The sequence below is a fragment of the Prionailurus viverrinus genome, chromosome A3, assembly GCF_022837055.1.
Source record: "Prionailurus viverrinus isolate Anna chromosome A3, UM_Priviv_1.0, whole genome shotgun sequence".
NCBI lineage: Eukaryota > Metazoa > Chordata > Mammalia > Carnivora > Felidae > Prionailurus > Prionailurus viverrinus.
Genome location: NC_062563.1, coordinates 29,374,737 through 29,617,087, shown reverse-complemented (window position 1 = coordinate 29,617,087; position 242,351 = coordinate 29,374,737). Strand labels below are relative to the sequence as shown.

At 48.4% G+C, this 242,351-nt stretch overlaps 6 protein-coding genes, 2 long non-coding RNA genes, 5 other non-coding genes and 1 pseudogene across 19 annotated transcripts; 6 read left to right on the top strand and 8 right to left on the bottom strand.

The window, feature by feature from the left end:
- Positions 1 to 9,042: 9,042 nt before the first annotated feature.
- On the bottom strand, positions 9,043 to 68,210 carry EBF4 (EBF family member 4). The gene is made up of 18 exons (XM_047854088.1): positions 67,890 to 68,210; positions 67,256 to 67,377; positions 57,033 to 57,189; positions 56,750 to 56,813; positions 56,543 to 56,598; positions 54,857 to 54,930; positions 53,672 to 53,740; positions 18,617 to 18,698; positions 17,669 to 17,786; positions 17,434 to 17,567; positions 17,212 to 17,338; positions 15,549 to 15,637; positions 15,336 to 15,401; positions 15,057 to 15,234; positions 14,795 to 14,983; positions 11,870 to 12,067; positions 10,081 to 10,156; positions 9,043 to 9,839 (listed from the first exon to the last, which is right to left on the bottom strand). The coding sequence occupies exons 1-17, from the start codon at positions 68,208 to 68,210 to the stop codon at positions 10,086 to 10,088; spliced, it is 2,115 nt and encodes a 704-aa protein (XP_047710044.1). The 3' UTR covers positions 9,043 to 9,839; positions 10,081 to 10,085.
- A 253-nt stretch (positions 68,211 to 68,463) lies between these two features.
- On the top strand, positions 68,464 to 72,241 carry LOC125162727 (uncharacterized). 2 transcript variants are annotated; one of them, XM_047854089.1, is made up of 3 exons: positions 68,464 to 70,363; positions 70,682 to 70,818; positions 72,033 to 72,241. In XM_047854089.1, the coding sequence occupies exons 1-3, from the start codon at positions 69,734 to 69,736 to the stop codon at positions 72,199 to 72,201; spliced, it is 936 nt and encodes a 311-aa protein (XP_047710045.1). In that variant the 5' UTR covers positions 68,464 to 69,733; the 3' UTR covers positions 72,202 to 72,241. The 2 variants fall into 2 exon arrangements, 1 of the variants encoding a protein (XP_047710045.1); XR_007151146.1 differs by having other exon boundaries at positions 68,464 to 70,512; positions 70,682 to 72,241.
- A 10,671-nt stretch (positions 72,242 to 82,912) lies between these two features.
- Positions 82,913 to 87,191, top strand: LOC125162908 (isoleucine--tRNA ligase, cytoplasmic-like; annotated as a pseudogene).
- A 7,289-nt stretch (positions 87,192 to 94,480) lies between these two features.
- On the top strand, positions 94,481 to 99,252 carry IDH3B (isocitrate dehydrogenase (NAD(+)) 3 non-catalytic subunit beta). 3 transcript variants are annotated; one of them, XR_007151086.1, is made up of 13 exons: positions 94,481 to 94,547; positions 94,676 to 94,756; positions 94,865 to 94,963; positions 95,063 to 95,183; positions 96,684 to 96,744; positions 96,821 to 96,953; positions 97,057 to 97,190; positions 97,285 to 97,387; positions 97,474 to 97,620; positions 97,867 to 97,961; positions 98,076 to 98,136; positions 98,795 to 98,998; positions 99,109 to 99,252. XR_007151086.1 is itself a non-coding variant. In XM_047853736.1 (12 exons), exons 1-12 carry the CDS (start codon positions 94,512 to 94,514, stop codon positions 99,187 to 99,189), a joined length of 1,152 nt encoding a protein of 383 aa, XP_047709692.1. In that variant the 5' UTR covers positions 94,481 to 94,511; the 3' UTR covers positions 99,190 to 99,252. The 3 variants fall into 3 exon arrangements, 2 of the variants coding, with proteins under 2 accessions (XP_047709692.1, XP_047709691.1); XM_047853736.1 differs by lacking the exon at positions 98,795 to 98,998; XM_047853735.1 differs by having other exon boundaries at positions 98,795 to 99,252.
- On the bottom strand, positions 99,244 to 104,577 carry NOP56 (NOP56 ribonucleoprotein). Its single transcript, XM_047853733.1, has 12 exons — positions 104,500 to 104,577; positions 104,257 to 104,346; positions 103,756 to 103,870; positions 103,039 to 103,200; positions 102,664 to 102,862; positions 102,109 to 102,296; positions 101,880 to 102,031; positions 101,602 to 101,702; positions 101,085 to 101,233; positions 100,736 to 100,857; positions 100,410 to 100,547; positions 99,244 to 99,702 (listed from the first exon to the last, which is right to left on the bottom strand). Exons 1-12 carry the CDS (start codon positions 104,500 to 104,502, stop codon positions 99,328 to 99,330), a joined length of 1,794 nt encoding a protein of 597 aa, XP_047709689.1. The 5' UTR covers positions 104,503 to 104,577; the 3' UTR covers positions 99,244 to 99,327.
- LOC125163151 (small nucleolar RNA SNORD57) lies at positions 100,618 to 100,689 on the bottom strand. Its single transcript, XR_007151309.1, has one exon. It is a non-coding gene; the product is annotated as a small nucleolar RNA SNORD57 (small nucleolar RNA).
- On the bottom strand, positions 100,950 to 101,020 carry LOC125163152 (small nucleolar RNA SNORD56). The gene has a single exon (XR_007151310.1). It is a non-coding gene; the product is annotated as a small nucleolar RNA SNORD56 (small nucleolar RNA).
- Positions 101,455 to 101,539, bottom strand: LOC125163172 (small nucleolar RNA SNORD86). The gene has a single exon (XR_007151329.1). It is a non-coding gene; the product is annotated as a small nucleolar RNA SNORD86 (small nucleolar RNA).
- LOC125163164 (small nucleolar RNA SNORA51) lies at positions 102,421 to 102,551 on the bottom strand. Its single transcript, XR_007151321.1, has one exon. It is a non-coding gene; the product is annotated as a small nucleolar RNA SNORA51 (small nucleolar RNA).
- On the bottom strand, positions 103,364 to 103,431 carry LOC125163174 (small nucleolar RNA SNORD110). The gene has a single exon (XR_007151331.1). It is a non-coding gene; the product is annotated as a small nucleolar RNA SNORD110 (small nucleolar RNA).
- Positions 104,578 to 115,335: 10,758 nt separating the features above from the next.
- On the bottom strand, positions 115,336 to 184,522 carry TMC2 (transmembrane channel like 2). The gene is made up of 19 exons (XM_047854440.1): positions 184,489 to 184,522; positions 171,646 to 171,964; positions 167,239 to 167,391; positions 156,117 to 156,207; positions 152,344 to 152,425; positions 151,873 to 151,979; positions 149,394 to 149,492; positions 144,695 to 144,837; positions 143,233 to 143,380; positions 140,580 to 140,768; positions 137,516 to 137,695; positions 135,893 to 136,042; positions 133,285 to 133,413; positions 130,207 to 130,274; positions 129,127 to 129,366; positions 122,584 to 122,709; positions 118,266 to 118,344; positions 117,311 to 117,428; positions 115,336 to 115,553 (listed from the first exon to the last, which is right to left on the bottom strand). Exons 1-19 carry the CDS (start codon positions 184,520 to 184,522, stop codon positions 115,336 to 115,338), a joined length of 2,673 nt encoding a protein of 890 aa, XP_047710396.1.
- A 17,420-nt stretch (positions 184,523 to 201,942) lies between these two features.
- On the top strand, positions 201,943 to 208,879 carry LOC125163047 (uncharacterized). Its single transcript, XR_007151256.1, has 3 exons — positions 201,943 to 201,979; positions 206,920 to 207,050; positions 208,739 to 208,879. It is a non-coding gene; the product is annotated as an uncharacterized LOC125163047 (long non-coding RNA).
- A 932-nt stretch (positions 208,880 to 209,811) lies between these two features.
- LOC125163046 (uncharacterized) lies at positions 209,812 to 217,309 on the top strand. 3 transcript variants are annotated; one of them, XR_007151254.1, is made up of 4 exons: positions 209,812 to 209,960; positions 212,008 to 212,238; positions 213,897 to 214,022; positions 216,230 to 217,309. It is a non-coding gene; the product is annotated as an uncharacterized LOC125163046 (long non-coding RNA). The 3 variants fall into 3 exon arrangements; XR_007151253.1 differs by having other exon boundaries at positions 216,227 to 217,309; XR_007151255.1 differs by lacking the exon at positions 216,230 to 217,309 and adding an exon at positions 215,978 to 216,179.
- A 5,363-nt stretch (positions 217,310 to 222,672) lies between these two features.
- SNRPB (small nuclear ribonucleoprotein polypeptides B and B1) lies at positions 222,673 to 233,341 on the top strand. 2 transcript variants are annotated; one of them, XM_047854101.1, is made up of 7 exons: positions 222,673 to 222,808; positions 225,860 to 226,011; positions 228,872 to 228,983; positions 231,042 to 231,194; positions 231,744 to 231,882; positions 232,201 to 232,326; positions 233,192 to 233,341. In XM_047854101.1, the coding sequence occupies exons 1-7, from the start codon at positions 222,806 to 222,808 to the stop codon at positions 233,227 to 233,229; spliced, it is 723 nt and encodes a 240-aa protein (XP_047710057.1). In that variant the 5' UTR covers positions 222,673 to 222,805; the 3' UTR covers positions 233,230 to 233,341. The 2 variants fall into 2 exon arrangements, with proteins under 2 accessions (XP_047710057.1, XP_047710058.1); XM_047854102.1 differs by having other exon boundaries at positions 233,060 to 233,341.
- Positions 233,342 to 242,351: the final 9,010 nt, after the last annotated feature.

The window sequence follows — 242,351 nt, the reverse complement described above, 5'->3', positions numbered from 1 at the left end:
TAGATTCAACACAAAGACATCCATATCGCCTTCCGTTAGGCAAGCTGTGCCTTAGTGTGGGCTGTTGTATTGTCTCTGTTTCTAGAGCTGTTTCCGCCCCTCATATTTTCTTTTAACAAAATGCTTATTTATTTTTGAGAGAGAGAAAGAGAAAGCATGGGGGAGGGGCAGAGGGAGACAGATCTGGAACCGGTTATGCAGTGTCAGCAGTGAGCCTGATGCAGGGCTCCCAACTCACAAACCGTGAGATCATGACCTGAGCCGAGGTCAGACACTTAGCTGCCTGAACCGCCCAGGTTTGGCACCCCAAGCCTCTCATAGTTTCAATCTCAGATCACCGGGAGGAATTCAGTGCCACAGGTCCCATCTCCCTGCTCCCCACCGCCAGCATCATCTTTTTCCCAAAACAAGAAGAGATGGTTTTTATTCGTCAAAGCTGAAGATACATAATGAAAAGTGCACTTAAGAGCCCAGCTTATTGGCTGAGTGGTTTACAAGACGGGACTCAACTCTAGACTATAATAAACTCACTTCCAATGTAAAGATACACGCACCTCGAAAGTAAAAGGCTGAAAAAGAGGGATGCCTGGGTGGCTTAGTCGGTTAAGCGTCCAACTTTGGCTCAGGTCATGATCTCACAGTTTGTGGGTTCGAGCCCCGCCTTGGGCTCTGTGCTGACAGCTCAGACCCCTGGAGCCTGCTTCTGATTCTGTATCTCCCTCTCTCTCGCCCTCCCCCACTTGCCCTGTGTGTGTCTCTCTCTCTCAAAAATAAACATTAAAAAAATTTTTTTTAAAAGGTTGAAAAAGATACGTTATGCAAACATTAATCAAAAGAAAGCAGGAGTGGCTATCTTTTTTCCTAAAGATTTTATGTATTTATTTACATTTATTTATTTATTTATTTATTTAGAGAGAAAGCACAAGTTGGGGAGGGGCAGAGAGAGAGAGAGAGGGAGGGAGGGAATCCCAAGCAGGATCTGCCCTGTCCATGCATAGCCTGAAACGGGCTCGAACCCACCAACCGTGAGATCATGACCTGAGCCGAAGTCAGACGCTTAACTGACTGAGCCATCCAGGTGCCCCATGAAGATTTTATTTTTGAGTAATCTCTACACCCAACGTGGGGCTTGAACCCACAACCCCAGATCCAGCGTGCCCCACCGACTGAGCCAGCCAGGTGCCGCGGGAGCGGCTCTCTTAACGTGAGCTAAAGTTGACTTCAGGACAAAGTGACCTTTCTATATGCATTTTAGATTTAGCGGTTCGGAGGGAGAAACAGAGCAGGTTCAGTGTTTTTTGTTTTGTTTTGGAAATTGGCTCTTGAGCATGAAAAGGGAAGCAGGCCTTGATGCCAAGATGACGTCTTGGCAAGAGACTAGAGGGATAGCAAGAGTGCCAGCCCTTCCCCTCCTCTCGGGACCCACTGAAGGTCACCTGATCTGGGAGGTGGGGAAAGGAAACTGGGCCCGACCTGGGTGGGGAGGGGAAAGGACAGGCCCAAGAGGATGGGCGGCTGGCACAGGCATCTGTCCCAACAACCTGGGGCCCTGGGTCAGCAGGGCCGGTGTAGGCACTACCCATCACCTCTTAATGAGTGGCTGCTCTGGAGTCAACGACCCCACTAGCCGTGGGTCCCGCTCTGCTACAGAGTGCTGTGGGCGTCATCTGACCTTCCTGTTTGTCAACAGCCCAGGATGCTCCCCCTCTTGAGACAGAAGGGGAGTCCTTGTCACCGGAGTAGTGGTGCTCTGAAGGCCTAGCCCCTGTTCTCCAGGTGCTGGCGATGGGGATGGTGGAGGCCCTCAGCGTCGCATCCAGAACCTTCTCACCAGCCGGCGCACCCATCCCTCGAGTGCAGGGCGTGTCGGCTACTGACAGCTCGTAGCTTCTCTCGAGTACTGCTCTTAGCTAAACGGGAGCCTCTTGACACTGGGGTCACATGCTTTGGCAGCCTGTAGCCGGCGACTGACTGGCACGGAGCCATCAGAGCTATCTCCTTGCCACCGAGAGGGTCCAACGTGGTGGCCTTCAAGCTCCAGAGGTCCCCATTGGGATCGTGTCAGACTCCTGCTGAGACCACATTCTTAGCTCTTTCCCCTTACTGCTTTTCTTCCAGAGAGCCCTTTCACCAGCACCCACGTCCCCACTTTAGCTCTGTTTCAGGGGATCCCACCCAAGGGACTAGGCTTACGGCAAGTGCTGAGTAAACGGGGGGCTCTGATGGCAGGGTAGCCCCCCCGCCCCCCAGTCTGGGTTTTGCTGAAGGAATTCGAGGCCTTGCTGGGGTTCTTCCTCCCACTCTGACAGGTCTGCACATACACACACGGGCCCAGACAGCTCCCTGTGACCCCCTCCTTCCTCAACTTCTGCTCCTGAACTGCTCCCCCAAGGAAGCAGGTGTGAAGGACTTCTGTCAACCTTGAGGCTTCATTATGAGCTTCCGGTCTTCGGGTGAGACCAAGAGAGGGGGGCGTCCCTGCCTCACTCAACATGAGGGCAGCGAGGTGCCCGGCGGTCTCGGTAACTGCTCCCGGCCCGGCCCGACCCCGTCGGGCTCCGTGCTGCGGAATGGGCCGGGGCACCGTTGAGAGGCCTGCCAAGTTTGGGCCTCCTCGGCAGCCACCCCACCACATTCCACCCGGCGGCCACAGTTTGTCTTGGCAAGATGGCCTTCTGGGCCTGGCTCCCAGAAGGGCCTAGGGAGCAGCCCCAGACAAACCAGCTTTCACCACAGAAGCCGAAGCTTGAGTCCACGCCAGCCCCAGAGTGGCCGGGCCTTCCTCCACCCACCTGAAGGTAAACTCGGATTCTGGGCGAGTGGGCGGAAGCGTGGAGGGGAGCCAGGCTCCCAGGTGAGTGGAACCCCAAGAGGGCCATTAGGGACAGGGACCCAGGCCAGGGGTGGGGGGCTTTTCTGGACTCACAGGATGGCTGCCAGACTGTGGAGCATCCCTTGGCCACAGCGCCAGATACACGGCCCTTCGCAGCCCTGCCACGGAGATGTGTCCACGCTTCCCCTCTCCCAGTGGCTCAGGAGCTTCCCCCAGCTCCGCTGGGAGCCCTGGCAGCCCTGTCCGCCCGCCTGAGGGGTGCACTGCACAGCCAGGGGTACATCAGAAGCCGCTTTCGTTCCCAGGCTGGCAGGGGATGGATGGGGAAGGAGAGGCTTTGAAGAAACAAGATGGCAGGTTGCTGGGCCCCAAGGAACAACAGACCTGCTGAAGCATTTTTCCTTCCCCTTTTAAACACTTGGCTCCTACTCTCTCAAGGAATAAAATTACCTAAAGAATGTGCCCCCAAAATGGCCTTGTCTGTGTTATTGTCCTGGTGCGCGGCCTTTTCTGTATCTTTTGAGTCGGGAGATCTCTTCCGTTCTGTCTCCAGTGGCGGGGGGTGGGGGTGTCTGTGCAGCCAGAACCCCCTTGGCAGTCCTCGCAGCTCTAAACCCAGAACCACGCCATCTGCCCAGGGCTGCCACTCCGCTCCCCTGCAAGCCCCCTGCTTGGCAAGGCAGGGAGATTTGGGCCCCTTTCCCTTTGGGAAGTAAGTGGAGGCAGGGTCTTCTGGAAAGACGGCCCACGAGTGCCCTTCTGCAATTGCAGCAAAGGGGACCCAAAGCCAGGAGTCCAGCTAGGGGGAGACAGGTTAGAGTTGAGGTAGAATGACTTAGGGAGACATTAATTTACATGTGTTCTTTTGTGTTTGCAGCCCTGCTCCCAGAAGGTAGCATGGCAGGGTGATGTACCCCGGCGGTTTACAGGGCTCGGCGTTTTGTTTCCCAGAAGCCTATCTTCCTGAGAAATGGGGGAGGTGAGGGCCAATGAGTGCCTTCTGGGAAGAGCAGTAGAGAGAGAGAGCAATGAAAGGAGAGACACATTGAGATTGAGACTGAAAGAGAGAGGGAGGGAGAGAGATGAAAGGAGGGAGATTGACATTGAGATCGAAAGAGAGAGAGAGAGAGAGATTGAGGGAAACAGGGGAGGGGACTACCTATTAACAAATGGTATCTCCTGGGTAAAGGATGGGAGTTCACCGTCAAATGCATAAGTAGACAGTTAATGTGATGGCTTAACATCACACATACAATGAATGCAATTCAGCACGTTAACAAAATAATGGAGAAAATCATGTGACGATCTCAAGATATGCGGAAAAGCATTTGATTAAATTAAATGATTTAAATAATTTTAAAAAATTTTAAAGAAAATTAGGAATAAAAGGATATCTATGAAACCAAACATGATATTGATGATGAAAAGTCCAAGTTTGCCTTTTGAGGTCAGGAACAAAACAAAGATGTCCACTGTTACTCCTTTTGTTCAACAGTGAATTAAGGGTCCAACCAGTGCATTTAGGTAAGAAAAAGAAATAAGGACTGGAAATGAAGAAGTAAACTGTCCTTTGTAGCTAAGAAAATCCAAGAAAATCTATGGATAAAGTATTACTATATGTGAGTTAAGCAAGGTTGCTGGGTATAAGGTTATTCAAAAATCAATTGCATACACACAACAAGCAGTGAAATTAAGAAAATATTATTTATAATAGCATAAAGTAATCAAATACCGAGGAATAAATGAAAGATGTGTAAGACAGAGGCCTATAAAATATTAAGAGGAGTTTTAAAAGAAATAAGTGACGGAATATACAATATCCATAGATTGAAATACTCAGTATATCAAAGACATTAATTCCGCATTAACTGCTCTACAAATTTACAGATGCAATGCCAAGGAAAATTCAGCAGGTTTTTGAAATAGAAATTAATGAACTGATTATAACATTAGTATGGAAATGCAAAGGACCAAGTGTGGCCGAGATAATCATGAAGAACTAAGCTGGACAATTTGCCATACTGGATATCAAAAGTTACTATAAATCTAACGTAATTAAGATAGTGTGGTATTGGTGTAAATATAAACAAAAAGACCAGTGGATCAGAATAGAGAATCCAGAACAGACCTATACATATATGGACATTTGATTCATGATAAATTCATTTGATTCATGCACCCACTGTGGTGCGGTGGGTAACAGTTGGTCATTTCAATAAATGGAGCTGAGCCAACTGAGCATCCATACAAAAACAAACGGGACTCCTCGCTCATACCATGCACAAAAATATCTTCTTGATTTGGGGGTAGGTAAAGATTTCTTAAAAGGATACAAGAAGCGGGGGCACCTAGGTGGCTTAGTTGGTTGAGTGTCCAACTCTTTTTTTTTTTTTTTAATATTTATTTTGAGAGATGGGGAGGAGCAGAGAGAGAGAACCTCAAGCAGGCTCTGCACTGTCATTGCAGAGCCCCATCCAGGGCTCGATCCCTCGAACCATGAGATCATGACCTGAGCTGAAGTCAAGAGTTAGATGCTTAACTGACTGAGCCATCCATGTGCCCCAAGCACAGGACTCTAGATTTTGACTCAGATCATGATCTCACGTTTCCTGGGATCAAACCCTGAGTCAGGCTCCATGCTGAGTGTGGAGGCTGCTTAAGATTCTCTCTCTCTCTCTCTCTCTCTCTCTCCTTGTGCTCCTCCCCCTTTCACGTTTCTCTCTCTCTCTCTCAAAAAAAAAAAAAAAAAACCTACCAAAAACAACCATAAATAAATGATTGATAACTTAGACTACATTCAGTTGAGAAGTTCTGGTCATTAAAAATCTCATAATGAGGGGTGCCTGGCTGTATCAGTTGGAAGGGCATGAGACTCTTGATCTTGGGTTGTGATGAGCCTCACATTGGGTGTAGAGATTACTTTAAGAAATTTTAAATCTCATAATGAGAGTGAAGAGAAAGAGAATGTTCAGGAAATGATAGGAGAATGAGTCCACAGGGATAGTCAATGCTGCACACACATCAGGACCCACGCGTTGGGGGTCTTCTTGTGAACACCAGTCTTCAAGCATGGTCGCCTCAAAGAGGTGGCCCATTTCCTTCCACTGGGTGTTATTACTGCCACCGAATGGTAGCAGAGGAAGGAAGGTCAAGGGTATAGGTGCAAAGGCGTGAGTAGGGAGGCAGGAGGGGCCACCTTAGGTTAGGGGCTAGAGACTTCAGAGAAACACGGTCTGTGAGGAGCCCATGAGAAAGACACTGTGATGTATGAACTTTCTTTTTTAAGTTTATTTATTTATTTTGAGAGAGAGAGAGAGAGAGAGTGAGCGGGGGAGGGGTGTAGAGAGAAGGAGAGAGAGAATCCCAGACGGGCTCCACACGGTCAGTGCAGAGCCTGGCAGAGCCCAATGTGAGGGTCGAACTCACGAACCATGAGATCATGACCTGAGCCAAAACCAAGAGTCGGACTCTTAACTGACTGAGCCACCCAGGTGCCCCTGAACTTTTTCTTATTTAGAGAAGTTATCCCAGGGAAGAGAAACGATATCTGGGGGTCCATTCGAACCACCTCAAGGATGTTCAATGCTTACCTCATTCTAAAATTGATCACACAGGGGCCCCTGGCAACTCAGTCAGTAAAGCGTGTAACTCTTGATCTCGGGGTTGTGAATTTGAGCCCCATATTGGGTGTAGAGATTCCTTAAAAAAATAAACTCTTTAAAAAATAATAATAAAATAAAATTGACCATGCAGTGGGAAAACAGACCTTAGAGGTTACTCTGGCCAAAGTCTTCTAGTCCATCTTCAAGGGCATGAAGCTTTATTGTTTTAGCTTTCACATTTGGATCCAGAATCCACCTAGAATTAATTTTTGTGTATGGTGTGAGGCAGAGGCCAAGTTTAATTTTTTCATCTGAATATCCAGTGGACTCAATGTCATTTATTGAAAAGACTGTCTTTTCCCCAAATGCATGGCACTTCCCGTTTTTCTGGGAGAATTTTCTTTCTGGAAGAAGAAGGGCCCTGCCAATATAGGTACAGGTGGGGAGAAGGGCATTTTGCAGAAGTCAGGAGGAGGCTGGTCAAAGCTGCTGCCTAGCTCTGCTTGAGTCAGGGAAGCCTGTCCACAGTGGGTCCTGCCTGAGCTACACGCAGCCCCAAAGGTCGCCAGATCCCCAGGGTAGGATGCAGAACACAGCAGCTGGGTTCTGTCGGGAAACCCGTGGCAGGAAGGCAGAGAACTTCCTGGAGATGCTCCCTCTCTAAAGGGCTAGGAGTGGAGGCTGTTGGTGGCTTGCCCATATCCCTTCGGACTTATAGTCCAGTTCTGGTACCTGCTTGCAACATCCTACAACAAAAGCCTAACTGGTGACTTTTTCTGTGCAGATGGGAGGACAGGCCAGAAGTGCCTCAGAGGGGCAATCTCCTGGGAGCAGGCCTCAGGCAATTGCACAGGAGGCCTGGAGGATCAGTATCCCAGATTCTTTGCCACTCAGGTGGGAAAGCTCTGAGTTGTGTTCTACGCTGTCTCCCAGAGTTCTTCAGCAGGGCACTTGTCTCAGGTTCTGCTTCTAAGGGAACCCAAACTAAGACAAGTGGGAAAGAACATCCTATCAGCCTGGGCCGCTGTAACGAAAAACCATAGACCGAGGGGCTTAAACAACAGAAATATATTTTCTCGCAGTTCTGCAAGTTAGAAGGCCCAGATAAAGGTGTCAACTGATTTAGTTCCTGGTGATTTATAAGACATCTCTTTGTGTCTTATAGATGGATACCTCGCTGTGTCCTCACATAGTGGAGACAGAGAACTCCGGAGTCTCTTCCCCTTCATACAAGGACACCAGTTCTGTCAGGTCAGGGCCCCACTCTTCCAACCTTACTTAACCTTAATCACCTCCTTAAAGGTTCTGCCTACAAATACAACACATGGAAGGAGGGGTTGGGGCTTCAGTGTACGAATTTTGGAAGGACACGATTCAGTCCAAGGCAAAAGCATCGTTGATTTAGAACTGCCCGCTGCACGGGAGGGAGTGGGCAGTGTTTCATTTGGATGGGGGCCTGAGCACAGTGTTGAGGTCTTTGAGGACAGATAACCCATGTCATTTATATTAACCACAGAACTGGAGTGTGACCACCATCCAGTCACCACCTTCGTCCAGTGCAGATTACAGTTCTGCTGGCGTCCAGCCTGCGAGGGCCTGGGGCAGTGGGAACCGCTTGGAGCCTGATTGGAGCAGGGCCTGGGCTGGCAGGCTTTAGGGTTCTGCAACACGGGCTGGGAGCAGAAGTGAGGGGGAGGCCAGGTGAGCACTGAGATGACCAGAAGGCTACCCCTGTCATGGGCCTGTCATGGGTGAGATGAATCCCCAGGTATTGGCCAAGAACACAAGGGAAGGGAGTGAAGGTCTCTGAATGCCATGAACACCCCATCTGCCTTGGCAAGGGTTTGTCCAGAAGACTGCAGGGCCTGTGGGTTGGGGAAGGACAGCGTTTCCAGAGGCCAGAGCCCAGGAGTACAACCATGAAGAGAGTAAAGCCTGAGGCCTGAAGATGGATGTTGGGCTCCCTGGACAGTGGGTCAAAAAAAAAATGGCTTCCAGAGTCAGACAGCTAGACCTGTGGGATCTAGGGGACACATCTCAGGGAATGGCGGGAATTCATCCTAGGAGGGGTAAATGAGCCTGGGCATCTTCCCACTTTACTATCCCTCCTCCCAAACTCTGAGATAGGAGAGCCAAGGGTGCCTAAGCTTGGGGAGGGGGGTGATTGGGACTTGCTCAAAGAGGCAACCTCAGGACCAAAAGCTTCCCTACCCTGCCCTGCCCCAGGGAGGCCCTGCCACCTCCATTCAGAATGGATCTCACTTCTGACCTTGGTACAACTGAGCAGTGTTTGGTCTGCTCTGCTCTGGTTCCCAGGAAGTCCTCTGACAATCCCTGCCTTGGTCCTGGCCAGACAGCTGGGGGTACTGAGTTTTCAGTGGCCAGATCGTGCTCCTCACCTAAGCTCTTGAGGCGGAGCCCGTGTCCTAAGTCCTCAGGCCTGTTAGCCTGCCCACCACCCCCACCAATACCTGAGAGCACACACGGGTTACTCAGTTGAACGCTGGGGCTGTTGAAGAAGCCCAAGGTTCAAGAAGGCTGCACGGGGACACGGCTGGGAGGGGCCCCAGGAGAGCTGCGGAACCACTGAGAAAAGCAGACCCACGCCAAGGAAGCAGGCAAGAGAGGCCGGGCGGCCACCTGCATCTGTGTTTATTGTTCTGATTTCTCCAACCTCAGCAGAGCAGAATATGAGGCCGATGGCAGCGAGGCCCATTCCATGGTGCTATGAGGCCGGCCAGAGTCATGTGCGTGTGGGGCCAGAGTCCACAAGACAGCCACTGGAAGGAAGACCCACAATTCGGGGGGCTTGGCACTCCCTCTTCGGCACCCTCCACGCCAGAAGCCCCCAGTGGGATTGGTAATGTGGCAAGCATGAGTGTGCAGGCCTCAGAGGGAGCAGCCACGGGGGTCGAGCAGCCACTGGAAGCTCCATGGGAGCCTGGGCAGGCCTCCTGAGGCCACTGGGCACCACCCTTTGCCCCGGAGAGAAGTTGGGATGCTGGGCCAGTTGTGATGGGTCAGACGCCAACAGGACCTCTCCCTGAGCTGTCCTCTTCCCCACAGTCCCCGTCCCCGGCTCCTGCCACCTGATGGTCTGGTCTGCACAAGGCCCATCTCTTCCAGAGGAACCGACCCAGTAAGGCCCAGCATCCCAGGACCTCGGGATGCTCTCCTGCCAAGAGCGTCAGCACAGTGCTAGGCCTTCAACCGGCCCCAAGAAGGGGAGGTGAGAGAAGCCTGTGGGGCTGGAGGCCTGAAGCACAGGGAGGCCTGTTCAGGCCCCTGGGTTGATGTCTGCCCGAAGCCCTGGCTCTGCATCTGTCTGTGCTGCCATCCGGGACATGAGTGTGAATCCCAGAGGGCCCTCCAGTCCGGGCTCGGTGGGGGCAACACCCGCAGACCTGGTGGGGAGAGGGAGAGAAGAAGGTCCTGGAAAAAGGCTGGTTGCCAGGGGACCGGAAACCACTTCTCTCCACTTGTTCAGCTTCGGCCACGGGGGGTGGGGCTGTGTGGCCCCGACAGCTGTCTAGATGGGCCCTGGAGAACGGAGACTCGGATCCCAGGTCCCCATCCTTGCAAAAGTCTTTTGGACAGAGTCTATCCAGGGCCAAAAGAGGAAGCAAGACTGAGCCACAGACCTACCGCGATTAGGAGTAGGCCAGGCCCTGGAGCCCCCGGGCTGAAGAGTGGAACTTGTCGGAATCTTCAAAAGGCTGGTCTGCCGTAAGCAAAGAGAGGAACTGTAAGCTCTGGGCTGTCTGGGGGCCTTATCTGCCTGTGTGCCTCTGGGCAGGGGACAGCATGCAGGGCATCGGCACTTTCTGAGGGCAGAGCTAAGGGGAGCCTTGCAGGGATTCGGTCACTCCTAGTCCTGGCCTGGGGTCAGCACTGCAGACAGGTGCAGCTTGCCCTTCAGACCTCTCTCAGGGGGTGCAGCCCAAGCCCTTGCTGGCCCAACTTCCTCAATCGAAAGAGGGGACTCTGGGCTCCTCTTCCCAGCCCTGCTGCCTCCAGAGGGCCTGGGTCAAGGTGAGGAGACAGAGTGCCAGCTCAGGAAAGAGGTCAGCCTCCTGGAGTACTGAAACCTAATGTGGCAGCAACATATCTCCCTCCCGTATGCCCACAAAATTCATCACTTCGGTCACCCTCGCCCCTGCCTAAACCCCTGCCCTCCATGATCTCTCTGCTGGTAGGAGAAATCAGTGGCCCTCTTCTCCCCAACCTTCACATTTTAAGCTCCAGACACACTCAGGTTAAGAAAAATTATCTAGAGGTGCCTGGGTGGCTCAGCTGGTTAAGCCAACTCTTGACTTCAGCTCGGGTTATGATCTCATGGTTCGTGAGCTCGAGCCCCAAGTCTGGCTCCGTGCTATCAGCGCGAAGCCTGCTTGAGAGTCTTCTCTCCCTCTCTTTCTGCCCCTCCCCAGCTCGTGCGTGCCCTCTCTCTCCCAAATTAAGCTTAAAAAACAATTATTCAAAACTTGGAAACAAGGCAAAACAAAAAAAAAAGACTGTGCCCTTTTAAATCATCCTAGAACATTCTCTAACGAGCCTATCCTAAAAGTCATCTTATTCTAGGGGATGTGACTCTTCCTGACTCACTATACACTGCTGGTCAGGGCCCAGCATTGTTAAGTTGGATGCTGACTTGAAGGAGATAAATGACAGATGACGACCATTTCACTAATGGCATGTGGGAGGGGTGACATAGTCTCAATTCTACATCTATAAAATGGGGGCGGGGGGCGCCTGGGTGGCTCAGTCAGTTAAGCGTCCGACTTCGGCTCAGGTCATGATCTCACGGTCCATGAGTTCGAGCCCCGCGTGGGGCTCTGCACTGACAGCTCAGAGCCTGGAGCCTGTTTCGGATTCTGTGTCTCCCTCTCTCTCTGCCCCTCCCCCCACTCATGCTCTGTCTCTCTCTGTCTCAAAAATAAATAAACATTAAAAAAACTAATAAAATGGGGGCGGGAAGCTGGGTTGAACCCTATTTAAGGTCAGTCCCCTTCCCTCCCACCAGTGACCCAGTTTCTCAGGGCGGTGTATGCTACCCTCTCGTGGACACCAGGAGGCATAGGTCAAAGGCACGCAGCCTGTGTGGGGTTTCTCCAGCTCCGAGTGTTGGGTCTTTGTTCTGTGCTCAACCAGGTGGGGATGGGAGTGGTTTCCAGACCTCCTCCAACTGAGATTCGAATCTTCTCGTTGGCCACGTGGCCAACTGGCAGTGTCAGAGTGGTGACCACCCCAAGCTATGAGGCCTAGGGAAGTGGGTTCCTGATGGACTTCCTGAGACCCCCGCAGAACTCCCTTCTCTACACCCTCCAGGGAAAACTGGCCAACCAGCCCCAGGCTCTGGTGAGATGTGGACGGAGTGGGCCCCTGAAGCCCCCCTGCTCCACCAGGCCATAGCGGGGCAGCATGGATCACCCACCTGGAAGCCCCTCTCCTTGGGCTCTGGGGCAGGCCTGGGGTGGGGAGCTGGGTGGGCGCAGCACGGGGGCGAAGGCGCTCCTCTGTTTGACAGCGGAGATCATGTTGACAGGCGAGAAGGAGAAGACGCTGGTGGTGGGGGCAGCGGCCGGGAGGGACATGGAGGAGGCAGCGGCCAGCGGGGGGCTAGAGGGCATGACTCCGGGGCGGGGCGGGGAGGGGCAGGCGCAGCAGGGAAGGCGGTGGGAGACACAACAGGGAGATAGCACCAGAGTGAGCAGCTCAGTTGGGGCCCCGGCATGGGCAGTGGGCCCCACGTGGGCTGCTGACCCAGGCACCAGGCTCAGACCTTACTGGGGGGGGGGGGGGGGCTGTGAGGGTCCGGGGGAGACCAGTAGGCGGGGCGGGGTCTGAAGCTAGGCTAGGTGTCTCTGGGGTCCCAGGCTAGCACTCGCCTCTCTGCGGGTCCTACAGACCCTTTCTCAGGGCTGTAAATGACAGGGCCAGACCAGCTCAAAATAAAAGCAAAACCAGAGTACTCAACAAAACCAAATATTGGGAGGTGCCCCCCAAGATGAATGATGAGGAAGTGATGGAAAAGAATAGGTCAGGGTTCCTGCTGAAAGCCACTGGGATTCTGAGATGCTAAGAAACACTCATGGACTCTGGGGTACTAAGGTTAGAGTCAAAGATCAAGGTTCACAGCAGAGCTGGGGCAAGTGGTCAGGGATGAAGTTTGGGGGTACACACAGGTTCCTGTTACAAGGCCCCCCCCCCGTAATCTCAGCTCACAATATAAGCTAACTTTCTCTACACATGTTTCCCTTCCCAACCCCTCCCCCTGCCCCCCCCCCCCCCCCCACTTTGTTCTCTTTCGACCTAATGCAATTCCTTGTCATCTCCGGCCTGGGCCCTGGAGGCTTCCTATATCCCCCTCCTCCAACCAGTCGATTTTAAACAAAAACAGAGATCCACATCCTTGGATCTTCTTGTTCTCAACCTGCTGGCCATCCAGGGCTGTAGCCTGTTCACCTGGGAATAGCCGGGGAGCCTCCTCCTCGCAGGCTTTGCCTGCCCCTCCTTTCTGCGGCCTCCTCTCCTGGGGGCTTCTGCCCAGGGCATCTCTGGATACTCCTTTCTACATCCTCATCGGAACCCGACTCCCTGCCTCTCTCTTCTGCACACCAATAAGGCTGTGATGTGAGTGTTGTCCAAGTGGCTGGCATGGGGTGGGGGTGGGGGCTTCTCGAAAGGAACCAATAGCTTGAGAAGGCTGCCTTTGGCACCTAAGCACACCCCCACTCCCCTTTTGAAAAAGCGATGCCTTCAACAGCTGCCCCTGTTCCAAATGTCCTCAGCTTCATGGATCGCCATCTTTTTAAGACAAGGCTCACTGCTAGCTGATGAGGCCCATGGAGCTCCATGAAGGGCCTGAGACGAATGCCAGAAAAATGTACTATATCTCTCAAGGCTGGGAGCTTACAGCCACATATTGTAGTTTGGGTAGTAGTGGGATCTGTGGGTCAAACTGAGAGCTGCTGGTGGCCAAAGAGAAGACCAAGGGGAGGCCCAAGCAGACAGCCCCAGACCCTCTGGCTGGGGCAGTGCTGGATGTCATTCCAGGCATGTTCTGGCAGACTCCATGAGAATGATACCCCCCCCCCCCCCCCCCCCGCCACCGAGCTGTGTCACATGCCACTGGGAGTGGATGGGGACATGGGTTAGTACTGGTCACAAAATGGGACCAACCCTGAGGCAAGTCCAGGGTATCCCCAGCTAATGCTGGAAGCAGGGGGTAAGCAGCCCTAGAATTCTTGATCCTCTGGCCGAATGGGGGGAAACCCCATATGGGGTGGCTTCTGCCCACTGGGGCAGTGTGTTCCCCACTGCTGACTGCACTGTGAGTATGGTGGAGGGAAAGGGCTGGTATTCCAGGTCCCGCCAATATGAAATTCAAAGGGCACCCAGAGAGTTTGTAAGAATGCTGTCCCAGATCTGAAGGAAGTGGGAGAGGCGGAGCCTGGCCTGAGCAGAGGTCCAGGAGAGACAGGGGTCTTAGTAGGGACAGTAGAGGTTCGTGGCCTGTGTAAACACAGACATATGGGGCTTCAGGTCCCAGAAGCTGAGCCCAGGCCATCAGGAGAGTCAGGCTCAAACCCACAGCCAGAAAGAGCAGTACCCAGGATGGAAAATCATACACTCTTTCTAAATTGTGTCTGGGCACTTCATGCACAGTGGCACATTCAGATCTGAGAACAGACCCTAGGCAGGGGTGATACTGATCCCGTTCTACAGAGAGGAAACTGAAGTTGAAAGAAATAAAGTAACTTGTTGAATGTCAGACAGCTCCTGATTGGGACTTTCAAACCCTGTATCCATCTGTCTGACCACACAATTTGCCTGCTCTTCCCAGCCGGATTGCAGGGAGCCACAACTTCCCTCCTCTGACCTCTGTTTCTCAGACCACGGGGGACAGACAGGTAGAAGCCCATTTTGATTGAGCCATTAGTTCCCCAGGACCTCCGGCAGGGGGCGCCAGCCTCCTCCCAAAGTCCCCGCATAAGATGGAAAGGTGGCGGTCCGCCAGGTTTCAGCTGGATGTCGGTACCCCCACCCCCCAGCCCCGGTAAAGGCCCTTTCAAGGGGAGGGGAGGGCTAGAAGCGATGCGTGCAACTGGAATCCTCAAAGAATAAAGGTGCGAGAACTGCCCCAGCCCCAGGGCCCGGGATGTGCAGCCAAGGGGTGGGGTCGAGGGGCAGGCGTCCCACAGCAGAAACAGGTCACACGCAGAGACGGCCGGCCTGGCTCACAAGGGCAAGGCCAGGGTCGACCGTGGTGAGACAGTCGCCGGAAGCCCCCCACCCCCTGGGGCTGGGAGGGGGCAAGGCTGAGCCCCATGCAGCTCCCCGGGCAGGGGACACTCACTGGCGAAGGGTGAAGTGGCCGTGGAGCCATTGAGGAAGCTAGGGGACCCGGGCACGCCGAGGCCGGCCACGCCCGGCGCCCCGTAGCTGCCGAGGCCCGAGCCGAGGCCGCTGCCGTAGCTGCTCTGCTGCGAGCCGGGGCTGGGCGCGAACCCGCGCGGGGACGCGCTGCTGCAGCTGCGCGCGTAGCCTGCGGGAGAGGGCGGTCAGGGGCGCAGCGCGGGCGGGGACCCGGGGCTGCGCTCAGGGGCGGCGGGACGCACCCGGCTCCGGGCCCGGCGTGGCGTCCCCGACGGCGATGGCCAGCGGGCTGCTGAAGGCGTTGATGCCCACGACGGCGGGGTGTGGGTGGCTCGGGGCCAGGGGTCCCAGCGGCGCGGGCGCGCGGGGGGCGCTGTACAGAGCCTCGGCCACGTCCGCCGCGCGCTTCAGGAGGAGCTCCTGCGAAGACAAGAGCGGGGCACGGCCGGGGCAGCCGCAGGCGCCGGGAGGGGGACAGTCCCCGGCCTGGCGGCGCGAGGAGGCGGGCGGAGGCGCCATACCTGGTTACTACTGGGCACTCCGTACAGGGCCTCCGCCAGGTCGGCCGCCCGCTTCAACAGCACCTCCTGGGGGCGGGGGAGGAGACAGCGGGATGGAGGGACAGCCCTGGGGTGGGGGGTGGCAGAGGGGCCGGGCGTCCCCTCCGCCCACCCACCCCGCCCCTGGGGCCACAGGACACGCTCATCCCCGGTCTGCTGTGCCCCGCTGGGTACCTTGGGCAGCCTCTCAGGATCTCCGGGGTGTCTGGGGATGGCTTTCTGTAGCCTCTGGAATCCGTAGTCGATGGTGGGCTCATTCAGGGCTGGGGAGAGGGGCGGCGTTTTGGAGGACCCCCTCCCAGCGCGCTCCGCAGGACCAAGCCGGCCGGCAACAAGTCGGGGAGCCTCGCTGCAGACCCCCTCCACCAAGCCTGGCCCAAACCTCTCGGAATGCTCCGGGCACACGGGTCAGCAAGGTTCGGTTCGCGGAGTTTCCTCAGTTCATTTCTTTGCTCATTCATTCAACAAATATTTACTGAGCTGGGCCCTGTGCCAGGCGCTTGGCATTAACACACAAGCACCATCCCATCCCATCTGTGGTTCGAAAAATGCAACTGTATGTACGTATTAGCGTCTACAGTCCCAGGGGCAGGACTGGAGGGAGAGTTTTCTGTCTCCATTACCAGGAATAACATATTAATTACAAAAGTAAAACACCCCAACAATCTCCATTTATCACAGCTCAGGTCACAGCATGTGACCATTAGAAGTTTGCCAGGGAAAGGACTGGCCACATCCAGGGTTCTGCAGAGGAGGCAGCAGACTCCTAACGAGGCTCCCCAGGACTTCCTTCTCTCCTCCTCCTGGCCTGGCCAGGACCAACTCACCAGCCTCAAGGCCCTACCCACTTTCTTCACCGCCAACTCCAGATTTAGTGAATTTCCTTTAGTTTCCCCCAGAGTGTAAAGCACGCACTCATTCCCATGTCTTTGCATTTGCCACTCCTTCTCCAGGACTGTCTTTCCTTCCCCATCTCTGCCTCCCTATTCACCCCTCCCGTCTCAGCCTGAGTCCAGTTAAGCTCACACTCCCTCCTAGAGGTCCTCCCCTCCCAGCACTCCGCGTGTAACTCCACTCACCTCACGCTTTGTTCACTGCTAGGGCCACCCCTACCCGCTTAAGACGTAACTCCCTGACGGTAAGTATGGCTACTGAGTGTCGGGTGCTGGGAAGGGTTAAGTGGTTATCTGCAGGGAGGAGGATGGGGAGAAGTGGGTGGCTGGGACAGGGCAGGAAGGTGAAGGTGGAGAGGGTCCTGGTGGGTAGTCAAATAGAGCCAGGAGGGGGGATTCCACACTCCTGTCTTGTGTTAACTTCTCGCCCTTGCTTCCTGCAAGGGGTATATTGGGGGGCGGGGCGTGCACCTGCTTATGCCCACGTAGAGTGAAGACTGAGGTGGCTTGGGGAACCAAGAGACCCAGGGAAGATTAGGGAGCATCGAGCCTATTTGGGGCACTTTGAAATAAACATGCCGCTGGAGATATTCTAGACCCTGGGGAATGCGTGTGTGTGTGTGTGGGGGGGGGGGTAGGGTGGGGGTTGTCCTGGCGAGGAGGTCCTAGGCAGGGGGAATGTCCCGACGGGGCTGAGACTGCGAGCCTGGGAGGGGATTGAGGAGACCTAGGCCAAAGAGGGAAACAAGCTCTGAAAAGATCCTACCGCTCAAGGAACGGTCACGTGGTTTAGGTGGGGAAGAGGCGGGGCAGCCGCTTAGGGGGCGTGGCCACACCGTAGGTATTGGCTAACCACGACCCCGGCTCTGGTGCCCTGGGTGGAACTCCTTCCAGCAACCCTGGGCCTCTCTGCCTCCTCCCGCACCCCCCACCTGACTCCTTACCTGTGTAGACAAAACGGCCGGGGGCTCCCTTGCAAAACTGCTTGGACTTGTAGGACAGGGTCACCTCCACCACCCCGGGAATGTGCCGCGGGGGCGTCTGAACCCGTATGGCGTGGGGCGTGATGAGCTGCGAGGGGAGAGGGGAGGCCTGCGGGTTCCAGCCCGGGGCCAGGGGAGGGCCCAGCCTCGAGGCCAGGAGGGAGACTGGCGGGGGTGGCCCACCTCGCTCCACACGAGCACGTTCCCGAACACGACCTGCAATCCATCGAAGAAGTTGTCGCCGATGACAATGACGGTGGCGCCTCCTGTGGTCCAGCCCTCCCCGGGGCTGATGGCCTTGATACAGGGGGTGGCAGCTGGGAGGCAGGTGAGGAGCCAGATCAGGGGCGTGCACCAAAGTGGGGGCTGGGGGCTGGCTGGGCTCGCGGCAGCGGGTGCTGGGCGGGGGGGTCCTGACCTTCAGAGGGGTCCAGGCGGCGCGCCCTGCGACCATGCTTGGAGTTGTTGTGCACAAACATGTTGTCAGACACGGCCAGCACGTGCCCATCCACGCTCACCGTCGTGGACACCACCACCTGTGAGGAGAGTGGAGGCCAGCCTGGGTGAGGCCCTGGGGCGATCCCTGGTGGTGGTGGGGGGGGGGGGGACTGTTGTGGGGAACAGGCAACTCGGTGAGGGTGGGTGGCCGGATGCTGGAACTCAGAGTCATTGGCAGGGGAAAGAGCTCCCCCCAGGGGTTGAACGGTGGAAGGGGGAGGCAGCTAGGTCAAGTGATGCCCCGGGACACACGATCTCTGGCTGCCCAGGGAGGTGAACCCCAGGAACTAGAAAAATCAAGAGCGCTGAAAGAAAACTCTGGCTGGTTGGGCAGAGTGCCTACTGTTCTTATTATACACACCCGCACCCCAGGCTGTATCCCTGGAGCTCCAAGGCTGGAATGTGTCTTAGGTTAGTGGGAGTGAGAGTTTTGACTGGGGGTGGGGCGGTGGGGAGGGGGCAGCATCAGCCTGAGAAGCCATCAGCAGGAGCCCCCCACCCTCGGGAGGAAATTGGGGCTGCCTCCTTCTCTCCCTCCCACCCTTCACTGAGAGGGGTGTGCAGGTTGGGGATGTACTAAGGGCAGCTGCTCTCTGCTTCACGCTATGCAAATTAGCTGGGTCGTTAATCATGTAAAAATGTCACAATTAGCATCTCCTTAAGTGGGACTCTAATGAAGCCTCCCTTGGCAGCCAGCATAAGTTGAGATGGAGCTGCCCCACCCCCAGCAGGCACCAGGCCCTGAAGCACAGGGCTGGGCAGAGATCTGCCGTGGGGCTTTTCCCAGGGTGGCGGGACCACAGCCTTCCCCACCCGCCCCATCGGGAAAGGGTGACCGGATGCAAGGGGACCCCTCTCCCAGACCCACCTGGAAGCGGCGCATGTCTCGGGGATTCCCTGCATTCTTTAGGCAGTTCTGGTTGCACTTGAGGAAGAACTTGAGGAAGAACCTGAAACAGTATGGTGGGTGGGCTCAAGGGTGGAGGTAGGGGGTCTGGAAATGGATGAAGATCCAACTGTTCCCTTCCATGCCCCTTCCTGGCGGGGTGACTCCCCTCTGCTCACACAAGGCACACATCCCATATTCCCACCACAAGCTGCATATATACAGAGTGCCTGATACGTACCGAGTAGCCCCTTCCCAGCAATTAATTCACGACACGGATTATCCACCCCCTGCCCACAAAGTATATACTCATCACGCTTATCCAAATATGTCCATTATATATATGATATATATACCCATTACTCATGAATTATCCCCACTCCACAACGTATATGCCACATGTAATATGTACTCACATTTACCTGTAGACTTACCCCACACCATGTATATTTGTCATTCTGCATGTGCATCACACATAAAAGTGCATTCACCTCACACAGCACATCCCTCCTCCTGAGTATACTAACACACACAACGTATACTCATGATAATACACCCATTATATATACCGCATATGCCTGATATACTATTACAAAATATGGCCGTCACACACAGTGTATACCCACTATACTCAGGGTATCTTTCAGAGAGCATATATGATACATATTCCACATATAGCCTATAGTCATCATACACATATGGTATACTACTCACACACACAGAGTCTATACCCATCACGTGCAGCATATGCCCATCCTGTACAGTAGATGCACAGGAAGAATATGAAAGTATATATTAATATACCACTTTGTGTTGTATATGATTACCCAAAATACACTCACAGCAAATGCTGTGCAGTCATCACATATAGCAAGCAGATCACCCTTCCTGCTTCACAGCACACCCCCCCCCAAAACAAATCCCTCTTGCACACAGATCTCGCTCACACGTAGCAGATTCCCTGCCACGGCACACCCCCCCCCCCAAACAGATCTCCCTTGCACGTGTTCTACATCTGTTATACACATAGCAAAAAGCTCATCAGGCAGAGCCTATACCCATCACATACCGCAGCGTACCTGTCAGACCCGAGGCCGTACAGATACACAATGAGTACCTTCTTTTTTACGCACAGCAATTGCAAAAAAAAGCACAGTGTATGCCCTGATGAGACTGATCTTTAGAGAAAACACACGAGAAGTTGGTCCTCTGGTCCTTTCAGGCAGTTGGCTGGGAGGGTGGGGCCTCGGCTTTGCCACCCACCAGCGAGGTAATCAAGGATAATGCCCTGGATTGGTGCCCTTAGTGAACTCAGAATGTTTCAATATCTGCCTTAGCCCGTTCAGGACCCTGTGAGCATCTGGGGAGATGTCCTTTCCAAACCACAGCCTGCAGGGCTAACGTCTGCAGGGGTTCGGCTCCTGGCATGTAGCCCGCCTCCTGGGCTATTCCATGGGTTCTGCCAGTGCGCTGCCTCATTGTACCACCCAACCCCCCAGGTTTTGAACCCCAAATCTGAATATCCACTTAAGTCCTTAGAGTTGCCTCCAACTCCAAAGCATGAACTTCACATTCAGAGGAAGATTTATTATAGGTTCTAAAAGCTAGTCCCTTCTGTTTCGGATTCTATGCCTTTCTCTCTCTGCTCCTCCCCTGCTCATGCTCTGTCTCTCTCTCTCAAAATAAATAAACAAACATTAAAAAAATTTAAAAAAGGGGGCGCCTGGGTGGCTCAGTCGGCTGAGCGTCTGGCTTCGGCTCAGGTCATGATCTCACGGTTTGTGAGTTCGAGCCCCGCGTCGGGCTCTGTGCTGACAGCTTGGAGCCTGGAGCCTGTTTCGGATTCTGTGTCTTTCTCTCTCTGCTCCTCCCCTGCTCATGCTCTGTCCCTCTCTCGCAAAATAAATAAATAAACATTTAAAAAAATTTAAAAAAAAAAAAAAAAAAAAGCTAGTCCCCAAGTCCTGGTAGGGGTGGGCTTCACCCCTGGAACAGAGGTGTCCCAAGGGGCAGCCACTCATTGGGAGTTGGCACCATTTACCTGGAGATGCAACCTACCCCCAGACCCTGCCTCTGTCTACATTGCTGACACCTTACCACCTGTCACATTCCCCCACTCAGTGGATATCCTTCTGGGAACCCTTTAATTTCCCTTTCTATAGGGTCGTTATGTCAGCACACATTTCCATCCACCGTGAATACCTCCCCAAATAGTTTCATGTAGTGTAGACCTTCTGTGCGCCCCTGCAGAGCATTCGGAGATGCAGATGCCTCCTATGACCCCAAACGGTGCACATCCGCCATGTAGACACCCCCCATTCACCCCTACAGGATACCTTGCATGACACAGCTTATATGCCCCCAAACAATAGTCAGCCCAGTGTAGATGCCCTTTATACCCCATTAGGCCACCCCAAATGCTCCCGAACAGCGTATCTGCAGAATATAGACACTCCGTTGATTTCACATTATTTGCCATAGTAATGGTTCCCTCTATCCCTATAAGACACCCCATCGTGCAGACACCCCTATGCTCACAGTAATCACCTTAGACACACCCCGCATTTCCATGACATGGTGCAGACCATTTCTTTTAAATTCCATATCCACATGGTGCTAGGAGGAGGAGGTGCTTTACGAGGTGCTAGAAGGAGGCGGGCGAACACCAGGACAGGAACAGTCCCTGTCCTGGAGGGGTGAGTGCCAGCCCTTGGATATCGCTGATGGTGCAGGCTTGGGAGTGACACACACTTCCCTTACACCCGCACATGTGCCCGCTGCACCCAACTCCACTCTCAAGCCTACAGAATCCAGAGGGAGGGTTCTTTTATTCTTCATTTCATTTTAATTTAAGTTCGTTTATTTTGAGAGAGGGACAAAGAACAAGTGGCGGAGAGGGGCAGAGAGGAGACAGACTCCCAGGCAGGCTCTGAACCATCAGCACAGAGCCCGCCACGGGGCTCGAACTCACGAACTGTGAGATCGTGACCTGAGCGGAGCTCAAGAGTTGGACGCTTTTCTGCCGCTCCCCTGCTCATGCTCTGTCTCTCTGTGTCTCAGAAATAAATAAAAACACTAAAAAAAAAAAAAAAATTAAAAAAAAAAAAAAGAGTTGGGAGTGCTTTTACCGACTGCGCCACCCAGGGGCCCCCCAGAGGAAGGGTTCTTGAGATTGGCCCAGAGATGTGGGCTCTGGCCGAGGCGCTGACTCGCTTTGTGGCCTGGGGTATTTCCTGCATCTTTAATATCCACCTCCATCCACCAGGAGAAGCAGGAGAATAGCAACTGATGGCTGCTGAGGCACCTTCCAGGGACAGCCTCTGGGACATCCTTTATTTCCGACCTCCCAAGGCTTCACTGCCGCTTCCTGCAGGGTCCCGTCCCCTCTGCCTCCTCAAGAAGCCCCCTCAGCCCTTCCACAGTCCTTGCTCAGCACGTCTTCCCATCCTTTCTCTTTCCAGTATAACTCACTTCCGGAAATAAGTCACAGACCTTTGGGTCTATACCAGTCCCCACTCCCTGTCTGGCCAGTCTTTTCTGGCCATTCTAGGTTCAGGGACTGCCCCTCCCGCAGCTCCCCCCTCCCCACCCCGGGCCCTGCGTGCACCCCCACCTATGCAGACCTGCCCCAGAGCCTCTCTGTTTTTAAGCCTGGTTGGCATCACCTGCAGAGTGGTGTTGAGGAGGAAGCAGCCACACAAGGCCTGGGCCCTCCCTGGGGGTGCTGAGGGTCAGTCTCCTTTCCCCTCCCCCTGAACTTGTAGCTCAGAGATGCACACAGTCAATGCCAGCAATGGTAGAGCTGGTGAATCTCACCCACTGCCAATGGTAGGTAGTCCGTGAGGCTGCTCCCAGCCAGCCAGGGCCGAGACAATGCAAACACCCCCAGAGAGTCTGCTGCTACCACTGTGTACCCCCTAACCCTGCACCAGCCTCAGGGGTGTTAAGAAAAATCATCCATAACTTGAAAATAAGGCACAATGATGACTACGAGTCCTTTCAAACTCATCCTGGAACAGTGGTTTTCAAAGTGTGCCTTCTGGACCAGGAGCAACCTGGGAATTGGCTAGAAATACAGAATTTCAGGCCCCACCTTTGACCCGCTGACACTCTTCAGGGGGCCCGGCCATCTGTGTTTTCATAAGCCTTCCAGGTGATTCTGAGGCCTCCTAACATTTGAGACACACTACTCTAGTGCTGTCCTATCCAATAGGGCGGCCACTAGCCCCATGTGGCATTGAGCACTTGAAATGTGGTTTGAATTGAGATGTTTTTTTTTTTTTTTTTTTTTTTTTTTTTTTTTTTTCAACGTTTGTTTATTTTTGGGACAGAGAGAGACAGAGCATGAACGGGGGAGGGGCAGAGAGAGAGGGAGACACAGAATCGGAAACAGGCTCCAGGCTCTGAGCCATCAGCCCAGAGCCTGACGCGGGGCTCGAACTCCCGGACCGCGAGATCGTGACCTGGCTGAAGTCGGACGCTCAACCGACTGCGCCACCCAGGCGCCCCTGAATTGAGATGTTTTTAAAATACGCATTGAATTTCAATGGCTTATTTAGAAAAAAACCCAAAACGGGGCACCTGAATGGCTCACCCGGTTGAGCGTCCGACTTCGGCTCAGGTCGTGATCTCGCGGTTTGTGGGTTTGAGCCCCGCGTTGGGCTCTGTGCTGACGGCTCAGAGCCCGGAGCCTGCTTCGGATTCTGTGTCTCCCTCTCTCTCTGCCCCTCTCCCTCTCATGCTGTCTTTCTTTCTTTCTTTCTTTCTTTCTTTCTTTCTTTCTTTCTTTCTCAAAAACAAATAAACATTAAAAAAAGCCATACAGAACATAAAATAGCTGACTAGTAATATGTTTATATTTATTACATGTTGAAATATTTTAGCTATATTGGGTTAAATAAAATATATTGTCACAATCGATGTTACCAGTTTCCTTTTTGTTTTTAAAAATGAGGCTACTAGAAAATTTAAAGTTACATATGTGGCTCGCATTATATTTATGCTGCTCTAGAGTATTATGTGAACAAAGCCGCCTAAAAGTTATCTGATTTTCTAGGGGAAGGTCACTTTGACTCATATTTGCTATTGATTGGGGCCTGGCTCATCATGACCCTGTTTAATCCTCTCATAACCCTGAGGTGGTGTAGGTCTGCGATCATTCCCACTCGACGGATGAGAAAACTGAGGATAAGCAAGAATCAACTACAAAGTCACAGCGAACGCCAAAGTCTGGATATGAGCTCGGGGCTCTATGAACCACTGATATGGACAGGAGTCATGGAAAATTCCCTCTAATTGGGGCTCTCAGAGTCCGACCCTGCCCCAGGCATGAGGCTGGCAATTAAGCCTCCTTCAAAAGCAGCCCTGAGACGCAGGCTGTACAGGGACACAGCCAGTCATTCCGTGCGGATTTCCTCAAGGTTACGAATTCATCAAGGTTGCAAAGGAGACTCAGGTCCCCTTGCTGCTAGTTTGGGGCCTTTGGCTGTGGTGACCGTTGCCTGACAAGATTTTAGGGATTAAAGACCAGCTGCACAAGATGAACCAAGAGTTGATACCTGTTGAAATTCAGTAAAGGGTACTCGTGGTTCATTATTTTATTCTGCCTAGATGTTCAACATTCTCTCTTATGAAAAGTTTAATAAGGGGGCCCCTGGGTGGCTCAGTCAGTTGAGCTTCCGACTCTTGATTTCGGCTCAGGTCGTGATCCCAGGGTCATGGGATCGAGCCCCTCGGTGGGCTCCACATTGAGCGTAGAGGCTGCTTAAGATTTTCCTTCTCCCCCCCCCCCGCCTCTCCCCCCATGTGCTCTTTCTCTCTAAAAAAAATTAATAAAAAATTTTTAAACAGTTTAATAAAAGACCAGAAGAAGAGCTGTGGACAGTGGTCATCCTGCTAATAAGGCAATTAAAGGGTAGTAATGATACACCATGACTTGGGCGCCTGTGATCTATTTTTTTTTAAATTTTTTTTTTTTAGCGTTTATTCATTTTTGAGACAGAGAGAGACAGAGCATGAATGGGGGAAGGTCAGAGAGAGAGGGAGACACAGAATCTGAAACAGGCTCCAGGCTCTGAGTTGTCAGCACAGAGCCCGACGCGGGGCTCAAACTCACGGACTGCGAGATCATGACCTGAGCCGAAGTCGGATGCCCAACCGACTGAGCCACCCAGGCGCCCCCCTAGGTGCCTGTGATTTAAACGAAAGATAAGAGCAGTTCACTCGAACACCTACCTTACCACATCCTGAACGTAGTGTCGCCTTCCTAATCGTTTCTAGAAATGCTCTTTATTCCTCCCTGTAAAACCCACTTGAGATGAACTGAAAACGAACCTTCCTTGGTAAGGAATATTCCTTACCACGGAAGCAAAGGTTGGGCTGAATGTGGCTCCGGTGCAAACACCTGACTTCCACGTAACTTCTCAGGGGTGACGCTATTGCATAAGGAAAGCTCCCTGGCACTTTGCTCAGAAAAGACTCAGCTGACAAAGGAGAATGTGGAGGTGACTGACGTGCGTCCACTGTCAAACTCTCGGTCCTCAGGGGGGTAGAAAGCAGAGCGGGATGGAACCACTCGGTGGAAGACAGGGTCCGGCTATCACAGGGTGGGCTGCTGGATTCCCCCACCCCTGGCCGCTGTGGGTGTTGCCTGTCAAAGGGCTCGTGGCTGCCCCCACTACCCTCGAATTATCGCCAGCCAGAAGCATCTGCCCTGCACCAGCCCACGGCCAAAGAGAGACTGACGGCACGCGGAGGGCCAACTCCTTGTGCTTTTCCCATTCCGGAACTTCCCGAAGGCTCAGGCTGGTGCCAGACTCCAGCTGAGAGCGTCTGCTTGCTGAGCTTCTCCTGTGGATGCTGTTCCCCTCCTTCTCTTCCTAGAGCTCTCCTCCAATAAACCCCTTTCACAAGCATCCCATCCCCAGCTCTGCTTCTAGGAATCCCATCCGAGGAAACCAGGTCGCACAGCTTTGCCCCACCTCTCCCCTCCCTGTGTCCCATGAGAGACTCACTGAGAGCGGAAATTATGTTCCCACTTCCAGAGAGAAAGCTGATAGTCGTTGAAAGAGCCAGACTGAGCCCCGGGACGCTTGTAGCTGCAGCATTGTCAGGAGGCAGGGAACGAACGTGTAGATTACAAATTCTGCCCAGGAGAGCTTTTCCCAAAATGATATCCACTAGCCGCCTGTGGCCATTGAGCACTTGACTTGTGGCTAGTGTGACTGAAAAACTGCTTTAAATTCTGTTTCATTTTAGCTTACTTATTTATTTTAAAGTAAGAGTATTATTGAAAGTAATTATTAACCTTAGTAATAATAACAGTCAGGTATTATTTTTATTTTAAAATAACCTCTACAACCCAACGTGGGACTCAAACTCACAGCCCTGAGATCAAGAGTCCCATGCTCCACTGACTGAGCCAGCCAGGCGCCCCATTGTTTCGTTTCTTTTTTTTAAATGCTCATTTATTTTTGAGAGGGAGAAAGAGACAGAGCACGGGCAGGGGAGGGGCAGAGAGAGAGAGGGAGACACAGGATCCGAAGCAGGCTCCGGGCTCTGAGCTGTCAGCACGGAGCCCGACGCGGGACTCGAACCCACGAACCACGAGATCATGACCTGAGCCAGAGACGGATGCTCAACCGACTGAGCCACCCAGGTGCCCCTCATTTTTAATTGAAACTGAGATAGTCCCGCGTGGCTCATGGCTACCAACTATACTGGACTGTAGAGATCAAGAAAGAGGAAGTGATGTGAATGGATACGGGAGTTGGGCCAGGGTCTTCAAAACAAGCGTCCTGTGACTACCTCGGGAAAGAAAGTAGATTGGAAGCAAAGTGTAGAACAAAAGTAGGTGTGTATTTCCAAGTCCAAAGCTAGCATTAGAACCTGGGATGGGATGGGGCGGGGAGGAATCCTCTGCTAATTTTGACTCCAAAGGGCTTGCCTTTGAGCTCGTGAGCCTCAGAAGAAACAGATACCTTCTGGGGCAGGATCTGTGCCCTCCACCATTTTCGTCGTCTGCCTCTCCCTGCCCGCCCCCCTCGATCAAGGAGAGAGGAGGATACAGGTGGCTGGCCCATTCATTCCCTCATTCATTCAATACACCCATTTACAGAGATGTATTAAACACCTTACATGTGTCAGACAGTGCAGTCTAGGGGTAAATAAAGTCTTAAGGAAATTACAATCCAGCAGGAAAGAGAGAAACCTGGAGTATAATCAATAAGATAGAGGGGAGGACATGCTAGGTCACTTGTCCAGTGGAGCCGCAGCCTTCACTCTGGAAGGGGGTCCTCGAGGTCGCATTTGATCTTGGGCACTTGGAGCCTTGAAAGACCAGAGGCATTTTCCCTGGATGAGAAGTAAGAGGCAGGGGTCCTTCGTGCAGAGGGGATAAACAGCCCTGCCAAGGGACAGGGGGCATGTAGGGCACACTTTCCCAGTGGTACCTGATGAGATGGAGGGGGAGAGCTGTGGACCAGGGCCTGGGGGCGTGGCACCAAATCCCGTGGGATCGGACCCTGTGGATGATGGGGAGTCAGCAGAGGGGGCCTTACTGGCTGTGGGATTCGGAAGCATTTTACCTCCAGGGAAGTGGGCGCCAAAGGGCCTAGGCTAGACAAGGGATGGTGGGATAATCCAGGCCCAGGTTGGGGTGGCCCACACTACTTCCTGATCTCGGCCCGGGGCAGCAGCCAAAGCCAAGTGTCCCCAGGGTCATAGCCACCTGCCAGGCCTGGACCTGGCCTCCCTGCCATGATCCCTACTTGGGGCAGAGGTGGCTGCAGCGCAGATGGGCTGGGGGACTATAAATAGCCAGGGCGCATACATTAGCATGCCAATGCACCCGCACCCCATCCTCTATGCTAATGGCCCACCATGCGCCTGAACACCTTCTGTTCCCCTGCATGCATTTGCATGCACAATTAGCATAATCTTGTATAATTAATGAACAGCGTCAATTTTAGCTCCTAAGTAATTTGATTAACATGTTGATAGGGCACTTACTAGGCTCTCCAAACCTCAGGGCTGGGCATGGGGCCTGAGCAGAGCGGGGGAGGTGGTAGAGAGCGGGCTAAGGGGCCCCCAGCTGCCCAAGAAGAGTGGTGGTGACTCCACTTCCCCGAGGGGAGGGGTCGAGGGATGGGGGGGGGCTGCTAAGGCAGGCCTCTGGGCACCCCGCATGGAGCAGCGGGGACAGGCTGGAGCAGTTACAAGGGGTCACCTGAGCGTGAAGCCCATCTGCGCCCCTGTGGACACGGACATATACACACGTGCCCTGCATGTCCCCTCAGCCTGGAAGTCCTCTGTGAATGCAGGATGATAGACTCCAAGGGAAGAACAGAAGAGGAGCAGGGATGGAGGAAAGGTAGGAAGGATGGGGAGCTGAGCGGATGGACAGGCAGATGGAATCCACAGAGGAGGGAGATGCGCCTCTAAGTAACTCGGGGATATGAAGGGGAGGGGGGTCCCGAGACGGAAGGGAAGAAGTTGTATGTTCTTCTGGCTTTGGGTGGGTGAGCCAGGCTCCCAGAAGCTTTGGCACCTCCTATTTATGGAGCACGTGAGAGGCAGAGGTTGGGGGTCAGCAAGGCCTGGCACTTTCCTTAACGTGCCGAGCGGCCCTGGGCAGAGAGGACAGGAGGCTGAGTGTTGCGCCCTTCCTGTACACAGACGATTCCATTTCCAGCCCCAGACATCCCAGGACCCCTGGCAGAGGCTCATGCTCCCCTCCTGCTCACCTCTGACTATGGCCGGAGTCAGGAAGCTTTTCCTTAGCGCTGATGGACTTTCTTGGTGCTGTGTAGGCTCCTTCTCTGGGATGGGCAATCAGGATGAGGGTGGGGTGGGGATAAGAAGTGATATTGTGGCAGGCACTGCATAAGCACATCTTACTTAACTTACAACGTCCCTTTCGGGTGGGTTGAGAGTCAGCTTCCTGTTACAAGTGAGGAAACTGAGGGAGGTGGGGCCTTGTTCCAAGTCATCTGGCCAGACGTTCCACGTTGGCTTGAGTCTCCCACCTCTGAATAGCCCTTCACTTTATGGAGAGGATTAATCATTCAAACTGCAGACAGTTTATTTGCTAGCCATCTCTCCCACTCCACCTATTATGGTCCCCCAGACTTCCTCATGTGTGACTTCTCTCCTCTAATATCCTCTGGGGGCGCTGTCCCCAGCTCTACTCATGCCTCAGCATGGGGGCCACTGTGAACCTGAGCTCAGCTTTAGCTGCCCAGACGTTTTGTCTTCAGTCTTTGTTCTGGGTCAGGGGGGCTTGGGGATCCTTGTTCTCGTGATTGGCATCCCAGCTGACATGACTCCCTGGGCTCATGGGGGGATCTCGTATGAACCCCCTCTGCTTCTCTCTCCCTCAGATGTTCCCAGCTCTGAAAGGGGTGGAGTGGGGGAAGGAAGTGCAGTTCATTCTGCAGGGGACCCTCAGTCCTACCTCAGCATTGACCCAGCAGTGAGGTTCCAGGACCCCAAAGAGAATTACCAGGATGGGCCCCAGACAGAAGCCTGTGTTTGCAGCGTCAGTGTGAGAGCAAAGAGACCCCACTGGAAAGGGTGGAAGGAGATGGGCACTATCGTGAGCTTGTCTTGTGGCTATGGAATGTTGCATTGACCATTGGGTTAAGGAGGAAAGAGCTGATTCTTTGCAGCTCCCACAACACCTTCTTATCAATTGCATTTGTCAGGTTGTGCCTGACGTAGAAATTGGGGTCTACCCACAACAGGGTAGATTAGAGCTTGCTTCTGCCAGGTGGCCCAGATGTAACTTGTTTCAACAGTATCACTACAATAGCCACTGTGCACCAGGCACAACCACATGCCAGAGTGCGTTCACAGCCCATAGCTCCAGTCCTCGTCTGGCAGCCAGAGGAGGAGAATTGTAGGCTTCCCACAGGAGGGAATCTTCCCCACCCACTCCCACACCAAGCCAATCAAGGAAATATTTAGTTTTAGAGCTGTGATGTCCAATAAGGTAGCCACATGTGGCCATTCAAGTTTGAATAAATTAAAATTAAATAAAATCAAAAGTTTAATTCCTCAGTCATAGTAGCTACATTTCAAGTGGCCAATAGGTACTTTTGGCTATTGGCTACCATATTGGTCAGTGCAGAATATTTCTATACTTGCAGGAAGTTCTATCGATAGTGTTTGTCTTAAAGTTTTGCCTTGATCTCTATTTCCTTTTATCATTATATAAAGGCTTAAACAATTTTGTTTTGTCTCTTCAACTGCTCTATAAGCTCTCAGAGGGCAGGAATCATTGTTCAAACTTTCCTTTTCTCCCAAGCATCCATTACAGCGCCTGCCTCACAGTGCTCACTGATTCATGATAGAATTCAAGGGTCAGAATTACTATGACAGGATGAATGCTGGACCAAAGCCCCCAAATCACTTTTAATAGGGAACAGTATAAAATCCTGTACTTAGATTAAAAATATCAATTGTAGGGGTGTCTGGATGGCTCAGTTGGTTGAACGTCTGCCTGACTCTTGATTTTGGTTCAGGTCATGATCCTCGGGTCATGGGATTGAGCCCTGCATCAGGCTCCGTGCTCAGCATGGAGCCTGCTTGGGATTCTCTCTCTCCCCCCCACCCAACTCTGCCCCTCTGCCCCACTTGCACTCTCTCTCTAATAATAAAAATCAATTGTAGAGATGGAACTTTGAGAATTGCAGAGAAAGGAACTGCAAAAATCTGTTCCGTGATAAAGCAAGAGGAACACAGGCAAAAACTATTGAACTATACTTTTTCAGACCTGTGGGAGTTAACAAAAGTTTTGCACAATCCAAGCAGTATTTATTTAAGAGAAATGGCTGGATCTTAGTAATGACAGCGATCTTTGTAGTATTTTAGTTTGCTCTATCCCCATCTTTCCAGCTCTGCAGATTTGAAAAATAGCAGCACTGCAACCTGGGTAGCTGGGAAAACTAGCAGCCTAGAAGTCACTGGAAGGAAAAGATTAGATTTGGAGCTTCTCAACAATCTGTATTCCCAGACAACTGTCTGGCAGCTTTTTGATAACATGATTCACATGAATTGTGATTTGACTTGACCCAGAGCTTGTTTAGTGGGAAAATCCCTATAGTCAGGGTGTTTGTGGAAAAACAACAGTTGGCAATTGCTTAACATTTCTGTTCCTGGAGGCAATGACACTAGTTGGGGCAAACAATTGTCTGGCCAAAAACTTTAAAGGAAAGAGCGGAATGAGAAGTTCATAGGGAGCTCTGAGAAGCTTTCATATATCCCTAGAGATCTAGGAGGCCATGTATATGTCCAGGAAAGATCTTAGAAGGCCCTAGCCTCTCATCTCTGGTTGATCCTGAAACCTGCACAAGCAGGAAGTAGAGGTTAAGTCAGAGTTGTAAATTGCTGGAACACTGAAGGCATGTCCCAGTACACACACAGCAAATGACCTGGCAAATGACTGAAGACATGTTGGTTTAAGGCATTTAGGAAATGCCTGTCCATTCATAAGCTAACCACTAAGCTAACTGAACAAAAACTTTAGTGGCCACACATGACAAAACTATAGAAATAGTCTGCAAAATTCACTAAATAAACAATCACTAACAGCAACAAACACTGGGAAGGAGGGGCTGATTTCCAGTTACCACATTATATTTTCAACAAAGAATTATTAACAGCAAAGTATGGTCCATGCCTGAGAAATAAAGCAGTCTATAGGAATTGTCCCTAGAGAAGCTCACATATTAGATTTACTAGACAAAGACTTCAAATCAGCCATCATAAATGTTTAAAGAATTAAAAGAAATCATGTTTAAAGAATTAAAGAAAAGTTTGAGAATACCTCACCAACTAGAGAACATCAACAAAGAGATACAAATTATATATATATATATATATATATATATATATATATATATGCACATTTAAATTCAGAAGTTGAGGACTGTGTGGTTCAGTTGGTTAAGCATCAGACTCTTGATTTTGGCTCAGGTCATGATCTCATGGTTCATGATTTAAGCCCTGCATCAGGATCACTGCTGAGAGTGTGGAGTCTGCTTAGGATTCTCTCTCTCTCCCTCTCTCCCCACCCTATCCCCACTCGTGCTCTCTGAGTCTTTCTCTCTCTAAAAATAAATAAATAAACTTAATTTTTTTTTAAAGTTCAGGAGTTGAGAAGAAAAACTAAAATGAAAAATTTATATCCTCAACAGCATATCTGGGTTGACAGAAGAAAAAAAAATCAGTGTATTTGATGATAGGTCAGTTAAGATCATCCAGTTCTGGAGCAGAAAGGAAAGAAAAATGAACAGACCCTAAGATATTGTGAGAAACCATCAAGCATACTAACATTCTTTAAGAAAGAATTTTTTTAATGTTTATTTTTGAGAGAGAGAGAGAATGAGAGGCAGAGGGGCAGAGAGAGAGGGAGACACAGAATTCAAAGCAGGCTCCAGGCTCTGAGCTGTCAGCACAGAGCCTGATGCATGGCTTGAACCCATGAACTGTGAGGTCATGACCCGAGCCGAAGTCGAATGCTTAACCAATTGAGCCACCTAGGAGCCCCTCCTTTTTTTCTTTTTCTTTTTAAGTAGGCTTCATACCCATTGCAGAACCCAACATGAGGCTTGACCACACAACTCTGAGATCAAGACCTGAGCTGAGATCAAGAGTCAGATGCTCAACCAACTGAGCCACCTGGGCACTCCCATACTAATATATTCTTAATGGAAGTCTCAACAAGAGAGAAGAAAGGGAAAGGGGCAGAAAGAATGTTTGAAGAAATAATGGCCCCAAACTTCCCAAATTTGGTGAAAAACCTTATTATGTACATCCAGGAAGCTCAATGAACTCTAAGCAATCCACGTGTAGACACATTATACTCAAATTTGTCAAAAGCTGAAGACAAAGAAAGAATCTGGGAAGCAACAAGGAAGCAACTCATTACCTACAAGTAAGCCTCAATAGGATAAACTAGCTGACTTCTCAGCAGAAACTATGGCAGTCAGAAGACAGTGGGATGACATATTCAAAGTGCTTAAAGAAAACAACTGTCAAAAAAAGAAAAGAAAACAACTGTCAACCAAAAATCCTATATCCAACAAAACTATCCTTCAAACATGAAGCATAAATTTTTTTAAGCTTATTTATTTATTTTGAGAGAGAGAAGTAGAGAGAGAGAGGGGAGAGAGAGAATCCCAAGCAGGCTCCACACTGTCAGCATGGAGCCCAGTACAGGGCTTGAACCCACAAACCATGAGATCATAACCTGAGCCAAAATCAAGAGTCTGACACTTAACTGACTGAGTCATCCAGGCACCCCATGAAGCATACATTTAAAAAAAATTAAATATAAAAGACGAATTAAGACATTTTCAGATAAGCAAAAACTAAGAGAATCTATCACTTGTTAGTGATCTTTCTTGAAGTTAGTTATATCTACTTATAAGAAACATTAGATTCCTTACGTCTGAAATGAAAGGAGACAAGACAGTAATTCTACCTGATGTGAAGAAGTAAAGAGCACTGGTAAAAGTAACTATGCAGGTAAATATAAAAGACATTATAAATGCATTTTTGTAATTATTTTGTCTTCCTACCTAATTTAAAAGACAACTGTAATGGGGGAAGCAAGTAGTATATGAGAACACTCTGTGCTTTCCATTCACTTTTGCTGTAAGCCTAAAACTGCTCTAAAAAATAAATCCATGAGAGAAAACTGCATTAATCAGTAATTATAAAACTGTTGATAGGCCTATGATGTGTAAAAATATAACATGATTGACAATGATATAACAAAGGAGAATTGAAGCAGTGGAGCTATATTAGAGTATTGTTTTTGTACGTGTTGAAATTAAGTTGCTATTCATCTAAATTCATCTAGATTGTTTTAAGTTAAGATATTAACCTTAATTCCCAGGACAACCATGAAGAAAATTACTTAAAAATATAGTAACAACAACAATGGAATTAAAACAGTACACTGGGAAATATCAATTTAACACAACAAAAGGCGGTAATAGAGGAATTGAGGACATATGACATAGAACACATTGCAAAATAGCAGACATAAATTGTACTTTATCAGTAAGTACATTAAATGTAAAGGATTAAATACTCAAATAAGGTGGCTCATTCAGTTCAGCACCTGACTCTTGATTTTGGTTTAGGTCATGATCTCACAGTTGGTGGGATCAAGCCTCACATCAGGCTCTGTGCTGACAGTGTGGAGCCTGCTTGGGATTCTCTCTCTTTGCCCCTTCCCTGTTCTCTCTCCCTTTCAAAACAAACAAATAAATGTTAAAAAATATTCAAATTAAAAGGCAGAGATAGGCAGAATAGATTAAAAAATATAATCTAACTATATGATGTCTATGTAAGGCATAGTTTATGTTCAAAAGATAGAAAATAAATAGGGATGGAAAATATATACCAAGAAAACCAACCAAAAGAGAGCTGGAGCAACTTTATTAATATCATACTAAATAGACCTTAAGATAAAATTGTTATAAAGATCTTAAAGAAAGATATTTTATGTTAAAATGTCAATCTACCAGAAGGAAATAACAATAATAAGCATATATGCACCTGATAATAGAGCTCTGAATTACAAGAAACAAAAAATGACCAAACTGGAGGAAGAAACAGATAATTCAACAATAATACTTGGAGACTTTAATGCCCTACTTTCAATAATGGTAAGAACTACTAAGCAGAAGATCAACAAGGAAATAGGAGACTTGAACAACCCTCCTTATTGCCTCTCATACAACAAATGAGCTACATTTTACATGATCCTTTCAAGACTTAGCATCATAAAGCTTTCATTTCTACCAATGTTAAACTGAATTAAACATGATCTCAACAAATATGACACACAATCAATAGAGTGCAAGGCAACTTACCAGAATGGGAGAAAATGTTTGAAAATCATGTATCTGATAAGGAATTAATATCCAGAATATATGAAGAACTCCTACACCTCAACAACAAAAAACAAACAACCCAAAAAGAAAAATGCACAAATGACTTTAATAGAGGTTCCTCCAAAGATGATGTACAAATGTCCAACAAGCATCTGAAAAGATGCTTAATATCACTTACCATTAAGAGAAATGCAAATCAAAACGAGATATCATCTCACACCGATTAGGATGGCTACTATAAAAAAACAACAACAACAAGAAATAACAAGGTTGGTGAGGAAGTGGAAAAATTAGAACCCTTGTCCACTGTTGGTAAAATTGTAAAATGGTGTAACTGCTATGGAAAACAGTATGGTGTTCCTCAAAAAATTGAAGAAAGAACAATCATATGATACAATAATCCCATTTATGGATATATATCCAACAGAACTGAAATTAGGGTCTCAAAGAGATATTTTAACACTCATATTTGTAGCAGCATTAGTCATTATAGCCAAAAGATGGAAGCACCCAAATGTCCGTTGATGGATGAATATGGTATATATGTAAAATGGAATACTATTCAACCTTAAAAAGGAAGGAAATCCTGTTTTGTGCTACAACATGGATGAACCTTAAGGAGAGTAGGTTAAGGAGTGCCTGGGTGGCTCAGTTGGTTAAGCGTCCGACTTTGGCTTGGGTCATGATCCACAGTTTGTGAGTTTGAGCCCCACGTCAGGCTCTGTGCTGTCAGCTTGGAGCCTGGAGCCTGCTTTGGATTCTGTGTCTTTCTCTCTGCCCTTTTCCTGCTTGTTCTCTCTCTCTCTCTCTTTCTCTCTCTCAAAAATAAATAAACATTCAAAAAAAAAAAGGAGAATATGTTAAGTGAAATAAGTCAATTACAAAAAAACAAATACTTTATGATTCTACTTATATAAGGTACCTAAAGTAGCCAAATTCAGAGAAGCATAAAATAGAATGGTGGCTACCAGGAGTGGGGAAAAGGGAAAAATGGGGAGTTGTTGATTAATGGGTACAGAGTTTCAGTTTTGCAAGAAGAAAAAGTTGTGATCTGTTGCCCAACAATGTGAATATGTTTAACACTACTGAACTGTACGTCTTAAAATGATAAAGATAAAAAATTTAAAAATAAAATGATAGAGATAGTAAATTTCATTTGATATATTTTTTACCACAATTTAAAATATGACACCAGTAAGTGATTTTTTGGTGACCTAGACAACATAACTGTAAAATTACTATAAAAAATAATTAAGAATAGTTGGGAAAATTCTAAAATGTAAGTAATGAGGAGGAGTACTAGATCTCTCTATTACTAAAAAATGTTATATATCTTCAAAAATTAAAACAGCATCATATTCCACATTAATAAATAGATGGAATAATGAAATAGGATGGAAAGTCCAGAAATACAAATAATTATATTTTCATGCAAATATAGCATGGGTAATATTTACAATTGGTAGGAAAAGATGGATTTTCAATAATGGCTATTGGGACAACTGGAGCTATCAGAAAAAACTATAGGTAGACCCATTATTTCCTAACTTTAACCAGGGTAAATTCCAAATGGATGATTTCCTTTTCCAGTAGTATGGTAGACTCTGCATCTTCAAAGTGCCTTCCCAATACAACTATATCCTGAGGTTTTATCTAAAAGGTAAGGGAAATCTCCAAGGATTTAAAAAACAAAAACAAAACCAAGAAATTGAAATCTGGGTGGGAGCTGTGAACTATGAGCTGGCACAAATATTAGGGTTGTACTGGCTGCAAATGCCAATACAAACACACGGGGATGGAGAATAGGGAACACTTCAGATAAGGGCTCTGAATCCTCTGAGGAAACCAGAGAGGTCCTAGTTTCGTAGCACCAACTATTCCTGGTAGAATGAAACACAAATCCTTCCAGAGGAAAGCATACCCTGTTCCAGCCCTGATGTGGTTCAACTAAATATGAGCTAACATCACCACTACCACAACAATCACAACACAAACACCAAACAAAAAACAAGCCATCATGAATGAGAGTCAGCAAAAGTAATGAACAACAGATACAGGACCCAAGGACTTCAGATATTGGAATTATCAAGTACTGAATGTAAAATAACCACAAATATTTAAAAACATTTTTAACCTTTATTCATTTTTGAGAGATGGAGAGAGACACAGCATGAGTGGGGGAGGGGCAGAGAGAGAAGGAGACGCAGAATCTGAAGCAGGCTCCAAGCCCTGAGCTGTCAGCACAGAGCCTGACGCGGGGCTCGAACCCACTAACCGTGAAATCATGACCTGAGCTGAAGTCGGATGCTTAACCGACTGAGCCCTCCAGGTGTCCCAACCACAAACATTTTAAAGAAATAAAAATTTAATTTAAAAAATGAGTGGGGCATCTGGGGGGCTCCGTCGGTTGAGTGCTCAACTTCAGCTCAGGTCATGATCTCATGGTTCGTGAGTTTGAGACCCGCATTGGGCTCTGTGCTGACAGCTCGGAGCCTGGAGCCTGCTTCAGATTCTGTGTCTCCCTCTCCCTCTCTCTCTCTCTCTGCCCTTCCCAACTTGTGCTGTCTCTCTCTCTCAAAAATAAATAAACATTTAAAAAATAACAAAAAATGAGAAAGCACCAAGAGACCACCCAGGTAACCCAGACATATTTGAAAAAGAACTAAATAAAACGTTTAGAAATCACTGAAATTAGTAGCTCATTGGCTAAAGTATATAATATTTTAGATACAACTAAAGTGAATTAGTGAATGGGGAGATGAATAAAAAACAATTACCCAGAATGCAGTACAAAGAGAAAAATAGATCAGAAATATAAAATTGTTTAGGATATAGGGAGGACAGAATTAAAGGTCTAAATTGGAGTGTCATTTGAAGTGCCACAAGGAGAACGGAGAGAATAGAACTGAGATGTAACATTAGGCAAAGGCTGAGCAATTTCCAGAAGTGAGGAAAGATATAAGTAGATCAACAAATTTTAAGCAGGTTAGAAAAAAAGTCCACAACCAGACACATTAGAGTAAACTGAAGAACTCCAAAGACAAAGAGAAGCCCTTATATTCAGACATGGAGGAAAGAGAGTTTACTCACAAAAGAATGATATGTATGCTGTACCTTTCAACAGCAACCATGTAAGTATTTTAATGTGCCAAGTAAAAAAAAAAAACAAAAAAAACCAACTATCAATCTAGAATTATGTTCCAGGAAAGCCATCTTTCTTTTTTTTTCCTTTTTTTTTTTTTTTAACGTTTATTTATTTTTGAGACAGAGAGAGACAGAGCATGAACGGGGGAGGGTCAGGGAGAGGGAGACACAGAATCTGAAACAGGCTCCAGGCTCTGAGCCGTCAGCACAGAGTCCGACGCGGGGCTCAAACTCACGGACCGCGAGATCATGACCTGAGCTGAAGTCGGCCGCCCAACTGACTGAGCCACCCAGTCACCCCTGGAAAGCCATCTTTCAAGAAAGACAGTGATCTGAAGACATTGATAGTAAACCAAAAGCGAGCATGCTATTTATCACCACAGACCTTCACTAAAGTAGGAACTTCTATAAGATATACTTCAGAAGGAGAGAAAAGTGACCCAAGAGGAAGTTGTAAGATGCAAGGAAAAAAAAAAAAAAAAGATAAGAAAAAAAACCACCCCGGTAAATCTAAAGAAAAAATTTTCATACATGATAAAAACTATTAAAAATGTGTGGAATTTCAAAGAGTTAAAATTCTGGACTACACATCTTATAAATAGGGCAGGGGTACTAGAAGGGTCTGAGATCAGCGGCGAGCTGGTAAATGGTTAACAATAATTTCCAGAGTGGGGAAATCCATGATTTATAATGTTTGCTGACTTCCATGATTGTATACGTTCCACCCATGGCTGATATCAAGCTATCAGTGTAATGTCATTGAATATGGAGTTGGGAAGAGATACCAACAATTAGCTCTTGTGAGTTCATATGAGCAAGCTCCAGCATACCACTCTCCAAGATTCTATTAGTCAGGAAAGAAATTATGACTTTGTTACGAATACACAGAAAATTTCAAGGGTGATAACTAAAAGAATAGAAACGAAGTGAATAAACTTCTAACCAGGAAAGGGAAAAATGGAATAAGAAACATACACTGCATTAAACAAGATACACAATTTTTTTATATAGCAAGAAAGGAAAATAAACACAGAAGAAGTAGAACAAATACAAAGTAGGGGCACCCGAGTGGCTCAGTTAGGCATCTGACTCTTGATTTCAGCTCAGGTTATGATCCCAGGATCATGCAATCGAGCTTTGTTGGGCTCCACGCTAAGAATGGGGCCTGCTTAATATTTTGTCTCTCTCCCCCTCTTCCCCCTCCCCATTCTCTCTCTCTCTCTCTCAAAATAAATTTAAAAAAAAAAGCACAAAGTAAGATGGTAGAAAATAGTTAAAATAAATCAATAATCTCAATAAAGTAAATGGACTTAATTTGCCAGTTAAAAAATAGACTGGATTTAAAAAATAAATCCAGCGGGGCGCCTGGGTGGCTCAATCGGTTGAGTGTCAGACTTCAGCTCAGGTCACGATCTCGCGGTCTGTGAGTTCGAGGTCCGTGTCAGGCTCTGTGCTGACAGCTTGGAGCCTGGAGCCTGCTTCAGATTCTGTGTCTCCCTGTCTCCCTGCCCCTCCCCCGCTTATGCTCTGTCTCTCTCTCTCTCTCTCTAAAATAAATAAGCATTAAATAAAAATAAATCCAGCAATATGCCATTAAAAGAGAAATATTCCAGGGGTGCCTGGGTCACTCAGTTGCTTAAGCATCCGACTCTCTGTCCCTTCCCTGCACACGTGTGCACTCTCCCTCAAAATAATAAAGAAATAAACTTATTTTAAAAAGAGAGAGAGAAATTCTTGAAACACAAGGACACATAATGGTTGAAAATAAAGATGAAAAGAGGCATATGATGCAAATATAACCAAAAGTAAGTTGAAAGAGCCTGTAAATAATATGAGATAATACAGACTTTAAAGCAAAAAAAATTTTTTTAATTAAAAAAATAATAAAAATAAAATACACACACATACACATACATATTAGAAATAAAGGATCACTAAATTCCCACAAAAAGTTCAACCCAGAAGAGAGCTATAAGATTTTAAAACTTGTCCACAATCAATAAAATAGCCAATAATATATATTATTATTAATTACATACTGTATATATTAATCTTCCACATGAACATTCAGCTTATCTTTGTGAGTTCCATCAAGTTTTGATGGCTACATTAATATATATAAATTTAGATATGTATATATATATATTTTTTTAAAAATATTTATTCATTTCTGAGACAGAGAGAGACAGAGCATGAACAGGGGAGGGGCAGAGAGAGAGGGAGACGCAGAATCTGAAGCAGGCTCCGGGCTCTGAGCCATCAGCACAGAGCCCGACACGGGGCTTGAACTCACGAACCGCGAGATCATGACCTGAGCCGAAGTCGGACGCTTAACCGACTGAGCCACCCAGGTGCCCCTGATATGTATATATAAAAAATGATGAAACTCACAAAGATAAGCTGAAAGTTCATGCAAAGATGATAACCTTATATCTCAATTCGTAACAGGTCAAGCAGACAAAGGGAAAGACAGATCTGAACAACACAGTTAACAATCTTGATTATAAAGTGGTAGACCCAATTAGATGCACGATTAGGTTAGAAATTGGCAACAAAAATAAACAGAAAAACACCACATGCTTGGGAACTAAAAAACATACTTCTACTTCTGCTTCTAATCAAGACTGAGTAACAGAGACTACCTTTACCTGTGGCCTGAAAACAAAACAAACCAGACAAAATGCACTGAATATTTTTCAAGGCAATAGACATCGGAGAACAAGAGACAGTGATCCCTAAAAGATGGGAAATAAGTGAGGTGAACCTGACAAATGTCTCAGCATATTGCTTTGAGAGTTTCCAGATCACAGCACAGGAGGGGGGAACTGAGGCAGAGCCCAGCAGATGTCAGAATTGAGGAGATAACACTGAGAGTCCATGGAGACCAAGGTAGCTAGACTTCTTAGGACAGACCTACCTGGAGGAGAGAGGTACACAGAGGAACCAGAAAATATAATATAATATATGTTATATAAATATTATTGAAACATCTCCCTCGAGTATTTAGTAGAGTATTTGAGCAGTGTGTGCGTATAACAAAATTACCCAAGGCCAAGGAAATAACCACCCAAAAGGAATAAAGAGAATAGTCCTGGTGCTCGCATGGAGATGGGAATAGTGCCTGTTTCTACTAGCTAGACTTAAAAAACTCATAATTCATGAGAGATTGGGTACAGCGCTCAAGAAGGTCTTACTTCAGTAGTGGGGAGTAATTAGTCCTAGATGGAATATTGCTGTGGAACCGTCTAATAAATCATGAAATCAAGACTCAAAAAGATCAAACTGTTTCCAAGTAACTTAACTGCATCCCAGAACAAAAGCTCGAGAAGATTTATAGGAATACAAAAATATCCAACACCCACAAGGAAAAATTCATGTCTGGCATCTAATTACAGAATACCAGGCATGCCAAGATGCAAAAAAATAAGACCCATAATGAGAATAATCCATCAATTGAAATAGAATAGACACAGATGTTAGAAGTAGCAGGAAAAGACATTAAAAGAGTAATTATAACAGTACTTGGTATATTCAAAAATTTAAGTCGAGACATGGAAGATATAAAAAAGATACAAATCAAACTTGTAGAGATGAAAACTACAATGTCTGAGATAAAAAATATGTTGGAAGGGATTAACAACAGACGAAACATTGCCAAAGAAAGGATTAGTGAACTTGAGGCATGGCAGTAGAAACTATCCCAAATGAAAAACAAAATAAAACAAAATCCCCCAAAATGAAATGTCAGTGAGCTCCAGGAAAACCTCAAGCAGTTTAGTATTTAAGTAACTGAAGTCCCCAAAGGAGTGGGGTGCAAAAAAATATTTGAGAAAGTAACGGTAAAAAAACTTTCCAAATGTAAAGAAAACTGTAACCTCATAGATCCAAAAAGATCAATGAACTCCAAGCATATGAAACTTGAAGAAAAACTACACCAAGGCACATGATAGTCAAATTTTTAAAAATGCATAATAAAGAGAAAAATCTTAAAAGCAGCCAGAGATAAAAGACATGTATGCACACAAGCACAAAGATAATGATGGTAACAGATTTCTCATCAGAAATGCAAGAGAAGGGCGCCTGGGTGGCTCAGCCAGTTGAGCATCCTGACTCTTGATTTCAGCTCAGGTCATGATCCCACGGTCATGGGATCAAGCCCCACATTGGGCTCTGTGCTGAGTGTGGAGCCTGCTTAAGATTCTCTCTCTCTCTCTCTCTCTCTCTCTCTCTGCCCTTCTCCCCAACTCACACACTCTCTCTCTCAAAAACAGAAAGACATGCAAGAGAAGACAATGAACATCTTAACAACAACAGTCAACCCCAAATTCTCTACCCCGTACTATACAAACAAATATTAAAGATCCCCTTCAGGCATAAGAAAAATGGAAATCTGGGTCTACAGAAAAGAATGGTTAACTACATGGGTAAATGTAGAAGATATTTTTCATCTTTTCAAAATCTCTTTGAAAGTAATTGGCTGGGGGCAACTGGGTGGCTCAGTCGGTTAAGCATCTGGCTCTTGTTTCGGCTCAGGTCATGATTTTGCGGCTTTGTGAGTTCAAGCCCTGCATTGGGCTCTGGGCTGACAGCTCAGAGCCTAGAGCCTACTTCAGATTCTGTGTCTTCCTCTCTCTCTCTCTGCCCCTCCTCCACTCGTGCTCTCTCTCTCTTGAAAATAAATAAACATTAAAAAAAGTTTTTTTTAAATATAAATTGTCTAAATTTTTGAATTTGTTGGCATAAAATTGTTCAAAATGTTCCTGATATATTTAATATATCTAGAATATATAGCGATGCCACATTCTCATTCCTGATATTGGCAAATTGTGTCTTCCCTCTTTTTTCTTGATCAGTCTGGCTATAGATTTATCCATTTTATTGATCTTCTAAGAGAACCAGTTTTTGGTTTCATTGATTTTCTCTATTGTTTATCTGTTTCCTATTTTGCTATTGATTAGTTCCTTTCTTCTGCTTACTTTGGATTTAATTTCATCTCCTTTTTCTGGTTTCCTAGAATGAAAGCTGAAGTCACTGAGTTAAGATTTTTTTAGCTATGACATCAAAAGCATAATACATAAAAGAAAAAAAAGTAATAAATTGGACTTCATGAAAATTTAAAAACTCATACTCTTCAAATAACACTAAGAGAATGAAAAGACAAGCCACTGGCTGGAAAAAAATTTTTTTTTTTTGTAAAATAGATATCTGACTTTTATCCACAGAATATAGACAGAAGATAGAGAATTCCTACAAGTTAGTAATAAGCAAACAACCCAATAAAAAGGAGGAGTGATGGCGGAAGATTTGAACAGTCACTTCTTGAAAGAAAACGTATGGATGGCAAATAAGCACATGAAAAGATGTTCAACATCATTAGTCAGTAGAGGTGTGCAAATTAAAGCCACAATAAGACCCCACCACACACCTATTAGAATGGCTAAAATTAAAAAGATAGACTATTATGCTGATGAGAATGTAGAGGCGCTACAACTCTCATACCCTGCTGGCGGGAATGTAAAATGGTACAACCTCTTTGGAAATCAGTTAGGCAATTACTTATAAAGTTAAACGTACTCTTTTTAAAAAATCTTTACTCATTTTTGGGAGAGGGAGAGAGAGGCAGAGAAAGAGAGGGACAGAAGATCCGAAGCGGGCTCTGTGCTATAAGCAGTGAGCCTGATGCAGGGCTTGAACTCACGAACTGTGAGATCATGACCTGAGCTGATGTTGGACACTAAACCAATTGAGCCACCCAGGTGCCCCAAAGTTAAACATACTCTTACTATATGATCTCACCATCACTCTTAGGATTTTTCCCAAGAGAAATGAAAGCACTTGTCCATAAAAGGACTTGCACATAAATGTTTATAAAGCTTTATTTGTAATAGCTAAAAACTGGAAACAACCCAGATGGCTATCAAGAGATGCTGGCACAAATACATTTTGCTATATTCATACAATGGAATACTACTCAGCAATAAAAAGGAATGAGCTGTTGATACATGCAACAACATGGATGAAACACACAAAGAAGATTATGCTGAGTGAAAAAAACCTAGACAAAAAAAGCACACATTGTATAATTTCATTTATATAAAATTCTACAAAATGCAAACAAATCTATAATGACAGAAAGCAGATCAGCAGTTGCCTGAGGATGGAGGCAAGGGGAGAGAGGGAAAGATTCCAAGGGGGCATGAAGGAACTTTTGGGGTTGAAAGGTGTGTTCGCTATTTCAATTGTGGTGATGGTTTCATCAGTATATACATATGTCACAACTTTTCAAACTGTATACTTCATGTACATTTTATTGCATATCGATTATACCTCATAAATTGCTTTTTTTATGCTTTTTTAATCCAATTTTTAATGTTTTGTTTTATTTTTGAGAGAGAGAGAGAGACAGAGTACAAGCAGGGGAGGGGCAGAGAGAGAGGGAGACAGAATCCACGAAGCAGGCTCCAGGCTCTGAGCTGTCAGCACAGAGCCCGATGTGGGGCTCGAACCTGTGAACCATGAGATCATGACCTGAGCTAAAGTCAGATGCTTAACTGACTGAGCCACCCAGGCGCCCCATAAAGTTAATTAAAAATAAAGAACAAGAAAACACACCTCTAAGTATCCCATGCATTGAAAAAGAAGTCATAACAGAAATTTAACAATCCTTGAAACTGAGTGATAATAAAAATATGAGATATGAAAATGTGAGCTATAGGAAAGTAGTATTTTAAAGAAATGTGATAGCCTTAAATGATTGTATTAGTAAGGAAGAAGGTCAGTGATTAATGAAATAAGTGTCCAACTCAAGAAATTAGGAAAGAACAAAACAAAGTCAAGGGAGAAGGGACAAAGTCAAGATAGATACAGAATTAATGTAATGCAAAGCAAACACACAAAAATTGGAAAAAGACTGAGTAAGCTAAAAGTCTTAGAAAAGTGACAAATTGCTGACAAACCTTATTGAAGAGAAAGATATGATACAAACAACTAATACCAGGAATGGAAAATGTTCATAGTTAAAAATACAGCAAAGAGAAAAAAGATAAGAGAACATTATGAACAACTTTATGGAAACAAATTTGAAAACTTAGGTACAATGTATAAATTCCTTAAAAAAAAATAACTCACCAAAGCAAAGTAAAAAAAGAAATAGAAGACCTAAAATGTCTATGACCATTTTAAAAAAAAGAGTCAATGGTTTAAAAATTCTCTCTTCCTCATCCACAAAAACTCGAGGCAAATTATAACAAATTTTCAAGGAACAAATCATTCCAAACTCATACAAACTCATCCAGCAAACAGTAAAAGAAAGACATGCCCCTTTTAATTATTTGAGGCTGGTACATCACTAACTGTCAAAATCATACCTGGACATTATAAGATAATTACAAGCCAATCACTGTTGAACATAAATGCAAAAACTCTAAAAATATTATTAACAATTCCAATTCCTGCAGCATATAGAGAAGACAGTAAACTATTATCAAGTTAGATTTCTACCAGTAGTAATTCAGGATTAGGAAAACCAGTAGTGGAATTCAGCGCATGAATAGTTTGAAGGAGAAGAGCTATCTGATCAACTCAGTACATGCAGAGAAAAGCAACATGTGAAGTTCAGCATCCATTCATGATTTTAAAAGCCTCCCAAAACAAAAATTTCTTACCAAACTTTTTAACCTGATGGAATATACTAGCAAATAGTTACAGGTAACCATGTTTTTAATAGTAAAACATTGGAAACATTTTCTTCAAAATAAAACACAAGACAAGAATTCCATTGCCACTGCTTGTACTCAGTGCTGTACTTGAGGTTTAGCCAGTGCAATAAAGTAAGAAAAAAAAGTACGTAAGAATTGAATAGAAAAAGAAACAGACAAGGTTGCATAAGACGACTGTCTATATAGAAAAAGCAAAACAGGGGTGCCTGGGTGGCGCAGTCGGTTAAGCGTCCGACTTCAGCCAGGTCACGATCTCGCGGTCTGTGAGTTCGAGCCCCGTGTCAGGCTCTGGGCTGATGGCTCAGAGCCTGGAGCCTGTTTCCGATTCTGTGTCTCCCTCTCTCTCTGCCCCTCCCCCGTCTATGCTCTGTCTCTCTCTGTCCCAAAAAAAATAAATAAACGTTGAAAAAAAAAAAAAAGAAAAAAGAAAAAGCAAAACAAATCTAAAGACAAAGATCCACATGCAAATACCAATTGTATTTCTCTATACTATCAACAAAGAGTTAGAAAATATAAAAAAAGATATAATTTGTAATAGCAACAAAATATAAACTGTACTAGAAATAAGCTGCTCATACATCTGAATGGCTCATTCTCTCATCTCTTTAAATCTTTCCTCAAATTCCACCTTCTCAATTTGGCCTACTATGACCAATCCATTTAAAAATCGCATTTCCCCAACCCCCAAATTCCTGATCAGTTTTTTTTCTCTATTTTTTTCAACATGTCACGTTCTACCACACTCAGAATTACTGCTTTTGCCTATCTTCCTTGTGTCTTCTCCCTCCATGAGTACAGATACTTTTGTCTGCTTTGTTTACTCTGGTATTCTCAGAGTCTAGAACAGTGCCTGGTACATAGTAGATGCTCAATAAATATTTATTGAATGAGTAAATAAATAAAAAAAATAAGTATATGTGGTCTTTATTGAGAAAATTGTACAACTTTACTGAAAGGCATTAGAGAAAATATACATAAATGGAGAGAGAAACCATATTCATGGATATGGATTCAGTAGCAAAAAGATGTGAATTCTCTTCCAAATTATTGTACAAGTTAATTGTAATATTAACCAAGGCACCCAAAGATCTGTGTGTGTGTGTGTGTGTGTGTGTGTGTGTGTGTGTGTGTGAGTGATTTTATAAATGGATTATAAAATTTATATGGAAACACAAAAGGCCAAAATATGCAATATTCTCCTCAAGAACAAGAGAGGGTAGGAGGCTTGCCCTACACACTTGTTTATATCATTATTGTAGAGCTATAGTGATTAAAAAACATGATGTCAGCACAGGGATTATCAAACAGATCAAAGGAATAAAACAAAGAGTCTAGAGACAGACCCACAAATAGAAGGAAACCTGATTTCGAATATAGATGATACTGCAGCTAAGTAGGAAAGGATGAAATATTTAGTAAGTGATACTAGAATAATTAGTGATTTATAAATAAAAGTAATTAGAATGACTCTTTAATTCACACAATGCCCCCAAATTAGTTCCATATGGATTATAAACCTAATTGTAAAATGAAAAACTGTAAAACCTTTACAAGAAAATATAGAAGAATATCTTTATGATGCAGCATAGGGAAAGAGTTCTGAAATAAAACACAGAGCAAACACCATGAGAAAAATATTGATAAATTCAGCTACATTGTGATACTTGAAATACACCTTCCTGATAAAGGATCAGTATCTAGGATTCATAAAGAATCATTAAAATCAGTATCAAAAACCCGAACAATTCAAAAAGAAAAATGGGCAAGACTTTAGCATATACTTAGTAGAAGTAATGCAAATACCAATAAACAAATAAAAATATGCTCAACTTCATTAGTAATCAAGAAAATGCAAATTAAATTCCCTGTGTGCCCACTAGGCTGGCAAACACGAAGAGGTTTGACATCAGTGAGTGTTGGTAAGGATGGAGAGCAATAGGAACTCAATCACTGTGGCTGGGAGCACTACTCAAGACAACCATCTTGAAAAACGCTTTGACCTTGACTCCTAAAGTTAATCACGTCCACACCCTATGACCTGGCAGATCCAGTCTGAGGTTGACATCCTAAACACACTCTTGCACCTGTTCGAATTAGGGGAGACAGACAAGAATGTTCAAGGCAGCTTTGCTTCTAACAGCAAAAACAAAGCACAGCCAACCATAGCTAAATACAGCACAATTAAAAAGAACATTTTAGAAGACTACTACAACGCGATATCACTTTTATAAAGTTAAAAATAAGCACAACTAAACATATTGTTTACAATCTAATTTTTAGCTATTAGATATTTTTTAGATATTTTCAGGATAAACCCACAGTTCATTTACTCATCACCTTTAGGAGAGGGGTAGGCATCGGTGTGAGATAGTGAAGGCTTCAGTAACACTTCTAATGTCGGGCACCGGGTGGTTCAGTCAGTTAAGTATCCGACTCTTGGTTTCAGCTCAGGTCATGAGCTCAGTTTGTGGGTTCAAGCCCCGCATTGGGCTCTGCACTGATAGTGTGAAGTCTGCTTGGGATTCTCTCTCTCTCTCTCTCTCTCTTTCTGCTCCTTCCCAGGCTCACACTCTCTCTCTCAAAATAAATAAATAAACTTAAAAAAATAGTATTTTTAATGTTCTAATTTTAAGTTAGTTGGTAGGTTCACAGGTGTACATTGATCATTATGCCTCATAATTTCTATCTTGTTATATTTTTCTTCTGTATGTATTATATGGGACACAAGAACTTGGTTATTTTTTCAAAGGGATCAAATATTTACATGTAAACAATGAAACCATAAAGGTACCAGGAGAAACCATAGGATACATTTAAAAATTTTTTTTTTCAGCGTTTATTTATTTTTGGGACAGAGAGAGACAGAGCATGAACGGGGGAGGGGCAGAGAGAGAGGGAGATACAGAATCGAAAACAGGCTCCAGGCTCCGAGCCATCAGCCCAGAGCCTGACGCGGGGCTCGAACTCACGGACCGCGAGATCGTGACCTGGCTGAAGTCGGATGCTTAACCAACTGCGCCACCCAGGCGCCCCGAGGATACATTTTTAAAAACAATGTTGGTGTGACAGAGGCCTTTCACGATGACAAAAATCCAGAGCACTTAAAAGATTGAGCGGCTGGGCAAGTTTCGTCATAAGAAGTTACAAGATAACAATCAACTAGAAAGAAAAAAGAGCGACACATGCAAAGGGCTAATTTCCTTAACATATACTCCTACAAATCAATAACGAAAGCCAATCCTTCATAGAAAAATACACAAAGGGGGCACCTGGGTGGCTCCGTCAGTTAAGCGTCCCACTTCGGCTCCGGTCACGATCTCGTGGCTCATGGGTCTGAGCCCCACATCGGGCTCTGTGCTGACAGCTCAGAGCCTGGAGCCTGTTTCAGATTCTGTGTCTCCCTCTCTCTGCCCCTCCCCCGCTTGTGCCCTGCCTGTCTCTCTCAAAAATACATAACAGACATGAAAATTTTTTTTTTAAAAAAGAAAAAGAGGGGCGCCTGGGTGGCGCAGTGGTTAAGCGTCTGACTTCAGCCAGGTCACGATCTCGCGGTCCGTGAGTTCGAGCCCCGCGTCAGGCTCTGGGCTGATGGCTCAGAGCCTGGAGCCTGTTTCCGATTCTGTGTCTCCCTCTCTCTCTGCCCCTCCCCCGTTCATGCTCTGTCTCTCTCTGTCCCAAAGATAAATAAACGTTGAAAAAAAAATTTAAAAAAAAAGAAAAAAAGAAAAAGAAACAAAGGATATGAACAGATAGTCCACAGAAAAGGAAATACAAATAGACTTTAGATACCTGAAACCATGTTCAACCTCAGAGTGACAGAAATGAAATTCACCAGGATATCCCAATACACTTTGCTGACAGAGAAAGATTTAAAAAAAATATATACATATAGTGACCACTGCTTGTTGCATTTTTCAACCCCAAGATCGCTTGCCTTTACTCCCTGAAGATTTTACTGCTGCATCACTACACACACTCTTGGACAATGATCCTGTCATAACTCTTGGTGGTTTCATGATCAATATAGATAGATAGTTCTTCCAAGACATTCTCCTCTGCATTCCGTGAGCATCACTCCTCCAGTGACCTTGTCTCTACCTTTCCTTGGCCACATCTTACTGATAAATGTAATCCCTGAATAATCCTCCCTACGGACAACCCACGGTCTCACCATCTTCTAAACTCCAGCTCAACCCCTTTCTGGTACCTCAACTCCAAAAAATTGTTTTGCCCCATCACAGAACCTGCATGCCCTGTATCTTGCTTTCTCTTCACCCGCCCATATTCCTCTCCCTATCTAGCTTAAATTCCTGGTTCCATTTTCGTAAACACCCTTTGCATACTCTTTTCGCTCTCTTGCCCTCTCGGGTTTCAATACACTCACCTGGCAACCCCCTAATTCTGCTTCTACGCAACCGCTTACCTGTTCTGCACCTGCCCTCTCATGTAGTTTAGCGTGGCTGGAGAAATTTCTCACTTATGACCATAAACCTGAGGCAGGCCCTTCGTAGCTGCTTGGTAATCACATGACGTTTCCATGGTTCACTCATCCTCCTGGACAACTATTTCATGCCCTAGTGTCTCCTTCTCCATCCTTATCCTTCACTGTTGGCCTTGCTTCCCCTTACACTGAGAAAACAAAGCAATCAGGAAAGAAGATGTCCTGATTTGCCCACTTCCGGGTCCAGGCTCTCTGACTTCCTTGCTCTGTCCATTGAGAACTGTCTGCGCTCCCAGCTAAACCAGTCCTCCACCCATGCATGGGATCTCATGCCCTCTGCTGACTAAAGGACATGGCTTCAGCAATTTCCACCTCTATCTCTCCTGTAGCATCGTTTCCCCCTTTCCTACTGGGTTCTCCCTTCAGCATATGAAGACGCTGTATTTTTTTCTTGACCTTTTCATTTCTCTGATTTCTTTATTTTAATTTTTAAGAAATGTTTATTTTGGGGCACATGGCTGGCTCCGTTGATTGCGCATCCGGCTTCGGCTCAGGTCTTGACCTCACAGGCGAGTTCGAGCCCCGCATCAGGCTCTGTGCTGACAGCTCAGAGACCGGAGCCTGCTTTGGATTCTGTGTCTCCCTCTCTCTCTGCCCGTCTCCTGCTCTCTCTCTCTCTCTCAAAAATAAACGTTAAAAAAAAGTATTTTATTTACTTACTTTGAGAGAGAGAGAGAGAGAGAAAGAGTGCAGGTATGCATATGTGAGAGCAGGGGAGGGGCAGAGACAGAGGAAGAGAGAGAATCCCAAGCAGTGAGATTCTGAGCAGGGAAGCCTGCCCCAGGCTTGATCCCACCAACCGCCAGATCATGACCTGAAATCAGCCAACAGTTGGTCACTTAGCCGACTGGGCCACCTAGGTGCCCTTCTGATCCCTTTAGAGCAGAACCAGAGTCCCTTTGTTCACTGCCTCTAGTCTCTCTTCTCCCGTTCTCAGACACCCTCCTAACAGACTTCTGCCCCTCCACTCTATTGGAATAGCTCTTGTTCAGGTCACCGATGTCCCCCTCATTGCTAAATGTAATGGTCAATTCTTAGTCTCCATGAGATCATGACCTAAGTGGAGATCAAGAGCTAGCTGCTGACTGAGCCACACAGGTGTCCCTGGAATGTTTTCTTATCCAGACTTCTAGGACATTCCACTCCTCCGACTTTCCTTGTACTGCCTTGGCTGCTGTTTTTCATTCTCCTTTGCTGGCTCTGCATCTCCATGACCTCTAAACACTGGATAGCCCAGATTCAGTTCTTGGACCTCTTCTATTTTCATTCAGCATTGATTCTCTTAACGACTTCATTCATTCATTCATTCATTCATTCATTCATTCATTCAGATTTCTATCTGCAGCCTGGACCTTTCCCTTGAGATCCATCATCATGTTTTCAGCTGCTTATCAACCCCCCTGGACATTTAACAAACATCTTAACACCAAACTCCTGACCTCTCTCCTCCCAAACCCACTCGTCCTGAAATCTCTCCTCAGGAAATAGGAACTCTGTCCTTCCGGGCTGATCAGCTCAGAAATCTTGGATGTCTTTAACTCCCCTCTCTCTGTGTCACTTTGTCTCTCTTCCCGTAACAGATCCTGTCAGCTCTGCCTATGAAATTTATCCAACCACTTCCTGCCTAACACCCCGTCTATAACAGCCTCCGCTTACTCTCACCTGGATAACTGTACTGGCTTCATAACTCAACTCCCTGCCTCCCCCGTTGCCTCCTACAGGTCATCCGCAACACACGAGTCAGAGTGATCTTGCTAAAATATAAATCAGGTCATCTCATTCCCCTCCCAAGCCTCTCCTGCCTGCCCCCCTATCCCCCGCCCATGGCTTCCATGCCATTCAGAATAAAAGCCAAAGTCCTTATAATGATCTATATGCAACCTACAAGGCCCTGTCTGCATGGTCTTGCCCGCCTCCTCCCCCACCCGCTGGTTCTCTGACACCACCTCCTCCCATGGTCCCTCTTCCTCCGGTCACCTGCGCTTTCTTGCTCCTCCTTAAATGCATCAGGTACGCTCCTGCCAAGAATATTCTTCCCCTGGATTCAAACACGGCTCCCTCCCTTACTTCCTTCAGGCCTTGGCTCAAATGTCATCTTTTCAGCGAGGCTTTCCTTAAATCCTCTAAAACTGCAATACCCCCTTCCTGGGCACTCTCTGATCTTTCGTGACGTTTGCTTTTTCTCCTTAGCCGTTACCACCATCTAAGATAATATCCATTTCACTCATTCAGTTCGTGTCCACCTCCCCTGCTAGATCATAAGCCCATAAACACAAGCATTTTTGTCTGTTTCAGTCGCTGCTTAATCCACAGAATATGGAAGAGACCCTGGCACAGAGTGAATATTAAAGAATGTATATTTGTTGAATGAATAAACAACATATTTAATTGGCCAGAGGGTGGGCAACAGGCGTTCTCAAAACTGCTGGTACGAATACCAACTGTGTAATCTCCACAGAAGGCAAATTGACAATAACTATTAAAATTACAAATGCAGGGGCGCTTGGGTGGCTCAGTCAGTTAAGCGTCTGACTTCAGCTCAGGTCATGATCTCATGGTTCATGAGTTCGAGCTCCGCATCGGGCTCTGTGCTGACAGCTCAGAGCCTGGGGCCTGCTTCAGATTCAGTGTCTCTTTCTCTCTCTGCCCCTCTTCTGCTCATGCTCTCTCTCTCAAAAATAAATAAACATTAAAAAAACTACAAATGCATATCTCCTCTGACCCAGAAGTGCTGCTTTTAAAGTATCCTTCATATAAATGCATGTATGTGCAAAGTGACACATGGAGAAAGTAAGCCACTGCAGAATATTTTATCCCCGAAAAGGAACGAAAACAGCCAAATTGTCCAGCAATGGCAGACTATAAGAAATTATAGCTTTTCCATCCCATGGAATAGTTTGCAGTAGCAAAAAAGAAGAAAGAGACTTCTTGTGTCCTGATGGAACCTCCCGGATACACACGTTTTTTAGAGAAGAGAAAAGGAGCTGAAAAGTACAGTCAGTGTGCCATTATTTTTATAAACATAAAAGGAAAGGTACAAAAAGAATACGTATCTGCATTTTCTCATCTGTGTGCAGACTGTCTCAAGAAAGATGCCCAAGAAACTGCTAACAACGGTTGCTTGTTTGGAGGGCAATGGATGGGTGAGACGCAGAGGTGGGAGCCTTTCTCTCCCCCCGCCCCCCCCCCCGCCCATAAACTCTTTTAAACCCGAATTTTTGCTCCTGTGAAGGGTTATCTATTGAGAGGAGAATAAGGAGAATAATTCAAAAGGAAACAAAATAATTTTTAAAACATCGTGGTGGCAGCATGCATCTTTACACGCATCGCCTTGACGATCCTGTGACCGAAACCCACCAAGCATGTCCCCACTTTTCAAACGAAGGAAACGGGAGTTTAGAGACGTCAAGTCAAGCAGTGCAGGGGTAGAATGGGATGGGGGACTGGAACCCTGCTTACCCTGCCTTTCTCTTGCCAGCCCCTCAGTCCTCCCAGCCCATGTTCTGGGCTCTGGTTCACTTCCTCCGGCCCCCACCGCCCCCCCACCCCGGCTCCCCAGAGTGGTGCCCTTCCACAGGGACCACACTCCTAGGCCCAACCCCAGAAATCTACCACCGGGAGCTTCGCTCAGAGGCCAGGGGGGGCAGCTCCCTGGAGTCTGACAGTTCGTCTCTGCTTAGAGCCACCAACAGGAGGGTGGGTGCGCCACCATGCCCCGTGGCTGAACCCAGCCCGCCCTGGCCCCCCCAGGGCCTCCAGCCTGTACCTGTCAATAATGACCGGGTCAGAGGGTGTCTCGTTCCGGTTGCCACAGCTCTTCCGGTCACAGCACCGGCTGGGGGTAGATGAGAAGAGAGGGAAGGAGGAAAGGGAGGGAAGGAGAAGGTGTGTGTGTGTGTGTGTGTGTGTGTGTGTGTGCACGCGCGCACGAGTTCGCATACATGCTTCAGGATGAGGATACTGATGTCCTGTCTCTGACTGTGGAATCCCTGGTCCAGGGGACTCATTCCCAGGAGCCTGGGGGAGAAGGAAGGGTCTTTGTGGGGACCTGGAGGGCCCAGTCCTGAGGGCAAGGTTGGCTGGGGAACCCTTGTCCCAATGGCATGCTGCTCCTGGCGGATTCAGGAAAAGCAGGCTGCTGGCCACCTACAGGGTCTCTCCCTCTCTCTCTCTCTCTCTCTCTCTCTCTCTCTCTCTGGACACTTTTTATACACATAGAAAAGAGCTCAAATTGGAAGCATGCAGCTCATAAATTTTCAAAAAGTGAACCCACCCATGCAACCAGCACCCAGACCAAATGTGACGATGTGATCAGAGCCCCAGAAACCCCCTCATGCCTCTTCCTTGTCACTACTCTTCCCAAAGGTAGCCGGTGTCCCAACCAGATTTTTGAATGCTATTCTCTTCTCCATGCATGAAGAACTGCCTCTCAGGACCCTGTATGACTGGCATCTCCGGAGGAGACCTTGCCTAGAAATGCCAAGCTCTGGGGTAACGAGGGAAGGGGAGCCAAGAGCTGTGCCTCCCCCCCCACCCCCGCCACGGCCCCGCCCCCCCTCCCCACCCCGCTGAGGGAGCACCCTGAGGTTCACCTAGGAAGCAGCAAAGTTTCCTCTCTCTAGCTCCTGAGCTAATCCGGGAGGCCCAACCCTGCTCCCCCCTCCCCCCAGCGAGCCTCCCCTGAGCTTTATTAGTTAAGCTTTCCAGTGGTGGCAGGAGGCCTCTCTTACAAAAACACTTGGCGAAGCCACATAAACAGGCCAGGCTAATGGGGCCTCAAGGACCCTCTCTTCAGCCAGCGCTGTGCTCAAGGGCCTCCCTCCTCCCTCACCGCCTTCCCCCACCCGGCTTCCCTAGGGAGCTGTGAGGAGGAGGAGGGGGGTGACAGTGGTCAGGAGCAGGGCCTGGTGGGGACCGAGGGGCAAGGTGCAAGTGACCCAAACCTTCTCACCTGCACATGATCTCATGAGTGAGCAGCACTCGGCACATTTCGGGGTTCTTGTCCTGCCCCTCATAGATGATGGCCTGGGGGGAGAGGGGGAGTGCACAGGCTCGAGGGGAAGGAGGCTCCTCTCAAGTCCAAGTGGAGGGAAGAGATGAGCCCTGCCCCCACGGAAGATCATGCCCTCCAACTTGCTCTGGGCCTCTGGGGCGCCCAAGAAGGCAAAGCAGGAGCTGGGATCTGGGCCAAATCAGGACCACCACAGTGGGGGGCGGGATGGGCTAGAGTGTCACGAGGTCGGTCTACAGATTCTGATTGTCCGCAGGCCGCGCTTTCCAGAGCCAGCTCTGTTTGAGGCTGGGGATGTCCCCAGACCACAAGGACCAAGGTCAAGTTGTTGGTGGGGTAGACACACTCTTTTCTCCACTGTTTCCATGCCCCTAGTGGACCTCTGCCTCCTGCTCAGAGGCACTGTCCCTCTGGGCTCTCCGTATCGTGTCCTCAGCCCAGGGCCGCGTGTCCCCTTGCACTGTTCTATCAGCCTCCCCATGGGTCCCTTAGCATCTGCTCTGCCCCCCGAAGCAGGGAGTGCGAGCTTCATAAACCGCAGCTCTGGTTTCCCACTTTCTAACCCTCTGCGCCTCCCGGCCAGCTCTCACTTGTGGGGTCCCTGTCTCTCTGGACCTCCTCCAACCCCTTCCACATTTGTCCCCTGCACGGTCCCATTTGCCACACTGCCTGGTCTGCCTCCCACACCGCGGTGACCGCAGGCTTTCTAGAAATAAACCACTTCTTCCTCTGCCCGGGGATTGGGTGGAGGCTACTTGAAGACTGTGGGAAAGCCCGTCTCCACCTTGCATTCCAGGCCACTGACTGGCCCATTTGTGACACAACCCTGTTCCTTACCAGCACTCACAACTTCTCTGAAGAAGCCCTGAGTCTTGGGGCCCTGCCTTTGGCAGGATCCACAGGGATTTACTCAGATTTCAATTTCCCCAAGCTCCTTATGCTGGCCTCTGAGCCTCCTGTGACCTTCCACGGCAGCAAGGCACTAAGGATCTGCAGTAGAAGCTCTGGGGTCCCACCTGGTCCCCTTTCCTGGACCAGTGCTCCCACCCCCCAGCTGTGGTTAGTGTAGGCTGCTAAGGGCTTTCTCTTGAGAGTTGCCCTCAGCACATAGGAGCTGCCTAGCCTGGAAATGTCTCAAAAGTTACACTCTCCCCTTGGGAGTGGTCCGCAGCCAACGACTGACTGATACAGGATACAGAATCCTGGCCTCCTTGCCTCAAGGGGGCGCAACTTGGGTGCCATTCCGTCTCTAGAGCTCCCTGTGGATCAGGCTGAGGCTAGACTCCAGCTGGGACCACGTCCTTGCTGAGCCCCGCTCAGCCTTCTCTGTCCTGCTTCCTTCTCTCCCCTTCTCCTGAGTGCTTCTCCACTGCTCCCCAATAAAGCCCATGCACCTGAATGCCCCTCTAGGCTGGGCTTCTAGGGGAGGCAACCTAAGAGCCTTTGTACAAATATTACCTTCTTCCAGATTGCAGGGCAAGGCCATGCACACCCTCCTGCCGTGTGGGGGCTGGACCAGTGGGGAGGAGCAGCATGGGGGAGGCGGGGGCAGGGATGAGGATTCACACTCAAATGGGGTCGGAGAGGAGGGCGGGATGGGCCTGAGCATCCCCTGGGCTGGCTCACCTGCTTGGACATGGAGTCAATGAGGCGCACATAGAGGTCCTGCTCCGTCCGAAGTCCTAAGGGTGGGGAGGTGGAGAGGGCTTGCTGGGGCCTCCGATGACGCCACACCCTCCCCGCCTGGAGCCAGGCCCTCCTCCGCCGGAGGAATGGGGCCTTCTACGTCACACAAGGTTCGGGGATCCTAGACCTCCTCTGGGCGTCACTCACCATTGTTATACACCAATCGGAGGCGGTAATGGATCCCATTGTTTGTCTTTTCAGCCCCAGGTTCCTGCAGGGACAAGATGGGGAGGATGCTTAGTGTTCACGTGGATCCTCCAGCCTCCCCTCAGCTCCCCCCACCTCATCCCACGCCCTCTCCCTCCCTTCCATCCATTCCACCCCCCTCTCTGTCCGCCTCCTCACGGGCTATTCATTCAACTGCCCAGTGGGAGGGGGTTCCGGGAAGCCCTCCCTCCCCACCCCATGCTCTGGCCCACGAGCCTCTCACACGGTCCTTTTCCACGAAATCGATGAAGGCTGTGCGCTCCACCTCCACGGGCTGCCCCTGCCGGTCATACATGGCCAGCACGAAGTGGAAGAAGTTGGATTTCCTGAGGTTGGAGGGGGGCTGCTTCTCAAAATGTGCGCGTGCCAGGCCCACGCCACTGCGAGGAGGAAAGGAGCTGGAAAACCACCGGAAGTGCCCTCCGGAGAGAAAGACCCCATCGCCTCCGACCAGGAAGGTGAGCTGGTCAGGACATGGGTCTGACATGGCAAGAGTCTGGGCAAGAAATTAGATTGGATGGGCCCATTCCATCCTTGCCTTTGCCAGAGATCTCAGTTCTAGACAGGGCTCCCCAGACGGCGGTCACCCTAGCCTGCTCTGCTGACGACAAGTGTCACAGCAGGCAGCAGTGGAGGCAGGTTTTCCCCTGGGCCCCACATTTTGAAAGGCTGATCTCTAAAACCACATATATGAGCGGCCAATCTAACTGACCAGAGGCACCTGTGACTGCCCTTTAGAGCATCAGGGGGCAGCTAGGAGGTTCTGGAACAAACAACCCACTGTACCCCAGCCTGTGACATGAAACTGGTGCAGGACCATTAATCTGTCCAGCCCACAACCCGGGCTATGTCTGAAGGCAGGGGGTGTCCTCCGTAGGTATATAGGGACCTGCCTTCACACTTTGGGAAAGATACACGCTGGTTCCCTTGGGCAGAAGGACCTTCTGGTCTAGCCTTGCCCAGACTTTCTCCTGGCTCATCAGAAACGATTCCTAGAAGCAAGGCCTGGGTGAGGGCAGAGGGAAAACAAAGGCCCTATTCATCAAGTATTTCCTCAGCCTCAACGACGTACCAAGCACTGGACGCATGGCACTGAGTGGGGCCAGAATTAAATGCCTGGAAGGGAGGGAAGACAGATACAGAGAGCTATAGCACAAGGCACAGTGGTGGGTACTCCCCCAAAGATGTTACTATGCAAAAAATCTATAGAGGCAAATCACTTCTGTCTGTGAGAGGTGAGGGAAAGCCTTCACGGAGACGGTGGCTGTTCCCCTGGTTCTTGAGGAGTGACTAGGAGCTCGACAGTTGCAGCAGGCCAAGGGGCAGAACAAACAGCATGAGAAATGGTTGTAGGTGTGAGGGTTGGTGTCACTGGACCAGATTTTAGATTTTAGATTTCTAGATTTTTTTTTTTTAACGTTTATTTATTTTTGAGACAGAGCATGAACGGGGGAGGGTCAGAGAGAGAGAGAGGGAGACACAGAATCTGAAACAGGCTCCAGGCTCTGAGCTGTCAGCACAGGGCCCGACGCAAGGCTCGAACTCACGGACCGCGAGATTGTGACCTGAGCCGAAGTTGGATGCTTAACCAACCGAGCCACCTAGGCGCCCCTAGATTTCTAGATTTTAGAAAGTGAAGTGAAGAGAAGAAAAGTTGCATTGGTAGTGCCAGACTGCGGAGACACAAAAACCAGGCCATGGAGTTTAGACTTTCTCCTCCGGGCCACTCTTAAAAAGAGTGTTCCTTGGGTCTCTTGTAGCTTCAGATCCTCCTTCTACAAAAGGTGGCTGTGGCCACAGTCACCGGGAAATGAGGCTTCGTGGCGTGCACAAGTGTATGTGGGGGGCCCTGGGACACCCTCCAGGAATGGACCTTACTTGACTTGGCTCAGGCTGGCGTTCCCGCGTGTGGTAGCCAAGATGGTGCCCCATGATCCCCTCCTCCTGGCATTCACGCCCTTGTGTAGTCCCCTCCCAGACTGTATCGGGGTTGGTCTGTGTGGCCAATAGGATGCAGCACAAATGAGAGCATATGATTTCCAAGGTTAGGTCATAAAAGACACGGTGACTTCTGCCTTGTTCTGTTGGATCAGCTACCCAGAGCAAAGCTGGCTGCCATCTTGTGAGGACACTCAAGCAGCCATGTGGAAGGTCTACATGGAGAAGACCCAAGGTCTTCTGCCAGCCCTCAGCTTGCCAGCAGCATGAATGAGCCACATTGGAAGAAGATCTACCAGCCCCAGCAAAGCCTTCAGATGACTGCAGCCTCATAAGAAGCCCTGAGCTGCCCCCTGATTTCTGACTCTGAGAAACTGTGTGAGATAATGGATGTTGAGGGATGTAGTTTGATAAATACAAGGAAAGGCCACCAGAAGGTTCTGAAGCCAGGCAGGGCTTAGAAGATGATGCCTGTGGGGAGGGTGCATTGGGGTGGGAAAGAGAAGCTGCCCCAGGGATGCGGATAGGATGAGGGTGATGGTGCTGGGATATTCATGCAAAACCATAATATCTGGGATATCCTGGCTTGAGAGCCTTGTTATGTTTTTACTCATATTTATTCAGGATTTTTTTTTAATGTTTATTTATTTTGAGAGAGAGCGAGGGCACTGTGCACACAAGCACACGCAAGGTGGGGAGGGGTGGGGCAGAGACGGAGGGAGAGAAAGAATCCCAAGCAGGCTCTGTGCTGTCAGTGCAAAGCCCTATGTGGGGCTCGAGCCCAGATCCCACGAACCATGAGATCATGACCTGAACCGAAATCAAGAGTCGGACGCTTAACCCACTGAGGCACCGAGGCGCCCCTCCTACATATTATAGTAAATACAATGAAAGGACCAGTGTTCTACCTCCTCAAGCCTACTTGAGAGCTTCACCGTTCCATGTGAAATGCTGATTTCAGAGGCAGAAATGATGGTCTTCTTTCTCTCTGATCAAGGAGTTGGAGGAGGGCCACCCACACCTTCTCTTCCTCACCAACCACCTGTCCCTTTCTGCAGGGATGTTCCCCCTCCAGCTTCCCATTTCCTCAGCCTTCTCCTCCCCTCCCTTTCAGGCTGCCGGTCCTTTCAAGTCCTGGCCTTGACCCTCCTGCTTCCCATTTGCCAGAAGCAGGGACGCTGAAGAGCTTTGATCACAGCAGGTCCTTGATTACTGTTGATGCATATGCTAATGAGGCAGCAACACTGACCCCAGGACCAGTTTAGGGGTGGTGGGAGGAGGTGCTCCCAGGGTCAGTTTCCAGGACCACCTGAGGGGAGAAAAGGCAGAAGGGTGGGCTTGTGGAGCCCTCCCCATCACTGTGCCCTTTATTCCATCAGCTAGCCTAGGGAAGGTGTCTAGAAGGCTCTCAGGCAGCAGGGATGGAAGGTCCAAGGAGAGGGGCCTTAACAGACAAGGGGTGGATGCCGAGCAATAACGCAATCCCCTAGACCACTCAGTGTACCCTTTCTTCACAGACACCCCTGCACTTCCAGGCCAAGAGTAAATCAATGATGTTGGCATGCGTCTCTCTCATCCATCCCTCTTGGCAAATGTCAGTCAGTCCCGGGTCCTGGCTGCCTGCCAGCTCCTGCCAGGCTTCTAAGGACCAGACCTAGGAAGTCTGGCCCAAGTCCCAAGCCAAACTCCCTTCACGGGGCTGCCCTCCATCCAAGAGGGGATTCCTGGGGACAGAGGTCAGGAAACCCAGGGAGAGAGAAGAGAGCAGGTCCTTCTGCCCCCTGCCTGGGCCTGCGTACCAGCACCCAGTGCTGCCAGCTGGGGGACACGGAGCAGCTGCACTGCCTCACGCACCTGTGCCCTACCCCAAAGTGGGGTCAGGCTCAGTTCCATTCCTGGGGAAGCCCAGCACCGTCGTCCCTTCCCCACCTTGCTTAGCAGGTCTGAGGCACCCGCCTCTTCCCTGGCTCACAGACATCCAGGCAAAACAGTGGGACAGGTGGCTAGTTTACAGCTCCCGACAGGATTACTATCAGGTGAACAAGGACAGAACAATATGAGGAAGAGCTCCAGCCCCCTGCAGACCCGGAGAGGACCGCAGAGTGGGCGAGACCCCTGCTGGGCACACCCAGGGCTCGCTCCTGGTCTGTGAGTGCCTGCAGTTCACCCTGCTCATACTCTGGCTGGACATGTGAGAGGGTCAAGGTGAAATAGAGTAAGTTTTACTTTAAAGGCATTCCGGTATTTCCTATGAGCAAGAGACAGAGAATGACATAAGGGTCAGCACATCAGCAAGAACGTGAGGTAGGTCTGGACTATCCTTCCTTCTCCTTCCTGGCTCCCCCCCCACCCCCCGCTCTGTACCCTGCACCCCCAACGTGCAGGAGGTGACCAATCAACATCCTGAAGTGGGAGTGCAAGCCCCAAAGGGAGAGGGGTGGGAGGGGTAAGGAGAGACTTTTGCTCTTGTAATGAGGAAACAAACCAAGATGAAAGAACACAAAGGAAGAAAAGAGAGATTGACTCAAACTCAGAAAACAGACATGGGGGGGGCAGGGGTGCAGAGAGGTCTGAGAGCCCCTGCTGGGTGCAGGTGGGCTACCGGTGGGAGGTGGGGCCACTGTCTGCTCTCTTACTGGCTTAGAGACAGACGGATGTGGATGAAGGCCAATGTCTCTGATTCTGTGGTCTCCAAGATGGGGTTGCCCAAGACCGCCACCGGGATGCGGGGAGAAACTACAGGCATGTCTCTGGCTATGAATCCTTTATCTACAAGAAAGAAGGGCAGCAGGAGTAGAGTCCCTGAAGTCTGGAGAGGCAAGGCTTCAAAGGCAAACAGTGATTCCAGGAAACACTTGGCCAGGCTGGGGAATGAGACAGGGAAAGGCACTCCCTAAAGGGTGCCTTATCAACAAGTTACTGCCCTGGGCAACTGCAGCTCAGGCGGCTGGGAGCTCTGGAAACAGTCTAGAACAGGTGCTGCAGAGTTATCTGCCGGAGGGCTGGAGGAAGGAGCTGGGGTAGTCATCCAGCAACTTCAGCCATTGGCTGAGGGCTCCCGGGGCAGCGTTTCTAAGGTACTTTGCGGCCTGGCGCGCAAGTGGGCAGAGCGGGTCCTGGCAGCCTGCGGAGGTTCCGGGAGGCAGATGCCGGCAGGGGAAGCAGACCCTTTACCAAGGGTCCGGAGGGGATTTGGGTGGGGTACCAACTACCAGCCATCGAGAGGCCCGCGGTGTGTTGGAAGCCAGTAAAATTACAGCCCAAGGGACTGAGTGCAACTTGGCGGATAGGCCTAAAAACTGGTTCACCTGGTGCATGTGTTGCCGGAGCCTATAATTCAGAGACATTTCGTTCACTTAGCATCGTTAGTGCACAGAGCATGCCGCATGGGCGCCTTTTTCAGATAAACGCAGCGGAGTGACGAAAACAGCCACGTCGATCACTTTTGTGAGGCTCCAGAAAGAATTACCCATCTCCTGGCTTTCTTCAAAAGACTGTTCTCGACAAAATGTTCAGAACAGTTTCCTGTCGACTCTGGAGTGGGCTGAGGTGGCGGGGCATTTGCTCTTGTACTCAAGACCCCGGATGTGGGGGGACAAAGGGCTCATTTTCAAAATCCCGCCAGGGCCCACTTTGCCCCCTTGCCAGCTTCTCTTCTGGAAACAGCCCAGAAGTTAAAGGCGGCTGGGACAGAAGAGCTCTGGTTGGTGAGGCTTTCCTTTAGGGTCTGAGGACACCTGCTTTGTAGCAGGCAGGGATGCGCGTGGGCTTCCTGAGCACTGTGCAGGAAATCCAGGTTCAAGCTGACCTCAAGGACAACCCGACCCTCACAGCCGGGGCCATTCAGGTGGCCTGTGCTTTAAAGCACGTGGGGGATGCGTGCGGGGACACGCTGGGGGCTGCAGAGTTGTCCGGCTGCCGTTGCTGGGGCCACAGCGGCCCCCTGGAGATGCTCCTTGGCCAGGCTGAGCGGGGTGCACCCTTCTCCAGGCAGCTGCTGGACCCCGCGACAGCTTTCCAGGGCAGAGAGCATCTCACAGTCTCAGCTGTCTCCTCGGGAGGTCACCTGGGGCTCCTTACGTCCTTGACTACACGCTTATAATAAACACGAGCAATCTAAAACAAGCCTCCCAAACCCTCAGAGGACGAGGGGCCGAGGCTGGAGTTTGGCGTCCCCCCAGAGACACCTCCTCCCGCCTCCCCCCCCCCCCACTCGTGCCCGCCTGGACAGGCCGAAGTTCTGAGCAATGGCTTGGCTTGGGCCTGATCCACCTTGGAATCTGGGGAGCTGGGGAAATGGGGACAAGCCCCGAAGGCATCTGTAATGGCGGGGAGGGGGGGCTTTTAACCTGCCCTCCCCCAGGAGGTGTGGAACAAAAAGCATGTCTCCTGTATCTCATCCTTTTGCCTCCCCTTTCCCTAAAGTCTCTGCTAATCGCAGTTCTTCTTTTCCCCATCCTGGCACCGCCTGGCACCTTTCTCTGGTCCTCTCTTCCTCCAAGTGTCCCGCTGGCCCTGCTCCCTGCAGGCCCCCACCTCCCCGGGGCCCCTTGGGACTGCTGATAACCATCACGCTGGGGCCGGCACAGGATCTGTTGGCTGCGCCCTGCCCGGCCCACCATGCCCAGAGCCCAGCTGTGCCACCAAACAGGAAGATAAAAGCGGCAGCTCACGGGGGCGCACACACCTGGACGGTGTGGGCACCGGGAGGACCCCGAGGCTCTGAACCGTGTCCAGAGGGGTCTGCGGGAGCGGAGGCTTTGGGGCTGCTTCGTATCCCCTGCTCCCACTGCCTCATTCCACTGCTTCATATCCCCATTCCCGCTGCGGCATCGGCTGGGCTCACCTGCCATGGGAAGATGTCTCAACCACCGGGGGACCCCAGTGAGGGGGTGGGAGGGAAGGGGTCTCACTGGCCAGCTCTCCCACCCTTCCTCTTGCCCACCCTTCCAGCTGTAGGGCTGCCCACCCTGCTTCTCTCTGCCCACTCCCTTGCCACCCACCCACAGGCCTGCCTGCCAGGTCCCAGTCTGAGGAGCGGCTATTAATTATTAAAGCAAACAAAAGCATTTCCTAGCAGGGAGGCCAGCCTGCAGCTGCTTACAGGAAAGGCAGCCCCAGCTGGCTTCCCTCTCAGGGCCTGCCTGTGTGCTGGGACCAGCTCAAGGCGGAGGGCGGGTTTGGGTCTTGCAGGGGTCTCCCTGGGCTGCCGCCGGGGCCGCGCACCTCAGCAAGAGGACGTGGTCTGCAGGGTCATCCGGAGCACACGGGCTGGGGCTGGGACCTGCAGCTTGGAGATGAAGTCAGAGCGCTGGCCAGGGATCCTTGCGCAGAGCTCCCCACTGAGAAGTTCCCGCCAGCCCTCTGCACCCGACTTCCCTTCCCTCCCCTGTTGCCTCTCCAGGGCAAGGGCACGGAGCCCCTCTTTTCTCCCTACCCCTCTTCTGCTCAGGACTTCCTTCCTCTTGGCAGAGAGCCTCCCTTACCCATCTGGGCAGGTCCTGGGCCTTCTCCACCCCTCCCTTCTGTACAATTTGGCTGTCCCAGTACCCGGTTCCTGGAGTCAGGTGGATCTTGGAGTCCACCGACATGGAGAGGGGAGCCCAGCAGAAAGGGATTTGGGAACTTTCTAACATCCACTCCTGTGTCCTTCAGCAGATCCTCGTTGGCCCCCCTGCTGACTGCTCTAGCCTGTCCTGGTGCTGAGGACACCAGGATGAACAAGCCACTATCCTGGTCCTAAAGGAAGGCACAGGCTGGAGGGGCACAGGCTGACTGATACTGCGGCCGGTATCCTTAGGCAGCACTAAGAACTGAGGTCTGGGTGGGAGGGTGCAAATGGAGGAGGTGCTGGGGTGAGGGGTGGTCCCCGAGACCAAAAGAGTTTATTCCGTGGGTTTTGTGCATGCTGGGGCCAGGGAAACTGTTTCAAGAGGCGTTGTTAGATGCCATGTATCAGGTCAAGGGCTCCAAGGGAGTTTGGGGCCAGAGGGAGATGAGCCTTGAGTGCTGAATACCTGGGAGGAAGTAGGGGTGACTGAAGGTTTTAACTGGAGAGGAACAGAGTGGAGAAAAGTTCTTTGGAAATATTGCTCTGGTCCCCCCAGGGCATGGTAGATGATTTGGGTGGGGGGTGAGAGACTGGGCCTGGAGCAGTGGGCTAGGAGGCTGAGGTGGGGGGGGGAGGGAGGTTAACCTTCAAACCTGGGAGGAAAGACGTGGAGGGCAAGGGAGTGCTACTGTTAAAAGTTGACCTCTGACTGTGAGGAAATGTCTAGAAGCCTTGACAATCAGGGGGCTGTGGGGCAAAGGCATCAAGGACACTGTCAGATCCCAAGCAGCCTTGGGGAAGAGTGCTCCTGGGCACGTTTCCCAGAGGTGCGACGGGGCGGAGCTGGGCAGAGGTTGAAGAGGCAGGGGCAGAGAAAGGAAGGTTGGTTGTTGCTGTTTCAGGAGGGAAAGACCAGAGCAGAGGACTGACTGGGGACCAAGACACAAACTGGAGAGACGACGGGCCGCTGTTAGAAGAATGAGGAGAAAGGTTCAGCGTGCTCCCCTGTGGAAGGAGGGGGCCCAGAGTCCCCCAAATGGGGGCAGGGCCTCCCAGTCTGTGCCCTGAGGCCCAGAAGTCTCTGGACTTGCAGAGAAGGAGCCCAGGCCTGAAGAAATGCCCCCTCGCCAAACTGGGGAAGCCTACTGAGTCCTAGCAATGTGGCCCTGGGGACTCAGACTGGACACCTCAGTGCCACTCAAGAATGCCCGCCTGCAGATGACACCCCTCTGGTCAGATCCCCTGGCAAAGGGCCTCATCCCTGCACTTCTGTAACTACACAGGCTACAAGTGCACTGCCTCCTTGTGCATCTGCTTCCCCCTCATCAAATCTGCTGGCTAGAGACAGATGCAGAGGGGCAGGTGGGAGAGAAATAAGGGACTTACACCCCCGAGGCCCCACTGGACCTCTTCACCCACTCTTACAAGGAGCTCTCACCACAGCCGATGGTGGAGAAAAAGAGGGAGCCCCCATTAAGAAACTGACCACGTCAAATTAAATAAAAAACCAGAACCAACAGAAAAACAGGCAGGATACAGAACTGTATACACAGCCGGCGGGGGGGGGGGGTGGCGGGGGGAATGTGAATGGGAAAAAAGATGGGAAGGAAATACACTAAAACGTTAACGGTTGTTGTATTAGAAAAGGTGGGTTTTGGTTTGCTACTTACCCATTTTTCTGAAATATAGTTATATCATGAGGAAAGCTATGTAAATTAATTCATCGGCAAGACCCTCTCCTCTTGAAGAGATGAGTTCAAGAGAGAGCCGCCCCCCCCCCCCACCACCACCCAGCACTCCCTCCGACAATCAGGAAAGGACAGGGGTGCAGAAACACAGGGTTCAGTTCACACATGAAACAAGGTGTGTGTCTGTAAGGGCTGAGGTTCGGGTTGGTGTCCCCTGAACAGGCTTGGGGATGTGAATGTTGGGGCAGGGTGCCAGACCTGCTCTGCCCTGGCACCCCCCTCCCCCCCATCAGAATCCCCTCTGGCTGCTGGACAAGTAGCTGTTCAGACCCCTGGGAAGCCCAGCTCCCAAGTGCCCTCGGGGTGTGCAGAGGCAGCACCTCCCTAGTCCCAACCACTGAGAACTCCTGGCAGGAGAGCTAACATCCCCCTCCCAGCCCCAACACGCACGCACCGCCCACAAGCAGGGGCACAACAAGTCCGCGGTCCAGGTGTTACGAGGAACAGGTCAACAAACCTTTTAAACTTCCTTCCCAAATCCAGGAGTCCATTCCCCACCCAGGCCCCCTGCCCATACTCCTGCAAAGGCGTCAGAGGAGATGGGCATGGGTGCTGGGTTCCCAGGGACCCTCTGCCTCCCCCAGGACCACCAGGAAACCACTTTGAGGAGAGGCGGGACCTGAGCGCCCTGCCCCAGCCCCAGCCCCAGCCCCAGCCCCAATCATTCAAGCCAAGTCGACTGCCCACCTCGCTTCTTCCCTACTCTTCAACCCCCAGACGCTTCTCTGGCTCTGGCACACCCCCCTCCTTCAACTCTGAGGGGCGTGGGAAAGCAGAAAGGGGGCTGGGTTTTGTGCCTTTCCTGGCAGAGAGCCGCGGAATTGGACAAGGAGAGGCAGTGGGACTGCCCACGAAGGAGGGGTTGGCTGTTCCTTGACGGCCGGTGGCTGTGGGGCATGGCTCAGGGACAGCAGGCAGCGGGGATACCTTCTACTCTAGAGCCGTGGACCGCCCGGCCCCGGAGCGACAGTCAGAAACCAGAAATCAGAGCCGGGACCGCGGCAGAGGTGGCAGAAGCCCCGCCCCGGCCCGCCCCACAGCCTCAGGAGGAAGCAGAGGCACTCGGGGCAGGGTGGGCAGGAGAGCTTGCCGGCACTGTCCAGAGTTGGGGGCTCCCCCCCACCCCTCGCCCCAGCAGCTCAGCAGGCTGAGCGAAGGCGGCGCGGAGCACTCCAGCCCGAGCGCACTGGGTCGCGTCCGAGCGCTTACCTCTGCGCCGCGGTGCTGGCGTCCAGGATGCCCGCGCCCTGCATCCAGGAGCGCACCGAGCCCAGGCCGGCGGGCAGCAGCGGCTCCTCCTTCAGGTTCAGCCCGCCGCGGGGCAGAGTGTCCTGCGCGGGGAACATAAGGGCGCGCAGTCGGTGGGCGCCCCCGCCGCCGGGAATGCGGTCCCGCCGCGGCTGCGGGCGTCTCGGCTCGGCCCGACCCGACGGCACCGGGCGCCTCCGGGAGCTCAGCGCAGCGCCCAGTCCCCGCGTCTCAGTGCGCGCTCGCCTCTCGGGCGCTCCCTCGGAGAAAGCGGGTCCGCGAGCGCCAGCGCTGTCCCCTCCCCTCCCGGGGCGCGGGGCGGGGAGATGGAGGGATTCCCCCGCGGCCTGAGCGCCGGCGGGCGGACTGCGAGCGAGGCGGGGAGGGCGGGAGCGGAGCCGGCTCCCGGTCCGCGCGGAGGCGCCCCAGAGGCGCGCTCTGGCGGCTGCCCAGGGCCGCGGTCGTCGGAGGGGGGGGGGGGCGAGCGCCCCGGGAGCTGCCTCCGGCGAGGCGGGGGCGCGGGGCCGCCCGCCCTTTCCCCCTCACCGCCCCCACCTCCCGCCCGCCCGCGGCGCCGGCGCGGGGCGCTGATTACCATCCGGGAGGCGGAGGCTGCTGGCGCGGAGCTCGGCGGCGGCGGCGGCGGCGACAGCGGCGGCAGCGGCGGCAGGAGCAGCAGCAGCCGCGCGTCCCGGGGAAAGGCAGGGGCAGCGCCGGGCCAGCAGACGCCGCCGCCGCCGCCGCCGGCTCCCCGCGTGCCCCGGCGCCCCGGCCCTGCCGCAGCCCCGGGCGGCAGCACCTGGAGCAGCAGCAGCAGCAGCCCGGCCGACTCCCCCCGGGGCCCGGTTCCCGCGCCGCCCCGCCGCGGCCGCCGCCGGCCGCCGCTCCCCGGGGCCTGGCCGCGGGCCCGGGCCATCCCGCCGCCGCCGCCGCCGCCGCCGCTCCCGGGGGAGCGGGAGTCGAAGGGAGGGAGCGCGGGCGGGAGGAGGGATGGCGGGAGCGGGCGGGCCCAGGGGACTGGGGGCCGGGGGAGGCGGGGGCGGGGCGGCGCGGCCGGCCGAGGGGCGGCCGGGGACGTGACATCATCGGGGGAGGAGCGGCTGGGCCCGGGCCGCCGCGGTGGGGCGGATCCTGGCGAGTCGGTCGCCGGGGCTGGGGGCTGCGGCCTGGCCGAGGCCGCGGGGAGGAACGCGGGGGACGGGCGGGCCCCGGGAGGCCCGGGCTGGGGGGCAGACGGGGCTGCGACGCGAGGGAGCCAGGCCAAAGCCAGGGGAGCGCGCCACGCCGCCCTCAGAAACCTCCGCCGCCTCGGGGTCGCCGCGGGACAGAGCTCGGGCTTCTGGCCTCTCACCTCCCTCTCCGAGTACCCGCCGTATTCCCCGCGCTGACACCCTGTTCCTGCATTTGCTGCTCATTCCGACGCCTCCAAGCTTTTACTCTTGTTCTTTGCTCACCCTGCTGTCCTCCTTGTATTTCCCCCTGGTGAACCTGACCTCGGTGTGACCTCAGCCTAGGACTCAAAGCTCCCTCTCTCTCTTAGGCTGGGCCCCAGACAGCCTAGCGAGCGGCGTCCCTGCGCACCCCATCCCTAGGCCCCTTCCCTGGGTTGCCCAAACCTACAGCATGTTCGTTGGCGGACCGTGCCTTCCTGAAACCTCTTGATTTCTGATTGCCAGTTAGACACTGGGGACTGAGAGTTAGGACTCCGAGCCCAACGCACCTCCTCTTTCTCCCCAGCGTCTTCCTTCGCGGGTTTCATTACTTTTTTCTTTCTTTGTTTTTTTTTTAGTTTCTGGCACAAAAATCAACTCACCCTTGTTCCCAGGAGCAGAGCCATTTCTGCCCCTCTCCTCACACTCTGGCCTGGTGTATGCTGGCTAAGCTTTGAACAAGCCCAGAAGGAGTCCAGTACTGCCCTGCAGGGCGGCATGGGGGTGTCCTGCTCTGCCTGCGACTTGCCCTTTGCCGCCCCCCCCCCCCCCCCCCCCGCGGAATACCACTTTCTGGCCCCAGCTGACTCCCATCCTGTTGGGGGACCTCCAAGTGTGCAGTTGGGGAGCCACCCACATCGACCTAGATGAGGGGTCCCAGGGGACACTGCTGGGCCTCCTATCACCCCGGAGGCTCCCCTACCTTCTCTCTGACTTCTCGCCTCTTCTCCATGTCTCCCTCCCCATCACCTGCAGGACCTGTGGCTCCCACCCGGACTTCCCCAGGTGTCAGCTTTAACCCTGGGTGAGATTATCAAAGGTAGGTCTCTCCCTAGGGTGAATTCTTCTGCCAGTCTCTTTCCTGACTCTAAATCCTTGCTCCTCCCAGCGTGGGCCCTGGACCACCAGCATCAGCGCTACCTGGAGCTTGTTAGAAAGGCAGAATCTTAGGTGCTTCCCCGGGTTCGCTGAATCGGAACCTACAGTTTTACAAGAGCCCAGGGGACGTATGCACCCATCACGGTTGGGAAGCGTTGCTTTAGAGAAACCCTCACAGCTTTCTGCACTTGCTTCACGCCTCTCTCTGACCTTCAAACCTACCTCTGGCTCTCTACATTTCCAGCAGACAGCCTACCTCTTCCTTCACGGAGAGGATCTGGGGAATGGCGGCCGGATCCTGCCTGTCTCTCTCAGCCGTTCGTGGTTTTCATCCATTCTCAGTCTTATCGCCCATTCTGTTCTGTCCTTGCACCCCCGAAAAACATGCGGACCCAGGGACCCCTTTACTAAGTCCCATCTTCTCTACCTCCTGATGCTGCCCCATCTGGTCATCCTTCTTTCCTCTGCTCAGACCTCCGCATTCTTAAAGGAACCCTCCCCTTGTCCCCGCCTCTCCCGCCAACATGTGCCCCTCCTGTGTCTGAGAGTCCTGGGAGCACTCCACCAAGGATGCCTCCCCAGCCCCCCGCAAGCCACTCCGAAACCCTGGCGGTCTGGCTCCCTTCCAGCTCTGCCGCTGTTTGCTCTTTTCTCAGGCCTCAGGCCCTCTGACTCCCTGCGGCACTGGGCTCTCCAGCCTCCCCCCTCCCTCCCAGGGAAGCCATCCAGATGGTCAGACCACTCTGCCTCTCTTGACCCCGTGAGTACCCCGGGCTGCTGTGCCTTGCTGCCTTCTCCCTCCTCCCCTCAGAGAGCCGGTGATCTTCCACAGCCTCAGAGGCTGTCTTGGGGACGTGATCTCCTAGTGTGGGCCTCCGTCCTGCTTCCGCCAGCCCTGAATATCAGCCGGTGAGGACAGAGGCGGCCTTGACTCCCTGGGGAGGAGGGGAGCACCTGCCTCCATGGAGGGTCCCTAACGCAATAGCTCTGTCCCTGGGCCTGGGATGTGGCTGCTTCGTCTCCACAAACCAGCTCCTCCTCCTGCCCCCCCACCCCCACCCCTCTTGTCTGTCCGCAGCACCTCCTCCTGACGCCCATCAGGCTTGGAGCCCAGGGGTTCATCTCGGATACTTTCCTCACCCTGACCACAGCCAACTCTTTGTCAGATTGTAAGGATTCCCCCTCGGGGTCCTCTTCCCTGCCCCAGTGCCCACAGTGAGTATCTTTAACAATGAAACTTATTGGTCCTCTACCGGACTCCACTCTGGCTTGGAGGAGAACTCCGCCCTTGTCTGATGATGACCTTCGTAGCTATCTCCCTGCCCCCAGCTGCCCAGCCCAGTCACCCTCCATTCTCCTGCCACCACTTGCTTAGAAACTTCCAGATGTTCATGGCTCCCCGAGTAGACATTTAGGGACTTAGTTTAGGGACATTCTGAGCCCTTTGATGCCTGATCTGGATGTCCCTTGCCACTCTTCCCTCCATTCCCTTTCTGTGCTAGTCCCTTGCTTACCTGACACCAAAGATCTTACTCCTCCCCCAACACAGGCTACCACTGTCAACAACAGCAGGCCTTTCATCTGGCTGGTTCCTGGGGGGGGGGGGGGGGGGAGGGTGTGCCCCCACCTTTCTTCTCTGGAAGCAACAGGGTCCACGTTCCTCTTCATGACGGTTGAAGGGCTTGGCTGTTGCAGATCTTCACGGCTCTAGAAGACTCTTCCCAAAGTAGGGTTGGGGTATGGGTGCTCAGAGTTAACCCGGGGCAGAAAGGGACTGTTAATGGCATTGAGCTAAGACCAGGTTGGATGGGCTCCTGACTTGTATGGGTTTCTATTATTAACCACATGGACTAGAAAGAAACCAACCAGGATGGTGTCTGAGGCTTCCCAGGTCCTGCAGCCCCAGAGAAAGGCTTCTGGGTTAGAGCCACTGCACCAAGGGGCAAGGCCTCTGGGTGATGACGGTTATCGGTTGGGCCAGTAAATGGAAGGCCAGCGAGGAAAGTCTGAGTCAGTCCTTGTGGTTGGAGGTAAGTGTCTCTGCTTTAGATCCAGCAAGTCTGTTTCTTGGAATTCCGGGTGTGTTTTTCTGTCTTGTGCTTCATGGGCACCACGGTGCCTGGTGAACGAACACTCGGAGTCACTGCAGAGTGAGTGACCTGGGCTGTAAAGATGCAGGGGCGAGTACTGGGGCCAGTACAGAAGAAGGGCCTGAGCCTGAGACCAGGACAGCATCTGTAAAGGCCAGTAGAGCTGAACGCGTGGATTTGCAGTATGGGCTTCAAGGTGGAGCACCTGGAGCACCCCAGGGGATGCAGGAGAGCAGAGCATTTTTCCTGTAGGTCTGGGCCTTAAAACAGTATTTCAAAAATCAAAACTAACTCTCTGTCTCTCTCTCTCTCCCCCTCCCCCCTCCCTCTCTCCAAAAGGGGGCTGCAACACCACAGAAAACCAATCCCAGGTGGTGCCTTAGGCACAAGGCTCCAGGCCAGGCTGAGTGTTGGGCCGCAGCGCCCCCTGGAGGCCCAGGAGATTCAGGCACTTGGATCCACTTCAAGGTCAAGTTTTCTGATAGGAATTAACAGAGGGACAGAATAAACATACTAAAGCATCCACTAAATACGGTTGTTCGCGTGTTCCGTGAAGAAAAAGAAAATGCCTGGGGCCATTCCAGAAGGTTTCCTTGTGGGTATGCCCCGGCTCTCAGCCTTCCTCCTGGCTGACTTCCCCTGTTGCCAGGGGAAAGACCCACACTACAGGTGTTCATCTTGCCTTGGGATCCCTCCCACTCCCGAATCTAGGTTGAGTTACTCAGTGTTGAATAATACACAATTGGAGTCAACACTCTGGAAGAAGAGTTGAGCTCCCATCTCCAATTTCTGGGCTAAAAGACAGATTGCACGTCCCCTCAATTTTCCTGGTTGTCTACACCCCTACCAGTCACGAACCATCTCAAAGACAACTAGTCTCACCCTCATTGAGGCAGAGGAAGGGGACTGTTTTACCTGGTGCAGCAAGATGTGCTTTGTTCATCCAGCAGCTTTCAGAGGAATCCCTGGGACCTGCAGATTTCCAAACTCATGCTGTAGCAACATCCAACACTGTCCCTGGAGGCCTGCCCCTTAGCTATCCACAGGCAGTGGTGGAAAATCAGAAATAAAAGCGTGTGAGTGTGATATATATATTTACTTGTGGGGCAAGATCAAATTCCTTTTCTGATGGCTGTGGGGTCAACAGGAAAGGAAGCCATCGTTTCTGAGATAAAGCAGGGTAGGGTAAGGGAGGAGGGGAGGGGAGGTGGGAAGGGGCTGTTTTTCACCTTGTCCTGGGTGAAGTGGGGAGATGGCCCGGCAAAGGCCAATTCTCCAGGAAGCTTAAGCCTCAGGGACCCTCATCCACACAGGCCCCTGCCAAGGCCCTTTGAAGGCTCCTTGCAGTGCATTCCCATGGTTATATATAATTGTGTTTTCATAAGTTTGTATATTTCTTTAAAAATTTTTTTATGTTTATTGATTTTTGAGAGAGAGAGAGCACAAGCAGGAGGGGCAGAGAGAGAAGGAGACACAGAATCTGAAGCAGGCTCCAGGCTCCGAGCTGTCAGCACAGAGCCGGATGTGGAGCTCGAACTCATGAATCGTGAGATCATGACCTGAGCTGAAGTGGGATGTTTAACCGACTGGGCGCCCCAGTTTGTATTTTTCTTCTGAAAGAGCAATATCCCCTTTGGTTTTATGAGCTTCAGGGCCCCCTGAACCTACATCTTCCCATAGGACCTGGAGCTGGGTAGGAACTATGCAGGTAAACGATAATAAAGGCCTAAACTAAGGCAGATCAAGGGGGAATGAGGAACAGAAGAGAGATACGTCTTAACGAAAACGCGCTGTCACTTACTGACCTGTAGCTCTTGCTGATGGGGGTGGGGGGAGGTGGTTTGCCTCTTCTCTGGTGTCCATACTGTTCAGAATAGTGCCTAGCACATGAATACTTGTGTAATGAATACTTGTCTGGGAGGTACAGGTCAGGAACTCATGACTAACTAGGTATGTGGGGGTCCCACAGAATGCTGCAAATAGATGGGCTTAGTACACCCACCACCTGTCCCCCAGCCCTGCCCTGTCACCCGGACCCATTCCTGAGGTAGAAAGCATCAAGGTCTCTCCCTTTTAACCTTCGATAGCCACTTGGCCAATGGGAGCCAGGTCCTTGGGATGCACCACACAGTGAAATGGACTCGGGGTCTGGAGACTCGAGTAGGCAATACTCTTGCCTAATTATCATTATAGTTAATATAATTAAATATTATCACCTAGTTATCCTTAGCGTCAGTCACTTCCTGGGTAAGCCTGGGGTGCTGAGGGTCCACTGGTGCGATGGTTAAGTGTTTCACAACCGCTTCTCAAAAAATAAACCTGATTTGTAGCATCTGCTGATTTTCTTTTCTTCTTTTTTCAAAAAAATTTTTTAATGTTTATTTATTTTTGAAAGAGAGAGATAGCACTCGAGTGGGGGGGGGGTGGGTAAAGAGAGGGAGACATAGATTCTGAGGCAGGTTCCAGGCTCTGAGCTGTCAGCACAGAGCCCAATGCAGGGCTCGAACTCATGGACCATGAGATCATGACTTGAGCCAAAGCTGGACGCTTAACTGACTGAGCCACCCAGGCGCCCCACGTTTGCCAGTTTTCATGAGGTATGTTTCCACCATGGCTAGTTTCAAACTACTAATGTTCCTGAACGTGTTGGGAAAAGACATACACAAGAAGTTCTCCAGAGCCCAGGCAAGCAGAAGTAAAGCGCCCCGGTGTGGGCCCCAGTGATACAAGCTTCCCCTTGAACAAGAATGGCGGACAAGGGGACTCCATGTTCTGGGTCAGGCTGCGTGTGGGCAGTTTTTACTGGCGACGTCACTTCAGATTAGGTGAAAGGTATGTGGGTGATCAATTTGGCTCAATGCCCACCTTTTCTTTTTTTTTTTTTTAGGTTTTCAAAAAAGGTTGATTTTTTAAAAAATTATAGTATAACAGTAATTTTACACATACACTCGATAATTTTTTTTGCACATATATACCCATATAACCCCTGTTCAGATTAAGATACAAGCCCTTTTCCACATCCCAGCAGCCTCTCTGGAACCTCCACCCCATCAATGCATGCCCCTCTCCTGACTTCTATTTTTTTTTATTAATTTTATTTTTTTTAACTTACATCCAAATTAGGTAGCATATAGTGCAACAATGATTTCAGGAATAGATTCCTTAGTGCCCCTTACCCATGTAGCCCATCCCCCCTCCCACAACCCCTCCAGTAACCCTGTTTGTTCTCCAGATTTATGAATCTCTTCTGTTTTGTCCCCCTCCCTGTTTTTATATTATTTTTGTTTCCCTTTCCTTATGTTCACCTGTTCTGTGTCTTAAAGTCCTCATATGAGTGAAGTCATATGATATTTGTCTTTCTCTGACTAATTTCACTTAGCCTAATACCCTCTAGTTCCATCCACGTAGTTGCAAATGGCAAGATTTCATTCTTTTTGATTGCCGAGTAATACTCCATTGTATATATATATACCACATCTTCTTTATCCATTCATCCATCGAGGGACATTTGGGCTCTTTCCATACCTTGGCTATTGTGGATAGTGCTGCTATAAACATGGGGGTGCATGTGTCCCTTCAAAACAGCACACCTGTATCCCGTGGATAAATGCCTACTAGTGAAATCGCTGGGTGGTAGGGTAGTTCTATTTTTAGGTTTTTTTTTTTAATTTTTTTCCTACGTTTATGTATTTTTGGGACAGAGAGAGACAGAGCATGAACGGGGGAGGGGCAGAGAGAAAGGGAGACACAGAATCGGAAACAGGCTCCAGGCTCTGAGCCATCAGCCAGAGCCTGACGCGGGGCTCGAACTCACGGACCGCGAGATCATGACCTGGCTGAAGTCGGACGCTTAACCGACTGCGCCACCCAGGCGCCCCATTTTTTTGAGGAACCTCCATACTGTTTTCCAGAGTGGCCGCACCAGCTTGCATTCCCATCCTGACTTCCAGCACCGTAAACGAATTTTCTCCATCTTTGGAGTTCATCTAAATGGCATCATGCACTGTGTGGTTTTCTTGTATCTGGCTTTTACTCATTGTTATATCTGTGGGATTTTATCCATGTGTCATGGGTAAGAGTTTTCCCATTTCTGGGTAGTTTTCCTAGTGCTGACTTTTAATAACTTTACCTCAATAAAAGGTTTTTGTTTTGTTTTAATGCTTCTTATGCCTATCTTTGTCACTCACCTATGAAACTGTGGATTCCACACGTTGGCCCTCCTGGCCATATACTCAGTTCCCCCAGTGCTCTGTTTCTCCTTGGCCCCGACTCATCCTCCCAAAACATTGGCCACACCACTCAGAGTCCCTTCTCCATAGTTAGCCAACTTCCTCATATTCTCGATATTTCTTGAAAGGTTTCTCTCATCTATAGTCTTTTTTTTTTTAACGTTTATTTGTTTTTGAACAGAGAGAGACAGAGCATGAACGGGGGAGGGTCAGATAGAGGGAGACACAGAATCTGAAACAGGCTCCAGGCTCCGAGCTGTCAGCACAGAGCCCGATGTGGGGCTCGAACTCACAGACCGCGAGATCATGACCTGAGCTTAACCGACTGAGCCACCCAGGCGCCCCATCTCATCTATAGTCTTAACTGAAACCTGAGTGACACTGGTTATGAACTGAATATTGATGTCTGAAATTCATATGTTGAGGCCTTAACCCCAATGTGATTGTATTTGGAGACAGGCCTGTGAGGAGGTGATAAAGGTTACATGACCTAAGGATGGGGCCCTAATCTGGTAGGGTTGGTGGCCTTTTGAGAAGAGGAAGGGAGAGCTCTTTTCCTACCATGTGATGACAGTGAGTAGCCAGCCATCTGCAAGCCGGGAAGAGAGTCCTCACCAGGAAATGAATTGGCTGGCACCTTCATCTTGGACTTCCCAGCCTCCAGCACGTAAGAAAAGAAATGTCTGCTATTTAAGCCCCTAGTCCATGGTATTTTGTCACGGCAGCCTGAGCAGACTGAGATAACACCCAAGGTCAGCCTTTCTCCCAAGGCCCTTTCTAGCAGTGACCATTTATTCCCTTTCACCTCACTACATGTGAGTATTTGGAATTTGATCTTGCCCTACTTTTAAGCTGGTAAGTCAACCTGTTACCGGACGCTAATGTCAACCTGTTAACGGATGCTGTCAGAAGACGCACGACTCCTGGAGCAGAGACAGAGAACTTTATTGCTCACAGCACAGCAAGTTCAAAAGCATCACGTTTGCATCAGTTCCCTCGCCCTCCAAGTCCCACAGGGGCACAAGGAGGAGCCCTCTGGGGGCTGTTGCGTCTGGGGAACATGAGAACGGGGAAGCTGCCTCTTTTGCAGAAGGCAATAAGCGAGCTCTTTGTCTTAGAGATAGGGCTTCATTCCTCAAGGTTACCGGACACACCCAACCCTAAGAAATAGCCCAGATGGAGTGGTCAGGGCCTTATATTCTTGACATGCCCAGTAAAAAATGTACAGCGGTGCCCAGGGCCAATGTGGTTTGCCTCTCCCAACCATCGACCCTGTGCACGATTGGCTGACTCGAATGTTCACATGAATATGCCACTCCATCCGCCACTCTGATTAGTTTGATCAACAGAGACTGGGACCAAATCTGCTCCATCTGTCTCATACAGAATCTAATTAAGGCTACTATCTATAGAACTTCAAGCATCAAGATGAGGCCACCCTAAAAGTATTAGCTTCAAACTTGCCACCGAGGGTCCCAGATCCGGTCACCAGTGAATCAGTCCCAAGGGAATCAGTAGGTCTTACTCCAGACAGTTAGGATAGAGTCTAAACCCGGGCCATTATCCATTAAAATTCTCACAAGTGAGTTTTGGACTAATCTGCTGATTTCTGCTCTCACTGCCAATAATTATAAGAGGCAGTGGATGGGCCAAAAAGCAATCCCATCTCTGACGGAGAGATTCCATGGCCCACATACAAACATATGCCTTGAAGACTCACATGCCACTCCAATTCAAGATTGGCGGTGAATTCTGATTTGTGCCATCATTACACTGCTTTGCTTGAGCCACATGGGTAGTGTCACCAAGGAGGTACAGCCTCATCTGCCACATATGAACCAAGACCACTCGGGTGACAGGGAAATTCTGTGCACTTGTACCAGTCAAAGTGCAACAGGGGTGGGCTGGATGGTGTGTTTGTACAAGTACAGGGCGGTGGGGGGGGGGGGGCTTCCGCATTCAGGAGCTGCCATTGGTGACAAAGGGCACAGCCGCATAGTCTGGGACCATCCCTGCCTACATGTTTCCTGTTTCCATGGCAGGCGGACAGGATGACAAAGCCAGGTGGGTCAGGTTTCTGGCTGAAGCTTAACTCCTATCAACCAGGTGATGGTTTTGCCAGGATTTGGGGGACAAAGAGAATGTTAATCATCCCTCCCTCCCTGCTCCCACTGGCATCTGGGTGCCACCAGGCCTCCGTGGCTATGGGAGAAGTGTGCCCCATGCCAATAGCTACACCTTCACCTCTTCTCCAGTCTTTCCCTATTCACACCTTTTATCTGGAGGGGCCAGGGGTGAGTGCGACGAAATGTACAGAGACCTATTATATCTCCCGCCTTGGCTTCTGTGGGCCAGCGTAGGGGGACTGGGCAAGCAGTGTACTCAACCGAGTGGTCATTACCTTTGTGACCTGGGATCGTGTACAATCCATCAGGAGAATCCAGGTGGCTAAATCAGAATGAAGTTTGAATCCCCTAGGCCCCTTTGCCAGGCTGACAACTGGAGGCTGTAGCGGCTAGACTGGCCTGGGGTTATTGTTGGAGGAAAAAAGGAAGCACTGTCTATGCCCAGGATTAGTCAGAATCTCAAATCCCCAGAAAAGGTCTATAGAATCCACCCCTCTTGTCCCGATCGTTACCTAAGAAATGGCCGAAGGAGGATTCCTGTCTGGGGACAACTGCGTGCAGTGACCACACTGTCTCACTGCAGTGTGTGGACCAAAAGGAGATGAGGTAGGCAGTCAGAAGCTGAGTTTATTTTTGAGGAGGCCGGATGGCGTGGCCAGCAAATACCTTGACGAACACCCAGGGTTGGGTGGCTTTTGCAACAAAGAGGCAGCCTTGTCAGACTGTGGGTGGTGTGAAAAGCCAAAAAGTTGGCATGGCTTAGTTACAAGGGCCACAGTGGTGTGGCCAGTCTCCTGCTCAGACTAGAACCTGAAAATCTGCCCACCGCAGTGAGGCACCAGTGAGAGTCCAGAGAGGGGGTCAAAGGTCTGAGGTGGTCAATCATCCAAGAGCAGGCAGGAGCGATGCCCCATGCAGTGCAGCCTCTTTACTGTAAGACAGACAGTCCAACTTTGGGGAGGCATCCCAAAGCTGGTATGTAGCCATCCCAAAGGAGGCTTCTTCATCAGAAAGATACAAGTCTTTACTTTGCGCTCTGTCCACAGCGGTGGATGTGTCACCATGTTTGGTGCAACGATGGATCCAGGCAGTGGTATGGCCACTGAAGGCTGGATCAACAGGCTGATTCTGGTTGGTCATACCAGAGAAGGGTCCTGACTGTGGGCATCTCTCTGAATGACCCAGTCTGTCTGATTGGCAGATAAATTTGTTTCCACAGTTTGCAGCTCCCAAGAAAAACGTCTTCGATCGGCCGGACTTGCAGACAAGACAGCCAGCCCATTGACAACAACACAAAAGGCAGTAAAAAATGTACCTGGCCTCATCACGGGAAGTATTAGTCGGGGCTATCAGCACTGCCTTGAGTTCTGCACATTGAGCAGAATGACCATGCATACTTCTGATTTTTTTTAAATGTTTATTTGTTTTTGAGAGAGACAGAGAGACATAGCACGAACACGGGAAGGGCAGAGAGAGAGGGGGACACAGAGTCTGAAGCAGGCTCCAGGCTCTGAGCTGTCAGCACAGAGTCCGAAGTGGGGCTTGAACCCATGAACCACGAGATCATGACCTGAGCTGAAGTCGGACGCTTAACCGACTGAACCACCCAGGTGCCCCCATACTTTTGATTCTGCATTGTTAGTGCCGAGGTTGAATGTGGACATCATCGGGTATCAGCTTAGTTAAGCGACCAGGGAACCAGGCAGGCACTTGGGGGACACTCTGTGAATTGAGGGCCCCATTGAGGTAGCAGCTTTGCTTCATGTGATGAGGTGAGGAATGGAGCTCTCCCCAGAGGGATCGCCACCACCCTTTCGTGTACAATTCAGGTAATGTCAGGGCCAGGCCAGCTGTGCTCTTGAATAAAGAATTTCCATTTGACTGTTAAGGATTTTTGTCCCCTTCTCTTGAGAGCCACCAAATCCAAGTTGACCTGTTCCAAAATGTCAGGTTGGAGAGCGACAGGACCTGCATAGGTCAGTAACAAGTTACTAGGTTCCTTTTTTTAAAAAGCGATGTACTTTGGGACTGCGTCCGGCTGGTGGCGCTGTTGTGCTGGAAGATGGCCTCTGGCGTAATTGCGGCCGTTGAGGCCATTCCTCCCGTTAACTTTTCTCCTCTTGGAAGCCTATACAGTTTCTTCTGGGCCATTCCGAGTGCTCAGGAATCACCTGGGGACAAACAGTAGCCTCCGAAAGGGCAAATGCGCTGACACTTAGGGGCACTCACGGCACAAGCCTGTACAAGCACCGATACCAATTATATTTTCAGCCGTGGCAGCCCCCGCGCGGTACATTGAGTTGGCACAAAGGACCCCGCTACGGGGCCGCTTTCATTTCCCTTCCCTACTGCAAACGTTGCTCAGAGCCCAGCAATTGAGAAAGAATTTTTTTTTTTTTTTTTTACCTTATGGGAAAACAGACCAAGGAGTTTATTGTGCTCCAATCAGGAGCTGTCGCAACAGCTGCAGGAGACCTTGCCATTCCAAGGGGCGGGGGTGGGGGGGGGTGGGGGGGGGGTGGCAAGGAATGCTGGGGAAGGGGTGGAAGGAGGGATGGGGGAGAGCAGAGAGTGCTGCGGGGGAGCAGTGGGGGCAGCTGGCAGGATATTATTTTCTCTTGGCTTCCGGGTTTAGAGTTGGCATACCACTGTCCCCCCCCCCCCCCCCCCCCGCCGTGTATCTCTAGTGTCAGTCCTGGGAGCACCCGACCCCAGGGGCATTTTGCACCACCCCCCCCCCCCCCCCCGCCCCGTTCTGCACTGCATTCCTTGGTGCCTTCAGCTACCCCTGCTGCGTCTATCCATAGGACATGGTAAGGTGGCGCCATGGATGGCTGGATTCTAGAGAGCTACAAACGTTTGAGGCCCTCGCCTCTAGCAAGTTGCAAGCATACTTTCTCATCAAAGCAGCAGAGGGGAGAGAGGGACCGGGGCTCAGAGAGGGACAGAGGAGGTCTGGGCCAGTAAGCAAAGGTTTTCGTTGGCTTTGGGTTTGAATGGTGACCTGCAGGGCTCACCCAAATAAACTTGTACTGCTTTTGGTTCACCTAAAGTTCTATTTCAAACATCCTGGCTGACACTGTTTATTTCAGCCCTTTGGGGTCTTTTGATGTAGCAGCCACATGGATACTGTTGCCCCACTATCAAAACATCCCTTGCACCTCCCGGGGCGCCTGGGTGGCTCAGTCGGTTAAGCTTCGGCTGATTCAGCTCAGGTCATGATCTCACAGTTTGTGAGTCTGAGTCCCATGTTGGGCTCTCCGCTGTCAGCGCGGAGCCTGCTTCGGATCCTCTGTCCCCTTCGCTCTCTGCCCCTCCCCTGCTCACACTCTCAGTCTCTCTCTCTCTCTCTCTCTTGCTCAAAAGTAAATAAACATTAAAAAAACAAATCCCTTCCACCTCCTGCATGGAGGAGAATGAGCGGGAACCAAAGCACCATTCTCGTGACTTATTTAACAGTCCTACCTCTCACTGCTTAACAGGTAGGCCAGTGTGAGACGCTCCCTTGAGCAGCTCTTGCCCTGCTGCCCACCACGTGGGGGAGAGGGTTCACTAACATATGCCAGGGAATCTTTTCATAACCCCTGGCCTCGTCCACAGGGTCCTGCCTCTTCCAGAAAGCCCTGTCTCTGTCAGCATCCCATCCTCACTGCCAAAACCATCAGGGTCTGGCATTTGAATTTATCCTGCTGGTAAGTGATTAATTGGCCTCTTACGGTTTCATGGATGCTGGCCAAGACGAGGCTCCTGGGTCAGAGACTAAGAACTTTATTACTCACGGCACAGTAAGTAGCATAAACATAACGTTTACATTGGCTCCCTGCCCCCCCTCCCCCCGCCAAGTCCCACAGGGACAATGTGAAGGACCTCAGGGGACGCTGTGCATGCAACAGGTTTGTGTCGCAGCTGAGGAACACTGAGCCCGGGGGACCTACCTCTTTTATAGCAGGAAATAGGCAAGCCTGCTGTTCGTCCTGGAGGGAGATATTACTGCATTCCTCAGAGTTGCTCTGCAAACACAAGCCTGAGGGACGGCACAGGCTAAGAACAGTTAGGACCTTGCATTCTTGGCATACCCAGAAAGAATGTGCAGAGACGCTCCGAGCTCTCCCAATAGTTCCCACCCCGTGTCCACTTCCAGGCCATGCCTATCTCTTTTTTTAAAAGCCCTGCTTCTCAGTCCTGATGCCCAGACTGGATGGTGGGAGAAGGAACAAGGACAAGAGAAATCCAAGCTCTTTTAGGATCACAGACACAAAAGACGTAAGTAGAGGGGAGCAGTGTGCTTAAAGAACACTATGTCATAACCAACTTGGCTTTTCTAACATATATAAGGATGGCCCAGCATTAAAAGGCTCATCCATGAATATTAACAGGTTCAAGGATAAATTTTGTTATTTCGATTAGCAGATACCTATGAGCCAGGAGTTGACAAAAATAACAAAATTCCAGCCTTCACTGAACTTACATTCAAGTGAGAGACAGAGATAAACAAACAAATATGTAATATGACATCTAGTAGTGACTGGGATCATTGGGAAAATAAAGCTGAGGGAGATGATAGATGTCAACAATCTCACATGGTTTGATCTAATCCATATGTGCAAGTGTAGCGTTTGATGAAGGCAGATTTCCTATCTGGAAGAAAAGATAATAAATGATGCTAGGGCAATGAGCTAATATTTTTGGAAAAAATAAGGTTAGGCATTTATCTTTCGCCTTTTACAAAACTACATTTCAGATAAATGAATGATCTAAACCATATAAACGCACAAAACCATAATAGCATTAGCAAAAATATTGGAGAATATATCACCTCGGCTCTTTCTGGGGTGCACTGGTCCGGGGGCCCTTCAGCAACAAAATGGTTCAGCAAGTTGCAGGAAACGTGAATTTTCCTGCTGAAGAAGAGAAAAATCTTGCAGTACTGTTCTGAAATTAACTGTTTTCAGGCATGCTTAAACCAATCAAACATAGGCCAAAATTTACATTTCACGATGGGCTTCCTTTTGCAACTGGACTGCCTCACTATGGATATATACTTACAGGGACAATTAAGGATACGGTTACCAGATATCCTCACCAGAGTGGGTTTCCTGTTGACAGAAGATTTGGATGGGATTGTCATGGCTTACCTGTGGAATATGATATCGATAAAATATTGGGAATCAGAGGACCAGGGGATGTAGCCAAAACGAGGATTGTAGAGCATAACAATCAGTGCCAAGCAATTGTGATGAGATATTCTACTAAGTGGAAGTCCAGAGTTATCAGACTTGGCCGATGGATCGACTTTGACACTGACTACAAAACGCTGTATCTATAATTCATGGAATCTGTCTGGTGGGTCTTTAAACAACCCTATGAGAAAGGCCTTGTGGATAGAGGTGTGAAAGTCATGCCCTTCTCTAACCGCGTGCAACACCCTACTTTCCAACATTGAGTCTCACCAGAAATACAAGGATGTTCAAGATCCTTTCACATTTGTAACTTTCCTTTGGGAGGAAGATGAACACGTATCCTTGGTTGTCTGGACGACCACTTCCTGAACATTACCCGGTAACCTTGTCCTGTGCGTTAATCCAGATATGCAGTGCGTGAAGATTAAAGATGTTTTCGGGGGAAAATTGCTCATTTTAATGGAAGCCGTAGTATCAGCTCTTGATAAGTTGGAGAGTGACCATGAGATCCTTGCAAGATTTCCCGGTACCTATCTCAAAGGCGAGAAGTACAGGCCCCTGTTTGACTATTTTGTGCGGGGTAAGGTTGGTGGTGCTTTCACTGTGTTTACTGATGGCTCTATGCAGGAGGAGGAGGGCACTGGAGGGGTACACCAGGCTCCTTACTTCGGTGCTGATGACTATCAGGTCGGCATGGACTTCAACATCATTCATAAAGACTCTCCTCCTGGGGCGTTCGGTCAGCTGAGTGTCTGACTCTTGGTTTTGGCACAGGTCATAATCTTACGGTTAATGAGTGTGAGTCCCGCATCGGGCTTGGTGCTCACCCTGCGGAGGGAGCCTGCTTGGGATTCTCGCTCTCCCCCTCTCTCTGCCCTTCCCCCACTCGTGCTGTCTCTTTCCCTTTCTCTCTCTGCATACATAAACTGAAAAAAATTAAGAACCAAAAAAGACTCTCCTCCTGTTTGCCCTGTGGATGCTTCAGGCTGTTTTACTGCGGAAGTGACAGGTTTCACAGGACAGTATGTGAAGGAGGTTGATAAAAATATCATCAGGACCCTGGAGGAAGAAGGCTGACTTCTTGTTGCCCGAAACCTCACTCACCATGACCCTTTCTGCTGGGGGTCAGACACTCCCCTCATGTACCAAGTAGTGCCTGGCTGGTCCTTGTGGGTGGAGCCCAGGGTGGACCAGCTGCTGAGGAACCATGACCTGTGTTACTGGGTCCCAGAGTTTGTATGGGAAAAGCAACTTGGAAATTGGCTAAAGGATTCACGTGACTGGGCAATTTCCAGAAACAGATACTGGGGCACCCCTATCCCACTGTGGGTCAGTGATGACTTCAAGGAGGCAGCATGCGTTGGATCAATGGCAGAACTTGAAGCGCTATTGGGAGCTAAGATCTCTGATCTCCACAGAGAGACCATCCCTTCCTGCTGTGAAAACTGTTGTGTCGTGCCTCTGAAGTGTTTGTTGGTTTAAGAATGGCAGCATGCCCTATGCTCCAGTTCATTATCCATTTGAAAACAAGAGGGAGTCTGAGGATACATTTTCTACAGACTTCCTTGCTGAAGACATTGACCATACCAGAGGATGGTTTTACACTCTGGTGGTGCTGGCCACTGCTCTCTTTGGACAGCCACCTTTTAGGAATGTGATTGTGCATGGGCTCATCCTGGCAAGTGAAGGCCAAAAAGCGAGCAAACGGAATAAGAATTATCTGGATCCACTTTCAATCATCCATAAATGTGGTGCCTAGGTCCTCAGATTGTATCTGATTAACTGCCCTGTGGTGAGAACAGAAAACCTTTGCTTTAAGGAGGAGGGGGTGCATGATGTCTTGAAGGACATGCTCCTCCCTTGGTACAATACCTATTGCTTCCTCATCCAGAACTTCCTGAAGCTGTAGGAGGAGGAAGAAATGGACTTCCTCTACAATGAGAACACGGTTAAAGAAAGTGCCAACACCCCACACTGGCGGGTCCCGTCCTTCATGCAGTTAGTTGCTTGTTGGGCTCTTTCAGACCAAAATGGCAGCTTATAGACTCTATATTGCAATGCTTTGTCTGATCAAGTTTCTGGATGTCCTGACCAATTGCTATGTCAGGATGAACCACAGAAGGCTAAAGGGTGGAAATGGGGAGGAGGACCGTGTTATGCCCCTGGAGACCTTGTTTAGTATCCTGATTTCTCTGTACGGACTGATGGCCCCTAGACACCTTTTCTTCCTAAACTGGTGTACTGGAATCTAAAGATGCTGACTGACCCTGTTTCTGTCCAGGACACAGACACCCTCAGCATCCACCACCCCATGCTGTCCCATGTTCGAGAGAAGTTGACTGACAAGAAAATGGAGGGCACAGTATCTGGGATATGGTCTGTGATTGAATGTCGGCGAGTGATTCGAAACCCCAAAACCATTCCGATAAAGTATCTTTTGAAAAAAATTGTGGTTCTCTGTCAGCATCCAGAAGCTCTATTTATTTATTTATTTATTTATTTATTTATTTATTTATTCATTCATTCATTCATTCAATTTACTTTAGAGATAGATCACAAGCAGGAGAGGGACAGAGAAGGTGGGGGAAGAGAGAGAGAGGGAGAGAGAGAGAGCTAGGGAGAGAGAGAGAGAGAGAGAGAGAGAGAGAGAATGTCCCATGCAGGCTCCATGCACAGCACGGAGCCCAACTTGGGGCTGTTCCCACCACCTGACCCTGACAGCATGACTTGATCCGAACCAAGAGTCAGATGCTCAACTGACTGAACCACTCAGGCACCCCAGGATCAAGAGCTCTTAACGAGATCAAGTCTTTGGAGAAGTATATCACTGAGGAACTCAGTGCTGGAAAAGTTATGCTGCCCACAGACAAAATACACGTACGGGTTTTGCCTCAGGGCAGATCCTGATCCTGTGGTCCTCAGGGAAGCCTCTGAAGGGAGCCTTCAAGGCTGTGATGTGTCCATCAAGCAGCCGAGGGGGGAGGAGCCGGAGTGCTTCCAGGAGAGGGGGACCGTTGTTGGAGAAGGCATGAACCAAATGAAGGGGACATTGGTCTCCTGTACGCCTTTGATCAGACAACAGGCAGGACGACGCGGTTTGTACACTTGGCTGCCCAGGCTTTGGTTCTTTTGGGCGTCACCCCTGACCAGTCAATCATGGATGAAGGAGTGGCTCATATCCAGAAAATTGGCAAAAAGTGCAATCTGGTTGCAACTGATGAAATAGTAGCTTACTATGAAGCAAAGTCTGAAGGCAAGTGTCCGAAAAATGTTATCAAAAGCCACATGGAGTTCATACTTGCCACCATCAAGGCTCCCTTGGAACCATATCCAGTTCCAACATCAGATAAAGTCCTTATTCCGGGGAAAATACAGTTAAATGGGTCTGACCCGGAAATCACACCCACCCAGGGTTTATCCCCGCCGGGCCCTGCCTGTGCATGTTCATCTTAACATGTGTACAAATGCCAGCAAGCAAGGTGGAGTATTGCTTCTGGAAAATCCAAAGGCGAGAGTAGGGTGGACCTTTTAAAACTGAGGTGTTGTTACTAGGATTTTTGGTGTAATGAATACAGGGCTGGCTGCCTTCCATGGTGAAACAGAAATGCGAAACCAAACCGACTTACAGAGTCTCACTGGAAAAACGCTTCAGGTGGAAGCAGGGTCTGCCCCCACTGTGGGGGGACAGCCCGAGCCAGTGCATCAACCTGCAGCTCCTGAACACAGGCCCGCAGGAGTGCTTCATGGGAACAGTGGCACTCTCCTGCTCGAAACCCCCCTTGGGCAGAGTGGACTGGCCCACTAAGGTCTTCGGTATGAAGTAGCCAAGGCGTTTGGCCTTTGGAGCAGGAAGCTAAATTTCTGAATGAGACTTAAACAGATAAAATTACGAGGAAATCCCCATGAAGACTTTGAACTTAAAAACTGTATGTTTCTGTATTACCAACAACAGCAGACTTGTAACATTCATTACCAGTGTGGTTCAGGCAGCCTTACACTGGCACATACCTGTCCCCTACACACACACACACACACACACACACACACACACACACACAGGCACACGCACACTGAAGACAGTCATGTGTAATATGCTCCCTTTGGCCTGAAATTGAAATGGTATTGATTCATGAAGTGACTTGGAACCTCAGAGTGATATTCACACTTAACCGTAAATACCTATGCAGACATGTTGGGAGGAAGGCTACAACAGAACCTCAGCACTAGATTTTTCTATACTCGAATTCTCCAAGTGTACGAGGTAGAGTGATTTTAAGTGGCATAGCATAGTGTGTGTGTAATATTCTTTGGTCTTTTAAAATCTATTTGAGGGGCACCTGGGTGGCTCAGTTGGTTGAGTGACCGACTCTTGATTTCAGCTCAGGTCATGGTCCCAGGGTCATGGGATTGAGCCCTGCATCAGGCTGCATGCTTAGTGTGGAGTCTACTTACAATTCTCTCTCTCTCTCTCTCTCTCTCTCTCTCTCTCTCTCTCCTTCTGCCCCCCCCCCCACACACATAATTTCTCCCTCTCTCTCTCTCTCTCTCAAAAATAAAAACTTATTTGAGATCTCTTGAAGAAGCGGACAGTATTGAATATATTTTTAAAAATATTTTGTTTTTAAGTAATCTCTACACCCAACATGGGGCTTGAACTCACAACCCTGAGATCAAATCACATGCTCTACTGACTGAGCCAGCCAGGCACCCCCAAATATTTCTGCTACGTGGATTTTCTTGGAAAATTTGATGGAATATTTTCAGTTTCAGTAAATCAGAACAATAAACTTTCTCTCAGATAAGAAACGAATTGGAGAATATATTTCTCATCTTTAGGGGAGGACTTGAAATGGAAGTCAGAGCTTTGAAGACAAAGACTGTCATGTTTCTGTGTCACACAGCTTGTGAGCAGAAATGGTGTGTGGACACCTCGGGGAGTGTCACTAATCGGCTGGGGGCCTCTGCTCTCCTCCTTCTTGCCGGAATAACTGTCCTAGGTGTTGAATGAACTTGGGAATGGAGGCCTTCCAAGGAGGGGCAACAAGATAATGGAGTCAGAGCCTCTGACCGCAGAGGGCCAACCCAGCCCTGAACCCACTGTCACTGGACTTCTATGTGAGTGGGAAATAAACCCTTCCCTTATCTGGGCTGCGATTATGTTGTACATTGTTCCTTGCACCTGAATCTCATCCTAACTGATACACCTGCCCGGTCCCAGGTGAAGGGTCATGATTAAGGTAAGCCACTGGTTCTCAACTCTGGTCAACTTTTAGAATCATCCAGGGAGCTTGTGAAAAACACCAGTAGGGGCCCCATCCCACACTGCTACCTCAAACATCTGGCAGTGGCATCCGAATACAGGCATTTTTTAGCAGCTCCCCAGGTGAGAGCAAAATACAGCCAGGTGTGAAGAATTAGCTTAAGCCAATCAGGACAAACCTCTTCCCCTCTTTCCCAGTCACCCTTGCAGTCGGAGTGGTCACGGACCTAGTTCTGACCTGTGATCCCTAAGTGGAAATCTGCCGAGAGGGTTTCTGGGAAAGCTTTTACATTTCTGGTTAGAAAGAGCAGACGTGGCTGGGCCTCTTCTTTCTTCCCCTTCCCAGCTGAATGCAGAAGTGATGTCTAGAGCTGCAGCAGCCATATGGTGATTATGAGGCACCAAGGATGAGGTTCTCATACAACACGCTAAGGTTAGCAGACTGAAACGTCAGAAAGCTGGGGTCTCAGGGGGTGTCACTAAGCAGTTAAACCAACCCCAGTGACTCCTTAAATTCAGAAATGAGGGGAAAAAAACCCAAACCGTTATTTTTTTAATGAGTTTTCTGTTTATCACGGCAGAACATATTCACAACCTGTAACACATACATGAGTACAGATGCTTTGGGGGCACTCTGTAATGTTTATCACGTGTACCAAGAAAATCAGATTTACGCAGCAATATTGCTGGTAATGGCCCAAACTAGAAACCACCGAAATATCCATCAACTTGAGAAAGGCTCGATAAATTTAGTAAACAGACATTATACAATACCGTGCAGCAAAACAAAACGAGTCTGCTTGTTTTCTTTTTTTTTTTTTTAATTTTTTTTAACGTTTATTTATTCTTGAGACAGAGAGAGACAGAGCATGAACGGGGGAGGGGCAGAGAGAGAGGGAGACACAGAATCGGAAGCAGGCTCCAGGCTCTGAGCCATCAGCCCAGAGCCTGACGCGGGGCTCGAACTCACAGACCGCAAGATCGTGACCCGGGCTGAAGTCGGATGCTCAACCGACTGAGCCACCCAGGCGCCCCGAGTCTGCTTGTTTTCTAAAACATGGTATCTTAGATTTCTTTAATTTTTTTTCTTTCAACTTTTTTTTTTTAATTTTTTTTTTTGGGACAGAGAGAGACAGAGCATGAATGGGGGAGGGGCAGAGAGAGAGGGAGACACAGAATCGGAAACAGGCTCCAGGCTCTGAGCCATCAGCCCAGAGCCTGACGCGGGGCTCAAACTCACGGAGTGCGAGATCGTGACCCGGCTGAAGTCGGACGCTTAACCGACTATGCCACCCAGGCGCCCCTAAATTTTTTTTTTAACGTTTATTTATTTTTGAGACAGAGAGACAGAGCATGAACGGGGGAGGGTCAGAGAGAGGGAGACACAGAATCTGAAACAGGCTCCAGGCTCTGAGCTGTCAGCACAGAGCCTGACGCGGGGCTGGAACTCACGGACCGCGAGATCATGACCTGAGCTGAAGTCGGCCACTTAACCGACTGAGCCACCCAGGCGCCCCGAGATTTCTAAGACATAGTATTGAGTGAAAAAAAGTGCATTATTGGACAGTAAGTATATAGAGCATGAAACTATTTCTTCTAAAGGGCACACCCATCCACTAAAAACAATACTATATACTCTGGGTGCTGTACATGCACAGGAAAAAGGTTTCGAAGGAGGTGAGAACCTGCCTCTGGAGATAGGGCAGGTGGACTGGGGGCTGTGGCTGGGGTGCTAAGAAACTCTGGCCTTCTTTATAATTTATAATATTTTTAAAAAGGAATGTAATAATTTACTAATTAAAAATATCCAAGTGTAGTGCCTGGGTGGCTCGGTTGGTTGAGTGTCCGACTCTTGATTTTGGCTCAGGTCGTGGTCTCATAGTCTTGAAATTAAGCCCCTCGGGTGAGCTCCTGCTGAGTGCCAAGCCCGCTTGGGATTCTTTCCTCCCTTTCTCTCCGCCCCTCCCCCACTGGCTCTCTCGGTTTCTCTCACAGAAAAAAGCAGCCCTACTTTCTGAGGGTTCTTGCTAGTCACTGACACCACCTTTCTCATTTCTGACATGACTGGCGTCCTGGTCTCTCCCGCTCTCAGGGGAAGGTTCTGGCACCTGAATCCTCGCCCTTCCCCTGCCTCAGCTGATGACGCTATCATGGGTGACTCCCATGGGGACACTGATGACTCATCCAATAATTGTGGGTCTGAGTCCTCTTCTGTACGAGTCATCTTGAGCTCTCTCTGGCACCCGCTCTGACAGCCCCGTCTGGGACTTCATTATTCCCAGTTCATTATTGCTTCATTATTGCTGATGGAGAATCCCTCCTTCCCTTCCAACTTACTGCTCAGTGACTCCCACGAGCACTACTCTTAGAATATCTTGGGATCTTTGATCCTCTCCTCACCTGCTTATCCATTAGCTTCTGTCTTTTCTTCCCCCTGGACTCCATGTTGCCAACACCCTCAACCCCCTTGTACCTCTCTCTGGCCAAAAAATATTTTTGGATGAACGCAAGAATTAGTTTTCTCCGTGAAATCGCACACAATTGTACCATACCATGATAAATTTACATTGCCATCCCAACAGGGTCCTTGGTATTGCCCATAAATTCCTATTTCTCTCAGCCCTAAGACTTGTGTCAGTTTTACTCACTACTCCTCACTCTACATCACCTCCTCAAACATGCCTGCTCTCCTCACTGTGTCCCAGCATGCCATGTTCATCTCACCTCCACAGGGTAGGAGCTGCCCGGTTCAGATCTTCTGTCAGCGGGTGTATCCATTTCCCCAACTGCTTCAGATGGTAGTTGTTAAGTGCTCACAGTTACCCCCTTCTCTGGTGGGTTGTCTATGGACAAGAGGAGCCTCCAAGAGCCAGAGAGATGCCTGGGGGGTTCGGCCATGCAGGGCCTAAGTGAAATGCGGAGTGAAATATAATCTTTATTAGTAACAAAGTCAAGGGTACTAGAGGTAGAACTAAAATTTCATTCTACCTTCACAGTGAAAGGAAATGCTAAATTTCAGTTGGAGGTTAGTAAGAACAAAGATGTGATTTTTGGATTTTCCCCATCGAAGTTCATGATACTGATTTGTATTCGTGGACGCCTATAGGGTCTGTGGACCCCAGCTTAGGACCTCCGTACTAGAGGATTTCTAGGCCTAGGAAACTGACATTCAATTCACTCAGCCTCACACTACATGCTTTGTTTAACTTAACAGTTAAACAGATGGTTTAACCTCTCTCCCCTGCCCAAGAGACTGGTTGAGGAACTTTTCAAGGGTCCTGACTAAACTTCCCTGTTGTCAGGCAGTATCAGTGAGAGATGACTTCCTTGGGGACTTGAAGGCCAGGAGAACTCATCAAGCTCCTAGGGAAGATGCAATGGCCTCCAGACAATGATGGTCTCATCTTCTTGGCTTGAGTCAATTGGAGTCACCCTGTGGGTAGCTACAGGGTGTCACATCAGTTAGCAGATATTGCTTGAATGTCAGGCTGGGCAGAATTTAGGGATGAAAATAACATAGTTATCTTCAAGATAAATTAGTATTTTGGGGCAGGGGGTGGGGGCTCAGTTGGTTGAGCATCCGACTCTTGATTTCAGCTCAGGTCACGATCTCAGTGTCGTGAGATCAAGCCCGACATCCAGCTCCCTGCTCAACGCTTGGGATTCTCTCTCTCCCTCTCACTCTGCCCCCCTCTAAAAAAACAAAAAAAAAAAAAAAAAAAAAAGAAAAAAGAAAAGAAAATTAACATTTTGGGGGAATAAAAATTAGGTTATTACCAGAGATTGGATCAAGATGGCACATCCCTCTTCTTTTCCACCTTAAATTTCCTCAAGTAAGAGGATATAGATTTCTAAGAAAAGTAAATCTCTCACTTCATCAGAAAGAGTAATATTTGGAGGAGAAAAGTGGTGGTGGATGGCAATAGCAGTGTGGAAGGTGGGACTAGGGAGTCTATGGGAACAATGTGATGATGCTCTCTGGTTTGATTTGTTTCATGGAAATATATGAATGGGGATGGAGGAGTACATTACATTAATAGTGTACATTAATTATATTAACTATAAGTTTATAACAGCCTTATATTTACACAGCACTTGTCATTTGCTCAAGGCTCCTACTTAATCTTTAAAAATCTATAAATCTTTTCATCCCACGACTGTAGAGATTGCGCTGTCTAAAGGAATGCAGAGAAGGAAGCACAAAGCCTGTACTTGGTCCCTAAGAATAGAATGACTACATTCCCCTGGGCACCTGGGTGGCTCAGTTGGTCAAGTGTCCGACTTCAGCTTAGGTCGTGATCTTGTGGTTTGTGGGTCTGAGCCCCGCGTCCGGGTCTGTGCTGACAGCTCAGAGTCTGGAGCTTGCTTCATTTGGATTCTGTTTCTCCCTTTCTCTCTTCCCCGCTCGTGCTCTCTCTCTCTCTCAAAAATAAGTAAACATTTAAAAAAATTTAGAAGACTACATTCCCTCCCTTCGGCTGCCAGAATGCCCTGCACCTTTTTTTGATGGATGAAGTATATAAATTACAGAGAGCTGGTATTTAACTTTCAGTGTGTATCATCTGGGGGTGCCTGTTAAAAATGTATTTTCTGGTGCCCCAGCCTTGAGATTCAAATTCTGCAAGTCTGGGGTAGAACTCCTAAGTCTGCATCTTTAACAAGTGCTGCTGGGGCGCCTGGGTGGCTCAGTTGGTTGGGCAGCCAACTTCGGCTCAGGTCATGATCTTTCGGTCTGTGAGTTTGAGCCCAGTGTCAGGCTCTGTGCTAACAGCTCAGAGCCTGGAGCCTGCGTCAGATTCTGTGTCTCCGCCCCCACCTCCGTCCCCCCCCAACTCGTGCTCTGTCTCTGTCTCTCAAATGTTAAAAAAAAAAAATTAAAAACAAAAAACAAGTGCCACTGGTCCACTTGGGACAGGTGATCCAAAACCACACTGCTAGAATATCGGTTTAGGTAAAATCCTCCTGTGTCGTTTTGTTTTTAGGCAGGTCATCTGAAAGCAGCATGTGAATGGAATTTAAAAAATCAATATGGGGGCACCTGGGTGGCTCAGTTGGTCAAGCATAGGGACTTCAGCTCAGATAATCTCATGGTTTGTGGGTTTGAGCCCCCTGTCGGGCTCTGTGCTGACAGCCTGGAGCCTACTTTGGATTCTGTGTCTCCTTCTCTCTATCCCTCCCCTGCTCACGCTCTCTCTCTCTCAAAAACAAATAAACATTAAAAAATTACAAAAAAAGCAGTCTGGAGCACCTGCCTGGCTCAGTCGGTAGAGCCTTTGATTCATGATCTTGAGGGTTGTGAGTTTGAGCCTTCCATTGGGTGTAGAGATTACTTTAAAATAAAATCTTAAGAAAAGTAGTTCAAAATTCCCCTTTGGTTCCACTTACATGCTTGAGATAATTTCTGTCTCCAACTAATGGTTCTGCCCAGGGTAGTCGAGGCCTGGGACACACTTTTAGGGAAACAACTGTCAGAGCAAAGAACAAGACCACATAGGAAGAAACAACGAGGAAATGTGATTAACACAGAGTAACTGGGCAGGCTAGGAGACTACCGGAGAAACCAGACACACAACCTTCCCCCAAGGACTGTGTTGTGTTCATTAATGTTTTTAGTGCCTGACACACGGAATATTCAGTGCGTATTGCTTAAAAGAATTACCATGGCATAGAGACAAAAACATGAAGAAAGGACAGATTCCTCAGTATTCTCACCCCGTTAAACTCCGGCACTCGTTCCCTAAGCATGAAATCTCATATTCTCCTTTAGTGTTAGTTTCAACATAAATTAAACATAAAAATTCAACATAAAAAAAAAAAAAAAACAAAGCAGCAAAGTGTGTGTGTCCCTTCACGCTCCACGGCAAAGGATAAACAGAAGAGTCAAGGGCAGAAGGAAAACAGAGACCAGCTAGCGTTGGTCCGGGCAAGGGAGACTCGCCCACTGCCCTACAACAGACCGGAAATCGGGGTCGCACCCGCGCGGGCTTCTGACGTCACTTCCCCCGCGACTTCTTGCGGAGGACATGGCGGCTCTCAGCGGTGTCCGCTGGCTGACCCGGGTGAGGCCTGGGGTCAGGTCGTGCCGGGGGCGGGTGGGGGTGCGGCGGGTGTGTACCAGGCTCACTGAAGTATTCGGGGTGTGGGACCCCCGTACCCGACCTCACGGGCGTGTGCGTCTCTATCGCAGGCGCTGGTCGCCGCCCCGAATTCCGGGACATGGAGGAACCTGTGTACCTCTGCCGTGGCGCACGCCGCCTCTCGAAGCCAGGTAAGGGAAAGTCCGGCTCCGGTCTGTCCACGCGCCTGTCCCCTCGTCCCCCGCTCCCCGGGACCAGTGCTCCCACCCCAGCTGTGGCTCTGATGGTCCCGCTGGCAGGCTGAGGACATGAGGGTGGAGGGCGCCTTTCCCGTGACCATGCTGCCAGGCGACGGCGTGGGGCCTGAACTGATGCACGCTGTCAAGGAGGTGTTCAAGGTGAGTGACGTCGGGGAATCAGCCAGCACACACTATGGGGCGGGTTGGAAAGGACTTACCCCATCGTGACCCAGAGATTTTGGGGACCTGTCCCTGAAGGCTGCCTCTGTCCCAGTGGAGTTCCAGGAGCATCACCTGAGCGAGGTGCAGAATATGGCATCTGAGGAGAAGCTGGAGCAGGTGTTGAGTTCCATGAAGGAGAACAAGGTGGCCATCATTGGTACGTGTGCCCCCTTGCTATTCCACCCATATGCCTTTTAAAATCACACGAGCAAACGTTCTTTAAGCTTCTTTTGGCACATACTAACACCTTAAGTCCCCCGGGCTCCCATCACTATTTTGTGGTGGCCATTTGTTTCTTACTGTTTGGGACCCAGGAGTTGAGAGATCACGTGAGCTGCCTGTGCAGGAGGGTTTCAAGGGTTTGAAGTCTGGCAGGGGGCTATATCATGGGTCATCAAATCTTGTTAATTGTGCTTCTTGAATGCCACTTCTAGCTGCCTCTTTTCTTCTGTCTTCCCCCCCTCCTTCCCTGCTTTAATCTCCCCATTAGAGGTTTTTTTTGGCTTCCAGTTCTGCCCCTACAATCTGTCTTCTGCATCTGTTCTTTTGGAAAGACCGACATGGCTTTGCCAGACCCTGCCTTAGCGTGGGAGAGTAAGTTCTTCGTAAGCTGACTTTCAGCTTTTCTGCCTTCATTTCCATAACACTTGTTCTGTGCTTGGGGCACACTGGACTGTTAGTTTTCAAATACTATCTTGATTTACGTTGTTACTTCTGCCTGGAATGTTCTTCCTTTGATGCTGTTAGAATAGCCCTCACTTACCCTACTATAGTTTCCTAGGGCTACTGTAGAAATTACCTGAAAGTTAGTGTCTTAAAGTAACAAATATGTTCTCTTACAGTTCTGGAGGCTAGATTCCCAAAATTAAGGTGTTGGCCAGGCTTCCTCTGAAGGCTTAGGGGAGAATCATTCCTTGCCTCTTCCAGCTGCTGGTGGCTCTTGGTGTTCCTTGGTGTTTCTTAGCTTGTAGATGCATTGCTGCAATTTCTGCCTCATTTTTCGAACAGCTTTTCTCCCTCTTTGTCTGTGTATCTGTTTCTCTTTTGTTTCCTGTATAAAGACTTGACACTGGATTTTGGGCCCACCCTAATTCAAGATGATTTCATCTCTAGATCCTTAATTATGTCTATAAACACCGTTTTCCCAAATAAGGTCACATTTACAGGTTCTGAGGGTTAGGGCATGGACATTTCTTGTGGGCTCACTATTCAACCTACTGTACCCACTTAACCTAGGATTTGGCTGAAGTGCCAGCTGTTTTCATAAATTTCTTGACATTACGAGAGAGGATTTCTATTCTGTGCTTCTGTGTATGACATTAATACCTCTCCTGTGATACTTACCGTGTCTTTCATATTATTCGTCTTTCCCAATGTCTTGTTTACGTTTTGAGGACAGGAATTGTGTATTGTGTTTTTTGGTTGATATCCCTAGTACCTGATACCTGGTCAGTATTCAATAAGTATTGGTTGAAAAAATGTCAAATAGACCTGCAAGCATCAGTTTCTTCTTTGTCTCCAGAGGCATTTAAGAGTCAGTGATTTGGGAGTGGGAGAGGAGAGTCTGGGTTGCATCATGTCACTGAGAGGGTTGGACACTGATCTGGGTTCCCTTGGTCTTAGCCTGTGCCCTCCCCCTCCCCCTTTGTTTACATAGGAAAGATCCATACCCCGATGGAGTATAAGGGAGAACTGGCCTCCTATGATATGCGACTGAGGTAGGTGGCGGGGGCCGTGGGTCAGAGGAGTCCTGGGGCACCAGGCAGAGTGCTGATGGCTCTGCCCCACCCTCAGGCGTAAGTTGGACTTGTTTGCCAATGTAGTCCACGTGAAGTCGCTTCCTGGGTACAAGACTCGACACAACAATCTAGATCTCGTGATCATTCGAGAGCAGACAGAAGGGGAGTACAGCTCACTGGAACATGAGGTGAGGCCCTGGAAACTGGGGAAGGCAGGGGTGAAGGGAGAGAGCGGCATGGCTCCTTCCGTTGTTTTCAGGGTCACCTGGCTGTTTTTCTTTTCTTATCCAGAGTGCGAGGGGTGTGATTGAGTGCTTGAAGATCGTCACCCGAACCAAATCTCAGCGGATTGCCAAGTTTGCCTTTGACTATGCCACCAAGAAGGGGCGGGGCAAGGTCACGGCTGTTCACAAGGCCAACATCATGTGAGGGACATGTCTTTGCATGGGATAGGAGCCCCTGAGAAGGTAGCCCCTTGCACTTTCTTGATTGAATCTGTTCCCTTTGGCCCACGGACAGGAAACTTGGGGATGGGTTGTTCCTGCAGTGCTGTGAGGAAGTTGCTGAACTGTACCCCAAAATCAAGTTTGAGACAATGATCATAGACAACTGCTGCATGCAGGTAATGTCCTCCCCATGTCTCTGCCCTCAGAGTGCCCGGGGTGGGCACGGAGCAGAACTTCTCCATGCCGCCATTTTGCCTCCTAGCTGGTGCAGAATCCTTACCAGTTTGATGTGCTGGTGATGCCCAATCTCTACGGGAACATTATTGACAATCTGGCTGCCGGCTTGGTTGGGGGAGCTGGTGTGGTCCCTGGTGAGAGCTATAGCGCAGAGTATGCGGTCTTTGAGACGGTACGTGAGGTCACCTCTTCTCTTCGCCCGGCCCTCTCTGCATGCCTGGCTTCTGACTTCAGGTCCCTTGACAGCTGCCCTCCGATGCATCCCCCTCCTCAGTGACCCTGGTGTGTTCTTCCCCCCACTGCCGTATGCTTCTACCCTGGGTGTCTGACCTGAGCTCTCTTCCTCAATGCCCTTCCCTGACCTCAGCCTCTGCGTAACATCTGCTCCTAGTGACTCTGGCCTGCCCTCTCTCCACAGGGCGCCCGGCACCCATTTGCCCAGGCAGTGGGCAGGAACATAGCCAACCCCACAGCCATGCTGCTGTCAGCTTCCAACATGTTGCGGCATCTCAAGTAGGTGTTGGTGGGTTGGGGCAGGAGGCTGGGTGTTTTAAGGGGGAGCACAGGTGGGGAAATCAGGGGGATGATGTGGGGAGAATCTCAGTTTCTTCCTGTCTACATTGACAGTCTTGAGTATCACTCCAACATGATTGCAGATGCCGTGAAGAAGGTGATCAAAGTTGGCAAGGTGAGTCAGAAAGGCTGTGGGTTTCAGGGCCTCAGCACTCCTCTTTGGGGAACCTGAATCGGGGCCTCCTTTCCCTCCAGGTCCCCAGAACATCTTCTGCGCTCTGATCTTCCCCTGCAGCTCTCAGGGCTGTTCCTCACCTTCCTTCTGGCTGTTTCATCCTCTGGGTCTCCTTTGCCTCTTGGTTACTGTCTGCTATGCCCTCTTTCCTGCTCCATCCATCGGCTCTTTTGTGGCTGCTGTCTGGGGGAGGGTGTGGGGGCCAGAGGAGCAGAGGGAGATAGCAGGCAGGATGAGGCACAGGTGTCTGCTTCTCCACACCTGCAAGCCCTTCCTCATCTGCATTCCCCTGCCTTCCGTCCTCCCACGTGGTCTGAAGTCCTCCAGGACTTGCATCTCCCATCTCACTTCACGCTCAGCCTCCCTCCCATCCTGCTCAGGCTGCAGCATAGCTCTCTGATAGTGGCTCTGGCCCAGACAGGAGTGGGGGAGCCCATGCTCTTCCAAACCTGGCCACCTCCTTGCGATTCTGCTGCATTGCATCTTCTTTCTGGCCTTGTCATTCCTTCTTGGATTCCATGCCCATCACATTGCCCTATCCCCCCTTCATGGGCTCTCTTCTCTTCTTCCCCACGGCTTTTGCCGGTGGTGGCTGTAGGTGCGGACTCGAGACATGGGCGGCTACAGTACCACAACCGACTTCATCAAGTCTGTCATCGGCCACCTGCACCCCCACGGGGGCTAAACCCCTTTATTCCCTCCAACCTCACAAGGACCATACTACCTACACCTCCCTTCAGTACAGTGGACCAGAGAAGAGCTCTTAAACCTTTTAGACCATAATCATCTGGGCAGAGCCTAGGTTGTCCTGGGGCTGGCTTCCTTAGGGACCCATGTATTACTAGGTGGGGGTAGGGGGCCGCCTAGGGATGGGGCCTAGGCCACAGGGATGATGACCATTCTCCCCTACAGGTTCGAACTTCTGACATGGGTGGCTATGCCACCTGCCAAGACTTCACTGAGGCGGTCATTGGTGCTCTGCCTCACCAGTAGGTCCCATCCACACCCATAGCCATGTAAGGTGTTCAATAAAACAAATATATGGACTCCTGTGAATTTGTTTTTATTGGGATATAAGGGATGGGTTGGGAAATGCCATGTGGGTTATGCCCCACCAGGAAAATGTCCACTCTAATCTTCCTGGGAGAACTTCTGGAGCTTTTTCTTTTTCTTGGAGCTGCTGCTCTTGCTGCCAACAGCCTCTTCTGGTCCACTGCTGAGTGGCTCCTCCTTAGAAGAGAATTTCCTCTTTTTCTTAGGGATGCTCCTGTTTGCTGCCTCTTCGGCATCACTAACTGGTTCCTCTTTGGGGAAAGATTTCTTCCTCTTAGGAAGACTTCCGCTGCCAGCGGTCTCTTCAAGATCACTACTAACCAGCTCCTCCTTGGAAAAAGATTTCTTTTTCTTGGGTTTGAAGACAGAAACCGATGGGTCTTCCATTCCATTCTCCTGAGGAGTCTCCTGGGGCTTTTGCTTTTTCTTCTTCTTGGGTCTCTCACTTATCTCCTAAAGAGAAAAATGGGCGTGAAACGATCTTCCATCGTACGAATATGCGCACCTCTGAAAATTCCAGCAACTAAATAGGGCAGAGAAACTGGTGGAAATGGTGTGAAAATCGCCCAGTGTTTCAGAAAGGATTTCTAACTATAGGCAAGATGCTGCAAACCCATCCCCAAGGGGACTCCCACTTAAGGAGGATATGTTGCTGTCTAAGCCCATGAAATAGCTATAGAAAAACACACAATAGAACCATCATGCCATGTTCCAAAGGGGACCCTGAAAGACTACTTGACAAACTGGGCGCTGCATGAAAATCCTGGGGAGGACCCTAACCTAGAACACATCATGGGGACCTCCCTGCCCCAAGCCCCACTATGAAATGCTACCACCTCTGGACAACACGGCTGAGAACACGCAGAGCAGGAATTCACACTACCCCCGGTTGAGGACTCCTGGGAGGCAGCCGAGGACAGAACACTTGCCCAGGGACCGGGTGTGTTACAACCAGCTCTCTGGGCTCCTGAGCCAGTTCTCTCAGCACCTATCTCCTTCCTATAGAATCAAGAGGTAGTTTGAGATGTTTCAGGTCCTGATTTTAGTCCAAAAGCCTGGACTCGAGACCATGATGTGAGGTAGCACATCCTCTGTTCTGCTGTCAAGAACCCTACACCCGGGGCCTTCACCCTGGGCTGAGGGTTGGCCTGCCCACTGACCTCACACTCCTCCGGGGTACTACTGCTGTTTTCCGAAGACGCGAGGGCAAGGGCGGCCAGCCGTTTCTTCTCCTTCTTCAAGCGTTTCTTCTCCTGCTTCTCCAGCTTCCTGGCCATCTCAGCAGCCGCTTCCTCTGCCTGGCCAAAGAAAAGTGCTGAAAAGGCCCTGAAGACTGCAGGTTCTCTAGGCCTCCTTTCCGGCTTCATTGGATCAGGCTCATTAAATCAGTTTTTTTGCCTCCACTCTACAAAGTCAGGCTTAGCCAGTTCATCACCTCCAACAGCCAGCTCTGGTCCTTCCCCCACCCAGCAAAGCCCAAACTGACCTGAACCATCGCCTCCTTCATGACATCCAGATTCTTTCGTGGAATCTCTCCTGTCTCATAGAAGGACAGCCGCTCCTCAACTTGCTCTCGAAGTTTCTCCCCAAATACACTTGTGGGCACCTCTGGATGTGTGTGTGTGTGCGTGTGGGTAAACAAAGCCTGTCAGCTCCTAAAGGGCCAGCTAGTCCCCACCGTTTTCCCTCTACCCTCAGCTTCACTCAGACCCAAGGTTTCAACACTCACTAGGTGAACTGCTGTTGACGAAAAATATTGCCATCATTGTAGAAGCTGCTAGGTAGTCAGCCTCCCCTCCTCCCAGCCCCTTCTCCTCCAACCCCCCCACCCATACCAGAGAAGCAATCAATTCGTGAGGCAATACTGCATTTGTTTGCCAGGTATCGGGAGATGCGGCCTTTGTTCTTGGCAGCTGCTCGGCCAATGAAGGTGGAGTGGAAAATGAGTCCATATTTTGGGGTGTTACCCCTTGTCTTCAGGGCTCTGGGAGAAGAATATTTAGTGGGGAGTTTAAGATCAGAAATCTAAACCCCACCAGCCGAGGCAGCTCCTCCCCTCCCGTGCTCCCCCAGTCTCCAAAGTGAGCCTTAGGCTGGACTGGGTCTCTACACCCCCACCTCATGCCAACCCACAGCTCCCAGAGGCAGAGGGAAGGCATCCAATGTCGCTGACCTGGAAATCTGGTCCCTTTGCTGGGCCCTGGGAATCACTCAGACACCAGGACTGGCCATCACCCCATAGCAGAGGTCTGTATAGGTCAGGGAGCCCTGGTCAGCCATCACCGTGATCCCCAAACAAGCAGTGGGCACCGCAAGTGGCACCGGTGTGTGGGCAGGTGCCCTCACTGGTACCTGAACAGGGCCTTTTCAGCCCCAAGGATCTGCACTGTGGACGCTGGATACTTGGCCAGGTTGGTGAGGCTGCCAGCATGAGCAATGAGACGTGCACCTACCTAGAAAAGGATTCAAGGAATTAGAGAAGCTGGAATCGCCACTCTACCAACTGCATAATTCCACTTCACCCGTCGTCAAGTGCAACTGGGGAAGATTAACAATGGGTCAGAAAATACAGCAGTATGGACCTCTGTCGTAATAGTCCTTAACCCCATGTTGTGTTCCCCATGACGCACCGCTTCCCCAATTAGCGCTGATAGGCTGGGGGCTACTTGGCTCATCTTGGATCGCAGGTAAGTATGTAGACTCTGGCGGTACTCTGACAAAGACACCACACGACTGGAGAAGCTCTCGATGTTTATCAAGTCGATGGCTGATATGTCCATGCCTAAGGGACACCAAGAATGAATGCAAGACCAGATATTCACAGCGCCAAACTTATTCTGGCCACCAAGCTGTACTGACCCATGGAGGACCGCGAGGCATCCAGAATAGCCTTAGCCTTGGCTCCATCCATTGTCAGCTCTTCCAGCTTCTCCAGCTTGTCTTCATTCAGCTCCCTTCGGTTTCCAATGAACTGAGCGAGGCGGCAGTATGTGGCATTGTCATTGATGATCTTCACCAGCTCAGGAAAGTGATACCCGTACCACTCCCTGCAAAAAGCCAGCACAATCACTCCCTGCCCAGCTGCCAGGTCTCAAAGCTATAGCCTCAACCCTCTCCATTTCTATTCTTTGCCTGAAGAACAGGAAACAAGTCAGATTCAAAATGTCAACTCCATGTCCCCCCATTCACAATACAGACCAGGCAAAGCACCTGGGCTGGGGTGTATATGGGTGGATTTACTCTGCCTCCTCTTTCTGTACAGTCAGTGTAAGAACACAGCCTGTGGTAAGCACCAGGAGGCTCAGCCCCACCCCACGCGGTTCTGCCGGCAGGAGCCAGTCCTGACTTCAGCATTCAAATTAGTTAAACCACAGGCCAAAGACCCCCTTCTCAGGGGTTGCTCAGGCTCTTTACCTGACACGCATGGAGAAAGTATTGATGTCCTTATCCAGCTGGTCCAGGAGACTAATGGATTGGATAATCATATTGTCTACCCGGTTCACGTTAAACTTAACTTTGGCACGGGAATAGCTGTGTCCCAGCCCCAACTGGGCTTTACAAGCAGACAGATCTGTCAGACCCTTCACCAGGTTGTGGAAGTGCAGACGAACCCCTGGAGGAGAGCGAGACTGTGAGCAAGGGAAGGTTCTAAGCCAACCTCTGCACTCACGGGCACCAGCCAAGCAGAAGGGCTTCCCAGAAGCAACCTTAAGCTAAGCACCCTGTTAAGTTTCCAGATCCCCCCTCAAGAGATGCCACAAATGCAGTGAATGTTAATAGGAGTCCCACCTCGCAGGATCTCAGCTATCACGCCTCCAGTCTGGCAGTTGTACCCTAACTCTTCTTGTATAGCAGCACCGATCTTGGGGTCTCCAACCCCCAAGAGTACTTTCTTCTTTTTGGATGGCAGGTGTGTCTCCAAGAGCAGGCGGAGGTCCTCGTGAACAACACCTCAGGGCAGAGAACAGAGAGCTTCCACTAACATACTGAAGAATGCTTAACTCATAAAAGGGATCCTGTCACCCTAAATGCTGATTAAGTGATAGACTTATCCTATGTTGGTCCCACAGAGCATGCTGGGATGGCACACCTAGATCCTTCCTTGCTTCAGGCTTTGCTCAGAGACATGGAGACATCAGTGATTGCACTCAGGGGATTGACAGATTCACGTCATCACCGCAAAGCCCGCATCAACCATGGAAGGAACAGGACTCAGGTCCAATTGCAAGCGTGTGCAATATATAATTGAAGCCTCCAACACACCCTAGGGCGCTGTGTAAGTGAGCATTTAGTGCCTGATTTCCCTTCTGGAATAATCTTCTTTTCTTGGCTCTTCTGTATCAAAACCGCCTTTTCCAAGCGCTTCGACAATTACCAGAGAACCACCTTTACCATCAAACCATGCCTCCCTACCGGATTTCACCTATGGAGCATTTATCTCTAGAAGGCCCACAAAGAAATCACATCGACTTATCTCCGTAAAATACTTGGTGGTGGCCGACTCACCTTCAGACACAGCGTTGGCATTTTCCAAGGCAACCTGGGACGAGGCAAAGGGACAAAAGGCCACGAGACGAACGATATTGTGGAACTTGCCCAGGTTGAGCACGCACTCTTCCACCTTGGGGAAGAAACAGGATGAGCGGTTTTCTTCCCTGGCTCTTGCCTCTAGGGCGCAGTAAAGCAGCGGTTCTCAGCCCTGCACGCATGTTTAAGAACCAACCGAACGCTTTGAAAACGAGCCGAGTATAGGCCCTGAATCCCGGTCGGCTTCATCGTACGGGGTGCAATCCGGGGGGCTTACTTGCAAGTGCTTCTAACGCGACACTAATTACGAACGCAGGTAAGGACCCCCCCACACACACCCACCCACCGCCAGGTCGGGAGCTTTCAGGCCCAGCGCACCCCCCCAAAGCGCGACCGGCCACGTGGGAGCGCGCGGTGCATGCCGGGGCCCGGCGGCCCCAGGAGCGTGGCGCGGCCGGCAAGCCCACCGCTTCCACCCACCTGCGGCAGCAGCAGGCTGATCTCCTCCACCTCCTTCAGCGCCAGCAGCGCGTAGCCGACCGCGTGCTCGAATAGCACGTGCAGCAGCACCTGGAACGGGAGCCGGGGCGCGGGCGTCAGCGTGGTTCCCGAGTTCACCCGGCCCCGCTCCCAGGGCAGACTCCCGCCCCGGCCCGGGCTCCCGTCCGAACTCAGGCCCAAACCTCGGCCTTCGCCTCACCCGCACCCGCTACCACTCCTCACCATGGCGCCCGCTCCTGGCCCGGCTCGCAATGCGGCGAGTGGGCTCCGGCGCGCGGAACCGGGCTCCGGAAGCCACGCCTCCGCGCCGTCGGCCAATCAGAGACCGGGGACGATACCTTTGCGGGCCTTCGGAGGGGTGCGCCGCGGTGGTATCGCCCGGAGGGCGGGAGTTGGGAGCGCGAGCGCGCGGGCTGCCGTGCGGCCTCCGCTGCGGCGCGGGTCAGCGCGGTTGCCGGGGACGCGCGGGCTGCGGCCCGGCCAGCAGGCCGCAAAGCAGTTTGGGAAGGCGCTTTCCCAGATAATATTCCAGCCCCAGGTCTCCATCATAGGAATCGTGGATGGCAGAGCTCGGCAGAGGCCGGGCGGGAGATCCCGTGCGGGCCGCGGCGACTATTCCCACGCGGAAACTTGTTGCCGAGCCCGCCTTCCGCAACGCGGGTGATTTAGGGCCCTGGACCCCTCCCTGCTCCCCACGCCTCCCGGGACCCCTTCGTCCCCGCCTCCCACTCGGGGACCACCCTGCTCCCGCGGATGGAAGCGGGGCCTGGGGCGCGATGGCGCAGACCCGGAGGAAACGGCTTTTCGTGGCCTGCTTCGAGCTTTTCGGTTGTATTTTGTTTATTACTTCAAAAAATGAGGGTGGCAGGCGATACAGTAGAAACGAATGACAGTCTCACCTGTTCCTTGGTCGGCTTCTGGTTCCCCTGCTGAAGCAGAACCAGTTCCTTTGGTAGGGCCACGTGTTGCTCGCCCCGTTGAACGCCCAGTTCCAGGTGAATGGGAGCTGCTTCCAGGCCCTCTAGGACGGGGTTCTGGGCAATCTGGTGACTTTTGAAATTCCCTTTGCTTTAGTAATGAATATTAGAGCTATAAACCCCAAACCTGGTTATCCTAAAGTAGTAAATATGCTGGCAAATTAAAAAAAAATCATTTTAAGGGGATTTGTATTCCATATATCCCCATAACTAAAGCGCATTTATAAATTGAACATATTTTCTTCTTAGGCAATTCACTTCTTGGTAAACAAAATCCAAGTACTGAGCTCACTCTTAAAAATACGAGGAACCTTAAAATCTCATAATCTCAATATTGCTTAAAATGTGATTAAATTCTTATCACATATATTCTTGTACAGTCATGAATCTGAATCAGTTACTCTTTCACATTAAAAAAAAATTTTTTTTTTTTTTAGAGAGCGTGCACAGGGGAGAGGGGCAGAGGGTGAGAGAGATAATCTTATGCAAGCTCCACACTCAGTGGAGAGCCCGAGGCAGGGCTTGATCCCACAACCCTGGACCGTTGGCGGTGGATGGTAACCTGAGCCAGAATCCAGAGTGAGATGCTCAGCCAAAGGAGCCACCCAGGTGCCCCACTCTTTCACATTTTAAGGAATTGCAAAATTAATCTGTTACCTACATCAGTATGTTAAATTCTCTTAAATTATAAATACCAAATTAAGTAGATGTTTCCAAAATGTAACAGAAAATATTAATGCTATGACTGATTTTTTTCATTATTTCTGTACTTAATCCTAAATATTCCCGTGGTTACAGGTGCTTACCTGCTAAAGTAGGGGTTTTCAAGGTAAAGTCAGAATGCATCAATGGATTGCAGAATTAATTTAGACATTCTTGGCCAGCATTAGAAAAATAGGATGTGGGGCACTGGGTGGCTCAGTTGGTTAAGCATCCAACTCTTGGTTTCAGCTCAGGTCAAGATCTCATGGTTCATAGAATGGAGCCCCACACTGGGCCCTGTGCTGATAGTGCAGAGCCTGCTTGGGATTCTCCCTCTCTCTCTTTTTCTCTGCCCCTCCCCTGCTTGTGCACACTCTCTCTCTTCTCAAAATAAATAAATAAAAAAAAATCGGAAGAAAGAGAATAGGACATAATAATAGGTCACACAGAGGATTGATCTGTAAGACGTTTGCTTCAGCTAAGCATACATAGAAATATGTATGTATGTATGTAAAATCCATATGCACACATGCAAATTTATAGTGTGGGTATATATACATAAACATACATTTCTGTGGATTAAATTCAAGAGGCCTGCGAGTCACTGAGCTGAAAGTTAACCATAGATTTGAGCTGTCTGGTTATAAAGGAACTGTGGTAGAGCCCTTGGCTAACTTACAGAAATGGCGGAAGAGAATAGCACTTCAACTGGTGAAATACACACAATTAGATGGGATGTGGTGTAACCACTAACACTATTCTTGTGGCTTCCTCACTTCCACCTCTTTGCTTTTTAAATTAAACAATTTTTTTAATTTTAATTTTTATTTAGTTTTGAGACGGAGAGAGACAGTGTGAACTGGGAAGGTGCAGAAAGAGAGGGAGACACAGAATCTGAAGCAGGCTCCGGGCTCTGTGCACAGAGCCTGATGCGGGGCTCCAGCTCACCAACTGCGGGATCGTGACCTGAGCCGAAGTCAGACACTTAACCGACTGAACCACCTAGGCGCCCTTGCTTCTTATTTATTTATTTTTGAGAGAGAAAGAGTGTGAGCAGGGGAAGGGTAGAGAGAGAGGGGGACAGAGGATCCGAAGTGGGCGCATCACGGACAGCAGTGAGCCTGGTGCAAGGCTCGAACTCACGAACCATGAGATCATGACCTGAGCTGAAGTTGGACACTCAAACAACTGAGCCACCCAGGGGCCGCTCACCTCCACCTCTTTAACTGAGTTGTCTCATTGATACGTCATGATCCTGACCTCGATGGGCATCTCTGCAGCATGTGATATTAGAGACCATATCTTCCTTCCCTTTGGGCTGGGTTCATCCCTACCTAGGTTCAGTTCTTGGCCACCAAAGTGGCAAAACTTCTGGCTTCCCCTTCTCTAAGCCATCTTCCTCGCCACTGCTAGAATGATCTTCCTAAGGCAGAGAATCCAATCACGTTCTGTTTGTAGGTGCTCATTGTAGCATGAAGTAAAGGAAAGATTAAGGGCTTGGTGTCTCAGGATCACCTTGTGGTAGCTCGTCTCTGAAGATGACCGCCAGTGATCCATCCCTCCTGGCATTAGGTCCTCGTGTACTCCTCCCACGAGGAACCAGGCTGGGCCTGTGATTCATTCATTTTAGCCAATAGAATGTGGTGGCAGTGATACTGTGCCAGGGCAAAGCCTCAGCCTTTTGTGTTCTTCGGAGCCTTGAGTTGCCTAATGAGAAATTCAGCTACTCTGCTTGCGAGACCTCGTAGAGAAGGAAAGGCCCTGAGACTTCACGGACAGGTCCAGCTTTCTGAGCAGTTCAACCGAGCCCAGCCTTCCAGCTGTCCCCGTCAAGAAGGTAGATAAAGCCATTGTGTGTGTTCCTGCCCCAGCCACCGTCTGACTGCCGCCACACAAGCAACCCCACACAAGGCCAGCAGAAGAACCACCTGTTGGAGCCCCATCTACCCGCAGAATTGTGAGAAATGACCTTGTGGCTCAAAGCCACTCAATTTGGGGATGATTTGCCAAGCAGCCATAACCATGAATCAGTCAGCAAACGTGGGTTCATTTGGCTCATTAATGTAAACCTTTCTTTTTGATTCTGCATTCCCTCCAAAGTACTGCTTTCACTGTAGTCTACGCGTCTTTGGTGTGCAACATTTTCATCGCAATTCAATTCCAAATGTATTCTGGTTTCTTTTATGGATGCTGTGAGGACCCACATGTTATTTGGATTGGTGATAAAGGTTGATGTCCTCCCTGCTTCCTGTCGCTGCTTTCTAAGTGTTATTTCCTCTGCTTTTTCTTTTCTTTTTTTTTTTTTAATTTTTTTTCCCAACGTTTTAATTTATTTTTGGGACAGAGAGAGACAGAGCATGAACGGGGGAGGGGCAGAGAGAGAGGGAGACACAGAATCGGAAACAGGCTCCAGGCTCCGAGCCATCAGCCCAGAGCCTGACGCGGGGCTCGAACTCCCGGACCGCGAGATCGTGACCTGGCTGAAGTCGGACGCTCAACCGACTGCGCCACCCAGGCGCCCCGTCTGCTTTTTCTTTGAAAAACTTCGGCTACCCATCGCTGCCCGGTGGCATCCAGTTATGCACTGTGAGGGCTGTTGCTTACTTTTTGGATAAGGAGGCAAGATGCTGTTGCAAAAATGGGGGGTGCCATAAGCTGGTGAACTTCCTAACCTCAGATTTACTACCCTGATTGTATCATTTCAGCTCAGTCTTGTAGATCCTGATGTGGTCCTGACCTCTGGCATCCTTATATGCATGAGGCCCAGGGGACTCCCCTTCCTTCCCTCCCTTCTTCCTTCCTTCTCCAGTGTAGAACCCAACATCGGGCTTGAACTCACGACCCAGAGATCAAGACCCAAGCTGAGATCAGGAGTCAGACGCTTCACCAACTGGGCCACCCGGGCGCCCTGTATTAGGCCCAGGTGATTTCTTTCAGCGTGCAGACACCTTACAGACAGGAAGATGGGCTGGTGGCAAGTGGTGGGGGGAGGGAGCAGAGAAGCGAGCCCAAAGCTACCTCCATTCATCTCAGAAGCCACACTAAACAACTGAATTCAGCCAGTCTTTTTTGGGCTAGTCTTTGAGGATATAGGTAGGTTTCAAGCTAGCAGGCACCTCGGACGCTGTACGATCCGACGTTTCGCAGAGGAGGAATGAGGATGTTCAGGGGTCAGGATGAGGAATCTGGGTATTCAAGAAACGACAGCATCAGTGAATTCTTCTATTCATCCAAAAAAAAAAAAAAAGATTTTAGGGCACCTGGGTGGCTCAGTTGGTTGAGCATCTGTCTCTTGATTTTGGCTCAGGTCATGATCCCAGGGTTGTGGAATCGGCCCCTGTTGAGCATGGAGCCTGCTTGGGATTCCCCCCTCCCCCCCCCCCCCCACTCAGTCACTCTCAAAAAAAAAAAACAACAAAAAAACGGGAAAAAAGGTTTTTTTGTCCCTATAGCATGCTAGGTATCTTTCTAGGTGCTGAGGAGACAGTAGTAAAGAAACCAAGTCACTGCTGTGGCAGAGTTTACATTCTAGAAGGAGATTAAAAAAATCAAGTAAATGTGTAGTGCAACAATACGGAAGGTTGTGTTGTTTTACCCAGGCCCTCAGGGAAGAGGCGGCATCCAGCAGAGATACAACAGTGACGGTGATGCTAACCTGTGACCTCTGACCTCGGAGACTTTATAATCCCAAGAGTGGAGCATCACCAAGGGCTTTAGTGCAATAGTGTGGGAGGCTGACCGGAAGACAACTTCTGGGGAAGTTCCTGGGGAAGACTTTACAGCTAGAAGAGGTTCTAGGTAGTTACGAGAAGCATGTGTGGGTCATTTAGAGATCTGGATGGGGTCTCGGCAGATTAAGCTTCTGACTTCGGCTCTCACGGCTCGTGGGTTAGAGCCCTGCATCGGGCTCTGTGCTGACAGCTCAGAGCCCGGAGCCTGCTTCGGATTCTGGGTCTCTCTCTCTCTGCGCCTTCCCCGCTCGCCCTCCGTGTCTCCCTCTCTCAAAAATAAATAAACATTGGGGCGCCTGGGTGGCGCAGTCGGTTAGGCGTCCGACTTCAGCCAGGTCACGATCTCGCGGTCCGGGAGTTCGAGCCCCACGTCGGGCTCTGGGCTGATGGCTCAGAGCCTGGAGCCTGTTTCCGATTCTGTGTCTCCCTCTCTCTCTGCCCCTCGCCCGTTCATGCTCTGTCTCTCTCTGTCCCAAAAATAAATAAAAACGTTGAAAAAAAATAAAAATAAATAAATAAATAAACATTAAAAAAAAGAAATGTTTGAAACAAAACAAAACAAAACGAGCTATAGGATGGAACAAGAGTGCTGGTTGCCCGGGCATGTTCCAGGTTCAAGCTTTTTTTTTTTTTTAAAGTTTATTTTTGAGAAAGAACCAGCAGGGGAGGGGCAGTGAGAGAGAGGGAGACCCAGAATCCAAAGCAGGCTCCAGGCTCCAACCACAGAGTCCCAACGCAGGGCTCAAACCCACAAACCGCAAGATCATGACCTGATCCAAAGTCGGACGCTTAACTGACCGAGCCACCCCGGCACCCCAGGTTCAAGCTTTAAAGCCATGTGGCACCTGGAGCCTTTTCTTTCTCCCTGTAGATAGAACTGTCCATTCACTGGGAAGAATCATACTCTATAGCATCTATTCTGCTTTTATTTAGCCCAGGCTGTGGCTCACTGTGTCATTTTGGTGTAAGTTAGCCCAGAGTTTTCACTCCTGTCGACACTACTGGAGACCTATGGAAATGGAAGATGCTTTTTAAGTTCCAGCGCGTAGGGAGAACTTCAGGAAAGGAAATTGCATGAAACAACCTCAAGATGGCGGCACTCTACACTCATTTCTAGAATGGAAAACGCTCACACTGAATTTGAAAGACTTCCAAGAATTCCTTGGCCCTTTTCTCAAATGTGGAAACAACCCCTGCAACAGTCTTTGGTAATGAGTTACACATATGAACAATATTTCCACAGGCACAGAAGAATGAAAAGCATCCAAGGAAGATCATTGAGTTCATAAATTTTTGATCTTAAATTTTCTTTTAATATCTGTTTATTTTTGAGACAGAGAATGAGTGGGGGAGGGGCAGAGAGAGGGAGACACGGAATGCGAAGCAGGCCCCAGGCTGTGAGCTGTCAGCACAGAGCCTGACACGGCGCTTGAACCCTTGAACCGTGAGATCATGACCTGAGCCAAAGTCGGACGCTTAACCGACTGAGCCACCCAGGCGCCCCTCCAGGATGTTTGATCTCGTCCACGCCTGTGATCATATCTGTTATTTCTGAGCCTGTAGCACCGTGCTTGACTTACATGTGTCTTACGCGTGTCAACTTGTAGGATCTTTCTAACGGACTTTGGAGCTCAGGTTCCTATGGCTCATTTTGCAGACATGGTCAGGTGACAGAGATGTCTGTAATGCTCTGTATACCTCATCTGCCCCAACCCATTATCTTGGGCCTTTCTTCACACTTTCTAAAACCAACACTGCATCGCAGAATAAATTACCTGGCACAGTGCTGCAGAGAGCTGTCTTTAACAGCAATCCTCAGCACTCAAAAACAAGCCTAACTTACAAAATTGGATGGCCCTCACACCCCTGGTGATTTTGCCTTTGAAGATTGTATTTTAGTTTTGTTCCCTAGGAACAAAAAGGGATAAAGTCCCTACTGACTCTATCCTTAGGTTTTAAAGGTATCTCTTAGAAACAGCACATGGGATTATAAAATATTCATCTGATAATCTCTGTCCTCTATCTGCAGGGCTTGGTCTGTTTGCGTTTGTTTTGATTGCTGATATATCCTATTTCTCTCATCTTACACGCTTTCTGTCCGTTACGTTGTTTGTTGTTGTTGCTTTGCCTTTCTGCCCCCCTCTTTCTCGGAGGTGCAATGAACCTGAGATCACTTTAAATTAAACTTTTCCATTTGAGGTTTTGGGAATGCCCAGTTGGTGTGGGAGCTGAGATCCTCTGTGTGAGGGTTGCCTTGTGGGTATAAATTCTCAAGGGAGACTTTTTCCTCCTCCACTTTCTGCCAAGGTCAAAAAAGGACAAACGTCCCTTTCTGCAGTGCAGGTTTTTTTTTTCTTATTATCCCTTATAGGAACTTGGGTGTCTCAGCTTTGGGTGGGCCTCTCCCGAGAATGTCTGGAGGGAGTTTACTGAATTGAGGGTCACCAGCAGAGTGGATGCTCTTGGTACATGGCCCAGCGCCCCTTACTGGCTGGTGCACCATACCCCGGTTTCTGTGAGTATGCAAGCCATGGCGAGATCAGGTGTCTTCCTTGATCTTCCCCAAAGATGTGTTCCTACTTATGTGAGTCTGTGTACAATGACGTTCTTTATGGTCATAGAGCGCGATTATCGGAAATGAAAGGATCTGACTGCAGAAATAACCCCTGACAGATAAAAACCGGTGTCCATTTCATTTGCCCCCAGTAAGAAATGCACAAACAAGGTATCATCAGTAAGACACCAGCCGTAGTTCTCTGGATAAATTGTTAAATAGACTTTCTATTTCAAATCATTCTTAGGTGAGCTGCACAAAGAAAGACAGAGAGGGAGACAGAGGGAGGGATGGAAGGAGGGAGTAAAAAGAAGAAAGGGTGATCTTCATGTCTGATGGCTCCTGGGTAGGCTGAATCGCAGATAGGACCGTTTTCTAATAACACGCCCCCACTGTAAAGCCACACTGTATCAACAACACCCTTCCTCTCTTACGTGCCTTCTTCCCCTGCCTCTCTCCCTAGCTCGGTGGAAGATTCCTGTTGCTTGAGGGTCCTGGGAACCACCTTAGCTAATTCTCTGATGGACAACTCTTGAAAAAGCTTTAGAGTTTGACCGAAGTCTTGCGACTGTTTGAGTTAGGAAAGCTCCTTTTAAAACATGTTCAAAAATTCTTCGGTAACTCCCTTCGAGAGATGGGGCCTAATCTCCTACCCTTGAGCGTGAGCTAGACCTAGCGACTGAGTTCTAACGGATGGAAAGTGATAGGATTGACGGTGTACCTTCTGAGACTAGGCTATAAAAGGCACGTGGCTTCCTCCTTGCTCTCTCTCTCTCTCTCTCTCTCTCTCTCTCTCTCGGATCACTTGCTCTGGGGGCGTGGATGGGGGTGGGGACCAGCTGCTGTGTTGTGAGGACACCCCAGCAGCTCCCTGGCGAGATCCACATGGGGAGCAATCGAAGTCTCCTGTTAATAGCCAGCAGGGAATGAAACCTCCCGTCAACAGCCATGTGTAGGAACCATCTTGAGAGCAAATCTTCCAGTCCCAGCCAAATCTTCCGGCGCCTGTAGCCCGGCCTGAGATCTTGAGCGATACCCAGAGGCAGAACTGCCCAGGAAGGCCACTCCCAAATGGTTGACCCACAGAAACTGTGAGATACTAAGTGTTGAAGTTGCTAAGTTTGGGGGGTAATCTGTTATGCAGAAACAGACAACAAATACACTCCCTCACATACAATTGTGCATCTTCAGGACAGGATAAAGTATTTGTGGGGCACCTGGGTGGCTCAGTCGTTTGAGCGTCCCACTTGGGCTCAAGGCATGATCTCCCGGTTTGTGAGTTCAAGCCCCGAGTCGGGCTCACTGCTGTGAGCAAAGAGTCTGCTTTGGATCCTCTGACTGCCTCTCTCTCTGCCCCTCCCCCGTTTGCACTCTCTCTCAAAAATAAATCTTAAAAAAAAAGAAAAGGATAGTGTGTTTGTGTTTATAGTGGGTGCTTAGGCATCTGGGTAGCCATTGGGAGCCGGACAGGGATCACTAGGAGGCTGATGACTCAGGCCCCTCTCGTTCCCCTCCCCAGGGGCTGGCATTATCTAGGCGGGTGACTCTGAAGGTCAGGTGTCTGACCTCCCAGTCCTGGGTGGTTGGGTTAGGCAACCTGGATTCCCATGTCGAGGGGTCAGGTAGGTAGTAAGCTCAGGACCCGATTGTGTCCTCCCAGAAGAAGGCACATGACACACAAGAGTTTGGGATTGAGGGTCGGACCTGAGTTCCACAAACATCTTCGTTAGCCTCGCCCGGAGATAGGGGAGAAAGAACTGATCTGTTTCTCCCCGTCATGTGGTCCCCATTCCCACTCCGTTCCAGGTCACATGTGAAACGCTGGTGCTGGGTTGGGAAGGGGAAGGAAGTGGGAGAAAACCTGGGACTTATTTTAATTTATAGCTTATGAAATCTCTATAAAATCTCCATCTCCCCACCAGGACTTTGCCTGACCTCCAAGGTGTGGGGGCTTCTCCTGAAAACCCCTGGGGCCGTGGTTGGGCCGTGGGTCGGGGAGAGGACTCCCCTTAGAGCACTCAGAGACCAGGCATGAGATGATTCTGAAGCCACATGGCTCAGGGGGGCTGGGAACAAGGGGCAGAGGAGGGGAGGAAACCACCTGCAGGATACCTGCGTTGTCAGTGTCCTGGGCTGTGACTCGCTCCCTGCCGAGCCTCTGTCCTTGCTGGCGAGGCCTTCTCCGTGGCTTGGGGCTCCCTGGCTTATGCCCCCGAGGAGACATTTTGCAGAGAACCGCATAATGATGCTAGCTGAACATTGAATCGCCAGACAAGGCGATTGCATTGCATCCTTTGCAAAACTCCTCAGAGAAACCATCTTCAACATTCCCTAGACAATAAGCAGACTATCAAATTCTTTTTAGAATTTGATGCTTGAGAAGGATTTTCTGCCCCGAGCAATCTAAATCCTCTTCGGTTGGAAGAAACACTTGCTTGTTGCCTTGCTGCTAGAAGGCTCCGATGCATTTTTTGCTGCTTAATGGCCTCAGCTCCCCTCAGGCTGGGTTCTGGGGGAGAACCATCTTCCCACTCACCATGGCTGCACTTTGGCTCATTTACCTTTGTTTTCAGTGCTTTCTTGTACCTTTTATTTAAACCGCCTCATCTCCTTTGGATAGGGCTGACAGTTAGGAATGTGGGCCCCTCCTCCCAGTTAGTAAGGCTAGCAGAAACCAGGGTCCCAACATGGGTGCCATGACAAAGTCTATGGTGATGATCATGGCCCTGGTCCCTCCTCCCGAAGTCTGGAGCCGAGAGAACCATGGTGAGTTCAAGGTCCAGGCTGCCTGAACCAAGATACTAGGAAGGGCAGTTTAGGGGGAGTCGGGAGGCTCAGCTCCCCTAAAGAGTGGATGAAGCCATTGTCCTCCAGTTGTGGTGGCCAACAAGTGCCTGAGACTAAGTAATTGAAATTCCCACATTCAATGAGAGGAGAGAGAACGCGCGTGCATGGGTATCGTGTGTGTGTGTGTGTGTGTGTGTGTGTGTGTGCGCATGAGAGACAGAGAGAGGAAGAGAGAATATCGTTTTGGGTGTGTGAGCTGGCGGGGCCCAAGGATCAGCCCCAGAATGGTGCTTGTGTATCCCCGCTATCAGTGGGGAGGTCTGGGAGCGCTCTTTCCAGAGGCTGACCTCCAAGGATGGGTCTGAGGCCGAGGTTGGCCAGAATCTGGTCTGACACCAGGAGGCCGAGATACGGGGAGGTGCTGGGAGACAGGCAGCGTGATCCTGCTGGCAGAACTGGAGATCCCAGGATCCTGGGCCTTCTTGCCTGCGGTCTGGCTTTGGCTGGCAGAGTGAGGCGTGGTCCCTGGAAAAGGAACCAAGACAAGAATGAGGACGTGGGAGGATTTGCTTCAGTTGCCTGCTATCGAATCGGAGCCCTTCTGGAGCTGCCCTGCTCAGCCTGTGGATTTCAGTCCCATCTGGTGATGTGACAATGGTCAGGTGGCCCTTAGGTGTCTGGGGGCCACTATTGGGACTCGGCCTAGCCTTAGCATAAACGGATCTGCTGGAGGAATATGGTCTGCTGGCCGGAGAGCTAGATTTCGAATGTTGGCCTTAAGCTGGACCCCCTGAGCCTGGGTTCTCTTGAGCATGACGTTGGGATGATAATAACAGCCTCCCCGGTGGCTGACAGGGTCACAGACGATGCTGGAAGGGCCTTTGCAACCTGTGTGGCATCATATCCGATTTCCAGTGCTTTCTCTTACCCGTGTCCTTCTCTTCCCCTCACTCTGACCTCGGGGCAATTGTTGGCACGTTCTTCACCAGACCCAGTTCCTGGGACACAGAAATGGACTAGGTTCTCACGGTGGGTGAATGTGGCCTGTGACTGAAGTCCAGGCTTTGCCCAGCCCCACTTCCAGGTGTCCTCTGGCCTCTTCCCCCTGCACCAACCTGATGCGGGTGGAGTCACGGGATGGAAGGACCCAGCGTCCCTGCGGGTGTCACTTGTGAAGAAAGTGGCCATCAGGTGAAACACCCAATTTGGACTTTACGTGGAGTGAGAAGGAAACTTTCGTTGTGTTTGAGTCATTAGTTGTTTGGGCCTGTTTGTTACAGTAACTGGTATCATTCTAGCAAATTCTTCAAGAAGAGAAGCTAAGTGAGGGCAGCGATGGAGGCCATGAGTTTTTCAGATGAAATGCTGGCCATCTTCCTAGGTGCTCCCCCCCCCCCCACCAGCCTACTCCCGCTGATGTGTTCTAGATCACGCTAACTTTTTAAACATCAAACACTGCAGTGCTGAGTTACTCAGTACACAATTGAAAGGGCTTTGGATTTGTAATAAAAATTCAAAAAAGTTTTTTAAGTGTTTGTTTTTGAGAGACAGAGGAGGGCACGCGCGTCTGGTTGGGGGCTCTGCCCCGGCAGCAGGTTCGAACCCACGAACCCTGAGATCGTGACCTGAGCTAAAGTCGGACGCTTAACCGGCTGAGCCACCCAGGGGCCCCTGAAAACTCAAATTTGGAGAAGGGCAGGCTTGAAAGCAGCAGCCAGAAGAGCAGGGCGGGGAAGGAGTGGGTAAGAGGGACAGGCACATTGGGACTGTGGGGGCCATGAGACTACCACTGCCAAACCAGTGTGCGTTTCTTGGTTTCTCATAGAAAACCTTTTGTACATCTATTTTTTTCCCCTTCCACACTTAAGTCTATTGGCGCCCAGATACGTCCGTTCCATTTTTTGGTCTCACTTCTGCTGGTGAAATTACAACATAACATCACATTTACTCCATTTCCTGTCCCATGTGGGAAACTGAGAAGATTTCAAATATTTTCTTCAGCTTTACGATAAGCTGCCAGCCAGTCACTCTTCTGCATCTCATCCCTGGACACTAAATTTTTTTTTTAAATTTATTTTTGAGACAGAGAGAGACAGAGCATGAGCAGGGGAGGGGCAGAGAGAGAGGGAGACACAGAATCGGAAGCAGGCTCCAGGCTCCGAGCTGTCAGCACAGAGCCCGACGCGGGGCTCGAACCCACGAACCGTGAGATCATGACCTGAGCCAAAATCAAGAGTCAGATGCTCAAGCGACTGAGCCTTCCACTCGCCCCTAGAATTTACCTTCTTTGGTGAGTTGGAGCTGGGTGGCATTTTTGGAGTTGCCTTTAGCTGTGTCCTCTGAATCTCTGGCTGTGGTCCTGCCTTTGACAGATTTGTGGCTCTTCTCAACTTCACGGAGCTGCAGGAGAAATAATTAGTTCTCAGGGAAATGAGTGTTTGAGGCTCAGAGCCTAGGATGTTGAGATCTAGGGGGACAAGGACTCCGTCTTCAGTTCTTCTCGGTCCTCACCACTGGTTGAAGAGGGACAGCCCAAGACTCAGGTTTGCACAGTATTTGAAGGAACATCTGGCCAGGGGAGGACAGAAACCTCGCCAGTCCTCCATTTCAAGGCTTTCTGGAATCTGGGCAGGAGGATGGTGAGATTAACAGAGGGAGATGTGGATAGGGAAGTGGCTGTGAGGCAAATGAGATTATTCCAGAAGCGGGGGGCAAGGAGCCAGGAGGACAAGGCTCAGAGAGGGTTGGGGTCTGCCCTTTACCATGTGTAGGAGGGGCTTGGGGGCTGGGAGAGTGGAAAAGAGCAGTCAGAAGTCAGCTGGTGGAGAGAGGGAGAGGGAGAGAGAAACAGTGGCGAGGGGCTTAAGAGACCCCTTAGGCCCTGGGCACAAGCACTAAGTCATTTTGACAATATTTTCTCTAGTGTTTACTGTGTTAGCTTTAAAGTGTAGGTATTATTATGGGTACTGGTTTTACTGAAATGTTTACTGGTTTTATTGAATTTCTCCTGTTCTTTAGCAACCTCTCCAAATCGAAGGCGTTATTATTGTCTGCCCCCCAAATATCCTCAGAACATAAATGCGTGTTGTTCGATCTTATAAGGCTTCCTGCAATATGGATAGTTTGGGATTTCGTTTAGAAGAAAGCCATGTAGATCGTACAGCTGGGCTCAAAGAGCGAATCAGCAGAAAACAAAAATGTGACATCTGTTTGAGCGAAAACTCCCGACAGACTCACCGCTTGGATTTTCTTTCTCAGCTGGGCATTCGCTCGGGAAAGGCTTTTGGAAACCGAGTTCAGGTAGTAGATGGCCAGGCTGCAAGAGAAAAGTGAGCCTCCTGTGATACCGCAGTCTTGGAAAGTGACAAGAGCTGGACCCCTTCCAGAGGAATCAAGGCCGGCTTCCTGGAGTAGGTTGCCTCTGGGCAGGCTGGAGGGATAGAACACCTACTCTCCTGTCTCCACTTAGTGCGGGGGAGGTTCTGGACACCTCTGCCTTCTGTTTTATTGAATGTGGAAATGACATACACATTTTTAGCTCTCAGAGTGCTCAGTAAAGCCTTCCTTCTTGGAAATCTGAAGAGGTGGGGGAGGGGCAGGCTCTCCTGACCCTGCTTCCTGGGTACCTGCCCTGTGTCAGGCTCTGCGCCATGTGCATCCCACTCCACATCTCAGCGGTCTTCACCAAAACCCCATGAGGTAGAAAGGACGATCTTTTCCAGATCAGCAACCTGGAATGGTGAGACGTTAAGGAGTTTGCCCGAGGTGGCCCCATCTATCAGTTCTTGGGGGAGCCCGCATTTAGCTAAAGCTCTTTTCCACAGGCCTCGAGGGCTGAGAGAGGAGAGTCTGGGCGCTAGGTGCCTGCTCCAAGTTTGCTTGAAAACACAGCTGCCGAAGTCCTGGAGGTCCCTGCTTAGGGAGCACTGTCTTGGGCTGATGGTTTTCAAGGTCCAGCTCCTACCGGCTGCCTACGCGTCCTTTGAGGCCAGAGCTTGGGCTTCCCTTTCACAGGACCTGAGATCGGGGGGGTTGTGACTTGGGTGCACCACCTGAGAGGGCAAGGGCCACAAAAGCCGAGGTGCCACCTGGATGGGGTGCTGTGTCGGCCTGTTCCTTGGGGGCTTTCGTGGTTCATCCTTATTTGTCACTTTTCTCCCTGGATTTCAAGCCTTAGCTGCTCCGGCTTGGGTCTTCTAAGCTTTCCCCTCTGGGCGGGGCCCGCTCAGGGCAACTCCAATCGGCCAGCTCCCCCCCGCCAGAGGGGAGGAATCACCTTGTCTTCGGGGCACAGCGTGGGCCCCAGACTGTCATGGGAGCCTCCTGCAGCAGAGACTCAGAGGAGAGAAGGGAGGACAGGCAGGGGGAGTGGAATCTGTTGTGCAAGTCCCTGCTCTGTGCCAGGCCTCACCTTCTCTCCTAGTTAACAACCCATTTATTAGGGAGGAATCGGAGGTGGGAGAGGGTGAAATCCTCATGGGTGGCTGTGTCCCTCCGTCCCCAAATTTAGCACTTCCTGGTGCCACCTGCAAGGGTCAGGCTTGGTGTGTGGGTTCCAGAATTTCCTCTGGCGGTCAAGGCATAGGCCAGGTTGTCACCATCATCCCAGTCCTCTCTCAGGCCAGGATGAGAGAGGCTGATGTTCCAATCAAGGATGGGAGGAAATACACCTATTTGGGGGAGCACTTCAGCGCTATTTAAAAGGACTGGAAAGGGGCCCCCCGGGTGGCTCAGTCGGTTATGTGTCTGGACTTTGGCTCAGGTCATGATCTCATGGTCCATGAGTTTGAGCCCCGTGTCAGACAGCTCAGAGCCTGGAGCCTGTTTCAGATTCTATGCCTCCCTCTCTTCTCTGCCCTTCGCCTGCTCTGCCTCTCTCTCTCTCTCTCTCTCTCTCTCTCTCTCTCTCTCTCTCAAATAAATACATACATACATACATAAAATAAAACAAAATAAAATAAAATAAAATAAAATAGAAAGATTGAAGAAACTCATACCCACAATTCCCTACTCCACTTCCTGTGGTCTGTCCTAGGGAATCCCTCACATTTGCCCAAGGACCACATCTGCAGTAGCAAAAAAGTGGAAACAATTTACCCACCTCTAGGCAGAGGGGTGGATAAACTGTGGTTTAATCATACAGCAGATGGGAGTAGAGCCATTAAAATGTGTGCTCATGTATTCCCCAAACATAATGTTGAGTGAAGAAAGCTATGCTGGGTGAACCATTCACGAAAAAATTTAAAGCCCAGAAAACAATAGGACACGGCCAACGTGATGAAAATACCAAACCATGCGTGCAAATGGTTCCAAGAGCGGTTACTTTGGGAGAGAGAGAGAGAGGGAGGGAGAGAGCAGGATTAGGTGGGACTTGAAGTGTTAGGTGGGACTTGAAGTGTTATCTGTAACATTTTATTTCGTGGAAATTGACAGATCTGAAGCAAACACTGCAAAATACTAACATCTGTTTACTCTTGGAATCATGTTCATGGTTGTCTCTACTTTTCTGTAGGTTAGGAATATTTCACAATACATAATTTATTTTTATTTTTTTATTAAAAAAAATTTTTTTAACATTTATTTATTTTTGAGACAGAGAGAGACAGAGCATGAACAGGGGAGGGGCAGAGAGAGAGGGAGACACAGAATCGGAAGGCTCCAGGCTCTGAGCCATCAGCCCAGAGCCTGATGCGGAGCTCGACTCATGGACCGCGAGATCGTGACCTGGGCTGAAGTCGGACGCTCAACCGACTGAGCCACCCAGGCGCCCCTACATAATTTTTTTTTTTAATTTTCTTTCAACGTTTTTTAATTTATTTTTGGGACAGAGAGAGACACAGCATGAACGGGGGAGGGGCAAAGAGAGAGGGAGACACAGAATCGGAAACAGGCTCCAGGCTCTGAGCTGTCAGCACAGAGCCCGACGCGGGGCTCGGACCCACAAACCTTGAGCCAAAGTCTGATGCTTAACTGACTGAGCTACCCAGGTGCCCCAGGAATATTTCACAATTAAAAAAAAAGCATGCCAAAAAAAGATTTTTATGAAGAAAAATGCCCTAATATTTTCACTAGTACATTAAAAATTTTTTTTAACCTTTATTTATTAAAAAATTTTTTTTATTATTATTATTTTTTTCAACGTTTATTTATTTTTGGGACAGAGAGAGACAGAGCATGAACGGGCGAGGGGCAGAGAGAGAGGGAGACACAGAATCAGAAACAGGCGCCAGGCTCCGAGCCATCAGCCCAGAGCCTGATGCGGGGCTCGAACTCACAGACCGCGAGATCCTGACCTGGCTGAAGTCGGACGCCCAACCGACTGCGCCACCCAGGCGCCCCTAAAAAAATTTTTTTAACGTTTATTTAGTTTTGAGAGAGACAGAGAGACAAAGTGTGAGCTGGGGAAGGGGCAGAGAGAGGGAGACACAGAATCCGAAGCAGGCTCCAGGCTCTGAGCTGTCTGCACAGAGCCCGACGTGGGGCTTGAACCCATGAACCCTGAGACTGAAGTTGGGCGCTTAACCGATTGAGCCACCCAGGTGCCCCAATATTTATTTATTTTTGAGCCACAGATAGAGTATGAATAGGGGAGGGGCAGAGAGAGAGGCAGGCACAGAATTAGAAGCAGGCTCCAGGCTCTGAGCTGTCAGCACAGAGCCCGACGCGGGACTCGAACTCACAAACTGTGAGATCATGACCTGAGCTGAAGTCGAACACTTAACCGACTGAGCCACCCAGGCGCCCCTCACTAGAACATTGTTGATGACAGTAATTCAAATTCAGGACTCTTGCTTCCCCCCTTCTTTTCTCTCTTCCCTCGTTCCTTCCTTGACTATTTGTCATTTACTTCCTACGGCCTAGGCTGGTGTTGGGGGTACAGAAGTCATCAAACCCACCCACTGTCCTCGGGGCTTTCTCAGTCTTCGGGAGGGAGAGTGGTGAGACCCAAATGTGCAGGTGCACGGCGTGCCCTGTGGAGAAGTCCTCCGGGGCCCAGGCAGGGACAGGCTGAATCAGCCCTCAGAGACTCAGAGCCCAGAAATCGTTGATATTTCTAGCGAACGTTTAGGAGGGTGCTGCAAAATACTGGCTTGCCCATCTGTATTCCTTGGACCCCGTCTTTCAGCGTGCTCCCCGAAAGACTTACAACTGCCAGTTCCTTCACCTCTATGCCTAGAGTTTCCCTTCCATTCCCCTGCGGAATCCGTTCTACCCACAAATGCACCTGACTCAAATGGCTGAGGAAACAACCCCTCTCCCCTTTGATCTCACCCAACCAGTGACCGATGGGTGCTGGTCTACGAAAGCCCCATCCCTCACCCTTGAGCAGGATGACCCAGACACACTGTTTCCCAGAGCACCCCCCCCCAACCCCCATCCACATCCACATTAAAATCATCCCAGTGATAATGACCTTCCTCCCTCACCAATTAACTATTTGCGTTCGAGTCTTCGTCTTGGGCTCTGCCTCTGGGAAGTGTAGATTAAGAGGGCAGGAAAGGAGGACCTGCCAGGGGAGTCTCAAGGGCAAGGGGAGGGGCCCTGGCTGACTTACAACATCAGCAGGATGGCTGGGATGATCAGGCCAGGGTTGGCGAGGAAAGCAAAGATCTTGCCCAGGAAGGTTGGAAAATCATTTTCAATCGTCTCTTGGATGACGTCATACATTCTGTTTTTCCCACTGTAGAGAGAACACATTACGGCACGTCAGAAAGCTCGCCTGACACACAACTGTGCCCCTGCCCCTGTGGGTCCAAAGCTGCCACTCACCCCTGCTTCCCTGGAAAACCCAGAGCTCTGCTCCAAATGGGCTGCAGGTGAAAAATGCCCCACGAGGAGCTGCCATTTGCTACGGTTTAGAGCTGGGGCAGAGCCCTGGTTCGCCAGCTTCATGCTGGCCCCTTGGTCCCTCAAAACTTCTCAGACCACATGGGTCTCCTGTGTCTGATACCTTCCTCCACAAGATGAAATGGGTTTTCTACGACACTCTCGTGGGAGAAAACTGCCCTGCGAGATGTAGCCGTAAGCCCAACATGGAGCTCCCTCTGGACCCCCTGGCTTGGAAACAGTTCTCCAGAGGCTTACGTGATAGACAACCTCAGGGTGACTCTCAAAAACACCTGCAATCAGTCTTCAGATTATAGTTTCAGGAGAATGGACCACCTGGGACGGGCTCCTGGACAGGTCACAGCGGTAATTTCGATTTTCTTCAAATACCTAAGAACCTCTACATAGACTGACTTCCACAAGCACCTGCCCAGAAATCATGGTCCACTGCTAGCTTTGGCTCGTCGTTTCAGTGCCAAGAAAATGGACTTTAGGGCTTGAAATTCCTGCTTCAAGTCCTTGCTCCTTCATTTATTAGCTGTGGGACACCGTGGATAATTTACTTATTCTCTTTCTTCCTGTGTCTATCTGTTCCCTTACTCTCCCCATTAGAGCAGTATTGTCCAGTGTAGCTATTGAAAAGAAACTAAACATTAAGTAAAATTAAGTAAAACTAAAAATTCAGGGTTTTAGTCACTCATTTCAAGTGCTCGGTAGTCATATGACTTGTAGCTACTGTATTTGAAGAGGAGATATGAAATGTTTTCCCTCGCATAGAAAATTTTATTGGACAGTGCTGCGGAGGTTTGATATCTTTGGCCAAGGTACTGAAAATTTCTCTTCCTTAGTTGCCTCTTCTGTATAATATAGTATAATAATAATATAGTATAATATGGGATTATAAGCATAATAATAGTATTTGCCCCCGAGGGTAGTTTAGAGGACATAGATATGAATTTATATACAACATTGTATATGGGACCGTCAGACTGTAAGTGCCCTCCAAAATGTTATAGCCAGAAGCTTCATTTTTCTTTTCTGGAAAGTATTGATCAAGGATTGGCAAATAATGGTCTACGGGCCAGATTTGGCTTGTTATTTTCATATGGTCCGAAAATGAAGAATGGTTTTTATGTACTTAAATGGTTGGGGGGGGGGGGTAAAGAAGAATTTTTTGTGATCCATAGAAACTGAAGTAGGAAATTCACATTTCGGTGCCAGTAGGGAAAATGTTATTGGAACACAGCCACGCTCATTTCTTTATATATGGTCTAGGGTTGTTTTTGTGCTATGATGGCTGACGATGAATAGTTGGGTCAGAGAGACCATTTGTCACCATCTCAATGCTGAGCGCTATCGCACAGCAAACTACGAATTGCCCTGATGCAGTTATAACGACAGCATTTCAAGTGCCCTGCGTATGACCATATTATGACAGGTAATTAATTTTTTATTATTATCAGCACCTACCCGTCATGTAAACACAAGAAAAGCAGATCTCACGTGTTCTGATTTCAAGTCACAGTCAAGCATGGGTTATTTTGTCCTTGAATCGTGATGTATTAGATGATGTATTAGTTTCCAGTATGCGCTACAACAGATTCCCACACGGGTGACTTCAAATAATACAAATTTGTTCTCTTATCGTTCTGGAGGCCAGAAGTCTGACGTGTTTCACTGGGTTGAAACCAAGGCGTTGGGCATGGCTGCGCTCCCTTCAGAGGGAGGTTCCAGGGAAGAATCTGTTTCCTTGCCTTTTTTCAGTATCTAGACCTTTATTCCTTACATTCTTTGGCTCATGGCCCCTTCCTCTTTCTTCAAAGCCGGTGCCATAGAATCTTCAAATCTCTCTCTCCTTCCATGGTCACATCACTTTCTGTTTTTTCTGTGGTCAAATCTCCCTCTGTCTCCTTCTAATAAGGACACTCGTGATTTAGGACTCACCTGGATAATCTAGGATAATCTCCCCATCTCAAGATCCTTAACTTAATCACATTGGCAAAGGCCCATTTGCTGAATAAGCTACCACCCACAGGTTGCAGGGATTAGGACATAAATATTTTGGGGAGCCGTTATTCAGCCCACCACTGCATCCTCTCTGGTCCCTGAAGATTCACATTTGTCCCACCTGCAAAACACATTCTTTGCCTTCCCTTCCTCCCCCAAAGTTGCAGCCCATTATGGCATCAACCCAAAGTCCAAAATCTCATCTAAACATCATCAGCTCAAAAGTCCCAAATTTCATCATCTAAATCAGGTATAGATGCGACTCTGGATAGGATTCATCCTGGAGCAAAATTCTTCTCTATCTGTGGACCTGGGAAACCAGAAAACAAGTTCTTTACTCTACGACTACACTGGTCAGTCGGCCATAAGATAATAGTTAAAGCTGGCTTATATAACATTCTTAAAATTTTTTTTTAATTTTTAAATTTATTTTTGAGGGAGAGAGAGAGAGACAGAGCATGAGCAGGGGAGGAGAAGAGAGGGAGGGGGACACAGAATCCGAAGCAGGCTCCAGGCTCTGAGCTATTAGCACAGAGTCCGATGCGGGGCTTGAACTCATGAACTGTGAGATCATGACCTGAGCCGAGGCCAGATGCTCAACCGACGGAGCGACCCCGGAGCCCCGGCTTATATAACATTCTTAAGTACCTGGTGGGTCTTCCATGTAGGTTGTGGGAATTCAGTCCCTTAGACCAGAGGGTGGTACCCAGATCTTTCCTGGAGAATTCTGTCTCTACTTTTGGCTTCCGCTGGGGTGGTTGAGAGGATCCCAGTCACAAGCTTAAAAAAAATCCTCTGCATGAATGAATATTCAGGTTTTTTGATTCTTCAGAAGCACTAGCAAAAAGTTGCCCAGGCTGCCCCTTCATTTTCTCTTTCGAGTGTGCTTTCCTGACCATGAATTCGTTTTTAGGGTCTTTTTCAATCTGGATAAGGTTTTCCCAAATCATCAAGTTCTGGTTCCTTTTCTCTAGTCAGCTCTTTTCTCTCAATTTATCTCTTTCCTCTCACATTTCAGTTTAAAGCAAGAAGAAACCAGGCTGCACCTTCAACACTTTGCTTAGAAGTCTCCTTAGCCAAACATGCAAGTTCATGATTTATAAATTCAGATTTCCATACACTTGTTGGACATAATTCAGCTAAGCTTTCTGTTCTCTATATAGCAAGGACCACCTCCCCCCCTTCCTCCGCTTTCCAAAATTATGTTCGTCACTGACCAGTGGTGCAGTAATTAAATTGCGTTTGATTGCAGGAGCTGAAGAAATGCATCTGGAGAAAAGAAACTTACTTAAGACTTTTAGAGTTTCCGGCAAAAGCAGCTGCTGGAAGAGTTGAGGACACTGAGAGCAACATTGTATTCAAAGGACGGCAAATGACCTCGAGTGCTTTTCTTTGGCTCTTGACCGGTCCATAGATGTTACTGATGCAACTCAGTTGTTCATTTGAGGAATTCATGCCAAGTTTGAAGTGGCTGAAGGACTGATTTCTGTGAATATACTGTGTGGAACAAATTTGGCTGAAAATTTCTCAAAGAAGTTAAGTAAACCCTATATTTGGTACCACTAGCCCCGAATTCCATCGAGAATGTACCCATTCCATTGAATGGAATGGAATTCAGTGTGGGTGAAATGAAATGGATCTGCTAAGACGTGCTGTAGCTGATAACGGTCGAAGTATGTGTAGAGCAGAAGACGGCTTAGCTGGACAAATTGACAAAGCTCGTGAAATTTTGGATGTGTGCAGACTATGGTTATTCATTCTCTTATTCAGCTGTAGGTAATTTGCAGAAAATAGATGAATCTGTCACGCGCAATCGCCATCAGTAGTGTCGATGGTGAACTTCTTTCGCTCTCATGACTTAGTCCTTTTCCAACACGTACGTTTTTTTTGTCAGAGACAGAAGCCCAGGGGCGCCTGGCTCGCTCAGTTGGAGGAGCGTGTGACTCTTGATCTCAGGGTCGTGAGTTTGAGCCCCACGTGGAGTGTAGAGGTTAGTTAAATACACAAAACTTAAAAAAAAGGAAAGAGATAGAAGCCAGCTATTCTGACTTGCCCTACTGCACAGCAGTTCGATGGCTTAGCAGCAGGAAAGCTTACTGGCAATTGTTTTCCTATGGGAGGAGATGTGTCGTCACGTCTGGTACAGTGATGGATCCGGGCGGCAAAGGTGGCCATCTGAGTGGTGAAATTGACGTTTGATGACGGGGAACAGTAACTTTGAGCCTCTCTTATGTGAACTATTATCGCCCCCTCTCATAAAAGAACTCCATTCTTTTCACTGGTAGACCTATATTACAAAAAATTACTCTCTCTTGTCGTCCTATCTTGAATTTCGTCAACAAAAACTTTGTGGCCATTTCTTTCTCTTGTTATATCAGCACTTACATGATATGCTTGATTTTTCCTCTTGGTTCCTAAAGCCTAAAATATTTGCTCTCAGGCTCTTTACAGAAAAAGTTAGCTAAGCCCTTGTGTAGATAATGCCTCCCACCTCATAGCATTGTTATGAGTCCCAGCTCCCCCCCCAGTTTGGCCAGGGCTCAAGCTTGGCTTACTATGGATTAGCACACTCCTTTAAGTACTTGGCAAATAATACACTAAATCTTCAAAACAACCCTCTGGGGTAGGCACTACCGTTGTTTCCATCTTAGAGGCAATTAGCTTGTGGTGTTGGGAGCTAAGTAACTTCTCAAGATGACCCAGCTGGCAAATGACAGAGCTGACTTGAGAGTCTATGCTGTAAGTCAGGGGGTTGGTGATTTTTTTTTTTTTTTTCTGGAAAGAGCTAGACAATAACAATCTCAGGCTTTTTGAACCGGATGGTCTCTGTTGGAATGACTCAATTCTGCTGTTACATTGAGAAAGCAACCGTAGATTAGAAGTAAGCAAGTGGGTGTGGCTGTGCTCCAATTACACTTTATTTGCAAAAACTTTATGTGATGCAATACTGCCCGTCTCGTTCATTTATGTTGCCTGCCTGGATCTGGTTGGAGCCCTAAGTCCCTCCCTGTACAAGTGAATTTTTGTGACATGAAGGGTCTAGCTTGAGCGGTGACCATAAACCAGATGTGCTCCTCTAGACGCCGCGTATGAAGCAGCGAGAAAGGAAGCAAACATCACACCCTCGTGGAGCTTCCTTCCTGGCCTCACCTTACTCCTGGCCCTGGATGGTTGTTACGTGAAGAAAGAGTCTGTGGTCAATAAGGCTGGAGACACTGGTGTGCATTGGTGATCTTATCGCACGATTCTTCCAACCCTTTAATAAAGAGTGTGCCTCCAGCATTTCTAAGTGAGAAGGTGGCGGGTGAAAGGCGTAGCGTGTTCCAAACTGCTTGAACCACAGAACCCCTTCTTACGAAGTAGAGAGATGGCTTTCCTTCCAAGGGGCCTCACACTTGGAAAGATAGCAACAGATGGCATATGGCTTCTCAATGTACCTCCTTCTGCAATTATTTATTTCTTTACGCAACGCCCAGCCCCCTAAACTAGTCCGGCTTATCCCCTGAGCCCACAGCACTGACAAATGCTCTGCAGAGCGTGGGGACCCAGGCCAGGGTCTCAGGGGGCTGCTTCACGCTTGAAAGGCACTTGTAAATATATGGTTATTTCGTCTTCAGAATATCTCCCATTACTCATGCTACAGTAAGGTAATCCAGGGCTGGGGCGCCTGGGTGGCGCAGTCGGTTAAGCGTCCGACTTCAGCCAGGTCACGATCTCGCGGTCCGTGAGTTCGAGCCCCGCGTCAGGCTCTGGGCGGATGGCTCGGAGCCTGGAGCCTGTTTCCGATTCTGTGTCTCCCTCTCTCTCTGCCCCTCCCCCGTTCATGCTCTGTCTCTCTCTGTCCCAAAAATAAATAAAAAAACGTTGAAAAAAAAATTAAAAAAAAAAAAAAAGGTAATCCAGGGCTGTAGATTATCCAGATGTTAAAAGGTCAGAGCTGTGCTGTCCAACATGGTAGCCTTCGGCCATGTTTCTCGTTCTTTCAGTGAAAATGAATTGTAATGGAGTATAGAAATTTAGTTTCTCGGTCTTCATTTCAGGTGCTCAGTAGCCACGTGTGGCTGGTGGCTACCGTATTGGATCGCACAGACATAGAACCCTTCCGGCCCTGCAACAATCTCTATTGAACAGCCCTGATGATTTGCCCAAGGCTCCATGGCCCTTCGCAGCCCGGTGTGACGCTAGACCTGGCCTTCTGAGCCAGCACTCTCTGAGCGGGCTGCCTTGGGAGAGGAGCTGCTCCCCGGCGACTAAGCCTGTGCACCTGAACGGCCCGCAATCAAAGGAGGGCGGGAGGGACATGATGGCGTAGGCCACGGGCAGGAGGCTGAGGAAGAGCACCAGCAGCAGGAGGCCCATGTAGAAGTTGTTGGATCGGGAGGCTTTGAACACGCGCTCGTGGGGGACGTTGCTGCTCATCACCGCCCAGCACTGGAAGTACATGGAGGTCAGCAGACGCAGCACGTTGACGCCTACCAGTCCCGGGGCATAGAAGGAGCCCATCCTGGAAGGGCAGACATCACACACCTGGTTGGCCCAACAGCAGGAGAGGCCAGGGAAGGAAGACAGGAGGAAACGGGACCGAGGGGTTGGGAGCACGAAGCCTAGCCGCTTTCCCTGCAGGTCCCGAGGGCTGGGGTCTCCCACGTAAGCAGGACATTTGTCACCAAGCCTTGGCCACCGGTTCCTCAGGGGAAGGAGGCGCTCTGAGCACCCCCGGCTTGGGCTCTGGCCAGGATTTAACCACTGTCTCACCACAAGGCACCTAGCAAATTTGTTGGCCTCCGGTCCATTTCTCCGTGGCCCCCCTAAAACAGCATTGCTGCCCAGAAAAGTATCTGAAGTCCTGAAATTGAGAGCATTGGACACTGGCTTGCGGCGAGCCCTCGGAAGTCTTGAAAGTCTTTGGCTGAAGTTACACAGCCTTTTCTTCCAACTCGTGTCTCAGAGGAGGGAGCCCCTTGGCTCCTTTACTCTTCCTCTCCTTCCTATTTTCTCCCTCTTTCCCTCTCTCTTTCCTTTCCCCTCTGTTTCTCCTCCCTCTCTCCCTTTTTTTCTCCTCCTTCCTCCCCTCTCTACTTCTTCCTTTTCTCCTTCCTCCTTCTCATTCCCCTTTCTTCCTACTCTCCTCCCCTCCCCACTCTATGGTAGCACATGGGTTGGCCAGACACTGCCCTGGTTCTCATCCCATCCTGCCCTCTATTTGTCATCTCAAAAGAGGCAGTTCAGAGAGGTCTGAAGATTTGTCCAGCCTCTCCCCAGCTAGCTGGGGGGCAAAGCCTGGGATGCCACTTTTCTGACTCCCCCGATGAGGTGGTCCCCAGATAGAAAATGCAGAGCTCACCAGATCATTCCTTGATTGAAGATCAAACCGAGTACGTTTCCGCTGATATCGAACTCAGCGTAAGAGGGCTGCAGGGGGAGGCAGACAGAGAGAGAGGAATCCGTTAGGCATCAGCCAGCCTCTATTACCAGCCAACTGGCTAAGCCAAGGCCACTCTATCCCAAAGGGCCTGCTCTGGTGACTGAAGAAACTTGGGTTTCACGGCTCTGTTTCTTTAACACGTTTTCCACGTCTCAAGAGAAGATTTGAAGTTGTCAAAGTTGAAATTTTTTCCAATGACTTTTTCGACGAAAAAAGTGAGAATTTTTACCTTTTAGGGATTGCAGGCCAACAGTGTGTTCTTGGGAGGGCACTAGCCCCTAGGAGAACGTTTTATCAATGCTCTAATCAGAGATGGACCTTGAAATTATAGCCGAGGCATAAATCGAATAAATAACCAAATGCGAGTAATCAGATGAGGAGTCAAATAAAACCATCGTTTTGAAAGCAAACCGGCAGGGGCACCTGGGTGGCTCAGTCGGTTAGGCGACTGGCTCCTGCTTAGGTCATGATCTCACACTTGTGAGTTCAAGCCCTGTGTCGGGCTGACAGCTCAGAGCCTGGAGCCTGCTTCAGATTCTGAGTCTCCCTCTCTCTCTGCCCCTCCCCTACTCGCACTCTGTCTCTCTCAAACATAAATAAACATCATAAACATTTTCTTAAAGCAAACAAGCAAACAAAATAACTAAACCACTCTTTCAATTCTCTTTTCTCCTTTTCACCTTCCTCTAGTCTCAGAGCAGTTGAAAGAGCTCAGCCAGATTCCTATTTTCAGCCTGAATCTGATTTTCAGAGTTTCGGAGATCCGTCAACTATGCGAAAGAACGCAAAGCGTGTGAGCACTAGGGAGTTGGGCCTCCTTATGCAGCATGCTTAAACCGACTTCCCCATTTGTCCTTTGGGGAATGGAGGTCAAAGGTGACGGGGGGGGGGGTGGGGAGGAGGAAGAAGTCAAGAGAGAGAGAGAAAGGAAGGTCAGGCATGGATCAAGGGAGGAAACATACGTATTCCAGATACGGGAGGGTTAAATCTTAGAAATTTGAAATTTAACGTTTAAAAATATTTTTAAAAACTTCTCATCTGCTGGGTTTTGTGTCCCGGTTAGAAAATTTTTCCTCACCCCAGGGCGCCTGGGTGGCTCAGTCAGTTGAGCATCCAACTGTTGATTTTGGCTCAGGTCATGATCTCATGGTTCGTGAGATCGAGCCCCATGTCAGGCTCTGCACTGACAGAGCACAGCCTGCTTGGAATTCTCTCTTTGCCCCTCCCCCCCATAAACAAAATAGATTAAAAATGAATATTAAAATTTTTTTCCTTGGGGCGCCTGGGTGGCTCAGTCCGTTAAGCGGCCGACTTCAGCTCAGGTCATGATCTTGCGTTTCACGAGTTTGAGCCCCACATCGGGCTCTGTGCTGACAGCTCGGAGCCTGGAGCCTGTTTCAGATTCTGTGTCTCTTTTTCTCTGACCCTCCCCCATTCATGCTCTGTCTCTCTCTGTCTCAAAAATAAATAAACGTTAAAAAAAATTAAAAGAAATAAATAAAGATTGAAAAAAAAATTTTTTTTTTAATTTTTTTTAACGTTTTTATTTATTTTTGAGACAGGGAGAGACAGAGCATGAACAGGGGAGGGTCAGAGAGAGGGAGACACAGAATCTGAAACAGGCTGCAGGCTCTGAGCTGTCAGCACAGAGCCCGACGTGGGGCTCGAACTCATGGACCGTGAGATCGTGACCTGAGCCGAAGTCGGCCGCTTAACCGACTGAGCCACCCAGGCGCCCCGAAAAATTTTTTAAATAAAAAAATAAAGATGGCATTCTCTTTGAGCATAAAGTTGATTACTCTTGTTCTCAGATGAAATTATGAAGTTTTCCTTGCTATGAGGAGGAGTTGAAGAGGCTTGTGTAACATTGTGGTTGGTGACTAAAAGAAAAAAAAAATATGACACAAACCTGTACTGGAGCCCTTACCTAGGCCAGGCCAATTCTTTTTTTTTAATTTTTTTTTTTCAACGTTTATTTATTTTTGGGACAGAGAGAGACAGAGCATGAACAGGGGAGGGGCAGAGAGAGAGGGAGACACAGAATCGGAAACAGGCTCCAGGCTCTGAGCCATCAGCCCAGAGCCCGACGCGGGGCTCGAACTCACGGAGCGCGAGATCGTGACCTGGCTGAAGTCGGACGCCTAACCGACTGCGCCACCCAGGCGCCCCGAGGCCAGGCCAATTCTATTGCAGGCCAGGATGAAAACGACTCAGGTAAACAAGATATGGGGCTCAGTTCAGGGAAAGTGCCCCCCACCCCAACACCAGTGACTACAGGGTCAGTGAGTGATGCGTTGTGAGAGAGCCACACACAGGATGGATGAGGTCAGAGATTCTGCCATATCGCAGAAGGCCACCCAGAGGGGAAATGACCCACATTTAGAACGAGCAGTTTCCTAGGCAGGTGGGGAAGAGGAGTATTCCAGGTGGAGGGAATGAATCCAAAGAGGTTTCTCAGAGCATAATCCAGAAGACTGCACCAATGGCGACTGTGTTCTTTGGGTGTTCCAAGACTTTCTGAAACAGTCATGTCCACATCTGCCCTCTCCCACCCCGAGATTTCACAGAGTCTCAAAAATTACGAGCTACCTTGTCCCCTCATCCACTTCCATTACCGTTCCCATCGCTTGCTCAGTGCGGACTTCAAAGGCTAGTGTTCTTTGCCTTCTCGAATGAGAGGCGATGCCACTGTGGCATTTCTTTATTACCATCTGCTCAGCACTGAAGCATGGGCTCCACTTTTCCCCAGACCAAATGCCCCCATTTCCCGGATAGGAAGGCTGCATTGTTAATTACATGGGGGCGTGGGGGAAGTGGAGTTTCCTCTGAGAAGGCAAATATGACACTTAAAGGACATACACATGGGATACGTCAATACTTCCCAGAGCAGAGATTGGCATCAATTATCTAAATAAATGCCTAGGAATGCATCTGGCTATATCAGACAGGATGGCTGAGATGCCTTCTTGCGGAAATGTCCCTGAAACGGTGACCTACAAACCCAGCCTCCAGGTCCCAGCACCAGCAGTAGTTCATGAACCGGACGAAGCAAGCTCGCACGAAGTCCCCCAGCAGGATGGTGATGTAGGTTACCAGCATGTCAGACACCGTCAGCCTCATGAATTCCTGCAAGGCGGAACACAGGAAAAGGGCCTGGTTAAGGTCAAACCTTGCCGATCCCTTCCAGTGGACTGCAGCCATGCAAAGTCTTCCTCACCCACCTGAAGCTTCTCTGCGACCTTCTGGTTCTTGGGGACAGAGAGGTAGTGCAGAAAAAGGCCCCTCGGCTTGGGAAAATGTTTATTTTTAGGTCCTAGCTCTACAAGTTACCAATTGCATTGCTTTGGAATAATCTCGGGGCCTCTCGAAGCTGATAATGATATCAGCCTTGCAGGGTTATTGGGAAGCTTAGTGATTATGCATGTGAATTGCCCGGCACATTGGCAAGGCCCAGTATATGGTAGTTATCAGCACTGTTGCACAGAGAGAGGATCTGAAGTCTCCCTCCTTGCTCCCCCCACCTCCTCTGACGTGCAGCTGCCCCCAGCTAAGACTGAATCTGACCACTTGCCCTCAGGACAACAGCCAGCATTCTTCATCTCCTGCTAATTGGATGTTTTGCTTGCTATATGGAGATAATAATGCAGATTTTACACGAGGCACACAATGGAAGAGCCAAAAGCAAAGCTTTTCTCTGCTTTATAGGGTGAATATAATTTATTAATTTAAAAAAGTGGAAAAGATCCACCAGGCATTATCACAATTTTTAAGATGTCTTGGAGTTCCTATGGGGCACAGGGTCTGCTTTATTCATTGTTTGCATCCTCCAAGATGATTAATAAATGCTGGATGAACGGCTGATGAGTTTTCGGTAGTATTCCTCAATAATAATTCAAGTTAATGCTCCTAAGTAAAAGACAAATCAACGTGTATCAGGTCTCCACGTCTGGGCAAGGTGATGCTCTGGGGCCTGGGGTGGAGGCGGTGGAGGGTACAGGTGAGCAGTATTTAACAGCTCACACTTGTCATTGCTACAGGTTCAGAAAGAGACAAGCTTTAATCAGTGTTTGGAACGGTGATGGGCATCCAAGCAGGAAATGAGACATTCTATCGCAGAATACTCCAAAGGAACCATGTAGGTAATAAACTCTCTTTGGCCTTCTAAGGAGGGTGGGTTTCATTGACTTGAGGACGCCTTCTCTGTTACACACGTGAGGGCTTTAGAAATGCATGAGCTAGGGGGGCGCTTGGGTGGCGCAGTCGGTTAAGCGTCCGACTTCAGCCAGGTCACGATCTCGCGGTCCGTGAGTTCGAGCCCCGCGTCGGGCTCTGGGCTCATGGCTCAGAGCCTGGAACCTGTTTCCGATTCTGTGTCTCCCTCTCTCTCTGCCCCTCCCCCGTTCATGCTCTGTCTCTCTCTGTCCCAAAAATAAATAAACGTTGAAAAAAAAATTAAAAAAAAAAAAAAGAAATGCATGAGCTAGGGAAGCTGGGTTGCTTTGTACAATAACGAAGAGGAGGATTTAAAGAGTATGGGGGAATCTGGACTGGAGGAGACAAGAAATGGTGAGTCTGAGCCCTCCATGGAGGGAAGGCTCGGGGGGCAGGAGGGAGAAAAGGCCCCCCAGGGCCACATGGGAAGGACACTGTGCAGCAGGAAAACATCTGCTCGTGGATTCGTAGGCAGTGTTTGATGGACTGAGTGATGTAATCCCCTCCTTCATTGTACTTTGCCATCCTCAGTTAAAAACACTGTTGTTACGGGGCGCCTGGGTGGCGCAGTCGGTTAAGCGTCCGACTTCAGCCAGGTCACGATCTCGCGGTCCGTGGGTTCGAGCCCCGCGTCGGGCTCTGGGCTGATGGCTCAGAGCCTGGAGCCTGTTTCCGATTCTGTGTCTTCCTCTCTCTCTGCCCCTCCCCCGTTCATGCTCTGTCTCTCTCTGTCCCAAAAATAAATAAACGTTGAAAAAAAAAATTTAAAAACACTGTTGTCTGATGCGGGGGGATGTGAGTGGGTTCTTCAGGGAGCCCACGAAGAAGTGATAAACTCTGCGTCTCAGCAGGGTGGCATCCGAATAGAAATCCTGTGCAAAAATTGAGGAAAAGAGGGCCGCTGATCCCTGTGTTGCCTGCAAATACTTTAAGTGTCTGCCCAGGAAGACGAAAGACATTAGCCTTTGAAGTCCACACGGTGCGACCCACAGGAACAGTGGTGACAGTGGTTAGGAGAAAGGGTAGTTATTAATTGTTGAGACTAATCCAAACCATTAATTCTCTTTACAATAATGCACAGAGGCATATGCACACACAAATCCTGCATTCAATTTTTAGGAGTATTTATTCATTATTTCCGGGTGGAGAAGCCTCAGGCTTTCAGTGAAATCTGCAGTAAAACTCTAAATGAATACAAGTGGCATTAGACTGCTGAACAGAGCATTCAGAGAAATATGTGGGATGCTGAAAAAAAAGGGAGAAGAGAAAAGGTGAAACTTTCTGAAGAAATACTGGCTTGACATTTTGGTGGCTTAAAAATAGAAACATCAAGGAAGAAATAACAAAGAACTGAGAACAGGGATCACTTTTTCAGGGAAGCATAATTACTCACAATGCCCACAGCTGTCTCCCAGCAAGAACCCCGGGGCACATCTGCAGGGTGCAGGGGTGGCCGGGGGACACTCTCATTCCAACCCGAGGAGTTGTAATAGTTAAACAGAGTCCAGTGAGTGAGGTTCTTTATTTTCTCTTCATTAGAAAGCTAAAATGGAAGATGGAGATGTGGATTGGAAGGAGCCAAGGGTGGTCCAACTGTTTCCATGGGAACAACAATTAAAGCAGAATATGCCACTACCCTGCCACCTGGCCTCTGTCCTACCCCACAACAGTCTTTATAAGAATACCTTCCCAGCCTTTCAGTCTGTACAGGAGAGGGGGGCATTTGGCTGAAGTCCTTGGGTCTTTCCTACGAAGATATCTTTTCTAAGTTATTATCCATCCACCCACCCATCCATCCATCCATCCATCCATCCATCTATCCAGTCGTTCATTCTTCTTTTGAGAATAATTTCTTTGAGAGTCTATTCTGGGCATGCAAGGCAGGGTCCTCAGAAAGTTCACAGTCTAGTAGGTGACAGAGATGAACAGTCAATTATAGAACAGGGTGATAAGAGCTATGGGAAATATCCTCTGGGGACCAAGGAAATCCACGTCAGACCCTGGGGGCCACAGAGAATCTCCTGGAGGCAGTGACATCTGAGACAAAACCTTGGGGAGGATTAGTCAGCTAGTCAAAGAAGGGGAGAAGGGTGGAGAGACAGGCAAGAGAAATTTTTGTCCTGGGGAAGAAATGTGAGGTTCAGGAGAAGAGAGCAGTTCACTGGGGTAGGAGGAAAGCCAGAAATGAAGGTGGAGGGGTAGACAAAGGACAGATACAATTACTTCCAGGCTTAGAACCTTCCAATAGCTTTCTGATAACCTCAGGTAAAAATTCATGCAGCCCAATAATGAGGAGGAAGGGGTGGGGAAGAGGACCATCATCATTTGACCCTTCCCTTAGGTTCATTTTCCCCTTCTTCCCTCCGTTCCTTTCTTAGCCATCCTGCAGTTCCTTGTTTGGACCAGCCGTTCCCTCTGTTTTTTCCAGTGTCTTGTAAGACTCTCAGGTTGGGCAGGGGAAATCTGGAGTCCCTCCTATGCACTGCCATGCTGCCTGGGCTTGCCCCCATTGAAGCACATGCCACAGCATGCTGTAATGAACGAGTCTGTCTCCCACCCTAGATGTGAATACCCTTGGAACAGCACCGTGTCTTGCTGTCTGCTGTACCTTCAGGGCCTGACATAGTGGGTGCTCCATAACCGTCAGGTGAGCAGTGATGAAAGGTTGGGTCAATCATGCCATATCATCTCAATGGACACTTACTTGGCTGGTAAACATTCATGGCAGCTACGATACAACATAGGAGAGGCTGCAGATAAAATATTAAGGGGACCAAATGACATGTATATGATGTAAAAAAGACAACTGAGGAAAAAACCGTAAAGACCTGCAGCGCAATGTTAACAATGGTTGTCTTTGGGTCATAGGATGCTGGGGATATTTTTTTCTTCATTTTCATTTCCTCAACTTTCCAAAGTTTCTTCGCTTAATAGGAATTGCTCATAAGGAAATTATTACAGTGGGAAAAGGAAATTTGGTGGGCACCAGGGATTAGGGGGAGTTGGTGGTCTTTACCTTGAGGTGAACATCATCCATCAGGGCCAGGAGAAATGTGTAGAGGTTCCCCAGGAAGAGTGCAAAGATGCGTCCGAGCTGCCACTTCAGTCCAATGCGTGGGTGGTAATTCTCCAGGGCAGCGATGGTTTCAAACAAAGGGGGACAAAACATACCAAGCAGGGACATCACAATTTCTACCTGAGAAAATCAGGAAAGCCTGGATGACTTGTGCCATTAATATCACTTGCTTGGCCACCATCTCTGCACTCCCTAGGGCCATGAATCCCCGGCTCCTTCTTGCCCCCTCCTCTGCCTCTGGAGATGCCCTCTGGTCTCCACAACTTGCTGTGTGGCCTTGGCTAAGGGACCAACACACCCTGAGCAGTCACTGTATGTCCCACACATCATACCTGCTCTGTGACTGGTTGCTCTCATGATGTTGCCATTAGTCTTGATAGAAATAACAAACTTTCTTTGAGAAATAAATGAATTAACATATGGAACAGTGTTTTGTGTTCTGTAAAAGTCATGAGCTGGGCAAGAGTCACTGTGGTAGCTCTTATCTCAGGATCATGGAAGATAGGCAGCTCAAATCACAGGAGGGAACTAATAGCAGGGAGATGTGGTTAACAGTATCGCATTTCAGGGTGCTGGGGTGGCTCAGTCGGTTAATGGTCTGACTCTTGATTTCAGCTCAGGTCATGATCTCACGGTTCGTGAGACTGAGCCCTATGTCGGGCTCTGTGCTGACAGTGCAGAGCCTGCTTGGGATTCGCTCTCTCTCTCTCTCTCTCTGCCCCTTCTTCATCTCTTCTCTCTCTCTCTCTCTCTCAAAAATAAATAAACTTGGGGCGCCTGAGTGGCGCAGTCGGTTAAGCGTCCGACTTCAGCCAGGTCACGATCTCACGGTCTGTGAGTTCGAGCCCCGCGTCAGGCTCTGGGCTGATGGCTCAGAGCCTGGAGCCTGTTTCCGATTCTGTGTCTCCCTCTCTCTCTGCCCCTCCCCCGTTCATGCTCTGTCTCTCTCTGTCCCAGAAATAAATAAAAACGTTGAAAAAAAATTAAAAAAAAAATAAATAAACTTAACAAAAAATTTTAAAAATAGAGTATGCCATTTGGAGTTAGCTCTCTGGGATTGAGCCCCAGCTCTATCATTTGCTGGCTTTGTAATTCAGGAAAAGTTACATAATTCCTTCAGAGATAGGAGCTCAGGCTCCTTGTTTCTTCACATATAAAGTGGGAAAGACAGTTCTTGTTGTGAGAGTCAGAATAGATGATGGATGTAAGTCTACTAGCCCAGAGCCTGGTAAGCATTAAATTTTGGCTCCAATTTTGGGAGAATCCTACTCGTGTAACTGAATCTGACCACAGTAGAACATTCTTTCTGAAATTAAAACTGCTCATCTAGTGGAGAGTAAATCCTTAAACTGCTGACCAAGGTACAGGTGGGTCAACTCTTCTGGGCTGGTTCTGACTCCCTCACATTCTGTCACACTGACTGTTGGCTTGGTTTCTCATCATCTTCATACCTTCACACTGGCTCATGCAGTGCTTCCCACCTGGAAAGCCATCACTGCACCTCTTCCACTGCTACCTTTCTTCACATGTTTCTTTAATGCACAGATTAATTCCTGCCTTTGCCACAAACTCCCTCTGTCTCTCCAGCTCACATTGGCCTCTCCACCTGCCACACATCTGTAACCCAAAACATCTTATTTGATCACTATTCCAGCCTATTTCTGTTCGTACTTTGGTTTATTCTTGTCAAATCTGCTTCCTAAGGAAACTACAAAATCCACTTAAGGGCAGAATCCATGTCAAGCATCTTTTGTATCCCCCTCACAGCTTAGTGACCTGATGTTTTAGATAGGTTCATTGTAAATAGCATGTAGTTTTTAAAAAATTCAATCCAATTATCATTGCCTTTAAACTGTAGTTGTAATCCATTTACATTTATTGTAATCACTGATAGATTTAGATTTAAATCTGTCTGATTTTGTGCTTTACATTTGTCCTATAAGTTCCATATTTCTTTTTTTATCCTTTCTTGCTTTGTGGGAGGAAATAGATTCTTTTTATTTAATTTATGTAGCTCATGATTCTGTGGGTCAGTATTTTGTTCTTTGGGCTTAGGTAGGTGGTTCTTTTGCTGGCCTCACCTGCCTTCATTCGTGTATCTGTGGTCAGCTGATGGTTGATGGCTTCATTCATATGTCTGGTCATTGGCTGGCTATAATGTAGAATGATGAGATAAATGGGTCCTGTATCTCTCATCATTCAACAGGCTAGTCTGGAACTATTCACATGGTGGAGATCTCGGGGTTTCCAAGAGAGCAAGTTCTAATACACAAGCCCTTTTCAAGTCTGCTTATATCATGGGTGTTACTGTCTCACTGGCTAAAGGAGCTTACATGGCCAAGCCTAGTTGGATTCAAGGGATGGGGAAACAGATTCCACCTCTTCATGAGAGGAGTTAGAAAATCATATTGCAAACAAATATAAGAATACAATAAGGGGAAGAATTTGTAGCCATTTTTGCTAGCTACTAAGATGTTAGATTGCCAAAAGAGATTTACGGATTTAATATAATTACAATGAAACTTCAATGCATCCTATTGTGGATCTTGTTGGGAGGGAACTCAGTCTACCCGATATCAATACGTACTATAAAGCCATAGTTTATCAGTGTGTGTTTAGTGCAGGAACAGGTAAATAAACCAATGGAATAGATTAGAGATCCCAGAATCACACCCACACATTAACAGATACTTGATTTTTGATGCATGGCACTGTAGAGCTGTGAAGAAAGGATCACCTTTTTAATAATTGGTGCTAAGACAACTGACTATTCAGTTGACTGACATGCTAATTATAATGCAGCTTTATCAACCTACAAAAGCCTTATAAGAGGTGACTCTTGGTTCAAAGGTTCATGCTACCTGACTAGAAAGGGATGTAATTTCACTCTTTAAAAGATGTCCCATAATCCAGATTTTCAATTAATTCAGCAGAATGGCATAGGAATGAATATAATTTCTGTGTTTGCCCTCAATCTTCACTTCCACAGAGATGTCCTCTTTACCTCATTTCTTTCATACCAGCTGACATTCTGCATTTTGGAGAATTCCTGCGATCGCTTCACCACAAAATAAATGAGGTATCCACTTCCACACAAACAGCAGATGATGAGAAAGTTGGCCAGGACCCGGAGAAATCTTGTCAGATGGATATTTTCTTCTTTGTTACTCTCTTGTTCATCCACTATCGATTCCTTAATGTGTGGAAAGGAGATGTGACTAATTACAGGCCAGGAACCAACAGGAACCATTGTTGTTGGGTTCCTGAGATGACTATTTACTATATTTTCATAAATGAAATACTACAAAGGAGGTGGTGCAGAGCACTGTGGCCCTATGGAGAATAATTTTCTTTAAGACGATATAGCTTATTGTTATTGCTATTTTGGAACATGTGATAACAAAAGCTTAGATTTATTGAATACTTACTATATGCCAGACGTGGTATTAAACCCTTGCTTTGCATTATCTCTCCTAATCCCCAAAACAAACCAATGGAGTAGTTTCTATTATTACCCATATCTCAGATACTAAGGCCCGGAAAGATTTCAGCAACTGTCTGACTGGGATTGTTTTAAAACTATAGATTAAATAGATTACAATGAAATGTTAAGAATATTGAGTCTTCTAATCCAGGGGCCAGCAAACATTTTCTAGTAAGAGCCATATAGTATATAGCTTGGGCTCTGCAAATCATATGGTCTCTCTCACAACTCCATGAAAACAACCTTTGACAATATGGCAATAAATAGGCATGGCTTTGTTTTAATAAAATCTTATTTACAAAAATAGGCAGGAGGCTGGATTTTCCCCTGGGCCATAATTTGCTGATCCCTGTTCTAATCTATGAACATGGTATATCTATTTATTTAGAGTTTCTTAGTTTCTTTCAGAAATGTCATATTTTTTGGTGTAGCCATCTTGTATATTTGTTGTCGTTAACTCTGTTCCTAAGAATTTTATGTAATTCATGTAATTTTATTGTAAATGGGATTAAAAAATTTTTTCTAATTGTTTGCTGTTAGTATATAAAAATACAATAGATTTTTTTTTATTATAAACTTTGCATCCTGCATCTGTAATTCTCTATGAGGACACAAGATGGCAGTATATGGCAGACCAAAGATGATAAATGAGGCCTCCCAGTTTCCAAAGTACCTGGAAGGAGACTTTTCCACTCAATAAACAGTTACTATGTTCAGGTTCAGATTTAACTAATTTATCAACCCGTTCATATACCTCAGCTCATGCTGTTGGCACGTGTGTCCTGTTATGTAAGGGTTTATCCCTGGTTTTAATAGACTCAGAGAAGCAGCTTTCACCTTCCCAGATGTTTAAAGTGCTTCATAGGCATTGACCTTCTCTGTCTTTCTCAGATAGGCCTGGAGGAAGAGGCAGAGCCCTCACTGATCCCTTTCCTGCCCTTGGATGCTCTGTCAATGGGCCCCCGGTGCTGGGAGAAGGAGAAGGGAGGAGAACCCAGGCAGCTCCCTGAGCTCCCCACTGCCAAGCTGTCAGGACTATGGGCTCATGAAACCCATGTAGTGAGCTGCTGAGCCCAAGCTCTGCCCCTGGTGGGTGTCCCTGCCGTCTGTCTGCATTGCAGCAGCCCTCTTCGGCCAGGAAGGGCAAGGAGAGAGGGGAGGGAAGAAGACAAGCACACTGATGTCGTGCATCTGACCTTTGGCAGGTCGTGAGGGAAGAAAGTCTGACTGGTCGCATGGGGGAAATATTGAACTATCAATAGCTCTGAATGGTTTTTACAGTCATGGAGGAAAAAATAAGATGCACAGTGCTTTGGCATACCAGTTTCTGCCTTCATTCATTTGCTTACCCTTAGGTCTGCTTCTATTTTTTAAAATAAATAGAGATGTATAGGCCACCTCACATATCTTTTGTGACAAATCAATGAGATAATTAAATATGGAGTTGAACATTTAAAAAAAATTTTTTTTAACGTTTATTTACTTTTGAGAGACAGAGAGAGACAGAGCACAAGTGGGGAGGGGGCAGAGAGAGAGGGAGACACAGAATCCGAAGCAGGCTCCAGGCTCTGAGCCGTCAGCACAGAGCCCGACGCGGGGCTCGAACCCACGAACCGCGAGATCATGACCTGAGCCAAAGTCGGACGCTCAACCGACTGAGCCACCCAGGCGCCCCTGGAGTTGCACATTTAATTGACTCCCACAACCAGCATTCGCTACTCTTTCTAGGTTTCCTAATCTCTCAGAGAGCTTTCAAAGACTCCATTGCCAGGAATTCCCCAGCCCCTGACCAATGACTCCAGAATCTCTGGGGGTTTGGGTCCAAAAGATTTTTAAAGCTGCTGAGGTGATTCCATCGTGCATAAAAGGTTGAGAACTGCAGCCCCACTTGAGTCCTTCTACTCCCTCTGGCAGAAAACAGTTCCACGAAGAAACAGGCAGGACCAGGTCTCAGCATCCATGAGTCTCCACCATATTAAAAAACAGATGGTGGGTATCAGTCCTGAGCATCCTTTCCGGAAGGCTTGAGAGCTAGGCCCACACTTCTGGTAGAGCTCTTACCACAAATTACTTGGGGGATCTTATCTACCATGCCCCAGCTGGGTGAAGTCCCCTAATGACCAGCGGGACCCGAAGCTCCCCCCAGGAAGTAGGAACTACTCTAGGCACCTACCTTGAAGCTGGTGGTGATGGAGGCATACTTGTTGTCGGCTGTCTCTGAATTCCCGATCAGGTAATCCCAGCTGGTGAACATCTTGAAGCTGAAGGTGAAGTTAGCACTCTCCCCCTCGCTTGCGCTGCCCTGGGTATTGCTGGCCATCCTGTAGGGTGCACACCACTGCTGTTATGACTGCCCAGGGAACCTTGGCCTCAGCGGGTCTGGGGCACAGATGGCAGACATCCAATGGGGAGGAGAGAGCTAACACGATTTGAATTGGGCTAACGATAGCCAGGACAGGTCTCGCCTCTCCGTCTCATGTGCTGGCTTTCGGGATTTGCTACTCCAGGGGCTTAGTTAGCTTTCTGGTTCATCGGGGAAACATTCCATATCTCTGTACTTATCTGGGATAATAGCAGGGGGGAAATGTAACAACACGAGGGCCAAGCTTATCTCCTTGCTTTTCTTTGTTGCCTGATGGAGCTGGCCGGACGGCTGCCTATCACCTGGTGGTTACTGTCACGTCCAGGGCAGGCCCTGGCGGACGGCAGCGTTTTCCCCCGAGATGATGTGATAGAAAGCCATGCTGGGCCCGCACACTGCCCTTTCAGAGGTCCTATCCAGGCTCCCAGAGTGCCCCACTCTTCTCCTGCAGACGCAGCTACTCGTACGCTTCTGGGAGGAGTGACCTCTTACGGCCTTGCTGAAGGGTGGGTGGGCCCTGGTAGTCAGGTTTGTGCAGGAGACGGTGTCCCCCACCCTGCACCAGCCTGTGCTGATTGGGGTCCCCTGGCTTCGAAGAAGGCAATTCACGGGCCAAGGTTTTTCTTCAGAGAATATAAATGAAGAGGCACCGACGAATTAAAAGGCCATTTCTGACCACAGAGACAGGTGGAGTTGGGGCTAGAGAGGACACCATCGTTAACCCATCGTTAATCGCACCATATATGTTCCTTTGCGCTGTTTTGTCGATAAGTGAGGGGCTCAGTGCTGACATGCAAGCTAGAGCTACAGAGGAGCAGGAGAGTTGTTTTTTTTTTTTTTTTTTTGAAGAAGCTGAGCTCCAGGGAAAGCAAAAACAGACCTCAAAGACTTCTCTGGTCTTACCTTATCAGGTACTTGCTCCCTCTCAAGCCACACTGGCCTTTTGACAGGTTTTGGAACTCATTAGGATATCTGCTGCCTCAGGCCCTTTGCACATGCTCTTCCTTTGCATACAATGCTGTCCCCCAGACTCTCAGTGCGATTGGCAGTTCTCAGCATCATGTAAAGATGCTTCTATCCCATTTCCCCAAACTTCCCCTATTACCCTGTTTATGCCTTTTATACTACATACGACAATGCATATCTGCATTCTTTGTTTCCTTATTTTCTCTCTAAATTCCCACAGGAAGGTAAGCAGGCACAGAGTGGCCATAGGAGCGGGATGTTTGTGTGAAGGAAATGAAAAGCCTGTGAAAGACACGGTCATACTTACGATCTAATGACAATCATCAGGCTATAGCCGAACACGCTGACCCCCACCATAAAGTAAGCCATGGGCAACCTGTACCTCAGCCACCCGATAGTCCTCTGGTTGTTGTAGTAGCCGTAGAAGAGAGCAGAATACTTGATGTAGCCCTGCGGGACAGCAGATCAAACGCTCCGGGTTTGTAAGCTTCGTGCATATAGTCACCAGACACTTTCATTCTACCGGGGATGTCTTTCTCAGGGGGTTAATGGGAGTCTGAGAGGAGAAAGGAAGAATTGTGGGTACCTTACTTCCCCCAGTGCTCCCGAGTCTATCCATGTCTCCATGTCTCTCCTTTGTTCTCTTTATTCTCCATTATACAGAATGCTTACAGATACAGGACGAGGAGGAGAGCGTTGCTAACATCCCGGATAAAATTGGGGATAAGGGGATGCGTGTGTGTGTGTGTGTGTGTGCGTGCACATGTGCACGCACACAGGCACGTAGAGCTCCAAATTCTTTCCCCCCACAATGCCAGGGTCTTGATTTAACACTCTGGAAGCAGGTGGGAGTCTGTGAGCTTTCTCAGTGCAAAACTTACAGAGAAAACTATACATTATAAGACTCACAGTCGAATCTGAGCCTCAAGTCTTTTTTTCATTTCTATTTAGGATTTTTGCTTTTTTTTTCCAAGCTTATTTATTTATAAAGTGTATTTATTTATTTTGAGAGAGAGAGACAGAGAGAAAAAGAGAGAGAGAGCGAGTGTAAGTGGGGGAGCGGAAGAGAGAGAGGGAGAAAGGAAATCCCAAGCAGGCTCTGTGCTGTCAGCACAGAGCCCAACGTGGGGCTTGAACTCACGAACCGTGAGATCGTGACCTGAGCCAAACTCGAAAGTCAGACGCCTACCCGACTGAGCCACGCAGGAGCCCCTTTATTTTAATTTTATTTTTTTAGAGAGAAAGAGAGAGCGTGCACAAGCAAAGGAGAGGGGCAGGAAAGAGAGAGAGAATCTCAAGCAGGCTCCACACTCAGCATGGAGCCCAACATGGGGCTCGATCCCACGACCCTGGGATCATGACCTCAGCCGAAATCAAGAGCGGGACGCTCGACTGACTGACCCATCGAGGCACCCCTGAACTTCAAGTTTTGGTTTGGTTTTCAGATATAATTTGGTTTTAGGTATAATCAGTACACTTTTTATTTGTAACAGAAGCTTAGAATTTTGGCCCTTCTTTGACATCTTTGCTCAATGTAAAGCGGGGGGTTATTCTGGCCTCACATAGATATGTAGCTGGAAAGGGGAGGCAAATCGTAACAGTCTTTCATATACCTAAGGTTGTTTCTTCTTTAAAAATTTTTTTTAATGTGTATTTATTTTTGAGAGAGGGAGAGAGAGAGAGTGCAAACAGGCGAGGGGACGAGAGAGAAGGAGACACAGAATCCCAAGCAGGCTCCAGGCTCCGAGCCGTCAGCACAGAGCCTGACACGGGGTTCGAACCCACGAACTGTGAGATCGTGACCTGAGCCGAAGTCGGACGCTCCACCGACTGAGCCCGGGGCCCCTGGGTTGTTTCTTTGATATGATACGTAAGCTCAATAAACGGTCATCTTAAATGTTAGTTGTCATGTAGAATCCGAATCACGTAATTGACTTTTCATACCTTGTTATATTAAAATCCATCGCACTCCCCAAAATACCGAGTAATTAAAAAGAGAAAAATACTAACTTTATGGCAGAGAATTCTGGCAGACACGACTTTAACCAACTGGTCACTGTTAACATCACCACTAATAACACACATCAGCATAATGTAACCCCGATCTGACCCCCGGAGAAGGGCATATTATCTCTGTGGTAGGCTTCCCAGTGATGTATAACCTCACTACAATCGTGAGAGAACAGATACCCAGATTGAGGGACCTTCTCCGAAACCACTGTCCAGTACTCTTCAAAAGTACCAAGGTCACTGAACGACAGAGAATTGTCATGGATTTGGAGGAGACTAAGGAGACATGACAAATACAGTATGAGATTTTGAATTGGGTCCTGGAATAGAAAAAGAATATTAGTGGAAAAATTGGTGAAATCCAAATAAATATCACACTTCAGTTACTATTCTACCAAGATTAATTTCTTAGTTTTGATCATGTAAGATGGTGTCATAAAGTGAAGTTGGGTGGGGGGTACATGGGAACTCTGTACTATTTACGCAGCTCTTCTGTAAGCTTCAAATTGTCCCAAGATTTTAAAAAATTATCTCGAGGGGCGCCTGGGTGGCGCAGTCGGTTAAGTGTCCGACTTCAGCCAGGTCACGATCTCGCGGTCTGTGAGTTCGAGCCCCGCGTCGGGCTCTGGGCTGATGGCTCAGAGTCTGGAGCCTGTTTCCGATTCTGTGTCTCCCTCTCTCTCTGCCCCTCCCCCGTTCATGCTCTGTCTCTCTCTGTCCCAAAAATAAAATAAACGTTAAAAAAAAATTAATAAAAAATTATCTCGAGATGTAAAGTTTTTAAAGCTTAATTGTTCCATCCTGTACTATCTTTTACCCACACGTAATTCTGTAACATCATGTATTTGGTCACAGGGAACATAATGGTTCCGTATGTTATAAAAATCTGCCAAATGTTGACATACTTCTTACACCGTATTTAAAAAGTCACCTTTGGGGGCGCCTGGGTGGCGCAGTCGGTTAAGCGTCCGACTTCAGCCAGGTCACGATCTCGCGGTCCGGGAGTTCGAGCCCCGCGTCGGGCTCTGGGCTGATGGCTCAGAGCCTGGAGCCTGTTTCCGATTCTGTGTCTCCCTCTCTCTCTGCCCCTCCCCCGTTCATGCTCTGTCTCTCTCTGTCCCCAAAAAATAAATAAACGTTGAAAAAAAAAATTAAAAATAAAATAAAATAAAATAAAAAGTCACCTTTGTTAATATCTTCGTTGATCTCATCAGAAAAGGATTTAATCACTGAGAAACGGACACTGTCGCTTCGTGGTGATGGATAGAAGTTCTCCAAAACTTTAATTCTGGCCTGAGACATTTTAGGGGCACCTGGACTGGCTCAGTGGGTGGAGCATGTGACTCTTGATCTTGGGGTTGTGACTCTGAGCCCCATACTGGGGGTAGAGATTACTTTTTTAAACAGCGCGTTACAAAAAATAGAAAAAGAAAATTTGCCCATTGGGAGCAACAGCGACAACAAAACAGAGGATTACTGTTGAGTAAATTCAGTTTGTTTTAGGCACATAGGATATTCCATAGGAGTCCTTGAGTGAAATAAAGAACAACGGAGGGGCGCCTGGGGGGCTCAATCTGTTAAGCGTCTGAGCGTCTGACTTTGGCTCAGGTCATCTCGCCATTTGTGAATTTCAGCCCTGCCACTGGGCTCTGCGCTCACAGCACGGAGCCTGTTTCCAGATCTGTCTCCTTCTTCCTGCCCCTCCCATGCGTGCATGCAATCTCTCTCTCTCTCTCTCTCTCTCTCTCAAAAAATAAATAAATGAAAGAAAAAAAGAATAAAGGAAATCCTTAGTGGTAATACACAGTAGTAGTTGTATATAATACTTAGTTGTGTAGTATTATTTGAAACACACTTATTCCAAAGTCTTAGAAAAATACTCCAACTCACTTCCACGCATACCTGAGAAGTCTCGAACCTGCCTAGGAGTGTGAAGGATAACAGCAGCAATGACCTGTTGCCTGAACCATCACAGCCGGGCCTCTCAGCCTCAGGAACTCCTTGGAGCTACAGACCAAGCCCTCCAGAGGCACGGAGGTGAGTGGATTCAGAAAGGAGGGAAGGGCGTTTCAGGCAGTGTCCTGAGCCGAAGCAGGGAGGCAATGATATGTGATGGGTTCAGGGATCTCTCCCAAACTTGACAAATACAGGAACATAAGGTGTGAGGGCTGAGATAGAAATGGAGCTGGAGAGGGAGGGAGTGGCCAGATGGTGAACGGTTCTTTCGTAAACCTGATTCAGAACATTGGCTTTTATTCCATTTGGAAACGGGAATAGATGAATATCCAAGGTAGCCAAGTGACAGGGCCAGGTTTGCCTTTCAGAAAGATCACGCTGGCAGCAGAGGGAATGGAGATTTTAGGAGCCAAGTCAAAGCAAGGAGCAGAGGTAGAAGATTCGGACATGGTCCTGGTACGGTGGGGACATTATTGGAAGAAGAGGCGAGAGGGATGGGGCAAAGGGGACGCAGTCAAGATGGGTTTAGGAGAAAGGCTCAGATTTAGTGGTTGGTTGTGGGGCGTGGTGGTGGGGAAGAGGGAGAAGTGTAGGATGACTTTCAGGTTTCACACCGGTGTTCGGATGGATGGTGGTTCCAATAAAGGAGATGGAAAAAAGCGATGTGGGTTTGGCTGGACAGACATTGAATTTCAGGAGCAGGTAGGACATTCAGTTGAGGATGCCATGTGAAGCTTGGGAACGGCTGAACTGGCGCGAGCCCTGGAGTCTTAATGTGGGTGTGGGGAGAGAAAACTTCCCTGTAAGATCATTTAGATGGATCTGGCAGAGAGAGGGGGGCAGTGTGTGGCTGGAGAAAGGACCCACGGAGGGGACTTAGGAGGACATGATTGGCTAGCTCATTTTGCATAGTGGGGGCTCCCATTTGAGTAAAGCACTGGTTTTCCAGGGATTCAATGCAATATTTCACACATACCCATGCAATCTTTTAGGCCTCACAATCACAGAATAGAAGCGCATTGGCTTGTTAGTGATGGTACCTCAAAGTCCCAAAGGACCGAAAAATCCATGGCTTTTTCTTCCTCAGCCCGAGGCACTGTCTTTCTGGGAATACTTCCATAGGGCACGCCCATTAGTACCTTGTGAAGGGACAGGACAACACGATGACGTGTGGAGAAAATACAAACACATGGAGACATTCATACCCGGCGTGAAATATTTCCCTTCTTAGAGCAGGACATACCCATTTTCTCCTTTAGATGACATTAATCACTTCTCTGGTTTTAGACCTATCATGTACTCGTTGTAGAAAATGTGAAAAAGTGCAGGAGAGCATTAAAAAAATTCCCTATCACCTCCACAGTCCGAAGATCATGACGGTTAGATATGCGTATGTTTCCTCGTAGTTGTTTCTGAGTTATATATATATTATGTAAATATATAATTATATAAATTTATATTAGATAAATATATAAAATAGAGAATTATATACATTTATATTATATATAATTATATGCATTTATATTATAGAAACATATAAGTATATACATTTATATTATATATAATTATATAAATTCATATTACATATATAATTATATACATTTATATTATATATAATTATATACATTTATATTATACATAATTATATACACTTATATTATATAAACATAATATATAAGTATAAAATTTTATATTATACATATAATCATATAAGTTTATATTACATATATAATTATATACATTTATATTATATATAATTGTATACATTTTTATTATATATACTTGTATACATTTATATTATATAAATATATAGTTATATAAATTCATATATAAATATGAATATCAAATACATATATAAACATATATATAATAAAATATATATTAGTGTGGTTATTTAGCATAATATTGTTTTATTGTTTTATGACCAATTCTTTTTTTTTTTTAATTTTTTTAATGTTTATTTATTTGTGTGAGAGAGACAGAGTGTGAGTGGGGGAGGGGCAGAGAGAGAGGGAGACACAGAATCCGAAGCAGGCTCCAGGCTCTGAGTTGTCAGCACAGAGCCCGACGTGGGGCTCGAACTCACAAACTGCGAGATCATGACCTGAGCCGAAGTCGGATGCTTATCGACTGAGCCACCCAGGCGCCCCGTTTTATGACCAATTCTATACGGCAGGTAGTATGTCTCAAAATAAAATGGCTTCAAAATATCTAACCACATGTATCTACCATAAACTTACTTAACAAATTACCTTTTGTTGGGCATTAGAAATATTGCTAGTTCTTTGCATGTATCTAGTTCTGTTATCAATACTCTAATATATACGCCTGTGTTTGCATCCTTAATTCTAAAAAAATCAGAATTGTATGAACTTTACATATTGATTTAGGAAGAATTGACTTTTTTTTACGGTATTAAGTTTCCCTTCCAAGAATAAGTCATCCTGTTTATTCACTCATATATTGGTCCTGTAATGCTTGATGGTATTCCTCACAGAAATCATCTAATTTGTTAAATTTCCCTTGGGAAAGATTCCAGGCTCACACTGGAGACCTGGGATCTCATTCACTGCAAACTTACTGTGTGACTTTACATAACTTGCTTATTCCTTTTTTGTTTCTCAATTACTCATCAGTAGGTAAGGATGTACTTACATCTGTGATAAGGGTATAGTGGGAGAACAGTGAGGAGTGCTATTTATTTATTTTTTTTAATTATTATTTTTTTTTTCCAACGTTTATTTATTTTTGGGACAGAGAGAGACAGAGCATGAACGGGGGAGGGGCAAAGAGAGAGGGAGACACAGAATCGGAAACAGGCTCCAGGCTCCGAGCCATCAGCCCAGAGCCCGACGCGGGGCTCGAACTCACGGACCGTGAGATCGTGACCTGGCTGAAGTCGGACGCTTAACCGACTGCGCCACCCAGGCGCCCCAGGAGTGCTATTTAAATGTGAGGGTTTTGTTTTTAAAGTTTATTTCATTCTTTATTTTGAGAGAGAGGGAGCATGAGCGGGGAAGGGGCAGAGAGAGAGAGAGAGAAAGAGAGAATTTCAAGCAGACTCCTCACTGTCAGCACAGAGCCTGGCGTGGGACTTGAACCCACAAACTGTGAGATCATGACCTGAGCTGAAATCAAGAGTCAGACGCTCAACTGAATGAGCCACCCAGGCGCCTCGTGAGGGTTCATTTTTGTTTGTTTGTTTTGTAATAAATTACGATAGAATGCATTCCATCTCTTTTTTTTTTTCCAGAGTAAAACAAAAACTTACTAAGATATTAATTCTCTACTGATCTTAAAGTAAAACAAAAGATAGAAAAGTGTGGGGTCCACTTCTTAATTTAGGAACAGAAGTATTTGGTTCCGTGCTTTGTCCCGAACTATCTGGGCAATTGATGGGAGTGTAGAATTTAAAATGAACGACTGGTTCTTTGTAAAACAGAAGAGTATTTGATTAAAGAGGGTGGTGTCATGATAAGCCTCAACGCTATCTGAAGATATAGGAAGCCCTTGTCTTACCTCTGGGATTATAACTAAGCCAAAAATTAAGCCAAAAAGGACGAGGTTAACTCCATACATCCATCGGAGAAAGATGAAATACGATGCCACTGAGGAACCAAAGTGACCTGGGGAGAGAAAAGACGGTAGGATTTAAGCATCACCGAAGGAGGACGTTAGCACTACCAAGCGCTTTGTGTGGGTGACGGATTCAGTTTTCACATCAGCTGTGGAACGTGATGTTCTCATCTCCATTTTCTTTTTCCAGATAAGTGACCTGAGGCTCTGTGGGATTAACCACTCTACCTAAACTCCCACAGTCAGACAGTGAAGAAACACAGTTTAAATCTTGGTCTGACTAGTTCCAAGCCCATTCTGTTTTCCAGTACAACAGAACCTACGGAAGAATCCGATCAGTTGGTCACGAACGCAACCCAAGCCCTTGGAAAACTCTAGCACACCAGCTACAAACGCTGACACCAAAATACTCACTTTCAATGTCCTTGATCTTCATTTCCCAGGGTATACACTGAGTCTTGAAATTATCAAAGTCTCTCTTAAACTTGACCCACTTCTGAAATTAAACAGGCAACACACTCAGTTCATTACCATCCTGCCTTGGGGCCTGGGGGGGACACACTGATGCTGACACATCACCACCAAAATCAGGAGCAGAGGGTAAGAGAAGCCAGGACAACATAAAGTCTTGTGTTGGTCTGTGGCGCCGATAAAATGTCAAGTTTGGACCGTGTATATGTGAATTTAGGAATTCCGTATAGGACGTCTGGTTTGGGGGATCAAATTGGGTTAGCAGCCTCTGACACAACTTTTTTTTAAATCTTAAAACAAAAATTGAAGGGCAAAAAGAAGTCTCGTAGCTCTCAAACCCACATTTAGCGGACACTCAGGTGTCTAAATCTGATAGGAATTGTCCCTCCAATGCGGTGCTGGTGAAATGAGTAAGCCCCCTCAAACCATGGCTTCCATTCTTCTCCCGGTGAAACAACAGCCCGTTTCTTTGTTTTTGTGGGTTTTTTTTGTTTTTTGCTGAAAGGAGTTAGAAAGGCATTTTGCTTCTCTCCACGGTCTGTTTCCAGGTCCAACACTCAGAGTTCGTACCAGTCAGGAACTTGAGTGGGTGGCTGTCTGGCTGCCGGTTGGGTGAAAATTGGTTAGCTCTCAAGGGGCTGCTCTCCAACAACCCCACTCCCTGGCAACGAATCCATTTGGAATTGAACAACAACAACAGAAACAACAACTCACAGAAAACAGAGGACAAGGAGGTAGGAGGGAGAAGACCCTAAGGTCAGCTTCCATTATGATAAAGGTCTCCTAAGAACATGTTCCTGAAGGAAATGAGGTTTCCCATGTAAATTCACTAAGGGATCAAAAGGGAAGTTTATCAGGCGAGTTTCTAGATCTGTAGGCTTTGACCGTAACCCGATGGGATGACTGCTATTTAAGGAAGGAAACCGTGTGTGGAAGAGGGTGGTGGTCACAGATGCAACAGAGAAGACGAGCCGAGGGCAAAACCTGGTTGAGAACAATGGCAGAGATATCCCTAAGACCAGAAGGGGAATAGCAGACTGTGGACATTGGGCACTTCAGTCCCATGGCTTTATCTGCCTTCCCTAGCTCTGATTCCACGCTCAAAATTCATCTTTGGCTTGGGGTGCCCGGGTGGCTCAGCTGGTTAAGTGTCTGACTTCAGCTCAGGTCATGATCTCGAGAGCCTGCTTTGAATCCTCTGTCTCCCTCTCTCTGTCCCTCTCCTGCCTCGAACTCTCTCTCTCTCAAACGTTAAAAAAAAAAATCTTTGGCTTATTTGGCTTTCTATGTAAGCCTGTCTCTAAGGAAAGCATTGCCCGTCACCTGGGCTGTGAGGATTTTGGTTTCGAAGGCAGTGTTTTGTCATTGCAAATCAATAACATGGAATTGGGATTATGGTTTAGCCACCCGTGTAACTCTACTATCAAAAATAAAAGGCACTGCTGATGCGGACTTCGCATTTCTAGTTCTGTCATTGGTTATTTCTCCTTGTAAATTAATAATCCACCACCTGGTTTTACCTATCGGTCTCGGAAGCTTTATTAATAGGAGTCCTCCCTTGAGAGATCAATCCCCTGTCGGGGTGCTGATAAAATCAGTACAGAATGTAGGCTTGCAAGGCTGAGGCCAATAGGGGTAATGAACATGGCTCAGGGAGGCCCCTGGGGACGGCCTGCCAGTTAGTTGATCACTCGGCAACCAGCTGACAGCCCCTCAAGGCTGTGGGCATCTCGGCCTGAAAAGTGATGCCCTATAGGTGGGGCAGAGGCCGAGAAGGCCTTGGGGAAGCTCTGTAGTGAAGCTCTTATCCCTCATTGGTTTAGAGAATCAGAAAACTGGGATGGGACGCGGGCAGGAGAAGACCTCAGCTCCCTTTCTCAGAGCCAGGTGAGGCGGGAGCTGCTCTCCCAGGACTGGGCGATGAGATATGCTTGTCTCTGGCTGGCTACAGAAACAGGCTTTCTGATAGCGGGCAAATAAGACACAGGCAAGCTACCCATTCTGTCCGCGCATGAAATCTAGATCTGGATGACTAAAACAGCCAGCGAGGCCTGAAAAATAGTATCGCAGAACAAGGAAAAGGGGACACACCTCTTTGTAACTTTTGAAAAGCATTGCCTCTAGGCTCCATAACTAATTTTTGACAAATGAGCCTGCATTCACAACAGGATACAAGAAATGTGGTTTCTAAGTAAAGGATAACACTTTGAGTTTTTTTTTTTAATTTTTTTTTTTAAATTTTTTAAAATTTATTTTTGGGACAGAGAGAGACAGAGCATGAACGGGGGAGGGGCCGAGAGAGAGGGAGACACAGAATCGGAAACAGGCTCCAGGCTCTGAGCCATCAGCCCAGAGCCCGACGCGGGGCTCGAACTCACGGACCGCGAGATCGTGACCTGGCTGAAGTCGGACGCTTAACTGACTGCGCCACCCAGGCGCCCCAACACTTTGAGTTTTCAAAAAGAATGTAAGGGAAGCATGGAAGGATTACAAGGTAACTAAAAGCCCAGTAATTGAAGGAGAAGAAACATTATAATAATATAATAAAGCCTATAATTGAAGCAGAAGAAAATGGGTTCAGTGATACTGAGAATAAACCTGAGACATTTCTGAGAATGCAAAGAGAGGAAGTAAAGAATTTAACACAATGAGGGAAGGTAAACACAGAGGAGGGACAGCCATCCTTTTCCTAAGGAAGGAACTAGAACTATTTGCAGTGAAACATGATTAAACAGAATCATTTAGCAAAGATATGCTCGAAGAGCACATTCCTCAGCTGGGGTGGGGGTGGGGTGGGGGGAAGACCTAAGTGTGCAGTTATTAAGTGGTAAATAGTCTCTAGATCAAATTAATAAAATGACCCAAAGATAGTTATTGGGCAAGTAAAATTGAAAAAGGAGAAAAAACAGCTCAGGTCATGATCTCATGGTTCGTGAGTTCAAGCCCTGCCTTGGGCTCCGTGCTAACCGTGTAGAACCTGCTTGGGATTCTCTCTCTCTCTCTCTCTCTCTCTCTCTGTCTGTCTCTCTCTCTGCCTCTCTTTCTGTCTGTCTGCCTTTTAAAACAAATCAATAAGCCTAAAAAAAATTTAAGAAAAAGGAGAAAAGAGAATATTAGGAATAAAAAGACTCCAACCCAACATACACAGAAAGTAGTTCCAAAAATTATGGGACCACCACCTGCAACTTTCTGGTAATACATACGAAGATCTTAATTAAATGATTGAGTTTTGGGAAGAATACGAAATATCAAAATGGCCCCAAGAAAAAGTTAAAACTCAAACACACCCATGAACAGGGAATACAGGAAAAAACGCTCAAGGTGTTGCATAAAAATAGATAATTTATCAAACGAACTGTCCTGATTTGGGGCTTGGAAAATACGATCCCAGTGGTTTTAACCTCATCAATGATTTTATTTTATTTTATTTTAATTTTTTTTAACCTCATCAATTTTGTGAGCTTAGTTCTTCACTGGGGAGGAAATGAGTCTCAGATACACCGGAGCCCTCACAGATAAATGTAGAGAAATTGACAGGAAACAGTTGGTTTCCTTTCCCGGACAAATCAGTCAGTCGGCTGGACCTCGCGCTGAGGATGGGGGGGGGGGGGGGAGCCGGCCACAAATGCAGAGGCTGGGCAGGTGCCTGTGATGTCACCCAGGTTCAGAGGCTGAGCAAGCCCTTCCCCGGGGTTTGCTGCCTCTCTCTCACCCACCTTAGCCATCAGCATCCTGTAGGCGTAGAGTCGCTTGCCTTTCCCCTTTCCTAAGGCTCCTTCATACTTCTCCACAAATTCTTGGGCCTCTCTGGTTAGGAAAAAAAAAAAGGGGGGGTGAGGGGGGTAGAGGCAGAACTTTAGTCCCAAACTGAAAGAAATCTGAACTATGAGAGTGTACATGTGGCTGGAAGCCTTATGTGTTTTTATACCCCTAGTTAGAATGTAAGCTCTGTGAAGGTAGGGCATTTGTCTGTTTCATTCACTGACGTTTCCCAAATGCTAAGAATGGTGCTTAGTACATGGTAGGCACCTGTAGGCAGAATTTTGGCTCCCATGACCTTTGCCCTCTGGTGGTAAACCCATGAATGTCGAAAGGGACTTTACCGATGTAATTAAGATTCCTGACTTAATTTAAAGATTTTTTTTTTTTACATTTATTTATTTTTGAGAAACAGAGTGAGACAAAGCGTGAGCGGGGGAGGGACAGAGAGAGGAGATACAGAATCTGAAGCAGGCTCCAGGCTCTGAGCAAGCAGTCAGCACAGAGCCTGATGCGGGGCTCGAACCCATGAACTGTGAGATCATGACCTGAGCCGAAGCTGGAGGCTCAACCGGCTGAGCCACCCAGGCACCTCATGACTTAATTTAAAATAGGGAGATCCAGGGTGCCTGGGTCAGTTGAGCATCCGACCTCGGCTTGGGTCATGATTTCGCAGTCCATGGGTTTGAGCCTTGCGTCAGGCTCTGTGCTGACAGCTCAGAGCCTGGAGCCTGCTTCAGATTCTGTGTCTCCCTCTCTCCCTGTCCCTCCCCCCACTAGCACTCTGTCTCTGTCTCTCAAAAATAAAGAAACTTAAAAAAAATTAAATAAATAAAATAGGGAGATTATCCTGGATTCTCGGGAAGGGCCCAGAGTGACCACATGAGCCCTTACACACAGAAGAAGGCAGAAGAGTCCGACAGATGTGGCAGAAGGGGAAGTCAGAGGAATTAGAATGAATTCTTGACCCTCTGTTGCTGGGGCCCCTCAAGAGGACGCCACGTGGAAAGCAAGGGAAGGAATTGAATTCCACAAAAACCAGAAGAGGACCTCTAGCCCCACATGGGCACCTCAGGCCTGCTACTACTTTGATTTCAGCCCAGTGAGACCTTGAGCAGAGAATCCAGCCATGCCACGCTGGACTTCTGGCCAGCAGCACTGTGAACACGTAGATGAGCACGGTCTTAAACGGTTACTCTTGTGAAACTTGGGTTGCGGCAGCAAGAGAAACAAATATGGCAAAGCAGATGAAGGGGATTGAGAGGTAAAAGATGCCAGTTATAAAATAAGTAAATCACGGGGATATAAAGTGCAGTCTAGGGAATACAGTCAATAATATTGCAAGCGTGTTGTATGGTGACAGATGGTAGGCGGACTTAGCGCGGTGAGCATTGCCTAATGTATGTGAATGTCGAATCCCTCCGCTGAACACCTGAAACTAACAGAGCGTTGTATGTCACGCTTCAGCGAAGAAAAAGGAAACGAACACAGTGTTCACCAGACATTTGTGGACTGCCTGAATGTTGAATGAGTCAGACACCGATCAGTTGGTCAGAACCGACTCCTGCCTGAGACCCGACTGCTAAATATTCAGGAACTTGACCCGCGAGCTGTTAAACTGTTGGTAGCTTGAAATTGGCCACGGTGGGAGTCTTTAGACCACAGAAATCAGCAAAGGCTACAAATCAGGCCCCTTCTATCCCACCCCCCAGAGACCCAGTTTGCCAGCAGCCACCGGATTGACCTGCACAAGGGGGTGAGGAAGGAAGTCCATCTCAGGGGGGGCCGGAAGAATACCTACCCCACCCCCACAGCGCAGGCGTGGGCAGATGACAAGAGTCAAAGTCGCATTCTAACCTCAGGTCAATCCTGAAGCTGGTTTTTATTTTTTCCGATGTCTCAAATTAATGAGGCTGACTGTTTAGCTCCTGAGCCCAGGGTCAAAGCCTGGTCTGTGTGGGATTAAGTCTCTGTAATGGGATCAGCTCCTGTTGTCCCCTAGGCAGGACATGTCCAGTCAATGAGCTATCTGGAGCTACCAACATAGCCATGTCACAAAAAAATGTTTTCGTAAAATGTGTATTTCTTTTTTTTTTTAAATGTTTTATTTTATTTTTTGAGAGAGAGATTGACAGAGAGAGAGAGAGTGCAGGCAGGGGAGGGGCAGAGAGAGAGAGGGAGACACAGAATCTGAAGCAGGCTCCAGGCTCTGAGCTGTCAGCCCAGAGCCCGATGCAGGGCTCGAACCCAGAAACCGTAAGATCATGACCTGAGCTGAAGTCGGACGCTTAATCGACTGATCCACCCAAACGCCCCAATAAAATGTGTGTTTCTGTTCTCTTCTTGTATCTTACATCGAGCAGAGGCTTGTAAGCGCTGGGAATTTGTGACTTTCAATGTGCCAGCTTTTACGATTTGGGAACTTCAAATGAGGATTCTCAAAAGTAAGAGCCAGCTCTTGTGCCTGAGCCATTGAGCCTGGCGGCAAACGCTTCTCTTCTTGACGTCCAGACTCTGTGTCTAGACCCCCAAAGGGCACTCAGGGGAACAGAGGGCCCTGCCCAGCGCTGGGTGCAAACTCTGAGGACCATTCCCAGTGAAGGACCCACCTCATTTAAGAACACTGATGGACCCAGCAAGCTTTTCTGGGTCCTGCAAAAGGATACAAATAGTAACAACTACCTTTTTGCAGCCGCACTCCTGTACCCCTGTTACCTGCAATCCAGGCTCTCGTTTTCTTCTTTACCAGAGAATATTTGGTTTATGGAAACCACTTGCTCCTGCCCTGCACTTCCTAATTGTTGCACATCTTACTTCTGTAAGGTGCTTCTGTCCCCTCCTCGTCACCAACGGTCTTTTGAAACGAGAACATGGCACAAACTCGCCTTTTTACTCTCATCGGATGGTGTGCGGTAAACACAGTGAGAAGTCAAGAGAGGAGGGACCCGTTTGTTTTGAGGAAGCTTCACGGGGCCTGGATCTCCAGGTCACTCCTGGCACTGATGATGAGCCCCTTAGGCGCCTCCAACACTCGGCAGAGGAGGAAGCTATGGAGGAAGGGGCTTTCAGGCGCGGTCACCCACAGACAGCGCTTCAGAATCCCCTCACGTTCGCCTCCCGGAGGACCCTCCTTGGAAATAAAGTGGCCCAAACCACAGTTTGGAAAACACGGTTGGGAGGGGGCCTGTGATTGCTGCTGGGAGGGAAGGAGGTGTATTGCGCCAGAGTGGAGCCCCAGGCGGGGTTCTGTGCCTCCCAGAGTGGCGCTTTTCATCTAGAAATGGGGACAAGGATGTGAAAATTGGAGGTGTGCATGCTCGCAAGGTGAGCATAGGGACTTCATTCAGCAGGCAGCCACCCCTCTCCCTTCCGAGGAAGCAGCAGTTTCTGGGGTGGGCAGCTGATAAGCCTCTGCCAAGCTCAGGGGCTGGGGTGGAACCTTCTGCTCTCCCAGGTGCCTTGACAAGGGGCTCAGTGACGTGGCCTTCCACAGTGGAAACACTCTGAAGTTGACCCAAGGCATCTCTCAGAGACATTACATACCTCCCCAAACTCTTCCCTGATGAAGGAGCTCAGATTCAAAATCACAATTTATAGATGCACAGCTAAAACTAGACACAGAGCCACTGTGTGCTTGATTCTCACAGAGCTTTGCTGTCCCTTGCAGGACACTGGGAGAGAGCATCAGCCAGCCTGACATCTAGAAGACACCTGGAAATAGGAAGGATGCACTCGAAGGTCCAAAGGAGGTGGCGAGGGGCTGGAGGTGCAGAGTGGTTAAAGGCGGCCTGGGCCAGGCTGGCTTGGTGTCTCTCTTTGTCCCCAAGCAATCTCCATTTTCAGCTGTGGAGACAAGGGTCAAAGAAACCCTGAGCTCATGCTAAGTGGAAATTCAGATCAGTCAGGTGAGGCACCTGCTCTAGAGACCTCAGTGAATCAATCTGAGGGGAGGGGAGGTTAAGCGAGCATGCCTGGCTTCCAGAAGTGGTGGTTTAAAATATGTCACCAAATTATTATTCTTCCCTTTAACATGGAGAACCAGGGGTGCCTGGGTAGGCTCAGTTGGGGTTGAGCATTGGACTCTTCATTTCAGTTCAGGTCATGATCCAGGGTTGTGAGATCAAGCCTCATGGCAAGCTCTACACTGAGTATGGAACCTGCTTGGGATTTTTTTTCTCTGTCTCTCTCTCTCCCTCTCTCCTGCTCTCTCTCTCTAAATTAAAAAAATAAAAAATAAAAAATAAAATAAAATGGAGAACTAAATTCTTCTCCCCTTGAATGCAGGCCAGACTTAGTGACTTGTTTCCAATGACTAGAAAGTGGTAGAAGTGACAGTTTATGACTTCTGAGATGAGGACATAAAAGGTATTGTGACTTCTTCCTTGAATACATCCTCTTCGGAGGGAAGCCAGCTGCCATGTCATGAGGATATTCAAGTATCCTCTGAAGGGAAACTGAGGCCTTTTTTTTACGAACCAGCACCAACTTGTCATCCACGTGAGTGAGCCACCTTGGAAGTCGATTCACCAGCCCCAGTCAAGCCTTCAGATGAATGCAGCCCTGTCCAACATCTTAACCCAACCTTATGAGAGACTCCAAGTCAGAACTGCCCAGCGAAGCTGCTCCTGAATTTCTGACCCATAGAAGATAATAAATGTTTCTTATTGTTTTAAACTACTAAGTTTTGGGGTAATGTATTATACATCCCGAGATAATATACTGTAGAACTCAAACCACTGCTATTTTTCGTGCTTACACTTTTAGGTTTGTTACATCTTCCTCTTGGTGGATTGACCCTTTTATCATTCTATAATGTTCCTTTCAGTCCCTGTCAATTTTCTTTACTCTGAAGTCAAATTTATTTGATATTTACATAGCCTCTTCTACTTTATTTTGCTTAACATTTGCATGGGATATGTCTTTTTACCATCTTTGTACTCTCAGCCTACATATATCATCATATTTAAAGTGAGTCTATGGACTCACTTTGTGGACTGTATGGAGTTAAGTCATTTTAAACATTACTCTGCCAATCTGTCTTTTAGTTGGTATATTTAGACCACCTACATTTAATGTAACTGTTGATGTGTTAGGGTTTAAACCTACCATTTTATTTTTTGTTTTCTGTTTGTTCTCTCTGTTTTTCATTTCTGTTTTCTTGTTCCCTGCAGGTTACTTGAACATTTTTTAGGATTCCATTTTGGTTTATCTATGATGCTTTTTAGCATTATCTCTTTGTATGGCCTTTTCAGTAGTTGCTCTAAGCAAAATATTCTGTAATATATTATATTATAATAATATAATTTAATTATTACTGTATATTATCATATAATATAGTATGTAATGTAAGGTGTGTGTTTGTACACAACACTCATATATACACACACATATATATCATATACATATACATATATATCATATACACATATATATATCTTATCAAAGTCTACTGGAGCTGACATTTTACTAGGTAAAGTGTAAAAGTGTCACTTCCCTGTGTGTTCCTTTATCCTCCCATTTATAATTGTCTTAAATATTTCTCTACATTCATTGAGAACCATATTAGATGTTAGGATTTTTTCTTCAACTGTCAAACATAATTTTAAATACTCAAGAGAGGAAGGGAAATCTATGACAGTTTTCAATATTTTTGCTCTTACCATGTTCTTCCTTCCTGATGTTTGAAGATTCTTTCTTTTATCATTTCCTTTTTGCTTAGAGAATTTGCTTTAGCCATTCTTTTAGGATAGTCTGCTGGTAACAGATTTTTTTTAGGTTTTCTTCACCTGAGAATGTCTGGATTTCTTTACTCTTAAAGGATATTTTGCAGAATATAGAATTCTTTTCATTTAGCACTTGAAAAGTTTTTGTGCTCCCTTCCTCTGTCCTCCAGGGTTTCTAATGACAAATTTTCTGTCATTCTAATTGCTTTCCCCTTTAGGCAATGCACTGTTTCTCTCTGACTGCTTGTAAATATCCTGACTGCTTGTAAGAAGTTTGACTATGATATGTCTGGACATAGATTACTTTGGGTTTATCCTGCGGGAGGGTTTCTTTAGCTTTCTTGAATCTGTAAGTTTTGCCAAATTTGAGAAATTCGGGGGCATTGTTTGTTTGAAGACCTTTTTCAGCCCCACTCTGTTTCTCCTCTTTTCTGGGACCCCTCCCCCAACCGTCTCATATTCAGGGTGAGGGATTTGGAAGAGACGCTAATGTAAGAACATTTATTATAGTCCCACGCGTCCCTGAGGTTCTTTTCACGTTTTCTCCCAGACCATTTTCTCTCTATTGTTCAGATTGGGTAAATTCTCTCGTTTTACTTGCAATTTCATTGATTCTTTGCTCTCTCCATTCTGCTGTTGGGCCCACTCGTTCGTTTTTTTAAATTTTAGTGATTGTATTTTTTTACTTCAAAAATTTCTAGTTGTGGGGCACCTGGGTGGCTCAGTCGGTTAAGTGTCTGACTTTGGCTTAGGTCATGGTTTCACAGTTCAGGAGTTCGAGCCCCGTGTCAGGTTCTGTGCTGACAGCTCAGAGCCTGGAGCCTCCTTTGGATTCTGTGTCTCCCTCTCTCTCTGCTCCCCCTCCCCTGCTTGAGCTCTGTCTCTCAAAAATAAACAAACATTAAATAAGTAGTCTCAAAAATAAAAATTTCTCATTGTTCTCTATATCTTCTATTTCTTTTTTTTTAATTTTTTTATTTAAAAAAATTTTTTTTTTCAACGTTTATTTATTTTTGGGACAGAGAGAGACAGAGCATGAACGGGGGAGGGGCAGAGAGAGAGGGAGACACAGAATCGGAAATAGGCTCCAGGCTCCGAGCCATCAGCCCAGAGCCTGACGCGGGGCTCGAACTCACGGACCGCGAGATCGTGACCTGGCTGAAGTCGGATGCTTAACCGACTGCTCCACCCAGGCGCCCCTATATCTTCTATTTCTTAGGCTTTCTATTTCTTCGTTAGTTTCATATGTTCATAACTGCTCGGTGAAGCACTTTTGTAATGGTTTCTTTAAAATCTTTGCCAGGTGATTCTAACATCTATATCATCTTGGTGTTAGCATCTTTAGTTGTCTCTTATCATTCAGCTTGAGATCTTCCTAGTTCTTGGTATGATGAGTGATTTTCAGTTGAAGCCTGGACACGTTGGATATTATAAGACTCCGGATCTTGTTGAAATCTTCTGTTTTAGCAGGCCTCCTCTGACACTGGCCCAGTGGGTGAAAGGGATGCTGTCTGGTTACTTCCAGATGGAGGTCCTTGTTCTTCCCTTGGCCTACTTTGGCACCTGGGGCTGGGTAGGACTCTTCATTACTGCTGAGTGGGAATGGGAATTCAGGTGCCCAAGCAGGTTTTACTCATAACATCCTGCCTACGAGGGATGCCTTCTTACTATCAGGTGGTGGTGAAAGGCCAGCCTCCCCGCGGGCTTGCATGGACACCAGAGGGGGAGGGAGGGTTCATTACTTCATTACTGCCCACTGGGGATGAAAGTCCCTGTTTCCCACTCAGCTTTCTCTAATAGCAGCCTGGTGAAGGCATTGGGGGCACCACTTATGCCCCGTCTTGAGGTGTTTTTTGTCTGTGTTTATTCGTGTTTCTGGGTTGCTGGCTTCTCCAATATTCAGTCTAGGAAATATAGGGCAAGAAGAAAACCCCAAAACTCAATGGCCCATCAACTCTTCGGTCCTGAGGTCTTTCACCAGACTGTCTTCTTCTCTCTACCTTTCTGAGCCTTCTCATGTTTGTTTTGCAGGTAATGTCCAGGGTTTTAGGGAAGAATAGGGAAAAGTATGTCTACCCAATCTTCCTGGAAGTGGAATTCTTCAGATTTCTCTAAAGAAAGCAAGCAGTTTGCGTAAATTTCAAAGATATCAGTCAGAATTCTGATAAAGCAGAGGGACATACCCGATTAATTCTATAGTTAAAGCAAACATCACCGACTCGTGGGCTCTAGAAACGCTTTTGCCGACAGCACCGCCCATCTTGTGTTACTAATGATGCCTGTCAGCAATGTCTTCTCTGATTCGTCTTTGCTCCCCATTCTCACCTCTCAGAGGCCAGCGTGGTGTCTGGCACAAAAGATGCTCAAGCTTTAAAATGTGTCCACACGATGTGCTGGACACTTAATATAAACAGTTTGAATTTGTCGGAACTCTGCAAGGCAGATGTCAATTGTCGCTCCTATTTTGTAAGTGAGGAACGGGAGGCTCAGAGGGCTTCAGGGAAGGAAATCATCCGAGCGGCACTGGACAGCCAGCCAAAGTCACCTAGATGCAGCAGAGGTGTGAGCACAGCCTTGCCCCAGTTCACCTCTGCTCTTCATGCACCGTCATCCTGCATCGATTGTCACAACAACTCTGCCCGGGTCAACCAGCTGCCCGAGTGGGCCAGAGACGGGTCCCCACACCATTGCTTCTAACAAAAGAAGATGTAGTCTGGGAATGCTATTTGTGATGGGAGGAAATCATGGAGGACGCGAACATTCTAGAATGTTTAGCAACCCTAGACAGATGATTACAAATTAAGAGTGTAGGTGGGGCGCCTGGGTGGCTCAGTCAGTTAGGCCTCCATCCGACTTTGGCTCAGGTCATGATCTCAATGGTTCTGAGTCTGAGCCCTGCATCGGGCTCTGCACTGACAGCCTGGAACCTGCTTCCGATCCTCTGTCCCCCTCTGTCTCTCTCTCTCTCTGCCCCTCCCCCGCCTGCTCTCTCTCTCAAAAATAAAACAAATAAACAGACAAACGCAAAAGACAGATTAAGAGTGTAGGTACCGGAGCCAGAACTCTTGAATTCAAATGCGGGCCAGGCCCCTTACCTCACCTGGTAAAACTTGGGCAAGTGACCTGATGGCTCTGTGTTTGCTCATCAGTAAAGTGGGGGCAATAAATAAATAATAAAATAAATAAATAAATAAAGGAGTGGTTACCAACAACTGGTTTGGTATTAACTGGTTGTTACATACCAGCATTCAGAATAGATCTGGTACCCAGGGGGCACTCAACAAGCGGTGGCCATATGTACAAAAAGAGAGTACTGAGAGATGTGTTAGACCCAGCTCCGTGGACAAGAGCATCCGGTGGAGTGAGGACACCCTGCCTTGGGCATCTGAGGGGCAGTAAATAACTCAGCCTGAATGTGGGGCGGGCGGTGGGGGCTTCCCCGCAGAGGGCACGCTTGGCCCGAGTCTTACAGGGTTGTAGGAATTAGCCAGGTGGGCCGGCAGAAAGCAAAGATCTTCTAGGGAGAGGCCCCAGCTTGCTTGGAGACCCAGAGGCTGTCCACCTTGGACCTGACTCTGGGATAAGGAGTCTTGGGAGAGGGAAGAGGAAGGAGGGAATCGTGAAGGGAAGAGGCCAGTGTGGGTTGAGGAGACCTGCCCCGGAGACAGACGCCTGGGTCTGTTTGATTTCCCAGGCCTTAGCCGCTGGTACCGGGGGCGGGAGCTCTGCCCTCCGGCTGGAGGAGATGTCACGCGTCTCCTCTGGGCAGCCGAACAGCCCTCAAGAAATGTTCACGGTCCCCGAGGCTTCAGCCTGCTGGAGATCTCATTTCCACGAGCACCTGGGTTGCTCTTTTTCCGCTGTTAATAAAAGATGTGTTCAGGTGACACCTGAGTGGGGGCGAGGTGGTGTTAGAGTGACAGATGGCTGTTCTGGGCCCCCTGACAGGAGGAAGAAGCTGGCCCTGAGGGATCAGGGAGAGGAGACCCAGAAGACAGCCCCTGCCCACGCCTGCACCTGCCACCCGAGCCGTAGCCAGCGGCCACGTGGGATGATTTCATTTAAATAAATTAACATAGAACAAAAAATTCAGTTACTCGGTCCCACTAACGGCTTTTCCAGTGGTTCCCAGCCACATAGGGCTAGCGGCGGCAGTAAGAGTGTAGCTTTAGAGCATCCCCGTCACGCCCCAAAGTTCTGTTGGTCAGCACTGGCCCGGAGGCACCACAGGGAGGCCTTTCTTCCCGTAGGAGCCTGGGGCACCCGGTAATAATTTGCTTGGGTGCGTAGAGTCAGCTGGGTTTACCAGAACTCCCTCAGGGTCTGCACTGTGTGCAACGGGCCTCTTCGCTCCACCTCTTGGGGGCGAACGGGGAGGCCAAGTCAAAATACAGCTGCCAAATTGTTCTACATCATAAAGGGTGAGGCGGTTGGCAGACTGGAAACTCAGGTGTGACAGGAGACAGCAAAAGTGGCTTTATGAAGAGGGAAGGACAAGGGGAGTGTTCCCCCCGCCCCCGCCCCCAGCCCCCAGTGGCAGAAAAACCAAGGGGGAGCTTGGGGGGAAATGGCAATATTGGATGGGATTTTTTTTTTTTTCCCAGTAGAAAACCAGTTAAACAGTGTGACCCCTGGCCTCATCTCAAGACTACGGCAGAGACGCGAGACTCACAAAACGCTTGGTGTGCCGGCCTTTCGTGTGGAAACGGGAGAAGGGCTGAGCTGAAAACAGGAGTCAGGGGCTCGGAGAGGAGGAGGCCCGAACCACATTCATGGAGCGTCACCTCAAGCTTGGGCCTTGAGCTGTCGGGCATCTGGGACTCGAGAGTAGCTGAGACAGACACACTCCCCGTTCTCCACACGCCCAGCGTGAGTGTGCCACACACAAAGAGGTTCTGGGGCCCAAAGAACACAGAGGGCGTTCTGAACGTGTCGAGGTGGGGAGGGTGGGGGCTGGAAAGCCGCCCAAGGGAGGCACGTCGGTGCTGGGTTGTGAGGGAGGTGTAGAAGACGCCAGATGAGAGGAAAGGGACACAAAACAGAAAGGATGCCAGGTTGGGTGTAGGCCAGAGCGCCATGATCCTCTGTCTCTCCCGCCAGACCCTATCAGTGCTGGCCAACGGAAGGGCCTCAGTCAATAAACAGTCACTGCTCACGCCTGTCTAGGCTCTAACAACCCCCCCCCCCCCCCCCAGGCGCTATGCTTGTGTTAGGGATTGAAGGGACCAAAGCAGAGTGGGAGGGTGAATCTCCCTTCCTGTCAAGGGGCGGAGAGGGAGAAGGGACTCCGGGCCCATCAGAAGGAGCTGAGCCTCTCGAACATCAAGAGGCCCCCGGCCGACCACCACCTGCTCACCTGAGCTCAGTCAGCTTCTTCGCCATGGGCCAGGGCTTGCTCCGCACGGTGGCAATGAGCTTCTTCTTGTCTTCTAGCTGCTCCAGGATTCGGGCCAGTTCCTCCTCTGACAGAGACTCCCCGACAGAGGCACCGGAGGCCAAGGAGGGCGATCTGGAGGCAGAGCCCGGGGCAGAGGAGGGGAGAGTGAGAAGTTGGTGTCTTTAGGCATCTTGCGGAATGTAGGGGAGCCCACGGGCAAGGCAGGCCGGCTGTGTTCCCTGACCCTCCCAGCCCTGACCACCCCTCAGAGGCCCGCCCCTGCTCAGAAGCCCTCAGTGACTCCCAGCACCCATCAGAAGAGACTGCCACTCTGTCCTGTAGCCTAAGACACAGGGAGGGTCGCCTCCCCCAACTCGATTTCTCTGCGTGCTCCCCGCCCGCCACATTCTAGCACAGTGCTGCCCAGGAGAGATACAGCCCGAGCCACGCGTTGTCATTTGAAATTTTTCTTTTTTTTCTTTTTTAATTAAAAAAAATTTTTTTTTTTTTTAAATTTTTTTTTTCAACGTTTATTTATTTTTGGGACAGAGAGAGACAGAGCATGAACGGGGAAGGGGCAGAGAGAGAGGGAGACACAGGATCGGAAACAGGCTCCAGGCTCTGAGCCATCAGCCCAGAGCCCGACGCGGGGCTCGAACTCACGGACCGCGAGATCGTGACCTGGCTGAAGTCGGACACTTAACCGACTGCGCCACCCAGGCGCCCCAAAAAAAAAAAATTTTTTTTTAATGTTTATTTATTTTTGACAGAGAGAGAGACAGAGCATGAGCGGGGGAGGGGCAGAGAGAGAGGGAGACACAGAATCCGAAGCAGGTTCCAGGCTCCCAGCTGTCAGCACAGAGCCCGACGCGGGGCTCGAACTCACAGACTGCGAGATCACGACCTGAGCCGAAGTCGGACACTCAACCGACTGAGCCACCCGGGCGCCCCTGAAATTTTTCTAGTAACCACATTAAAATGGCAAAAGGAGATGGGTAAGTTCATTTTAATAATACACGTCGTTGAATCCAACATGTCAAAAATTGTCGTTCTCACCCGTAACCAATCTAAAAATTATTAATGAGGCATTTTATATTCTTCTTGTGCTGTCTTCAAAATCTGGTGTTCCTCTCACAACCCCTATGTGTGTCGATTTAGACATTACATTTTCAGTGAACATATTTGATCTGTATCTGGATTTCATAAGATTTGTAGTTGAAAAGGTAGACTCACATACCCAAATGGTTTTAGACATACTTAAAAGTTTCCCAACCAACGAATTACATGGCAGAATATCATTTTCCTTTGACATTTACATCTGCACGGACAAAAGCAGTTGGCCCATTTTTTTTTTTTAAAGGAGCAATGCATTGGCTTCAAAGTTAAGTCGATTTCTTTTTTTTTTAATTAAAAAAATTTTTTTTTCTTAATTTTTTTTTAAACATTTATTTATTTTTGAGACAGAGAGAGACAGAGCATGAACAGGGGAGGGGCAGAGAGAGAGGGAGACACAGAATCTGAAACAGGCTCCAGGCTCTGAGCTGTCAGCACAGAGCCTGACGCAGGGCTCGAACTCACAGACCTCGAGATCATGACCTGAGCCGGAGTTGGACGCTTAACCGACTGAGCCACCCAGGTGCCTCAAAGTTAAGTTGATTTCAAAACTACAGCTGTCCATCCAAGTGAAGTAAATTCACTAACTTTTGTGTCAGCTCAGTAGCATTAACACCGAATTAAAATGAAGTTAAGTGAGGGGTGCCTGGATGGCTCAGTCAGTTAAGCAAACTCTTGGTTTCAGCTCAGCTCATGATCTCACGGTTCGTGAGATCGAGCCCCAAGTTGGGCTCCGTGCTGGCATGCGGAGTCTGCTTGGGATTCTCTCTCTCTCTCTCTCTCTCTCTCTCTCTCTCCCTCTCTCTCTGCCCTTTCCCTGCTCGCGCTCTCTCTCTCTCAAAATAAAAAATAAATAAATAAACTTAAAAAATAAAGTGAAGTTAAATTAGAAATTCAGCTCCTTGGTCACACTGGCCACATTTCAAGGGCTCAGCATGTGGCTGGTGGCCGTCGTACTGGATGGCACGGGGGAGGGGACTTGCATCCAGAAACCTTCTCCCTGTGTAAGGAGCCTCAACATCTCACAGCCGAGACCACATGTGTTCGGCTGCCACAAAATTAAAAAAAAAAAAACACCTTTTTTTAATGTTTACTTATTTTTGAGAGAGAGAGAGAGAGAGAGAGAGTGCAAGAGGGGGAGGGTCGGAGAGAGAGGGAGACACAGAATCCAAAGCAGGCCCCAGGCTCCCAGCTGTCAGCACAGAGCCTGACGTGGGGCTCGAACTCATGAACCACAAGATCATGACCTGAGCCGAAGTTGGACGCTCAACCAACTGAGCCACCCGGGCATCCCCGGCTGCTGCAACATTTTAGTTGTTGTGTGTGTTCCTCACAGTGTCCTTTGCTTGCGGAAAAAAACTCTGAGCGGGACAGCTGCCCATGGGGTGAGGGAGTGGGTGGAGAAGGCCAGGCCCAGGCAGCCTTCTTAGCCACTTCCATAAATGTAAATACAGGATGTGGGCTTGGGTCCCTGCAGGTTTTAGAGAACAATTTGCAGCAGTCCCCATGAGTTTTAATTTCTGAGGAACTCAAAGAACGGAGGAGACCCATGGGCCAGAGGAGAAAAGAGGGGTCCAGCACCTCGCTGGACAGCCGAGGGCACAGGGGTGTCTTGCCATGCCTCATGCACATCCCATGACAGCTTCCTTTGAGTCTCTCCTCAGGGGTCCCTCGGTCTGGGGGTGCAGGGCACTCAGGCTTTGCCTCAATTCCCCATGTGCTTCAGGGACTGGCCGAAATGCTTACCTTCTCGATGGAGAAACCCGGATGCCCCAGGGCCCCATGGAAAAGGCATTTCATCAAACCCTTTCTCGAGTGCATATTGCTTTCCGCCTTGTCTTATGATGACTGATGCCCATGTCCTATCATACCTACTAGACTGTCAGCGTCTGGGGAACACGACTGAGTCTTTTCCGTCTCTCTCTGCCCTGCCGCGACACTCAGCTGAGAATGGCACCCTTCGCTTTGCCTCTGCCGTCCAGACACCTGCGGTCTGCTTGGGGTGGGGCAGCCTCCCTCGAACGCTCAGGACACTTCAGGGCTTGATCAACATGCATTCAAGTTCTCTTTAAGTTGCTACGGGCACCATGCACTCTTTACCCCTTTAGCTTATGTCCAAGGACAATCAGGCAGGAGACAAAAGCCCTAACCACGCCGGAGATGACCGGCATGGGTGACAGAAGAAATCAGTGGCCCTTTGGAGGGCCTCAGTTTCCTCTGTAAAGGCAGGGAGGGGCGGTGGGACACCCTTTTGAGGGGGTTAGACCCCAGTGGGAAGGAACATCACCTTCACCCTAGCCCTGCTTCCTTCCACTGTTTCAAAAGCCTCTGCAGCCATTATCAACAGGGATTCTTAAAACATCCCGGGAAGTGAGGAAAGCTATAAAGGCGGGGGGGGGGGGGGCAAAGAGAAGGAGATGTCCTATCAAAATTGGCAGCAAAGAATGGAACCCAAATCGTGACTTGCTGACTCCTGAAGCTGGCTCTGTCTGTGAACCCACATGTGCCAGCGCTAATGGAACAAAGGAAAAAAACAACCCCCCCACATCCTAGGTTTCAGGGCTGGTGGAATCCTCGAGGGTCCTTTAACGTTTATTTATTTTTGAGACAGAGAGAGACAGAGCATGAACGGGGGAGGGGCAGAGAGAGAGGGAGACACAGAATCGGAAACAGGCTCCAGGCTCCGAGTCATCAGCCCAGAGCCTGACGTGGGGCTCGAACCCACGGACCGCGAGATCGTGACCTGAGCCGAAGTCGGACGTTTAACCGACTGCACCACCCAGGCGCCCCCTCGAGGGTCCTTTAAATCAATGCCACCTTTCACAGAAGAGGACACAGGTCCAGACTGGGGAAATGGTGTGCTTAACTCCTACGATGACTCCTAAATTCAGTTTTGTTCTTTTCTCTCAGTTCCTCTTCAAGAGCTGCGGTGAGCCACCAGCTGAAATTTAGGAGACTTGGGATCTGGTCCCACCCCGCTGCCATGTCACCTCCCCTCTCAGTACGTCCAACTTGCACCTGCCGGACATGAGGCACTGCGGTTGAGAGCACCCAGTGTCCCCTCCGCCTAGCGTGGCCAAGACCCTCTTCCCATTTCTGCCCCAGATGGGGAGAGCAGGGTGGTGGAAAAGTGGGGGACAAACAGAAGCAGGAGATTGGAGGGGTCACCTATACCAGGGGAGGGGACATCAGCCCTTTGTCAGGGGAGGGAGAAAGGCCAAAGGAGAGGAGGGCACTGGTCATAAACGCACCTGGATCAGAATTACAACATACCTGTGCTTCTTCAGCCGCTTCCAAGTCTCCTCCTTCCTCGGCACCTCCTTTTCCTTCTTTGAGGGTGCTCTCTGCTCCTTGAGGGAAGTCCTCCCATCCTTCTTCCTCCTCTCTGTGCAGGTCCTCTCTGCGGAGCTCCGCCCCCGTTCCCCCAGCTCTTCTCGGTGTCTCCTGCGCTCTGCCTGCTTCCTCCGGGGGGACCCCGGCCCTGGGCTGCCCCCGGCCCGTTCCTTCTGACCAGGCTGGGCTCCGCGCCTGCCCGCGGCACCCTCGGCTCTGGGAGCCCGCTTCTTTGAGGGTCTCCTCTCGGACCTGTCACCTGCAGGGGCAGGAATTGGGCAGTTCTGGCCTCACCCGCCTCCACCCCAGGAAAGTGCCCCCGGCTGTGAGACACCAGATGTCCAAGATACTTCCTGGAGCTTGTTGGCTCCAAAGGCCACCTCTTTCAGAGCCCCTGGTCTGGGATGAGAATTAACGTCTCCCTCTTCTGACTGGTTGGCACTCCCACGCTCTTGCCTAAACCTCAGGTAGATGGGGGCCACCTGGGTGGCTTAGTCGGTTGAGTGACCGACTCTTGGTTTTGGCTCAAGTCGTGATCTTACCGTTCGTGGGTTTGAACCCCACGTCGGGCTCTGCACAGACAGTGTGGAGCCTGCTTGGGCTTCTCTCTCCCTCTCTCTGCCCCTCCCCCACTCATGTGCACGCTCTCACGCTCTCTCTCAAAAAATAAATAAACATTACAAAAAAAAAATAAAGCTCGGTTAGAGATTTAGGCACATGCCTTTCCTCTTTGTGGGTGTGCAGCTCTTTGGGGTCAGAGCGGAGTCATCTCCTGACCCCCAGGGCCAGGCCAAGCCCCCGTCTCTGTTTGGCAAGGCTCTGTCTGGACCACTGACAGGCTCCTTTCTCCAGGGGCTGCTCTCTCACGGGACCCCGCCTGTGAGTGTGTGTATCAACCATGACTTTGTAGCATTGGCAAACGGCCTGGTTGAACAGAATCTACAATATGAAATTTCCTCAACAGTTTGCCCAACAGCTAGGCTAAGTACAACTATTCACAAAGTTACGAATTACATGCGGGCAAGGTTATCATGAAATTCTGGTATGAATAACCAACCTCTTCATCACTTACTAGCTGGGTGTCTTTGAGCAAGTCACTTGACCTCTCTGAGCTCTCATCTGCCATGGGGATGTTCATACTTTCTCCATCAGCTTGTTAATGAACACAGAACAGTGACTGACATCTGAGAACGGTTGGCACTCCCCTGATACTTTTAATCCAGAAATAAAGTATTAAAAAAATGTTTTTAAATGTTTGTTTATTTTTGAGAGAGATTGAGAGCATGAGCGGGGGAAGTGCAGAGAGAGAGGGAGAGAGGATTGGAAGCAGGCTTCAGGCTCTGTGCTGACAGATAGCCAGATGCGGGGCTCAAACTCATGAACTGAGGTCGAGATCATGACCTGATGAAGTTGGAGGTTTAACCGACTGAGCCACCCAGGTGCCCCAGAAATAAGATATTTTTTACTTCTAGAAAGAACACAGGTTACGAGCTATGTTGGTTTGCATGAAAAGATCATGTCTATCATTTATTATCTCTGTGGCCACAAATAAATTACTTTTCTGCACTTCAGTTTCCTCATCTGTAAAATGGCTCTAGTAACCCTTATTTCCTTATGTGGTTGGGAGGTTAATTAAAAGCACAAGTAGGGGCGCCTGGGTGGCTCGGTTGGTTAAGCGTCCGACTTTGGCTCAGGTCATGATCTCACAGTTCATGAGTTCGAGCCCCGTGTCGGGCTCTGTGCTGACAGCTCAGAGCCTGGAGCCTGCTTCGGATTCTGTGTCTCCCCCTCTCTCTGCCCCTCCCTCGCTCATACTCTATCGCTGTCTCTCTCTCAAAGACAAATAAACATTAAAAAAATGAAAAGCAGGAGTAAAAAGTCTGGCCCATGGGGTGTATTCAACGAAGGCCCCTTCCCCTCCTGTCTCCAGCCTGCCTCCCACTTTTGCACCCTGAGGCCCTGCCTCTGAGTGGGCAGTGCCTGGGAACTCTTCTGCAGGGCACTTGGTCTCATTGTCCACAGGAGCCACCATCCAGGCTTTTGTGTCATGGCCGGGCAGATTTCCCCAGCTGCATTGCAAGAGCCCCAACTTTGGGCAGAGCAGAGTAGAAGTTCATCACCTGCCATTCCCAGCAGCAGTCATGGAGGCTGGGACGTGGACTCTCAGCTTCCCAAATTCTCACCTCTACCCTACTCCTTATGCAGTCTCTCAAGGCTGTGCATGCAATGCATTGGCCACAGAGAGCTTTCCTAGCTGCTTCCCTGCCCCTAGAGATTTTACATTCTGAGAAGCAGGCCACCCTGTCAAACAGCAACCAGAACTAGTTTGTGGTAGGTGGGGCTGGATTTGGGCAGACGGAGTTGGGGACTCAGAGTCTGGCTGTCTGGGTCTGAAGTCTGGTTCTGATGGTTATTATCTGGGTACCGCTGGGCAGGTTGCTTTTTCTTTCTGAGTCAGCTTCCTTGTGGGTACTCTGGTAAGTGCTGCCCCTGGTCAACCCAGATCCCATTACTGGGCCACTGCATCATCCCCTGGTTCCTGGGCATGGAGGCTCTAACAGCTCACAGGCTCTCCCTTCTCCGGGGAGCCTTTGGTTGACGGGAGCCATCTTGCCGGGAAATGCCCAGATGTTTACATCCCTTTCCTCTCCTTGAGTCAGCCCATGGCCAATTACTAACTGATACAGAGGTACAAAAGTCCAGTCTTCTGCCTCAAGGCTGAGCAAATCTGTGGCTCATTCATACTCCAGAGCTTCCTGTGGGATCACAGGATGGTTAGAGTCCATCTGAGCATACATCCTGGCTCGATTCCTTCCCTTGCCCTGTCCTGCTTCCCTCACTCCTTGTCTCTTGACAGCCGTCCTCGATAAATCACATGCCCACGAATCCCCATATCAGGCTCTGCTTCCAGGGAACCTGATCGATCTATAGGCACCTACCTCAAAGTGTGGTTGGGAAATCCAACCGAGATAGTATCAGTGCAAGTGTGATGTGAGCTGGGGTTAGATTTAGTGAGTGCAATTTGCATTGAGGTTCAGAGAGAAACTACTCAAAGTTCTCTTTTTGGGTTTCAAACCAGGATATTGGTGGCATATTCAAATGGACAATGTGCCTGCCTGCTTGGCTACAGGCTACAGCAGCAAATGAGATTGACAAGATTTTGTCCCTCAACACATTTTGAGTTACTGGAAGAGATAGCGTGATCAGTTCTATGATTCAAGAAGCACAGGGGTGGGCTTCACCCAGACTTAATGAAGGCCTTTCGAAGAAGGAAACTGATAAGCTGAGATCTAAGATCTGATTCTTAACTGATCCAACAGATAAGAGTTTGTTTAACATAATAATAGCAAAATATATTGGATGACTATAGCGTATGGATAAGTGAAATGACTGACAGTGGTGTTAAGGGGACAGGAAGGAGGAACTGGAAATACTCTGTTATAAGGAACCTGCACCACCCATAAAGTGGTATAATGTTATTTGAAAGTGGACTTGTGTTAATTATAAATGGATATTGCAAGCTCTAGCGAAACCACTAAAAAAAGTACAACTGATAATGCTAAAAAGGGAGAGAAACTGGAATCATAGGACATGCTCAGTCAAAACCACAAAATGTAAAGGAAGAGTGGAAGACAAAACTAGGAACAAAAAACAAGGGCAATGAATAGAAAACAGCAACAAATATGGCAAATATTAATCTAACTATATCAATAATCACTTTAACAACAATGGTCTAAGTATACCAATTAAAGAAAGAGGTTGTCGGGGCGCCTGGGTGGCGCAGTCGGTTAAGCGTCCGACTTCAGCCAGGTCACGATCTCGCGGTCCGGGAGTTCGAGCCCCGCGTCGGGCTCTGGGCTGATGGCTCAGAGCCTGGAGCCTGTTTCCGATTCTGTGTCTCCCTCTCTCTCTGCCCCTCCCCCGTTCATGCTCTGTTTCTCTCTGTCCCAAAAATAAATAAACGTTGAAAAAAAAAAAAAATTAAAAAAAAAAAAAAAAAAAAAAGAAAGAGGTTGTCAGAGCTGATATTGGGAAAGACAAGAAATCCATTAAAAAAAATTTTTTTTTCAACGTTTATTTATTTTTGGGACAGAGAGAGACAGAGCATGAATGGGGGAGGGGCAGAGAGAGAGGGAGACACAGAATCGGAAACAGGCTCCAGGCTCTGAGCCATCACCCCAGAGCCCGACGCGGGGCTCGAACTCACGGACCGCGAGATTGTGACCTGGCTGAAGTCGGACGCTTAACTGACTGCGCCACCCAGGCGCCCCAGTGCCCCAAGAAATCCATTTTAAATATAAAGATAAATACAGATTACAAGTTAAAGGTTGGAGAAAAATATACCATGCTAATGCGAACCAAAAGAAAGCTAGAGTAACTGTCCTAATTCCAGACAAAGCAGATTTCAGAACAGGGAAAATTATCAGGCAAAAAGTAGGGCATTACATAATGCTAAAGAGATCAGTTTTCCAAGAAGACATAACAATCCTTAACATGTATGCGCCTAACAACACAACACCAAAAGCTGATAGAACTGCAAGGAGAAACAGGCGAATCCACAATTACAGTTGGGGACTCCAGCCCCTCTGTCAGTAATCAACAGACCCAGCAGGCACAAAGTCAGTAAGGACATAGTCAAACTGAACAACACCATCAATCAACTGGATCTAATTGAAGTTTATAGAATACTTAATCCGACAACAGCAGAATACACATTCTTCTTGAGCTCACATGGAACATTCATGAAGATAGACTACACTCTGGCCCGTAAAACAAATGAGTAGCCAGATATGGTTTCTAAGGGACCACGATCCTCTCTTAAGTGTTCAAATCTGACAACTGTTGATTTCTTTTTTCTAAGAGTGAGTCCTAAGTGTAAAATGAAGAAAAATAACTTTCAGAATATCTTTTGTATCTAAAACTATCTTTGAGATTTCCCAGAAGGTCCCTGGAAAATCACAAAGACTTATTCTTCCACCTTATGACAAAGACAGGTGCCAGAAACAATTAGGATTATTTGATGTTACTGTTGGAGTTTCATGGGAAAAGTTGTCAAATCAGAGGAGACGCTTAGCCTTTCCTAGGTTAAATTGGGATAGGTCAAATGTTTAAATATTTAACAAAAATTTTTTTTCCAACGTTTATTTATTTTTGGGACAGAGAGAGACAGAGCATGAACGGGGGAGGGGCCGAGAGAGAGGGAGACACAGAATCGGAAACAGGCTCCAGGCTCTGAGCCATCAGCCCAGAGCCCGACGCGGGACTCGAACTCACGGACCGCGAGATCGTGACCTGGCTGAAGTCGGACGCTTAACCGACTGCGCCACCCAGGCGCCCCTAAATATTTCAGCAACTGTATGTCCTATGGGCAGTTCTGAGAGGTCTGCTGCATGCCCTTGCTGTCCATGACTTATTTCCATTAATCAGAGTCCTGCGGGTGATTTGCCTGATGTTAGGCAACAGTATAATAATCAGTCACAACTCAATTATCGTTTAAAATGTTTATTTGATAACAATATTCTTTTAGGCCAGTGCATCTTTTAGGCCAGTGCTTACAACTGGAGATGCACATCAGATTTACCTATAGAGTTTTATTAAAATACACATGCTGGGGCGCCTGGTGGTTCAGTAGGTTAAGTGTCCACCTCTTGATTCTGGCACACAGTTGTGAGATCAAGCCCTGCATCAGTCTCTGCACTGGCTGTGGAGCCTGCTTAAGATTCTCTGTCTCCTAAAAAAAAAAAAAAAAAAAGATTCTCTTTCCCTCTCCCTTTGCCTCTCCAGTGCACATGTGCATGTGCTCTCTCTCTCTCTCTCTCTCAAAAAAAAAAACAAAACACATAAGCTTAGGACCTACTCTGGACTGAATGAATCGCTTTACATAATATTCTTTTTAAAAAATGTTTATTTCTTTATTTTGAGAGAGAGAGAGAGAGAGAACACATGTACATGAGCTGGTGAAGGGCAAAGAGAGAGGGAGAGAGAATCCCAAGCAGGCTCTGTTCTGACAGTCCTGTGTGGGACTTGATCTTACCAAGCATGAGGTCATGACCCGAGCCAAAATCAAGAGTCAGACACTTAACCAACAGAGCCACCCAGGCGCCCCTCTTTACATAATTTTCTTGATCTATTTTTCTTATCTGGTTGATATGTTCTTGTTATATTATGTATATGTTTTTATCTAATTATACATTATATCTCAAGACATTTTTTCTCTGTAAAGATTATGTTTAACCAACTTTATAAGTCAGATATAATGTTCCCTGTCTATACAAAAACATACCTACTCATTATAAACGTTTTACCCAAAACTTTTAGATTGCCCTATTATGTTTGTTTTGCATCCCATAGAAACAACCAAATTTCCTGGCCAGTTTCATTCTTGCTATGACATATTTCACTTTTGTAAGTTATTAGTAATAAGCTAACCATAGCCATTTTAAGTCTCTGTCACCTACAGATACTACTTGTTTTTACCCTGAAACTTCTTTGAAATCTCAGCTGTAGTCTAGGGTTTTTGTCTTTAATCCAAGGACTGTCTCAGAACCCCAACCGGAAGGATTCTAGCAGGTATTGTTAACAATTAGCACAGTAGTGAAACACTCAAGGGGTCGATTCTTGGATTCGTGTCCTTCGACTGAAGAGACATCACCATCTTCAAATTACTGGAAGACCATCGCTACTGGTGACCTCAAGCTGAGGGTGCTTAGAAGCCCTCTTGAAGCAGACAGTCTTTGGATATAGACAGTTGTGCCCAAGATCCATGGAACAAGACCATAGATTGCCACTTTGTAACCTGTATTCCCCTGTTTTCTATTCTTTAACCTAAAATCCATCCTGCACTAACGTAAGGCTGTATTTAGTTGTGTTACTAATAAAGCCCTGTTTGCTTCCTTAATCACTCCTTGGTATGAATCCAATACCCAGTTACAATTCACCCATGAACTACCTAAAGTGCATATTTCCCTTGGGAACCACTCAGCTGTCTTTGGTCCCAATTCCATGTAAGAAATCAGTTGGTTTTCTGGCAAACTGGACTCAACCATTGCGTGATGTTTTAGATGGTAAATTCCACAATAGGCCAAGTGGCCGGAAACCCAAAACCCCCATCACATTCTAGGAGGGCCTTGACTCTGCTGAAACAATAGTGTCACTGAACTAAAGCTTAGAAGGAGATCAGGGGACAGGTGGTGTATTTTTGGAGACTGTCTCGCTTTTGCAGATCAACAAAACACGTTACTTTTCCTTTAGACCCACCTAATAACCTCGATACGACAACATTCACTACCTGATACCAATCTATTTTTGATGAACGGTGTCAAAACTTTACAGCATTATTTCCCAATCCCATAGTAGTATTTTGGCCCAAACCAGATCATTACGTGGCCCCCAGTGACCGGTATTAGATCTGGTACAGAAGCCTACTATTACCCGCAAATCAGACAGGAACTTAGGTAAACTAATACCTATTCTCAGGATTGCTTCTGACATAACCCAGGATCCATTTTGGCCCAGTAGTTTGCCCTCTAGGAAAACAAGATTAGTAAACAGTTTCATTGAAGAAAGAAAACTTGGGCCTTAATTCCAGAACTGAAACTCCTACTTATTCTAGGGGTATTGTGAAATTCAGGACTTTCATTTCCATACTTTAGAAGAAGTCTGGATGGTAAAATGAAACTTACGTGCTATTATTGAGAGAATAAAAGGTGATTAGATAATCCACCAAGAATCCATCTCCTGAGAGGTTTATGACATTGGACGAGAGATGATTTATATCAGAGCTGCTTCAGATATATTTTGGCCTTTCGAGGGTAATGTGCAATGTTCAGGGGAGGAATGTTGTACGTACATTCCTGAAGACCTCTCAGAGATCTTTAACATGACTAAAAAGATCCAAGAAGTAAACAAAGATATCAGGAAGCGGGGAACTTTGATCCCATATTTGGTTCCATGGACTTTTCCGATTGTGCATGAGATTTGTTATTTTATTTAGTCTGGGCATTCTTGGCTCCTGGCTGAAAAGTGAACTATGCACACTCTGGCCATACTCCTTCTCTTTGTATTTGTCTGTGTACCAGTGTTCAGATGTGTGATCTCCAGAGTTTTAAATGCTGTTGCATACCTGCTATGCATCAAATGATTCAGCAAAAGGTCATGCAGAAGAAAGAACTGGAAAACCTGACACACAGGTTGAAACAACTATCCCCAGAAAGTGGGAGGTTGAAACAACTATCCACAGGTGATTGACATGCAATTATGATACCTCAAACAGCGGTGAAGATCTGGATTGATGTTCTCAGATATTGATGGTCTGACCTTCAGTTTGGGCTGAATAATGACCACAAGAACCAACTGAGAACAGAAACCATCTATCCCACACTCCGCCCAGACACAGAGAACCCAAAACTACACCTTAGGGTCCTCATTAAGATGACTTTGTGTTATACCTCTGCCTTCATTAGCATGACTTTATTTTTTCCAAGAGTCTCCTCCCCCAGGCAAATGGCTTGATTGGTCATTGCAGGATTTTCCCAAAGACTCATCAACTCTTCAATGGAAAGCATCACCAAAAATTTGCACCCAAAGATTCTTTGAATGCTTTGCCTCAAAATCCTGACCTTGCCATTTATTGTTGACTCTTGTATTAGAATTCTCATCCAATTCCAATTTAGCCCCCACTTTGAAAGTCCTGCCTTAAATCAAACTTTCAATTTTCAGTAAATTCTGACCTTCCCTTCCCTTTCCTGAGGCCCTCCAAAGCTTTTCTCGCTATAAGCAATAAACCAGCTTTATCTTATCAATAGGTTGTGTTGGTGATATTTAGGAAGCCGGTTTTTGACAACAACTTAGATAAACACATTTTGTTTTTAAAAAGAAGGAATAAATATGGTGGGCCAAAAAAAAAAAAAAAAGTCATGGAAATAAAGAGAGAGAGAGTGATAAAGTATAACTGGGATGATTGGAAATACTTAGCAAAGAACTGATGTTCACTCTGATTCTGGAAGAATGAACAGGATTTTGCCAAGAGAAGAGGGGGAGAAGGGAGTGGCGGTGCTAGCAAGGTGGGGGGATTCTAGGCAATGGAGGGGCTCCAGTGGAAACGCCAAGAGGTCTGATGCATGGGTGAGCAAGGCAGGGCAGAGTCTGGGCTATAATCTGGTTGCTGGGGTGGGGAGTTCGCACAGGGGAGGTTGCCCAGAGAGCTGTACCCATGGGGCAGCTGGGTTGAAATCTGGAGGGTGAGGGTGTGATACTGGAGCCTGTTGTGCAGGATGTGGTCTGCATCAGAGAATGCTGCTAGAAGCACTGATGAAACTGTTGTGGGGTTGGGACACCGGTTCCCGGTCACTGCAGGGCAGGCAGGCCCCGTGAGCATGTTCGCTGTGAAGGCAAGAAAAGGCACCGAGCAAGGGTCTGACTCCACCATTAACAATCTTTGGGACTCGGTTTCTCATTGTTGCAATTATGGCACGAGGTAACTGGTGTCAGCTCATTGAAAAGCAATGAGCGTTGTTTCTAGATGCAAAGACAGGTGATCATATGTGTGGCTGGATAGGTTTTCTTGGTTCCCTCCTGCCCTGATCCCTTTCATCTCTGACTCCCCTCCTACGGGAAAAGGGTTTCGGTCAGAAAATGTGAACGCAAGATTATTTAAGTGTAATGGTAACTCATCCAAATTAGGAAGCAGGTCAGTATCAGCCAGTGAGAGATGGGTTTGTCCTGTAGATGTTCTTCCGCATGGCTCTGGAAGGCTTCGGCCCCCGTCATGGGGGTGGGGGGGTGGGTGGGGGGGGTGGAGCCAGAAACTAAGCCACCCTGTCCAAAGACCAGGAGCGAGTGTGAGAAAGTGTGTGTTACTGCAGCTGTGACCCTTTAGAAGAGTTCTAGAACTGAGCTATGCTCTCAGAGAGGACAGAAGAGCAGAGAGTGTGTGCAACAGATCTCCTGGGTCCCATCCAACACCAGCTGCATGTTGCTTGAAAGAACTGGGTAAAAATGTCGATATACGTCTGCATCTTCTTCTGAGCTCCGTGTGTCCTCAATCAGCTAACAAATGGTTTTCTTTCTGGTAATGAGCTATACCAAGCATTTTTTCAAACGCTATGGATGAAAGTCGAGGGTTCATGCATTTTTTACAGGCTGTAACTCCTGTTGTAATGTTATTTCCCAACTGAACGAAATCCATACGGAATGTGGAAAGCAAGCCAGAATTTGCTCCTCAATCTTCCCCAAGCCTCTTCTACTTTTTTAGTTTTTCTTTACAGCCAGTGTTCCGTGGACTCCACACAATGAATAATTTAGGAGCCAGAAAAGCAGCTGCTACCTTAGGAAGACCTCCAAGCCCCAGCATGTACTCCCTCACTCGTAACAGGCCTCCTCGGGCGCATGGACCTGATCCAAAGTGAAAATTGGCTGAGGAGAAGCTGGAAGGCCCAGCAGGGTCTGGCTCACCCTCCAGCTCGGTGATTTTCACCGTTAAATACGTTTACCGAAGGATCTGGAAGGCGGGAGAGTTCTGACCCTCCTCTTCGACTAACAGAATGACAGATTGTAATTATTTTGAGAAAATAGCTTTGTATTCTCAGACATTTTCCCCCCTCAACATCCTAGAAGCTGAAGGAATAGGCTATCAGGTCCCCTCAGAGGTGACTCCAGAGGAGACTTAAAATGAAAATCTTTATGTAATCGGGCTTCAGTTAACCTAATGGATTCCCAACATTTAACTTTGCTGTATTCCTTAACCATCTGGACCCCTGAAATGAAAATTCATTTCCTCTTTTTTATGGGAGAAGGGAGCATGGCAAGGGGGGGGCGGTGAGTGGCATATTTCTGTAGGAAAATGTTTGTGTTTTAGGCAAAATGACTTTCCATCTCAGTCCTGCTTGAGGGCCATGTGCCCACCCATGACACCAAGGCCAGCCCCCTCAGCTGGGCCAGAGGGGAGCCAGGCTGGGTGCAGGAGGGACATGGGCAAGGAGAATGGGATGTGGAGAAACAGATCTGTGCATCCTACATCTAGACAACCGTCACCAAGAGAGCTGACCCTCCTGTGGGGAAGGGGTTTCTCATCCAGCCACACGCAGGCATGTCTGGAGGGAGATAATGACTGGATGGTGGGTGGGGTAGGGAGGACAGACAGTGGCCAAGGGGCAGCTCTGGAGCTCTGGGGGCAGAAAGGAGGGCTGAGATGCCAGTTGGTGGTGCCCTGGCCCCTCCCTCCTGCCCAGGGTCCTGGCTTTTCCACAAACCTTGCTCTTGGGTTCTTCTCCCCGCCCCCTCCCCCGACTTGTCATGATGGGACTCGGGCCCCTGGCTGTGGGGAAGCAGAGGGTGACAAGAGGGAAGGGCTTGGCAAAGGAGACAGACGAGGTGGATGCTGGCCATTTCGTCCGAGCCAGTCCAGTGTGCCTGGGTGGGGGCCCAGACGAGTCCCTCCCCCTCGGAACTGGCTGGGGGAATCTGTTCCACCCTCACCCCAGATGTCCATCCTTTCCTGCAATTCTGCTTCCTCGCTTATCGGGGGGATTCAAGAAAGAGAAAATGGCATCATAACATCCACAACACGTCTCATGACCCGAAGCATAGGCTGCCTGACCTGTGAGTACGGCCTCTGCCCTCCTCATGGCCTCGAAGGGTCCTCTCTCCTGCCGATGGCTTCCTCCGGCTCCTCCCGGAGCAGGTGGCCCCACTTTGGGTACAGCCTTCCCCGGCTCACAGAAGAGCTGTGGCCGCAGTCCTGATGGGAAGGTGGCCTAACCCCACTACTGCTGGTACTTCGTGGAGGTGACGAGCGTGCTGTCTGGAGTCAGGCGGCCTGGGTGTGAGTCCTGGCTCCACACCCAACCCACTGCCTGGACGGTGCTTCCCTGCTAAATGGTCACTGCTTCCTGAGGCTCGACTCAGTGTCCCTAACTCTGGGCTGCGGGCAGGGCCTCTCTGCGCAGCATCCCGTCCCTTCCCCAATGAAAGCACCTGCCTCCCCACCCCACCCCCACCCCCGCCCCGCCCCCAGGGGTCCTTACAAGGGAGGGGGGAGGGGAAGGGAGGGGGGAAGAGAACGCTGGGTGGCGGCCAGACCAGGAACGCATCACCCCATCTCACAGACACCCCAACTCAGGCATCACCCCACCTCACCTGTGCCTGGAGAGCCGCTCCTCACCTGTCCTCTCACCCCACTGCCTGCTGGAAGAGATGAAGCATGACAGATGGCCGACCTCTGGGCGTCCCCCTCCCTGGATCACCTCCATTCTGCTGTGGGGGAGCCCTCAGCCGGTCCCCACTGCCCCAGATGACGACCTGGCCCCGATAATTTTACTAACAAGCATCCCCAGTCCTGACATATCTCTGACACCCTGGAGCAGACACGAGGTCAGAACATCCCCGCATCCCCCATCCACCCCGCCCCAGACAGACAGACGGACAGATAGAGAAGTTTGCTGAGGGGATTGCTGAGGAAAGGTGATTCTAACCAAGAGAGCAGGAGACTGAGACCCCCTGCTGGGGTCTCAGGGTTCTGCCAACACCAGCACCGTGCGGGGCACTTTACATGTGCCCTTGGCAGTCCCTTCGATGGTCCTGCCTGGGAGCAAGTTGCCTTCGTCCATCTCATGGGTGAGGCTGGGAGAGGCCGGATATCCAGATTGGGGCCATTCAGCCAGCAAGTGTCAGACCCTGGGCTCAAGCCCGGTCCCTGTGCCTCAAGAGACCCCCTTTGCTCCCCTGGCTCGCTGCTGCTGCTCCGGAACACTGTGGGTGGGCCCTTCGGAGCTGGGGACCACTCACCTTCCTCCCCCAGGCTCTTCGGCTGACGGTTCATGGTCAGAGGAGCGCCTCAGCCCCCACGCTGGCTCACACCGATGGCTGGCCCATGTGCACCTTCATTCAGCCTGGGGCGCTCTCCTGCCCTCATGGTGGCCGGGCTTCCTTTCTGGGCCCTGATGGCAGCCGGGGCCCCTTGGCTTGTTCGAGATTGAACTGGAGGTGGGTGAAGGTCGGGAGAGAGGTGAGGAAGGAGGCGGGGCGTTCCCAGCCCTTCAATCCGGCCACACACTCCTCCGCTCAGGTTTCCCAGCAGAGGGGCAGTGTGGCCTCACGTTTCAGGCATCACTTACACACGGAGGGGCCCTGGAGGGGCCAGGAGCTGCCAGCTCACCTCCCAGCTCTGACGCCACCTGCACTCTGGCCGCGGGGGGATGTGAAGAGCATCCCAGGGCCCTTTTCCTCTACCCGGAGTCCCTAATTGGGACAAGGCACCAGGAAAGTTGTGGGATGTTGGTGAAAATTATCACCAGGCCTTCTGTTTAAAACGCAGGTTCCCTGGGGCGCCGGGGTGGCTCAGTCGGTTAAGCGTCCGACTTCAGCTCAGGTGATGATCTTGCGGCCGGTGAGTTCGAGCCCCGCGTCGGGCTCTGTGCTGATAGCTCGGAGCCTGGAGCCTGTTTCAGATCCTGTGTCTCCTTTTTGAGCCTCCCCCGTTCATGCTCTGTCTCTCTCTGTCTCAAAAATAAAGGTTAAAATGCAGATTCCCAGGACTGACACTGGGCATTAGAATCAGTAGGTCGGGGCAGCGCCCGAGGAGTCTACTCTCTGAATACTGATGCCGAGTCCCCGGGCCCCTCTGATGACCGGTTCCCGCTCCTGCCACCTGTCACTTGCTCGGCCACTCTTCCCACTGTTGCCCGCCTTGCAAAAGGGCACTTCTGGCTGCTTTGCAAACCAGAGGTTCAGAATTGATTCTCTGGCAGGCAGCCACAGGCCCTAGGGTGTTGGGTTCTTAACCTGGGATCCCTGGGAGCAGAAAAGGGGGGAAACACAACCATTTCATTTTTCCTTGTCTTCAACTGAAATTCAGCATTTCCCTCAAAAAACGCGTGAGTTTCGTCCCCCCAGTGGAAGTCATAGACATTTTCTCAGCACGTTAAGCTGTGGGGGGGAATCTCAAAGTTCCATGTATGCCTATCACTACTTCGAAATTATGACAATTATAATCCTGTTGCTAGACCATGTTATTTACTTATTAGGAGGGCCTGTCGCCTGGCCACCTTGGTGAAGGGAAGGGCCAAAGAACCACCGTGTGAGGGAGCATCTGAAACACACACGCTTCAGCTCAGGCTTTAGATCTTTCTCTTTGTCACCTGGCCTCTCCCCAGCCCCAGGATTCCAGGACAGTGAAGGGACTCCTGTACTCTCTGGCCTCCACGCTGCAGCCCCGGGGCCCTGGAGTGACTACAGCCAGCCTCTCTCCCAGCCAGGCAATCCCTGTGGCTGAGGGGGCTCCCAGCTTGCCTGCCCGCCTCTCCTAATGAGTGAGGACCCTCTCAGCCCTTCCCAGTTCTCTGGGGTCCGAGGGGGAAAGGCTTTCTACATTACCTTCACTCCCGCAAGGGAATTCCTTCGCGTTCCAGCACCTGGCCTGTCTACACCAGGGAGCACATCACTTCTCTGTTTCCCCCAGAGAATGCCGAGCAGGCACCAGGGCTAGACCCAGTTCTAGGCACGGGGGGATGATCAGTGAATAAAGCAGAGACCCCTACCCTCGAGGGGCCGTCTCTGCCATCCCAGGTGGGCGGGTGAGGCCTTGGCATCTGAAGGGGGAAGCTGGGAATTCAGAAATTCTCACAACAAAACCTATGACAACTGTTGTTACGGAATTCCAAGTCCAGGTTTGGGAGTCAAACCGAACACGGAGTATTTTGCTTTATTCGTGGCACACCACGTAAATATCAGTTCCGGGGCTTGCTGAGGTAAACACACGTGCAGGTGTCACTCTGCCCTGAGGAAGGGAGCAAGGTCACTCTGTCCTCATCTCCAAAGGGTCCACCCACAGCAGCAGGGGACCGGGAAAGCCAACAGGGTTTGTGAGGCCCAGGGACCTGGGGTTGGGCTACTTGCTCAAGGGGTGACAAAAAGAGATGACATTAACATTTTATAACTCTAGGGGGGGAGGAGCCAAGATGGCGGAACAGCATGGAAGTTTTTTGTGCGTCTCGCGTCCATGAAATCCAGCCAGAGCAACACTAAACCATCCCACACACCTAGAAAACTGATTGGAGGATTAACACAACAATCTGCACAACCTGAACCACAGAATTCAGCAGGTACGCGGCGCGGAGAGGTGAACTTGGGGAGCTAGAAGGCGCAGGAAGGGAGGTGCTTTTGCGGGCGGAGAGAGGACGGAGACTGGGGGCAGGGGAGAATACGGGAAAAGCACCCCTCCCCAAGAGCAAGAAAGTGGAAAGTTGGAAACAGCCGCAGGGACTAAACTAAAAAGGGAGAAAGGAGAAAGGAGAGGGTTTAAACTCCATTAAGACTGTAAACAAGGGGAGGGCAAAGGCTGCAACTCCGCAGCTCCATACCTGGCGGTGCTCTGGTGGGAAAAGTGAATCCCCAGCAGCAGAGTGGGGTCCGGGAGGCTCTCGGGCCACACGGGGAAAAGCGGTTCCACTGCTGGAAGGACATTTGGTAGACACTGTGGAAGCCACCTGGTCCCAGCAGACCCTAGAGAACGGCCACATTCGCTGGTGCTGGAACAAGGTCGTTAAGGGTGAAGCCTGGTGCCAGATGTGTGTTGTGATTTTCCATAATCCCCCAAAAGCTGCTGCTACACTATCTTGCGAACTTTTTCTGGGACGGGCTGGCACCTGGCTGCCGACTCAGGGCACTGGCAGCAGCAGGATCCAGCAAGTGTTCCTGGGTGCAGCTGACATTCGGCCATTGCTCGGTGAGACCCTCCCGCAGAGGGGCAGAACGGGTCGAAGCCACAGTCCGTCGGAAGTGAGGGGCCGGGGAAAACAGCCGCATCTGAGACAAAACTCGGGAGAGAGGTACTGCCTGGGGCCTGGTCACGGAGAGTGAAGGAGCAGGTAGGGGATGAGAGCTGAGAATGGAGAACGGGTGCACCATTGGTGATCTGGGAGGACAGACTGGGTAGCTGGGTGGCGCCATTTTCATCGCTCCCGCGCATGCGCATACGCACCTACGAGTGCCACAACACTCCACCCCAGTATGCTAGCAGCGCCATCTAGTGGAGACCGGAGCCATTACACTGAGCCACTCCCAACTGGGTCAACCTCGCTCTTCAAGAACACAAGTCACACTGCCGGCTTAGTTTATGGACTATAAAGCGCTTCATAGTCTGACTTCTAGGGGAAAACGAAGTAATTTTAGTCCTACTTCAATATGTTAGCAGGTCTATCTATTCAATTTTCTTTCTTTCTTTCTTTCTTTCTTTCTTTCTTTTTCTCCTTTACACTTTTCTTGAATACAGAAAGAGCAAAAATGCACTTTTATTTTCAATTTTTATTAAAAATATTTTTCTTTAATTTTGTTACTATATTTTTTACTCTTGTGTAAATTTTTTCAAATTCTATTTTACTTCCATCATCTCATTTTAGTCTACTTCAGTGTGTTCACCTTTTCAAATTTTCAAACGATTTCCTTTTTTTCTTTTTCTTTTTTTCTCTTTTTCGTTTCTTTTCTTTTTCTTGAATGCAGAAAGTGAAAAACTTCATTTTTACTTTCAGTTTCTATTAAAATATTTTTCTTTAATTTTATTACTATATTTTTTGCTTTTATATAAGTTTTTTCAAACTCTATTTTACTTCCATCATTTTATTTAGTCTACTACAGTGTATTCGCTTTTTTCCTTTTTTTCTCTTTTTTGTTTCTTTTCTTTTTCTTGAATACAGAAAAAGAAAAAATTCATTTTTATTTTTAATTTTTATTAAAATATTTTTCTTTAATTTTTTTCTACTGTATTCTTTACTATTGTGTATATTTTTTCAAATTCTATTTTACTCCCATCATCTCATTTTAGTCTACTTCAGTGTATTCATTTTTTTCAAATTCTCAACCGATTGCCTTTTTTTTCTTGCCCCCCCTTTTTTTTCCCCTAATATGTCAAACCACTTTCAACACCCAGACCAAAACACACCTAGGATCCAGCATCATTTATTCGATTTGTGTGTGTGTTTAATTTTTAAATTTTTTTTTTTTAATTTTTATTTATTTATTTTTTTTTAATTTTTTTTTCAACGTTTATTTATTTTTGGGACAGAGAGACAGAGCATGAACGGGGGAGGGGCAGAGAGAGAGGGAGACACAGAATCGGAAACAGGCTCCAGGCTCTGAGCCATCAGCCCAGAGCCTGACGCGGGGCTCGAACTCACAGACCGCGAGATCATGACCTGGCTGAAGTCGGACACTTAACCGACTGCGCCACCCAGGCGCCCCTAATTTTTTAATTTTAATATTTTTTTAATTTCAATTTTTCTACCTCATTAATTCCTTTTCTCCCTTCAAAATAACAAAATGAAGGAATTCACCCCAAAAGAAAGAACACAAGGAAACGACAGCCAGGGATATAACCAACACAGACACAAGCAAGATGGCTGAACCAGAATTTAGAATCACGATAATAAGAATACTAGCTGGAGTCAGAAATAGATTAGAATCCCTTCCTGCAGAGATAAAAGAAGTAAAAAATAGAATGAAATTAACAATGCTATAACTGAGCTGCAATCACGGATGAATGCAGGGGTGTCAAGGATGGACAAAGCAGAACAGAAAATCAGCAATATAGAGGACAAACTTACAGAGAATAATGAAGCAAAAAAAAAAAAAAGAGGGAGATTAAGGTAAAAGAGCACAATTTAAGAATTAGAGAAATCAGTGACTCATTAAAAAGGAACAACATCAGAACCATAGGGGTCCCAGAAGAGGAAGAGAGAGAAATAGGGGTAGAAGGGTTATGTGAGCAAATCATAGTGGAAAACTTTCTTAACCTGGGGAAAGACACAGACATCAAAGTCCAGGAAGCACAGAGGACCCCCATTAGATTCAACAAAAACCGACCATCAACAAGGCATATCATAGTCAAATTCACAAAATACTCAGGTAAGGAGAGAATCATGAAAGCAGCAAGGGAAAAAAAGTCCCTGACCTACAAGGGAAGACAGATCAGGTTTGCAGCAGACCTATCCACAGAAACTTGGCAGGCCAGAAAGGAGTGGCAGGATATGTTCAGTGTGCTGAATCAGAAAAATATGCAGCCAAGAATTCTTTATCCAGCAAGGCTATCATTCAAAATAGAAGGAGAGACCAAAAGTTTCCCAAACAAAAATTAAAGGAGTTTGTGACCACTAAACCAGCCCTGCAAGAAATTTTCAGGGGGACTCTCTGAGGGGAGAAAAGATGAAAAAAATATATATATCAAAAGCAAAAAAGATTAGAAATGACCAGAGAACACCACCAGAAACTCCAGCTCTACAACATCACAATGGCAATAAATTCATATCTTTCAGTACTCGCTCTAAACGCCAATGGACTCAATGCTCCAATCAAAAGACATAGGGTAATAGAATGGAAAAGAAAACAAGACCCATCTATATGCTGTTTACAAGAGACTGACTTTAGACCTAAAGACACCTTCAGACTGAAAATAAGGGGATGGAGAACCATCTATCATGCTAATGGTCAACAAAAGAAAACCGGAGTAGCCATACTTGTATCAGACAATCTAGACTTTAAAATATTTTGGGGGCGCCTGGGTGGCGCAGTCGGTTAAGTGTCCGACTTCAGCCAGGTCACGATCTCGCGGTCCGTGAGTTCGAGCCCCGCGTCGGGCTCTGGGCTGACGGCTTGGAGCCTGGAGCCTGTTTCCGATTCTGTGTCTCCCTCTCTCTCTGCCCCTCCCCCGTTCATGCTCTGTCTCTCTCTGTCCCAAAAATAAATAAACGTTGAAAAATAAAATAAAATAAAATATTTTATAACTCGGGGCGCCTGGGTGGCTCAGTCAGTTGAGCATCCGACTTCAGCTCAGGTCATGATCTCACAGTTTGTGAGTTCGAGCCCCACGTCAGGCTCTGTGCTGACAGCTCAGAGCCTGGAGCCTGCTTTGGATTCTGTGTCTCATTCTCTGTCTGCCCCTCCCCCACTTGTGCTCTGTCTCTCTCTGTCTCTCAAAAATAAATAAAAATGTAAAAAAAATTTAAATATTTTATAACTCTTATTCATGCCACGCGTGTGTTGCACAGGGCTATGTGCTCTGTCCTGGCCAGGAGCTCTCAGAAAGATCTCTCTACTCCTTTCTGCCAGGCATGTGCCAAGCTCTCAATGATTTATTCAATCATCACCACAACCATCTAAGGCAGATCATCTCATTACCTTCTTCTTCTTCTTCTTCTTCTTCTTCTCCTTCTCCTTCTCCTTCTTTTTTTTTTTTTAAATTTTTTTTTTCACGTTTATTTATTTTTGGGACAGAGAGAGACAGAGCATGAATGGGGGAGGGGCAGAGAGAGAGGGAGACACAGAATCGGAAACAGGCTCCAGGCTCTGAGCCATCAGCCCAGAGCCTGACGCGGGGCTCGAACTCACGGACCGCGAGATCGTGACCTGGCTGAAGTCGGACGCTTAACCGACTGCGCCACCCAGGCGCCCCTTCCTTCTCCTTCTTTACAGATGGGGAAAGTGAGGCTGAGATAAGTAATGTGTCCCCACATTCCCCAGGGAAAGGGGGAAGGCGGCCTCACACCTGGGCCAGGCTTTTATCATGCACACTCTTCACCTCTCAAGAAAACTCTGGACCACACCATATCATGTCGTTCCTTCCAAAGGTCCTTGCATCTGCCCGCCCCCCCGCCCGGGGAACCTGGCTTCTTGCCCCTTCAGTCTCTCTCCTGGACGGCAGCCAGGGGAGCCCCTAAAGCAGAAGTTGACCCTGCTTTAAAACCCTGCCTTGGAACCCCATGGCCTCAAGATGAAACCCAGACTCCCTGTTGTGCCATTTAAGGCCGGAGAGCTCTGGGCCTTTCCAGGTCCCCTCTGTCTCTGCTTTTCAGTCCCCATTCCAACCCAATAATGCAACTCGCTCTTCTTCCAGGACTATAATTTTCCTTTGCTACTGTCCTTTCTGCCTGGGGCACAACTCTGAAGGACGATGCCCTCAGGATTTGTGGTAGAGCCTCGGACACACTGGGCTCACTGCTGTCAGCCTGTCAGCATAGAGTCCGCTTCGGATCCTCTGTCTCCCTCTCTCTCTGCCCCTCCCCTACTGATGCTCTCTCTCTCTCTCAAAAAAGAAATAAAAACATTAAAAAATAAATAAAAAATAAAAATATGACTTGGAACGATGTTTCCCAACAGAGTTCTCTGGCTTTGGCCACTTACTACTTGAGTTACATTTGTTGGACCTTCAACCCAACATAAATAAACATTGGAGTGGTTTGCTCTGAATATCTCACCAGGATGGTGAACATTTATCTTGCTAGGGTTGAGGATGGTGAGCCCTGTAGTAATCCTCTTTCACTGGGAGTGGCCTGATCTGAGAAATAAAACCCTAAAATCCAGTCTGACAATAACAAAAATAACGTATAATTTCAACTAAAAGTCACAAGGCATCTAAAGCCAGTGGTGCTTTTATATCCAAAGCTTTTGTTAATGTGGAAGCTTCTTAGGCCATCTTGTTAACTTATCTCTCCAGTTACCAAAAAACCCATATATATATATATATATATATATATATATATATATACATACATCAGGGGGCCTGAGTGACTCAGTCGATTAAGCTTCCAACTTTGGCTTGGGTCATGATCTCACGGTTCACGAGTTCGAGCCCCGCATCAAGCTCTGTACTGATAGCTCAGAGCCTGGAGCCTGCTTCGGATTCTGTGTCTCCCTCTCTGAAGAGTTCAGAGGGGTCTCTGGGGTGCCTGCTCACCGTCACCTGGCTCACAGCCACAATGCGTGGGCCTGAGGTACATCTCGGGGCCCCACTGTTATCAGGGCACAGACCAGCCCCGTTTCCTCTGCTCCTCTGTGCACCTGCCACAGAGCTCTTTAATGTGTGGAACTGCTTCACTGAGGTGTGATCACAGTGGCAGGAGGGTCAGCCTCACCCCGTTACTGCCCCACCTCTGTCTGGCCTCTGCTGTGGTCCCTCTGGCTCCTTTGGCTCTGCAGGGTAGTGGTTTCTACTCTATTCCACAGATCAGCACCAAACCCTGACCGTGGTGTGCGATTATCTTCACCAGCAGTCTGCGGGTCACCGATTGAGGTTATAGCAGAGCTCTGGGCAGGAAACCCTCAACAGGGACAACCGAACAGCTTGAAGATCCTTGGCCACCTCTGCCACAAGAATTCCCCCATCCCACAGATGTTTTCTTCTGCTGCTCTGTTTGGAGAGCCCCCTCTTCTTAGCGAGACAGGGCTCATCGGATACACTAGAACGTCAGGGTAATTCTGCACAGTTTGGGGTGGAGAAAAAGTACTTACACTGAGCAGGAAATCCCCGCTTTCAAGATCCCTGCGAAACCACCAGACCAGGGGCTGCATGGATCAGGACAAAGAAAGCCGGAAAGGATGCAGAGGACTTCCCTTGAGGTGCAAATGTTTGTCAGGGACACCATTTATCTCCCTTAGTCACCTGGTAAACTCTTCTGAGTTCTCATTTTTTTTTTTTTAAGTTTGTTTTAATTGTCTGTGGGTCCTTGATCTCAGTCTCTGGAGCCGAGGGTGCGGACTTGGACCTTGGGTCAACAATTCTGGATTCCACTTCTGGGGTGAACAATTCGGGACTCCTGAGGGAACAGTGGGGCCGGAGCCCCTGAAGGGAGAGGAGAGCATTGGGTGGGAGTGGCCGGCGGGATTCAGGTAGACTTTGAGTGAAGGACTCAGTTTCTGGATCGAGAATGGGTAAGTTGGACTCTCAGGATGGCTGTAAGCAAGGTCCCTCCCCGCCAAAGCCCCCACGCTCCTCCCATGCCCCCCCCCCCCCCCCCCCCCCGTGCCTTCCACCCTCATGGTGCCTTCCCCGCGGATCCAGGCGCTCACCCATCCGCCCCCGGACTAGAAAAATCGGCCAGGGGGGCGCCTGGGTGGCTCGGTCGGTTGGGCGTTCGACTTCGGCTCAGGTCATGATCTCCCGGTCCGTGAGTTAGAGCGCCATATCGGGCTCTGTGCTGACAGCTCAGAGCCTGGAGACTGTTTCAGATTCTGTGTCTCCCTCTCTCTCTCTCTCTCTGACCCTCCCCCGTTCATGCTCTGTCTCTCTCTGTCTCAAAAATGAATAAACGTTAAAAAATGTTTTTTTTAAAAAAATTGGCCAGGGAAGCTGCTCGCAGGTGCTTGGTCCTGGCGGGTCCGTCGGGCGCCCCCTGTCGACCAAGCCTGGACTTGGCGATTGCACAAACCTGAGGTTCAGCGTCTGGGGCGGGCAGTGGGGACAGATCCTGCAGCAAGGACCAGAACCAGCCCCGCGCAGGAGCCTTGGAAGACTGAGTGAACTGCCACCCGGGTAGATACTAACCGGCATGTGTGAAAACAACCTCAAAATCGCACCGTTCTTTGCCAAGGTCAGCATTTGTTATGAGTTAGAGCAACTTTAGAGAAATCGAATTTAAAATACAGTTTTTAAAGAGGCTACTTTTAAATTGTAAAAGTAAATTTTAACATAGAATTTAAGAGGCTCAGAACTTTGATCTCAAAAGTCGCTTTTTATTTTTTATTCTTAAAAATTTTTTTTAAGAATGTTTATTTTTGAGAGAGAGAGACAGAGAGAGAGCGTGAGCAGGGGAGGGGCAGAGAAAGGGAGACACAGAATTCGGAGCAGGCTCCAGGCTCTGAGTTGTCAGCACAGCGCCCATCATGGGGCGTGAACTCACACACCATGAGATCATGACCTGAGCCAGGGTTCGAGGCTTAACCGACTGAGCCACCCAGGCGCCCCTATTTTTTATTCTCAACATTAGAATTTCTCAATATGGTAGGATAATTGGCATTAGTAGAGATTGAGAGTAACATTAGCTGCTGTAGTCAATGATTATTTTTTTGGGCTGAAGATTTCTGCGTTAGGTTATTAGGCATTCCCAAAGAACTTCAGTTTCCCAAATATATTTTCCTTAGAATTCATAGGAAAACAAAGGAAGAGCCTGGAACGGCAACAAATTATGTGGATGACTAAAATCAACATTTTACTACGGCTTTGGTTGTGACATAAGGAGGCAGAACAGGTGTTCACCAGGACGTTGCAAGTCTGATGCAGACAGGCAGAACCAGATTTGTGTTTTTGTAGTAGAAGTCACTTCTTTGTTTATTAAAAGAATTTTTTTTAATTAAAAAAAATTTTTTTTTTTAACGTTTACTTATTTTTGAGACAGAGAGAGACAGAGCATGAACAGGGGAGGAGCAGAGAGAGAGGGAGACACAGAATCCGAAACAGGCTTCAGGCTCCGAGCTGTCAGCACAGAGCCCGACGCGGGGCTCGAACTCACGGACCGTGAGATCGTGACCTGAGCTAAAGTCGGACGCTTAACCGACCGAGCCACCCAGGCGCCCCAAATTTTTAACATTTATTTATTTTTGAGAGACAGCAAGCACAGGTTGGGAGGGGCAGAGAGAGGGAGACAGAAGATCTGAAGCAGGCTCAGTGCTGTAAGCTCGTAGCCTAGGCGGGACTCAGACTCACAAACTGTGAGATCAGGACCTGAACCAAAATCAAGAGCCGCTTGATCGACTGAGCCACGCAGGTGCCCCAGAAGTCACTTCTTATTGTGAGTTAGAGCAGATGAAAATGTAACTAAACAGTTCATGTTAAAATTAAGACTAAGCTATATTGACTTCTTATCGGGAGCTAGGGCACATTAGCTCAGAAAGACAAATTAACAAATTGGCCCAGAAAGATAGATCTCAAACTAAATATCTTATTGCAAATTAGAGCAAATTAAGATAAATCTAAGTAGTATTCTTAAACATAACTTCCTATGGAAAATTAGAACAAATTGCATCTTTGTGAAATCAAGCTCAAAATCATTCATTTGTGATAAAATATATGAGCTTTAAATTTTTTTAATGTTTACTTTTGAGAGAGAGAGAGAGAGAGAGAGCGTGAGAAGGGGAGGGGCAGAGAGAGAGGGAGACACAGAAGCTGAAGTAGGCTCCAAGCTGTCCGCAGAGCCCAACAGGGGGCTCAAACTCACAGACTATGAGATCATGACCTGAGCTGAAGTCAGATGCTTAACTGACTGAGCCACCCAGGCACTCCAAATGTATAAGCTTTAAAGTGCTATATAAGAATTTTTGATGTGCACATAAACTCAGAAACACACCATCACCTCAAAAGTTCTTAGTGCAAATTAGAGCAAATTAAGTAGGTTAAGTAAAAACAGTGTCACATCACACATTTATAGGTAAAGTAAATCAAAAGTAACATGTTGAGTTAGTGAAAATAAAGATGAAACTAAACTATGTGTACAAACAAGCAATTTTTCTGTAAACAAGCTCAGAATCAGACATTCCCCTCTAAGGAAACTTCTAATGGTGTGAAAGCAAATAAAAATGAGTTAAAACCAATTTAGATAAGTGGAAGCGGTATTAGGGAATATGTCATTATTCCTTAATCTACCTTGTTAGAAGGAATTAGAGTAAATATATTCAATTCTAAGCACTTTCAGTGAAATCAAGTTCCAAATCACTCATTCATTTCAAATGAAACTTCTTATTGCCCCTTAAAGAGAATTCAAATGTAACAGTTGATATTAACACGAGAGCCACTCGAGCATTCTTAAAAGGACATTCTTAGAGTAACTTAGAGTGTAGCTAAGAGTTTATGTGAAATCAAGCTTGAAACCACTCATTCATTTCAAACAAATCTTGTAAGCTTCGTAAGTACTTTGTAAACTTTACATGTGCAAACAAGCTTAAAATTTCCTGGTTCTCTCACTCACTGGGAGGGGCTCTTCAGGTCTGGCATAAAGGCCTCTCGTTTCTCCAGAAATAAACAGTTTTGTGTGAGACCACCAGCAGCTATGTCCTTGCTTTCCCCTCCAGAGACAGTCCAGATTTCGGCTCCAGGAGCTAAGTCTCCATCTTCCATCTGAGGAGTTAAGATCCAGCTCCCCATAACAGAGGCTAAGATCCTACTTTTCCATACAGAGGCAGAATCCCCACCACATGCCCTGCTGGCTAGGTCCACGTTTCCCCTTGCAGAGGCTGAGTCTCAGTTTTGGCCGCAGCGGTGACCTGATGACCCAGAGGCTACATCTCCCTTCCTGAACCTGAGTGCATTCCTATCTAAGCTAACTTCCTATGATGATTTAGATAAAATTGATATAAAATAAGCAGAATAATTGAAAACAGGCAGGAAACCACACTTTCAATTAAGGTCCAGCTTCAGGTCCAGTAATATTTCAAATGAAATTTCTTATTGTGAGTTAGAGCATGTTTAGACCCAGACCCTGACCCTGAGTTGCACACTGAACCAGACTCTTTTTGACCCTGACAGTCATTCTCATCCTAACCCTAACTATGACCTTGACCATGACACTAACGCTGATCATGAATGATATGCTCAGACTCAATCTCACTACCATATTCATCCTGACCCTGAACCTCCTACTCATCTGCCCCCTCTCACTTTGAGTCTGAACATCACCATGACCCTGATCCTGACTCTCCCCCTAAATCTGTCCCTAAGCTCATACTGGGACCTGACTCACACTTGACTTTGACTTTCACACTCATTCTCACCCTGACCCTCAGCTTCATCTTGGCCTTGTCCTGGACTCTAAACAAGACCCTCCCCTCCCCTTCTTACTCATCCTCATTCTAAATTTATTCTTCAAACAGGTGTTTATCCTGACATTCACCTTGATCTCACTCTCCTGTTGAGAGTCCTGACATAGACCCTCACACTCTGCTTCCGTTCTCCCTCTGACCCTGACCCTTGTTGTGATCTACCTTATCCTAAGTCAAACACTGACCCTGCCCCCCACCCCAGCCTGACTCTAACAATGACCCTGGACCTCACTCTGACCTCACCTTCACCCTAAACCATACCCGTAACCTCTCCATGACCCTGACCTTCATCCTCATCTTGATTCTGACCTGAACCAGTCAGTCTGACTCTTTCCCAAACCCTATCCCTGACCCTCACTGTAACTCTCACCCTCATTCACCCTGACCCACATCCTCACTCCATCACCTTCACACTTGTACACTTACCCTCATTCTGACTCTGACCTTGACCCTTAAAATACCCTGAGTCTGACTCTCCCTGCCCCCTAACAGGACCACTGACCCTTGACACCTGACCCTTACTCTGATCCTAAACATGACCCATATGGATCATCTTCCTGACTTTGTAATGCTCACTCTGACCCTACCACCCTGACCCTGCCTCTCACCCTCATATTGACCCTCACAATCTAAAGTTGAAATCCATATCTATGGTCAAAGTCAAAGCAACAGGTTCAGCAAAGAACCTCTGAATCATATATTCCTCTTAACCATAATTTATTCCTTGTTAATATAACTAGTGAGAGCTAGCACTAGTAGAGATAACAAGATAATCCAGAACTACCTAACTAGATATGATTAGAAAACTAGAGAATGTAAAAGAGAGGCTCCAGAAGATACACGTGTCTGAAGTTGTCACTATTTATCTAGTTATGTTAATTTTAACAAGAAAAAAAAAAAAGGAGTTTCAGTGCTTTTGAATACTTCTGTCTTTTGGAATACTTTTGAATGTTCCTTGGAGAATAATAAGTGATTCTGAGCTGATTTCACAAATACTCTTAGACTCTTGGTGCACTTGAACTCTCAACGAAAAGGACTTTTTAACATAGTGTGTGATTATGGGGTTGTTGATACAAATCCTGCTTTGGTTTATTCTAATTCCTCCGCATCACAATAAGAAATCTTTTGAGTGCTTTTGACTACATTTGAAAATTTATTGAAAATTGATATGTGATTCTGAGCTCATTTTTGTAAGTGTCATAACCGATGAGGAGAACGAAGGCGAAAGAAATGTAGATAAAATTAAATTTCCTTACGACTTGCAGCCCATTGATAAATACCCGAGACAGGCAAAGTATGGCATTCCTCAAGGAACTCACAACTGCCTCTTTTCATGCTTTGCTAGAAGTAACAAGCAAACTTAGCTTGGCATTATCTGGACCTCCAGGATCCTGTAAGTCTTCTTTAACAAATGGAAATCTCTATAGAGACTTCCTTTATCTCTCCCCACCCCCCAACTTAAAACTATACAATCAATCCCTCCTCACAAGCACAGTGCAGCTCTTTCAGCCCGTGGGTTGTGTCCCTGTGCTATAATGAAAGCACTTTTTTGCACCCCAAACCTCTGAAGAATTCCTTCTTGACAGCTCGCTCCAGGTCCACATCACATCACCAAGGACCACATCTGCTGGATCATATGGTTAAGAGTATGTTTAGTTTTATAAACAACTGGCAGCTGTCTTCCAAAGTGGCTATACCATTTGTTACATTTGACGGCGCTCACAGAGGGTGGTGTGTATGTCACAGAGCCTAAGGCTAGGGAGTTCAGCTCTGTCCCGGGAGGAAAGCAAACAAAGCTGAAATGCAAAAACCCGGGCCGGTAGCCAAACCAAAATGCCTCGAGAGGCGAAGACCCCCGCCCTCCCACCGAGGATCTGGATCGGGAAGTCGTGTACAGAGCTGCCGCAGTAGCTTCTGGGGAGTGTAGTTTCTCCGGAGAAGGGGCAGAGGAGGAGCGATTTTGCACAGAAGCCAGTGCCTGTTTCACGCCCGGGTATTTCATGCGTAGGCTGTCGTTGCAATAGCCATTGTCCTAGTGAATCAACCGCGGGAACCAGAAGCTGCTGCGTTGGCCCCCACGGGAGGCGGCGCCTGCGGGGATTCTGGGAAGTGTAGTTTTGGCGAAGACCGGCAGGGGCCGAGGGCTGGCTGGACGGTCCCGCCGGCCCCCGTCCTTGGCCCCGAGAGATCCTTCCAAATGGGGACAGGGAGGGCCTAGGGTCTGGGACAAGTCTAGAATGGGGAGTGCGGCGGCTCAGGCCCGCGGGTTGGGGGGGTTCAATGTTAGGAGGTGTGGGGGGGGGGGCGCATTTGGGGCGGGGGAGTAGGGTGACGCTCAGCCAGCCCTGAATCCCTGAGTTGCTGGGCGCTGCGCGGAACCTCCTTTCCCGACTGGGACGAGTGACATGGAACTCCACAACTTTTCATTTTTGAAGGGGGTGGATATATTCAGAGCCAAACAATTTACGAATGGGGGGAGCTCCAGCGTGCATCCTCTGAGTTTATTTGGGTGTGGGGATGAGTTCAGCCAGGGCCAAATAACAAACATCCCTTGGCGGGGGGGGGGGGGGGGGGGGGGGGGGGGGGGCGGGGCGGCGGTGGAGGCGCGCCTAGGGCCATATATGCTCGGGTGTGTTTTGGTGGGGAAGCACTTATATGGGTCCTGCGTTTGGGTGTAGTTGTGGAAACCCGGGACTGATAGAGAATGCCAAGCTTTGGCTTGGTTGGTGGTTTTTGGTGGGGCCGAAGAGGGCTTCTTTACTATTCGGGGCCCATAATCAGGGTGTTTGTGGAACTTCTCAGGTCTCACTGTGCGTCGGTTTGTTGGGGATGGGTGGAGGCGAGCTTGACGTCGGTATAATAGATATACTTAGGGGTTATGGAGGAATGTCTAGAATCCCTGGGTTTTTAGGGGGTGGGGCAGGTTTTGGCCTGGGACACACGTCTATCTGTGATGGTGGACTGCATCGCTGGGGCTTACATCTAAGCAGCTTTTTGACTAAGGGCAGGCCTGCTGGTCTGGGACCTGTGGTCCCAAGGTTTGTCTCGGCATTCTGCTTTGTGGCAGGGATCTCGGGTTTGTTTGTAATGTGGGTGGCCAGTTTGGCTGATTCCCCCTTGTCTGCTTCTCCCTTGTGCCTGGGGGTCAAACCTGTTGCCTGGAACTTAGTGGGAACCTTTGAGGGCTGTTGGGCGATTATCCAAATCTCCTCTGGCATCCTATGGGGCCCAGGTGGCAGGACTTTAATTTTATTTTTAAGTTTTTTGGCAAGGACAAATTGTAAACCTACCAGTAGAATAGTACAGTGGACCCCTCCCCCCCGCCATGGACCTATCATTTTATTCAACATTTATTAATTGGCAGCCAGTCTTATTTCATATACATCCCCTCAACCCTATGTGTGGATACATTTTGGGAACTGTCACACCCCACAGGGCTTGACCACTAGACATGACCACTGACCCAACTGCCTTGGCACTCTGCAGCTAGAGTTCAAATCTAGGGATTTTGTAGCTTTGTCAGCTTGAGCGAGATTTATGACCGCCTCAGTTTATCCCAAGACCTAGCTTATGTAAATGTTAACTATTCATAATAATATTACACCTTGAGGCCCACAGGTAGAAAAAGGATCAGTTCCCTATTTATTTATTTTTAAAAAATTTTTTTTAATGTTTATTTATTTTTGGGACAGAGAGAGACAGAGCATGAACGGGGGAGGGGCAGAGAGAGAGGGAGACACAGAATCGGAAACAGGCTCCAGGCTCTGAGCCGTCAGCCCAGAGCCTGACGCGGGGCTCGAACTCACGGACCGCGAGATCGTGACCTGAGCCAAAGTCAGACGCTTAACCGACTGCGCCACCCAGGCACCCCTCAGTTCCCTATTTAATAAGAGCCTATCAGGGCAGGTTGTGTAGTAATGCCCACACCCGACTCTGTCCCTCAGAAGCTGTCCACGTTCTTCTGTGGCAGATCTGAGGTTTTCTTTTTCTTTTGCCTTGAAAGGAAGAGGAGCACTCCTCACTGAAACTTGGGGATTTCTAGCCGGGTATCTGGGTGCTGGGAGACAGAACTGAGGCTCTCACCCTGCTTCTTTCATCCTTGCCACCTGCTGTATCCCTTCTTGCCCAGGGAGGACTGGTAGAGAAAGAGAGGGCTTCTGGGCTCCTGACAGCCCACTTTCGGCTGTGTACCACTCACCCTTTACATTCCTACAGTGTCTTCCGAGCTCCGCATCATGGGCCGGTTTCCTTTGCCTATTCTGACATCTTGTGTCCTACAGTGTCCCATTGGAGGCTCAGATGCCTTGCTCGGTCCCCTAGGATCCAGGACTGATTTAAGGGCAGGAGCCTTTACAGAGAATATTACCCCGGACCAGATTACCACCATCCTTGTCCCAGCAACATTTCTCTGTAAGTTTATTCCCATGCGTCTGTGTCCGGGATGCATTTGGAAATGTTTAAAAAAATTTTTTTTTCTTAATGTTTTCATTTATTTTTGAGACAGAGAGAGACAGAGCATGAGCAGGGAAGGGGCAGAGAGAGAGGGAGACACAGAATCGGAAACAGGCTCCAGGCTCTGAGCCATCAGCACAGAGCCCGATGCAGGGCTCGAACTCACAGACTGTGAGATCATGCCCTGAGCCGAAGTCGGACGCTCAACCGACTGAGCCACCCAGGCACCCCTGGAAATGTTTTTTAAAAGGTAAGTTTCCAACTATTTCTGTCAGTATTTATAAAAGGACAATTGATGTTTGTATATTGACCCTTTAAATCCTGCCACCTTGCTAAATTTAAATTCAACTATTGAAGTTTTTTTTGTTTTTGTTTTTGTTTTCTTTTGTTTTGTTTTTTGGATTCTAGGACACTTTCAAGACAGATTTATTTCCCATAGATAATCAGTTTTGTTAACTTTCTGTGTATCATTCTGGCATTTTTTTTAATGTAAAGACAATCAGAGATTAAATACACACATACATGTGTATGCCCTCCCCACGTTTCCTAGAGGTGTCTTTGGTTAAACGGCAGTATTTTTTTTAATTTTTTTTAACGTTTATTTATTTTTGAGACAGAGAGAGACAGAGCATGAACAGGGGAGGGGCAGAGAGAGAGAGAGGGAGACACAGAATCTGAAACAGGCTCCAGGCTCTGAGCTGTCAGCACAGAGCCCGACGCGGGGCTCAAACTCACAGACCGTGAGATCATGACCTGAGCCGGAGTCGGACGCTTAACCGACTGAGCCACCCAGGCACCCCTAAACGGCAGTATTTAATTGATATGTAGTAATTGATATGTATTCACCTCTTCCTTAATGGCTTCTGGATTTTTTTTTTTTTTTAAAGATCTGTCTTTCCCCAAGGGCCTCTGTATGTTCTCCTGTATGTTTCTAAATGTCTGTATTTTTGTTTGTTTCTAATCTTTAGCTCTCACACTACTTGGAATTTATTTGTATGCAAGGTGTGAGCTAGGAATCTAACTTCCAATCTGACAGCAGCTTGTCTGAACGCTTTCACGAAGAGGCCATCCTTTCCTGGCTGTGTTGAGAGGCTGTATTACCTAAAACCCCAAGAATGTGTGGGCTCTCTGTTCTGGTCCATTTACTGTCTGTTGCTGCACTTACACGGGTTTTATTTTGTAGAATTTCATTTTTATTATAAAATGAATTGTAGAATTCATTGTAGAATTTCATTTTTTTTTTTATAAAATACAACACAGGAAGTAAAGCCCACAGAAGGGACAGTGTAGAGCGAACAGGAAGTGAACACCCAGGTCAAAAAGTAGTGCTTTGTTGGTCTCCCCAGATGGTCCCCAGTCACAACTTTGTCCCTCCCTTCAAAAGCAACCTTTCCGGGGCGCCTGGGTGGCTCAGTCGGTTAAGTGTTCGACTTCAGCTCAGGTCATGATCTCACAGTTCGTGAGTTCGAGGCCCGCCTTGGGCTCTGTGCTGACAGCTCAGAGCCTGGAGCCTGCTTCACATTCTGTGTCTCCCTCTCTCTCTGCCCCTTCCCTGCTCATGCTCTGTTTCTCTCTGTCTCAAAAATAAATAAACATTAAAAAAAATTAAAACAAAACAAAACAAAAGCAACCTTTCCCTGAGTGTCTCTAAGGTCCGTCACCTGAGTAAGCATCTCTAAACTTTATAGGTTAGCTTTTTTACCTTTTATTTTGCTATTTTTATATTTACTGATTTATTTAAAGAGAGATGGAGTGCGGGAGTGGGGGAGAGGAGCAAAGAGAGAGAATTTTTTTTAACATTTTCTTTATTTTTGAGAGCGAAAGAGAGAGGCAGAGTATGAGCAGAGAGAGAGAGGGAGACACAGAATCTGAAGACAGCTCCAGGCTCCGAGCTGTCAGCAAAGAGCCCGACGCGGGACTCGAACCCACAAACCGTGAGATCATGACCTGAGCTGAAGTTGGACGCTCAACTGACTGAGCCACCCAGGCACCTCGAGGGAGAGGATCTTAAGCAGGCTCCACACTCAGCGCGAAGCCCAACATGGGGCTCGATCTCATGACCCTGGGATCATGACCTGAGCTGAACTAAGAGTTGGACTCTCAACCAACTGAGGTACCCTAGCTTTTTTATCTTAAAAAAAAAAAAAAATCTAATAGTGATTTTTAAAATGTGTCTTTTAAAATTTATAGATTCTTGGGGCACCTGGGTGGCTCAGTTGGATAAGCGTCCCACTTTGGCTCAGGTCATGAGCTCACAGTTCGTGGGTTCAAGCCCCGCATCAGGCTCTGTGCTGGCAGCTCAGAGCCTGGAGCCTGCTTCCGATTCTGTGTCTCCCTGTCTGTCTGCCCCTCCCCTGCTCATTCTCTCTGTCTCTGTCTCTCTATGTTTCTCAAAAATATATAAAACATTAAAAAAAATTAAAATTTATAGGTTCTTTCATCCTCTTCCTTTCCTGCCAGTTTATCTGTTGAAGGACCAAGACCGTTTGATAAGTAGAGCTTCCTGCAGGCTGGATTTTGCTGATATATTCTCATTGCAGATAAAGGTATTCCTTTGTATTTCCCCCACATTTGGTGTGGAGTTTCATCACACTTAGGTTCAATCCCTTTGAAAAGAATCTAAGTGATGTATGCTTTTATCAGGATGCATATAACATCTGCTTTTGGTTTTCTTTGATGTTAGCCATTCTTGATTCGTAATGCCTAGATGTGTTCATTCACTGAGGAATGTAAAATGGTGATATGCTAATTCTGTCATTTTCCTGTCTTCGCTGGAATAATATTATAAGGAGACACTTCCCCTCATCTACTATTTGATTGCCCAGAGGCACGATTCATATCGGGAAGGAGATTAAATGCTTCAGTCTTTTATTTAACGAGTTTTCAAGAAAGTGAATTGGTTACCTGTTATTAGAAGTTGACCTTTATTTTAAAAAATATTCTAAACTCGTAGGTTTAAACACATCTGATGGGTTTCAATCTATTGCCAAGTCATATTCTTGTTGAAACTAACATTGTCCCATCTCTGGCCATTGGCAGCCTTATCTAATTAACCACGAAGTCAGAGTGATATGATTCTAAAGAGTCTTTGTAAATCCTTGCTTTCTGGTATGTCAAGATATTTCAGGCTCATCTTATACATTTCCTGCAACAAATCAGGCATAAGCCATTTTCTTTTTTCTGGAAGCACGTATTCCTTTTAATGGGAAATAGTAAGTCAAGACCACAGTCTGGGGTTATCTTGGTGGCTCAGTTAGTTAAACATCAGACTCTTTTTTTTTTTTTAAATTTAATGTTTATTTATTATTTTTGAGAGAGAGAAAGAGAGAGACAGAGCATGAGCAGGGGAGGGGCAGAGAGAGAGGCAGACACAGAATCTGAAGGAGGCTCCAGGCTCTGAGCTGTCAGCACAGAGCCCGACGCAGGGCTCGAACTCATGAACTGCAAGATGATGACCTGAGCCGAAGTCGGATGCTCAACCGGCTGGGCCACCCAGGTGTCCTAAGCATCTGATTCTTGATTTTGGCTCAGGCCGTGATCTCACAGTGAATTCGAGCCCTACTTTGGGCTCCACGTGCTAACAGACAGTGCAGAGCCTGCTTGAGATTCTCTCTCCCTCTCTCTGCTCCTGTCCCACTTGCACCCTCTTCTCTCAAAAATAAATAAATAAACTTAAAAAAAAGAAAAAGGCCACAGTCTGGAAATCAGGGATGGGCGCTGCAGTTGAATTGGTCACTGTAGCCTTTGGCAGGGGACAGAGCTAAGAAGTACCTCATTCTTCACACTGATATTCCTGATCCAAATTCAGGATTACTGGGATGTTACCTAACCCTTTGAGTATCACATTTGTGTCTTCTTACTTCTATACCAAAATTCTAGATTTTCTAGTCCACGGGGGTTGATGGAATTAGCATATCCCATAATTACTCATTTGCTTCAGAAGGAGATTTGGTTCAGATAGCTTTGCTAACCTCTGTTGCTTCTGTGTATTTTATTCCAATGGCTCCCTCCCTACTGGGTCACCAGGGGTTAATGGTGTACCTCTGCCGAAAGCCAAAACTTCTGCCAAGCAACCCTCTCTCCATGACTCTAGCTCCTGAACCTGGTAACTGCTCCCTCCACCTTTAGACCTGGCGTTGGTCGAGACCCTCGGCTCTCGTAAGCATCCGTGGTGCTATAGCATCTGTTTGTTTTCCCCTAACTCTGCTCACACCTTCGTAACTAGTCCCTAGGCTAAGCGTTCCGTGGTTACCCAGTTTGAATTGCCACCAGACCAGCACAGGGTCAGCGTACTTGAAACATCGTCGTTACCGGCCTTGGAACAAATGAATAATAGCTGGAGAGATCCTGAGAAAAAAGTGCTGACCAAGAAGGCAGAGCAAGTTGGAATGTTCTTGTGTTGTATCAAATCAAATGGTTAGTGGGAAATGGAGATCCCTTAAAGCCGTCTCTTCCGTAATTCCACAGGAGCCTGAGGAAGATTATGCACTTCATGTGTTCATATTTTTTATAAGGAAATAGATTGGTCACAGTGGACTTGGCAAACAGAAGACAGTGTGTGGTGAATTTGGTTGCAGTGTACAAAAAAACTGTAGTGGGGCGCCTGGGTGGCACAGTCGGTTAAGCGTCCAACTTCAGCCACGTCACGATCTCGCGGTCCGTGAGTTCGAGCCCCGCGTCGGGCTCTGGGCTGACGGCTCAGAGCCTGGAGCCTGTTTCCGATTCTGTGTCTCCCTCTCTCTCTGCCCCTCCCCCGTTCATGCTCTGTCTCTCTCTGTCCCAAAAATAAATAAACGTTGAAAAAAAAATTTAAAAAAAACCCCCAAAACTGTAGCAGTTTCCATCTCAGGGACACCTGTTACAATCGAACGTCACTGACACAAGATCCCGTCCTGAGGTGTTGTTGAGACGTAGCATTTTAGGACCCAAGTCGTGCTGACAGTGTTTTCTGCAGGTTTCACATCGCACTTTCTTTCTAGCCGTAGCGTCTCATCCTTGAGGTCTCTTACAGTGGCGTAAGAGATGTATTTCTTTACCGTTGGGAGAACAAGACCATGTTAAATTGGTTTCTCTGGGAAATAGCAATGTGCAGGTTGAAGTTGGTGTTTTACACTCGTTCATAGATCGTGTGAATATGGAAGTCTCTTTGGATCCCATTTGCCCCCAACGGTTTCTTCTGACATTTTACAGGCATGCAGAAAAGTTGAAAAGTTTGCTGTTCTGAATGTCCACGTGCTCGCCAGTATGGATGGATAGATGTGAGAGAGCCAGTAGAGCAAAATGTTGACAACTGGGTCATATGTTAGCAGGAAGATTCTCAGGTAGAAATATTTTACCACATATTTATACAACGCACACACGTACACACAGACACACAGACACGATCAGCTTACTGAAAGAAGGAAGTTTTCCTCACCTAGTAGGTTTTCTGACACTACACCGTCCTGTCCCTTCCTGGGATAAAGTCTACTGGGTGACGATGTAGTCTTATTTCTTGAAGGCACAGCTGGATCCAGTTCGCCAACGTTTTATTTAGAACTTTTGCACCTCGTTTTATAAGTGGCATTGACCCCTGGTTTTCTTCCTTCTGTAGGGTCCTTGCTTGCTCTTGGTGCCCTTGATGAACGAGCTAGGAAGCTGGTTTTAATGCTTTGGGGCACTTAAGCTTTATTACAGAGTGACCTATTCCTCGAAGTGTTGCTGGAATTGGCCAATAACATGGTCTGAGGCCCGTGCCTTTGGGAGAGACCTTTGTCCTTTGCTTTTCTTTTTCGGTTAATAATTGGTTGCTTTTTTTTTTTTTTGGACTCGATTTTGGGCAATTTCTGTTCTTCTAGGAAACCCCCCATTTCTCCTAGTCTTTTCCTTTCTCTTCTCTCCTTCTCTCTCTTGGCCGCGCTGCCCCCTTCCCTGCAGAGCCCCTTCTTGGCTGGCTGGGCCCCCTCTGCCTTATGCTCGGAGTGGCAGCATCATGTTCACGGCTGTAGGTCTTCTGTGACAGAGCCCTGTTCTCCTGGTCGGCATCCCTGCTTGTTCTTAATGGTGTGGCAGGTGTGAGGAACCGTGCCTTTCGTCTTATGGCCTGGGCACAGCCACAGATCCCAGCACACTGAACTGCCAATCACAGGGGGGCCTGGGGGAGGCGGACAATCAATTTATGGCCTTTTGACCCTATAGTGGAATGCCATGTCAACGTTTCCCGGACATCCTGACATCCCTCCTATGTGGTCTCTCCCTGCCCGATTGAACTCAGAAGTGACCATGTGTCTCGATTTGCTAATGAGCTATATCCGAGGTGTCACTTTGGGTAGAGTTGGTGAGAGCGTGAGTACCGTTCTCTATCTGACATTTCCCTCTATCATTCCTACTGACCATGTTCCAAACAGAGGCGGTCCCGGCAGCCGTGGTCCTGGACTGAAGATGGCTTTGAGCACAGTTGCAGATGACAAATGATGGACACAGAGCCGGAGTGAGAAAGAAACTTCATAACTCTAACCCGCGGAGATCTGGGGGGAAGCATTTGTCACTCCAGAATAACTTGGCCCTTCCTGACCCCTCCTCCCTTTTGCTGTGAGGGTCCTGTCTCCTTCAGGGCGAACTCAGAACCCTGTGGACATACGCTTGCTCTTGGCGTTTTCATTTAGTCCTTTGTTCACTGGGCATTGCCGTAGCAAGGCTGAAAGGAACGGGCTTTGGGATGAGAATTCTGGATTCTAGGCTTGGCCCTGACGCTTGGTAGCTATGATCTTAAGGACACATCAACCGACCTCTGAGTGCCTTAGCTTGCCCCTCTGTGAGATGGAAAGAATAGCAGTGCCTTCCTCTTGGCTATGTTGTAAGGATTCATGAGCTCCGGAAAGAACTCGTTTTATAGATGTTGGTATTACTAGGAGCAGAGGGCTCTGTCAGCTTGGGCCAGGCTGTGCTGCAGTGACACGTGACCCCCAACTCTCCGTGGCCCACCCGGCTATCTGACCATAACCCCAGTCTAATTCCTCTTCCTTCGTAGGTCAGCTTTGGCTCTGCACCGTGATCATTTACAGTAGAAACCAAAGCCCCTTCTGGGGACATGCTTCTTTCAGAACGTGAGTGATGGTGGAATCAGGCAGTGCTTAGAAGTGGCACGGCGGCCTACAGTCACATTTCATCGCCCAAGGCAAGTCACAAGGCCAAGCCTGATGTCAGGGGCAGGGAGGTGCCATCTTTGTATAGAGAAATAAATAATTGGGAACAGTGGTAAAAATCCACCATAAAGGCCTCTTTTATCCTAGTCCCCAGGATTAGCAAAATGACTGAGGTGTGTTTCTTCTTACAAGAGGCTCAGAATCTAGTGAAGGTAGTCAAATAAATAGAAACTTTGCAACGTGGTGTGAAGAAGGTGAGATGCCCAGGTTGGACAGAAGAGGGAGTGAGTCTCTGCCTATGGAATTAAGGGATGAATCCTAAGGGGGACCTGGCCAGCCTCCAAAGAGTACTGGCAACAGGGCGACCACAGTCCTCGGGGCTGAGATCCTGGGCGGGCCGTCCGAGTTGCTTCTGATGGTAGTTTAGCTTCGACGCCACCTGCCTCCTTTGGGACCGCATGAATGGAGGATCTCCTCTTGGGTTCATCTGGAGACACAGATGCACCGTTCTGATAAGGCCATGTGATAAGGAAGGTGGGGGCTACCTTCACAGAGTCACCGTGAGGCCTGGAGCATGACCTAAAGAGAAAGAACTCAGTTGAGACCCCGAGCCCTCAAGAGTTCAGGGACATGGGATTCAACACAGCTGGAACCAGGGCCAAGGGAGGCGGGAGATGAGTTCTGCATGCCCAGATTGGTCTGGGAGGAGACATTCTGCGCCTCTTTATCCACAGGCATTATGCCACGTCTTCACTCTGACTCACGCTCCAGGGAGCAGAGACATGGAGTTTGAATCCGCAGCGTGAGGGTGGATAGGAATTGTATATTTTGACAGCTGAGGAAGAGGGGCGGGGGACAGACTTGAGGGCGTAGAGGCTGGAAAGGGGTGAAGTAAAGGAATCCGAGGAAGTCCTGAAGCCCGAGGCGCCATGTTGAATGAGGAGACGTGAGAGGACAGGGCCCCTGTCCAGGACGCATGGGCTCAGGGCCCACGGTACAGCTCCCGGCAATGTTGAGTGACTTTTCCATCGCACACATCCTGGCTTTGTGGAAGCAAGATGGGCTTTCACAAGTAAGGCTCTGAGAAGTCACCCCAGACAGCAGAAGGTGAGACAAAGTAACTTCTCCCCGGCCCTCCGGCAGAGTTTCAAGGCAGACTCCGGGCTATCCGTGGGGCTCTGGCATTGCCTGATCCTTCTGCCCACTGTGAGCAGGACCGGGGGGCAGGTGTTGCCTCTGGAGGGCAGGGAAGGCACTTGAGGCCATGAAGACACAGATCAAAATCATACAGCAGAAGGTGAGAGCTGGTGGGTCTGGAGAGGCACCGTGGTGGGGGGAAGCGAGCACTGGTTCAGCAAGAGCGCCCCAGTGACCACAGGTGCGCCCAGGGGCTCCTTCCTCCCTGCGGGGCCTGGAGTCGCTGCCTTGGAAATGCCCATGGGCCGCCTGGCGCCCCACAGCTGCTGCTGCCCCTTTCCCCGGGGCTGCCTTCTTGTGCTACTGACCGGCTCCGAGAAAGAGGACAAGCCCCAAATGCTGGGGAGGTGGGTTACTTCCCCACCGCCCTCCCCGAAATGCTGGCTTGTTTCCCAGAGAACAGCATCTATTCTCTCTCGTGAAAAGGGGAAAGGCGGTCGTCCATGCCTGCGTCAGACACTGACTCGCTTCATAATGAGGGGCTCCCGCGTTGGTGTATTTGATTGTCTTGGTTGAAAAATGTACCCAAGATTAATATTAAGGGTTCAGGAGACTTTTCAACACGCGGGGTATTTTTGAAAAACCGAGTATTGAACATTCTAAGTGTACTATCAAGTTTGACCCCATATCCACCCTATCTAATGCTATCGTGCCCTGGACATCTTTCTACCTTGTTATCGCTGAAGTCTTGGAACATACAGAGAAGTAGGAGCAAAGTTGTAATAAGGCCTCAGGTCCCGTCAATACAGCTTCAGTAGTCACCTATAATGGCCAGTCTTATGCCATTTCTATCCCTCACGTCCCTCATTGGATTATTTTAGAGACAAGTCTTGGACATGATAACATTTCTTCCATAATTCTTTAAAAAAATTTTTTTTTAATGTTTTATTTATTCTTAGAGGGGGAGAGAGAGCATGAGCGAGGAGGGGGAGAGTGAGAGAGGGACACAGAATCTGAAGCAGGCTCCAGGCTCCTAGCTGTCAGCACAGAGCCCGATGTGGGGCTCGAACTCACGAGCCGTGAGATCATGACCTGAGCCGAAGTTGGACGCCTAGCCGACTGAGCCACCCAGGCTCAGTAATTCTTTTTTTTCAACGTTTATTTATTTTTGGGACAGAGAGAGACAGAGCATGAACGGGGGAGGGGCAGAGAGAGAGGGAGACACAGAATCGGAAACAGGCTCCAGGCTCTGAGCCATCAGCCCAGAGCCCGACGCGGGGCTCGAACTCACGGACTGCGAGATCGTGACGTGGCTGAAGTCGGACGCTTAACCGACTGCGCCACCCAGGCGCCCCCCAGGCTCAGTAATTCTTAATAATAGGTATAAAAGGGTGGTGGTGGTGGTAATACAATTTATTTCAGAAGGAGAAAGTCTGGCCTGGATAGGCGTGTGATTGGTACCTGGCCACACTCCTCTACCACACGGTGGAGCCAGGATTTAAACCTGGTTTTCCTTGACTCCTAAGCTCCTATAGCTTCTAATGTGTTGAATAGCCTTCTTGCTGCAACATAAATCCCAATCTAAAAAATGTGGGAGCATATTTTCCAGCCCTTAGGAACGGGTCTGTATTATTTGACGAATGACGCATATGGAATGCTGTCGTCAGCAGTTTTCTGGGAAAGAAGCAATTTAAATGTCAGGAAAGCACGAACTCTCTCACCCGGCCAGGGTAAGGTGTTTCTGTTTGTTTGAAATTTGATGCAAGTGTAATAGTTAACAAAGTGCGTAGTTCAAAAATGTACTCAGGGCGCCTCAGTGGCTCAGTCGGTTGAGCATCTGACGTGGGCTCAGGTCATGATCTCACGGTTTGTGAGTTCAAATCCGCTTCAGGTTCTCCACAGTCAGCGCAGAGCCCGCTTCAGAGCCGCTGTCCCCACCCCCTCTCTGCCCCTCCCCTGCTTGCGCTCTCTCTCTCAAAAACAAATAAACATTAAAAAAACGTACTCTGATTTTCAGAAAGCGAACACAGCCGTGGGACCAGATCGAGATGCAGAACACTGCCACTTGTGAGCATTACATGCATGTAAGCCTTCCGGTCCTCCAGTCTCCCCCGAGGATAACTCTATCCTGACCCCTAGCATCACAGATTACGCTTCCTATTTGGTTTTTAATGAATGTCATCACATCGTCCGCACTCTTCCGCGTTTGGCTTCTTTTATTCAACCTTGTGTCTGGGATTCGTTTGTGGTAAGATTCGTACCTCATTTTGCACTGCAGTTTGTTTTCATACGCAAAGGCCCCAACTAGTCAGGGTATTCTTGAAGAAGAACCAAAGCTGGAGAAAGATCTGTCATGGTGCCGGTGTCATTAAGGCAGCAGGGGATTGGCATAAAGACAGACGGGTAGACCAGTGGCACAGAAGAGGGTACAGAAATAGGCCAGCACATAGACGGTGGGCTTCTAGCAAAGGGGAGCTGCGGGAAGGGAGCCTTCCCAAGAAGTGATGTGATTGGTTACTGGTCACGACGCCATCTGTCACTTACATAGTGACTGGCGGACTGGAGAGCTAGCGGCAGAGCTCGCGCTTGCTGTCACCATATCGCAGTAACTGACGTTTGAACCATTGTGGTCGGGGTCTGGTGTTATTCAGCTAAACCGTGGCGACTCCGATTTGTGCACATCGGAACCGTGCAAAGCAAGGGGTGCCTGTACTTGAAAGGAAGGGGGGGGTTTTATGAAGCCGTGAATTTTGAATTATATCTTGATAAAGCGTCAGATTTTTGAAAAAGATGAAATGATCTGTAAGTGCCCCTTTCCTTGACGATCCCTGCCATTCCCCTTGCCAGCTGTTTTGCGTATGTGACATACTGCGCTACGTGATGAGTGAAGCATTAGGGGCTTATTTTGAGAGAGAGGGAGAGAGAGTGGGCATGGGGGAGGGGCAGAGAGAGAGAGAGAGAGAGAGAGAGAGAGAGAATCCCAAGCAGTCTCTGTGCTGTCAGCATAGAGCCAGACCTGGGGCTGGAGCTCAAGAACCATGAGATCATGACCTGAGCCAGAATCAAGAGTCAGATGCTTAACTGCTTAACCGACTGAGCCACCCAGGCGCCCCAGGACTTTATTTTTAAAATAGCAGGCAAAGACAGCTTTTTACAGATCCCACTTAGTGACCCGCATCCCTCAAACATTCTCACTGTGGTCCCCATCTGTTCACTCCCGCTTTTCTCTATAGCTGAAGATTGTTCCGTTTTCTCCGCTAAATCTTCATCATCCCCCGATGCCCAGCACAAGCCCCGTGCACATGTGCTTCTTTCCTTCTCCAGCCTATGCCCCATGCTTCCACCTCAGAATTCCCCCAGAATGATCCTCAAGGTCACTTTCCCCAGCACTGCTTGAGGTTTGCAGGTTGAGTCACTGATCATTTCTGTGAGGAAATCCCAAGGGTCTGAGGGCCAGAAATGTGTTTCATGCATCAGCTGTGTGCCCCTCAGATTTTAACACAAAGCCTAGGAATGCCTAGAAGAGCTTTATAGGGAGAACCGTGTGCTTTCAGAGAACTAGATCAATTTCTCACATATCCGGGCTCTCCAGGGCCACCGATAACACCTCTCACTCTGAGAAAATGGATGGTTGGGGCGTCTGGGTGGCTCAGTCGGTTGAGCATCCGACTTCGGCCCAGGTCATGATCTCGCGGTCCGTGAATTTGAGCCCCGCATCGGGCTCTGTGCTGACAGCTCAGAGCCTGGAGCCTGTTTCAGATTCTGTGTCTCCCTCTCTCTGACCCTCACCTGTTCATGCTCTGTCTCTCCCTATCTCAAAAATAAATAAACATTTAAAAAAAATTAAAAAAAAAAAAAGAAAATAGACGGTGATTTGCTGTCGGTTAACTTACTGCTTATTTGTAGGTGCCGCTTACATTCCAGGATGTGGCTGTGATCCTCACAGATTCAGAATGGAAGGGACTGAGCTCTGAGCAGAGGAACCTACACAAAGAAGTGATGCTGGAGAATTACAGGAATCTGCTCTGTTGGGTGAGGCTGTGTTCTTTCCTTTATTTATATTGTCGAGATTTGGGACGCCTTGGTGGCTCAGTCAGTTGGGCGTCTGACTGTGGTTCGGGTCATAATCTCCCTGTTCCTGAGTTCCAGCCTTGCATCGGGCTCTGTCTGTGCTGACAGCTCAGGGCCTGGAGCCTGCTTCAGAGTCTGTGTCTCCCTCTCTCTCTCTGCCCCTGCCCTGCTAGTGCTCTGTCTCTGTCCCTGTCTCTCTCAAAATATGAATAAACCTTAAAAAATTTTAATTAAAAAATATTGTAGAGGGGGCGCCTGGGTGGCTCAGTCGGTTAAGCGGCCGACTTTGGCTCAGGTCATGATCTCGCGGTGAGTTCGAGCCCCGCATTGGGCTCTGTGCTGAGAACTCAGCGTCTGGAGCCTGCTTCAGATTCTGTGTCTCCCTCTCTCTCTGCCCCTCTCCCACTTGCGCTCTGTCTCTTTTTCAAAAATAAACATTAAAAAAAAATTGTAGAGATTTATTGGCTACCTACTATGTGCCAGAAAATGTTCCAGACACTTAGAACACGTAAGTAACAAAATAGTAATCCCTTCCTAGTCTTTACTAGTAACCGCCTTCTGATCTTTACTTTCTAGTGTGTGGAGACAGGCAATAAACCATAAGCTTCATACCCAGGAATATCATAACATGGTAGGTTGGAAAGTGATAAGCGCTACATAGTATAGAATCATAATAAACTAGAGCAGGATAAAGGAGTATGGAGTGCGAGAGGGTGGCTGGCTGACTTTTGCAGTTGGGGATTTGGAATCAGTGAGGAGGGACCATGGGACCCAAAATATAACGTGGTGAGGGAGTTAGAACTCTGGAGGTGTGGGGGAAGAACATTTCAGGGGCAGGGACTCGGTGCTAAGACCTTTAGGAAGGGATGTGCTTGTGGCCATGAGGAGCCTACCAGGAGGCCAGTGAGACTGGAGACACAGTCAGCGAGGGGGAGAGAAGAGAGAGGTGCCTTCTGCAGTGGAAGGGACAATTGCGTGTCAGTTTGTATGGGTTTGGGGTTTCCTAAGTCCTATTTTTTGCGTTTTCACTTCTTTAAAAACTTGCATTGGTTATTTAAACCTAGATTGATAAACACTTTCTTTTTTTTTTTTTTTTTTTTTTTTAATTTTTTTTTTTTTTTCAACTTTTTTTATTTATTTTTGGGACCGAGAGAGACAGAGCATGAACGGGGGAGGGGCAGAGAGAGAGGGAGACACAGAATCGGAAACAGGCTCCAGGCTCCGAGCCATCAGCCCAGAGCCCGACGCGGGGCTCGAACTCACGGACCGCGAGATCGTGACCTGGCTGAAGTCGGACGCTTAACCGACTGCGCCACCCAGGCGCCCCGATAAACACTTTCAATTAGGACATTCCCCTGGATCAGGAGTTGACCGGCTTTTTCTGTAAAAGGGCCACATAGTAACTGTATGGTCTGTCTGTGGCTGTTCCCAGGTCTTCCCTTGCAGTGCTAAATGCAGACAGCATGTAAATGAATGAGCGAGGCTGTGTTCCAATAAGACTTTATTTGCGGACCCTGAATTCTGAATTTCATATCAGGTTTATGTGTCATGAAATATTATTATTCTTTTGACTTTTCCCCAACTACTTAACAATTTCAAAGCCATTCTTAGTTTGTAGACTCTCCAGAAACAGAGAGCCGGGTTTCGTGGGGCTCGAACTCATGAACTGCAAGATCACGACCTGAGCCGAAGTTGGCTGCTTAACCAACTGGGCCACCCGGGCGCCCCAGACCCCGTGGCTTTTTATGTGTATCAGTCTTGTTTTATAATAAGAAAACTCATGAAGGTGTCCACATAGGTCACAGAGACTTGTTACGTCCAAGCAGAACTGAACTGTGGACAGTATGTATCGCTGTGAGTGCCGATGGCTTATTTAGTAGAAAGGAAAGGCTAAGGGTAATTGAAGCTGTTTATAGCACACAGTGGCTACTCGCAAGGTTCCTACGCTCACGTGTAGAAGATGATTTTGCCCGACTTTGCAGATTGCAGTAGAAAATGGAATGTGCGGAAATGGACTGTGAAGGATTACTGGTGAGGAACAAATTGTGCTGTATGTTTATTACTAATTATAGATGTGGCCATAAGACGCGCTGTCCTAGGATAAGGCAAAGCAGCCCAGCGGCCCCACTGAGGGCTTCTCTAACTGAAAAACTCTCTCTCTTCAGCAGAACCAAAGGCAGAAATCTACCCCCATGCCTCCTGCCTTCTAGCCGTCTCCTGCCAGCAACTTCTCAGCCAACATGTGCCTCAGATCTTTCTGGGCTTCTGTGTAGGGCATCACTCGCATCCAGGGGGTCCTGGCCCAGGGCATCAAGAGCAGCAGTATTCTGCTCAGAGCTGCTGCACTGGAGACACAGAAGGTCATGGGAGGCAAGGTGGCCTCCCTGGTGTGCGAAGACAGAGGAGACGGAGACTCCGGGCGCATTCCCCAGCCCGCCCGAGGACGGTCCGCAAGAACTAGAGAAGGCAACGTGGCGGGTCGAGAGAGGGCCCCCCTCAGCCCTAGCCCGTGTGCAAACAGACAAAGGAGTGAAAAAAGCCACAAGATCTGGAGCAGCCAGCTGTACGGAATGTGAACTAGACCGTAGCCCCAAGTCAGACCTCATTACAAAGCAGACGGCCCACTTCCAGGAGAAACCCGATGTTTGCAGGGAGTGCGGGTGAGGCTTTAAAGTGAAGTCAACCCTCATCAGACACCATCGGACATGCTCAGGGGAGAAGCTTTATGTGTGCGGGGAGTGTGGGCGGAGCTTTAGAAATAAGTCAGTCCTCACTGGACATCAGTGGATTCACTCTGTGGAGAAGCCTTATGTTTGTGGCGAGTGTGGGTGAGCCTTCAGCGAGAAGTCCTCCTTCCTCAGACATCAGAGGACACGCTCCTGCTCCCGGGAGAAACACTACGCATGCCTGGAGTGTGGGCGAGGCTTTAGCCATAAGTCAAATGTGAAAAAAAATTTTTTTTTAATTTTTATTTATTTTTGAGAGAGAGAGAGAGAGAAAGCAGGGGAGGAACAGAGAGAGAAGGAGACACAGAATCTGAAGCAGGCTCCAGGCTCTGAGCCGTCAGCACAGAGCCTGACACAGGGCTCAAACCCACGAACCACGAGATCATGACCTGAGCCGAAGTCAGATGCTTAACCGACTGAGCCGCCCAGGCGCCCCACGTTGAATCTTATCAGACGCCAGAGAATACGCTGAGGCGAGAAGCCTTCTGTGGGGGGGGGGGGGGGGGGGAATCCTGGGCAAGACTCTATTAATCAGTCAAACCTCATCCTGCACCAGAGAGACAGATGGGGAGGCATCCCTATCTGTGCACGGAGTGTGAGTAAAGCTTCAGAGGCATGTCGGTCCTCAACAGCCTTCAAGGACACATTCAGGAGAGGAGGCTTATCTGTGCAGAGTGTGGGCAACTCGGCAGCCGTAAGTCAACCCTCGCCGATCAAAAAGAATGCACGTAGGTGGGAAGTGCTGTGTGTGCAGGGACCGAGGGTGGGGCTTCAGCGATAAATCCGGATTCACTGAACATCCAGTGGCCGACTTGGGAGAGGCGGCCTGTGTTCAGAGACCTTAGGAAAAGAGCAGGCAGGCGGGCACCAGGTGGCACCTTCGGGGAGGAGCCGTGTGCTTGCAGGGGGTGTAAGACTCTCGTGCTCAGTCAGCCTTCTTCACACACCGGAAGGGTAATCCGTACGTGGAGATCCTGGGGAGCTCCGTCCAGATGACCCATTCAGGGGTCAGATTACCGCCCCTGGTGGCTGCACAGAGGAGTTCCTCACTAGGACTTGCTTGCAGCCACAGGGAACTTCACCCTCCCCACGGCGGGGGCTCCTGGCCAGTGACCAATTGATACGGGGAGACAGAACTCCAATGCTTGATCCAGTAGGGACGACCCCAGAGGGTCATCTCAGATCCAGAGGCCCCCATCGGACTGAGTGGTTTGGTTGCAAACATGTCGCAGGGCTGCTGCTTCCTCTGCCCAGTCCTGCCTTCATTCCCCCAGGAAACCACTCAACCCCCGTTTCATGGTCTCTCCGGGGAATCCACTCCGAGACATCCTGAGCATGCGAGGAGTGTGGACAAGGCTTTGGCCACATGTCACCCCTCAACAGACCCCAGGGTATACCGAAGAGAAGCTGTGTGTGTGTGGGAGGGTGAGCAAGGGCTCGGGGAAAGCCTCCGTATCCACCAGAAAATAGCTTGTGTGGGAGAAGCCTTCCGTGGGCAAGGAGGAAAGCTTCGAGAGGCTTAAGCAGGAGGTGAGGCCCCATCTCGCACCAGCGGACATGCTCAGGGAGGGCTCCCGGGTGGAACTTTATCCTGATGTCTCTTCTGGACAGACTCATGAGGACAGAGACTGGCCACCGCAGACCACTACGTCACTCACCTCTAAGGGCCTTTCAGAAATCTTGATGAGAGGGAAGATGGCACTCACAACTAGAGACCTGGGTTTTCCACTGTTTGTGGTCAGATGGAATAAAAACGTGGAAGGCTTTATTTAAGTAATCCAAGAACGGTCTCGTTTAATTTTCATACACCGATTCTTTCCCAGGTCCTCTTGTCCTTTTGTTCTACTGAAATCTTTGACAAGCTCAGGCTGTGTGCCTTAGTCTCTGAGCAATCTGGAAAGGAATTCAAGTCCACAACCTGGATTTCCTGCATGAATTCAACCCTTGAGAATAAAGGAGTCCCGAATCAATCCAATAGATTTGTAGGGAAATCTGAGCCTTTGCATGGGGAGGACCACCTAGGTTCTGGAGACATGCCAGCTGAAGGGAGGGCCCTCCCAGGTCTCTGGGGGACAGGTTGCCTCCTCTCCTAACTGGTCTCCTAACTGGAGATCTCCTAACCAGATCTCCCTCTGGTTTCTGTGACAGCTCCTTTCTCGGGAACGTTCCCTTCCTTCCTTCTTTCTGGTCTCTCTTCAGGTCCCTGCTGAATCCTTCTCTACCCTCTGGAAGCACTGCTGTTCCTTAATGGTCTGTTTATGTCCTCCAGTTCTGGGGATCCTTTAACCACATTCCTTCTGCGGCCTTCCAGATTCCAGGGTCAGGTCCTTTAACCACACCCAACCTGTTCTCCAGCCATGAATCGTTGCTTTGGGTTGCTTAGCTATTCCCCATGTCAGTTCATATGTCTAAAGACCCCTAAGCATGGCTCCAATACGGTGTCCACTCAGCCCTCCAGTCCTCAGAGCCAGTCCTGCTAGTGACCCCACCATCATCCCTCTACTCACTGGTCAAAGACAGACAGCCTAGTCATACACCTGCCCTTGTTTTTCAGCACTGAGATTCACAGCATAATCTTTTTCCTAATGGAAATGTGCTATAATACCATGCTATGCTTTTTTATTTTCTTCTAATATGTATGATATGTATAAGGGATAAAAATCCATGTTCTCCTTATGTAAAGATTATTTTTGTCTAGCCTTGTATCCTCGTCACTAATTTCAATCTAGAAATTGTTTTGGAGAATAGCCAAACACTCAGAAATGGACCCACAATGTATGGCCAACTACTCTTTGACAAAGCAGGAAAGAATATCCGATGGAATAAAGACACTCTCTTCAGCAAGTGGTGCTGGGAAAACTGGATAGCAACATGCAGAAAAATGAACCTGGACCACTTTCTTACACCATACACAAAAATAAACTCAAAATGGATGAAAGACCTAAACATAAGACAGGAAGCCATCAAAATCCTAGAGGAGAAAGCAGGCAAAAACCTGTTTGACCTTGGCCGCAGCAACTTCTTACTCAACACATCTGGAGGCAAGGCAGACAAAAGCCAAAATGAACTATTGGGACTTCATCAAAATAAAAAGCTTCTGCAGAGCGAAGGAAACAATCGGCAAAACTAAAAGGCAACCGACAGAATAGGAGAAGATATTTGCAAATGACATGTCAGATAAAGGGTTAGTATCCAAAATCTATAAAGAACTCATCAAACTCAACACCCAAAAACCAAACAATCCAGGGAAGAAATGGGCAAAAGACATGAATAGACACTTCTCCCGACACATGAAAAGATGCTCAACGTCACTCATCATCAGGGAAATACAAATCAAACCACAATGAGATACCACCTCACACCTGTCAGAATGGCTAACATTAACAACTCAGGCAACAACAGATGTTGACGAGGATGCGGAGAAAGAGTATCTCTTTTGCACTGCTGGTGGGAATGCAAACTGGTGCAGCCACTCTGGAAAACAGTATGGAGGTTCCTCAAAAAATTAAAAATAGAACTACCCTATGACCCAGCAACTGCACTACTAGGTATTTATCCAAGGGATACAGGTGTGATGTTTCAAAGGGGCACATGCACCCCAATGTTTATAGCAGCACTATCGACAATAGCCAAAGTATGGAAAGAGCCCAAATGTCCATCGATGGATGAATGGATAAAGAGGATGTGGTATATATATATATACAATGGAGTATTCCTCAGCAATCAAAAAGAATGAAATCTTGCCATTTGCAACTACGTGGATGGAACTGGAGGGTATTATGCTAAGCGAAATTAGTCAGTCAGATAAAGACAAATATCATATGACTTCACTCATATGAGGACGTTAAGACACAGAACAGATGAACGTAAGGGAAGGGAAGCAAAAATAATATGAAAACAGGGAGGGGGGAAAAACATAAGAGACTCTTAAATATGGAGAACAAACAGAGGGTTGCTGGAGGGGTTGTGGGGGGAGATGGGCTAAATGAGTTAAGGGGGCATTAAGGAATCTACTTCTGAAATCATTGTTGCACTATATACTAACTAACTTGGATGGAAATTAAAAAACAAAAAATATTAAAAAAATTTTTTGAATGTTTATTTTTGAAGGAGAGAGAGACTGAGCATGAGCAGGGGAGAAGCAGAGAGAAAGGGAGACACAGAATCCAAAGCGGGCTTCAGGCTCTGAGCTGTCAGCACAGAGCTCGGTGCAGGGCTTGAACTCACAAACTGAGAGATCACGACCTGAGCCATAGTTGGACGCTCAACCGATTGAGCCACCCAGGCGCCCCACATGTGTATAGCTTTTGTATGAAAGCAAAAGCATGAACTTTGTATCTGCAGTGAACCCCGCGATAAGCCAAAGAAACAATGCAAGTCAAAGTTATTGTTACTACTAGCTGGGGCTATGGCCCTGAACCCAGACACAAAAATATAATGGTTTGGACCCTGTGATGGGAAACTACAGGCCTGAAGGCCAAATCTGGCCTGCCACCTGTTTTTGTAAAGCGTGTGAACTAAGAGTGATTTTTCCATTTTAAATGGTTGAAAGAATCAAAAGAAGAAAAGTATGTGTGTCTGTAAAGTTTCATTGTAACACAGCCATATATTTGTTATGTTGTCTATAGCTGCTTTCATCCTATAATGGTTGAGTTGAGTAATTGCAGCAGGGACCACGTGGCCCACAAACCATAAAATACTAGCTGGAAAAGGTTGTCAGTCCCTGTTCTAGACTGAACCTTAAGAACACTTACCAAAGGCCAAGTGAATTCATGACCCCCTTGTCCTCGTTTGTGGAAATTGACAGGCTGATGGTGGCTAGGACTGGCATGTTAGCAGTGGAACAGATGACAACAGTCAGATTCAAGGCATTTTGTAAGTGAGGTCCCCAGGATTTGCTGACTGATTGATTATGAGGTGGGAGAGAAATAGAGGAATCAAGGATGCTCCCAAGTTTGTCATTTTGCTTTTTGTTTTTTAACTCGAGAAACTCCTGAGATCGGGAACACTGGTAAGAAGTGGGTTTGGGAAGAAAAGGGAATACAACAATCAAGAATCCAATTTTCACTGTGTTAAATTTAGGATACCTATTAGACATCCAGATCAAGCAGGTGGTGGATGTAAAAGGCCAAGAGTTAAATGAAGAACCCAGGGTCAGAGGAATAAATTTGAGATTCCTGAGCATTTACGTAATATTCAAAGGTCATAGGACTGGATGGGATTGGTTGATTGACTCATTCATTCATTCAAATATGTTTTGAGCCCTTGTTTTGTGCTAAGCAGTGTTCTAGGCATTGCAGTAACAAAAAATACACAAAGGAAAATCTGTACCCTCAGAATTTCCATTCTAATGGGGAGGAAAAATAACAAATATATAGTATATTAGGGATCATTGTTAAGGAGAAAGGTAAAGCAGGGATGGGTGGGAAGGCTGCAGTTTTCAACAGGATGGCTAGGGAAGTCCTCAGTGGGAAAATGTTATTTGAGCTTAAGTCTTCAAGGAAGTGAAGTTGTGCACATACCTGGAAGACTAGCATTCCAGGCAGAGGCGACAGCAAACGCAATCATGCTAAGGTAGGAGCGCGTCAAGCAAGTTAACAGAAAAGCAAGGGCGGTGGCTTCAGGAGAGCCGAGGGAGAGTGGTGGGAGATGAGGACCAAGACAGAATGGGCCGGGACACGGGGTGGAGGACAGAAAGGAAAGTGTGGAGGAGCATCTCAGGAACGGACTGAAACTAGGAAGGTGACCAAACATCTCCGCGAAGTTCAACTTGACGTTAGCCCCGCCCCAAGCCCCGCCCCAGGCCCCGCCCCAAGCCCCAGAGGGCTCCTAGCTCACAGCTCCGCCTTTTGGCCGGAACTCGTGAGCCCGCGCAGGGACCGGAAGTAGCTTCCGCCCGACCCCATTTTATACGAGGCCGCTCTTCCGGTAGCGGCGGCGGGAAGCGGACTACTGGCGGGCGTCTAGGCCTCTGCCGAGGGGAATCCGGCGGGAATCGGAGCCATCAGAACCGCCACCATGGTGAGGAGGCGCAGGCGGGAGGCGCGGGAACTTCCGAGTCTGTTGTGGAGTGGGGGCCGCGGCTGATCGGGAGGAGGTCACGGGTTGGGGGTTCATGGCGGTGAAGGCCCGGGCCGCGGCCGCCCGGTCCGGGCAGGGGAGACCCGGACCTTGGCCACTCGGTAGGGTGGGGGAGGGGAAGGCTGGAATTGAGGAACGGAGGCCTGAGTCGCTCGGTGGTGGCGAGGATAGCACTCCGGCCCTCCGCGCCGCTGTAGCCACGGTGCTTGGGTTCCTGCAGGCACGAAGTAAACTTTTGCAGAATGAATGCATGTCTGGGGTTTCGGAGCAGGCATTAGAGCCGCGGGAGGACTGGGGAAGACCCGGTGAGAGACTCAGACGTGTGAAACGGGGTCTGAGGAGGAGTTGCGGAACGAGGTGGGGCAGACTTGTGGCCGAATCTAGAGAGAGTGCTTGGGTCCGGTAGATAGGAGGGACTGGGAGGGTGAACGGCAATGTTTGGGGGGAAGAATTCAGCTCGTTTGTTCAGCGTGTCTGTGTGTTTTAAGTATGCCTGACTTTTCAGGCCCTGGAGCAACATAATGAAATGCTTCCTTCCTTCACCCAGTTCACTTTCTCGGTGGGGACACAGATAATCTAATCCAGAGTGATAGATAGGTAGGCATTACGTAAAAGTAACGGCGAGGGAGGGGCGGGGTAAGAAGGCCGTCTGGAGTAGAGGATTCCTGAGCAGAGCCCTTAGACGTTGTTAGAAGCGTCTTCCCAGCGAAAATGGAAGGGAATATTCTAGTTTGGAAGGACTACAAGAGCAAAGCAGGAAGGGTAGCACTACTGAAAGTTTCTGAAGGAGGAAGAGAGGAAGAAGGCGGGAGGAATTTTACGTGCTGTTACATACAATCCTGTGGATGCTGAGGTATACCAGTCAAGGATTTAGCCAGCAAAATGACACAAACTTAGTTGTGTTCAGAAAGATCACTGTGTTCTGTAGCTGTTACACTTGGGGGGCACTGAAAGCAGGGAATTGTTTGTGGGATTGGTTGGAAGAGTGGGCACTGGATTCAGTCTGTCTAGGTTCCAACCCGGCTTCCTGGCTGTGAGACAGGACAAGCTACTTATCCTCTCCTGGCTTCAGTGGCTGTTGTCTGTAAAACAGGAATAACAGTTCTGATTTCTCGAATTAAATGAGATGTGTAGTGCTTGTCACAGTGCCTGGTACACAGTGAGCACCAAGGAAGCGTTAAGCTATTACAAGGTAGACCATAGAGGTTCAGATCTGTGTGGCTCGAAGCTGTGCAGTTAAAAGCCGGTTAAAATAGTCGTTTGAGGGAGAGTAAACCACATAACCAGGGTCTCCAGGGTGTCAGTCAAGGTTCTGATCCATACATTTGTGGGCTCAAAACCCTGTTCTGGTCCAAGCTCACAGAGATGAACAGCAAGCACGGTGCCTGCCACAAAGAAGGCGCTTGGATGAGTTAGGACTGGCCCACACCAATCAGGCTGACAGGAGACTGATCTGCAAACGAAATGCCAGGTTGTTTATTTCTAGAGAGAGAGAGAGAGAGAGAACTGCCAAAGACATCTGACAACTTGCACTGCAAGATCTATTTTGTCTCTTAGCAAAGTTACATTGGAATCCGGGCTACAAAGTAAAAAAGGTTGTTGGATTAATAAAGAAGTGAAAGCAAGTTCTTTATTCTTTTTTTTTTAAAAAAAAATTTTTTTTTTAATGTTTATTTATTTTTGAGACAGAGAGAGACAGAGCATGAACAGGGGAGGGGCAGAGAGAGAGGGAGACACAGAATCTGAAACAAGCTCCAGGCTCTGAGCTGTCAGCACAGAGCCTGACGCGGGGCTCGAACTCACGGACCGTGAGATCATGACCTGAGCCAAAGTCGGATGCTTAACCGACCGAGCCACCCAGGCGCCCCGCAAGTTCTTTATTCTTAAAGACCATTATGTGTTCGAACTGATTAGCGCCCTGACCACCAGAAGGTCTCCCTCTTAAAGGTAGTCTTGGAGGCACGCCCATGTTTTTGCTTTAGAGATTCCATGCCTCTTGCCCCCAAGCCCATCATCTCCTTTCTGATGACGGATTTCTCATTGATTGGATTTGAGTGCCAATCATTCCAGCACCTCTTTTACTTGGTCTTTAATTTATTTATTTGTTTGTTTAAAAAAAAATTTTTTTTTAATGTTTATTTTTGAGACCGAGACACCCCGAGTATGAGCAGGCAAGGGGCAGAGAGAGAGGGAGACCCAGAATCTGAATCAGGCCCCAGGCTCTGAGCTGTCAGCACAGAGCCCCATGCGGGGTTCGAACTCATAGACTGCAAAACATGACTTGAGCCGAAGTCAGATGCTTAACTGACAGAGCCACCCAGGTGTCCCTTTACTCTGTCTTTTAAACGGGCTGTGGGTGTTCCACGGCACTGGAGTCACACACCTATAATCTGCACAGTGGCAGATGGCTAATTTGGTGGAGGGGAGTGCTGGATTCATTTGGAGGTACTTTTCACCCTCACCCCTGAGACTGACACAGCATAGACATAGGCAATTGTAATATGCCTATGCCTAAAAAAAAGAGATGATTTTAGGGGCGTCTGGGTGGTTCAGTCAGTTAGATGTCCGACTTCGGCTCAGGTCATGATCTCGTGGTTCGTGGGTTCGAACCCCGCATCGGGCTCTGTGCTGACAGCTCAGAGCCTGGAGCCTGCTTCCGATTCTGTCTCTCTCTCTGTCTGTCTCAAAAAGAATAAATCATAAACATTCAAAAAAAATTGAATGAAAGTAAAGATGATTTTTTTTTTTTTTTTTGAAAAAGATTTATTTTAAGGGCAGGGAGTAACCGGGAAGTGGGCAGAAGTTAGGGCTGAGCACAGGGTGATGCGGGGGAATTCCCAGGGGAGGGCTGTGGCTGGAAGACAGAGCTAAGACTCGACGGAGCAAGATAGCCTGGTGGAAAAGAAAGTCACAGCTGAAGGTTTTAGGAAGCGCCGGGGATATACAGGTCCAAGAGAGCTGGCCTCTCATCCCGTTGCTTTCTCCTTGCAGACTGTGGGCAAGAGCAGCAAGATGCTGCAGCACATCGACTACAGGATGAGGTGCATCCTGCAAGACGGCCGCATCTTCATTGGCACCTTCAAGGCTTTTGACAAGCACATGAACTTGATCCTCTGTGACTGTGATGAGTTCAGGAAGATCAAGTGAGAAGTGGGCCGCACGGGGGGTGGGATGTGAGTTGCGAGGGAAGTGGAGCGGGTGGGTGGGCCAAGCGACAGGTGGTCGATGTAGCTCTAGCTGGTTCCTTGGTCTGCTCTCCTGTGTTAGAGGGCAGATTTAAATGGGGACGTTGGACTCCAAGAAATCTTCCTTAGCCCAGCAAGCCTCGCTCTCTAGTTCTAGCGGAGTACACGTTGTAAGGAGGGCTGCTAGGCTTTTTGTTTCTCTGACTGTGTGTGCCCCTGGGTACTGGGGTAAAGGGCTCTCATGTTCTCCCCACAGGTGTGTGAGGGGGGAGAGCTTGATTTTCTGGCCTCATTGCCTATTTGTAAAGCTGTAGCCTAAAGGGCTCTCCCAATGCAGCCTGGTCTGAAACTGCTTTAAGAAGCCTCTGACCCTCTTCAGGGTAAGTGCTCAGCTTCCCGTGTGGGTTTGGGGCCAGTGATTTTTGTTGGCGTTTATAGACACGATCAGATCTTTTCTACTTTTCTACAATTCCATATGCAATTGGATAGCTCCCTTGTCTCACGCCTCACAGATCTTGAGCTTCTGGCCTCTTAAAAGACGTGGGCTAGCTTGTCGTGCATATTACATTCGAGGCATCTTGAGGCCCAAAGAGGTTATGTGACTTCCATGATCAGTCAGCTCTCTTCTGCCCCATGCGGTGGTCCATATTAGGTTGTCGGTGGCTGTGATTTCCTTTTGATTCCCCTTGGGGCTCTTGTTTTCTTTTTGTGGCAAGAGGTCAAGAAGTACAGGATACAGTGTAATAAGGATGGCCAAGTGCCAGGGACACAGTAGAGAGGGGCCAGCAGATCAGTGTAGAACTATTCCAAATGGTCTCTTCTGTCTTTTATTTATTTATTTTTTTAAATAAAAAAAAAAATTTTTTATTTTTTACATTTACTTATTTTTGATAGAGACAGAGCACAAGTGGGGGAGGGGCAGAGAGAGAAGGAGACACAGAATCCGAAGCAGGCTCCAGGCTCTGAGCTGTCAGCACAGAGCCCGACGCGGGGCTCGAACTCACAAATCGTGAGATCATGACCTGAGCCGAAGTCGGACGCTTAACTGACTGAGCCACCCAGGCGCCCCTAAATTTTTTTTTTGAATGTTTATTTTTGAGAGAGAGCGAGACAGAGCATGAGCGGGGGAGGGGCAGAGAGGGAGGGAGACACAGAATCCGAAGCAGGCTCCAGGCCCTGAGCTGTCAGCACAGAGCCCGACGCGGGGCTTGAACTCACAGACTGCGAGACCATGACCTGAGCTGAAGTTGGACACACAACCGACTGAGCCACCCAGGCGCTCCATCTTTTATTTTTTTTTTTGATGAAATTATTCTGATAATTAAAAAATGTCTATTAGAAGATACATTTTAAAAATACATAAAAGTATATGAGGAAAAATTTAAATACCCAGAAAGGTTTGTTTGTTTCTTTTTTTTTTTTTTTAATGAAAGAACAATACGTGTTTTTAGTATTAAAAAAAAAAAAAAAAGAAAGAAAGAGGAAATAAAGATAGGCCCAAAAGAAAAGGAAGAACTATCTACCCCCAGAAAACTCTTAATTTAATATAAAAATATCATTAAAAGGAAACCTTTACGTTTTTTTTTTTAATTAAAAAATTTTTTTTCAGTTTATTTATTTTTGACAGAGAGAGTGACGGGGGGAGGGCCAGAGAGAGGGGGAGAGAGAGAATCCCACGCAGGCTCTGCACTATCAGCACGGAACCCTGTGTGTGGCTTGACCTCAAACCGTGACGTCATGACTTGAGCTAAAACCAAGAGTCAGGCGCTTAACCGACTGAGCCACCCCGGCGCCCCAGAAACCTTTAAGCTTTTAAAAATCCAGGCATTTTGTCTTTCCTTTATTCTTAGGGTATTGGTTTTGGCTTTTTCTTCCCTTCCCCTGTCTTGTTACGGTTATTTTATTTCCCAGTTTACATTTACAGCTGACCCTCGAACAACCCAGGAGTTGGGGTGCAGACTCCACACCATTGAAAATCCACGTGTAACTCTTGACTTCTCCCAAACTGAACTACTAGTCTACTGTTGGCCAGGAAGCCTTACCAATAAGATAAACGTTTGATTAGCATGTAATTAGTGTGTTCTGTTTTGTATATACTGTATTCCTACAGTAAAGTAAAAGAAACGTTTTTAAAAATCATAAGGAAGAGAAAATACATTTATAGCACTGTATCAGAAAAAAATCCGCGTCTAAGTGGCCCCGCACGGTTTAGACCCAGGTTGTTCAAGGGTCAGCAGTATGTTTTGTTCATCCTTTTCTGGTTGTTGCGTTGGAACTTTCTGTTTTTGTGCTTTGAGGATAGAGGTGTAACTTCTATGAAGTTATTTTTCCTCTCTTCTACTTCTGAGGTGACCTGAGGGATGGAGTTAATAGTTCTGCGGGGTTGACTTGATGGCAGAAGGAGGCTTGCGCGCAAGAGGGCTGACTGGGATTCGGTCGACTGGAGTTGTTCAGGCTGCCTCTTCACACAGACGAGGCCTTAAGCTGAAGGGAGGGAATAGGGTAATGGCAAAGAAGAGTGGACTGAGGAAAGACCTTCACCATGGTTACAGAGTAACATTTGAGCCAGGGCTGGGCTTTCTTAACTCTTGTCCTATCTCTTGGCCAGTGCATCCTCTTGGCGTGGGAGACAGCCACCTAAGGGGTTATGAGTCAGCCTGTGAGGACTGTGCAGAGGAGTTGCTTTAGAGAAAGTTTTTGTACCATTTGTCGAGAGATACGGTGTAAAAATCTTGGAGGCCCCTAGGCAGGTGAACGGGAGCTTTACCCTCTTTCTGATGCTTACTTTTTTTGTTTCTTTCCCTAAACCCATCCCCAGGCCAAAGAACTCAAAGCAAGCAGAAAGAGAAGAGAAGCGAGTCCTCGGTCTGGTGCTGCTTCGCGGGGAGAACCTAGTCTCCATGACTGTAGAGGGACCTCCTCCCAAAGATGTAAGTCAGCGTAGAGCAGAGCACGCCAGTGCAAGGCCAGGAAGCCTTGGAGAAGGGAGCCCCTGCTGTGAGCCAGGCTCTGCCTTAGCTTCTCTGCATTTCATTGCATAATTCACAGGCATCCTCAGATTTTTGTCCTCCTTTTATAGACAATAGAATCTCCAAGAGGTTACCCTCTAAGTAGGAAGTAGCGATGGGGAACTAGAATTTGAGGGTTTCCAACTTTAAAGCCCTCTCTTCTTCCTCAGTTGATGTACAGAGTGAGTCAGGAGAAAAGGCACTTAAGGCCATCTGGTCAGTTCTTAATGTGATGGCAGTCTAGCTGGACAGTAAAAAGTCCTAACTCCAAACAGCAGAATGTATATATTTTGTACAGTTGGAGAAAACTAGTTAACATTTATGAAACATCTGCTGTGCGAAGCACTTCAGTATTTTAGCCACTTCTTGTAAGCCGTTTTTTTGAGATAAATCATTCCCACTTAAGATAAAACAAACTGGGGGTTAGTAACTTGCCCAAGGTGTCTCAGCCATTAAGTGGTGAGGCTGGCATTTGATCCCAGGCAATCTTGGTTCTGTAAACACCAGCCTGCACTTAGAAATAGACTAGACTTTAGAGCATCTAACCAAGTTTTCTTGTTTTCGTTTTAAGACATTGTCATCAAAGAAATAATTTTTCTTATTTTTGTCCATGTACATGTTTTTTTTTAACACATAATATGTGTGTAATACTGTGTTCTGCTTTTTCCCTTAACATTGTAAACATTCTTCTGATTGCTGTATTTTTTTTCTTTTTTTTTTAAGTTTGTTTATTTTGAGAGAGAGAATGGGGGGAGGGACACAGAGAGAGGGAGAGAGAGAATCCCAGGCAGGCTCCACACTCAGCACAGAGCTTGAACTGTGTTCATGACCTAAGCTGAACTCGAGTCGGACTCTTAACCGACTGAGCCACCCAGGCTCCCCTGCTGTATGCTTTTTAAAAGGCATGTTAATGACTTAAAATATTCCCTTAAGTGAGGACAGAGTAGTTATCCTAGTCCTCTCCCTCTCTCTTTTTTAATGTGTATTTAATTTATGTTGGGAGGGAGAGAGCAGATCCCCCAGGGGTCGGACTCCCCAACTTTGAGATCATGACCTGAGCGGAAATCCAGAGTCGATGCTTAACCAACTGAGCCACCCAGGTGCCCCCTAGTCATTTCTGTCTTTTTTGGACTCATACATTGAATCCAAAGGGAATAGGGAGCCTTTCCAATTACAAATGCCTGCAAGGGGTTTATCACATTTTTTGGTTGAAGCATACGTCTGTATTCGTAACTCCTGGTGTCTGTTTCCAGTAGAAGTTGCTACTCACTCTAAATCTTCATGACTGCAACCGGTTTTGTTATAACCCCATCATTTACAGGTGAGGAAACAGCCCCAGAACTGTGGGATTACTTGCCCACTGTCACCTGCTAGGTGAGAATCAGAGCTGGGACTGGACTTCATTTCTCTTTGATGCCAGGTCAAGTGCTCTTGACTACTATACCCTTTTTTTTTTTTTTAAATATTTGTAATTTTAATTTTACTATATTTTAGGGTGCGCCAGCAGGCAGGGGAGAGGGACAGAGAGAGGGAGAGGGAGAATCTCAAGCAGGCTCCACACTCCCCATGGAGCCCGACACAGGGCTCGATCCCATGACCCCGGGATCGTGACCTGAGCCAAAATCGAGAGTCACGCGCTCAACCGACTGAGCCACCCAGGAGCTCCTGTGGTATATACCCTTCTGAATGGAGCCCTGGCCCTTTGTTGGTTTAATTTTCATAGGAATGCACGTAGGTTGAGTTGTGGTGTGTTTTCTCTAGACTTACTCTTTAAGTTTTTCTAGCCTGTGCAGGGGTGACAGCTAGGCACATGATCTTGGATGGAAGAGGAATGTCATTAACACGTGGGTGGCTAGGTAGTATTTTTAAGCTGTTTGGTTTGATGTCCTGTGAATCTGAGGGCCTCTCTTGGCAGTGGTGTTCCAAAGTGCACGGATTCTCTAGGCCCTAAGCATTTTAGCATATTTCTTTATGTTTTAGACTGGCATTGCCCGAGTGCCACTTGCTGGAGCTGCCGGGGGCCCAGGGATCGGCAGGGCTGCCGGCAGAGGAATCCCAGCTGGTGTTCCAATGCCGCAGGCTCCTGCAGGACTTGCCGGGCCAGTCCGAGGGGTTGGTGGGCCGTCGCAACAGGTAAGGGGTTGGGGAAGGGCACCAACTTCTCGTGGTTAAAATGAAGGATGGAGAGGGGCCCCACAGTTCGGGAAGAGTCCAGAAGGACCAACCTGTGACTCTCAGGCCGTCAGTATCTCATTGTCCTTCGTATGTAGTCCCAGACTCCCGTGAGAAGGGAAACCGAACGTTGTAAATTAACGTTGATGCTACTGAAGTAAAGAGATGCACGAAAGGTATTTTGGCCAACCACATTGGGGCAAAATGTTTCCACAACAGCATGTGAGGGAATGCTCTCTTACAACCGGTTATCCGTCATACTTGAAAATGCAGTTGCCTTCCCTGATTTGGAGTGGGCCTCCTCAACTCCGGTCTAGAAGGTGGGAATTGAGCATTCAGGCTTGATCTTCTCTGGCAGGTGGTTTCAGATAGCCTGATGCCGATGCCGGGAGTTGCAGCGTGGGGGATCGATTGGGTGTCGGCTCCGTCTTAACCACGTTGGGGGCAGGAGAGTGGGATGCTGCATTGCCCTCTGCTGTTCTGCCTGACCCCGATCCTGTGTCCTCTTAGGTGATGACCCCGCAAGGAAGAGGCACTGTGGCTGCTGCCGCCGCCGCCGCCACAGCCAGTATTGCAGGGGCCCCGACCCAGTATCCACCCGGCCGTGGGGGTCCTCCCCCACCTATGGGCCGAGGGGCACCCCCTCCAGGTGAGAAGCCTGTAAGGAGACCCCTGCTAATTGATGGAAGGTGCCTGCGCTGGATTCGTGATGAGACATAACGTTGACTGAAACTGGTGATGAGTTTGTGTAATTAAGCAGGATTACTCTGAGATCCAGCCTTGACTGACTGACCACGGAACTAGCTGGACAGGAGCCATGGGGAGCCCCACCTCTTTGGCTCAAGGCCCAGAGACTGGGAGGGTAGAATGGTCCGTCCTCAGAACTTGGTGGACAGTTTTGTTACGTTCCCTGCTACCTTTTCAAGACAGACACTTGAGCTGTGTTCTTGGGGCTTTTCTCTCGTAGGCATGATGGGCCCACCACCTGGCATGAGGCCTCCCATGGGTCCCCCGATGGGGATCCCCCCTGGACGGGGAACTCCGATGGGCATGCCCCCTCCGGGGATGCGGCCCCCTCCCCCGGGGATGCGAGGTAAGTGCCAATAGCAGTGATTTGGACTTCCTTAGAGAGCATGTTGGGATGGGGAATGGAAGGAAGGTTGAATTTTGACCATACCCTCTGGGCTTTCAGGCCTTAAGCCTAAGGATATGCACTCTTAGAGGGCAATTTTGTCCAGAAAGGGAAGAGGGGAAAAGTAGTTCTGAAATTGGCCTTCCCTCCCTCTTAGAGCAGTTAGGGCAGTCCTACACCCGGGTACTTCTCAGTGTCCACGGTGGTGTTCTCAGGGCACTGTGCGATCATGCATTCTGAGAGTCCCCCACAAAGGTCATGGGATTGTCCTGTGTCCTTTGGCTTGACAATGTCTGGTAATGAAGAGGTTGCCGTACTACTTATTGTGTATATCTCTCAAACTCCAATTTGAGAAATGCTGACAGACTCGTCCTCTCACTTTATAGATAAGGAAATGGGCCCCGAGAGCTTAGTGTCCTGGCTCCCAGATTGGTGTTCTTTGCAGCAAGCCATGGTGGTCTCGAAGATAACCCACAGCCACACTGGTTGACCCCTGTGTCTCTAGTTCAGGTTTTTTGTTGATGGGTTTTATAAGCCTAGGAGCCCAGTCTGTCCCAGAGAAGTCCCTAGTTAGCATATATGTTGTATATGTCCCTCTGATCACTGGGTAACTGCAGGGTGTGGGAGGCTGGGGTGGGACTGGGGATTTGAGTTGCAGATCAGGCACTGACTAAACTTCTTACTCTTACTTCAGGCCTTCTTTGACCCTTGGCCACAGAGTTATGGAAGTAGCTCCACAGAGGCGTGGGCCCGATTACCACAGACCTGTTTGTTTGTTATGCCGTTGTTCTCGGAGTCTCACGGGATTGTCTGGTTTCCCTTTCAGGGCCCCCTCCCCCGGGAATGCGCCCACCAAGGCCCTAGACTCATCTTGGCCCTCCTCAGCTCCCTGCCTGTTTCCCGTAAGGCTGTACATAGTCCTTTTACTTCCTTGTGGCCTGTGAAACTAGTTTATAATAAACTCTTAAGAATATTATAAACGTGTCTGGTGTGTCTGTTCAATTTTACAAAGCCTTTGTTGGGTAGTTAATAGAGTCAGGAAAGGTTGCCTTGGAAAAGCTAGCCCTAATCTCTGCTGCTTCCCTTATGAAATATTTTACAGCGCATTTGCAGAGAAGCACAAACCTCTCTCCTGCTGAGAGAATTAGCAACATTGAACTGCGAGACATTTCCACGTATCAGACTGGCAAAATTAGTTTGTTGAAGTAAGCACTCATATACCGTTGGCGACAGTTGTGAGTTGGCAGATCCTTTTTGGAAGGCACTCCTTGATAGCCTCTTGTGCATTACTTGAGATTATATTCATTTTTATATGATAAGGGAAGAGGCAAGTAGTAAAAATGAAAAACAATCCCACTGGAAGAGGAACAGTTTTGGTATAACTCTCCCACCGTCACACGTGCATATAGCCTAAGTCGTGGGGCTCCGTGATTTCTTCCCCCTAGAGTCCGTGTTCAGTTGATGGTCACTGAGCGGTACTGTAGTGCTTAGTACATCAAGCTTTGAGGTTACAGAAATAGGAAGTGGATGCTACTCTTAGGTTACTGTCCGGGGGAAGACGATTCTAGATGCAAAGGAGCCCTTGGAAAAAAAAAAGGTGATGCACTACTGGGGTGTTAGGAATTTCTTCAGGAACGTGAGGGTGGTTCAACACACAAACAACAGAATACCCCGCATTAATAGAAAAAAGTCCCTAATCGTTATGTCAATAGATGCGGAAAAAACACTTGACAAAATTCTGACACGCGTGATAAAGACACTCCGCAAATTAGGAATAGAAAGGAACTTTGTAAACATAGATGGGTTTATTTGAAAAACCTACAGCCAACAGAATAGTGAAAACTCTCCCTTTAGTGGAAGGAAGCAGTAAGCGTGCCTGCTTTTAACACTGCTGTTCAACATTGTCCTGGAGGTTACAGCCACAGCAATTAGGTAAGGATATAGAATGAAAGGTCCACTTGGAAGACTTGATACTGTTAAAATGGCAATACACTCCAAAGTGGTCCACAGATTCAAGTGCTCTATCTGTCAAAATTCCAATGGCTTCTTTCTGTTTGTTTCTTTCAGGAACAGAAGCGGATCCTGGAGTTCGCATGAAGCTATAAGGAAGAGGCCCTAATTAGCAAAAATCTTGAAAAATGCTCAAAGTTGATGTCTGATTGTAAAACCTAGTACAAAGCTTCAGTAATCCAAGCAGTGCGGTACTGGCATAAGAATAGACATATAGACTGATGGAATAGAATTGAGAATCCAGAAACAAACCCTTGCGTGCACGGTTGGTATAAGAAGTCTCCAACAAACAGTGCTGGGACAATTGGATAACCAACGCAGAAGAATGAAGTTAGACCTGTGCCTCACTCCGTATGTCACTCATTAACTCAAAATGGATCAACAGTCTGTAAGAGCTAAAACTATAAACCTACTAGAAGAAAACAGGTAAATCTTGACCTGGGGTCTGGTGATGGTTTCTTCGATTTGATATCAAAAGAACAACTCTTGTGCATCAAAGGATATTATCAAGAATGCGATAAGGCAGTCTGTAGAAGGGGAGAAAATACTTGCAAATCCTAGATCTGACTTGGGTTTAATATCCAGACTCTGTAAGGAACGTTGACGACTCAACAGTAAAAAGATAGACGGCCCAACTTAAAAGCAAAGGAATGGCCATTTCTTCAAACAAGATCTATATACAAATGGATAACAGGCACTGGAAAAGGACGGTTAACATCCTTGGTTATTAAAGAGATGCAGATTAACACCACAATGAGCTACCATTTCATACCCACTGGATGGCCTTCATGGAGAAAAAGGGCCAGAGGTGGGGCTGGGGAGGATGGGGGGAAAATGAACGCTTGTGCTCTGCTGGCAAAACAAAATGGTGCAGCCAGAGTGGAAAACAGTTTGGCGGTTCGTCAAAAAGTTAAACATAGAAATACCATATGATCCAGCAGTCCCACTCCTAAGTATATACCCAAGAGAAATGAAAATAGATGTCAACACAGAAACTTGTATGTGAATGTTTACAGTACATGAATCATAATAGCCACAAAGCGGAAACAACTCGACGGTCCGTCGATGGATGAGTGGAGAAACAAACTGTGGGATATTACGCTCAATAAAATATTATTCAGCCATAAAAGAAATGTAAGTATTGATACGAACTATCTGGATGAATCTCAAAAACACTGAGCAAAGAGAAAGAAGCCAGAATCAAAAGGACCCGTTATAAGATTCCTTTTATTTGAAATGTCCAGAATAGGTAAGATCACAGAGGCAGCAGATTAGAAGCTACCAGGGCGTAGGGATGGGGCCAAGGGAAATAGAGATTGATTACTTAGTGGATATGGGGTGTTTCTACCTGGTGATGAAAAGGTTTTGAAACTAGAGATGGCTGGTTATCGCACAACATAGTGAATGCAACTAAATACAGTCGGCTTCTAATGGTCACATTAAAGTGGTTAATTGTTAATGTTGGGTGAATGTTGCCTGAATTAAAAAGGAAGGAAGAGACAGTTTCTTTGTGGAGAGTTTACCAAGGCTTTTTATTGTGGGCGGGATATGTTAGCAGAGGAAGAGGCCGAGGAGTAAGGTGCTTGGCCGTAGATTTTGGCAGAAAAATCAATGGCTGGCTCAGACAACGTCACCGGAACCTATACCCTGAGTTGCACAAACCGCAAAGCAAGGCTGAGGCACCCGCCCCCCTCCCCTGGCTAGCTTCCCATTTGCCTGCCAGGTGTGACCCAGAAGGGTTTTGTATTCTTAGCCTGAGCTGGAAGGCATAGACTCTTTCTTACTTTACCACACACAAAAAACATTTTCTTCAACAAAGGAAAAATATAGAGAGTCACGCATTGCCAAGCAATTAGCAAAGTAAAACTACGAGATGCTTACAACTATCCTTGAAAATCCATAAAACCCTCTTGAAGTATGGTCTGCGTGGTTCTGTGTATACAACCATATGCAGAAAAATCCTTAGGAACCATGTACTAAACAAGAAAAAGAAAAAAAGTCTGCTGTCAGACATCTGGGCATTCCAACTATTTTCTCTTGAAGATAATTCCTGTGTCTCTGGTGGTGAAAGAGGTTTGGGATTGAATGTACATTTGACCTGCCTGTAGGCTTTTCTCGGCTCCGGTGTTTGTATTAAGCCTTTCTAACATTAGTTCAGTTAGTAAATTGGTCTGTGGCTTGAGGATTGAAAGAGACAACAGAGTAAAACCATCAGGTTTGCTGTGGGTTTACATCCAAATTCTTGGTCAGACCCATGTGCATACTATTCCATAGTTTATATATTCTGCTGGTTTCTTTTAAGAATATTTAATTGTATAAGTGTTCATTTAAGAATGACTGTAGAGGGGCACCTGGGTGGCTCAGTCGGTTAAGCGGCGGACTTCGGCTTACGTCATGATCTCGCAGTTCGTGGGTTCAAGCCCCACGTCGGGCTCTGTGCTGACAGCTCAGAGCCTGGAGCCTGTTTCAGATTCTGTGTCTCCCTCTTTCTCTGACCCTCCCCTGTTCATGCTCTCTCTCTGTCTCAAAAATAAATAAATGTTAAAAAAAAAAAAAAAAAAGAATGACTGTAGAAAAAATACTCGGTCCTAGCACTCTTAACGTTCATCGTGAATCTTTGCCTCCTTGGATTTTGTGATCTTGCTATAGCCACAACTTTCTGTTTGTTTTAACATCAGAACATCTCCAGATCTTTGCAAACATTATAATGACTTTAGTGTCTCATTAAGGAAACACTGAACATATCACTGTTTACTTAACCAGATCTCTGCAGTTGGACATTTAGCGTTTTCGCTGTCAAATAACGTGATAATCGTACTTGTGCATAAAGATCATTCTGTTTTTAGGTAATTCAAAAGGAGTGTCTGAGTCAAAGGTTGCAGATGTTTTCATTAACTTTATTAAAACCCGAGTTGATTTGCCCTGTTCCAAAACACACGACTACACTTTTCACAGAATCCTCCTGAGAATTGATAATTGTCATTAAGAAGAAATACACTCCTGAAAATGGTATATCGTTGTTATATCATTGTGTTCTTTTTATTTCCAAGGGGGGATTTCTTTTTCTTTATTTTTTTCAAAGTGGTAGGTTTTATTTATTTATTTATTTATTTATTTAGTGCCAGTGTGGGAGAGGAGCAGAGGGAGAGAGGGAGAGAGAGAATGCCTTCCAGCTCAGGCTAAGAATACAATACAGGTTCCATGCTCTGCTTAGAGCCCAGTGAGGGGCTGGATCCCATGACCCTGGGATCATGACCTGAGCCAAAATCGAGTCGGACAGTCAACCAGCTGAGCTACCCAGGCAGCTTAAGTTATCAATTTCCTCTTTTGTGTATGTCTTTAAAAAAACTTTTGTGATAGATGTTTTCCTGTTATTACCTAAGTCCTAAGAATGATGATGGATGGATGTCACCTGATCCTTCTTATTTTGGGAATTCATACTATCTCTGATTTTTCATGACTACAACCAGGTAGTAATGAATATTGCGTGTAGAAATACTTTTTCTTTGGATTTTGTAAGTTTTTAGGAGAAATACTCATGATTCAAAGGCGGGCACTAGAAAGAAGGAAGTTCTCGTTTACTGAATGGGGGCTTGTGCCTACACCCTCTGGAGGAGCTACGTACTGGGCTCAGCCAGTTAGGTTGCCTGTGGGGAAAGGAATCTAGTCCCAGGGGAACAGACATGAAAGGAAGTTCCCACTGTATACCATTTAGAACATTTAAACTATGAACCATGTGAGCGCATTACCTCATTAAAAAAATTCAGTACGTTTTAAAAGTTAAAAATGGCGAATAATGAATGTACTTAAAAACAAATCCACCAGGAGGCAGCATTGCTCTGTCAGGAAGGGAGCCTCCAGTGTCTGAGCTCAGTCTTGCACCTGTGCTGGGATTGTGGGTTGATCTTTTTTCTTCCTCATCTTCTGTATTGTTCTGATTTTCTACAAAGACCCACACGGAGATAAACTACACTTTATTATTTTTTTTTTCAACATTTATTTATTTTTGGGACAGAGAGAGACAGAGCATGAGCGGGCGAGGGGCAGAGAGAGAGAGGGAGACACAGAATCGGAAACAGGCTCCAGGCTCTGAGCCATCAGCCCAGAGCCCGACGCGGGGCTCGAACTCACGGACCGCGAGATCGGGACCTGGCTGAAGTCGGACGCTTAACCGACTGCGCCACCCAGGCGCCCCTAAACTACACTTTATTTAAGCAAAGGAGGAAGTGTCAAGCCCTGCCCCTCTTTGGCTGTGGGCCATGCCTCTGTACGTGTGTATAAATTCCTGAAAGTAGATTACCAAAGGAGAGAATGGATACGCTTAAAATGCTGATAGATACACCAAATAAATAACCTTCCAATTGTGTTATCTTGCACCGTTTGTAACAGTGTAGGCAGGTGCCTGTTTCCCACATCCTTGCCGAGTCGGTGTGTTGATACATTGTTAGATCTTGTTCAATCTGATAAATTTAAAAAAAGGCTTGTTTTAATTAGTAAATAGTTATAAGGAAGGATAGTGATTTCATATATTTATTTTTTTGTGAGAGACTCTTCCCACTCTAATGAGGGCAGGAAATTCATCCATGTTGTTTCCCATGGCTTTGTGCACTCCACACATGTTGTTGAGTGAATGAAAGACAAATTTTCTAGGCTCTGGTTTCCTCATTTGTGAAATGCCAGCGTTGTCTTGTTGGGGGGATTGACACCCCTCCCATCCAAATTTGATTGAATAGCTGGGACTGATGACCCTACACACGCATCAAGGGGATATGAAAATTTTTATTGTTGACATAAAGTGGCTTTTGTGGCAGAGCGGGCAGGCTCCTAAGCAGGTGTGAAAATGGCTTGAGAGAGCAGGGAGAGGTGACTGTCCCATTTTATTGTGCTTACAGGGTGGGGCTGTGGTGAGGGTCCCTTGAGAGGGACCACACGTGCCAAGGGAGGGAGCCCAAAGGCTTTCTTGTGGGCTTCAAAGCTGTTAGCAGTGAAACATAAAAAAATGAAATTGGACTTTGTATTACAGGGTGATGGAACAGCACCTCACTGAAGATTAGACGACGTTATATAATATACATAATAAGGTTAGCAGAAAGGAAGCCGGTAAATACTTGTCATTAGTATTGTTCTTGAGTCTTTCAATTTTAACTTTGTAAAGGGATTTTTTTCTTTTGAATATAACCCTAGAATATTTTTTTTTCAGGAGTGGGATCTGTAGTTACAGGGTTTGGCTACTCTTATGTAGGATGTGGCTTGTTTTTTTCATCCCGGTGGATTAGCTACAGTGCTTTGCATGAAGTCAAAGATAGAACATGCTCATTTCCAGAATGCCTTGTATTGTGGGCCTTGCATAGTGCTGGGTGCTTCACATGTGTTATGTCAGGGAATGCTTGTTGACATGAAGGAAAGAGAATATCCCTGGGGTGTGGGGTGGGGAGGCTGGCTGGTAAAGCTGAACATATGCATGTTCTATGATCCAGCATTTCCACTCGTAGATGTGTACCCAACAGAAATGCTGGCATATGCTCACAAAAAGAAATACACAAGAATGTATATAGATAGCAACCCTATTCATACACAATAGCCCAAACTGGAAACCACCTAAATATCCATCGACAGTAAGCAGGATAAATTGTAGTATACAGTTTGAAAGATAGGAAAGATAAATTGCAGTATACCCACACCGTGCAATATTGCACATCAAAGAATATGACAGATCTACAATAATTTGCAGCAATATAGATGAATCTTCTATACGAAATGTCAAGTGACAGGAGTCAGGGCCAAATAAAAGATACATATGTGCAATTCCATTCATATAAAGCACAAACACTAATCTTTGCTTCCACAATTTAGGATTATGGTTACTCCGGGAGGGGACACAAAGGGAGCTTCTAGGGTGCTGGGAATATTCTATTTCTTGATCTGGGCGCCGGTTACCTAAGTGGGTTGTTTGTGAAAATGCAGCAATGCTGCACACTTTTGATATAAATACATTTTTGTATGCATGTTAAGCCCCTATAAAAATTAAAATGAAATTTTCATTGGGGGAAAATGTAAAAGGAAGCTTCCTGCTATGCTAACTGTGGTAGTGTCTAGGCGAGGAGACTCTGGCTGGTATTTTCCCTACTCTTTCTGTATTTTTTTTTTTTTTACATTTATTTATTTTTGAGAGACAGAGCACAAGTGGGGGAGGGGCAGAGAGAGAAGGGGACACAGAAACCGAAGCAGGTTCCAGGCTCTGAGCTGTCAGCACAGGGCCTGACATGAGGCTCGAACTCACAAGCCATGAGGTCATGACCAGAGCTGAAGTCGGACGCTCAACCGACTGAGCCACCCAGGTGCCCCTCTTTCTGTATGTTTCTGATTTACTATAATTCATTCATTCAATAAGTATTTACTGCATGCCTCCTATGTACTAGGCACTGATCTATTCAACTCTGCTGGGTATAAGAATGAACAAAATAGGAGAATTCTCTGTACTTGATGGACTTACATTCTCCAAGAGGGAGATGGACACTAAATAATAAACATGTAAGTAAATTATGTCCAATGGTAACAATTGCTACAGAGGAAAACAAATCAGAAAGGAAGATGCAAAGTGCTGTGAACATTAGGGTGGTCAGGGACCGTCTTCTGATAAAGAGCAGTTTGAGCAGAAACCTGTTAGAACAAGGGAGCAAACCTGGTAGGTGTTGGTTGGGGATGGACCCTAAGGGTTCCAGGTGGGTGGTACAGCGACTGCCAAGGCACTGAGGTCGGAGCGCTCTGTATTTTTCAGAAAACGTCAAGAAGGGCACAGCCCCAGTTACAAATTTATTCCATCTCGGCTCCAAACCCACCTTTGTCAGTAGAGGGCGCCGGAGAGACACTGCAGGATGGAGAGGGCTTGCTTTCTCGCTTCTGGCGTGCTCTCGGCGGGCTTCTGCAGTTTCCATTGCTTCCCCAGGGCCCGGCTCCCACAGCCCCGGTGGTCTCGGCAGCACCAGGCTTCCGCAGGGAAGATGGCTTTGTTAGCACTGGCGCCTGCAATGCACCGGCCAAACAGCAAGCACCCCGTGACCAGCAGCCTCCCCAGGCACCTGTCTTGGGCGGTTTTGTAAGAGCATTTCGAGGGAGATACCTCACCATGAATGGCTCTCCCTTGCACCTGGAGAGGGCAGATTTCCAGCAACTTCCACTAGTGAAGCACCACAGGGACTTCTCTGCCAATGTTCAGCCATAGCATATTCTCCCCAGTAGATGTGATCTCGACCTTGTTGGTGGGGGCGGGGGGTTGGGGGGGGTGGGTAGTGGGCTCTTCCTGGGGCTCTCTCCAGCCTAGGGCTAGCAGCCGCTTGTTAAATATGAAATTCCGAAATTCTTTGGAGGGCTCTTTACTTCTTATTAGCCAATCTCCGATTACTCCACCCCTCGTTAGAGTCATTAATTCTTTATATTATACTTTCCCCATACAGATTCAGCATGGTAGCTCCTGACTGATCCACTCACTCTGGCTCTGGAGGAGTGGTAAGTACGAGAAATGATAGGAGAAGCCAGAGAGCAGCCAAGGGGACGCCAGAGGACCCTTGCTTTCACTCTGTGTGAGATGGGGCGCCCATGGAGGGGGTGTGAACAACGGGATGACAAGATGTGACTTAGATTTGGAAGGCTCCCCTGATGGCCTCGGGGAGGAAGGAGAGAAGGCAAGCAGGAGCAGAGGCAGGGGAACCAGCGGGAAGGCGACGGTAATAGTCTAAGCAAAAAATGGCCACGGCTGGGATCTGAGTAGGCTTTTGGTGGTGGAGTCAAAAGGCATATGAATTCTGGACCTTTCGAAGGTGGAGCCCACAGGATTTGCCTTGGATGTCATGAGACGAGAGGGAAAAACGGGTAAAGAATAACTCCAAAGGGTTTTTGACCTGAAAGGCTGCTTGTAAGGAGGGAGTTCCCATCTGCCGTGGGAGGCGACGGGAATCAGGGATTCGGTTTTGGATGCG

What these genes read in the sequence shown, in the direction of transcription:
- EBF4 (XM_047854088.1), bottom strand. Translation starts at nt 68,210, where the DNA reads ATGGCCCGGGCCCGCGGCCAGGCCCCGGGGAGCGGCGGCCGGCGGCGG. An exon ending in CACGCCGGGCCCGGAGCCGG is followed by an intron (nt 14,984 to 15,056) that starts GTGCGTCCCGCC and finishes CCTCTCCCGCAG; the next exon opens with GCTACGCGCGCAGCTGCAGC. An exon ending in GGCCACTTCACCCTTCGCCA is followed by an intron (nt 12,068 to 14,794) that starts GTGAGTGTCCCC and finishes CCCGCCCCGGAG; the next exon opens with TCATGCCCTCTAGCCCCCCG.
- SNRPB (XM_047854101.1), top strand. An exon ending in AGGGACCTCCTCCCAAAGAT is followed by an intron (nt 228,984 to 231,041) that starts GTAAGTCAGCGT and finishes TTTATGTTTTAG; the next exon opens with ACTGGCATTGCCCGAGTGCC. An exon ending in TTGGTGGGCCGTCGCAACAG is followed by an intron (nt 231,195 to 231,743) that starts GTAAGGGGTTGG and finishes GTGTCCTCTTAG; the next exon opens with GTGATGACCCCGCAAGGAAG.
- TMC2 (XM_047854440.1), bottom strand. Translation starts at nt 184,522, where the DNA reads ATGAACCGTCAGCCGAAGAGCCTGGGGGAGGAAG. An exon ending in ACAGGATGCTGATGGCTAAG is followed by an intron (nt 152,426 to 156,116) that starts GTGGGTGAGAGA and finishes GTTTAATTTCAG; the next exon opens with AAGTGGGTCAAGTTTAAGAG. An exon ending in TTCAATCAAGGAATGATCTG is followed by an intron (nt 129,367 to 130,206) that starts GTGAGCTCTGCA and finishes CTGCCCTTCCAG; the next exon opens with GATGGGCTCCTTCTATGCCC.
- LOC125162727 (XM_047854089.1), top strand. Translation starts at nt 69,734, where the DNA reads ATGCACCCATCACGGTTGGGAAGCGTTGCTTTAGAGAAACCCTCACAG. An exon ending in ACTCTGCCTCTCTTGACCCC is followed by an intron (nt 70,364 to 70,681) that starts GTGAGTACCCCG and finishes GTCTGTCCGCAG; the next exon opens with CACCTCCTCCTGACGCCCAT. An exon ending in TCCCTGCCCCAGTGCCCACA is followed by an intron (nt 70,819 to 72,032) that starts GTGAGTATCTTT and finishes TCTCTCCAAAAG; the next exon opens with GGGGCTGCAACACCACAGAA.
- IDH3B (XM_047853735.1), top strand. Translation starts at nt 94,512, where the DNA reads ATGGCGGCTCTCAGCGGTGTCCGCTGGCTGACCCGG. An exon ending in GTGTCCGCTGGCTGACCCGG is followed by an intron (nt 94,548 to 94,675) that starts GTGAGGCCTGGG and finishes TCTCTATCGCAG; the next exon opens with GCGCTGGTCGCCGCCCCGAA. An exon ending in GAACAAGGTGGCCATCATTG is followed by an intron (nt 95,184 to 96,683) that starts GTACGTGTGCCC and finishes TTGTTTACATAG; the next exon opens with GAAAGATCCATACCCCGATG.
- NOP56 (XM_047853733.1), bottom strand. An exon ending in TGCCTCGCGGTCCTCCATGG is followed by an intron (nt 102,032 to 102,108) that starts GTCAGTACAGCT and finishes GGTGTCCCTTAG; the next exon opens with GCATGGACATATCAGCCATC. An exon ending in GTACCCCGGAGGAGTGTGAG is followed by an intron (nt 99,703 to 100,409) that starts GTCAGTGGGCAG and finishes TTTTCTCTTTAG; the next exon opens with GAGATAAGTGAGAGACCCAA.